This window comes from Callospermophilus lateralis, chromosome 2, assembly GCF_048772815.1.
Source record: "Callospermophilus lateralis isolate mCalLat2 chromosome 2, mCalLat2.hap1, whole genome shotgun sequence".
In the NCBI taxonomy this organism is placed as follows: Eukaryota; Metazoa; Chordata; class Mammalia; order Rodentia; family Sciuridae; genus Callospermophilus; species Callospermophilus lateralis.
This window is the reverse complement of record NC_135306.1, coordinates 85,602,591-85,890,948: the sequence shown is the minus strand read 5'-3', so window position 1 is coordinate 85,890,948 and position 288,358 is coordinate 85,602,591. Positions and strand designations below refer to the sequence as shown.

General features: G+C 41.1%; 2 protein-coding genes across 9 annotated transcripts; both read right to left on the bottom strand.

Annotated features, from left to right (window-relative positions):
- Positions 1-57,009: 57,009 nt before the first annotated feature.
- Positions 57,010-60,162, bottom strand: Ctsl (cathepsin L). 6 transcript variants are annotated; one of them, XM_076843533.2, is made up of 7 exons: positions 60,037-60,162; positions 59,615-59,737; positions 59,369-59,515; positions 58,959-59,183; positions 58,357-58,519; positions 57,619-57,736; positions 57,010-57,109 (listed from the first exon to the last, which is right to left on the bottom strand). In XM_076843533.2, exons 1-7 carry the CDS (start codon positions 60,160-60,162, stop codon positions 57,010-57,012), a joined length of 1,002 nt encoding a protein of 333 aa, XP_076699648.2. The 6 variants fall into 6 exon arrangements, with proteins under 6 accessions (XP_076699648.2, XP_076699649.2, XP_076699652.2 ...); XM_076843534.2 differs by having other exon boundaries at positions 58,357-58,450; XM_076843537.2 differs by having other exon boundaries at positions 58,959-59,015.
- Positions 60,163-87,352: 27,190 nt separating this feature from the next.
- Dapk1 (death associated protein kinase 1) lies at positions 87,353-267,904 on the bottom strand. 3 transcript variants are annotated; one of them, XM_076843530.2, is made up of 26 exons: positions 267,766-267,904; positions 266,776-266,945; positions 172,756-172,977; positions 143,819-143,957; positions 142,450-142,579; positions 142,230-142,278; positions 142,114-142,140; positions 141,254-141,406; positions 140,841-140,886; positions 139,288-139,377; positions 137,959-138,051; positions 134,544-134,663; positions 134,017-134,115; positions 132,788-132,886; positions 130,948-131,046; positions 129,723-129,920; positions 127,919-128,116; positions 122,187-122,285; positions 118,562-118,639; positions 106,267-106,489; positions 99,144-99,332; positions 97,204-97,401; positions 96,022-96,160; positions 94,573-94,693; positions 92,017-92,205; positions 87,353-89,686 (listed from the first exon to the last, which is right to left on the bottom strand). In XM_076843530.2, exons 2-26 carry the CDS (start codon positions 266,835-266,837, stop codon positions 88,454-88,456), a joined length of 4,293 nt encoding a protein of 1,430 aa, XP_076699645.1. In that variant the 5' UTR covers positions 266,838-266,945; positions 267,766-267,904; the 3' UTR covers positions 87,353-88,453. The 3 variants fall into 3 exon arrangements, with proteins under 3 accessions (XP_076699645.1, XP_076699646.1, XP_076699647.1); XM_076843531.2 differs by lacking the exon at positions 267,766-267,904 and adding an exon at positions 267,260-267,282; XM_076843532.2 differs by lacking the exons at positions 97,204-97,401; positions 99,144-99,332.
- Between the last annotated feature and the right edge of the window lie 20,454 nt (positions 267,905-288,358).

The following is a 288,358-nucleotide window of genomic DNA, read 5'->3' as shown; positions in this document are numbered from 1 at the left end:
CCAAGTTGAGAGGGGTCTTCCCCCTAGAGGGGGGAGTCCCCTTAATACGGGGTTTGATGGGAGCTCCCCCTGACACCCAGGTGAGTCTCCCCCCTAGAGAGGGAGACCTATGGACCTGGGGTGTGGTGGGAGCTCCCCAAGACACAAAGTGAGACGGGTATCCCCACTACAGGGGAAAATCATCTCGCACAGGGTTGTGAAGGGAGCTTCTCCGACACACAGGTGAGATGGGTTTCCCCCCTCCAGGCGGGTGTCCCCTCGACCCAGGGCGCGGTGGCAGCTCCCCTGACACACAGGTGAGAGTGGTCTCCCACCTAGAGGGGAGAGTCCCCTCGACCCACCGATCGGTCAGTGCTCTCCCCGACACCAAGTTGAGAGGGGTCTTCCCCCTAGAGGGGGGAGTCCCCTTGAATGGGGTGTGGTGGGAGTTCCTTCCAACACCCAGGTGAAATGGGTCTCCTCACTAAAAGGGGGAGTCCCCTAAACGTGTTGTGCCTTGGGAGCTCCCACTGACACCCAGGTGAGTGGAGTCTCCCCCTAGAGGTGGGAGTACCCTAGACCCTGGATGTGGTGGGAGCTCCCCTCAACACCCAGGTGAGAAGGGTCTCTGCCCTAGAGTGGGGGAGTCCCCCTGACTCGGGGTGCAGTGTGAGCTCCCCCTGACACACAGGTGAGAGGTGTCTCCTTCCTAGAGGGAAAGTCCCTCGACCAGTGGTGCAGTGAGAACTCTCCCTGATAACAGGTGAGAGGGGGTCTCCCCTCTAGAGGTGGGAGTCCCCTCGACCAAGGGTGTGGAGGGAGCTCTCTCCGACACCCAGGTGAGAGGAGTCTTGCCCCTAGATAAAAGAATCCCCTCGACCCGGGGTGCTTTGCAGGCTCCCCGCAACACCCAGAGGGTTCTCTCCCCAAGAGTGGGGAGTCCCTCGACCTGTGGTGTGGTGGGAGCTCCCCCCGACACCAGATGAGAGGGGTCTCCCCCCTAGTGGGGAGAATCCCCTCAATCTGGGGTGCGGTGAGAGCTCTTCTTGAAACCCAGGTGAGAGGGTCTCCGCCCTAGAGGGGGCAGTGGCAGCTCCCCCAAAACTCAGGTGATAGGGGTCTTCCCCCAGAAGGAGAGTCCCCTCAACCCTGGGTATGGTGGCAGCTCCCCCTGACACCCAGTTGAGAGGGGTCTCCCCGCAGAGTAGGGAGGCCTCTCAACCCAGGGTGCAGTGGGAGCTCCCCACAACACCTGGTGAGAGGGGTCTCCCCACTCGATGGGGGAGTCCCCTTGTCCCAGGATGCATTGGGAACTTTCCCGGACACCCACGTGAGACAGTTCTCCCCCATAGAGGGGGGGAGTCCCATCCACCCGGGGTGCGATGGTATATGAGCTCCCCTGACACCCAGGTGAGAGGCATCTTCCCCCTAGAGGAGTGAGACCCCTCGACCCGAGATGTGCTGTGAGCTCCCCATACACCCAGGTGAGAGGAGTCTCCCCGCTATAGCAGGAGTCCCCTCGACCTGGGGTACGATGGGAGCTCTCCCAGACACCCAGGTGAGAGCGCTCTCCTCTCTAAAGGGGGGAGTTTCCTTGACCCAAGGTGTTGTGGGAGCTCCCCTCAACACCCAGGTGAGAGGGGTCTCCACCCTAGAGGGGAGTTCCCTCGACCCACGGTGCTGTGGGAACTCCCCCCGACACCTAGGTGAGAGGGGTCTCCCCTCTAGAGGGTGGAGTCCCCTAGACCCAGGGTGCATTGGGAGTTCCCCAACACCAGTTTAGAAGGGTCTTCGCCCTAGAGAGGGGAGTACCCTCGACCAGTTGTGCAGTGGGAGCTGCCCCCTACACTCAGGTAGAGGGGTCTCCCCATTACAGCAGCAAGTCCCCTCTACCCGTGGTGAGTTGGGGCTCTCTCCAATACCCAGGTAAGAGCGGTTTCCCTCCTAAAGGGAGGCATCCCTTCAACCCAGGGTTCGAAGGCAGCTCCCCCCGACACCCAGGTGAGAGGGGTTTCCCCACTAATGAAGAGTCCCCTCAACACAGAGTATTATGGGAGCACTTCTTGACACCCAGTTGAGAGCATCTCCCATCTAGAGGTGGGAGTCCCCTCAATCCTGGGTGTGGTGGGATCTCCCTCTGAAACTCAGGTGAGAGGGGTCTTCCTCATAGAGGGGGGAGTCCCCTCAAACCGGGTTACGGTGGGAGCTTCCCCAGTTAACCAAGTGAGAGGGGTCTCCCCACTAGAGGTGTGTGTCCCATCGACCCGAAGTGCAGTGGGAGCTGCCCCCAACACCAAGATGAGAGGTGTCTCTTCCTTACAGGGGGTGTCCCCTGAACCCTGGGTGCAGTGGGAGCTCCCCATGACGCCCAGGTGAGAGGGGTCTTCCCCCTAAAGGGTGAGTCTCCTCAACCTGGGGTGCAATGGCATACGATCTCCCAACAACACCCAGGTGAGAAGGGTCTCCTCCATAGAGGGGGGAGACTCCTCAACCCAGGGTGAGGTGGGAGCTCCCACTGACACCCAGGTGAGAGAGGTCTCCACCCTAGAGCAGGGAGGCCTTCAACCCGGTGTGCGGTGGGAGCGCCCCCCCACACACACACACCCAGGTGAGAGTGGTCTCACCCCCTCTAGAAGGGGGAGGCCCCTAGAAACAGGGTGTGCTGGGAGCTTTCCCTGACACCCAAGTGAGAGGGATCTCCCCGCTAGATCAGAAAGTCCCCTCCACCCAGGGTGCAGTGTTAGCTTCCCCTGACACCCATGTGAGAGGGGTCTCCCCCCTAGAAGGGAGAGTCCCTTCTACCCGGAGTGTGGTGGGAGCTGGCCGGACACTGAGGTGAGAGAGGTCTCCCCCCTAGAGGGGGGAGTTCCTCGACCCAGGTGTGATGGTATATGAGCTCCCCCCGACACCCAAGTGAGAGGGATCTCCCCCCTAAAGGGGGCATCCCTTCCAACCAGGGTGCATTGGGAATTACCCCCTAGTGGTCTCTCCACCTAGAAGTTGGAGTCCATTCCACCCAGGGTGAGGTGGGAGCTCCCCTGACACCCAGGTCAGAGGGGTCTTTCCCCTAGAGGAGGGAGTTTCCTCGACCTGGGGTGTGGTGGGAGTCCCCACAACCCAGTGAGCGGTAAAAGCTCTCCCCAACACCCAGGTGAGAGGGGTCTCCCCCATAGAGCAGAAGTCCACTAGACCCTGGGTGCAATTGTATATGAGCTTCCCCGACACCCAGGTGAGAGGAGTCTCCACCCTAGAGCAGGGAGTCTTCTCAAAATGGGGTGCGGTTGAAGCTTCCCCCGACACCCAGGTGAGAGGGGTCTCCGCCATAGAGCAGGAAGTCCTCTCAACCCAGGGTGCGGTGGGAGCTCCCCTAGACACCAGGCCAGAGTTCCCTCGACCTGGGGTGCTGTGGGACCTTCCCTCGACACCCAAATGACAGAGGTCTTCCCCATACAGGGGGAGTGCCCTCGACACCCAGGTAAGAGGGGTCTCCTCCCTAGAAGGGGAGAGTCCTCTCGACATGGAGAGGGGTAGGAGCTCGCCCTGACACTCAGGTGATAGGGGTCTCCCCCTAGAGATGGTAGTCCCCTCATCCCGGGGTGCTGTGGGAGCTTGCCCCGACCCCCAGGTGAGACGTGTCACCCCTAGAGGGAGGAATCCCCTCGACCATGGGTGCAGTGGGAGCTTCCACCGACACCGAGTTGAGAGGGATCTCCTCCCTAGAGGGAAGAGTCCCCTCAACCCAGGGAGCGGTGGAAGCTCTTCTTGACACCCAGGTGAGAGGGTCTCCTCCCTAGAAGGGGGAGCATCCTCGACCCAGGGTGCAGTGAAAGCTCCCCCCCACACCTGGGTGAGAGGAGTCTCCCCACAAGAGGGAGGGTTCCCCCGACCCTGGGTGTGTTGGAGGCTCCTCCAGACACCCAGGTCAGAGGAAGGAGTTCTCTCGACCCGGGGTGCAGTGGGAGATCCGCCCAACACCCAGGTGAGAGGAGTCTTCCCCATACAAGGGGAATCCCCTTGACCGAGGGTAGTGGAAGCTCCCTCAACACCTAGGTAAGAGGGGTCTCCCCTCTTGTGGGGGGAGTCCCCTCGTCCCAGGGTGTGGTGGGAGCTTGCCCCGACACCCAAGTGAGAGGGGTCTCCCCTATAGAGGGGCAAGTCCCCTCGACCCAGGGTGCAGTGGCACCCCAACACCCAGATGAGAGGGGTCTCCCCACTAAAGGGAGGAGTTCCCTCCACCCTGGGCGCAGTGGGAGCACACCAGAACACCCAAGTAAGAGTGGCCTCCCCCCTAGAGGGGGGCTTCCCCCCTAGAGGGGGGCATCCCCTTCCAACTGGGGTGCATTGGGAATTACCTACGACACCAAGGTGAGAGTGGTCTCCACCCTAGAGGATGCAGTCCACTCCACCCAGGGGTGAGGTGGGAGCTCCCAGCAACACCCAGGTGAGAGCGGTCTCTTCTGTAGATGGGGGAGTCCCCTCAACCCAGGGTGTGGTGAGATCTCCCCCCGAAACCCAGGTGAGAGGGGCTCCCCCATAGAGGGGGTAGTCACTCGACCCGAGTGCGGTGGGAGCTCCCCTGACACCCAGATGAGAGGGGTCTCCCCCCTAGAGGGGGGAGTCCCCGTGACCCGGGTGTGGTGGAGCTTGCCGCGACACCCAAGTGAGAGGGGCTTCCCCTCTAGAAGGGTGAGTCCTCTCCACCCGGGATGCGGTGGGGGCTCGCCATGACACCCAGGTGACAGGGGTCTCCCCCCTAGAGTTGGGAGTGCTCTCGACCCAGTGTGTGGTGAAAGCTTGCCCCGACACCCAGGTGAGAAGGGTCTCTCCCCTAGAGGGGGATTCCCCTCGACCAGGGTCCAGTGGGAGCTCCCCCAACACCCAGGTGAAAGGGGTCTCCCCCCTAGAGAGGTTAGTCCCCTCGACCCAGGGTGCGATGGTATATGAGCTTCCCTGACATCCAGATGAGAGGGGTCTCCACCCTAGAGCGAGGAATCCTCTCAATCCAGGGTGTGGTGGAGGCTCCCCCCAACAACGAGGTGAGAGGGTTCTCCCACTAGAGGGGGAGTTCCCTCGACCCAGGGTGGGGTAGGAGCTCCCTCCAACACCAAGGTGAGAGGGGTCTTCCCCATACATGGGGAGTCCCCTCGACCCGGGTGTGGTGAGAGCTCCCCTGTCACCTAGGTAAGAGGGGTCTCCTCCCTAGAAGGGGGAGACCCCTCGACACAGGGTGCGGTGGCAGCTCTCCCCAACACACAGGTGTGAGGGGTCTCCACCCTAGCGAGGGAGTCCCCTCAACTTGCTGTGCAGTGGGAGCTTCCCCTGAAAAACAGGTGAGAGGGAACTCGCCCTGACCCGGGGTGCAGTGGGAGCTCACCCCAACACCCAGGTGAAAGGGATCTCTCCCCTAGAGGGGGGAGTCCTCTCCACCCGGAGAGGGGTGAGAGCTCACCCTGACACCCAGGTGATAGGGGTCTCCCCCGTGGAGGTGGTAGTCCCCTCATCCTGGGGTGCTGTGGGGGTTCGACCTGACACCCAGGTGAGATGTGTCATCCCCTAGAGGGAGGAGTCCCCTTGACCTGGGGTGCAGTGGGAGTTCTTCTTGACACCCAGGTAAGAGTGTCTCCTCCGTAGAAAGAGGAGTACCCTCAACCTTAGGTGCAGTGAAAGCTCCCCCAGACACGTAGGTGAGAGGGGTCTCCTTACTAGAGGGGGAGTTCCCTCAACACTGGATGCATTGGGAGCTCCCCCAGACACCCAGGTCAGAGGGGCCTTTCCCCTAGAGGAGTGAGTTCCCTCCACCTGGGGTGCGGTGGGATCCTCCAACACCCAGGTGAGAGGGGTCTCCCCTGTAGAGGGGTGATTCCCCTCGACCCAGAGTGCAGTCGGAGCTCGCATCAACATCCAGGTGAGAGGGATCTCCCTCCTAGATGGGGGAGTCCCCTCGACCCGTGGAGCAGTGGGAGCTCACCCAGACACCCAGGTGATAGGGGTCTCCTCCCTAGAGGCGGGAGTCCTCTCAACCCAGAGTGTTGTGGGAGCTCTTCTTGACACCCAGGTGAGAGGGTCTCCTCCCCAGAAGGAGGAATACCCTTGACCCGGGGTGCAGTGAAAGCTCATCTGGACACCCAGGTGAGAGGAGTCTCCCACCTAGAAGGGGGTATCTTCTCAACCTGGGGTGGGGTTGCAGCTCTCCCCGACACCCAGATGAGAGAGGTCTCCCCCATAGAGGGGTGAGTACCCTCAACACGGGGTGCTGTGGGAGTTCACCCCATGCCGCAGTCTCTGGCTGGGCACAAATCACGAGTCTCCACACAGCTTGTAGATTCAAACAGCAATTCTTTATTCCCGAACTCACACCGGCCGTCTACAAACACGCTCTGGGGGAATCCACGTTCTCTGCCCAAATCCACTTCTCCCAAAATCACTCTCTGTCCAAATCCTCTCCGCATGGGCTTCTGTCTCCCAAAATATACTGTCTGACCCTAAGCACTCAAGAGGAACTCAGCAGCAGGATACGCCCTATTCTAAAGGGGGAACACCCTAATCTCCTATTATGCTAAACTGCCCTATTCTAAAGGGGGAACACCCTAATCTCCTATTATGCTAAACCGCCCTATTCTAAAGGGGGAACACCCTAAACACGGATCCTGCCCTGGTCCTTGAGCAAGGTCACCTTTCAGAAGTCCTTCCACTAGACAGCATGGGAGTAAGCTGGCAAGGAATTTGTCATACCTACTTGGCTGATGGCTCCCAGCAACCCCACACTCGATGAGAGGGGTCTCCCCACTAAATGGGGGAGTCCATTCCACCCCAGGTGCAGTGGGAGCTCACTTTCTCCCTAGAGGGGGGAGTCCCCTCGACCCCGGATGTGGTGGGAGAATGCCACGACACCCAGGTGAGGGTGGTCTCCCCCCTAGAGTTGGGAGTCCCCTCTACACGGGGTGCGGTGGCAGCCCCCTATGACACCCAGGTGAGACGGGTCTCCCCCATAGAAGGTGAAGTAACCTCGAACCATGGTGCAGTGGCAGCTCCCCCCAACTCCCAGGTGAGAGGGATCTCCTCCTCAAAGCAGGGAGTCCTCTCGACCTGGGGTGCAGTGGAGGCTCCCCCAGACACCCAGGTCAGAGGGTTCTCCCCACTAGAGAAAGAGTTCCCTCAATCCAGGGTGCGGTGGGAGCTCCCCCAGATACCCAGGTCACAGGGGTCTTTCCCCTAGAAGGGGGAGTTCCCTCCACCCGGTGTGCAGTGGGACCTCACCCGACACCCAGGATAGAGGGGTCTCTCCCCTAGAGGGGGGGAGTGCCCTCGACCCAAGGTGCGGCGGGAGGTCTCCCTGACACCTAGGTGAGAGGGTTCTCCTCCCTAGAGGGGTGAGTGTATTTGACCCGGCTTGTGATGGTGTACGAGCTCCCCCTCACACACAGGTGAGAGGGGTCTACCCTGTAGAGAGGTGAGACCCCTTGACCTGGGGTGCAATGGGAGCTCCTCGCAACACCCAGGTGAGAGAGGTCAATTTTCTAGAGCGGGAGTCCACTCGACCCAGGGTGTGGTGGGAGCTCCCCCTGATTCCCAGGTAAGAGGTGCCTCCTCCCTCCATGAGGGAGTCTCCCCGACCTGGGGTGTGGTGGGAGCTCACCCCAACACACAGGTGAGTGTGGTCTCCCCCCTAGAGGGGTAAGTCCCTCAACCCGGGTTGCAGTGGGAGCTCCCCCGACACCCAGGTCAGAGGGCTCTCCTACGTAGAGAAAGGACTTCCCTAGACGCCGGGTGCGGTAGGAGCTCCCGCCATCACCCAGGTGAGAGGGGGCTGCCCCCTAGAGGGGAAGTCCTCTCGACTCGGGGTGAGGCGGGAGCTCCTTCCGACACGGAGGTGAGGGGGTCTCCCCCCTAGAGGGAGGAGTCACCTTGACCCGGGGTGCAGCGGGAGCACCAAGGTGAGAGGGATCTCCCCTCTAGAGGGAGGAAGTCCCCTCGACCCTGGGTGCGGTGGGAGCTCCTTCCTCACTCATGTGAGAGGGGTCTACCCCCTAGAGGTAGGAGTACGCTCAACCTGGGGTGCAGCGGGAGCTCCCCACAACACCCAGTTGAGAGGGGTCTCCCCCCTAGTGGGGAGAGTCCCCTCATCCTGGTATGCGATGCTATACGAGCTCCCCTGAGACCCAGGTGAGAGAGGTCTCCCCCCTAAAGGAGGGAGTTCCCTCAACCCTCAACCCGGTGTGCAGTGGGAGCTCCCACGACACCCAGGTGAGAGGGATCTGTCCCCTAGAGCGGGGAGGCCTTTGGACCCGGGATGCCATGGTATACAAGCTCCCCCGACACACAGGTGAGAGGTGTCTCCCCCCTAGAGGGGACTCACATCACTCCGAGTGGGGACTCACGTCGACTCTGGGTGCAGCCGGAGCTTGCCCAGACACCCAGGTGAGGTGTTTCCCCCCTAGAGGGGGGACTCCCCTTGAACCTGGGTGCCGCGAGAGCTCGCCAGACACCCAGGTGACAGGGAGACCCCTCTCACCTGGGTGAGCGGGAGCTCGCGCCAACACGCAGGTGATAGGGATCTCCAACCTAAACCAGAGAGTCCACTCAACCCTGGATGCGGCGGGAGCTCGCCCAACACCCAGGTGAGAATGGTCTCCTTCATAGAGAGGGGATTCCCCTCGACCCTGGGTGCGAAGGTATACGAGCTCCCCCCAACACCCAGGTGAGAGGTGTTTTCCTCCTAGAGGGGGCAGTCCCCTCGTCCTGACCCTGTGTGCGACAGGAGCTCACCCCTACACCTAGGTGAGAGAAGTCTCTCTCCTAGAGGGTGGAGTCACCCCGACCCAGGGTGCAGCGGGAGCTCGCTCTAACACGCAAGTGACAGGGGTCTCCCGCTAGAGGGAGGACTCCCTTCGACCTGGTTGCTGCAGGAGCTTGCCTCAACACCCAGGTGACAGGGGTCTCCTCCCCAGAGGGGGGAGTCCCCCCCACCCTGGGTGCAGCGTAAGCTTGCCCTGACACCCAGATGAGGGTTCTCGCCCCTAGAGAGATGAGTCCCTCTGACCCTGGGCCTAACACCCAGATTAAGGGTCTCTCTCTCTCCCCTAGAGAGAGGAGTTCCTCTGACCCTGGGCCTGACACCAAGATGAGGGGTCTCCCCACTAGAGAGAGGAATCTCTCTGACCCTGGGTGCCGCAGAAGCTCACCGCAATACCCAAAAGAAAGGGGTCTACCCCCTAGAGGGGGAGTCCCCTCGAACCTGGGTGTGGTGGGAGCTTACCCCCAACAATCAGGTGAGAGGGGTCTCCCCCCTAGATGGGGGAATCCCCTTGACCCAGGGAGAGATGGGATACAAACTCCCCCCGACACCCACATGAGAGGGGTCTCCCCCCTAGAGAAGAGAGTCTCCTCAAAGTGGGGTGCAATGGTATACGAACTCCCCACGATATCCAGGTGAGAGTGGTCTCCCCCCTGGAGTGTATAGTGCCCCGACCCTGTGTGTGGCGGGAGCTCACCCTGACGCCCAGGTGAGAGGGGTCTCCCCTCTAGAAGGGTGAGTCACCTCCACCCGGGTTGCGATGGAATACGAGCTCCCCCTGACACCCAATTGAGAAGGGTCTCCCCTCTAGAGGGGGGAGTCCCCTCGACCTTGAATGCGGAGGGAGCTTGCCCCAACACCCTGCTGAGAGGGGTCTCCTCCCTAGAGGGGGAAGTCTCCTCGACTCTGGGTGCGGCGGGAACTCTCCCACTCAATTGAGAGGTGTCCCCTAACCTGGGGTGTGGTGGGAGCTCACCCCGACACCCTGGTGAGAGCGGTCTCACCCCTAGAGGGGGGACTCCCCTCGACCCTGGGTGCAGTGGGGATTTGCCCCGACACCCAGGAGAGAGGAGTCTCCCCCCTAGAGGAGGGAGTCCCCCCGAACCAGTGTGGGGAGGGAGTTTGCCCCAATACGCAGATGACAGGGGTCTCCCCTCTAGAGGGGGGAGTCCCCTCAATCCAGGGTGCTGTGGGCCCTTCCCCCAACGCGGAGTTTAGAGGGGTCTCTTCCCTAGAGGGCGTAGTCCTTTTGACCCAGGGTGTGGCGGGCCCTCCCCCAACACCCTGGTTAGAGGGGCCTCCCCCCTAGAGGGGGGAGTACCTTCCATCCGGGGTGCAGCGGGACCTCCTTCCGACACCCAAGTGAGCGGGTTCTCTCCCATAGAAGAGGGAGTCCCCTTGACCCCGGATGTGGCATTACCTCCCCACACACACACCCAGGTGAGAGGAATCTACCCTCTATGGTATAGGAGCTCTCCCAGATACCGAGGTGAAGGGATCTTCCCCTAGAGGGGGGGTCCCTTCGACGCTTGTGCAGCGGGAGCTCTTCCCGACACCCAATGAAAGGAGTCCCTCCCCTAGAGGGGGGAGTCCCCTTGACTCTGGGTATGGCGGTGGCTCCCCCTGATACCCAAGTGAGAGGGGTCTCCACCCTAGAGGGGGGAGTCCACTCTACCCGGGTGCGGGGAAAGCTCCCCCTGACTCCAGGCGAGAGGGGTCTACCCCCTAGAAGGGGGAGTCCCCTCAATGTGGGGTGCCAGCAGGAGCTCCCCGCGACAACCAGGTGAAAGCGGTCTCCCCACCTGAAGGGGGAGTAGACTTGGTCGGTGATTCGGTGGGAGCTCTTTCCAACACTCAGGAGCGAGCGGTCTCACCCCAAGAGGGGATTGTCCCCTTGACCCTGGGTGAGGTGGGACCCACCCCGACACCCAAGTGAGAGGGGTCTCCTCCCTAGAAAGGGGAGTCCCCTCGACCCTTGGTGCATCGGAACTTCCCCCTGACACCCAGGTGAGAGGGGTCTCTCCCCTAGAGGGGGGACTCCCCTCAACCCATAGTGCAGCGGGACCTCTCCCCAACACCCAGGTGAGAAAGGTCTCCCGCCTAGAGGAGAGATTCCCCTCCACCCGGAGTTCGGTGAAATCCCCCCACACACACACCCAGGTGAGAGGTGTCTCCCCCCTAGAGGGAGGAGTTCCCTCCACCCAGGGTACTGTAGGACCATGCCCAGACACCCAGGTGAAAGGGGTCTACCCCCAATGGTATATATGAGCTCCCCCCGACATCCAGGTGAGAGGGAACTCTCCCCTAGAGAGGGGAATCCCCTCGACCCTGAGTGCGGTGGGAGCTCCCACCAACATCCAGGTGAGAGGGTTCTCCCCCCTCAAGGGGGAGTACCCTCGACACTGGGTGTGGCGGAAGCTTTCCCTGACACTCAGGTGAGAGGGTCTTCCCTGAAGAGGGGGGAGGCCCATCGATGTCCGGTGTGGCGGGAGCTCCCCCCAACACCCAGTTGTAAGGGGTCGCCCCCTAAAAGGGGGAGTCACCTCGACACATGATGCGGCAGGAGCTCCCCCTGATACCCAGGTGAGAGGGGTTTTCTCCCTAGAGGAGGGATTCCCTCTGACCCGGGGTGCAGCAGGACCTCCACCCGACACCCAAGTGAGAGGGGTCTACCCCCGATGGTATACGAGCTCTCCCCGACACCCAGGTGACAGGGGTCTCCCCCCTAGAAGGAGGAGTCTCAATGACCCTGGGTGTGGCAGGAGCTCCCCCCCCACACCCAGGTGAGAGGGGTCTCAGACCTCCCTAGAAGGGGGAGTCGCCTCGATCTGGGAGGCGCTGGGAGCTCTTCTCAACACCCAGGTGAGAGGCATCTTCTCCTTAGAGTGGGGAGTTGCCTCCATCCAGGATGTGGCGGGTCCTCCCGACACACTGGTGAGAGGGGTCTGTCCCCTAGAGTTGGGAGTTACTTCGACCCTGGTTGCAGCGGGCCTTCCCACCAACACCCAGAAGAGAAGAACCTCCCCCCTAGAGGGGGGGAGTTCCCTCGACATGGGGTGAGACGGGCCCCACCCCAACACCCAGGTGAGAGGGGCCTCCCACTGTGGGAGGCCAACCTTACGGGTGACTGAGTTACACTCCCCAGCTGGGTGCTGAGGCACTCAGTCACAGAAATGGGTGTGCCTTGCTACAGCCCCATGGGTGAAGCTATGCTCACCTGTTCCTTTGTAATATAACCTCTTGCCCTGTTTAGGATAGAATCTTCCATGGAAGTGCCTTGTGTGTGTCCCCTCCTCTTACTGTGCCCTTGGGTGTGGCCTACCCAGGTGTCAGTCAACCTGCTGACAGTGGACATCATGAAGGTAGACTCAGCCCCCTGAAACCTGACCCCTTGCCTGATTTGAATAGCTTCTCCTCAATAAAAGGGGTCAGCACGTGCTCTCTCTCTCTCTCTCTCTCTCTCTCTTTCTGTGGACCCTTAAGGTGAGAGGAGCCCTCACAGCAACCCCAAAGAAAAAGGTATTTGTGTCTCTTGTGTGGTTATTTCGTGCAGCCCAGTTAGCCCAGTTTAACTAGAGTGACCCCTGAGCCTTTTAGTCTTGAGAACAGAAACCCGGCATCCCCCCTAGACGGTAGAATCCCCTCGACCCAGGGTACAGCGTCAGTCCCCCCGACATTCAGGTGAGACGGGTCTCCCCCCTTGGGGGGCAGTCCCTTTGACCCTAGAGGGGTAGTCCCCTCTACCCGGGGTGCAGAGGGCCCTTCCCCTGACACCGAGGCGAGAGGGGTCTCTTCCCTAGAGGGAGGAGTCCTTTAGACCCAGGTTGTGGCGGGCCCTCCCGACGACACCCTGGTGAGAGGGGTCTCCTCCCTAGAGTACAAAGTCCCAGCGCCCGGGGGTGCAACGGGACCTCCCCCCACCCGACACTCAGGTGAGAGGGTTCTCCCCCCATAGAGGAGAAAGTCCCTTTGACCTGGGGTGTGGTGGGATCTCCCCGCAACACCCAGGTGAGAGGGGTCTACCCCCAATGGTATACAGCTCTCCCCGACATCCAGGTGGGAAGGATCTCCCCCTAGAGGGAGGAGTCCCCTCAACATGGGTGCCTTGGGAGCTCTCCCAGACAACCAAGTGAGACGGTCTCCCCCCTAGAGGGGGGAGTCCCATTGACCCTGGGTTTGGCGGGCCCCCCCCGATATACAAGTGAGAGGGGTCTCCACCCTAGAGGGGGAGCCCACTCAACTCAGGGTACGGGGGAGCTCCCTTCGACTCCAGGTGAGAGGGGTCTTCCCCCTAGTGTGTGGAGCCGCCTCCACCCGTGATAAAACGGGAGCTCCTCCTGACACCCACCCACGTGAGAGGGGTCTCCCCCTTAGAAAAAGGAGTCCCCTCAATGCAGGGTGCCGCAGGAGCTCCTGGCAACACCCAGGTGAGAGGGGTCTATCCTTGATGGTGTATGATCTCCCCCCGACACCCAGGTGACAGGGGTCTCCCCCCTAAATGGGGGAGTCCTCTCGACCTGGAGTGCGGAGGGAGCCTCCCACACACCCAGGTGAGAAGGGTCTCCCCCCGATGATACACCAGCTCCCACTGACACCTAGGTGAGAGGGGCCTCCCCCCTAGAAGGGGGTGTCGCTTCAACCTGGGGTGCAGCGGGAGATCCCCCAATACCCAGTTGTGAGGGGTCTTTCCCCTAGAGGGGGGAATCGCCTTGAAGCGGGGTGCAACGCGAGCTCCCACCGACAGACACCCAGGTGTGAGGGGTCACCCCACTAGAGGGGGAATAGCCTTGACGCGGGGTGCCAGAAGAACTCCTGCCGACACCCAGGTGAGAGGCGTCTCCCCCCCACCCTAAAAAAGGGAGTTTCCTCCCAGAGGCGTGCGACAGGAGCTCATCCCGACACCCAGGTGAGAGGGATCTCCTTCCTCGAGGGAAGAGTCACCTGGACGCTAGGTGCAGCGGGACCTCCACCCAAAACCCTGGTGAGAGATTTCTCCCACCTCAAGGGGAGAGTCGCTTGGATCGGTGGTGCGGCTAGAGCTCCTCATGACACCCTAGAGGGGGGAGTCCCCTTGACAAGAGGTGTGGCGTGAGCTCCCCCGGACACCCAGGGGAGCAGAGTCTCCACCCCTAGAGGAGAGAGTTCCCTTTACCCGGGGTGCAACGAAACCTCCCTGAGACACCCCTTGAGAGGGGCCGCCCCCCTAGAGGGGCGATCCTCCCCACAACACCAAGGTGAGAGGGGCCTCCCCCCTAGAGAGGGGAGTCCCCTCTATCAGGGGTGCGGTGGGTCCTCCCCCTGACACCCAGGTGAGAGGTGTCTACCCCTAAAGGTATACAAGCTCCCCCCGACACCTAGGCAAGAGATGTCTCCCTCACAGAGCGGGGAGTCCCCTCACCGCTGGATGCGCAGGAGCTCCCCCCGCCATCCAGGTGAGAAGGGTCTCCCCCTTAGAGGGGGGAATACCCTCGACCAGGGGTGTTGCAGACCTCCCCCGGAGTCCCAGGTGAGTGGGGTCTCCCCCCTAGAGGGGGAATTCCCCTTGACCAGGGCTATGTGAGACCTCTCTTAGACACCCAGATTTGAGGGGTCTCCCTCCTAGAGGAGGGAGTCCCTTCCACCCGGGTGCGGTGGGACCTCCTACCCATACCCAGTTGAGAAGAGTCTATCCCCGATGGTATAGGAGCTCCCCCTGATACACAGGTGAGAGGAGTTTACTCCCTATGGGGGGAGTCCTCCCGACCCTGGGTGCGGAGGGAGCTTTTCCAACACCCATGTGAGATGGGTTTCCCCCCTAGAGGTGGGAGTCTGCTTAACCTGGGGTGCGCCAGTCAAGAAGACTCTCACCGACACCCAGGTGAGTGGGGCCTTTTTCCTAGAGGGGGGAGTCCATTCCACCCAGGGTGTGGCAGAAGATCCCCCCAACACCCAGGTGAGTGGGGTGTCCCCCCAGAGGAGAGAGTCTCCGCGACGGTGTGCAGTAGGAGTTCCCCACGACACCCAGGTGAAAGGACTTTCCCCCCTAGAGGGGAGCTCCCCCCCACACCCAGGTGAGAGTTGTTTCCTCTTTGTGGGGGGATTCCTCTCTACCCAGGGTTCAGTGAGAGCTTTCCCTGATACCCAGGTGACAGGGGTCTCCCTTCTAGAGTGGGGAGAACACAGGACCCTGGGTGTGGTGGTAGCTCATTCCGACATCCAGGTGAGAGGGTTCTCCCCCATCTAGCAGGGAGTCCCTCAACCCAGAGTGTGGTGGGAGCTCCCCTCGACAACCAAGTGAGAGGGGTCTCCCCCTAGATGGTGGAGTTCCCCTCGACCCGCAGTGTGGTGGGAGGTTCCCCTGACACCCAAGTGAGAGGGGACTCCCCTCTCCCCTCGACTTGGGGTGTTGTGGGAGCTCCCACGAACACCCAGGTGAGAGTGATCTCCCAACTAGAGGAGGGAGTCCCCTCGACCCGGGTGCAGTGGGAAGTTCCCCTGACACCCAGGTAAGCGGGGACTACCCCCTAGTATGGGGAGTCCACTCAAGCAGGGGTGTTGTGGGCTCCCTCCCACACAGGAAAGAGGGGTCTCCCCACTAGAGGGGGGAGTCCTCTCAACTTGATGTGCGGTGGGAGCTCCCCTTGACACCCAGGTGAGAGCAGTCTCCCCCCTAGAGGGAGGAGCCCCTGGACTTGAGGTTTGGTGGGAGCTCCCCACAGACACACAGGTGAAAGAAGTCACCCCCCTAGAGGGGGGAGTCCCCTCGACACTGGGTGCTGCGGAAACTATCCCCAACACCCAGGTACGAGGGCCCCCCCCTAGAGGGGAGAGTCCCCTCGACCAGGGGTGCAGCGGGAGCTCCCCCGACATCATGTAACAGGGGCCCTCCCCCTATGGGGGGAGTCCCCTCGTCCTGGGGTGCGGCAGTAACTTCACCCGGCACCCAGGTGAGAAGGGTCTCCTCCGTCACGGGGCAGTCCCCTCATCCCGGGTGCGCTGGGAGCTCCCCCTGTACACCCAGATGACATGGATCTCCCCTTGGAAGGTGGGGGACCCCCTGAACCAGGGTGCAACGGGAACTTACCCTGACACCCAGGTGAGAGGGGTCTCCCCACTAGAGGGGGGAGTCCCTTCGACCCAGGTGCAGCGGGAGCTCTTCAGGACACCCACGTGACTGGGGTCTCCCCCCTAGAAGGGGGATTCTTCTCTACCCGGGGTGCAGCAGGAGCTTTCTCTGACACCCAGGTAAGAGGTGTTTCCCCCCTAGAAGGGGGAGTCCCCTCGACCCTGGGTGTAAGGTGAGCTCCACCCGACACCCATGTGAGAGGATTCTTCCCCCTAGAGGGAGGAGTCTTCTCGGCCAGGTGTGTGGCAGGAGCTCCCTCAGATACCTAGGTGAGAGGGGTCTCCCCCCTAGATGGGGGGGTCCCATCAAACAAGGGTGCAGCTGTAGCTCCCCTTGACACCCAGGTGAGAGGGGTCTCCTCCCTAGAGGGTAGAGTCCCCTTGACCAGGGGTGTGTTGGGAGCTCCCTCCGACTCCTAGGTGAGAGAGGTCTCCCCCCTAGAGTAGGGAGTCCCCTCTGCCCCTGGTGCGATGGTATATGAGCTCTTTTTGACACCCAGGTAAGATAGGTCTCCCTCCTATGCTCTGGGTGCGGTGGGAGCACCCCTGATACCCAGGATAGAAGAGTCACCACCCTTGAGGGGGGAGTGGCCTCTGCCCCTGTGCGGTGGGAGCTCCCCCCAACACCCAGGGTAGAAGGGTCTTGCCCTCGAGGGGGAAATCCATTCTGCCCTGGGTGCGGTGGGAATTCCCTCCGACACCCGGTTAGAGGGGTTCCTCCCCTCTAGGTGCGAGTCCCCTCTGTACCAGGTGTGTTGGGACACCTTCTGACACCCAGGTTAGAGCGGTCTCCCCCGTAGAGGGGGGGAATCCCCTCTGCCCCGGGTGCTGTGGGAGCTCCTCCTGACACCCAGGTTAAAGGGGTCTCCCACCTAGAGGGGGGAGTCACCTGTGCCCTGGGTGCGGTGGAAGCTCTGCCCGACACCCAGGTTAGAGCGGTCTCCCCCCTAGAGGGGCGAGTACCCTCTGCCTTGGGTGTGATGGTATGCGAGCTTCCCGCCACACCCAGGTTAGAGGGGTCCCCCCCCCTACAGGGAGGGTCCGCTGTGCCCTGGGTGCGGTAGTATACGAGCTCCCCGCGAAACCCAGGTTAGAGGGGTCTTCCTCCTAGAGCAGGGAGTCCCCTCTGTCCTGGGTGCTGTGGGAGCTCCACACAACACCCAGATTATAGAGGTCAACTCCCTAGAGGGGGAGACCATCTCTGCCATGGGTGCAGTGGAGGCTCCCCCTGACACCCAGGTTACAGGGGTCTCCACCCTAAAAGGGGGAGTCCCCTATGCCCTGGGTGCAATTGTATAGGAGCTCCCCGCTTCACCCAGGTAAGAGGGGTCTTCCTACTAGATGGGAATGTCCCCTCTGCCCTGGGTGCGATAATACAAGTTCTCGACGACCTGGGGTGCGGTGGCATTTCCCTTGACACCCGGTTGAGTGGGGAGTCCCCTCTGCCATGGGTGTGATGGTATACCAGCTCCCTGCGACACCCAGTTAAAGGGGTATCCCCCATAGAGGGGGGGAGTCCCCTCTGCCCTGGGTGCAATGGTATATGAGCTCCCCTTGACACCCAGGTTACAGACTTCTCCCCGCTAGAGGGGGAATCCCCTGTGCCCTGGGTGCGATGTTATACGAGCTCCCAGCGACACCCAGGTTAGAGGGGTCTCCCCCCTACAGGGGAGATTCTCCTCAACCCTGGGTGCCATGGAATAGGAGCTCCCCCGACACCTGGGTAAGAGAGGTCTCACACTTTGAGGGGGGAGTCCCCTTGACCCTGGGTGCGGCAGAAGCTCCCCAAGAAACCCAGGTGGGAATGGTATCCTCCCTGGAGGGGAGAGTCCCATTGACCCTGGGTGCTCTCCCGACACCAACGTTGGAGGGGTCGCCTCCTCCAGTGTTGAGGGAGTCCCCTCAACACTGGGTGCAGTGGGAGCTCCCCCTGACACCCAGATAGAAAGGGTCTCCATCCTCAAGGGGGGAGTCCCCTAGACCGTGGGTGCGGTGGGAGCTCCCCCCAACACCCACATGGGAGGGGTGTCCCCTCGATCCTTGGTGCAGTGGGAGCTTTCCCCAACACTCAAGTTGGAGGGGTCTCCACCTTCAAGCGGGCAGTCCCCTCGACCCTGGGTGGGGTGGGTGTTCCCCAAAAAACCCAAGTTGGAGGGGTCTGCCCCCTCGAGGGAGGAGTCCCCTCGACCATGGGTGTGATGGGAGCTCCCCCTGACATCCAAGTAGGAGGGGTCTCCTCTCTCAAAGGGGGAGTCCCCTCAACCCTTGGTGCGATGGTATATGAGCTCCCCGCGACACTCATGATGGAGGGGTGTCCCTCCTCGAGGGGGGGAGTCCTCTTGATCATGGGTGTGGTGGAAGCTCCCTGCAACACCCAGGTTGGAGGGGTCTCACCCCTCAAGAAGGGAGTCCCTTCCACCCTCGGTTTGGTGAAAGCTCCCTGACACCCAGGTTGGAGGGGTATCCCCCCCTCAAGGGGGGAATCCCCTAACCGTGGTGAGGTGGGAGCTCACCTCGACACTCAGGTTGGAGGGGTCTTCCCCCTCTAGTGGGGAGTCTTCTCAGCCCTGGGTATGGTGGGAGCTTCCCCCGCCAACCAGGTGGGAGGGGTCCCCCCCTCAACACTGGGTGCAGTGGGAGATCCACCTGAGTGCAGTGGGAGCTCCCCCCAACACCCACGTTAGAGGGGTCTCCCGCCTAGATGGGGGAGTCCTCTTCACCCGGGGTGCGATGGTAAACTAGCTCCCTGACACCCAGGTGATGGGGTCTCCCCATTAGAGGGGAGAGTCCCCTTGAACCGGGGTGCAATGTTACACGATTCCCCACAACACCCAGGTGAGAGGGGTCTACTTCCTACAGGGGGGAGTCCCCTTGACGCTGAGTGCAGTGGGAGCTTTCCCCCACACCCAGGTGAGAGGAGTCTCCCCCCTCCTAGAGGGGGGAGTACAGTCAACCCGGTTGCTGTGGGAACTCCCCCCAAACCCAGGTGAGAGGGGGTCTCCCGCCTCGAGGGGGGAGTCCCAACAACCCGGGGTTCAGTGGGAACTGCCCTGACACCCAGGTGAAAGGGGTCTACCCCCTAGAGGGGGGAGTTCCCTCGACCCCAGGTGCGGGGAAGCTCCCCAAGACACCCATGTGAGAGTGGCCTCCCCGCTCCAGGGGAGAGTCCCCTCGACCTGGGATGTGGGACGAGCTCCCCCCACACCAGGTGAGGGCTGCCTCCCCCCTCGAGGTAAGAATCCCCTTGACCCAGAGTGTGATGGGAGCTTTCCCCCAACAGTCAGGTGAGAGGGGCCTCCCCACTAGAGGGGGTGTCCCCTCTACCAGGGTGCTGAGGGACCTCCCCTCAACACCCAGGTGAGAGGCATTTCCCCCCTAGAGCGAGGATTCCCCTCGACCCGGGGTGCGGTGAGAGCTCCTCCAACACACAGGAGAGAGGGGCCTCCCTCCTAGAGGGAAAATTCCCCTCGACCCAGGGTGCGATGGGAGCTCCCCGTGACATCCAGGTGAGAGGGGTCTTCATGCTAGAGATGGGAGTCTCCACGACCCAGGGTGCTGTGGGAGCTTTCCTCGACACCCAGTTGAGAGAGGCTTTTCCCCTCGAGGGGAGAGTCCCAAGACCAGGGGTGCGATGGCAGCTCCCCCCGACACTCAAGTGAGAGTGGACTCCCCCCTCTAGGGACTCCCCCCTCGACCAGTAGTGCGATGGTTTTCGAGCTCCCCCGACACCCAGGAGAGAGGGGTTTTCCCACTTAGAGGGCGCAGTCCCCTTGACCCAGGGTGCAGTGGCAGCTCCCCCCAACACCCAGGTGAGAGTGATCCTCCCCAAGAGGGGTAGTCCCCCGACCTGGATCTGTGGGAGCTCCCCCCAACACCAAGGTGAGAGGGGTCTCCCCTCTACAGGGGGGAGTCCTCACGCCCGGGGTGTGATGGTATACGAGCTCCCCCAACACCCAGGTAAGAGGGGTCTCTGCCCTAGAGCGGGGAGTCCCCTCGACCCAGGGTGTAGTGGGAGCTCCCCCCAACACCTGGGTGAGAGGGATCACCCCCTAGAGCTGGGAGTTTCCTCAACTTGGGCTGCGGTATGACCCTCCCCGACACCCAGGAGAGGAGGGTCTCCACCCAGAAAGGGGAGTATGCTCGACCCAGGGTGTAGTGGCAGCTCCCCGACACCCTGGAGAGAGGTAGGCAGCTCCCCCTGATACCCACTAGGGGGGAGTCCCCATGACCCGGATAGGACCTCCCCACAACACCCAGGTGAGTGGGGTCTCCCGCCTAGGGGTGGGAGTCCACTGGACCCCAGGTGCGTTGGAAGCTCCCCCGACACCCAGGTGAGAGATGTCTTCGCCCTAGATGGGGGAGTCTCCTCAAACTGGGGTGCAGTGGGAACTCCCCCCAAAACCCAGGTTTGAGGAATTGCCCCCCTAGAGCGAAGAGTCCCCTCCACCCGGGGTGTGGTGGGAGCTCTCCCCAACACCTGGGTGAGAGGGGTCTCTAGGGGGGGAGACCCCTCAACCTGGGGTACGGTGGCATTTCCCCCAACACCCAGGTGTGATGGGTCTCCCCACTAGAAGGCGATTCCCCTCAACCCAAGGTGTGGTGGAGGCACCCCCTGACACCCAGGTGAGAGGAGATCTTCCCTAGAGGGGGAAATCCCCTCGACCCGGGGTGTATTGGGAGCTCCCTCCGACACCCAGGTGAGAGGGGTCTTCCGCATAGAGGGGGGAGCCCCCTTGAGCAGGGTGCGGCGGGAGCTTGCGACGACATCCAGGTGAGTGGGGTCTCCCTCCTAGAGGAGAGAGTCCCCTTGACCCTGGGTATAGTGGGAGCTCGCCCCGACACCCAGATGAGAGGGGTCTCCCCGCTAGAGGGTGGAGTCCCCTCAACCCGGGGTGCAGTGGGAGCTCTCTCTGACACCCAGGTGAGAGGGGTTTTCCCCCTCAAGGTGGGAGTCTCCTCCACTCGGGGTGCTGTGGCAACTCCCCTGACATGGAGCTGAGAGATGTCTCCCACCTAGAGGGAAGAGTCCCCTCGATCTGGGGTGCGTTGGGAGCTCCCCCAACACCCAGGTGAGAGGGGTCTTCACCCTAGAGCTGGGAGTATCCTCAACCAGTTATGTAGTGGAAGCTGCCCCTGCCCCCGACACCCAGGTGAGAGGGATCTCCCCGCTACAGCGGGGAGTCACCTACAGTGGTGCGGTGGGAGCTCCCCTCCACAACCAGGTGAGAGGTGTCTCCCCCGTAGATAAGGGAGTCCCCTCGACCCAGGGTGCGTGCGGTGGGAGCATCCCCTGACACCCAGGTGAGAGGTTTCTCACCCCTAGAGGGGAGAGGAGAGCCCCCTCGACCCGGAGTGCGGTGGGAGCTCTTCCTGATACCCAGGTGAGTGGGGTCTCTGCCCTAGAAGGGGGAGTCCCCTCAACCTGGGGTGCAGTGGCAGCTGCCCCAGACACCCAGTTGAGAGGGGTCTTCCTTCTAGAGCAGGGAGTCTCCTTGACCCAGGTTGCCGTGGCAGCTTTCCCCAACACCCAATTGAGAGGTGTCCCTCCCCTAGAGTCCCCTCTTCCCGGGGTGTGGTGGGAGTTCTTCGTGACACCCAGGTGAGAGGGTTCTCCCCCCTAGAGGAGGGAGTTCCCTTGACCCGGGGAGCAGCTGTAGCTTCCCCTGGACACCCAATGAGAGGGTTCTCCCTCCTAGAGGGGGGAGTCCACTCGACCCGGGGTGTGGTGGGAGCTCCCCACAACACCCAGGTGAGAGGGGTCTCTCTTCTAGACTGGGGAGTCCCTCTACCTGAGGTGTGCAGGAGCTCCACCCAATACCCAAGTGAGAGGGTTTTCCCCCCTAGAGGGGTGAGTCCTCTCCATCTGGATTGCCGCGGGAGCCCCCCACACACACCATGTGAGAGGAGTTTCCCCGATGGTATACGAGCTCCTCCGAGATCTGGGTGAGAGGGGTCTCCCCCCTAGAGGGGGGGATTTCCTTGACATAAGGTGTGGTGGGAGCACCCCCAGACACCCAGATGAGAGGAGTCTCTCGCCTCGAAAGGGGAGTCCCCTCGACACCACGTGTGGTGGGGACCTCCCCCCGACACCCAGGTGAGAGGGGTCTCTTCCCTAGAGGGGGGAGCCCCCTCAACCCAGAGTGCAGCGGGACCTCCCCCCACACACAGGTAAGAGTGGTTTCTCCCCTAGAGGGGGGAGTTTCCTCGACACAAGGTACGGCAGGAGCACCCACTAACACCCAGGTGAGAGGGGTCCCCCCCTCGAAAGGGAAGTCCCCTTGACCCGGGGTGCCGTGGGAACTCCCCCCAATACCCAGGTGAGAGGGGTCTCCCACCCCGAGGGGGAGGTTGCCTCGACCCTGGGTGCCGCGGGAGCTCCCCACAACGGCCAGGTGAGAGGGGTCTCCCCCCTAGAGGGGGAAGTCCCCTCGACCTGGTGTGCGGCAGGAGCTCCCCAGACTCACAGGTGAGAGGGGTCACTCCCCTAAGGGGGAGGCCCCTTGACCCTAGGTGCAGCAGGAGCTCCCCCGGCACCCAGGTAAGACTGCTGTCATCCCTAGAGGGGGGGAGTCCCCTTGACCCTGTATGTGTCAGAATCTCCTTTTGATACTCAGGTATGAGGGGTCTCTCGCCAAGAGCGGGGAGTCGCCTGGACCCAAGGCCCTGCAGGAGCTCCCCCAGACACCCATGTGAGAAGGATCACCCCCTAGAGGCGGGAGTTGCATCAACCAGGGCATGAGCTCCTCCAGACACCCAGGTCAAAGGGGTCTCCCCCATAAAAGGGGGAGTCCCTTCAACCTGGTGTTCAAAGGGACCTCCCCCAGACACTCAGGTGAGAGGGGTCTCCACCCTAGAGGGGGGAGTGCCTCCATCCGTGGTGAGGCAGGAGCTCCCCCCGACATCCAGGTGAGAGGGCTCTTCCCCCAATTGGGTGGAGTCCCCTAGAGGGGGGAGTCCCCTCAACCCAGAGTGCAGAGGGACCTCCCCCTGACACCCAGGTGAGAGGAGTCTCCTCCCTAGAGGGAGGAGTTGCCTCGAACCAGGGTGCTGCGGGAGCTCCTCCGGAAACCCCGGTGAGAGGGGTCTCCCTCTAGAGGGGGGAGACACCTGGACCCGGGGTACTGCGGGAGGTCCCCCCAACATCCAGTTTAGAGGGTGCGATGGTATAAGAGCTCCACCTGACACCCAGGTGAGATAGGTCACCCCCTAGAGGGGGTAGTCCCCTCTACACTGGGTGCGGAGGGAGCTACCCCCATTACCTAGGTGAGAGGGGTCTCCCCCCTTGGAGGGGGGAAGTCCCCTCATCCCGGGGTGCAGTGGGTGCTCCCCCCGACAGCCAGGTGAGAGGGGTCTTCCCCCGATGGTATAGGAGCTCCCCCCGACACCCAGGTGAGAGGGGTCTCTCCCTTAGAGGAGGGAGTTCCCTCTACCCTAGGTGCACAATTTTCCTTATTAGTTTGTTATATTTTCACTGCCCAATATATAAAACAAACCAATCTGAAATTCAGAAAGTTCTTAAGCCTAAAGTCCCAGAGTTTGGAAAACAACCCAATTTACTTAGATACTTTCTTACTAGAGCTAGATATGGTATGGGAAAATAAAAACAGCCCAGATGATTTTCACATTTGTTCTTATTTTGAAAAAAAAAAAAAAAAAGATGTTCCTTCAATTTTTCTTGAGTAAAGGAAAAACCCAAGTGCCATCTCCTAGTCTGATCAAGGGAAAATGACAGAAGAGGGTTTGTGATTTCTATACTGAGGTAGAGAAGGACAGTACCAAGAACAAGAGAATGCTCCAAGCATCACATACTGGTTTGTCCTGCTCTTCTTTAATTAGCAACTATACAGGCTATCAGCTAGAGACTCCAGGGCTGACTTGCTGGGTAACTGTATGTGACAAAATCTGGAAAGGAAAAACCATTATTGAATAAAATCTCAAGATCAATTTTAAAATCAATTAGCAGAGAAAAAAGGAAGAAAGGGAAAGTACTATTGTGATGAAGATTTTCTATGCATTTGTAGGAATATAGTTCATTTTTGCTTTGCCTAATTTGTCCATAGTAAATATGATTCACTTTTATAATGAGAAAAAATATTAATGAATAAACTACAAACTACACATAGATATGCCTACAAAGAATTATGCTAATGTAAAATTGTGGTTGCTTTCAAGAGTGAACCTCATATTCTTGTCTAACTCCATCCTGAATGTTGACCTCAGTCTCTCCTACTTCAAGGAGCCTTCTCACATCACAGGGGCATAACAGAAGACAGAAAACCAGAGGCAAAGCCTCCTATAACATAAGTGTGCAACATTCCAGGCTGATTGGATCAGATTGGGTCACATAGCCATCCCTGTGAGAATCACAGTGGTTGGATACATACTGCCTATGCAAGCCCTGATCCCCTGCCCTGAGTCAAAGATGTGGAGAGGCAGATCTCCACAATAAGGTGCACAGTTAACATAAGTAGGGGGAGAGGAGGATGCTGGGCAGACAAATTAAAGGGATTGCTAGATTATTACAGAAACATATAGTTTCTGTACAAGTCCCAGGACAGGCACTTACTTATCTGGTTCTGAGTCTTCCAGGCTCCTAAAATGTTGAAACCACACTCATTCATTTTTATAATCTAGAGCTTAAGGCTAACTGAGTTCACTGCACAAACTTAGGACCTAACACAGGAGACATTCCAGGTGTTGGAACAACTACAGCCATTTTCCTTTCCCCACCCCCACTTTATGAATACAGTCCTTATTCTTTTTTTAAATATTTGTGTAGTTGTTGATAGACCTTTATTTTATTTATTCATATGTGGTGCTGAGAATCAAACCTAGTGCCTCACACATGCCTGGCAAGTGTGCTACTGCTGAACCCCAGCCTCAGCCCCACAGTCCTTATTCTTAATAAATAATTTGCCCATCCTTGAGTAGTAAAACCTTGCCTGTCTCTATCCTTAAGAAATAAAAACTTGTCTTTCATAAAATCAGGTGACGGTTTCTATGCCAACTGCAAGGGTTAACCCCTCCCCTAACCTATAGCCATAATTTTGCATATAAAAAGTAACTCTTGAGAGACAGGCAAGAGAGTGTCTCTCTCTCTCTCTCTCTCTCTCTCTCTCTCTCTCTCTCTCTCTCTCTCTCTCTCTCTCCTTTGTCCTTGATGTATTTGTGTGATCAGTGCTGGACCAATTTCTTTTCAATAACAGAGGACTTCAATACCAGGAATTCTGGTCTTCTTGAAACTGTCTGTCAAACTCTCACAATGCAGTGCCAGCTAGACCTTCTGTAGAGGATGAAAGCAGACTATGACCATGCCTCCTAAGGGCATAGTCAGTGCAAATGCTTAAGGACAAGAAAGAAAAACCAACAGCCTGCCAATCCCATGGAGATCAGGCAGGCCCAGGATAGCCCCACTTACCCCCACGGAGTCCAGGCCCAGGACCACACTGCCAACTTGCAAGTAGCCCAGGCCCAGGCCAAACACAAGACTGCCTACCATGCTGAGGACCATGCCTGCACACCACAGTGTGGAATCTCCATATAGGCTGCTCAAGCCATTGTTGGGCCTCCTCTTTCAACCCCATCTCAAAAAATAGTTGCTGCCTTCTTGGGACACCTCCAACACCACCTCAGGCTACCTCAACTGCTGCCACCACAATTTTTAGCTGTGACAGCTTAGATCTTGGGACACTGGTGGGGACTGGAGGTCCAACACCAAGGCACTTACAGGTTTGACACTACTTCACCACCAACTAGAGACATGGGCACTTCCATCTAGAGACAACAGCCAGGACCTGGAAGGCCATCACCAAGGTCCCTGCAGGCTTGGTTAGAGCAGAGGTATCCCTGCTAGGTGTGCTAATAGCCAAATCTTGTTACAGAGGCAGGAAAGAGCCTTGCATGGAGTCGCTCTTTCTCTTTTTTCTCTTGTTAGCAGACAACAGCTTTCGATTCATCTTTCACTCTTCCTATGATCTAACACCTCCATATTCTTACCTCCTACCTAATAAACATCACAACACCCGCCCCCATTTCTCTATTTGTGCAGCATTAAAATTTGTAGACCCTTTTGCAAACCTACTGTTTATATTGCAGATTATAATTGAACACATCATTTCTGTTTATTGTGACAAAACTGCAATCATCTCAACAGGAACTATTTATTTTAAGGCTGTATATCATTTGCATTAGGTGCTGTTACTATTGATCTTCCCCTTAAAGTTAAGACATCAGTAACCTGCAGGGACACTCTAAGATGTGTAGAAACTGTAATACCATGGATCTGCACTGCTAGAGGGGAAGACACATGGAAAACATGAAAAGACAAGGGAAGAAAATGCCCCAAACAAACCAGTAAGATACAAAAACAGAATCTATTGACAGCACAGTAGATGAAATGTCAAAGAAGGAGTTCTTAATGTATATAATTAAAATGATTTACAAATCAAACAATGACATAAGAGAGCAAAATTAGGCAATAATTGCTCCCTCCAACAAGGAGATAAGAGAACAAATATAGCCAACAACTGATAACTCCAACAAAGAGACAAAAGAGAAAATACGGACATAAAGAGATAGAGATACTTAAAAATAAAACCAGAAACCCTTGAAATGAAGGAAACAATAAACCAAATTAACAAATGGAATAGAAAGCATCACCAACAGACTAGATCACTTGGAACAAAAACTCAAACAATGAAGACAAATATACAATCTTAAAAATAAAGTTAACCACACAGTGAATATGGTGAGAAACCATGAACAGAACATCCAAGAATTATGTGATAACATCAAAATATCAAATCTAAGATTTATTGGACTAGAGGAAACCAGAGAGATACAAACCAAAGGAATGCACAATTTCTTTCTTTCTTTCTTTCTTTCTTTCTTTCTTTCTTTCTTTCTTTATTTATTTATTTATTTTTATTGGTTATTCAAAACATTACAAAGATTGCAGAATCACATCGGTTACACATCCACATTTTTACATAATACCATAATAGTAACTGTTGTATTCTGCTACCTTTCCTATCCTCTACTATCCCCCCTCCCCTCCCCTCCCATCTTCTCTTTCTACCCCATCTACTGTAATTCATTCTTCAATAAAACAATATCAGAAAATTTCCCAAACATGAATAATGAATTGGAAAAACAAATACAAGAGGTTTACAGGGCACAAAATATACAAAATTACAACAGATCTACACCAAGTCACATTATAAAGACAATGCCTAGCATACAGAAAAAGGATAGAATTTTTAAAGCTACAAGAGAAAAGTTTCAGATGACATATGGGGAAAACAAATTCAGATCTCAGCAGATTTCTCTACCAAAACCCTCAAAGATCCTCCTAGAACTTCATATACTTAACTCTGAAAGAAAATGGATGACAACCAAGAATCTTATATCCAGCAAAATTAAGCTAGAGGTTTGATGATGAAATAAAAACCTTCCATGATAAACAAAAGTTAAAGAATTTATAGTAAGAAAGCCTGCACTACATAACATTCTCAGCAAAATATTTCATGAGTAGGGCATAAAAAACAATAATAAAAATCAGTAAAAGGAGGAATTACACTAAAGGAAAAACCAATCAAAGGAGAAACCAAGTCAAGTAAAAAAACAGAAACCAATCAAAATGACTGGGAATACAAACCATTTTTCAATACTAACCCTTAATATTAATGGCTTAAATGCATCAATTAAAAGACATGGACTGATAAATTGAATTTTTAAAAAATGCCCCACAATATGCTGCTTTCAAGAGAATCATAGTATTGAAAAGACATCCACAGACTGAAGATGAAAAGATGGGAATAAACATACCACTCACTTGGACCATATAAACAAGTAGCGATTTCCATCTTCATATTAGATAAAGTAGACTTCAAAGCAAAGTCAGTCAAAAGGAATAAAGAAGGACATTTTACACTGCTTAAGGGAATCATACATCAACAAAAAATAAAAATCATGAACATTTATGCCACAAACAATGGAGCATCAATGTATATCAAACAAATCCTTCTCAATTTCAAGAATCAAATAGATCACAACACAATAATACTGGATGACTTTAACACATCTCTCTCACCACTGGATAGATCTTCCAAACAAAAACTAAATTAAGAAACTATAGAACTCAATAATACAATCAGAAATTTAGACTTAATAGACATATATAGACTATTTCAGCCATCAATGAGCGAATACACTTTTTTCTCAACAGCACATCTAAAATAGACTATATCTTATGCCATAAAGCAATTCTTAACAAATACAAAAAAAGGGGAGATACTACCCTATGTCCTGTCAGATCATAATGGAGTGAAATTAGAAATAAATGATAAAGTAAAAAAGAGAAGCTACTCATATACTTGGAGACTACATAATATACTATTGAATGATGCATGGGTAGTCAAAGAAATCAGGGAGGAGATAAAAAAAATCTTAGAGGTAAATGATAATTCCGATACAACATACCAAAATCTCTGAGATGTTATGAATGCAGTGCTAAGCGGAAAGTTCATTGCATTAAGCTCCTTCATTGAAATGATGAAAAGTCAATAAATAAACAACTGACATTACATCTCAAAGTTATAGAAAAAGAAGAATAAATCAACACCAAAAGCAATCAAAGACAGGATATAATTAAAATTAAGTGTGAAATCAATGAAATTGAAACAAAAGAAACAATTGAAAAAAATGACCAAACAGCTAGTTCTTTGAAAAAACAAAAATGTTGATAATCCCTTTGCCACCCTAATCAAAAAATTAAAGGAGACAGAAAATTTAAATTACTAAAATTTATGATGAAAAAGAAAATATCACAACAGATACTACTGAAATACAGAAGATAATTAGAAACTATTTTGAAAATTTATACTCCAATAAAATAGAAAATCTTAATGTCACCAACAAATTTCTAAAGAAATATGATCTGCTCAAACTAAATCAGGAGGACATACACAATTTAAACATATAAATTTTGAGCAAAGAAATAGAAGACACCATCAAAAGCCTACTAACCAAGAAAAGCCCAGGACCAGACAAATTCTCAGCCAAGTTCTACAAGACCCTCAAAAAAGAATAAGTACCAATACTACTCAAATTAGTCCATGAAATAAAAGAAGGGAACCCTATGAAACTCATTCTATGAGACTAGTATCACCCTTATATCAAAACCAGACAAAGACACATCAAGGAAAGAAAACTTCAGACCAATATCCCTGATGAATATAGGTGCAAAAATACTCAATAAAATTCTGGAAAATTGCATAAAAAACATATCAAAGATATTGCATTGAATTAATATTGTCAAAATGCCAAAACTACCAAAAGCACTATACAGATTCAATGCAATTCCAATCAAAATCCCAATGACATTCCTCATAGAAATAGAAAAAGCAATCATGAAATTCATCTGAAAAAAAAAAGAGAGAGTCAGAATAGCCAAAGAAATCCTTAGTGAGATGAGAGAACCTGGTGGCATTACTATCCCAGGCCTAAAACTATACTACAGAGTAATAGTAACAAAAACAGCATGGTATTGGCACCAAAATAGACCTGTAGACAAATGATACATAATAGAGGACACAGAGTCTAACCCACATAACTTCAGTTATCTTATATTAGATAAAGCTTCCAAAAATGTACATTGGAGAAAAGATAGCCTCTTCAACAAATGGTGCTGGAAAAACTGGAAATTCACATATAACAAAATGAAATTAAACCTCTATCTCTCACCATGCACAAAACTCAACTCAAAGTGGATCAAGGACCTAGCAATTAAACCAGAGACTATGCACCTAATGGAAGAAAAAGTAGGCCAAATCTCCATAATGTCAGATTAGGCCCCAACTTTCTTAATAAAACTCCTGTAGCACAAGAATTAAAACCAAGAGTCAATAACTGGAATGTGCCACAGTCTGACTGGGCACAAATCACGAGCCACTGAAGCAGGAACACACTTTATATCTGAACTCCACCAGCACATTCCACACACGCTCCCCGGAAACTCTACCCAACACCACGCACGCAACTCCTCCAGGAACCACCAACTGGAAATCCCTCCCCCAGCACTTCCCCAACCAATGCAAACTCTCCAGGAATTCCGCAGGAACTCCAAAGTAGCGGGCTGAGGTGGACAGTAAAGGTGTAATATACAATTGAATCAATCCAGCATCATCTTAATGGCTCACCTCTCAACCAATACTATTGGCAAAATGCCAGGGGCCATTAAGACTGGCTGTGGCTCTCGGCAGGAATGGATTCAAACTAAAAAGCTGCTTCTCAGCAAAAGAAACAATCTATGAGGTAAACAGAGAGCCTACAGAATGGGAGCAAATCTTTACCACAAGAACATCAGATAGAGGATTAATCTCTAGGATATATAAAGCACTCAAAAACTTTAACGCCAAATAAATAAATAAATAAATAAATAAATAAATAAATAAATAAATAACCCAATCAATAAATGAGCCAAGAAACTCAACAAACACTTCTTGGAAGAGGATATATAATCAATCAACAAACATATAAAAATATTCAACATCTCTAGCAATTAGATAAATGCAAATCAAAACTACTCTAAGATTTCATCTCACCCCAGTCAGAATAGCAGCTATTATGAAGATATTTCATACTGCTTAAGGGAATCATACATCAACAGTAAGTGTTGGCAAGAATGTGGGGGGAAAGGCACACTCATACATTGCTGGTGGGACTGTAAATTGGTGCAGCCAATCTGGAAAGCAGTATGGAGATTCCTTGGAATAGTTGGAATGGAACCACCATTTGACCCAGGTATCCCTTCCTCAACTTATACCCAAAGGACTTAAAAACAGCATACTACGAGGACATGGCCACATCAATGTTTACAGCAGCACAATTCACAATAGCTAAATTGTGGAAGCAACCTAGATGTCATTCGGTAGATGAATGGATAGGAAAACTTTGGTATATAAACACAATTGAACATTACTAAGCTTTAAAAGAGAATAAAATCATGGCATTTGCAGGTAAATGAATGAAGCTGGATAATATAATGCTAAGTGAAGCAAGCCAATCCCAAAAAACAAAGGCCAAATACTTTCTTTGATTTGAGGATTCTAACACATAATGGCAATTGGGAGAGGGGGAGCATGGGAGGAATAAAGGAACTTTAGATAGGGCAAAGGGGAGAGAGGGGAAAGGAGGGGGCAAAGAGGTAGGAATGATGGTGGAATGAGTTAGACATCATTACCCTAAGTATAAGTGTTAGACACGAATGGTGTAAAAATACTTTGTGTACAATCAATGTCTTAAAAAATTGCACTCTATATGTATAATATGAATTAAATCACACTCTGCCATCATGTATAACAAATTAGAATAAATTAAAAATTAAAAAGTGAACATATATAATAAAGTGAATAAACTTTTGTAATTTCAAGAAAGAGAGAGGGAGGGAGAGAGAGAGAAAGAAAAGATAGTGCATCATGATCAAGTGGAGTTCATCCCAGTAGTGATGAAAGGTTGGTTCAACACATGGAAATCAATAAACATAATTCATCACATCAATGGCCATAAAGATAAAAATTATATAATTATTTTAATATATGCAGAAAAAGCATTTGACAAAATACAGCACTTTCATTTTCAGACTCCAGAAAAACTAGGTACAGTAACAACATACTTCAACATTGTAAAAGCTATCTATGCTAAGCCTAAGGCCAACATTATTCTAAATAGAGAATAATTGGAAGCATTCCCTCTAAAAACTGGAACAAGACAGAGATGCCCTCTGTCAGACTTCTATTCAACATAATCCTAGAAAATATAGACAGTATTAATTCTGCCTATCCAAGATTTTTTTTTAATTCTTTTTTTTTAATTTTTTTTATTGGTTGTTCAAAATATTACAAAGCTCTTGACATCTCATATTACATATATTAGATTCAAGTGGATTATGAACTCCCATTTTTACCCCAAATACAGATTGCAGAATCACATCGGTTACACATCCACATTTTTACATAATGCCCTATTAGTAACTGCTGTATTCTGCTACCTTTCCTATCCTCTACTATCCTCCCTCCCCTCCCCTCCCCTCCCATCTTCAATCTCTACCCCATCTACTATAATTCATTTCCCTCCTTGTTTATTTTCCCCTTCCCCTCACAACTTCTTATATGTAATTTTGTATAACATTGAGGGTCTCCCTCCATTTCCATGCAATTTCCCTTTTCTCTCCCTTACCCTCCCACCTCATGTCTCTGATTAATGTTAATCTTTTCTTCCTGCTCTTCCTCCCTGCTCTGTTCTTTGTTGCTCTCATTATATCAAAGAAGACATTTGGTATTTGTTTTTTAGGGATTGGCTAGCTTCACTAAGCATAATCTGCTCTAATGCCATCCATTTCCCTGCAAATTCCATGATTTTGTCATTTTTTAGTGCTGCGTAATATTCCATGGTGTATAAATGCCACATTTTTTTTTTAATCCATTAATCTATTGAAGGGCATCTGGGTTGGTTCCACAGTCTAGCAATTGTGAATTGTGCCGCTATGAACATCGATGTGGCAGTATCTCTGTAGTATGCTCTTTTAAGGTCTTCAGGGAATAGTCCGAGAAGGGCAATGGCTGGGTCAAATGGTGGTTCCATTCCCAGCTTTCCCAGGAATCTCCATACTGCTTTCCAAATTGGCAGCACCAGTTTGCAGTCCCACCAGCAATGTAGCAGAGTACACTTTTCCCCACATCCTCGCCAGCACTTGTTGTTGTTTGACTTCATAATGGCTGCCAATCTTACTGGAGTGAGATGGTATCTTAGGGTGGTTTTGATTTGCATTTCTCTGACTGCTAAAGAAGGTGAGCATTTTTTCATGTACTTGTTGATTGATTGTATGTCCTCCTCTGAGAAGTGTCTGTTCAGGTCCTTGGCCCATTTATTGATTGGGTTATTTGTTATATTATTGTCTAATTTTTTGAGTTCTTTGTATACTCTGGATATTAGAGCTCTATCTGAAGTGTGAGGAGTAAAAATTTGTTCCCAGGATGTAGGCTTCCTATTTACCTCTCTTATTGTTTCTCTTGCTGAGAAAAAACTTTTCAGTTTAAGTAAGTCCCATTTTTTGATTCTTGTTATTAACTCTTGTGCTATGGGTGTCCTATTAAGGAATTTGGAGCCCGACCCCACAATATGTAGATCGGAGCCTACTTTTTCTTCTATCAGACGCAGAGTCTCTGATTTGATATCTAATTCCTTGATCCACTTTGAGTTAACTTTTGTGCATGGCGAGAGGAGGGGATTCAGTTTCATTTTGTTGCATATGGATTTCCAGTTTTCCCAACACCATTTGTTGAAGATGCTATCCTTCCTCCATTGCATGCTTTTAGCTCCTTTATCAAATATAAGATAGTTGTAGCTTTGTGGATTAGTCTCTGTGTCCTCTATTCTGTACCATTGGTCCACCCGCCTGTTTTGGTACCAGTACCATGCTGTTTTTGTTACAATTGCTCTGTAATATAGTTTGAAATCTGGTATCGCTATACTGCCTGATTCACACTTCCTGCTTAGAATTGCTTTTGCTATTCTGAGTCTTTTATTTTTCCATATAAATTTCCTGGTTGCTTTCTCTATTTCTACAAGAAATGCCATTGGGATTTTGATTGGCATTGCATTAAATCTATAGAGAACTTTTGGTAATATCGCCATTTTGATGATGTTAGTTCTGCCTATCCATGAACAGGGTATATTTTTCCATCTTCTAAGATCTTCTTCTATTTCTCTCTTTAGGGTTCTGTAGTTTTCATTGTATAAGTCTATCACCTCTTTTGTTAGGTTGATTCCCAAGTATTTTATTTTTTTTGAGGATATTGTGAATGGAGTGTTTTTCCTCATTTCCGATTCAGAAGTTTTGTCGCTGATATACAGAAATGCCTTTGATTTATGTGTGTTGATTTTATATCCTGCCACTTTGCTGAATTCATTTATTAATTCTAGTAGTTTTTTTGTAGACCCTTTTGGGTCTTCTAGGTATAGAATCATGTCATCTGCAAACAGTGATAATTTAAGTTCTTCTTTTCCTATTTTTATGCCTTTAATTTCTTTCATCTGTCTAATTGCTCTGGCCAGTGTTTCGAGAACTATATTGAATAGAAGTGGTGATAGAGGGCATCCCTGTCTTGTTCCTGATGTTAGAGGGAACGCCTTCAATTTTTCTCCATTCAGAATGATGCTAGCCTGAGGCAATATACAGAACAAAGAGAAAATATTAAAAGCTACAAGAGATAGGAGGCAGATTACATTCAGGGGTAAACCAATAAGGTTAACAACGGATTTTTCATCACAGACGCTGAAAGCGAGAAGATCCTGGAATAACATATTTCAAACACTGAAAGACAATGGATGCCAACCAAGAATTCTGTATCCAGCAAAATTAAGCTTCAGATACAACAATAAAATAAAAATCTTTCATGATAAACAAAAGCTAAAAGATTTTGCAGCCAGAAAACCAGCACTGCAAAGCATCTTGAGCAAAACACTACACGAGGAAGAAATGAAAAACAACAACCAAAACCATCAGTGGGAAGAGCCTCGGTAATGACAGAGGACAGCGGGGAAAGCTAATCATGGAGAAACAAACTAAATTAAAAAAAAAAAAGATAAATAATTAAACATGGCTGGCAGTACAAACCATATATCAATAGTAACTCTAAACGTTAATGGCTTAAACACACCAATAAAGCGACATAGGCTGGTAACATGGATTAAAAAAACAAATCCAACAATATGTTGCCTCCAGGAGACACATCTGATTGGAAAAGACATACACAGGCTGAAGGTGAAAGGGTGGGAAAAAATATACCACGCACACGGTCCTCAGAAGCAAGCAAGGGTGGCCATCCTCATATCGAATAAAATCAACTTCAAGACCAAGTTAATCAAAAGGGATAAGGAAGGACATTATATACTGTTAAAAGGAACCATTCACCAACAAGACATAACAATTATCAACATTTATGCACCAAATAATGGTGCTGCAATGTTCTTAAATTCTTTCAAAAAAATAAATTAAAAGAAATTAAAGTGAAATGAATACAAAAAGAAGAGCTCAAACTATCACTATTTGCAGATGACATGATTCTATACTTACAGGATTCAAAAAATTCCACCAGAAAATTTCAAGAATTAAATGAATTCATCAAAATAGCAGGATATAAAATTAACACCCATGAATCAAATGCATTTCTATACATCAGTGTGAACCCTCAGAAAGAGAAATTAGAAAACCTCCCTCATTCACTATAACTTCAAAAGAAATAAAATATTTGGGAATCAACCTAACAAAAGAGATGAAAGACTATACAATGAAAACTATAGAATACTAAAGAAAGATATTGAAGAAGACCTTAGAAAGTAAAAAAACCTCCCATTTTCTTGGATAGGCAGAATTAATACTTTCAAAATGACCATACTACAGTTTTGAGTTCAGTTTTGTGCATGGTGAGAGATAGTGGCTTAATTTCATTTTGCTACATACTGACTTCCTGTTGTTCCAACACCATTTGTTAAAGAGGTTATCTTTTTATCAATGTATGGTTTTGGCACCTTTTTCTATTATGAGATAACTGTATTTACATGGTACCAACCAAAAGAAACAAGAGAGGAATAAAACATGCAATATTATGTACCCAGATTTAGTTATTCCACAATGTAGATATACTTCAAAACATCATGTTTTTCATGGTAAATGCATACAATTTTATCTTTCAATTTAATATAAAGAAAAAGATGTTAAGCCACAAACTAAAAATAAAAATACTATCTGCAAAAGAAATTGTGCCGGGGAGTGATGAATGACTTGTGTACATTGATGCAGCAGGAATAGGAGCCCTTTATTGTAGAATAAGAGCGGTATTTAAACATTTTACACAGCTTATCTAATTAGCATAAACTAGATACAGCAACCAATCAGGAATCTCCACACTTAATGGCTCACTTTTGTTACTTTACAAACCACTCCCTCTGGCATTTGGCCAGGCGCCATCCAGACTTGTTTACAGACTCTAACATATCCCCCTTTTGTTTAATTTAAATAATGACCATAGTGGTTTTTACACAAACACCATAAATAATCTGCTAGAAACAGAAAGGGAGGATACAAAATGTTACAATACCAAGCCAATTGATGGCTCCATGCAAGAAGCCCTTGGAAAAATTATACCAGCAATGACACCATTAGCAAAGATATTGAGTTACAATTTGTTGTAGATTACAGTTTGTTATCTCAGTCCAGGTAAAGCAGTGTCTCAATAGATTAACTCACAGTCCAGGTAAATCACAGTCCAGGTAAGTTCTGCAGGCAGCTAGCTTAAGTTGTAGCAGCAGAAACAGCAAGAGCTCCGGAGTCTCCTCGGGTTTTCAGCCGAAGTTTCCTCCAGTTCTCAGCAACATTGTAAATTCTTCCACCTTTGTTTTCACCGGCACTTGGACGAAGGCAGGAACTCCGGATGGCTAAAGAAAATCCTGTAGCATTTCACTAAGAAAACAACCTTCTGAACAATTTTAGTACATTATCTCAAGGTTTTTTACATTTGAAATAAGCCTTAATAGTACTCATTACTCATCAGCCTCCTGGTGTGGGAGACCCATTGTAGTTACTGGCCTTGGAAATGATCAAACTTCAGGGACGCCAGTAGCGTCTTCTGCCAGCTGTAGCATCCCGGGCAGCCCCAGATGGCCCTGGGGAGAGTCCCAGACTCAAACTGCTTCCGGGCACAGGGAGCAAAAGCCTGCAAGACTGTGCCTCCAGGTCAGGTCTAGATTTGGGCTCACAGTGGCGTTCTGCTCCCCCCGGGCAGGGGGGTGGGGAAGAGCCTGCAAATGCCACTTGGAAATTTCTTGTTGCGCCATGATCAGCTTGGGCAGGTGGTAGCCGCCTTGTCGATTCATCCACCCTCCGGTAACGAAAAGTATTCAGTAATAGCCTTTTGCTGCAACTTTTTTCTTGATAATCCTTCTTCTTCTGAACTTTCTTTTTCTTTCTGACTAGAGTTTCTGGGCTTTTATCAACACATGCCCTAACTATTCTTGGTTCCACTGGAGTGCCTTTTTCTCTTATCAATTTACTTCTCACCCCTTCCATATTTTCATCACAAAGACAATACAACATTTCAAGACAAAACAAGACACAAACATACTGCATCAATCTTCTCCATTTTCTCGAAATGGCCATTTTTCCTCTCACCCTATCTGCCTAGGGATGAGCAGATTGCTCCCGTCCTATCTATGGATGGGCAGCTTTTTTTGTCACTTACCCCCAAGTTTCCTGGGGCTCCCTGTAACGGGCCACCATCTGCCGCAGCCCGGCTGGCTGGGCAACATAACCGGGGGGGGCGGGGGATGGACGAATAACTTGTTTACGATGATGCAGCAGGAATAGGAGCCCTTTATTGTAGAATAAGAGTGGTATTTAAACATTTTACACAGCTTATCTAATTAGCATAAACTAGATACAGCAGTCAACCAATCAGGAATCTCCACACTTAATGGCTCGCTTTTGTTACTTTACAAACCACTCCCTCTGGCATTTGGCCAGGCGCCATCCAGACTTGTTTACAGACTCTAACAAAATTGTATCCAAAACAAATTTTAAAAATTTTAAATAAGATCAGCAAGTTGAGGAGACATCTGTACCCACATGTATTTTGCAATACTCTTCACAATAGCCAAGGTATAGTTCAACCTGCCCATCAATAAATGAATAGGTATATCTACATAAAAATACTACTTAACCTGTAAAAAGAATATGATTATTCATGTCAAAGTAAATAAAATTGGAGGACATCATCCTATTTAAAATAATTCAGGAATAGAAAGATAAATACCACAGATTATCACCTACATGTAGAATCGAAGAAAATTGAATTTATGGAAGCAGACAGTACAATCATGGTTACCAGGAACTGTTGGGGGTGGGGTAGGATACTCAGCATGTTGGTCATATCATATAAAACTTCAGATGGACAGAAAGAATAATGCATGTACCAAATATTATTGAAATATGTTATGAAAATTATGAAATATAAAAGAAACACTAATGACAATTATAATCCTCATTTCTGTAAGTGGATACGTGACTATATTTGGAATTTATAAGTACCTTCTTTTACTACCCATTATGTATTCTCTCTGGTGTTAGGAAGCACTATTGCAGGTCTTAGTTCCTTACCTAGAGGGATGACCCACACATTCGTCTTGAAGGGTCTGAGACATTTGTCTTCCTGCCTGAATCAAGTCATTGTACTTTTCCATTTACCTTATAAACAGAACACAGTAATACCAAGAGACGCCCTAAGGGTCTCCAGCACTCCAGGCATACTTTTCCTTCCCCACATTATGGACTAATAATTCAATTTCCTCTTGGTAATCTGGATCAGCCACTCCCATAATATCATTACTCTCTGCTTAGCCTGAAGACTCAAAGCCATGAGGGGCCCAAAGTAGCCAGGGAGAAGTCCTAACTTCTAGTTTAATAATATCATTGTTGATCTTCTAGGAGAAGAAGTTTCCTCTGTAACTAAGACTTCTAGGCCAGAAGAACATAAGGTTATAGGAACAGGGTACTAGTAGTTCACCAGGATAAATGATGAGAGATATGTACCATTCTTATTCTCACCCCTTGATTCTTGGACCCATGAATCCTCACTATATGAGAGGCAGTACCATCTACTGGACACTGATTTAGATCATATATATCCTTCTGGAGAACCTTGCTCCAACCCTACAAAGTATTGTCAACTAAATGGTGGTGTAACTGCATCTTCAGAAGACCATTCCATTGTTTATCAAACAACCTTCTACAGAATGGCTGGGCACATGGTAAGATCAGCAAATCCTATGAGCATGAGCCCAGTGCTACATTTTTTTTAACTGTAAAATGAGTTCCTTGGCCAGAAGCAAAGCTGGGTGAAATAGCATGACAGTAGGTTAGGCATTCAGTAAGTCCAAGGATAGTGATTTTGGCTAAAGCATTACATGCAGAGAAGGCAAATCCATATATAGAATAAGTATCTATGCCAGTAAGAACAAACCAGTTGCCCCTTCCATCATGGAAGTGATTCAGTATAATCAACCTGCCACCAGGTTGTTGGGGAATGGTTCCACCTTGGGAAATGAGTTCATAATAGGGACTTAGTACTGGTCTCAGCTGCTGGCAAATTGAACCCTCAGCAGCAGCTATAGGTAGATCAGGTTTGGTGAGTGGAAGTTCATGTTGCTGAGCCCATGCATAACCACCATCCTTGCCACTATGACTACTTTGTTCATGAACCCATTGGCAATGACAGGGTTTGGTGGGGAAAGAAGTTGACTGTTATCCACAGACAGGGTCACCCTATCCACTTGGTTATTAAAGTCCTCCTCTGCTAAGGTCACCTTTGTGAACTTTTATGTGGGGCACAGATATCTTCATGTCCAAGAAACAGTATACAGTTGTAAATCTGGTCATTTCTTCTTTCAAGCACAATGTAAAAAAGGTGTACTGCCCAAATTTCTACCCACCAGAAAGACATCCCTTCACCGTTGTCCTTTGTGAATGCTCAAGAAAAGGGCTGTAGTTCTGCAGCTCTCCACTTGGTACCCACATACTGTGCAGAAATATCCTTAAACAAAGCCCTGATCTTTTCTTCTGTCAATTGGTAATAAGATACACCCCATGAGACTACAGGTTAACACTTGGGGACAGAAAGTATTGTAGAATTAGTAATCATGGGTATTTGGGTCATTTCTTCATTCAATTTACTTATGCCTTCAGGATCTGCCTGATCTTTTTTTAATTTTTTTATTAGTTGTTCAAAACATTACAAAGCTCTTGACATATCATATTTCATACATTTGATTCGAATGGATTATGAATTTCCATTTTTACCCCGTATACATATTGCAGATTCACATCAGTTACACATTCACTTTTTTACATATTGCCATACTAGTGTATGTTATATTCTGCTGCCTTTCCTATCTTCTACTATCCCCCCTCCCCTCCCTTCCTCTCCACTCCCATCTTCTCTCTCTACCCCATCTACTGTAATTCATTTCTCTCTCTTGTTTATTTCCCCTTTCCCCTCACTTCCTCTTATATGTAATTTTTGTATAACAATGAGGGTCTCCTTCCTTTATCAAGCAATTTCCCTTCTCTCTCTCTTTCCCTCCCCCCTCTTGTCCCTGTTTAATGGTGATCTTCTTCTCATGCTTTTCCTCCCTATTCTGTTCTTAGTTGATCTCCTTATATCAAATATGACATTTGGCATTTGTTTTTTATGGATTGGCTAGCTTCACTAAGCATAATCTGCTCTAGTGTCATCCATTTCCCTGAAAATTCCATGATTTTGTCATTTTTTATTGCAGATTAATACTCCATTGTTTATAAATGCCACATTTTTTATCCATTCATCTATTGAAGGGCATCTGGGTTGGTTCCACAGTCTAGCTATTGTGAATTGTGCTGCTATGAACATCATTGTAGCAGTATCCCTATAATATACTCTTTTAAGGTCTTTAGGGAATAGTCCAAGAAGGGGAATAGTTGGGTCAAATGGTGGTTCCATTCCCAGCTTTCCAAGGAATCTCCATACTGCTTTCCAAATTGGCCGCACCAGAAAAGTACAAGTGTACCTTTTTCCCCACATCCTCGCCAGCACTTGTTGTTGTTTGACTTCATAATGGCTGCCAATCTTACTGGAGTGAGATGGTATCTTAGGGTGGTTTTGATTTGCATTTCTCTGACTGCTAGAGATGGTGAGCATTTTTTCATGTACTTGTTGATTGATTGTATGTCCTCCTCTGAGAAGTGTCTGTTCAGGTCCTTGGCCCATTTGTTGATTTGTTATATTATTGTTTAATTTTCTGAGTTCTTTGTATACTCTGGATATTAGGGCTCTATCTGAAGTGTGAGGAGTAAAAATTTGTTCCCAGGATGTAGGCTCCCTATTTACCTCTCTTATTGTTTCTCTTGCTGAGAAAAAAACTTTTTAGTTTAAGTAAGTCCCATTTGTTGATTCTTGTTGTTAACTCTTGTGCTATGGGTGTCCTATTAAGGAATTTGGAGCCTGACCCCACAACATGTAGATCGGAGCCAACTTTTTCATCTATCAGATGCAGAGTCTCTGATTGATATCAAGCTTCTTGATCCATTTTGAGTTAACTTTTGTGCATGGCTAGAGAAGGGGATTCAGTTTCATTTTGTTGCACATGGATTTCCGGTTTTCCCAGCACCATTTGTTGAAGATGCTATCCTTCCTCCATTGCATGCTTTTAGCCCCTTTATCAAATATAAGATAGTTGTAGCTTTGTGGATTAGTCTCTGTGTCCTCTATTCTGTACCATTGGTCCACCCGCCTGTTTTGGTACCAGTACCATGCTGTTTTTGTTACTATTGCTCTGTAGTATAGTTTGAAATCTGGTATCACTATACTACCTGATTCACACTTCCTGCTTAGAGTTGCTTTTGCTATTCTGGGTCTTTTATTTTTCCATATGAATTTCATGATTGCTTTATCTATTTCTTCAAGAAATGCTATTGGAACTTTGATTAGCATTGCATTAAACCTATAGAGAACTTTGGATAATATCGCCATTTTGATGATGTTAGTTCTGCCTATCCATGAACAGGGTATATTTTTCCATCTTCTAAGATCTACTTCTATTTCTCTCTTTAGGGTTCTGTAGTTTTCATTGTATAAATCTTTCACCTCTTTTGTTAGGTTGATTCCCAAGTATTTTATTTATTTTTTTTTTTTTAAGGATACTGTGAATGGTGTGTTTTTCCTCATTTCCATTTCAGAAGTTTTGTCGCTGATATACAGGAATGCCTTTGATTTATGCGTGTTGATTTTATATCCTGCCACTTTGCTGAATTCATTTATTAGTTCTAGTAGTTTCTTTGTAGACCCTTTTGTAACTTCTAGGTATAGAATCATATCATCCGCATAGTGATAATTTAAGTTCTTCTTTTCCTATTATTATGCCTTTAATTTCTTTCATCTGTCTAATTGCTCTGGCCAGTATTTCTAGAACAATATTGAATAGAAGTGGTGATAGAGGGCATTCCTGTCTTGTTCCAGATTTTAGAGGGAATGCCTTCAATTTTTCTCCATTCAGAATGATGCTAGCCTGAGGCTTAGCATAGATAGCTTTTACAATGTTAAGATAAGTTCCTGTTATCCCTAGTTTTTCTAGTGTTTTGAACATAAAAAGGATGCTGTACTTTGTTGAATGCTTTTTCTGCATCTATCAAGATGATCATATGGTTCTTATCTTTAAGTCTATTGATGTGGTGAATAACATTTATTGATTTCCGTATATTGAACCATCCTTGCATCCCAGGAATGAATCCTACTTGATCATGGTGCACAATTTTTTTGATGTGTTTTTGTATCCGATTCGCCAGAATTTTATTGAGGATTTTTGCATCTAGGTTCATTAGAGATATCGGTCTGTAGTTTTCTTTCTTTGAAGTGTCTGTCTGGTTTCAGAATCAGGGTGATGTTGGCCTCATAGAATGAATTTGGAAGAGCTCCCTCTTTTTCTATTTCCTGAAATAACTTTAAAAGTATTGGTATTAATTCTTCTTTAAAGGTTTTGTAAAACTCTGCTGAATACCCATCCAGTCCTGGGCTTTTCTTGATTGGTAGTCTTTTGATTGCTTCTTCTATTTCACCCATTGATATTGATCTGTTCAAATTGTGCATATCCTCCTGACTCAGTCTGGGCAAATCATACGACTTAAGAAATTTATCGATGTCTTCACTATCTTTCATTTTATTGGAATATAGGCTTTTCAAAATAATTTCTAATTGTCTTCTGTATTTCTGTAGCATCTGTTGTGATATTGCCTTTTTCATCCCGTATGTTAGTAATTTGACTTCTCTCTCTTCTTCTCTTCGTTAGCATGGCTAAGGGTCTGTCGATCTTACTTATGTTTTTAAAGAACCAACTTTTAGCTTTGTCAATTTTTTCAATAATTTGTTTCAATTTCATTGATTTCCACTCTGATTTTAATTATTTCTTGCCTTCTGCTACATTTACTGTCGTTTTGCTCTTCCTTTTCTAGGGCTTTGAGATGAAGTGTGAGCTCATTTATTTGTTGTTGTTTTTTTTTCTTTTTTTTAGGAATGACCTCCAGGCAATGAATTTCCCTCTTAAAACTGCTTTCATTGTGTCCCATAGATTTCAATATGTTGTGTCTGTATTTTCATTTATCTCTAAGAATTTTTTGATTTCCACCTTTGTGTCTTCTGTAACCCATTGATCATTCAGTAACATATTGTTCATTTTCCATGTGATGTAGAATTTTTTCTTCCTTCTTTTATCATTGATTTCCAGTTTCATTCCATTATGATCAGATAAAATGCATGGTATTATCTTCACCCCTTTATATTTACTGAGGGTTGCCCTATGCCATAATATATGGTCTATTTTTGAGAAGGATCCATGTGCTGCTGAGAAAAAAGTATATCCACTTGATGATGGTTGATATATTCTATATATGTCAGTTAAGTTATTGAGTTCTATAGTTTCTTTATTCAACTTTTGTTTGGAGGATCTGTCCAATGATGAGAGAGGAGTGTTGAAGTCACCCATAATTATTGTGTTGTGGTCTATTTGATTCTTGAACTTGAGGAGAGTTTGTTTTATGAATGTCGCAGCACCATTATTTGGTGCATAAATATTGATAATTGTTATGTCTTGTGGGTTAATGGTTCCTTTTAACAGTATATAATGTCCTTCCTTATCCCTTTTGATTAACTTAGTCTTGAAGTCGATTTTATTCGATATGAGGATGGCCACCCCTGCTTGCTTACGAGGACCGTGTGCGTGGTGGTATGTTTTTTCCCAACCTTTCACCTTCAGTCTGTGTATGTCTTTTCCAATTAGATGTGTCTCCTGGAGGCAGCATATTGTTGGATTTGTTTTGTTAATCCATGTTACCAGCCTATGTCGCTTTATTGGTGAGTTTAAGTCATTAACATTTAGAGTTACTATTGATATATGGTTTGTACTTCCAGCCATGATTGATTATTTATCTTTTTTTATTTTAATTTGGTTTGTTTCTCCATGATTAGCTTACCCCCGCCCTCTCGATTTACTGAGGTACTTCCCACTGTTGGTTTTGGTTATTGTTTTTCATTTCTTCCTCGTGTAGTGTTTTGCTCAAGATTCTTTGCAATGCTGGTTTTCGGGCTGCAAAATCTTTTAGCTTTTGTTTATCATGAAAGATTTTTATTTCATTGTTGTATCTGAAGCTTAATTTTGCTGGATACAAAATTCTTGGTTGGCATCCATTGTCTTTCAGTGTTTGAAATACGTTGTTCCAGGATCTTTTCGCTTTCAGAATCTGTGATGAGAAATCTGTTGTTAACCTTATTGGTTTACCCCTGAAAGTAATCTGCCTCCTTTCTCTTGTAGCTTTTAATATTTTCTCTTTGTTCTGTATATTGGATATCTTCATAACAATGTGTCTTCGTGTTGGTCTACTATGATTTTGTGTGTTCGGTGTCCTGTATGCATCTACAATTTGTACATCCATTTCCTTTTTTATATCTGGAAAGTTTTCTATAATTATTTCATTCAAAATGTTGCTCGTTCCCTTGGTTTGAACCTCTATACCTTCGTCTATCCCAATGACTCTTATGTTTGTTTTTTTTTTATGTTATCCCATATCTCTTGGATGATTTTCTCGTGATTTTTTACCAGCCTTTCTGAGTTGGCTAGACTATTTTCAAAATGACATATTTTGTCTTCATTATCTGACGTTCTGGCTTCTACTTGCTCCACTCTGTTAGTGATACTCTCATTTGAGTTTTTAATTTGGTTTATAGTTTTCTTCATTTCTAGAATTATTGATTGATTTTTTTTAATAATCTCTATCTCCTGATAAAAATGCTTATTTGCTTCTTTTATCTGTTTATGTAATTAATTTTCAATGTATTCTTTCATTGTTTGAATTTGCTGTCTCATGTCCTCTTTAAGATTCCATTCCATCTGTCTAAGGTATTCCTTGAGTTCTTTATTTGACCATTTTTCTCATGCCTCTAGGTCCTCCTGTATATTTAGGATGTCCTGCATTGTTTGTACTCCTTTTCTTCCTTGCTTTTTCATGCTGTTCATGTTAGTTCTTGTTCTGTTTGACTGCTGAGTTACTGTTTACTCTTATAAATTTATTTGGTTTTGTGTGTCTCTGGAGTCTCTCTTTTGTAATGGGAGACTATGACTAGAGATAATGAGTTTTGTTGCACTTTAATGCAGATTCATTCGTTTCCTAAACTGTATGGATTCTGATGGCATATAGCGGTCTGCGACTTGGTCTTGGGACTTATATTTAGGTCGAATGATGTGATGGTATTGAGGTTGGTATCTCTTGGCAACCTTGGAAGGTTGCTCTACTGACGAGGGGTATTAACAGGAAAATGGTCTGAAGTATTGGGGGGTAGCTAGGGACTTGGTAGCACTATATAATGCCTCGGAACATTTACCTATACATATTTAGTAAATAACACATAAACAGCGTTGTGATGCTTGGGAGGAAAGGTATTAGAAGGGAAGGGAAGAAGTCACTAAAGAGAATGAGAGTAAACAGGTAGAATTCAAGGAAAGGGGAATAAGGAAATTGAAAAGAAATGAAAAGACAAAAGAAAAAATAGAAAAGAAAAAATTTAAAAAAATAAAAAAAAATAAAATTAAAAATAAAAAATAATAAAAAAATAAAAATAAAAAAGAATTAATAAAAACAAATAATTTTTTAAAAATTTTAAAAGTGCAGTCTTAGAATTCAATTAACTTCTCTTCCAGTAGGTGGAGCTGTACCCACCAGGCCAAGCTTCTCCTCTCAATATGCGGGAACCAATCACTGTGCAGCAGCTCCTCCTCCCCAACTGGGTGGGTCTCCAATCCTGAGTGCCTAGGGCCTTGTCTTATGTCTAGTCACTTCCCCACTTTTCCTCCAGCCAGGCTCCGCTCACCAGTGATGCTCACCACAATACTGGCTACACGCTAGGTCTGCTGCTCCCGGGAGCCCTATTTTCTTGAATGACTGGGCACACTCTCCCTGTTTGCCATTTCCTCAGACCCTAAGGTTGTGGAGCTTGGGGCTGAGAACCCTCAGCGTATTTTGCTTGCCCTCTGGTAGCCACGCCCCCGGTAGCTGGTGCAAGAGACCTCAGTTGTCAGCACTGGTGGGAGCTGTAGCAGGGGGTCCTGCGCTGCGGGTCCAGAGCTGCTGTTCCCTCAGTCTGACTATCGTGCTCACGGGAGAGCTGGGAGGGGCCCTTGAGGTTTTCCCAATGTATGGAGTGGGGAACTAGGGGGTTACACACCTGCTGCCGCTGGTTTCAATGAAGTTATCTCCTCCGCTGCATTCTGGTGATGTCAGTTCTCTGCCATGGTGATATCCCATGCGAATGGCGACAGTTCGTTCCCTTTGCCGGGTGACCAATGCAACGGGTGGGTCCTGACTGGCTCTCCCAAGCCCTGTCTCAATCCTGTGGCCACTGCCTATGGAGGCTCGGTTGGCATTACCCTCCACAGGATCAGGAAAAGCCCACAAGTTGTTTCAGTGGGATCGGGATTGTTTAGTGCTGAGTCACAGCGGTTTGTCTGCAAGACACAGGCGAACGGGAGCTTGAATTCAGCCGCTCCAGGCTCGGTGTGTGTTCTGAGAGGCCCAGACTGTTCGTCCCAGATCCACGTCAGCTCAGCATTGCCTAGTGCTCCTGAGCGAACAGCATTTCGACGGTTTAAGACTCCCTATGCCCATGCAGCTGAAGAGGTCAGAGACTTGATCTCTCTGAGCCTGCCGCCATGTTGGATCTCCCTGATCTTGATTATGTACATACCACTTCCTCTTGATGATGGAGTACAGCTGTGTATGTCCAACTTTATGACTTGGTGGGTCAGATAAAACCCAATTCATGTGGGTATCTCAGGTTACATAGTAATTTAGTGGCCCATGGTTAAGGATTCAATTTCCACTAAGGCCTGGTTACAGGCAGAAGCTATTTCTCAAAGGGAGAGTACCTGTCTGCAGATGATGGCAGGATCTTGCTCCAAAGTTCCAATGGCCTCCTCTGTGATTCACCTATGGGGGCCAAAGACTTAAAATAGCACCTGCTACTGACACCTTAAATACTATCTGGATCATATGGCCCAAGGGGCAGAACAGCCTGTCCCTGTTGCAGAGCCATCTCCAGTTCTTGGCCCTGCTCAAAATGAGCAGCTTTTCAAGTCACTCAGTAGATGGGCCAGAGTAACACACCCAAATGAAAAATGTGCTGTCTCCAGAATCCAAATAGTTCCACCAGGCATTGTTCTCCTTCCTTGTTTATTATAAGGACTGGATGCAGCAACTTATTCATCACCTTAGAAGAACTATCTCAGAGAGCCCCCATACCACTGGACTCCTGCACTTTTACCCTTGATGATAGGCCTTAAGTCCTTTTGATGAGGGATGAAGAAAGATTAATGGTAAAACTTTCTGATACTATTTCCGGGTCCTTCCTCAAGGAGAACTGCCCCTCCCCATTTAAGGGGTTCTGGGTCCTGGTTGAAAGACCATTATTCTTTGCTGTTATGATCTAAGGCAAACTTTTGTACATTTGTCCTGGAATTTTTCCGCTTATAAAAATCTAGTAAGAATTTGGTGGATTTCACATTCTTTTGGCTTCTGAAAATACCATGATTGATTAACTAATTCCACAAATATGCTAAAGAATACATCTCTGGACCCTTCCAGTGTGGAGAGAAGGTCATACATGGCAGATAAATTCCAGCATTCCAAAGCCAAGGGATGTCAGGCATTTTCAACTTATTCACAGTTGGCCATCTTTTGATTCAAATGTCAACCATCTAAACTATTAGTATTTTTTAGCACTTCAAGCTGCTATATTAAATTCAGAACCTCTGCTTAATGGTCTCATATAAATAAATTCATTATCGTCTAATTCTATGCTCCTTGTACCATTCTCAAAACCTTTTAAATCCATTCCCATACATATTCCCCAGACCTCTACTTGTAAGAATTAGAAAACTCAAGATGTTCCCATGTAGTTTAATGCAATTTTTTGTGGGTCACACTGTGTTCCTTACCTTTCAAGACCTGCTTAAACTCAGATCTATTTATATGCCTAGAGACAAAAGTGGGTGGTGAGATTCCATCCCAAGTAGTATCAGCATTTTCAGGCTCATCAAATGCATCACCAAAGGTCATTATTGTTTTCAAAAGCAATGAGGATTAATTACTTCTGGAGGATGTGATTATGAAGGGTGGGGATGGGGATGCTGCCTCAACCACTAAGGGTGGGGAAGCAACTACTTCTGTCAAATAGATCCATCAAAATGGAAGAGTTTGATGTCTCCATCCTCTTTGGGGTCCTTCCATACATCTCCATCCCAATTTACTAGACCTCATTCTCTTCCAAGTCGTACCTTTGCATTAACTGCAGACTCCCTTCGAGACTGAGAGTTAAACTTGCATCTCAATTCAGCCAATTACAGGATGAGAATATGTGTTTGGTTTTAGTCAACCTGAGTCCTATGATTACAAAGAGATGATTCTCCAGAATACTGAGCAGTTTTAAATTGGTTATGCTCATCTGCAGCTCTTCATTCTCCTTTGTTACTTTGTCCGGTGAAGCCAGAGGCAACAGCAACATCATTATATCCCTTAGTTTTCCAGAAGTGTTTAAAGTAAAAGTCACTAAGCTACTTGCTTCTTACAAGTGGTAAATTAGGGATTTTTTTTAGATTGGCTTATAGGACCAGAAGCTGGATAGTTCCACAATGGTTATCTACGGCTGGAGAAATGAAGGAACCAGTAGCTGCTCAGTCCAAGAAGCCATAGCCTCAGAATAATCAGGACCAATGATGCAGCCCAGTCTAGGACTCAAGACCTGGAAACTCCTTGGAGAGTCATGGTCACAGTCCTCTTTGGAAGAGTGAAGGAGCTGGATTCTGATGTTCTCAGGCAATTCAGCAGCAATCTAAGCACCCAGTCAAAAAGAATAGAGCTTGCACAATAGCTAAACTATGGCAGCAACCTAGGTGTTCTTCAATAGATGAATGAATAAAGAATAGTGGTATATGTACACAATGGAATATTACTCAGCCTTGAAGAAGAATGAAATTATGGCATATGCCAGTAAATGAATCATGTTAAGCAAAATAAGCCAATCCTAAAGAACCAAAGGCCAAATGTTTTCTCTCATATGCAGATACTAATTCACATTAAGGGAGGTGTTGGCTAGGGAAGAACAGAAGTACTTTGGATTAGACAAAGGGGAGTGAAGGGAGGGGAGCAGGTATAGGAGTGGGAAGGTAGTAGAATGAATAAGTCATTATTAACCTATATGCATATATTATTACACGACTGATGTGATTCTTCATCATGTACAACCAGAAGAATGAGAAGTTATACTCCATCTATGTATGATATGTCAAGATGCATTCTTCTGTCCTGTATAAATAATTTTGATGATGACGATGACAACAGCAATGAGGAAGAAAAAGAAGAGGAGGAGGAGGAGGAGGAGGAGGAGGAGGAGGAGGAGGAGGAGGAGAAGGAGGAGGAGGAGAAGAAGAAGAAGAAGAAGAGGAGGAGGAGGAGGAGGAGGAGGAGGAGAAGGAGGAGGAGGAGAAGAAGAAGAAGAAGAAGAGGAGGAGGAGGAGGAGGAGGAGGAGGAGGAGGAGGAGGAGGAGGAGGAGGAGGAGGAGGAGGAGAGCTTGCTTCTGTTTTCTTATTTGTTCCATCCAGGTGCCCAACCTATTGTTCTGTGCAGCCCATATTTAAGATGGGCCTCCCCCTGAGTTTGCTGTAGGCTGATTGACACACCCTGATTGCTCTTAATATTAGGCATATTTGACTTTGATTAAGTTGATGATTCAGATTAACTGTCACATCATGTAAAATTTGTTTAAACAATGAAAATGTATTAAGTATATTTTTAATGGGAGAAAATAAAGAAGTAAGCAGGATATAATGTGCTACTATTTGTGGATAATCAGAGAATAAGAATATATTTGTTCTTAAATGCATGAACAGTTCTAGAAGGATACATGAGAAACTGACAAGAGACATTAAATGGGATAAAATGAGGAGGAAAGATTTTGCTGTGCAACTTTCTGTTTTGGGGGCAGTGGTGTGACTTTGTTTCTTATTTTAAAATTTTCCATTAAACTATTTTAAATTAAACAATACTGAAAAGCAAAATGTAGCATAAAATAAAATATTAGTGTCTTTGATGCATCCTTCACTCATACCAATGCCAAATATAACTGCTAACACTTTGATACATATTCTTGTAGGCTTTCTTTTTAAATAAAACTTTGTTTATAAAAACACACAGACGTGCTAGCATCTACATATCAGAGAGAACATTCACACTTTGGTTTTTTGGTGGGATTGGCTTATTTTGTTTAGTATAATAGTCTCCAGATCCATCCACTTTTTGGAAAATGTCATAAAGTCATTCTTTTTTATGGCTGAGTAATATTCCATTATGTATATGTAGATGTTAACACAAAACAAAAGAGGAGGGGAATAATAGACGTTCAGTAGATTAGACAAAGGAGAATGAAAGGAAGGGAGGGGGACAGAAATAGGAAAGACAGTGGAATGATTCTGACATAACTTTCCTATATACATATATGAACATAACACAGTGAATTTTTACATGATGTACAATCACAAGACTGAGATCCTAATTAGAATAAGATGTACTCCATGTTTGTATAAATACATCATATTATACTGTACTGTCATATAAAATTAAAAAGAACAATAAAATAAAACATAATAAAATAATAAAGTAAAAAAACACACAGATGTAACTTCTAAATTTATTTTTGACCTTTAATGAGATCATACTATGACACTGTTCTGGAATTTACTTTTTGCACTCACTGGAATGTTCTGGACCCATAGACACGTTTATACACATGAAATCATATTTAAATGTTCTCCTATTGAGAAACATTTAGACTTAAAGTTTTTTTTAATATAGTGGGCATATAATATTCATGTTTATGAGACTATTTTTATAGAATAAAAGTGAATTTACTTGGACCAAGAATATGAACATTCAAAAAGTTTGGTCCAGTTACTGGACCAAAAAATTGCATTAATTTCAAGAGCAGTCATGAGGCCTCATATCACCCTCTCATCAGGCATAAATATTATCAGACTTTTTTAACTTGACCATCTTAGACTATGGGAGGGGCTGCGTATCTTCTGGGTTTTGTCTCCTCCTCACAGTCTGAGAACAGAAAAAATCATGAGAGAAAATGTAAAGAGGGAGTAGGCTTCCTCTCTTACCCCTTGACCAGAATGTTGTCTCCACTTGGAAGAGGAGCCATGAAGTATCGAGATCCAAGACAGAGTTTGGGAACTGAAATTCTTTGGAGGGTCCTGCAGGAAAGTGCAAATAAATGCCGAATGGAAGCTGTATAGAGTAGCAAAGACTCTGAACTCGTGATTGAACACATTATACAAAGGCATTCACATTTTATAAAGTATTAAACATTATGCAGATTGTCACTGGATTAGAGTTGACCAAAAGTTGCCATTACTAATCTACTAGAGTCTTCTTTTTTCTTTTTTTAATTTCCTTTTTAACATATATATTATTTTACTTGATACATAATGCTTGAATATTTGTGGGATATATACTGACATTTCTATATATGAGTACAATATGAAATTATTAAATCCTAAACATATAGCTCCAATAACAGTCTTATTGTCCAGAAAAATACATTGAAATATTAAATCTAGACTTCTGTTGGGAAAAAAATACCTTATGTTCAATATTCTAATTTTGAACAAAATTTTAAAGTTTCTTAATTTAAAAATTTTTAAAGGTAAAAATCTAATTTTTTATAAAACACTTAAAGTGGGTTGTTTTTCTCTTCACCAAAGCCTAAAACAGAAGATCAAGTAAAAGTAATCATGAATTTGCCAGGGAGAAAGAATTAGGAATTTACCTCTTTACCATATCATTTGTTGTCATTATAATTATTTTTAATTTTTTATTCAGTTCAACACCCAAAAATTGTCATTTTGAAGGCCAAAAAAAAAAAATCAAGTGTAAATAGTCTCGTATGTGTCTATTCCACAGCCAATTTATTTTAACATGTCTGGACCTTTCCACAGGAAAAGGAACTTGGAAACAATACCACTAACATGTTAAGTCTCTTATCAGTGAGTTTGTCTGATTTTATTTGAATGTCAGTTGCAATGGTAAATAGATAGTGATGTTCATGGCATGAACCAAAGATATACCTGTGTCTCACATGGAGGATCTGTCTACAGGATCAGTGGTTTGCAGATCTCTCACTGAAGAAGACTTTTTTGTTCTGACCAGAAATAGTAACAAAGCACTGACAAGCAGAATGTTCTACATCACTCTAAGGTATGAAATGTTACTGGTTTGGTGAAGCAACAGCCATAACTGCTATATCTGGGCCTCTTCAATTGAATGATTCATCACTATCCTGGTCATTACCAATTACAGGTTTCAAGAGAATATGCAGGAGATGACACTATACTCCATGGTTGACATAATACAATAAAAATAAAGAGAACAACTGTTGGAAATAAATATTTTAAAATAAAACATATAATAAATATGCCTGTAAACCCATGCCTACCCAAGTCACGTGTGGTACTGAAACTCAATATGGGCCTTCACAATGGTCATTTTTGTTGAAATAAATATAGGATGAAGCAGATGGTTTTTCCACTTAACAGATGTGGAGAAAGGCTCACGGTTTCACTAGGGACCTCAGAGCCAGACTAAGGATTTGGAAGGGTCACTGAGTAAATTCTCCAGAATTCTTTATAATGTTTCTGACCAGTATAAAGTCTATAACGATTTGGGGGATTTTTAGATTCCAAAGAGAAGAATTTTGGAGAGTTCTATAAAGAAATTCTGGGACAAATTAACAAATTTAAAATTATCAAAGGAAGACTATTATGCAATTGTTTTCCAGTTGATAACTCTTGATGAAGAAGACTTTATGCAGGCTTTAGAGATGAACAAAGACCATTTTCTTCCATTGTTATCATCCTAACTTCAAATTGTTCATTGCTGCTTTATATATTTTTCAATTTCATCCGCACAGAAAGAGGGAAAATAGAACTAAACAAGAGAACCCATTTGTGCACACTTGAAAGACCAACACTTGTCTTAAATAATTTAATTTAATTTACTCCTCTACCAACCATATGAACTAGGAGCTCCTGATTCATTGCATAATAGAAAAAGAAAACAAAATGCTTGAGTCTCCTTGGCAAGTAATTTGGGTACTCTGTGCTTCCAGTCTTCTAGTATAAAACTTTAAATAATAATATTTTCTTTATGTGCTAGCTAAGTAGATGATCCCAATTCTAAGAGTTCATCTGTATATTATTTGGAATGATACATGAGGGGGTAGTTTATCTTTGTGTTATATTATTGCTAGAGCTATGAATTTCTGAATATGATAGCTCATTAAGATAATAAAAGTTCATTACTTAAAAGTCAAAATAATATAGCACAGGAGAAACTACCCCTTTATATATCTCATCCTAGATGATATACACATGAATTCATGAAATTGAGATCAGATGTCACTTGCTCAGGATTTACTTAAACCCTAGAGGACAGCTTGTCGCAGACACATGTTCTGATTGTGCTCTGTCCCAAGAGCCCAGGCTACATGCACTTGCACATGGATTCCTGCCATGGTATGGTATACTAGTTCTCCTGTGGAATGTAGACTTCAGAGAGAGATACAGGGATTATTTGCTTCACTTTTGTGTCCCCTAGTCCAACACACCACTACCTTCTAAAAGGTGGCCAGTAAATAATTGTCTAAAGCATAAATATTTTAAAAAACAGCACTGAAATACATAAATTATGAAACTTTTAAATGTAGTACTAAAGAGACCATGTCTTTTTTGTTGTTGTTTTAATTAGTTATACATGACAGTAGAATGCATCTTGACATATCATACATAGATGGAGTATAACTTCTCATTCTTCTGGTTGTACATGATGTAGAATCACACCAGTTGTGTAATCATAGGCTATTAACATCTGATTCCTTCTACTATCCTTCCTACCCCTACACCCCCTCCCCTCCCTTCATTCCCCTCTAATCTAAAGTTCCTCTATTTTTCCCTAGCGCCCACTTATTGTGAATTATCATCCATATATCAGATAAAATATTCAGTCTTTGTTTTTTTGGTTTTGGGTTTGTTTTTTTTTTTGTTGTTGTTTTGTTTTTTTGTTTTTTTTGGAATTGGCTTATTTCGCTTAGCTCCATCTATATACCAGCAAACCCCATGATTTCTCCAGATGGAGCTTAGCTCCATTTATATACCAGAAAATGCCATAATTTCATTCTCCCTTAAGGCTGAATAATATTCTATTGTGTGTATGTTTATGTATGTATGTATGTATGTGTGTGTGTGTGTGTGTGTGTGTGTGTGTATATATATATATATATATATATATATATCATTTTCTTTATCCGTTCATCTGTTGAGGGGCACCTAGGTTGGTTCCATAGTTTAGCTCTTGTGAGCTGAGCTGCTATAAACATTGATGTGTCTGCATCACTGTAGTATGCCGATTTTAAGTCCTTTGGAAATCAAAACTACTCTTAAGATTTCATCTCACTCCAGTCTCAATGGCAATTATCAAGAATACAAGTGACAATAAATGCTGATGAGGATGTGGGTTTTGAAAAAAAGTACACTCAAACATTGCTGATGGAACTGTAAATTGGTTAAAACATTAAGGAGAGCAGTATAGAGATTCCTCAGAAAACTTGGAATGGAGCCACCATTTGATGACCCAGCTATTCCAATCCTCAGTTTATGCCCAAAAAGCCATGTCTTTTAATAGTACTTTATTAACTTACTTTGGAGTGATTGTGAATGTTTGTAAAATTTACTGGTCAAAGTTTAACTATGTATATATGGTTCCCAAAATTTCTTGCTTTGGGAGCCCCAAGCCATGGAGAAACCCTGTATATGCACTCTGGTCCTCAGTCCAAGGTAACCGTCTAACCAGAACCAGCATCTACAACCAGTCACTGAGGGAGCCCTGTGGATGTCCAGCCCAGACAAACCTATACATATTCACAGCCAGGAAACAATTTCAAATGACAAGCTGAGTCCAGCCAGGAAATGTGAAAGTTTTGTCTCAAGCTTCTGGTTTTCTTGATGTTTTATTTTTACAATAAGAGATGACCAGGACAGTTTTTTTTTTTCCTCTGTATTCTTTTAATTTTTCATTTCTTTTCTTTCTTTTTTCAGGGACCCAGGATAACCTGGATTGAATTCCTTGGTGCTCAAGTGATCCTTATGTCACAGGACTACAGGTACATGCCACCAACCCCGATTCAGAATACCCTTTTCACTTCCCTTATCAGTTATTTCGTAGAATCCTAAAAACCAATTCTGTAGCAGCCTTGTCTCTCAACACCTCAACACAATCACTTCATAGAGTCTCTAACCAGTCTGTGTTCTCAGGAGTGTTGACCATTAGTCTACTCAGATGCTTAAGCTTTCGTCTTTTCTCATTTTCTGGGTGCTCTGGCTAGTGTCTACAGTCCCTTCCTCATCAAAGTCCTTCCTGAACACTTCACTTTCCGTAACAGCACCTGCTCCTTGAGGTCAGGAAAGACTCTTCCACAGTGGTGATGACTGGCACAGTGCTACATAAAGTCTAGTGGGTGCTACATAAAGTCTTGGGTCCCAACCTGCAGAAGGGATTTGGCTTCAGAATCTCACAAATATTTCCCTCTCTCTCTTTCCGCATTTACTTAAAACCAGAGGAATTTTACTCTGATGTAACACCTACCAATTTAAATCAAAAAGTTAGAAATTTTGTCAAATATTAGGGAAGACCAGAGGAGACATCATAACACCTGGTTCAATCCAGATGGATTTGGGCACAGATTACTAGAGGCTCTGTGGACTAAGACCCTGGCTAAGCATCCCATTCCCTTCTCAAGGATGATAGAGACTATCACTAAATACTGCCATCACCATCCTTCCTTTCTATTTTCTTGAAGGGGAACATGAGACATTTGGAAACCACAGTTGATGGAACTCTGTGCTCTCTATTAACACAATATTGTAAGAAGTTTATTTCTATTTTTTTCTCTTTAATAGTTCATATATCATGTAGCTTTGTCTATATGACACCTTAGGCCCTCACTTCTGATCCTTTTACCTGTCTTTTATCTTCCAAGACCATGTTACCATTCTTAAAGACCAGTTTCAAACCTCGGAATTTATCCCTTATCCCTTGTGGACCCAGAGATTAAATGGTATGGGCAATCCCCTGGGGTCCCTTCCTTCCTCAACTGCAACATGATCATATAAATCTTCAAGGAATCATGCTCAGCATTTCTGAAATGACAAATTTCATCACCAGAAGTTCTGAAAAATGCTACAGAAACTGACTCTGAGACATTTGTTCCATAATTCAACTGGATTGCAATAATCTTGGGTGACATGAATATCATCTCTCAGGCCCTTTCCTAGCAGTGAAATCATATATATGTCAGCTCACTTTTCAAAACAGTTATTTTTTTATCAAGCGATTATTTTTGTCCTTTTAGATCATTTCTCAAATTTTCTTCCAATCAAGGACTGGGTAAGACACAGTCACTGGCATAAGATCTGCATATGTGTAACTGGAAAATCCATCAAGCTACTTCTCTTAGTGTATCATTGGAACATTCAGTTATATATTTAGGCCCTAATCACAGGTTTTGACTACAGACACACACACAAAAAAAATCAGAAAAATCAGTGTAATAAAAACAGAAAGATGGTCAACCTTTGCAAAAAAAAATAAAATTTATTAATCAAATAAATTGGTAAATTATTTAGATGACTCAATAATACAAATCTATCTATGGCAGTAGAGTAGTGATAAAATTTTATCAATATAAAGTGTCACAGAATTCATAGCAATACTGAGTTTTCAATGACTCAAATGTTGGATCCAAGATAATAGTGGCTGATCAGTTTGAAATGGAAATCCCTCTTGTATACATGTTGCCACCAGTATAGGCATTTATTATCACTGCCCATGACTTCACACCAGGGGGTAGCTGGCTTCTGAGGCAATTCCACAGTGGTTGTTCTTGTCTCTGGCAATCTTCATATAACCATTCATGCCCCATTTTTCACCCCAGCTGAAAGAAGAGCAAGTTTTCCATCTTAGAGAATAAAGCTCATTGGATTTGTTAACAATGACACTAGATTTAAGCACTGTGCCAGAGGCCACAGACTTCACAGAAGGAATCAGGAGAGACAAATGTTCTTGTTCACAAAGTATAAACTTTTGAGTCTAAATCTGCACATAACCTCTACTCTTGACTCCAAAATAATTGCAATACCAATGACACAATACTGAGAAATCAAGAGTAAAATATTTTTTCCAGTAAGATGTATTATAGATATATAAAAAAATTCAGAATTTAGAAATACAGTGTTACATACCATGTTAATAATACCCCAATACCCCCAGGAAGCTTGTGATCACATCTTAATGTTATAATCACACATTAGTAGTTCTATGTCCAAGCAGATTAAATAAAGATTTCTGGGACCTGTATCCAAATACTGAGTGGAAACAAGAATACCCTTTTGAATTTCAAATATAAATATGTTTGCATATTTATATCTCACTGGCAACTTATACCTGTTCTTGATCAGCCAGTATTTATTGTTGTCCGATTCTGCTCCTTCAAAGCCATAGCCAACCACCAGAACAGCATGAGACAGCGAAGTGTTGCTGCAGTGTGGATTATAATAAATTCCTGGAGAATAAAATCAATGCTGGGTGAGAGACTCCAGCAATCTGACACAGACCCACCCTGTCACCCATCTCAATCCCCTGAAATGACAAATTCCAGATCAGATTTAAAAATAGGATCTATTGTTTTTAAGTCTAGGAATCTCATATAAAACTGACAGAAATACAAATTGGTTTCTATCCCTAAGTAAAAGGTATATCTAGAGACATGAAAAGTCACTCTTGAAAATAATTCTACTGCTAGGATGCCAATCTTAGGGAATAGCATAGAATGCAAAAACACTTGAATTGAGATACTCTTTTCAGATTTAATAACAGAAATAAAAATATTGGAAAATTTTTTATTATCCAATAATTAGAAAAATCAATTTACGTAAACTAAACATTTAATGACATAGCTATTTAAAAATGTTGTGAGGCACTAATATTCATGGGGATATACTTCAAGTAATGTCAAAGGGGAACATCAGACACAAATTTGTCATGTATAGAATGAACATGAATATGTAAAATTCATGCACCCAAAATTTTACATTAACTTTTGCATGCCAAAGGGTCAATCATATTTGTGTGTCATGGTGCTTTTGTAATTTTTATGCATCAATTTCTATAAAAAATACTTACCTCCTTTATAAAACTTAAAGGAATCATGCTCAGCATCAATAGCAACTGAAATAGGCCCCACAGTTGCCACAGCCTTCATAAGGGCCTCCTCATCCTCTGGGATGTCAATAAAGCCTTTGTCATTAGCAACGGAGTTCTGAGGACTGTACCTGCAGGGCTGGTTCTTTTAATGATAACAGGGAAGAGAGTTGATTATTGCCATCACCTCCTGGGGAACATGAGCTAGAACCACAACCCTTAACAGTTTGCAGCAGGATTTCTAAGTCAACACTTATAAATCATCTGAAGAAGTAAAATCCTATCAGTTAATGTAAAACTGAAAATTAGCTCATATATTTTTAATGGGACCCCCTAGGTCTACCTGTTCATAAAAAGTATTCACATTAGAACTCTATTCACTTGCTCCATGTTACATGCAAGTAAGATATGTTAACCATCTCATCAGAGAATTATGCAAAGGGTAACAATTGTGATAACACTAAGAGTTTGCAGAGATTGATGCTAACATATGGCAAGTAAATTCTGAAAAGGCATCTTATCTCTGAAAGTGTTTCATTTTCCAAAACCCAAGCTGAAATGACAACACAAGATGATCCATTTACTTGTGCTTCATATGGATAGGATGCCTCTGAGTCCAGGCCTCCATTGTCCTCAATATACTGGAAGGCATAATCCATTCGGCCACCATAACATCCATAATTGCCTTGAGACAGAGAACAGTCGATAAGGTTCTGCACGCTCAATGGGACCAGTTTTTTAGTTTTCCGGAACATCTGTCCTTCAAGGGCACCAGTTGCACTAAAAGCCCAACATGAATTACAATTACCCTGAAAGGAGAATACAAAAAGCTATTCATAGCAAGACTTATCTATAACAGCTTATCTATTTGAATATTCTCTTCTTAAGGAAAAAAAATGTTAACTGTATGTCCCTCCCAAATCTACCAAAGTAAAGATGTCAATTACTCTTTGTTTTCCAGTAGGAAGTAGGTCTGAATTAAACAGTATCATACCTGATGTTTCACAGCAGTCACATAGCCTTTCTTTCTCCAATCCACAGATTTGGGTACATCACCAAAGAGAGGTTTCTGAAACACTTTCCCTTTCTTGTGTTTCTGATTTTGAAAGCCATTCACCATATTACTGAATTCTGCTCTGGTCTTCAAGGAAAAGTAAATAAAATGTTGGAAAGGAAGATATGTTTTTTTAAAGAACTGAGTAGAGGAAGCACAGAGTTAACCAGTCCCCGCTCCACTCACCAGGTCACCAAAGACATTCATTGCCATGATGAAGCTGTGTTTCCCTTGGTTATATTCTCCATTGTGAAGTTCAATCATTTTCATATTCTTCTCCCACTCTGCTTTCCTTTGTCCTTCTTCATTCTAGAAGTACATATCATTAATGCTCTTTCTTTATACTTACAACCCAATCTATGTTCACCCAGTGGATTTGTTGCCAGATATGAAAAGAAACCATGACCAAGCATGACTCTACATTTCTGGAAGTATTTCTCCAAGCTCAGACACAATAAGGGAGTGTTTTCTCTCATTGGGCTCACAATAAGTGCCATTAGGTGAATGCTTCATAAGAGGTATTTTCTAGAAGCTACTGTGGCTATACTCCTACAACAACAGACACCATTCTCTCCCAGGTCCCTCTGGACAGTTTTAGTGCTACCAACCATGTCATATGTTTTCCTGTGCTTTGCCTTCCACTGTTGCCACTGTGCTTCTAAACTGTGATCAAGTTTTGGAGCAGGTGAAGCCATTCCAAAATAAAGGATGGCCAGGAAGAGAGAGGGATTCATCTTTCAACAACCTAGAAAGGGAAAAGAAATGAGGGTCTGATTATATTTATCCTTCTAAAAAGTCATCTTACTTTCACCTGAAAAATAAAGGCTGCCATGGTAGAATAAAAATATTTCAATTATTCTCCCCAAAATTTATCCAAAGACTGTGAAAGAAGCTCACAGTATTGTGTGTCAATTAACTTTTGTCACTGTGACAAATACCTGAGTAAATTTCACTAAGGAGAAAAAATTTATTTGGGCTTACATTGAAACCCTATTGCTCTGGGCCTGAGTTGAGGCATAACATCATAGCAGAATGGTATGGTGAAGGAAAACTGTTCAGCTCATGGTAGCCATGGAGAAAGGAGGGTGTGGGAAGAGACAAGTTAAACACTTTTAGAGCATGCGCCTAGTGACTCACTTCCTCCAACAAAGTCCTATATCTCCTTCAGTTTTCACAACCTCCCCTTAGTTCATTCAGTCATGGTGGGTTAATCCTTTGATAAAGTCAGAACCCTCATGATCTAATTACCTCTTAAAAACCCCACCTATGAGCACTGCTGTACTGGGGACCAGGCCCTTAACACATGAATCTTTGGGAAACACTTCATATCCAAACCATAACAGTTTTGGTTGGATTAAAGCAACCAAGCCAGATTTGATCAAACTATCAAAATTAAAAGCAACATTCCCAGAGCTTGAGGAATTGTGTCAATGTATGAAATGGTAATTAAGCATATAAGGGTGTGAAGATTGCTATTCAGTCAAAAGTTTCAGTCAACAACTAGAACGCCATTGGTCCAGGTCTTGTATCAATTAATGAGATCACCTGGGAAAAACTATATTAATGAGGCAGCTGAGGCCAAGTAGAGGTAAAGGTCCCAAAAATTTTCCAGGCTATCTCACACTTTATTCTTGACTAATATAGAGAGAAGATGATACACATCTTGGAACCTCCCCTTCCTGAATGAAAGCTTTATGTAATGCCCTTCCTCGGGAAACTGAGAAGGACAGCACCCACCACTCCAGCAGTTCCACACTTGAGAGTGTGCCTTCCACACCCATACTCACTACCCAACTAAGGACTGGAAAAGTGGCCAAGTAACCACAAGTCAGAACTACAGGTGAATACCTGGGCAGGGGCGGGTAAGTCCTAGGGCTGTGGGGTATGGTATCGGGTCAGGCCTCCCAGGCTCACTTCTATAATTCCTGGCCAAGGGCTATCATCTGCTTCAGCCCTTGCACATGCTCACTGAGGCCAGAGTATATTACATACTGCAGGCTGTGACAAGATGGAACTGCACTGTCCTACCTGACCAGACCTGCATGACTTGCACTACTTGGGGCCCCCTGAGTGGTCTCAGTGCCTCCTTGCATTCCGCAAACATCTTATTCTGCTTCCCCACCTCAAGCCTGACTGTGCAGATGCTCTTGTTCCTGGGGGTTGCACTTGTCTTCCAGACCTTGTCCTTACAGAGTTCCCCTCTTCTTAGTCCTGTTCCTGCCATACCTCAGTGAGGCTGGGGCACTCACCTGGTGTGGCCAAACCTTCTGCAGGTGCTCTCCGAAGACTTCTTGGGTCCTCAAAGGTCACTAAGCTTCAAGCATCTGGTTTTGCAACACCTGGACTCAAGCTTTAAAGCCATCAGTCTGCTAGAGGCCGCGCCCGCCTCCACTATCTCCCACACTACAATTGGCTGCCCCAGCTGCTGGGAGGACCTTATGTGAGCTCTGTCTCCTACGGAAGTGATGAAAATCTGTTCAACCTGTAACAGATAGTGGATTTCTTATCAGAGGAGTAGTTCTTAATGAGGGCAAGTTTGGCCGTCTTTTTGCCTCTGGTGACTGCCCTTTTTGCCCTCCCATCATGTGAGACTCTCTACCATGTTATGAGTCAGCAGGAAGGCCATTTCCACATGTGATAGATTGATATTAGACTTTTCAGCCTCCAGAACTGTGAAAGAATGAACTTCTGTTCATTAAAAATCAAGTGGTCTCTGGTTTTAAGGTGCTGTTACAGCAGTACAAAACAGACCATGATACCTTCTCTAGGTACTTCATATGAGTGGAATCTCACACAATATTTGTGCTTTGTCTAGACATTTTATTTGGCAAAGTCTTTTAGTTTCATTCATCATGTAGCATGTGTCATAATTTCCTTCCTTTTTAAGTTTAGATAATATTTCATTGTATTGTAGATTTTGTAGTACTGACTTTTATTTTTCTAATTGCTATGTAGAACATTTTTGCATGCTTATTTGCCACTGGTATATATTCTTTGGAAGAATATCTAGTCAAGTCCTTACCCATTATTTAATTGGTATTTATTGTTGTTGTTTTAGTAGTTCTTTACATTTTCTTATACTAATTTCTCAATAGATATATGATTTGTAGACATTTCCTCCCATTCTGTGGACTGTGTTTTCATTATTTTTACAGAGCTGTTTTATGATGAAAAGTTTTTACTTTTGACAAAATCCTATTAATTCATTTTTTTTACTGACTGTTTTTCCATGTTATTTTGAAAATTCTTACCAAATCCCATGTCACAAAAGGTTTTCTCCTGTTGCCTTCTAAGTGTTTTTATAGTTTCAGCACTTATATTTAGGTATTTTATCTACTTAAGCTAATTTTTGTATACAATGTAAGGGAGAGGTCCAACTTCTTTCTTTTGCATATGGATTTCCAGTTTAACTACAACCATTTGTTGAAAATGTTCTTTCCCTCTTGAATAATCTTGGCATTCCACATGAATTTTTAAAATATTTTTAGATGTTGATGAACCTTTATTTTACTCATTTATTTATATGCAGTCCTGAGAATTGAATCCAGTGCCTCACATATGCTAAGCAAGTGTTCTACCATTGAGCCACAACCCCAGCCTTCCACATGAAATTTTTAAAAGCAATTTATTAAAAATTTTATTTTAAGGCCTTTAAGGAATAGAATAAATATACCAATGAATTTGACACAATAAATGAGTCAATGGTACCAACTAGTTTGGGGGAGGTATTGGGAATTGAACCCAGGGGCCCTTAAACACTGACCTACATCCCCACTTCTTTCTGTTTTGAGACAGAGTCTCGCTAAGTTACTTAGGGACATTCTAGGTTACTGAGACTGACTTTGAACTTGTGATTCTCCTGTCTCAGCCTCCCAAGATGCTGGGATTACAAGCATGTGACACTGTGCCCAGCCCAACTAATTTTAATGAATAGGTTTTACAGTCACATTTAGGCCACAACACCATAAGATGCATAGGGTGGAAATATCTACAACTGCACTAGGACCTGCCCTTAGAATCTGTCAGAGGCTATGGGTCAGGTTCTTCTGTGAACAACAGCTTCCTTTTTTGTATCTTGGGGTGTGATATAAATGCCTGGAAAAAAACATGCATTTTTAATACCAAACATGGCTGAATCTACAATTAATAAAAAAAATATTTAACTACAAGATAAATAGGGGAGAAGTCTATTTAAACAACAACAACAAAAAGATATAATTATTTCAAGTCATTGAAGTGCCTACTTTTTAAAAATCTCTAAAATAATTCATAATAGAAAGGTGTTATTGCTAACCATTTGCTTCTTCTTTCTACTTCTCTAAACTTGTCATAACAAAATAACTTCAATGACTTCTAATTGCTGAAATAGTCACATTTTGGACCAAGCTTTAGTTGGACTTTAATAAAATGCAATTGGCAGAACTTCCTGAGTCTTATTTAAAATGCAGTACTATGAAACATGTTCTCTTGTGTATCTGCATAGATTTCTTTTTCTTATAAAACCAGATATAGTTCTTTACATAGAATCACCAAGTTTTAAGCTGCTGGGAAACCAAAATTAGAGTGGTAGTATGCAGGACACTGACATCACCTCTCCCCACTGTATCAACATCTCCAATTTGTTTAAGTTGGTTAAATTACTTTTAAAAGTCACTATCCAGCAGACTGCAACTGAAAAAATAGTTTATTTTTTATATACCATATAGAAAACAGTTTGCTGATGAACACATGTTTATACAAAACCATTTGTGAAATAAATCTCTGGGGTCTTTGTTTTTCCTGAAGAGTTAAACCATCAGCCACTTCATTGAGAAGGTAAATGAATCAATCACCAAAATTTTATGAGCATAAAAGCTTTCACTTTATGCTCATTGTCCTTTGCATGGTACACTTGCATTCTGCTTAGAACTCACCTACATGTCCCTTCTATAATGGCTTCTCTAAGGCTCAGCCTTTCCACTAGAAATCTGAGATTAACCACAGTAATCTTGCTTTGACAGAAAACTGGCAAAGAATGTGATAGATATATTTCAGTGAAATAATGGTCAAGACTTCTGGTGCAGGACGTAACAGGGAGCTGACCTTGGAGAGCTCATCTCCTTATCCTCATCCCCAGATCTATAGTCTGTAACTCTCTGGAGGCCAGAGATTCTCTTCCATAGATATGACTGTGCCTCTGCCATCACCTGATTCTTCCTCCTACAGTAGAAAAACACCATCCCAGCAGATAGGACCCCATGCATAGAAAAATGCACTTAAAGAATCAATTCTTGCTTCCTCATGTTAGAACAAATGTACTCCATATTTAACTGTCAAGTGTTATTTTGACAACCTCACAATGACCTTATAAGGATAAGCTTCCTTACTCAAGAGTGTGGGTTAATTCTCCAGAGTAGAAGCTGAGTTTCTCAGTGGATGGACCATTTGGCTTTGAGGATAATGCTTGGGATCACAGTTAGAGGTCCAGTTGGAGGATTATTTCACCAAGATATGGAGGCAGCAACCATGGAGAAGAGGAGGGTGAAATGGAGACAAGACCCAAGAAAACAAACTTCAACCATAGAGTGGAGTCAGTGATTTAGCAGAATGTTCAAAGTATATTTTGAGATTTCTTTTTTTTTTTTTTTTTTTTTTGAGGGCTTGGAGGAATTGTTAAGTCTTGATTATCTGCTCCTGTTTCCTTTCTGTGTTTTGTTTTGTTTTGTTTTTTAAGATTGTTTTCTGTGTGTTTTTAGAATTGTTGAATAAATGAATCTCATTATTTTAATACTTGAGATTATCCCTGTAGCATTTTCACTTATTTAAGCTTCAAAGTCTGACAGTGAATTGATTCATGGGGAATACAAAGGGATTTTGTCTACTAGAAATGATCAAGGAGGACAGGCTCATGAGGCATAGGGAAAATTACCTTCCTGGATTCTGATGGGGCAGGAAGATGAGGAGCCCCAGTCAGGTGCAGGCAGCACATATTCTTCATGGTCAAAAAGATTCCCTGCTTGACCAAACTTGGGTCAGGTTCTGAAACTTCTGCAAACCATACATGTACACTTTTTAAAATAAAATCTAATTTTAGTAAAGAATAATGCTAAGTTTATCAAGAACACCAATGTTTGATATCTGATCATCCTCTATATCTTAGTTTTCTCTTTATCTTTCTTCTCCCAGATGCCGTCTGATCTCCCTGTCCTGTGTTCATCAAGGATCCTGTTAGGTCCATTCAGGTGGATCCCCTTTATCCTTGATGTTTCTTGTTAATTATCTGTCCATTGGCCCTAATCCTACTCCTTGGCCATCAATTTCCATTTCATATTTGAATTTGAACCCAATATCTCTCCTTCACATAATACCCATTGCTGTGGTTTCTATACCTATCTTAATGACCCTGAATAAAGTCTTCATAACTGTGCTTAAACAAGTGTCATATAATAATTTTTCTTTTACAGTGGCTCCCCTGTCTTCCTCCTACCAGCATAACACAAAGTGAGTCAGCACATATATCCGTATACAGACAATGGCCTCAGGAATCACATTCCACTTCTCTTGATGCCCTCTGGCTCCAGAGTTGAGTGTGCTAAGCAAATGATAAGGAACAAGCGCCCAAAGCTCAGCTTCCTTTTCTAAGCCCTGCTGGCCTGACTTGCAATGAAGTTATTTCTTTTCTTTAGAAAAAGACCCTTTATTTGTCACTTATGATTCAGCATTCCCCACCACTGTGATGACCCTCACTTATAAAATGGAGTATAAAGGAGTAGTGTGGAGAGCAGGCTGTGCTCTATACTCCATGATGTATAGAACAAGAGTTTTCAGGGTATTCCTAACCCGGAGTTACTCCATTTTATAAAGCAATACTTTGCCATAAGCTATTTTATTTTGAGTGTAAGTGCAAAGGTAGAATGTCTCTAAACCTTGTTTACACAGGCAAACCACCACCATCTGCCTGGTACCATAAGGTAGAAATTGATCAATAACTCATACATGCCAACATATCAAATTAAATTGAATTTTCTGGACATGTGGCCATCCCAAATCATATCATGAACACCAGACACAGGCATTTATCAACCTCACCAGACATAATGCCCTTACCTAAGACCCGTAAAGGAAGAGCCCCACCGATATCAGGCATGATAGCACTGCACCCTGATCTTGTCACCTATTCATTTGATGAACCTTGCCCAAGAAAATCACCAGAGCAATGAAACTGATTTCCTGTTCCATCAGACTTCATTATAGCACAGTTTCTCCTGCCCATGACAATGACACACAGCCCACTCCAAGCTGGTACCTCCAGCTGACACTTCAAGCTGACACTCTGAAACTGATGGAAAGGAAGATAATTGGAGATTTTCCTGGATCTTCATTTCTATTGTATCTTTTTTGATTTTCCTTCTGTGTTGTAGAAGTAGTGAAAATTATCTGTATGTTCTCTCCTTTCTGTTTATTATTTTGATTGGGTGAAGAAAATTCCATAAATAAGAATATTTTTCTAAAAATACTAAACTTTGATAACTAAGGAGGTGAAAGTCTCTACAGTGGAATTTACAAAACATTGAAGAAGACAATGAAGAAGCCAGAAGATTGAAAGACCTCCCATGTTCTTGGACTGGGAGAATCAATATTGTTAAACTGGCCATATCAATGTAAGTGTCAATGAAATCCCCATCAAAACACAGAAAATATACTTAACAGAACCAGAAAAAAAAATCCTAAAATTCATATAGAAACATGAAAGATCCTGAAGAGCCAAAGCAGTCTTGAGCAAAAAGAACAATTCTGAAACATCACAATATTTGATTTCAAAACACATTATATTATACTATGCATTGAACCTGTAGATTGCTTTCAATGATTTCAATCCAAGAACATGGGAGTTCTTTCCATCTTCTAGTGTCTAATTTCTTTCTTCATAACAAAACAGCATGGTATTAGCATAAAAATAATCACACATATTAATGAGATCAAATAGAGTGCCAAAAATAAACTCATGCATCTCCGGCCATCTGATTCTTGACAAATCACCAAAAGCATATGTTAAAGAAAAAAAAGAGGCTCTTCAACAAGTAGAGCTGGGAAAACTGGATATTTACTAATAGAAAATTAAAACTAGATGCCTATCTCTCCCCCTATACAAAATGAGTTCAAAATAGATCAAAAACCTTAATGTAAAATCTGAAAGTTTGAAAATAGAGGGGAAAACATAAAGAAACACTCCAAGACATATGTATAGACAACAACTCCTGACTAGGACTTTGGTAGCTCAGGAAATAATAGCAAGAATTACAAATTATCAAATTAAAAATATTCTGCACAGCAAAGGAAATGATCAACAGAGTAAAGAGACAGTCTACAGAATGGAAAAAAAACTTTACCAACTATTTATCTGACAGATTATTAACATTCAAAATATATAAATAACTCAAATAATTTTAACACCAAAAGAACAAATAATTCAATCAATAAATGAACAAATGAGCTAATTAGACACCACTCAAATGAATAAGAAGAGAAGACGAATAGTTATATGAAAAATGCTCCATGTCTTTAACCATCAGGGGAATGCAAATCAAAACTATATTGAGATTCCATCTCATCTCAGTCAGAATGATTATTATCAAGAAAACAAAAAATAACAAATAAAGGCAATACACTGTTGGTGGGAATGTATATTACTACAGCCATTATGGAAAACATCATAGAGGTTCCTCAAACAAATGAAAAATAGCTCTATTATATGATATAATTTTACAACTCCTGGGTATATACCCAAGGAAATCAAATCATACAATAGAGATACCTGCATACTCTTATTTTATGGTGGCATTACTCATGATAGCCAAGTTATGGAATCATTCTAGATGCTCATCAATGGATTAATAAAGAAAGAAATTGTAATACACACACACACACACACACACACAATGGGGTATTATTATTCACTCATAAAGAAAAATGAAACTGTCATTTGCAAGAAAATGAATGGAATTAAATATCATCATGTTAAATGAAATAAGCTAGACTCAGAAAGACAATTATTATGTGTTTTCTTTCATATGTGGAATCTAGGGGTGGGGACAGATAACATGAAGTAGAAGGGGGCTATTAGGAAAGGCAAAGTGTGCCAAGGGGACAGGAGATAAGATAGGGTAATAGAAAGGGTGGATGTGATCCATCAGTATATTATGAAAATATCACCAGATACCTGTTGAGAGCCACAGCCGAGTTGGAATGGCCCCTGGCATTTTGCCAGAAGTAATGGTTGAGAGGCGAGCCATTAAGATGATGATAATTAAGTTAAACTGTGTATAATTGCTGTGACTGGATGATCCTGGATTGAAACAGGCTGTGTATTCTATTGCATATAGACCCCTGCTGTCCGCCTGGGGCTCGAGTTCTGGTGGGGGGGGGGGATTCCTGGGGAGTTCATGTTGGTTGGTGAAGTTCAGGTGGAGGGAGTTCCAGTTGGTGTGTGGTATTCCTGGAAGGGCTGCGTGGGTGCATTCAGGGGAGTTCGGAAATAAAGTTTGTTCCTGCTTGAGTGGCTCTTGATTTGTGCCCAGCCAGACTGCGCAGATACCCACTGTTTTTATACAATGTGGGCTACTAATTATAATAAATATTTTTTTAAAAAAATCAATGATTATACTCAGAATATGTCTAAATGCTAAAGTAAAAATAAACAAATTCCTAATATTTGCTTCCTGGAAGATTCATGATTGCTCTTACTTGAACTTTCTTTTTAGGTCTAGTTAAGAACAAAAGCACTTCACATGTTTTCTAAAAATTAAATTTTGTATTAAATCTTAAAAGTAAAGGAAAAGACAAAACAAAAGTTGAAAATTAGAAATTTGAACATAAGGCTTTTTTCCCTAAATCAGCAAGAATGTGATACCTTGATGTATATTTTGGGCAATAAGTCTCTATTACTTTAGATCAGGGGTAGCAACTTTGGGCCACCTCTCATGCACCAAAAAGTCCTTTTCAGTCTGCATAGGTTAAATACTTTATAGAATGTGAATTTCTTTACATACTTTACTACTCTCTACAAATCTCCTTGTGCATGCTTTTATACTTCCCTGCAAAGCATTTCAGCTCTCAACCTCTATCTCAGTGGTTACTGATGTCTCTTATATCTCCTTCTCCTTCAACCTGTAAACACTTGTGAATCAAACAGCCAACAAGGAAGCTATCCTCTCTCCATAGATCCCCCCTCATGAATTTGTTTCCCTCATGACTTTGTCCTAAGAATGTGAGCAGAAGGAGAGGATACTCAGCTCATTCATAATCCAGTAGAGGCAAGTTAAATAAGATATTTTTTTTTCATTTTAACTATGTCATTTGTCAAAGTGTGAAGAATTGATGATATTTATGGCTGGTAAGAATTGAGAAATGGGCCCTTTGTTTGCCTTGAATTTTATGCAATTTTTTGGTCTAGTATTTGGGAAATGTTCATTGTTTTTTAGAATGATGATATTCTTGAACCCAGCAAATCTACTTTCATGCTACAAAAGTAGTAACATAAGCCTGAATAGTATATGCTTCACATATTTAAAAGTTTTTAAATAACCCTAAATACTTATCAGCAGGGAAAGATTTAAACAGGTTATCTATGTAAACATTGAGAGGGGCCCAGCGTATACCATTCTTATTACAAAAAGTAAATTCTAGATCAAGGAGCATAGCATAATCCTATTAAAAATCAAGTATGGACTGAGGCTTCAGATCAGCAGTAGAGTACTTGCCTAGCATGCATGTGACCCTGGGTTCACTCCACAGTACTGAAAAAAAAAAGAGGGACAGAATAAATTAGCTATGTCCATGTATTTTGACAAATAAACATATGTTTTATATAGAGAAAGATTAGGAGAACTTGTAGCCAACCATTAATAGCTTTATTTGACAATGGAAAGGAGTGACAGTTTTGTTGGAGAAACTCACTTTTTACTTTTACTTTATGTTATTTTTGTTATTCAGTATTTTTTATTTAAACAAATTTTTATAATAGTGAATGAATTTCATCCACAAATACAGGAAGATCCACACAACTAAACACTTTTTTTATCCTAGTCCTCAGTCTATTCATACATCTATTGTTAGTTTCTTACTCATCCTAGAATATATGCATGCATCTAAGAACAAATTTATAGAAAGATTCTTATTTTTTACTTTTCCATAAAGGCACTACATTATATCCTTATTTGCACCTTATTTTCCTACCTTTCGGCAATATATTCCATACTTTTTTTATTATTTGAAAAAAGCATTTTACAATGATATAGACTCCTTATGAATTTAATTCAGTGAGTAATGTTGGATCTCAGGTGGGTTGTTGCAATTGCAGAAGGATTATTCAACTGTCACAGAATTGGTGGCACTTAATGTTTGGCAGGTAGGGAGCTAAGCAAGTTACAACTTAAGGCAAAAATAGCTACTTAAGCAACAAATTTTATCTCAATAGATAATGAATTTTTCCTTTGCTTCCTGATTTTGTTCCACTTAGAAACATAATTCAGCATCTCTAGACAGTTACTTATCTCCTTGTCCTGAAATGTCTTTGTTGAAATATGCCAGCATTCTTTCCTCAAGTGTGCCCCTAAGCACTTGCTCCACACTTAGAAAGCAGTGAACAGGGAAGTTCAGAATGTGCTGGGAGAGTGAAGCCCTTCTGTGACTTTCCAGCAGTGGAACTTGGGAAGGTAGTAGGACCTCCTGGGTTTCAGTTTCATCATTTCAGAATTGGGGAAAAAAATTATCCTTTCCTTATAGATTGTTGAGAGTGATTAAATTAAATAGATAAAACATAAGTTTATCATAAAGCTAATTTAAAATTGCTTTATTGTGGGGTCAAAGATAAAATTCTTCCAGAAGTCTTGATTAATTAAGAAAATATTTATTCAAGTATTTGATGCACATGTAACCCTTACTTCTTTCCTTACTCTCTGAGCCAGGTTATAAAATTAATCATGAAATCATTATGGTTAGTAAGCAGACATGTAGAAAACAAAGATAGAGTTAACATGAGTAAATTATGTTCCCAAATTAATCAAATTAGCTATATGTATGCCAGGAATATACTCATACAACTTCAAATAAATTCAGATAAATCTTCTTGCCTTATTAGGATTTAGGAGGCCCTGGGTTCACTTCTCATCATTTGAAGGATGTTCAAGTTTTCTTAAAAATTGTTCAAGATTGCAATGAGACAACATTCTATTTCCAACAGAGTAGATAAAATTTAAAACCAAAGGTTGAATGTTTTCACTGATATGTGGAAGTTTAACCCACAATAAGTGGGGCAAGGGAAAGAATACAAGTTCAATCAATTCAACATAGGGGAATGGAGGGAAGAGAAAGAGGATAAGAAAAGGGAAGACAGTAAAATAAATTTGACATAATTTTCCTATGTACATATATGAAAACACCACAGTGAATTCCACCATCATGTGCAACCACAAGAATGGATTTTAATTAGAATAAGACATAAGATTTTAATTAGAATAAGATATAATTGTATAATTATATCAAAATGGATTTTACTGTCATATATAACTAAAAAGAACAAAAAGCAAAACAAAACAAACAAAAAAAGAAAACCTGTGGCAAAACTAAGCATTGACCAGGTTACTGAGAACAACTAAAACTCACACATTACTGGTCAAAGTGTTAAATATAAGGCCACCCTGGAGAGACATTTGCCAATTTCTTATAAACTAAGTCAGATGTCTACCCAGTGCCTCACAATACTAATCTTAGATATATACCCAATGGTGGAGGTTCATTGCAGTCTTATTCACAACAATTTCAATGAAAATAGATGGACAGGTGTCCATCCACGGGAGAATGGATGAGCACACTGCAGTGTATTCCTATTCAGCAATTTTTTAAAAACCAATTATTTCTATTGACAATAATATTAATGAATCTCAAAAACTTTGTGAAACAAAAGCAGTCAGGTAAGTTATGATAATTATTAGATTTGAATATAATTATCAGATAATTATATTCAAGAATAGACAAATCCTATAATACACATTAATTAGCTTGATTTGGTCATTTTACAATGTAGATATAATACAGAACATTCCCATACATGCCAGGTTTGGTGGTGCACAACTGCAATCCCTACAGCTCAGGAGGCTGAGACAAGAGGATCACAAGTTTGAGGGCAAGCTCAACAACTTAGGAAGGCCCTAAGCAACTTAGAGTATCAAACAAAATAATAATAATAAGAAGAAGTTGGGTAAAGCACACCTGGGTTCAATTCCCAGTACCCACCTCCCCAAAACAAACTTGTATGCAATAGATACATAAAATTTTATCTGTAAATTTAAAATAAATAAAAGAAAATAGAAAAATATCCATCCATTAACAAGCAGAGAAACACCTATTTGATAAAGGAATTTTATCCAGAATGTGTAATGGCTATGTCAAAGAAATATCTGCACCACAATTTCAAAATTGCATTATTATAATAGGCAAAATGTTGACTGATTCTAAATGTCCATCAGTGGATAAATGGACAAAGAAAATGTGGCATATCTGCATACTGGAATATGTAACCTTTTTAAGTGTATGTGTGGTACTGGGGATTGAACCCAGGTGCACTCTCCACTGAGCTGTATCCCAGTCTCTTTATTTTCAATTTTAAGACAAGATTTTACTAAGTTGCCAGACTAGTCTTGTACTTGCCATTCTCCTGTCTAGGCCTCACAAGTCAGTGGGATTATAGACATGCATCACTGCACTTAGCTGAATACTGTCTTAATAAAGAAGTAAATCTGGTCATCTGACACAGCATAGATGAACATGGATGAACATGGAGAACATTATGCTAAATGAAATAAGCTGGACCCACAAAGACAAACACTACAAGATCTCAATTATGAGTGGATTCCAAGAAAGTTGAATTCATAGAAGTAGAAAGTAGAATGGTGTAACCAAGCACTGATGAAGGGTGGGGTAGATTCCAGAGATGTTGGTCAAAGAGTACAAAATCTCAGACAGAGAGAATGAGGAAGAAGGAGGTAGAGAATTTGTTTACAGACCCTTTTTTCAATGGATGGCATATGGAGATCATTTTGTTCAAAGGTCCTTGGAATTAGAGATATGGAACTTTTATCTCTAGAAGAAACAATCTATCCAGGAACAATAAAGTACATTTCTGTTGAAGTTGCTCTTAGCAGTTTTGTTTTTGGAGCTGCAGTATCTGCTCGGACTCCTGGTGGTAGTGGGTTCCACTTAGGATCCTCAAAAAATTATTTCCTCCAAGAGAAATTATACTTTCCAGAGTCCAAATCATTTCTTGAACACTGGGATATGTACTAGCAACTAAGTGAGAAAATGTCTTTCTGGAAACCACTGACTCACTGGGTACCATGTAGTGGTCAGAGTATCCTGTAGGTCAGCACAGAATCCACCTGTACTGCACACACTTAATCCCAAGAAGGTGAGAGAGTCTGACCTTGTTGGGAATAAGGTTCTAGGGAACCTTATTCTAAATGTCTGATTCTAAATGTCCATTAGTGGATAAATGGACAAAGAAAATGTGGCATATCTACATACTGGAATAGTAACCTTTTAACAGGTTCTAGGGAAGACAGCCTCCTTGTCAGTGTTCAGAGCTAGGGCATGCCTTTGACCTCTCTAAGTTCCAGTTTTCTTATTCTGTAAAGCAAGAATGAGAAGAAATCAAAGCATCAATGCTGGCATTGGTGAGGTCTCAACAAATGCACACTAACATGAAAAGGGGTAGTGACTGATACTGCTTTGTGTTGGATGAAGAGCAGGACCTGGGACCCATGTCTGGTTAACCACTGACTATAATATCCCTCATTAATGCAAAGTTCTGCAAGATGCAGGACAAAGAACACATCTCTCATAGTTTAATTTTTTAGCCCAGAGAGGATTAGAGGATTATTTTGTGAAGGAGTGAGGATAACTGCTATCCTCCATCTAACAAGGATAGAAGCTGAGGGTGGTTGAAATTATTCCAAAATGTGAAAACTTCATTTGGAGTAACAGAGAAATCATTAAGACCAAAAATGAATGCACTTCACAATGTTACCCAGCTTTCTTATAGTATACCTAGTTGTCTAAAGGCAGAATAAGTTCATCTGTGTGATTTTTGTCTTTTTTTCATTTATGTTAGAATTTTCTGTGGCACCTATTTTCACTGAATCATAGATCACATTAATCCTTTTATATCAGATCACATAGTTCTATGCATTTTTATTAAAATTTTATATGCCTATTTATCTAACACAAAAAATTATACATATTTATGATGCACAACATGATGCTTCCAGATACACACACATACACATACACAGATATCTATTTGGAGTGGCCAAATCAAGCTATTTAATACATGTATTACCTCATATGCTTATAATTTTGTTGTGATAACACTTAAAAATCAATTATCTTAATAAATTTCAAATATATAACATATGATTTTTATTGACTATAGTCACCATGATTTACAGTAAACCTCTTGAACTTCTTTCTCCCCTCTGTAATGACTACATAGATTTCCACCCTGTGGATACACCTATTGGTAAAAAACACTTGGCTATCTCCATATTGTTTTATTTTTGTTTTTGTTTTTTACTTTTGTTTTTTGAAGGGGTGCTGATACTGACAACATACCACAGGAACCCTCCTGGATCCTGGCTGACTGGAATTCAATTACTCACCCTTATAAGAAATAGACAAAAGATGGGAAAAGTAATATTGAACTTGATGCAGTTTGACCCAACTGGGGAGAAATAGCTATATATTGCTTCTTACCACCAGCCCAACATAAGCATTTATAATTTATAGAAACAAAATCAGGAAATGTGTGTGTGTGTGTGTGTGTGTGTGTGTGTGTGTGTGTGTTGTTAGTTAGCCAGCCTGTGTTAGACCTGAGTGAGCAATTTTCACTCCCATCTTCTTCGACACTTATCCAGGTCAGGGGTCTCAGGCCCTCCAGCTTCTTTTTGTCAGTAGAAATGTGTGTTCTCAATTCAGAGAAGGGATAACCTCCAAATTCAGTCTGTTTGGGAGAGTTGTTTTTGTAGTTTTGTTATTATAAATGTAGACAATGTTGTACGTATATTCTTCCACATCACCCTTATTCATGGAAGATTAGCCTGTCTGTACAGATATTACTTTGGATTCTTGGGAGACTTGCTACATAAATTTGTATTCCTGTCAAGACTTTTGTAGATATTTCTAAATTGCACCCCCCCCCAAAAAAAAGGCTGAACTCATTTACACTCTCATGGACTCTATCCATCAGGACCACCCTGGATGAACATGTTGAGTATTTGTAGATTCACATTCCAGTGGGAAGTTGTATAAAGTAGTCAATTCATGAGAAGAATTGTTGTTTTTGTCTTTAATGTGAAAAATAGTTTAGCATCTTGGGCTGTGTGTCCAATTTATAAAAATAAAACCATGTGGCACTATTTTTTCTTGTGGGTAGTCACATACACATCAAATATTATGAATTAAAGCAAATTTTTCTCCCCATCCCTTTTTTCTCTTTTATTCTATATGCAAATTCAATGAGAACATTCTCGAACTATGTCAAGAAAATATTTAATTGTCCTCCTCTACATCCCAATGACATTATTTTTTAAACACCAATTTAATAGTTAGTTATTTCTTTTTATATTTCAAGATTTCAATTTTTTTTGTTTTTTGTTTTTTGTTTTATTTGGCAGTTCTTGGAATTGAACCTAGGGCCTTGTCTATGCTAGGCAGCTGCTAACTCAAGTTTGGGGAAAGACTGTAGTTTACTGAAGAGAATTGGTGGGGGTGCGGTGGGGGGTGAGTTGGGTCAATAGGGAGGTTGCCATGGCTGCAGCATAAGGTAAAGTGGTCACCAAAGCCAGTCTTTTGCAGGTTTATAGCATTGTAAGAATATATTCACTCAGCATGAGACCCTATGAGGCCATGTAACCCTGAGTCAAAACTATGCACTGGGGCAAGAGGAGGATAATGCAAGAGGGTTAAAAATGCAAAGACTATAAGTATTATACAGCTAAACAAAGTAAAGCAAAATAGAATTGAATCCCTGAAGACTTGAGACCAGATTTGTCCCATATACTCCCTGTTTTGTGGGTGAATCTTGAGCACTAAAATATTTCTAGGGCTAAGATTCTTCTGATGCCTCCAGATCTCATGGGTCTATGGATTGATTACAAGGAGCTTGTATGAACAGGGAGGAAAAGCATGAGGAAAAGATTAACATTAAACAGAGACGAGTGGGGGGAGAGAAAGGGAGAGAGAAGGGAAATCATATGGAAATGGTAGGAGACCCTCAATGTTACACAAAATTACATATAAGAGGTTGTGAGGGGAAAGGGCAGGGGAAAACAAGGGAGAGAATAGAACAACAGCAGATGAGGTAGAGAGGGAAGATGGGAGGGGAGGGGAGGGGGGATAGTAGGGGATAGGAAAGGTAGCAGAATACAACAGTCACTAATATACCATTAGGTAAAAATGTGAGTGTGTAACCGATGTGATTCTGCAATTTGTATTTGGGGTAAAAATGGGAGTTCATAACCCACTTGAGTCAAATGTATGAAAGATGATATATCATGAGCTTTGTAATGTTTTGAACAACCAATTTTAAAAAAGGAGCTTGTATTAAGCAAGTTTACTAAAGAAAGAGAACCAATAAGATATAGATAAAGAGATGGTAGATGGTAGGTAGAATCAAAAAACTTGTTAAATGGAACTGGCTTATGTAATGATGGAAGTGGAGACATCCAAGATCTATAGTTGGCCAGCTGGTGACCAGAAGAGCTGATGTATAGCTGTAGTCTGAGTCTAAAATTATAAGAATCAGAATAGCAATAGTGTTAACTTCCATTCTGATAACTTTGTGGCTCAAGATGCAAGAACAGATGATGTTTCAGTTTAGTTTGAAGAGAGGAAAAAAAAAAACCCAATGACCCAGCTTATTCACTAAGAAAATGAGGAGCTCACCCTTATTCATGGAAGATTAGCCTGTCTCGTCTATTGAGGCCTTCAAATACAGATTGAATTACTGCTTTTCTCAGCCTACAGATCCAATGTTAAACTCATCCCAAAACATACACCCCAGAGTGAAGTTCAACCAAATATCTTGATTTCCAATGGTCCAGTCAAATTAGTGTATAAAATACACCATCACAAGCCACCCCTTCTTGTCCCCCTGACTCCAATATGCTTCTTCTTAAACCATCCTTAATTTCTAAATAAGAGATCATAATTCTGCCTAACCTGATACAACTATTTATCTTCCCTGAAAGATAAAATGAATCCCTGAGTAATATTTACTTTTATAAAAACTTTTTAAAAAGCTTTATGTTAAAATAATAGTACTTAAATGCCTTGAAATACTCAGTAATCTTATGCTTCATGATAAGGAAATGAAACAGGAGAAAAATGAAAATATTGCACATACACATGCATATACAAACAAATCATCATTCAGTGCCTGTGAGGGATTGATTCCAGGACTCACATTCCCCATGGATACAAAGTTTGTCACTGCTCAATTTCTTATATAAAATTGTAGAGAACTTGTCTGCAATCAAAACACCTCTCCCCACATACTTTAAAGCATCTCTAGATTACTTACAATATCTAATACAGTCATGTCTTATTGCATTATACTTTGCTTTATTGTGCTTTACAGATATTATAGATTTTACAAATGGGATGCTTGTGGCAACCCATTATGCAGTAAGTATATTGGCACCGTTTTTCCAAAAGTGTGTGCTCACTCCAAATCTTTGTGTCACATTTTGGTAATTCTTAAAATATATCATATTTTCATCACCAGTGTCAGATCTGTAATCAGTGAAATTTGATGTTAATATTGTAATTGTTTTGGGGTCCCATGAACAGGATCCCCAGCATAGCAATACGACAAACCTACAAAAGTGTTTGTTTGGCTGTTGAACCACTCTGTCATTTCCCCATCAGTCTCTCCATCCTGAGGTCTCCCTATTCCCTGAGACACAACAATATTGAAGTTAGGATAATTAATGACCCTACAGTATCCTCTAAATATTTAAATGAAAGGGAGAGTTGCAATAGTTAGAAATGATTAGCTTACTGAGGAAAGCATGTTGAAAATTAAAATAGGCTGAAAGTTAGCACTCAATGCCAAACAGTTCATGAAGCTATGAATGAACAGAAAAAAAAATTTAAGGAAATTGAAAGGTGAGTGGTGAGTGCAATGATTGACAGGCAAAGATACAATAAGAAATCAACAAATAAATCATGATGAAGGCCATTGTTTTGGGAATCAGATAGTACTGGGTATACTTAAACTGGTAGAGCCCTCAATTCCTCACTCTTACCATATGTAGCTCAGTGGCTACTGAAAGCATTAAATGGGATGGTTCATCATGTGCAGCATGCAGCCTCCAACATAGAGCTGCCATTGTTCTCCTTAGAACTGTTTTGGATGAAGAGTACCTTTTTATCATTGAAATTCCTTTGCTGGCACCACACTGTAGATTTTAGATGGAGTTTTCAAGAAACACAGGAAAATTAAAGGTCACATGACAAGAGCTTAAAAAATGCTGGGTATTTGAGGTTTTGGGACCCAGCAGAGATGGCCAGTTAGAGACACCAGGCCATCAGTACTGTCCTGGAGCCATTTCAACATGTCACCTTTAGTGTACTTTAAAGACCTCAGGTGCTCTTGGAGTTTCTCAACCAAGCAAGATTTAATCATCAGTGCCTTCCTCAAGTTTTCCTTGACAGTTGAGCCCTTACCTACATGTGATGTGCCAAAATATGTTACAGCGGGCAGAACCTATAGCTAAATGAAGTGATTAGCCAATGATCCAATGGAAAGCTTGCTTCCTTCCTTTTATCTTTTGCATATTCTCAGATAAATAATAAGCAAATAAAAAAGATGTTCTTTTATAGCAAGAAAAAATGACTCTCTTAACTTTCAGTGGACCCACTGTCTGTTCTATTTGTTTTGATTGAAATTGAAGAAGACCTGAGTGAACACTTGCCTTACAATTTCTATCTTTAGGGCTTGATCTGTTCATAATCTAATGAAAAAGGCATTGGTTTTTTTATAAACAATTGGAGTATATAAATGTTTAATTATCAAGTATAGAAATTAATCACCTAGTTAGCTGGCTCAGGAGCAACACTGTCACACATTCACTACAACTTTTTTTCTGGAGATGGGACAGACAGTAGGCACAAATAGATCTGGCTTGGTTTTCTTCCCTTGGTGCTTCCAGTGAATGACTTGGTGGTAACAGTTTTCAAGGATTCTCAGAACTATCTTAGCAATGTTTTTCTATCAGTTTATTCCATTGTTCAGATTTTTTAGTTAAAAAAACAAAACAAGTAATTATTATGAAAAACTTAGAAAACAGAGTAAAGCTAAAACAACAAAATAAGAGCAAAAAAACTCACCCATGATCTCAAAATTCTTCTATTAGACTCTTGAAATTCCTAATCAAATTGGAATGTGTTGCTCACTTACACGTCAAACATGGCATGCACTGTCTCTTGTACTACTGCATTCATCATACAAATTCTTCATCATTTTCAAACCACACTTAAGACTTGTACTCTTTTAAGAAGAGTACAATAAACCTGGTTTGTATCATATCCATGACAAAAATCTAATATTTTTCTCTTCAAGAAGCTTTCTTTCCCCCACACTATAGGTCTCATCAGTTATGAAATAAATATGGGGTCAGTAAAACCCTGTATTCCTCATGGAATTTTACTATTCTATTAAATTTCTAAGCTGGGGGATCACTGGAACACACAGGGTCTAAAAGTCAGTAAAATGAGAAACTGCTCTTTATTGGAAATCAGCTTTCAGAGATAGAGAAAAATAAAATTTATTTTTATTTTTATTTTTCAGGACAGCACTTTTTTTCAAAATAATTATCAAGTTAGCAATCAAGCCTATAGTCTACCTCTGTTCCCAGAGGACAAGTAAAGATAATTGGAGAAAAAAAGTCTGATAAATCCACAACTTGGAACATTCTGTATAGTAACTGGTTTTGCATTTTTGCTCTATGGCAGGGTGTTCTCTATGTGAAGGCCTGTAGTGGGGTTTTCACCATTTGCAACTTGTGCTGACTCAAGTTCTCTGGTAGTATGTATCCATATCCAAAACAGAAGCAAAGTTTGAAGTCCTTGGTGCCCTGGGTGGGATGGAGCTGCTCAAAGAGAATGGACCAGAACCTGGATGAAGCTCTTCCCAGTGGAAGAAGACTGCCCAGAAACTCAGGCCATGAAAGCATACAGAAGGAAATCCATGACAAATTGAGTATAGAGTGAGGAGAGTTCAATATGCATTTAAAGTAAGTCACTAGACAAGAAAATTTGAAACGTCAGTAACTTCTACAGCTTGTACATGAAAAAAACAAAACAAAGCAAGCAAACAAAACACTCAAAGCTTTGCAGTGGTGCCCCAGATTTGACCGCAATGCAACATTAATATAGCATGAGCAGTAGTGGGTTTTGAAACTGAAAGTTTTTGAAACTAATAATAACGATAATTGTTGAAGATAATCTTATTCTGTCACTGTGGTAGAAAGATTGTTTTATCTTTCCATTGTTACTAAAAGAGTAATATTACAAAACCTGTTATATGTAGCAAAAATGTGATAAGAAACACCGGACGTGTTATCAGTTAATTAATAAAGCAATGTTTGTCTGGGAGGGGGAACAGATGGAGCAAACAGAAATGCAATTTTTTGCTTAGCACTATATGCTTTCTCTTCTTGTATATTAATTATCAGGTGTCAAAAGTAAAATGGTAAATATATTATGTCCAGTTCAAAATACAGAAGAAATGTGCATGGAGACATTTACCTAGCACTCTTTATAATAGGGAAATACACCTGTGTGCTTCATAATTAGGAAAATTAGGATGTGACATATTATTATAGCATGCTATAGCAATTAAAGCTTACTTTTTAAAAAGTTTCTAATAGTATTGAAAAATAGCTCTGTTATAATGATAGGTTTTAAAAAAAGCAGAGCACAAGATACTATGTGATTTCAGCAAAGTGTGAATATGTACAGGAAAAAAAAAATCAGCCGACCAGGAAAACAAACTTTATTGCATGAAATTACACAAAAGCCTAGGGGCACCGCCTCTGGCTGAAGCAGGGCATGACCAGACTGATTTGTCGGTGCATGGACCCAAAATCAGTAACTGTTTTTCTCTTTCCACAGACATGTAGATCACAGAATATCATGATTTGGAAGCAGCAACCCTCACTAGCTTGGAATAACTGACCTTACATTTTGGAAGACAGAATGATTGACATTGATGATGGCTGTGATGAAAACTGAGGGCTTTTCAGGGCTCCAGCGGGGCTCATTCGCATGCAGAAGCCTCAGAATCAATCAAGGCTCTTGCCCAGAAGACCAAGTCTTTATAGTCAGAGAATCCCTTTCCACACACATAAACAAGATGCACATGTCCATATATGTATATATACACAAGACACCTACATTTACACTTACAAATTTATGCATGCTTTTGATCATACTTGAGACCTCAGGTACCATAGGGCACCACAAAATGCACATTACACTCATAAACACACACACACACACACTTTCATACATTCATACACCTAAATACATATACACAATGTGGGAACATATACAATAACTCAGTTACACATATGCACAAATATGCACATAACATGTGGGTGTACACATATATACATATAAATGAAGACGCACGTGCATACACTTGTCCAAATGCATGTACACTCATGGAGAAGCACACATTCATACATATGTCATACATACACAGATATATGATGAGATAATAAAATAAGAATGTTAGCATAGCAGTATAAATCGCCCTCAGATGGCCCAACACATAGTCTGAATTGGGAATAATTAACTGTGCAACTTGATCTTAATCTTTCATCTTTTTTCTTCTAGTTCCTAAAGATAGTATTGTCAAATCAAATAATTTCTAAGATTTCTTGTACTTGTAAATTTATGTGATTTCAATGGGACAAGATGAGCAGTCATCCATCACAGATTGGTTCAAGTACATCCTTGTTCTTGACAAGGATCCAAATGGGTTAGAGTCACAGCCTTGGACACCTGGTGGAACTATCAGTTTAGTCCTCAAGGTGACACAATGTGAACAGCTCAAGGTCCAAGAGATTCTACTGCAGGCATTTGTGTGAGTCCTCTTCTGTCCTCCTTCACCTGCCATACACAAGCAACTCCTTTCTGAAGAAAAATTGGCCTAGGGAACATGTGGTTACCAGCCAGCAATCATTGGGGTGGGTGGTTCCAAGGAAATATGAGCATCTCTCAGTCCTGGTGGTGAACACCTGTACCAGACAAACCCCAGGGGCTCTTTTTTGTCAGCAAAGGAGAAAGTGGGCTAACTACTCTTTAATGTCCACTTGTGGAGGCTTCTCCTTGGCCAACTCTCTGGCCAGGGCATTCACCTGAGATAGAGGAGTCTATCCCTCTCCTGGTTCCATATGTGGAAGCTGCTGATTTCTGGGACTGAAGGCTTTGGAGGTACAAGTGTCTCATTAGTACCTGACTTCTGGCAACAATGATGGAGTCAGAATTCAATCTCAGTTGCTGCCCAGAGCCCAGCTACCATCTCTGAAACCAGACCCTGAGAACAAATTCCTGATGCAACTGTGGAGTTGAGGCCTGATGCTCTCTCAGTGAACTGCACTCCCATGGGAAGCATGGAGCTGGCACCACAACAGGTGCTCCACATTTGTATTGGAATGATGAATTGGAGAATACTGCTCCTCATAAAGAGTTTGGCCTGGTAAGTCTCCAAGAATTCAGTATTGCAAACAGAATGGTGCCAACTCAGTAAGTGAAAAAAATTCATTGCAAACCAACAGAAAAGAAGCCAAAGAAAACTCTGACTTCTCACTTCTGCTTAAAAAAAAAAAAAAAAAAAAACATATATCACTTTTCCTATTTTCTCTTTTGTGGGAGATTCTGCTTTAGTGGGCTGCTCTAAATACAATGGGTAATTTTGTGCATTACTCTTTATTGCTACTGGGACACTTTTTGGTTCTAGTTAATCTCTTTATTTTTTTAAGTAGTAAAATATTTATAAGTAAAATTTACCACTTTAATCATGTGCAACTGCAAAGATCACAGGCAATAAATACAAATTGTTCTCCAACCAAAACCTCCAGCCAACCCCAGAACTTTTTCATCTTACAAAATTGAAACTGTCCTCTTGCCTCTTAATGAGGGCCTTTCATTTATAAATTCCCATCTCTCTCTTGCCCTCAAGGTTTTACACCTGACTGGCTCTGGTAGCTCTTTATCCAGGAAAATCTAGCTCACACCCTCACATTGGCATGGCTTTTCTGAGGTCACACCATCAGGAGTAAGACCGAAATGGACTCTGATGGGACTCAATTTAGATTTAGAATTCTGTGAATTCTGAAGTTGTAATTGTAAACTCTTTTCTATAAACCCATCATCAGAATTCCCACCCAGAGTTCTGATTGCTTTCAGGCATATGGAGATCCAGATTTTGGAACCAATTTGAATTCACAGAAATGCCCAGAAACCCACATTACATCTAGTCTCTGGGATGCTTTTGTGCATACTTAAGACCTCAGGTACCATAGGGCACCACAACTGAGAGATAACAAGGAACATGCTTCCTCAGTGAATTTCCTAGAAATGTTAAAGAAAAGGCTTTTCTTTCTGGATCATAACAACTTGCACATCATGGTTTTTACTATGTCCACAGGAGATGAATTATAGTCTGGTTTCTTCCTCGTCCAAAGGCTTTCCCAATTGATCATAGCTCCTGGTACTCAAGTCCCCACCCTCCCTCCTGTAATTCCTCCATGACAGGTCACAGTATTGTGCAGTGAGCTCAGTAAGCCTTAAGCTCTTGATTATAAAGATTCTGGAGTGTGACTTCAATATTTCAGGAGCCTGAAGATCCAAGAACCAGATGAGCAGGTACCTGTTCTGAGACCTACATACAACAAAAGTTAAATAGTAAATAATCTAGCAATCCCTTCATTTATTTGCCCAGCATCCTCCCCTTTCTTCAGCTAACTGAACATCTTTTTGTGGCAATTTGCTCCTCCCCATCATCAGTCCAGGGAAGAGGAACAGGGGCACTATCATATAGGCACTGTCTCTCTAACCATTGTGATTCTCACAGGGATGGCCACATGGCCCAGTATGATCTAGTCAGAGGCCTTCTCTGGAATGTTGCACACAGATGCTGTAGGAGGTCAACCCTGGCCTCTGGTTTTCTGTCTGCTGTTATGCCCCAGTGATGTAAGTTTCCTTGAGGTAGGAGAGACTGAGGCTAACATTCAGGATGGGGCTGGTAAGAATGCGAGGTTCACTCTTGAAAGCAACCACAATTTTGATATTAGTGTATTCCTTAATATATCTTTTATTTAGTTTATTCCGTAATATATCTTATTCCTTAATATATCTTTATATTTATATATATATATATTCCTTAATATATCTTTTTTCATTATAAAAGAGAACTGTATTCCTATAAGCACAGAAACAATCATCATTATCATTTTAGTATTTTTCCTTCTTTCCTTTCTATTTCTCTGCACATTGTTCTTTAACTCAATCTTGAGATTTTTATTCAATTATGGTTTTGTCACCTTTAGGTACTAGAGGTTGATCAGTTGTAAAATTCCTAGCCGATGCCCTGGACAAATGTAATATTTAGTTAAAGAACAGCAGAAAACAGGTATCTCCTGCTAGAAGCCTTCTCTTGTTCCTGGTGCCACCCACTGTTTCTCGGTATAGATGCCACAAACTTTCTTTTGTTCCTGTTGTCAGGATTAAAAGATGTCATTTGGTTCCACAGTTTAGCTATTGTGAATTGAGCTGCTATAAATATTGCATGGCTGCATTATAGGAGATGGCTGCTTTTAAGTCCTTTAGGTATAAACCAAGGAGTGGAATAGCTGGGTCAAATGGTGGTTCCATTCCAAGTTTTCTGGGAATCTCCATACTGATTTCCATAGTGGTTTTATCAATTTGCAATGTATGAGTGGACCTTTATCCCCACATCCTTGCCAACATTTATTGTTGCCTGTATTCTTGATGATTGCCATTCTGACAGAAGTGGGATGGACTCTTAGTGTAGTTTTGATTTGCATTTCTCTAATTGCTAGAGATGTTGAACATTTTTTCATATATTTGTTGTCTGATTGTATTTCTTCTTCTATTAAGTGTCTGTTGAGTTCCATAGCCCATTGATTGATTGATTGATTTGGTTTTTTGTGTTCTTTATATATCCTAGAGACTAATGCTTTATTGGAGGTGAATGTGGTAAAGATTTTCTCCCAATCTGTAGGCTCTTTCCTCACAAGATTGTTTCCTTAGCTGAGAAGAAGTTTTTAATTTGAATCTATCCCATTTGTTGATTCTTGATTTTACTTCTTGCACTTTAGCATCTTATTAAGGAAGTCAGATCCTAGGCTGACATGCTGAAGATTTGGACCTACTTTTTCTTCTATTAGGCACAGGGTCTCTCTGTTCTAGTGCTTAAGTCCTTGATCTACTTTGAGTTGATTTTTGTGCAGGGTAAAAGATAGAGGCTTAATTTTATTTTGCTAAAGAGGGATTTCCAATTTTCCCAGCACCATTTGTTGAATAGGCTATCTTTTCTCCAGTGAATGTTTTTGGCACCTTTTACTAGTACGATGGTTTAACCATATTTATGTGGGTTTGTCTCTGTGTCCTCTATTGTGTACCATTGGTCTACAAGTCTATTTTGGTGCCAGTACCAGGCCATTTTTGTTACTATAGCTCTGCAGTATTGTTTAAGGTCTGGTATTGTGATGCCTCCTGCTTCACATTTCTTGCTAAGGATTGCTCTGGATATTCTGGGTCTCTTATTTTTCCAAATAAATTTTATGATTACTTCTTCTATTTCTATGAAGGATGTCATTGGGATTTTAATAGAAATTGCATTAAATCTGTATAGCGCTTTTGGTGTCCTCCAATAGATGAATGGATAAAGAAAATGTGGTATAGATATTCAATGGAATATTACTCAGTTTTTAAAAATGAAATTATTGCATTCACCAGTAAATGTATGGAGTTGGAGAATATCATACTAAGTAAATAAGCCAATCCCAAAAAACCAAAGGCCAAATGTTTTCTCTAATATGCAGATGCTAATTCACAATAATGTGTGGGGCACTAGAGAAGAACAGCATTAACTTAGATTAGACAAAGATAAGTGAAGGGAAGGGAGGAGAGAGATGTGAGGATAGGAAGAATAGTAAAACAAAACAGAAATTATTACTTTATGTATATATGTGACTGCATGACCAATGTGATTCTACAACATGTACAACTCAGAAAAATAAGAAATTATATCAGATCTATTTATTATATATCAAAGTGCATTAATGCATTCTACTGTCATGTATAACTAAAACATAAAAAAATTTAAAAAAAGATAAATAGGAACACAAAAAGTGAGAAAAAAATGTTAAAATTATCTGGGCTGTTTTTACTTTCCCATGCCACAGTAAGCATCAATAATAAGTAAGCACCTAAGGAAATTTGATTGTTTTCCAACCTCTGGGGCTTTAGGTTTAATGGCTTTCTGGGTTTACGATTGGTTTGTGAGGTGTTGGTAGGGAAAACCCAACAAAGAGAGAGAATTGTTTCTGAATTAACGAACAACAAATCCAATGCAATAAGCAAGTTTATTTATTAAAAAAAAAAAAGAGAAAAAAGAAAAGCAAACGTTTCTTTTATGACATATTATAGATTAAGTAAAAATACCAGTATTAATATATAGGTATATACATAGTGTGTGTGTGTGTGTGTGTATGTGTGTGTGTGTGTGTGTGTGTAAAAATACACACACACACACACACACACACACAGATGATATAACATTAACACTACATGCTTCTCAGGACAGAAGAATTAGGACATGTTTCCCTCATCAACTTAAAATTCTATCACAATGTCAAATCACTGCAAGAAAGCCTGTTCCTGTATTTTCTTTTTGACTTCAAATACAAGAAATTATCAAACCAGGATCTAAATGTGGAAACCATCTTCTATACACCAACCACAACAGACTGCCATAAATCATGAGCCAGGGATCTTCTGAATTCTTACACAGGTCTTCACAACCCTACAACTGTGTCAACCTTCTACCTGAGATGAGAGAGGATGATGAAGCATGACAGTTTGTAGGTTTCATGTGCACATTCACATGGACATTGCAACAAAAGCCAAGTGGAAAATGTTTTTGTAGAACAACAACACTGGCTATGAAATCACCCTGGAGGAGGATTTCGTTGTCCCCTTTCCTTGCTGAATGAAACAGACCCCCCCACCCCAAACACCAAGAAAATAAAAACAAAAACAAAAACTCAGGGTGAAGCACCTCTGGCAATGATCAGCATACAGCAAGGGACAGAGAGGTAGCGGTAGCTTTCCTTGGTGACAGCGCCTAGCTGACTTAGATGATTTCAGACACACCCTCTTCTGCAAAAGGCACTCACATATTGTCTGTTTATAAATCATACAGTGGGGGTCCAAGCATGGGAGTCTCTCCTACAAATATAAAAGATAAGTTGAGGAGCTGGTATAACAAAGAAAAGAGTGTAAGAAATATACACTGTGGATAAATGTGCGCTTTCTCAATAAAGTAGTCTAAAAAAATTTCATTGAAAAGTTATGAATTCCAATAAAATTACTGGTAAGAAGCAAGGTACTGTAGGACAAGAGATGGAGTCCAAAACACTGATAGGACAGACATTAGTTTTTCAAGTGGTCAAAATGAAGGAAAGACCATCTTGACTAGAAAGACCATCCTCAGACAAAGGATAGGTGTGAGGGAGGGAGGTGGGGGCAGGGAAACAGGCAAAGCAGGAGGGAGGGAAGCTAGCATCTTCAGAATGTGGGCGCAGGAAGGAAAGTCCCAAGATCTCCACTAGAAAGGATGAACTGCATCCTTTGCTTCTGCAGTTGGAAGAAACCCTGTCCAAGTCCAGGCTACCTTCACCGGGACACCACAGAGCTAATGGAATTGTAAGACGTGCCACTATTGCAGCTTGATGCATAGGCTTCCTGGCCATTGCCATCCAGGTTAATTTTGAGCACAGAGGATGCCTTCAGTAAAAAGTCTGCGGCATCCCTGCGACCCAGCTCCCTCAGTTTGGACATGAGGACACCCACTGTGCTCTCAGGGTAGGAGGTCCATTCCCGTAGCAGGGCATGAACTGGGCTGGGGAGGAAATCCCTAGGGGCCCCAGCATTGGTGTTGTACTTAGCCACGAGGTCCGGGAGGCCCAAGTTCATGGCCAGAAGGCACCAGTCCTTCCCCATAGGGTCAGGTGGATCCAGTAGGCGACTCAGTTTCCTTCGGGTCAGGAGGTTCAAATCTGATGCGTGGATGTCCATGCCAAGACTAGCTTGTGAGTAGACATCATGACAGCCAAAGCAGGTGATGCTGCTGAAGCTCTCCTTGTACCCACCCATGGTATTCGTCAGGGAACTCTCCTTTAGGGTCTGTGCTCGGAAGAAATCTCGTGGCTGGTAGATCATAACAGGCTCATGGTGCTCTCGCAGCTGCTGGGGGCTCAGGTAGTGCTTCACTGTCAACAGCCCCGGCAATGTGGTGGCCATGACATTCTCAATAGTACTGCACACCGAGTCCAGCAGCAGGCAGCACTTGATCTTCTCAGTCTCTAGCCCACGTACCTGTACTTCGATGCCCTGGCCATGGTTGACCAGCAGCACCAGTAGCTCTGCCCCACGGTTGGCAATCTTGCAGCCGCTTACCCACAGGCGAATGTCTGCATCACCCTCTGTGCTCTGCTGGTGAATCCACCGACACAAGTTCACCTGAACTTTATGAAAGATGCCACACGGGAAGGGGGTAAGATGCTCCACAGGGACAATGCGCACACCACCGTACACCATCACCTCGTCTTCTTCATCTGTCCAGGAGCGCTGCAGGTTATCTGTCTTGATCAATGCAGGGACATCCACCATGGTCCCGCTGCTCAGGTCACGGGCACAGATGTCCATGGCATCCAGGATCTGCAGCAGTTCTTCCACGTCGCTATCGGGTACCAAGCGCTGGATGTCTTCCATGGTGTAGCGGCCCCTGTAATGGTGCAGGGCCCGGGGAGTTTCCACCGAAAGCAGTTTCCCCAGGACATTGGTGCAGAGCCAGCGGGGATCCAGGAGCAGCACATCCTGCACAGTTTCACTCTGTATTATGTTGATCTGTCAGAGGGGATGATACAAAGTCACCAGTACGAATGGAACCCAAGGCAAAGGCACCCATCACTAAGAGCACAGAGAAGCCTAATCCCAGTGAGAGAACCTGAGCAGACCTTCTAAGAAACCACACAGGGCAGTTCCATGGATTCATCTCTAAAATAATGATTCCACCCAAATTAACCTGAGAACATAAGAGAGATTCTGAGAAGCCACTACATATGACTCTCAAAAAAAAAAGAAAAAAAAAAGTCCAATATGTAATGAAAGAAAAAAAAAAGACAATGAGAAAAGGGGGAAGAATAAGAGGAGACATGGTAATCAAACACTGCAAATACTGCAATGGGTAATTTTCAACTTGATTCTGAATCCCAAAATAAATATGTAAATAAATAAAAACATCCATAAGAGAAGTTATTGGGAAAAATAAAAAACCTTTGTAGAAAAATGACATAGCCATAGTCCTATATCAATGTTATGTTTCTAGAATATAATCATCGATTGTATCAGATTATGTGGGCAAACATCCATCTCTTTGGAGATATAGATTAAATTATTTAGAAGTACAATGTATTGACACTTTAAAATAAATATGTAAATGAATAGAAGAGAAACCCAGAAAATACAGCAAAAGGTAAATTTAGATGTAGAGTATATGAGGATTCATGGCAGTGTTCTTATAACTTCTATCAACTTTTTGAACTTTTTCAAAAAAGGATGCAGAATGTGGTATTAATATGCCATTATGTAAATTTTAAACATACTTCATAAAAAGGGTCTGGAAAAATATGCCATCATGATAACAGTTCTCCCCAAGAAAGAAGAGGAATGAGACCAGAGATAGTGAACAAAGGAGACTTCAGCTCTTTGGATCATGTTTATTTCTTCAAGAAACCAAGTGGGGGGGCTGGAGATGTGGCTCAAGCGGAAGCGCGCTCGCCTGGCATGCGTGCGGCCCGGGTTCGATCCTCAGCACCACATACAGACAAAGATCTTGTGTCCGCCAAATACTAAAAAATAAATATAAAAAAAATTCTCTCTCTCTCTCCCTCTTTCTCACTCTTTCTTTAAAAAAAAAAAAGAAAGAAAGAAACCAAGTGGGGCTAGGTGTGGTGGTACATGCCTGTAATAACAGGCATTAGAAGGACTAAGGCAAAAGGATCACAAGTTTGAGGTCAGCCTGCAAGACTCTTACCAACTTAGTAAGACCTTGTGTCAAAATAATCGAAAAGGGCTTGGATGTAGCTCAGTGATAAAGCACCTCTGGGTTCGATCCCCAGTACCAAATACCAAACTAACAAAAAACAAAAGTTGGAAAAGAAAAAAATATAACAAAAACCAGAAGTCACTTTTTGTTTTAGAGAACAGCTACCTTTCCTCTATTTCTTCTCCATTCTAGGATAGTGAGACGAATAACAGTGATCAGAACAGGCTTCTTCCTCATAAGGATTTCAGACTGTACCTGTTGGCAACAGGTGGACTCCTCTTCACTATTTTGGCTTAGGCCTTTGGATGCCTTCCCTATATGGTTCTGTTCAAAACTGAGCCTTAGACTGAAAATTCATGACATGATCCTGACATGGCTCCCAAGATTAGAGAGTCAAGCTTCTGGTTTTTAATATTCTCAGAACTGCTTCTAGCTGTTAATATTCAGAATGGCTACTCTTGGCCCAGAATAGCTCATGCTGTCTCCTGAATTTCATAGGATGGATTTCTTTCCTGGAAATGGGCATACAATGCAATTAGAACAATATTTCCAAACTGCATCGCAGTGCTGAATGTCACACAACCAAGAGTTAAGATTTCCACTTTTCTGTCATTTCTAGCAGGCATCAGTTGCTGGGATTTTTGTGTACTCCAATTATGATACCACTTATCTGTCTTAGCATATCCAGTCATCCTCTCAGTTAGGACACCCCACTATCTTTTCTCAATTGTTTGTCAACCTAGGATGTCTGTTTGGAGCTGGCACCTCCCGACACCAGGAGCAGCTATCCTGAAGACTGCCAGGAAGACTAAGGAAGAACCAGGTGCCCAATGAGGGGAAAGTAGACCTTATCACCTAGGGCAGAAGTCCTGTACCCATGATCTAACAGGATTTGGAAGATAAAATAAACCGAAGAAAACTCAACAGCAGCTAAGGTGAAGCAGATGCAGAGAACTGCAGTTCTAAGAATCAGTTGATGCTGTAAAAGCACAACTAAAGATATTATGGGTAACTGGGCCATTTCCACTCTGTTACCCCATGCTCATCCATACTTCAGGAGCTGGATCGTGGGACAGAAGTGGGTCCCTGGAATCCCATGAGGACATTCCTGGCTCTGGGTAGCTCTTACCTCGCCTGTGCTGTGGAGCTGCTGTGCGATGCGCCTGAGGTCCTCCTCACTGGCCAAGGGGTTTAACTGGTCCTGCACATCATACATGAACTGCTGCAGTGACATCAGTTGATTGGGCCCATTGAGCTTCCTCCAAGAAGGCAGCGTGGAGATGATTTTCTCACAGAGGTGTGTCATGGGAGGGCAGCCCTACAGGGACAGCGCAAGGCAAGTTAGCAGAGGGTGTTAGGAGGTGGAGCCCAGTGAAGAGGATACCATTTATTCCTGCATGCTGTGCATAACCCTGGTGGATGAGTTAACACTTTGCTTGTGGAGTACTGGGGTAATTAGTGTTTTAGTGCACCTGTATGTAAGCAAAATCTATCAAATATACAGTTGTGTAGAGGCACTGTCAATCATGTTAAATAGATGGTGAGTCTTCACATTTGTTTTGGAATTGTGGACTCAATCCATCAACTAAAGTTCATCAACTCTTCATGTTTTACTCATTTTTTCCCTCCCTCCTTCTTTTCTTCACTCACTTTCTTATTCCCTCATTCAATGGTTAGTGATTATTTCAGTAGAGCAGTGGTCATACGGTGAGCACAGAGAAGTAAAGAGCATGGGTATCATTATCAACATGAGAACATTCATGGGGACTATTGTCGAAATGCTATTTCAGATTAGATTCATGATTGGTAATTGGCTTGAAATTGGTTTTTAACCTTTGAAGTTGGTTAAACAAACACACCATCCTAATTAGACACCACACAAGCTACAAACCACACTGCATCCTTAATTGGGCATCTGTCTCCAAATCATATTTTTCTTTTTTTTTTTTTTTTGTATCAGCTAATTCTATTTCCTAATTTAAAAAAAAAATTCTCAGGGATAAAGGCAGTTTATTTGAGGGGTTCTACCTGCCTGTCCTTAGAAGTTTGGGGGTATCAGTCTGTCCAGCAGCTGATGTACCACATTTCAGCTCAAAATCTTCAAGCTCCCTGGGAATAGAGGCCCTGATCCTGACCTGGGGGAGCACCTGGCTCTTCACAGGCTACTGTTTGTTCCAAGTTCACTGCCCACTGGCTTCTGGTACCATGTTCCCAGAAGCCTGCCATCTGCCAACTGTGCCATGGGACCTTGACAGGAAATTGAGGATATCTGAGGTGTGAGGTCAGGATCTTCATGAAAGGAGAGGGTTTCCTGAGAATTCTGAAAGCCTGTCTGGAATGAGAGCCTGTTGCTGGATGTTCAGGGTTTGGGAAGGGGAGATAAATCATGAGGTGGCCCCACTGGGTAGGAGAGGGAGAGTCTAGACTCAAGCTTGGGCAGCAGGGACATGCCTGAGAACAGATTATCACTTTTCCATTTTAGCATGTTTTCCATTTAGCAGGTTTTTCCATTTCTTACCAGCTTTGGAGAGCTGTTTGTACATTTTAGATAAATAATATTTTATCTGTCAAGTGCACTGAGACTGTTTTCCCCAGTTCAGCATTTCATTTTTCAAATTTTTATGATTTTTTTTACCATCTATATATATTTTATTTTTTAAATTTTTATTATTGGTTGTTTTTTTTATTTTTATTGTTGATCCATCTATATATATATATATTAATCTTTATTTTGTCAAGTAAGTATACATTGTTAGAAAATTTCTAGGGTTGTTTTTACCTTGCTTACTCAGTCCCAGGTTATTTTAAAACCACATTCTCCAAAATTTACATTTGGGATATTTACTGCTTTGTATTTGTGTACTTAAACATTTTAATCCATTAATTTTGGGTATCTATCTTGTAGGGTAGTTCAACTTTACGTTCTGGGCAGCTAACCAATGAAATAGGATTTTTATTAACTAAAAGTTTTCCCCACTAAATGAAAATAATGCATTTGTCTTCTGTTAAGTTTCTATAGATATTATGATTCATGTAGACATTCTCTGAGCTGTTGCTATTTAATTAATTATAGAGCCTTTATACTATGTTCTACTTATTCTTTCAAGAAACTCTACCCGCTTCCTCCCACATAGATACTAACTGGAATTGTATTAAATTTATACAACTTCACAAAAAGTGAAAAATTTACTTATATTTTACCTACAGCAAGAACACAATCTCATTCTTCTTGTTCTCATATAATATCATGTCCTTCAATAAAATTGTAAGTAACTGTTTTTCTACTTCTCTGAATTTTCTAAACATGTTCTCCAGTAAATTTTGCTAGTGACTGTTTTTCTACCTTTCAAGAGTTTTCCTAAACATTCCAAAATAAAGCACTTCAGAATTGCTTTTATAGTTTGTAAAAAGAAATTCTATATTTAAGCAAAACATGAAAACTTTAAGAATTTCATGCACCAAATGGTTCCCTTTTGCCTATTACAACCCTCCATCTCCTACCATTTCCTGTTTCTCTCTCTTCCTGACTCACCACAGAGAAACTGGACAGCATTCCCCACCCCGCCACCACCCAGTTCTGGGACAGTGAAGCCATCCCCTGAAAACTAAAGCAAGAGAGAGAAGCACCCTGCTCCCTGCTGGTAACAGCAACAGTTGGGTCCAGACCTCTCCAGGGTATACTCACCAAAACAATCTGACTCCGAATTTCTTGCAGGTGATTCCGAAGAACTTTTATGTCCTTAGACCCAGAAGCTCCAGCATCCAGCACAAACAGCTTATTTGAAATGTGAAGATCATTCCCAAACCTATGGCGAGAATAGGTGCCTGAATCTCTCTAGGTTTTTTCATGAAGTGGACAGGTTCATACTTGCCTCAGTGGCTTATAGGAGGCAAGAAAAGTCCTGGTAACCTTGCAAAGGCCTCTGTGTCCCTGCCTGGTCACACTAAGTGCAGAGGTCTGGGGGAAATAACATGCACTTCTAGAAACACAAAAAGGAGCATGGGGTTTCCACACATCAGCAGGAACACAGTGTGAAAATATGTCACCTCCGCCTGAGGCAGGAAAGGGATGGTCGGTGTGTTCACTTTTCAATTGAGAAGAAGCGATGTTCCTGAAAGCGAAGGGACTAGTAATAAAGTTATAATTTTGTATTCTTACCTGAAATTGATAATATAATATTTGAGTTACTAGTATTTATATAGAGCTGCAGATTCAAACTTTCTTTGATGTAACCCTTGGTGGTTCAAGGGTTAATGCTTTTGAGGCTTGGTCCCTAGTGTGTTGATGCAGTGATGAAAACTTTAAAAGCTGGGGCTTAATTGGAAATAATTAAGGTTACTGGAGTGTTACTCTCCAAAAGGACTAACATAGTTCTCATAGAATTCCAGTTAATTTTCATGAGAGGATTGTTATAAAATATGGAGCTTGATTCTAGCTACTTGTTCCAGCAGATGATCACTCCTTCTCCTAGGTGACCCCTCTAGGTTGCCATCTGTTATGATGGGACACAGCAAAGGAGGGCTTATCAGATCTAGCTACCTAACAAACTATGAGCTAAATAAATTTTTTTCTTTATAAGTTACCTTCCTCATGTACTTCATCACAATAATGGAAAAAGGCAAATATAGATTGTGCATATCCATATATTATAAATAAAACAAGAGGTGTACAAAGTAATACTTCACTGGAAAAGCATTCTGATCTATTATTCTATTGTGTTCCACTCTTCTCATTCTATCTCATTATAGAGAGAGTTGGTCATGACCCCCTGCATAATTTCATAATCCTCTAATGATCTGTAATATGTTCAGAAATACTGATTAGTGCTATAGTGATAATCATGGGGGCGGGGCTCTGAAAACTACAAGAACCAACAAAAGTTATCTCTGGGCAGTGGTGGAGGAACATATGGAAGGAAGTGACATGCTTTTTATCAGGTAATTGGATTTGTTATATGTGTATTCATTACTTTGTTAAAAGTTAAAATACAACAGAAAGATCAACCAAGAAGGAAAGGCCTTTGATTCCTCCATTTGGGTCCCATGACTTCTGTTTTGCTTCCACAACAATGATTCAATTCCTGAGGTAGGAGGTCTCCAACTCCCTGGAGGGAGACCCAGTGCCATCCCTCACCTGTTCTTGATCTCTTTCAGCAAGGAAGTGTCTTTGTCATATCCAAACTCGCCTCCAGCTGGACGAGGGACATTCATGATGTCAGCATGAGTGGCCACCAGGACAACTCGGAGTGGGTTCTTCAGCTTGCCGCCAAAGGCTGGGGGCAGACAATGAGTCCTGTCAGGAAGCTGACTCTCCTGTCCAGGTGAGGGGCCACATTGGCCTCAGGTCAAGCTACCTCTCCAGGTGATGTGCAAGCTGCCCACTGACTTGAGGGCCCCATGCCATCTGTGCAATGCAAACCCTACAAGGCCCCAGGCCCAGCCAGCAATAGACAAGCACACTACCAGGCCTCCAAGAGAATTCTCAGCAGTAGACAAGGACCCACCTCAACCCAAAAGCCACATATTCAGGGCTTCCTTCAATAGCCCTTACTGTGTGAGGGAGAAGATTTTACCTCCAACAAGGGGGAATGCCCTTCACAGAACCAAGAAAAGTTCTGAATGCAGCCACACCAGAGATGGCCCAGGAGAAACTACATGACATACAGGAGGTGCCTCTCACTTGCAGGAGTGTTTAAAAAGCAAACAAGACAAAGTGGCAGCACCCTGAGGGGGATTAAGCCCAATTTATTTTATCATTCTATGCTTTTCTGGAAAAAGACACTGACTTCTTTTCCCCAGAAAAAGATGCCTCTCCTACTGTCTGAAAAGAAGTTCATCCCATCTTATCTTTTCTTAAGAATAAGGTCAGGCCAACTGGTGCTCTTTTTCCAAGGTTCAATGGATCTGCAGGATGAAGCAATTCTGCAGGATGAAGCAATTCATTCTGCTGATGAATTAGGGACCCTTTAGGAAAGGAATAGAAGCCATGGAAGGAGGATTTAACTTTGCACTTAGTAAAAATGACTGCGGTTCTTAGGTGTAGAATAAGTTAGAAATGGCACTGAAGGAGTGGCTCAAATTGGGCCTTTGAACAGAAATTTGTGATCATGAGACAAAAACTCCCTGCAAAACCCAACAATCAGCTGGATCCCAGGAGGCTTCCCAGTGTGGATGTCTCCTAATGAAAGGGTAGAAGAAAGGGAGTCACAGTGGTGGGCCACATGCAGGGCCTGCACCTGTTCCTTCCCTAGGGGCAAGGCCAGAGCACAGGAAGGAGCAGAGCAGGAAGTATGCTCCCCCTGGTGGCTCAGCTCACCTATGGGTTCTTCAACTGGGACCAGAGACTTCAGGAAACTGAGCCAGAAAATCACTTGGTTCAGCTGGATCTCATAGGGTTCTTCTAGACTAAAAACGATGACATGGATGGACGTGGGATCATTTGCAGCAAAATAGTCATAGCAGCAGAAATATACGGGATTTCCAGAGAATTCCCACACGCTGAAATCCCCGACTCCTACAGAAAAAGAAAAATAAGGAATACTATCCCGAAATACCACCAACTTCAATCATAATATTTCTAAGCACTCGGGGGATTCCAGGAGGGCTGATGATATCTGTGGCATTCACACGTACACACCCACCTAGTTACAGATCCACACATGAATCCTTATACACATACCTCATGTGGACCCATGTCTGTTTCCCTAGTTCTATCTGTATCTGCTGTCCTGTTTCTTCCTAAATACCTTCAATATGGCATCTATAGCTATACCTACATCATAATTACTCATGATACCCTGGAGAGGTATGGGTGAGTGTTTGTGTGTGTGCACCTAGATTCATGCATGGCATTGTGCGTGTGCATATATAGGCACAAACACACACATACTTTGTTTTTTCTCTTAAAATATTGGTGTATAAAAATAGGAAAGACACCAAAAGGTTCCTCCTGTCAGCTTACACAGAAGCATGTACAATGCATCCCTAATGACACAGCTTGATACATGTTCACACACAAATTCCATCTTTATATAGAAAGCTGACTCCTGACAAAGAAGGAGCCAGAAAGCAAACTGCCCTCCTTTGTCTTAAAATTCAGAAGATTAATTGAGCCAATATGAAAAACGGTTCTGTGTCAATGAGAGAACATGTGATAAAAGATTCTGTATCCTGAAATAAGTTAGGATTCCAAAATAAGTTACATTTGGCACATGACAGAATACAAAATATTATGGGGGTGCTATCCTTGGAAGAGAGTAATACTTAATCTCTTGGGATGTTAGTTTCCATGAAAGTGAGTTGTTATAAAAGGTCAAGACTGGCTTCTCCCTAGTGTCTGGCTCACCATGCAATTGCTCCGTTTTGCATAAACTCCCATCATGAAGCCAATGCCATGAAGTGACCCAGTGAAGGGGCCTTCGACAGAGGTCAAACCCATGGGGCCACCCAAATATGGACTTCCAGAACTGTGAATTAAAAAACCATTTTTCTTTATAAAATACCCAATGTAGGGTATTTCAATAGCACAGAAAGTGGACTAACATAGCCCAATTTTTCAGTTGCACACATAGTCTCGGGAAAATTTAGTAGGCTGTCCTAGGCCACAGAATGGGTTAGAAGCTGTTTCAGGTTAGAATCTGGGTATTTAACTCTAAAACCTCAAGCTCTCATCCTTGGCTTTAAACTGCCTCTGACAAAGCAGGGGACTCCTGTCCAAATGACCTAGGACCAACCAGGAGCCTGGCAAGTGATTTGCTGGTTGAAGGAAATCATTTCAGGAAAGACTTTTCCCCTTGGAAAAGCTTGAAAGAACACATTTTAAATTTTGTTGATGGAAAATCTTAGCATTAGCTAAACTCTAGATAGCATTAGCTTCAGCTTTAGATAAATATAAAAATAATCATTCTCTTACTTGGATCAACAGACTACTAGTGGGTGTGTTTTATGAGATGTCCCATCTAAGTGGATATTCAGTTCTAGTTTTAAAAAGGTATTAGGTTCACATATTAGTCATTTATTAAGCATCTGCTGTGTGCAGGTGCTTCGCTAAGTGCTAATGATACCCTCGTGTGTAGTTTTAATCTTGAGCTGTGTTAGCCAGTAGTGTTTCAGTCTGGATCTCTCCCAGCTGAACTTCTGTTGGATTTTATTATAGTCATGATAGATACTGTCTCGGACAAATCCTATTTGAGGAATAACTTAAAATCCCATCAAGGGGAAAACAGACATTCGTTTCTGGGGCCAGGTGAGGTATACCATTCAAATAGGCATTCTGGATGTCGATGGCCTTGGTGGACTGGTCATCGGTCGAGCAGTGCGGGTGGTGGGATGGGGCCACGAACACCTCCAACATTCCTTTAGTGAGGCCCGGCTCAAACATCATGCTGCGGCTCCTCACACTCACATTCTCACAGCCAGGGTACAAGTTGTTGATGCTCACAGAGACTGCAGGTCAGAAAGAAAGGAAGTAAGACCTTGTAAAAGGCAACATGTATTTTTGCTCCTCCCTCCCAGCTTCGCTGTGTGTTTTCCTTTTCTGAAACATTTCCCAATCCCCATCTTCCACTAGGCCTCAGGCTGATCTGGGTATGTGTTCTGTGATGATGCTGCCCAAGAAGGTTGTGTAGACATTCTCTGTCTACCCACCTCCCAGACTTCTCTTCTGCCTTGTTCTGTGAACTGAGAGGTTGACCTTATAGACTGCATCTTTCAGGCTTGTTTTCCATTTGATTTCTGGAGAGGAATAGCCGATGGGAGGCACAGGAGAGGGCAGGAAAGCCTGGGTATCTCCTCCCCTCTCACTTCCTGATGCTTCTCTGATACTAGTTGTGTCTCATTCTATGACTCTAAGCAGAGCTCCAACATTCCAAGTCCCTCTTAGGTTCCTGTCTCTTGTATGTTCAGCCCTACAGTGGTAACAGCCTCCCTTTCGTGCCAGTCTCCAGGTCTTCCATGTTTCCTGGGGTTTGGACCATGACTCCTTCTTCTTAAATTTCTGCAGGTGTATTCTCCTCCAGGACCATGGTGGATACAGATGAGCACCACTCTTATACATGAAATTATTTTAGGTTGAATACAAAATGATTTTAGACAATGGTAAGCCACAGCATTAAATAACACTAATCTCACAGCAAGAAAGTTTTGAAAAATCCTTTTCAAAACACACAGCAAGTTTTAAGATCCTTTTGGTTGCTCTAGCATTAAGTCATAATCTATGCCATTAAGATTTTAGCATGGGCTGGGGATGTGGTTCAAGCAGTAACGTGTTCGCCTTGCATGCGCGGGGCGCCGGGTTCGATCCTCAGCACCACATAAAAATAAAATAAAGATGTTGTGTCCACTGAAAAATTAATATTAAAAATTTTTTCTCTCTCTTCTCTCTATCTTTAAAAAAAAAAAGATTTTTAGCATCTTTTTAGCAAATGCTGATCTTCTCTTTCAAAGTAAGGGAGCAGGCAACAACACACTGTTCAACCTCACTGCATTTATTCTTACCAGTGGTGGTTGTTTTCCATTTATGGCAAGGAAATTAAACTGTTTCATTTTCAAATTTTAATGTACTTTAGTAAGTAAAAAATGAGTTTTAAAATAATTTACATAAAAACAATGGTAGCAAGCAGGTGTGCATGGCGGGGGTGGGGGGAATAGTAACAAAATCTGTGTTCCCTTTGTATGGGTTTACAGCCTGTGCTTCCTAACTATCTCCACTGCTTGCTGGTCTACCCATCATTCTGTAAGGTAGGTAAGAGGGAAAAGGGCAATGAAGGACAGGCATCAGGTTTATGCACCAAGAAAAATTCAGGAGTCATAAACCTGAGACAGTGGGGAATCTTATCTAAACAGGCAAACAGATCTGGAATGCCTAACCTTCCCCAAGCTGTAAAGAACTGTAATTCCTTGAGGGAATTATTACTTAAAATTCTGGGACCTAACTACAACAGATACATATCAGAAAAGTGGAGAATCACCCCCAGCTACAGCTAATTATAACCCCTCAAGGAGCTATGGTTTCCAAAAAAAACTTTCCATCATTATCTCTTGCAACTAGCCTTCCCTTATTACCAAAACTATGTCAGAACCATCCTGTCAACTAGAACATCAAGACCCTCACAAAGAAAGTGTGCCATACAAGGGGTAATATACCAAAAACAATCAAGGGTGGACAGGAAAATGGAGGCAAGAAAAAAAGACTCAGTCCCCTGAAAAGCTCCAGCCTAGAGACCACCTCGCCATCCCCTCTGTGAGGCAGTCCATGCAGTCCCTATGCTGTACGTTACTCTCGCTTCTCACTCTCTTTACTAAACTTTTGCTTACTACTTTGTGTTTTTCTGGAATTCTTTCCAGTGGAGTCAAGGACTGTGGTGGCTGCCCCAGCTCAATGTGGCAGGCCCTAGCCCTATAACAACCCCAACATGTGGTGAAGCCAGAAGCTATCTGCTTTATGGCTGAAGCTTAGACCCTGGTCCGAGGTAGGTGTTCCATAAGTATTTGTACCCTTAGTTCACAACGGGTAATGAAAGACACTAAAAGTTACCCAAGAAATGACCATTTCACTGAGTAGTGTGACTTTCAAAATTGGTGATCCAAACACAAAAGCAATCCCATATTTAGAGACCCAAGAATTAAGACTCAGGGGATGGGTAATGGGAATAGCTAAAGGAAAGAGCAAGAAGGAGAAAAACAGACAGATGGATGAGGCTTAAGTACAGAAAAAAGGAGGAAGGGCAGTAGGAGAGGCAGTTTAATATATACTTTATTCTGATTATAACAGTATAATGTTTGGTAAAAAGAAATGTAAGATAAAAAATGAAATGATCTAACCCCAAAGGTTAATATGGTCCACATCACAGTGTGTCCTCACAAATCATTAGTTCAAAATAATGGACTTTGGTGATTCCCAGGAATGGGTTTGTCCTTCTTCCTGTGCCCTGATACCTGTGCCTAGGACAACCATTTGTTAGGACCAGACGATGTTTAGTGGCCTCTGGGCTTGTGCTTGCTGAAAGCGGGCAATGTTTGGTAAGTGGTCATTATTCCTGCAACTCAAAGACAGTTTACATGGAGAATATAAAAGGTGAGGGCAGGGCGTGGATATGATTAAAATAATAGCTTATAGGGGAACCCTGAAATCACAGAATAAAATTTTTTTAAAAATTTTTGTAACTGCTTCACCCCCCCAATGATAAAAAGGGGCAGACCCCAATGGAGAATCAACCCACTTTGGCACCAGGGTCATAAGAGATTTCCTTAGCAAGCTGCTCTCTAGTGAGGACAGAAACAACCTCTCAAGTGTTCCTCCCATGAGAATGGATATTTTCCTCCATTTTTCAGGGCCTCGACCAAACAGCCACAACCCTCAGAGGGTGACATGAAGCTAAGTGAAATATGCAGTAGCAAGATGATGAGCAAGTGTAAGATCTATTGGAGGTTGGGTCTCCACCCTCCCTGCGTGTCAGACAAGTGTGTGAACTTAGAATCCTCTAATGCCACTTCCTTCATCAAGGGCTGAGAATTTGTGAAATGGAAATAACATAGCCTCCCTACCTCCACCTCTTCTCTAGTACTGCTCTGATCAAAGAGTACAATTCTGATAGTGTGAGAGCTTTAACTGGAGGCCTAGCAATATTGTAAGCTGCTGTGAACAGGGCCAGCCACATTCCACCCAGGAGAATGCATACCATGTCCTGTCTCCTGCCTGGGAGCTCAGCTTTTGCCTCTAGTGTTTTTGTAGGAATGGCAACAGCAAAGAGTTAAAATTTTAAAAGCAAATAAACTTCTTGATGTCCAAGTGATGGACATATTCCCATGTGGGCATATCTCCAATAGAAAGAAATAAGACCTGCCAATTCCAGAAGTTGTTGTGAGGAGGGACAGCAGTGCCACTGGGAGGTGACAGTGCTAATGTTTGTAGAATCAGGTGACTTCTCTGGAGGCACATACTTAGGGGTAGTCTTTCCTGTGGTATCTATAAAGCAACTCCTGCTTCTGTTCCCTAGTATGCATGGTCCACTGCCAGAGCCCAACTCCCTACCACTTGTACTTTGGGGCCTTATACTTGTGCCAGGCTCAGCTTTTTAGAGAATGTTCTTTTCTGCTGATAAACAGCTGTGAGGGCTAGGGGTGATATGACCTATCCACCCCAGAGCTGGCAAAATCTTTTCTGGGTTCAGCCCAAACTCCAGATGTGCTTTCTATGACATCTCCCTCAACTCAAGCCTGCAAAGACAGGTTAACCCCACCAGGGCAAAAGGAGGAGATACTGTGGGGCCCATGGGTACCACTCTTATCTCCCTACCAGCTGCAAGCAGGTGCTGGATTTATGGTATAGGAATATCATTACTCCTGGGACTGTTTACATAAATATTCTGCCAACCCCTCTGGAGCAGATGTGCCACTTGAGCTTTAAGAAACATGGGCAGCTATAAATGTTATACTTCTTCTATCCTTGTCTTGACCCTCCCTCCAAGAGGCTACCTAACCTGGAAGAACCTACCTGGATCCAATTCAGCTCTCACATTGACCAGGTGTGACCTTAGCTCAGGGATCCCACATTCCATAGCATTCCTGTCCTTTCTCCACTGATCTGAAATATCATTGTGCAGGGTAGAATCTCATACATGGGATCCGATGTCTGTATTTGCCTTCTTTCTCTCCTGTTCTACTGGACTCCTGAAGTTGGGGGGCAGATGGGGACCATGTGAGCCTATATCCTCAATTGGAAGCTGTCCTCCTCCTCCCTACAATCACTGCTAGGCAGGAAGGTTGAACTAGAGAGGCCAATTCTTCCAATTTTCCACAAGAAGTCAAATATTCAGGTTTTTGTGAGATCTCTTGATTTAATCGCTATCAACTTAATTCAATTTATCTCTTCTCCTGCCTAATTCTAAAGAGAACATGGCAACTTATCAGGCCAGGCCTACTGATAGCTGGTGTTCACCACAACTAGGCAGCCACACCTTATATCTCTAGGCCTTGGGTTACTTCTCTATGAAATGCATTTGATCTACCTCTGAGTCATGGAAATCAAATGAGATGATCCACATGCAGCACCTGGAACCCAGGTTAGCATGACCTTTGATTTTTGTGTCCCCAAGGAGCAGCCACCTCACAAGCTGGACAGACTCTTGGGCTTCTCTGATTTCTTTCTGGCTTATATTACATTATTAAGACTTGAATATCTCCAGGTGGACTTCCTCAGAGTTGTGCTTCCTGAGTGAATGATGTTAACTCCCAGGGGGCAAAAGTATGAGGAAGGTTTTCTTCCTTCAGCACCCTCTGAGATGACAGGATGCAGGAAAGACTAATAAGAGAGTCACATGGGATTGATTGACTTAAGAGCAGCATTTATTCTCCTAACTGTCCTCTTGAAGAAGTAGAGCTGCCTATTAGATGTGAGGTAGGGGAAATGGAAGGATTCAGCTGGAGTAGGCACCTCTGCTCAGGGTAGCCAAAATAACAGGAGAAGCGGCCTCCTCACTAGACCTGCCATGGCTCTGCTGAGAGCAACTGAACAGTTCATCTGCTCCAGCCACAGATGGTCCTCCAAGAGATCTTCTTTCCCAGCACCCATGACTCAACTGTCTCCAAGCACTGACTTGGATGTGGTTGCATGCAGCAAGGTTTGTTGACTACAACCATCCTGAATGGTATTTTGCCAACAGCCCACTTCAGAAACTAGAAATGAAAACCTGACCAAAGGGAAGAGAAATGGAGACACTGTTTCAGAGGAGTTGAACAGCAAGTATGTATTCCCTCCCAGGGAACTCATGCCACTAGATCTGGGATCCTGGAATACAATCTTCACATCAAATTAGGACTCAGAAATTCAAGACCACTGTCTGGTGCTTGTGCACTAATGCACTCATTTACTGCCTGTCTCCCCCACAGAAGTTTAGACCAGTGATATTAACCCTCAGTGAGAGCCAAATCCCTCTAGCACCAGGAACTGCTGGAGAAGCAGCAGTCACAAAGGCTGGCCCTAATAATCAAACTTGGAAATAAATCCATTGTAAGAAGATATAACCAATCTCAAATAAAGCCAAAATGACAGAGAAAAATGGAAAATGAGTACATAGAAAGGCACTTGCACAGAGCATTCAGGCATCAGATGCTCCATGAATTGGCAGCTAGGACTCCACAGCCTACTGTCCTATCAAAGTTTCTGTGATACCGGTAGAAACATCCCATAAGACTGTTGTGTGGAAAACATGAGGCACCTTACATATCATATTTTGTCTAGTTCTTGGCACAGCTGGTGCTCAATAAATATTAGCAGTCTGTATTAACAATATTATCACTATAGTAATTACAAGTTCATTTCAGTTATTTCTTCCCCAGGTTCCCAACTGTATAGCTATAGTTAGGAACAAGAAGTTGTAAGGGGAAAGTGAATCCAGCTGACTGCCCCTGACCACTGCACTCCTCAGACATCCTTCCTCACTGAGAGAGGAATGCAACAGAAACACAAACTTCAAAGTATCTGTTTTAACTTACAGAACAGCTATAACACCTCTGTAATATCATGTACAGAAAGTGAATCTGAGGTACACAACTTCAAAATTGACATTGTTTAGAAATTCATGGAAGGACTCTATTCTTACCCTCACAAGCATTCATTCTGTCCCTCCACAGTGGGGCTCCGGAGACACGATACCCACGATTGCATAGTTTTCTCTTGCTCACTGTGGGTATTTTTCCCCTCAGGAGGGGTGTTTTCTCCTGCAGTTCTGGGTGTGACTCTTGACAGCCACTTTCAATGAAATGACAGATGTACCCACAGAAGGTAGGGAGGACAGCTTATCAAGAAGGCTACTTATCAAGAAGGGTTGATGTGACCAGATAGATCAACTGTAAAACCATTCAAGAGAATTGGAAACCATTAACCAACTTTGAGCTAAGCAGAAACATGCTTCTTCAGGAACCCAATTTTGTTATTCTGGGCTCTCACATGACTGAGTGTACCCACAATGCTCCAGCAAGAAAGGAGAAGCAAGTCCCTTCCTGGGGCTGCTACTGGATCTGGGCTGTGCTTGGACCTGCATTAGTTCAAGAGCAGAGTACTACGCTAGAACAAACTCAAGTTCTACAATGTGCACAGTTATTACTCTGGACCTTTGTGATTGATTTCAGTGAGGCCCTCCTCTACCATGGCTCAATAGGAGTCTGGATGATATGCCATTACTGGACGAGAGAGGGTAGACACAAAGCCAACAGCCAGCCAGAACCACATGTGAAAGTGAGCAAGGAAATGGAATCTGGTCATCCACAAGCCAAATGACCAAACCAGAGGAACCTCTCATCCTCAGGCCTTGACCAGAGAGCCAGAGAGAATGCAGAGCCACAGCTACTTGAGACCCAGCAGCCACACCGAAGCTCCTACCTGTCGGCTTAGCAGTTAGGGGAGATGGTGGGAATCTGGTGGAGTTGGTGGAGGAGAGTCTGGGCCGGCGCCTTCTGAAAAAGCTCCTCAGCAGACCGCACTTGAGAGATTCCACCAGGGTGGTTTTCCCGGAACCTGAGTGGCCAAATAGCTTGAGCTTGATTCTTGGCTGGAGATTCTGTGTGGGTCGGAGCTGCTGGATGAAGAGCCCTCTGTGAGTATCCTGAATATAGAGGGAAAAGAGCCTGTTAGTCAGAGGCGGGGGTAGGGGGAGAGTAGCCCTGAGCATACTTCAAGTGATGATTTAAACCTAGTCACCAGTCTGCACTTGACACTTGTAGTACAGATTTTGTTCTGTATCCACCAAATTTCTTAACAATTCAGGCAAATTTCACACACCATGCAAATCACCATTTAAAGTATCCCATCAACAGGATTTCAGTACACCTCCAATTCTCTACAACCATCACTGCTCCCTGGTACCAGAGCACTTTCCTCATCCCAAAGGAAATTACCTATTAGCATTTTTTGCCCCCCACCTCCATCTGCTCAGCTTCTGGCAATCACTGCTCTGTTTCTCTCTCTCTGGATTTGCCTATTTCCATGGCATTTTTGATGCATAACAAATAGGTGGAACACTTGTGAAGTCATCAATTTAACATGAAATAGGATGAGCCCTCTTTGACCAGCTGGGAGCCCACTTCTCACTTGTGTGGAGGAACTGTTTCCTTAACTGCACCATCAAGGAACAAGAGGGCAGACCTCTTCCTGTCTATGCAGGGTCCGGCTCCTTCATGGCACTGTCACAGCACAAATGAAAAGAACATGTCCTATTTTTGTGGAGGGTTTACTTACTTGATGGTGATACAAAAGGATGGAGCCTATTCCTGTGTGGAGTCTCATTCCTTAATGGGACTGTCAGGGGATAAGACCATTACTCTCTGTGGAGAGTTTGTTGTTAGATGGCATAATTGTGGCACAAGAGGGAGCCCTGTTCCTATCTGTGTGGAGGGTCTGGTTACTTGATAACACAAGGGAATGGAGAAAAGGGGAATCACAAGAGCCAAGGAGGACACTTCATCCCTCTTACTTCATTCTTTCCTGCTCCTCCAAGAAGACACAGAAGTCTCCCCAAGACAGAATCCCCACGGATTCACTCACTCATTCATTCACTCACCCACAAACATGAGGTCTCATGTACTAAGCCCAGTGCTAAGAACTGGAAGGAAGAGTTAGTCTCAGCCCAGATCTATATCCTTGGGGAGATACAGAAGTGAGAACAATTTGAAATCAGATATACTGTAAGTGCTGTTAATGTAATGGTGTTATCAAGGTGTGTTCAAGGGCATCCACCCAGCTCAAGGTCTGTACAGTGGGGCATCCCTCATGACACCCAGGGTTTTATCCTGCCTTCACATGCCGTCCTTATTTCTATCACCTCCTGCTCTGCTCTCTAGCAAGGACCTGTTTGGAGTTGTTGCATGCTGCCTCAGGTCTCTTTCTTTACTGGATTTAGTTTGGCTCCTATGCATCTCACAAAACAAGTCTTGCCTGTCATTTTTCCTACAAGCCTCCTCCCCAGGTATGCTCAGGCTATGCATGGCCCCATCAAACTATAGAGTTATATGAAGCTCTGGCTCTAGACCAGGAGCCAACTCAAAGGTAGAGATGGTGTCCCTAGCCCTGGCACATGCGGTACACTCATTAACAGGTGTTACATAACTGACTTCACTCAGAGGGGTCCCAATCAAGAGCATCTCAGTGAGATCTCACGACTAACTGAACTCATTTCTTCAGTTCTAAGTTCTGAGAAATGTTCATTTTTTGTTAATCTATTCCAGTCGAGCCACTGTTATTTTTTTCTTTAACTGTGTGTTTACAAATACATATAACCCTGTAGAAGAGTTACATGTTTCCTAAACAGTTTCTAATTTCTATTCTGGGATCAGTTGTTTTCAGCCTGGGTAACGCTTCCCCCTAGTGTGCACTGTGGAAAGCTGCAGTGGTATTTTTGTTCTCAAAATGTTGGGGAGATGCTACTGATGCTGGAAGTTAAGTGTCCCCACAACATTGCACAAAATAGCTCATACAGAGAATACTCCTGTGTCCTCATAACTTTTGAGCATCTGTTAAGCATTAATATGGAAGGAAAACCTGTTTATTGTCATCTGAGCTTAGGACATTACTGCATATTACATGTAGCGTAGGGAACTTTGGAAAGGTATGTTTTAATATGCCCCAAGTATTCCAAGACTGTGATTATATAAATTGATGTTTGGACTTTTTAATTCTTTGGACTACTTGTACTCCCTGCTTTTGAAAACCCTTTTAATATGTTGTTGTGGCATCTGAGCTACCACAGCAAGCCATCCAGTTAGTACCTGTGGGAACTGCTTTCAATAACTTTGGGGATTGGAGCAGGATCTGCCTATCTCACTAGTCTCAAGCTCCATGTCCCAGCATCTTCAAATGGAGACATGAATACCATTACCATATTTTACTACAAGCATTTCCCTTTGAAGTTTGTTATTTTCTAGCTAGGGCTCACAGATGATTATCTGTGTAGATATGTTCTTATGCATGGATTTTATTTCAGGACAGTCCAAGATGCATCACAAAAGATATGCTGTGAAATGTTGGAACATCGAGGGTTGGAAATCATGGCTCTGGAAAGTGATTATAGAACATTCTTATTTCTTCTAACCTAAAGTCTCAACAAAGCGTCACAGAGGAAGGAAAGGGCTGGGTGTTCCACCATTATTTCTCCTGATTTATCACCCAAGTCAAAAAAAAAAAGGTGGGGGGCTGACAAGGTACTATTGTGAAAGTAGTACCACCAGGGAGGTCACTCAATCGGCTGGAATAAATAAGGACTGGGGTTCTCCCCAGTGCCATTTATAGATGTTGATAAGCCCATGTGGCTGAGGAGCCACTGACCCACTGCAGAAATTCTACCTTCTTTCATTCTAGTTTAGCCTTCAGAATCAGCCCTTCATCTTCCTTTTGGACAGCAGCCAGCCTGCACCTCCATCAGATGGAAGCACCTGAGCTGCAGCCACTTTGTACGGACTGCAACCACCTTCCATTGTGAGCAGAGCAGCAAGCAGAAGGAAACACTCTACCTAGTCCAAGACACACAACTCAGTCATGCTGAAATCCCTTGTACCAATTGGTGTCTACTTGACCTGAGACAGAGGGGAAGGCAGAAACCCTGCTTTCAGTTTAAACTCCATGGGGCACTTGTCACAGGTAAAGAACCTGTGTCATGATTCAGCTCCTTTCTGCCTCTTTTGTGCTCCAAGGTTATTGACACATGGCACCTTGGCAAACACTCCCATCCTGTGTGAAGGAATGAGGCAGCTCATCCATTCTTCAGGAGTACATTCTTCCACTCTCAGAAGACTTGAATCACAGTAATCGACACACACTGCTGGCCCTGTGTAGCTTCAAAAAGTGGTTCCAATACTACAGATTGACTTATAGGCTGAGGGCAAGTTATGTCTATGCCTTGCATATTCTGAGAATACAGCTTACTATTTCAGATTCCATGAGGGACAGTGGTGGGTTCACAACTATTGGCAATTTGAGTGTCCATGTCCTGAGTAAAAACAGAGGCGTTCCAGTGGCTGAAAACAATTGAGACAGATGCACTTCCAGTCTGCAGCCGTAACTTCCATGTACATGACATCTTCCAGCTCATGTGCTTTTGCTCACATCTCTTATATAAACCTCCAAGAAATGTTTTTGAATAATACCATCATCTTCCTTTTCAGATAAGGAGATAAAATTCAAAGGGCCAAAGCACTTGCCCCAGCAGCCATAGGAAAAAGCAGGATTTACCACAAGGTCTTTTATCTTTCTTATCCCCTTCAGTAGCAGGGGGAGAAAGGAGTAAATAAGGATGTAAAAATTAAAGGCAGAATCTCAAAGCTGTGTGCTGGAGATAGAGGAATTAAAGACCTTCCAAGCAGTACACAGTTCATGCCCTGGGAAGACACTGCCTCATTTGTATATTGTCTCAAGGGTCACATGCCTCTGGGGACATCTTGATTTTAAGTAGACTTATAAGTAATGACAATAAAAGAATCAGGTAAAATGAGAAAGATCCTCTCTGCCTGGATTTTCATAGGCAGAAAGCATATATCATTTTAGCACCTCATTCCATTTTCTGGCTTCAGTGTGAGTAATCTTCTGCATCCCAGGAAGCTATGTGGGCTTCTGTTCTTTCTCAGAGATACTGTTTATTTGAAAGATGAGCCATAACCTGAAGAGGGATGCACCATCTCAGAATCAGTCACAAGCTCACATGCTGTTTCCCCAAAAGTAACTGTCCTCACAAAAATCTTATTTTACCCCAGAAATAAGCCTGGCTTTTATGATGTCCTCAATTCTAGGTAATCATACAATCAAACACACATACAATCTAACTTTTCAAATGGGAACCAATGGATAACAAGCAGAAAAAGGCTTTCAAAAGGCTGATAAATCCTCAGAAAGGAAAACTACCCCAACTACAATAGCCTCAAAAAAATAAATAAATAAAATACTTGGGAATCAACTTAACAAAAGAGGTAAAAGATCTATACAATGAAAACTATAGAACACTAAAAAAAAGAAATCAAAGAAGAACTTAGAAGATGGAAAGATCTACCTTGCTCTTGGATAGGCAGAATTAATATTATCAAAAGGCTTAGAACATGAAAGGGGCCACTGTGCCACTTTCCCTCCTGTCCTGTGCCCAGTACCTTCTTATATCTACCTGGTGCATCCTGCCCTTTCCACCAAGAGCTGTTGGCCTGGGATGAGATGGACCCATTTGCCATTAACCTTGGCTCTGAGAAGACAGAGGTTAAGAAAAGGTTAAGAAAAGCAAGGAAAAGCAAAATATCCTTGGATCTTTTCACTTCTAAAGAAATCCAAGACCTCGTATCCTTTTCACTGAGAACCTTGGAGAATCTAAACACAAGTCAATTTGACTTAACCTTCCATGATAGGTTTCCGAAATCTCAAGGGCTGAGGGTGAACTTTCACATATTGCCACAAGATGGCGCAGCAAGGACAGGAAGGTCCAGAGTCCTCTCCCTAGGAAGGTGGTTTTCATCAATCCAGAGTCTCCAACTCAACAGGAAAAATTCTAGGGTAGTTCTAGAAAGTGCTATAAAAATTAATTTGTTTGGAAGGGTGCACAAAATTCTACCCATGGTCAAACTTTATTAAGGAGCCACAACACCACCTTGAGACCGGGATTGGTCTGGTCCTCAATGGATAGTCCAGGTAGGAGCTTATCCTAGAAACACCCCCGGGAGAGTGAACAGCTGGGAATTTTGTGTTATCTAAATTTGGCCTTGAAATATTCTGCTGTGCGTGTCCCCTGAAGTCTCTGTGACTGGAACACACATGAGGCCTGGGGTGTCCAAGAGTGAGTAAGCACTCCCCTCACTGCATACCAAAAAACTGGGTTGGGAAGAAAATATAGTTCCTAACTATTAGTAGTGCAGAATTCTGAACTAGAATTTTCCAGGTGGTCATAAAGGTGTACTTTTAGGACATGTTACATTTACCTATTTCTTAGCTTTAATCGTTCACTTTGAAAATATATACAGGAATATGAGCTTCCACTTGTATTTATATCCAAGGTTTTATAATAATAGAGCCCTGACAATCCCCAACCAAGTATCAACACATCTCACCTGGTTTCCAAGATCACCTCCTACCAGGGTCCTTTGCTCCTCCTCCTGACCCTGACACTGCAGCCTGAACAGCTAGAGGAGATTTCCAAACCAATCAGGTCTAACACCAGCTTGTTTCACAATGCTGGGCCAAACCAGTCTTCTCATCAAGGTTCATAGGCTGTGCTTCCTCTCCAGTCCTATCAGGCATCACTCACTGACAGCACCACAGTGCTCAAGCTTAAGCCCTGGACCAGTCAGCCTCCTTTCCTGTTTTTCCTTTGAAGAAACTTAACTCTTACTTTCTCAGGCCCCAGGCCTTTTGCACCCACTATTCTCTCTCTGCTTTCTCCAACCCTCCCTCTGGCTGGCTTCTCCCAGGTTTGCTGATCAACCAGGGAACAACAGCTCCCTGCCCCCTCAAAACACTGAATCAATTCATTCATCTATTTAATCCCCTGCAAAGCACATACACTAGGGGGCAGCAAATCATTTTGTAAAGGACAGATAGTCCTGGTTGCAGCTCTGTCCTGTATGCAAACAAGCCACTGAAAAGAGTAAACAAAGAGTTAAGGCTAGGTTCTAATAAAACTTTACTTACAAAAATAGGTGGTGGACTGGCTTTGGATTTTAGGCCACTATTTGCCAACCCCCGATCTATCTCATACTGAATATTGTTTTCTTATTTGTTCACTGACTGGATCTTTTCCCTTCTGTTTTGTGTTCACTGTGTTCTCTTGAGTTCATTGGAGAAATCTCCAGTGCTGGGTCCTGGGGAGATCTGGCTGGCATACACAGACATTGGGCTATCTTTTAAATGCATGCATACATGGATATTATTAGGTAACTGCACTGCTCTTTGCATCCTGGTGAAATTTTGGGTTTCCAGTGTCCTTTTTTCCAGCACCTTTTTCTTCTGGCAATTTAGCTTTCATGTTCTCATCAGAAGAGATGACTAAACCTCTGCAGGGTGACAGGGAAAACCATCCACAATCTGAGAAACCCAGATAAGAGCACCAAGAGGTGATATGGCTTCCACATGTGACAGAATGCAATTAGAACAGATGGAAGAGAGCAGCAACTCCTAGTTATGCAAATGCAGTTTACTCATGGTGAATTTTTAATTCTGGGCAACTCCCAATATAGTCCTATTTTCCAAACTATTCCTGGACACCTCTCCACCGTCTAGGCTTAGGCTTAGCAAAAGTAAACTACATTAATATCAGCTTATGGAAAATCTGATTAGAACAAAAATCAAACTAAAATAGGCAAACTCACCAAAACCCTGAAACTATTATTTTAAGATCAGATAAGAATGGGACTTGCAGGGACAGATTTAGTAAAAATGGAGTCCAATGCAAGCTCTAAATGTAGCCCTCTCCTTGCCTATGGTGACAAGAATCCCATCTTTTTCTAGAAGAACTGGGTTAGGCTAAGCAATCACAATTTTGAATAGGTTTACAGGGCTGAAAGGGCAGGAGCTGCACAGGATAGAGTAAAAGGGGGAACATCCTTTTTGTTATAAGTTGGCAACTGCCAGTCACAGTAAAACTGTGGGGGCTTCCAGAAACACCCAAAGGAAGAGTGTCCTGGTAAGCTAGCTCAACGGGAAAGTGGAAACCTGATTTGCAGGATTTCTGATTTCTGGGGTGTAAATGCTCCACCAGGGCTGACTTCAAGACCCTACTGTCATGTCACCAAGTTGGGAAGAGATGTGGATAGACCATTCTCAGGGACAAAACCACAGGTTCCAGCAGCCACTGCCCCAATTCACTCCATGTTGAATTGAACCAGAGTAAACTACACGGATCAGCCCTTCCCCATATTATTCCTTCTTCACAGCCTGGCCATCCCTCAGACCCCACACCGCCCAGAGTTGGGTGGGGGGCTCACTTGGGTCCCTTGAATACACTAACTACAAACTCTATGACCCCATGGGTCAACCCTTGCATTATCTAATAAAGGAAAACACCTCTCCTGCTCTTCTACCTTCTTCTGCTGGCACATAAAAAAAACGGGATCTGTTTATCATTTTCAAAAGCCAAACCCAGCAAATGCTCAAAAATCCATTCCTAGGCAATGTCAACTGATGAGAGGTGAAAACATAGGAGGCATTGGTTTTGTTAATTGGCCCCCATGGAAACTAAATAGAATGGTGACACCCTGGCTTTCCCAGATAATGATTTCTCCCATGAATGTGTTCTGGATCAATCTATGGTGACTTACAGAAGGTGGTACCAGCAAAGGGATGTCAGGGAGTGTGTAGAGGCAGGATTTTTTTGTTTGTTTGTTTATTTTGTTTTGTTTTTGCTTGTTCATTTTCACAATGAAGGTGGAGAAAGAATGCTATGATGTTAGATGCATGGAGGCCAAGGACCAGAAACATCCTGAAAAGGCAGGACATCCCTGCCACCAAAAAAAAAAAAAAACCAATGGCACACATATAAGAGACACTGGAAAATATTGAGGAAAAATATCATTGACAGAAAAATGATATTAAATGATCCGAAGTGTAATATATTCTCTTCTCTCTGGAACCCCATTGTATCCTGGTTGTGGAGAGTCTCTTCCACCAGGTGACCCAAATTATAACTGCAAATTATATATTGCCTTGGCTTTCTCAGCAGGTATTGGCTGCTCCCACTGCAACCTACAACCCTCATCCCCATATAGTCTCCAAGGATGCTGTTTTCACAGCTTGATCATTTCCAATATTCAAATTCTAGAATCCAGGTGTACCTAAGTGTCAATTAGTTATTTATTTTGGGACTTATTCTAAAAATATTCAAATAACAAAAGCCAAAATAAGATAGAATGCAATTAGAAATGCTCAGCAGATCACTCCTCCTCTTCTGGCTCATCAGGATTCTGAAGTCAAGTGATTTGAAGGAAGGCGAAGGTAAATAAATACAAAAGAACAGGAATTCTAGAAGAAGAAGATGCTGCTGAAGGTAACAGAAGCCTGGCCCACCCCACTGGGAGACAATGTGTGATCTGATTCAAGGCAGGGCGGCTCTGCACAGGCTCAGCAAGGTATCTAGAAAGACCATTGTGCTCAGTGGTAAGGCATCTACACCACAGCAGCCCTGTGCTGGCTGAAAGGCCCTAAAAGCAGAGACTGTTACCTCAGGACTCAATTGCAGCTCTGCACTTATTAGCATGTTGCTCACCCTCTTGGATGCCAGACTTCCCTCAGGAACATCCTCCTCTGTGAACCATGGGACTATTGTAAAATTACAGTGCTGGCCAAACATACTGAGAGTTAAAAATGATTGCTATCACAGATGAATCTGCTGGGTCCCCACCACAATTGCCACGCCTTAACATCTACTCCAAGAGTGCTCTACAGGGGCCTGACTACAGTGCTCTACAGTCAAACACGACTGCAAACACTTGGCAATTATGTGTGCAGGTACTGTTCTCAGGACATCATTTATAGCAACCCATCTGACCCTTACTGGGAGATGGCACCACACTTACTCCACTGGACAAAAGGGGACACAGAGACAAAGAGCTTGTAAGCTCTTGGGTTGCTCAGCAAGACCCTCGAAAGGAGGGAATGGGAACCCAGGCTGTTGTACACCCAAGTCTCCACTCTTTCACTGCGAGCCTGTATTGTGCCTCTCAAAGAGAAAAGAAAGGGGGGACTTTTTCCTTGGGTTCTAAGTGCAAGAAAGATAATGTCTTTCAATCAGGAGCATTAAAATTAATGTTTTTTGTGTTGATTTTCCTTTGGAGAAAAATCACAGGATAATGGTAAAATACTAACTATTATAATATTCCCCCTCCCAGCATTCTTTCTAAAACTCAGATATCAAAAGCACAATGGTGACAATCAATAGGAGAAACTGAGACAGTGCAGGAACGCACATCATATTAAATTCAAAATTCTAAGCTGGAAAACAGCCACCCTTTCCTAAAACACATGGATGGAGCACTCCACAGGCTTCTTTTATTTATTTTAATTATAGAAATAATCTAAGAATGGTGCAGAAAATTTGGTAATAGATTAAGGGAGAAAGACCTTTTACTGTACCAATCCCAGTCCAAACCTGGCATTATTTTGATGCTCTCCTTTTATGTCTTTTTTTAATTTTTTTTCCCCCTGAGTAATTTACTCATTTTTTCAAGTCTGTTTTTGCCATGAACATCTGGGTTTGCATGCAGCCTGGCAATCTATTTTTAAATGAAAGAAAAGACCATTCCTAGAAGGAGATGGCAGCAAAACACAACAGAGTGCTATAAAATATCTATCTCTCTCCCAAAGGAAGTTGTCTCCTGTGCTGGATTATTGGAAGCCATGATTTTTCAGCTAATTTTTGCTTAAAAGATAAGCTGACTGCACATTCCCATGGGAGTTTCTGAGATGGTGATCAGCATTCCAGGCCAAGTGTGAACAAAGCCACTGCATTTTCCAGACTGCCTAAGTGTAAAAAGTGCTGCCCTCTGTGGGAGCTGAGCAAGGCCAGCAAACATCTGGGAAGGAACAACACTGATCTTCAGAAATCCTAGCTAGACCAGGGGCTGCAGGGGAGCTGAAATCTCTCTGTGGTGTTTTAGAAATCTAAGAAATACCTTACCATGCAAATTTACATATGCAATGAAAGTGGTATGCCTATTCCCAAAACCCTTTTTTAGTCTTAGTTAAGTGTACTTTCTACCAGTGGACACTAGAGAGACCCAGTAGTTAGTGGCCAATAATCTGTGCTTATCCACCCTGTGGAAAAACCAGCATAACTTTCGTGGTTTTTTGTTTGTTTGTTTGTTTGTTTGTTTGTTTTTACCAGGGATTGAACCCAGGGGCACTTTGTCACTGAATTACATCCCCAGTCTTTTTTGAGACAGGGTGTCATAAAGTTGCTGAGACTGGCCTTGAATTTTCGATCCTCCTTCCTCAGCCTCCTGAGTCTCGAAGATTATAGGTGTGTGGGTGGCGCCTGGCACCAGTCTACTATTGGTAGATGGTGGGTAACCAATTGAAAATAGTCCTTTTATCTGAACAGTCTGTCTATAAACATAAGATTCTACAGCCGACATAAGGCTACCAACTATATAATCCAGCAAAAAACAGAAATTGCAAACAGGGACCGGGGCTATGTTCTGTTAGGCTGCTGACATTGCTTCAATAAGATGAATTTAAAAATTAGGAAATTTCATGTTAAAAGTTCATTATCTACCTTATTTTGCTTGTAAACAAAAAGTTTTCTGTCTTTCTAGTCTAAATTGCCACTCACAGAAGGACAGTCCACAGTGCACAAGCAAGAAAACACTTAGCTAACAATGACTTTACTTGTGTCCTGTATGAACAGGTGAGTTAGGCTGGGGAAGTTTTTCTAGACTTTTCTCTTGAATCTTGAGAAAAGAGGGGAAATGGAGTTACTCCAGTGGCCCAGGAGTTGACCCAACATCTACCTGGTGCCTTTGTGGCCCCTCACAGTATCAAAAGCAGAGAGGTGTGAAAATAACAATCCATGACATTCTCTCTCCATCAGGTGAACTTCAAAGGGTTTTAAATTATATATATATATATATATATATATACACTTGAAACAGTTGGCTATTTCCAAATCTAAATTCCATACAAAGAAAGAAACTACTACAATCTATAACCTTCCTCCAAGACCATGGGACAACTATGAAAATTCAATCTTCTAGTGGACGTCAAAGGTATGACAACAAACTTTCTGTGGCAGGTACTCTTTGGGCTATATGTCAGGAACATTGTGGGGTATCCAGAGCATGTCTTGGACAATCAACTAATTTATCTATTTATTTCTGTAGAATATTTGTTTTGTGAAAATTATTTTCATGATCATTAGAGGAAACTTGGAGCTATACAGTAGTGTTTTTAAAAAATGTTAACTCACAATAACAAAAATAAAAGATACGACTGTTATTTTCTTTGTAAGCATTTTAACATAGTAGGAAGTATAATGTGCATAGAATTTATCTTTTACTTTGAAGCCCAGGAATTCTCTATGCATTTTACTCTTCCAACTAAGACCTCTTCAATTTAAATAACACCAAAGTGAACATTTTGTGCATACAACAAGGTTCCTAGCTTAAAGGGTCTATTTTGAAAACTCTTGATGAAATTGCTATGTATGAGGTAGGCTGCAAAGGGTACATCTGCATTTACTTATTTTTTATCATGTTTCTATAAACCTCAGAGTAACAATGTTTGATAAACAGGAGCATAAGTGATTCCTGGAAACTCAAAACACAGGAAAAAAGCAGTCATCTTTCTCATTTCCCCTCTACTTTATGGAAATGGTTAGTACAGGATAAAGACCAGACACAGCAATGGTTAAAAAGTCAAATTATTTTTCAAGCCTACCTCTGGATGAAGAACTCAAATGGGGAGCTTATGTACTTATACCAAATTGATGTGCAAACCATAGGACTCTTGCTAAAACCTATGTCCAAAGCTTCCTTCTGTTCACTCTAATAATTAACGTGGGGAAGTCTGAGAATTTTTAAAATAAGAACAGGTAGAGAGCTGGGGAGGTAGTTCAATGGTTGGACTCTTACCTATCACGTGCAAGCCCCTAGGTTCAATCCCCAGCACCACAGAAAATAAACAAACAAACAAACGGAATTTCTTATAGATGAACAGAATTTCTCACCTTTCGGAGTCTGGCAAGTAGACCAGCCACGTGCTCATGCTGTTCTGATTTAGCAAGATCCTCTGCCGTCTTTCCATCCTGTTGGTGAAAAATTACAAGTTTCTTTTTGTGCAAAACACAGCTGTATGTGTCTTCCACACACCTAATCTGTGGGTCTGAGGTAGAAAAGTAACAGACATCAGTAGCAAATCAGGTAAACAAAAAGTATGTCCTATTGTGTTTCTTTATCTGGAGAATCCTTATTTGGTTGTCCAGGAAAAGACAAGACAGAGGAACAATCACTGCGTGATGTCTTGGGGTATAACAAAGAGATGTCTCAACCCCCATGGGTGTTAATCAAAATGCATCAGTTGGCTGATTATTCCATCCTGAGCCCCTCTCTTCAATCAGGAAGACGACCAAGAATATTATTAGGTGCTAAATTCTAGTTAGTGCAAGCTAATGTCTTAACAGTCCTCAACTGAGCCCTCAAATGATGCTGGCTCCTGGCAATTCCTGGCAATCCCTGTGCATACCAAAGAAAAGGCTTAAACAATTTTGATTTAAAGATTTTTAGAGACTTCGTAAGACCTCAGTTTCATACTGAATGAATTTATTTGTTTTTATACCATGAGTATGCATAAGGGCTAACATTAATTGAGAACCTTCTGATAAGCTATGCCAGACCCAGTTCTTGGTGCTTTGCATGCATGAACCCTTGGCATCACCCGTGGAAGGCAGGAGCTGTCACTGTGCCCATATCACCAAGAGGGATATAATTGCTTAGTGGATTATTCTGTTTCAGTTTTGTAGATCATTCAAAATTTAAAAGTTTAAATGATGGAAGCAATTTTCAAACAAATCAAGTTCACCTTGCTTTTTCTTCATCAATATTTATCAACAACGAACAGTTAAATTTCCATCCCTGTATAACCACAGGAACGCCCAAAATCTGTCTACCTGGAAACCTCCCAATTCCTCAACTCCGCTTACTCTCTGAGACATGCAAGGGGTCCCATTAGCCCAACATTTCTCAATCTCAGCACTGTAACATTTGGACTAGAAAATTTTCTGTTGTCAGGGGTGTCCAACACCTTATTGAATGTTTAGTAGCTCCCCTGGCTCTACCCACAAGGTACCAGTAGCATCCCCTAACTCTGATTTTGTTTACAACCAAAAATGTCTCCAGATAGTTTCAAGTTTCCAGTGGGGGTCAAAGTTGCCAGGCTGAGGACCCCTATCTCAGGCTGAGGATGGAGCTCAGATGGATGCTCCAGAGGAAGGATGCTTCCCAAGCAGGACTACTTTGCTTCTTTAAAGTTCTGAAATGTGTCAAGTTCCTTCCTTAAAGTTCTGAAATGGGCAGGTGAAGACTTCTCATTTGTTCTGGGGTGAATCAGGTGCCTTAGGGGACACCACATCCCCAGAAAGTGGTTCATACCAAATCATCTGGTTCCTTTATTGATTCTTCTGGTTCCTTTACTGATATGTGAAAGCCTTCACAGAGACTGAACTCTGAGGAAGAAAAAGAGCAGGCCTGGCAGGAAAGTACGGGCACAGGTGACTGGGGCCTTCAGAAGATGGTCTAAGACTGGTGCTCTCCAGGTCAGCGGGGATCAAAGACAAGACCTGGAAGTTTTTCTTCTCTTGGTGATGTACTTTGCATGGAAGTCCCATCTAAATGATCATACCCCTCCCTGTTCAAAATAGTAACAGGCTATCCCCTGCTGTCACAGGAAGATTCCCACCTTTCCCTGGCCAGAAGAGCAGGGCACACGCCAGCCCAGCTCACTCCTCCACCTGCCTGGGGATTCTTCATGCTGTGTTTCCCCAGTTCTTCACAGCACTCAGTGCTTTCCACATTTCTCTGCCCACTTCCTGCCACTCAGTCTTCACACTCCAGGTAATGATTCCTTCAGGAAGAGGCTCTGACCCCCTCAATTCCCTTGGAACCCTACTTTCCTGTCACAATATTAGCTATTGGGATTCTTTGGTCGAGACTCCCCCCATTTTCCAGAAGTTTCTGAGGGAACACACATATCTTATTGCTATTATAATCCTGTTAGCACTACCTGTTAGAGTATATGCTAGGTGTTTGTAGAATGAATAACTTAGAGGCACTGAGTAGGGCTTTATGAGCACCTGGAACCAGTGGGAACAGCAGTGGAAGCTGGAGGTGAGCTCCTCTAGAGGTTGGGACTGCTGAGAGCCCACACTGCTGGATTTTGCAGAGGTCATCTGCTGGCAACTTCAAAGCTAGCAATGAGGTAACTTCAATACTTTTTTAAATATTTTTCTTTTCCCATAAAAATGCTTTATTATGAAGTAAGTAGACAATATTCCACAATTATGGTTGGGCGGGGGTTGGGTGGAGTTGATAATGGAGCATCAGACCCTGGTCCATGCACAGCAGGAAGTGTATTTTGCATCATGTGTGATTTTCAGTGGGTTAGGAAGTGCCCTTAGAAGAGGACCAATCCCATGTAGAGTACTGATAATAACTAGGCCTGCAGAGAAAGCACAACTCAGAGCCAACACTGCACACAACAGATTCATTACTTTTGGAAAGAGAATAATTTCGTAAAAACATGAACACGGTCAGGGAGGCAATATCCTACAGAGGTCAGCAAACATTTCCTATAAAACACCACATCATACATGTTTTGGGGTCTCTGTTGCAACTCCTCATCTCTAATATTGTATGTAGCACATAATCAGAGACAATACTTAGATGAATGGGAATGGCAGTGTTTCAATAAAATGTATCTACAAAAACAGGCAATGGGCTAGATAATGGTTTGCTAATCCTCTGATGAATTCCAAGATATGAAGCTCTACTTCCAGCCTCAGGGACCTGAAATGGGCCACCATATTGAAAAATAGCACTTGACCTTAGAGAATTACCTATGTCAGCAGTGCTTCAATCTGTGAGTTTCAGGACTCTCCCATGCAAGACAGTTGACCCACTGCTCAGCCACCACCAACTCAAATGATATTTCACAGCAGTAAGAAGACATTATCTTATTGTCCTAACTATTGTCCTCTTTGGTAGTTCATGAAATGTAAATCAAAGAATTTCTTCTACTTAGGAGGTACTAGATCTGAACTGGGGAGTGAGAAAACTGAGTAAGTCTTATTTAAAACCATTTTGGAGACCTAGCAGCAGAGGTGAGCTCTTTAAGCTATAAAGAGCCGCTCCTTGCCTCAAGGCAGTCTGGCCTCAGGCGGCAAACAGTAGAACCCTGTTCATTAGGATGGCTGCTTTTTCCTCTAGCTCCTTCTAAAGGACCAGGAGGCTCCAGTGCCCTGGGGTAGAGGGTGAGCATTTAGAAAAGGGAAACACACACAAGTAATCAAAATTGCAGCGGCACTGTTGTGTAACAGAGAAAACAAATGGCCAGTGAGAACCAGCGGGAATTTCTGGCAGAGCAGGGCCTGTTGAAATGAGAATAGGATGAAACATTAACCAGATATTAAACTGAGTTTGTGTGGGCAAATGTTTACGTAACTGCAGCCGGAGGAGTTAAAGCTTAATAGCAGCTTGTCTGCTCTAGAATGCAGTTGCCAAGCAATACCTTTCCCCTCACACCCTTGAGGCACAAGAAGTTTCCAACAACTCTTTCCTGCCAAAAGCTGCAGTACTCACCGAGGTCAACGCCTCCACATTGGCTCCCATCAGGCAGAGGTACCTGACTACGTCCAGGATCCCGTTGTTGGCTGCAAGGTGTAGAGGCGTTCGCCCATACTGGAAAGAGAAAAAAATATCAAAACAGATCTCAGGGTTATTGTTCATGAGACCCTTTGGTTCATATTTTGTTATTGTTGAGGAAAATATCTAGGGAATGTATTCCAGGAGACCATATTAGGTAGAGGAACCTTGGGCACGAGGAGGAATCATCTCCCACAGAGGCAGGCCAGCCAGGCAGACCATTTTCAAGTACTTTACTGTTTAAAGAGTAATTTCAAAATACAACTACAAAGGATTAAAGAGCAAGCTAAAATTAAGTTTCCTATTGTGATGACAGGATGTGACAGACTCAAAGTCCCAGCAATATCTGCATCACAGTTCTAATTTAGACACAGCAAGGGAAGAGGAGATGGAAGGACAGTTATTGAAGACAATCTACTGAGCTGAAACATGAAAGGCATGCTCACTGCTCACTGTTGATAGGCGTGGTTCCCAAACTGCATGCCATAGGACCTCAGGGCATAGCGGTAAATTCACAGGAGTGCTGAAAAATATCTTAGGTAGCCACCAGGTTCAGATACCAAGTGAACTACTAGTTTTGAGGTAGTTAGGAGTCTACACCTTAGATTCTATTGCTTTGCTTTCAATGCCATCATATCTTTGCAAGAGGTTAGTGGTTGGTGGGGTAAGAAACCATTATCATGAGAAAATCCTTGTGGATCAGGGAATGAGACAGTTGGTGCCAAAAGGCACAAACATCCTTTGACTACTTGTCGTTAAGTGAGAATGAAATAAAAATATTAATTTCCTTTCAATTTATGTTTTATTTTTCTCAATGGCTGCCAAGTTGTTCGGGCTAAACTACTTAATCGGTAGAAAGTATTTCTTTTGCCCTAGGGGAAGGGGAAATAGAAATTACTGAGATTCTAAAGATGTTGTGATTTGATGAAGTTTGGGAATCTCTGTTTTATGCTGCTTATTTGTACATCTGTTTTGTTATGAAGTTAAAACATGCTCCTTTAAAATATACAAACAAGTTCTGATGGGCATGCTGCCCAACTGATGAACTGATATTTCAGGTAGGAGGGGAAGAAGTTGCTCCCCCATCAGCTCTAACAGAGGTGTGGTTGCTGGAGAGAGGACCTCACATCAATTGCCTTACACCTTGCTGTTTCAAGCAGGCATGATGGATCCAGCCAGCTGCACCTAACCCCATCCAAGACTGCACTTAACCCCAGAAGATTTTTCAGCTTTGGGGGATGTGGGAGTGGATGGCAAGGCCAAGAGCCAACCACAGAATTTCAAGGGCTGCCTAGGAAGGGCCAGCAGTTTGGGGCTAGTTTTACCAAAAAAGGAAGTTAGTTTTATAAAGATAAATGTACCTAAATGACACTGTACTTAATAAAATATTAGTTTGAAGAAAAAAATAAAATATCCTAACAATATAGAAACGAATCCTCGGCGTTACTCACCTTTCCTCCACAGGTTCCCCTGCTCAGAACCCTCCCTACTGAACATTTTGGTGCATTTCCTTCCAAGCTCTTATCTATGAATCTTTAATATAGGGTACACAATTTCAAAAGCCAAGATATGGTCATACTCTACATCACTTGCTTTATTCACCTAACAATAGATTGTAGATGCTTTTTCATATCTGTAACTAAAATCTATTACATGTTTTTGAATATCTGAATAATACTCAGTGCAGGACTACATAATGATTAATTTATCCAGCCCACAGAGGACAGACACTTCAGGGAATTCCAGCTTCTTGCCATTTTAAATGATACTGCATTATGTATACACGTTCATCTTTTGTTTACCATCATCTCTAAAGTCATTTAGAAAGCATATATTAAGCTTTGAAATATCCTGGAGTTAGTGTGAGAAAGAAAACAAGTTTGGAAGATAAAATGTAAAGAAGATGTAATTTTGCTTATGAAAAAAATATACAAACACACAGTCACACACACACACACACACATACACACACACACACACACATTTATATAGTTTTATAGAAAAGAGATGATGAAGAGAAGTCTAATAATGAGACAAACAATGACTGACAGTTTCAAAGCCCCCAATTTTAGATGGAACAGAACTTGTACTTCTTAGCACTGTATTCTGGGCCTTTTGCTATCTGGACCCAGTATCTCTTTCTAGTATCAGCATGTTCCTTTCCCCCATTGCCTTCTCTCTAAAGAGCCTCACCATGTCCCCTATTGTCATGTCCCCTACAGTCACCAACATATACACATGATTTCCTCTGTCTGAAATTGGCTCTCCTGACCTCTTCACCTGTCAAAGCCCTAGCCATTTTAAGTCACCACCTTTGTAAAACTTTCTCTGATTTCTTTCATTTTCACAGTATTGCTTCTGGGTTTCTACAGAACCTTGAGAACCCTGTCCCAGCATGACAACAATGTGAGGGACTGCTACTTTTGAATGTGTACTTGTCTGCCTAAAAGCAGCAGGGGGGCAGAATCATCCACACTCCTATCCACAAGGTCCTAAGTGCTGGCATCTTACTAACCAAAAAGTGTATATTATAATCAGTGCTTGTCAGCCATGGAGTTCTCACATTCCCAGCTCTCTGTGTGTGTGTGTGAGTGTGTGTGTGTGTGTGTGTGTGTGCTGTCTCTGTCTGTGCATGCAACTTGCTTTCTCTGTTGTTGCTTATGAAAAGAGCCAAAAGATATAAACAGTAAGGATGACACATCCATGACGATGCATTCTATGTGGTCCCTTCCTTTTCTCTTGTGTGATCTCCAACACAGCTGTGTTAAACAGTCACTGTCTGACCTTCATAAGAGAAGAATGAAGCATGAAATAATGTCTTTCACTATGGTGAGCATCAAAGGTAGTGACAAGGTACTGTCACATGCTGGTGATGGGTAGAATTTGTCTCTAGGGAAATGTGATCTAGCAAGAAGGAGGCAAGACAACAACACCCTGAGGAAAGAGTGACAATCTGCTTGAGAACGTGGATGCCACCATGCCATATCCACACTGACAATCCCCTATTTGAACAAACATGCATAAAGGTGGGTTAGTTGTGCTTTGGTGAAGAAATAATGTCTTTCCTTTATTTTCCTGCACACCATTCTATAGAGCCTCTATTACCTTTCTTTATTTAAAAAAAAAAAAAAAAAAAAGAGGGGAGAAAAAATAGAAAAACAAGAGTACTAAGGTTCAGATATAGTTTTGTCTCTCTAAGTTTCATGTGATGGAGTTCTGCTCTCCACTGTAAAGTACTAAGAGATTTCAGGAGTGAGGTCTACTGGAGGTGGTTAGGTCACTGGGGCTGCACCCTCAGAAGGGATTAATGCCTGTGACTGGAAAGAAGGTTTCTAGTCATAGGCATTAATCTCTGTTAATTTCTCAAAGGACTAGATTGGTTACAATAATGGGTTATTATAAAGCAGTCAGCTTCTCTCTTGCCTCCTCTCTACCATGTGGTCTCGGTCTCTCTCTCTCTCTCTCTCTCTCTCTTCCTCCCACCCCACCACATGATGATATCCACCATGTTATGATCCAGCCAGAAGACCCTCACCAGAAGCAGGCCAGATGGTTCCCTGATCTTAGACTTTCAGCCTGCAAAACTGTGAGATAAATAAATCTCTTTTCCACACAAAGTTATGGTGTGCTAAGGATCTGAGCATCGAAGTCCAACTGTAGAGTCTGTCTGAAGTGTAACATAATGAAAATCTATGGATAACCAGCATTTCTGCTCCAAATAGGTTTGGCATTAAGTGTCTGAACTTTGCCACTGATTCCATGAGGCTAATAATATGGAATTAATGATTTTCAGTCTAGCCGAGCTGCTGGGAGCCATCAGCCAAGTAGGTATGACAATTTCCTTGCCAGCGTACCCCCCATGTTTCTTTAGTGGAAGGACTCATGGAAATAGGACATTTTGCAGCGACATTGCATGTAAGGTTACCTTGCTCAAGGACCAGGGCGGATCCATGTTTAGGGTGTTCCCAATAGGAGATTAGGGCGTTCCCCGTTTAGAATAGGGCGTATCCTGCTGCCTGAGTTCCTCTTGAGTTCTTAGGGTCAGACAGAATATATTTGGGAGACAGAAGCCCAGTGGAGTGTGGATTTGGGCAGAGAACGTGGATTTCCCCAGAACGTGTTTGTAGACGGCCGGTGTGAGTTCGGGAATAAAGAATTGCTGTTTGAATCTACAAGCTGTGTGGAGGCTCGTGATTTGTGCCCAGCCAGAGACTGCGGCACCGAGCCTAATTCAATGACAAAATCATCTATTGAATGCCTCTGTATACCACTGCTTTGCCATATATAGTAAAAAAACACAACCTTGTGTCAACATTTATTTTTTACTACCATAGCCATTTGCAATACTAAAAATATAGAAACGTTTCCACCAAATGCCCTAGGATTTTTGTTTGTTTAATGCTAGGGATCAAATCCAGGGCATCCTGCATGCTAGTCATGCTCTACCACTGAGCTACATTTCCAGACAGTGTACACACAGAAGGCCCACTATGCATATAATGGCCAAATCTAAAGGTGATCTAATAAGTATATCATTTTCCATGAAGCTGCTTTTGATTCACATAAGCAATACTAGAAGGAAAGCCAGGGTCTTGATGCTGCATTACTACTTGATATTACATTCAGCTGTCCCAGTAAGCCACTTACATAACCACTTAGCAAGACTAGAATGGGATAAACCAAGAAATCAACCAACAGCAAATGGCTGAAACCAAGATTAGTAACTTCAGTTTTCATTACAAGTACTCATGTAACATGCAGGAGGAATGACTTTCCTGTAGAAATATAATTTTCCAGCTGTTTCAGATATTAATTCTTTTATCTCAACAAATCAAACAAAATCCTGCTGGCACTGTATATACCATTTATAAACAAACATATTCCACAATTAAAAAATCAATTGCACATGGACTTTGTTTTTAACATAATCATAACAAAACAGTGCTGGTCTTTTATACAGTTACAGGGGTAAAATAATATGAATATCCAAATGTTCTATCTTATTTGGTAATGAAAGTTGAGATGGGATTCAGGACAAAGAAAAGGCAGCAACCTACTCTAGAAATTTGCATATGAGATTTTTTATGAATATAGATGTACACAATTTATTGTTTTCATTTCTTTATTATTGATGAGATGATAAAATCCCCTCAGTCTTCCAAAATTTATTTAACACAAAGAAAGATGTTAGGAAATTTTAACTAAAAAACTCTAAATGGAGAAAGATCAGAAGAGATATAAGGTCCTAGGAACCAAATCATCTTATCAGGCATTTCCTGAAGACTTAGTGCCCTAGAAAAGATGCCTTTCTTTGTACCATATTCTCTGATTGCTCTCTAGGAGCCTGCGAGACATACACACACACACACACACACACACACACACACACACACACACACACAAACCCTCATTCAAGATGACCACCAATGGGAATCCAAGCAAAGCAGGAAGTACTCATTAATGCAACAACTTTCTGCTATTCTAGGAGATTATTCAAATGTCACATGTAAAACAGCTTAAAATGGAACCCTCTTGGAAAAAACAACAAATGGCACATGAAAGACATTTACTTAAACAATGAAGAGTATAAACAGAAACATGGCCCACATCCTGAAGCAGGAGGATGGGTGGACACAGTTGGAATGCAGGGCTCTTCTCCTCACGCTTACCTTGTTTGACAGGTCCAAATTACAATTTGCTTCACAGAGGGCCACCACGATAGGCACATTGCCATCCTTGCAGGCCACATGGAGCGGCGTGTTGCCATGTCTGTCTTGAAAATCCACAAAACACCCCTGGCTGATGAGAGTCTTAATGACCTCCATCTGGCAACGTCGTACAGCAAGATGAAGGGCAATGTGTCCATCCTGGAACAGACCATGAGAGCTTTCATTTAGGAGGGCAGCACTGAGGTACACCTTACCTGCCAGCCTGGGACAGAGCCTAAAGGAGGAATTAAAATGTCATAAACTTAGCTCTAGAAGGGCAGGAGAGGCTTTTCTGCATCATCATCACAGCCTAAGCTGACAACCTGCTTGATTAATTTAGGTTTGTGCAGTTCAATTAATAGAAAGAACCTATATTTCTTTGTCTCTGCACTTACAAGACATAAACAATTGTTGGTATTCCAAAGGCCTGCTAAATCAAAACATTTTCAAAAACATTTACCTAGAAATACTTACTAACTTCCTAAGCAGAGAGCTTATTGTTTTATTTTACACTAGGGGAAACTAACAAAGCAACAAGAAATTATTTGCTCGACAGCTGTCATACATATGAGAACCAGATGTAATGTGCTTACCCTCCACATCCCATGAAACCCAGCCTGGAAATTTATTCTACCTGCTAGAATGGATGTGCTGAGTTTCAAGAGTTATTAGGGAGTTCAAAAACATTCCTATTACTCTTCTGTACTAGAGTTCCTGCACCTCAGTGCTAATGTTGTTTTGGGCAGGATAATTCCATTGCGGAGGCTCCTCTGAGTTGTAGGATGCTTAACAGAACAAGATTCGTCTAGGTCTACTATAGGCCAGTAGCAAGCCCCAACCCTAGCTGACACCCAGAATATGTCTTCAGATTTTATCAAAAGTCCCCTAGGAGCAAAGCTGCCTCAGCTGAGAACTACTCTGTATCATGATAATATTTCACAACTAGAAGTTATTAAATGAACTACTAGGGCTGGGGTTGTGGCTCAGGGGTAGAGTGCTTGCCTAGCCATGTGTGAGGCACTGGGTTTGATTCTACACCCCACAAATAAATAAATGAAATAAAATAAAGGTTCATCAACATCTAAAAAATAATATTAATAACTAAATAAATGAACTACCACATCCCAAATCCAACTATATACAGAAATATCCCAGGCTCATTTTAAATATAAGTTCATAATAAAAACAGATTATGTTGAATTTGCTTAGTTAAAGGGAACACGTGGTCTAGAATTGAAATTGCTAGACAAAAAAGACTGGTTCATTGTCCTTTTACAATGAACTGGTGGTAGAAGTAAATAAACTATCTCTTTCTTTGTTTATCTAAAACTTAATAGTGTGTTGCCAGCTTTAGTACTCAATGAGAATTGTCTGGGATTCAGTGATCAACACTGTACTTTTTCCAAAGCTAAAAAGTTTAAAGTTAAAAATAGACACCAAAATGGTTTTACCAATTTATAAAATGTCATATGCCACAAGTGACTTTGATTATTATTAAAAAGAATCTAGAAAAGTAAAGTTCACAAAATCTTTGGAACAGAGAAAAGATAATTACAATTGGTTGCATTCAATAGCTTGGTTTTCAGAATGGGAAGTTATACTCCATGTACATATAATATGTCAAAATACACTCTATTATTATGCATAACTAAAAAGAACAAATAATTTTTAAAAGAGCTTGTTTTCTTAGAGAAACAAATTGAGTCATTTCTCTTGCTCTCCAGATCACTTCTCAGTGAGTGCAACACATGCCCCCGTGAAGCACCTTGTCAGAGGCATTAAGGTCAGCTCCATGTTCAGCCAGACACTCCACAATGTCATGGTAGCCCCTGGCAGAGGCTGTCAGAAGGGGCGTCTCTCCTTCTCTGTTCTTAATGTTCACATTACAGCCGGCTTCACAAAGGGCTCTGGCAACAGGGTAATACCCATGCCAGGCAGCACAGTGCAGAGGGGTTTCTTCTTCCTGGCCAAGGAGACAAGTCACAAAGGAGAGGAATGTAATCAAGTCACAGCAAACATGAAGCATGGCAAGAGCCCCATTTGAATCCAAAAGCAAAGTCAAGTTAAGGAGATAGAAGGATAGAGCTCAAAACTATAGGAACAAAATATTCATCTGAAATAGCAATATGGTGTGAGTTGCTACCATCAAGAAGCAGATCCAATATTTTTTCCTTAGTTAATTTTCTTTCCTCAACATCTGTGTGTTGGATATATTTGACTTTCTCAGCATATCACTGATAACTGACTTTCAGGGGCCCATTGAAACCACTGTTTCAGCTTTTCTGAAGTACAGAGCTTTCACATGTGTAGATTTATAGAACCTTTCTTATAAAATTGCCATTATTCTCTTCATCTGAAACTATTAATAGGAAAGAGCACTTTTCTGAGCATAAATTTTCTTAATAATTTTCATGCTTGACTGTTTCTGTTATGTATATAACATAAAGACAAGTCATAACAGCATGATCACTTTGGCAAGATAGCAATCAAGATAACGATGCTTTAACTAGTCAAGAAAAGGGCTAGCCTGGAGTCCAGGACTGCAAGTTCTGTACCTTCATGATCAACATCATTAGACACATATCTATCTATAAGAGTCTGTTATAGTACAGTGGTTATAGATGTGAATACTGAAACGAGACCATGTAGGTTCGAGCCCTGGCTCTCACTTAGAAGGGCTTGGGCAAGTTATGGGACTTCTCTCTCCTTCAGTTTCACCTGTACAGAGAGGATGATAATCATGGAAATCCATTTCACAGGGTTGTCCAGAAAGTGGATTTCCATTAAATAAATGAATGAAGAGGTCAGAACCTAAGCTGGCAAGGACCCCTGTGTTACAGAATGCTTCTAATGATGGCCTGTGCTCTATAATGGAAACAAGAAGAAAACTAATTGAATAAAACTAGGGCAGACTCCACTGTCTCATTTGGCTGCCTGTACATGAATGCAGAGAGTAGAATGAAGTGAGCACATCTGCAATCATGACCTACCTTGTCCTGGAAATTGGGATTAGAGCCGAAGCAGCACAATAAGTGAACCACATCAGCATGGCCATAGCGGGATGCCACATGAAGGGCTGTCTCCCCAGACTGCAAAAGAAAGGGGGCCCATGAGTCAGAGCTACCTATGTGTGCAAGCTGTGGGGACAGAATACAAGGCCCCTCCAAAGCATACCTGGTCTACACCCTCCCCTTGAGTGGAATCCCCTCTCTCAGGTCAGAGGCCCCTTAGGAGACCTGGTCAGGGAGAGGATGGGGCTGCCACCAGGCAGCTAGCATCAAACCCACACATCTAGTCCATCCTGTTAGAATGAATCCCCCAGTTGGCCAGCTCAGTGTGAATATGCTCTTTATCCATGAGTGCTTATACTCTTTTATGTGTGGACGCTTCTAGCTGTTTGATTTTCTTAAAAACACAAAATTCCTTTTTCAATATTAGATTCCTCATAACAACTATTATTTAAAAATACAGTTCTTTTCATAACAAGTTTCTTATCTCTTTGTCTGTCTATGCTTAGCAACTTATATTTTACAGTCTTAGAGACTTCAAAGAACATTCATATTTGTTCGATGACAACTTTCTGTGAATTAATAACAAGTACACTTCTTTGAGATAATGTACTTATATCTGCCCACCAAAAATGTCAGAATAAACTAACTAAAGACAAAACAAGATATTTTATTGCCAACTGACAAAACTGCAGTCATCAATTTGTGTGTTATGCTTTGAATCTTAAATGTCCCCCAAAAGGGTATATATTAAAACGTTGGTCTCCAGCATGTGGGTGCTATGGTAGAAATTTTAGAAGGTGGGGCTTAGTAGAATGAAGTCAAGTCATTGGAATTCTGCCCTTGAAGAGAATTTGGAGACCCCAGACCCTTTCTCTCTCTCCCTTCCTCCTTCCCTTTCTCTCTCCCTCCCTCCCTTTCTCTCTCTCTGCACCCCCTCCTCTTCCTAAACACAATAAAATGAGAATGTTTCTCCCTCATGTATTCCCCACCATGATGTTTTTTCTTGACACAGCTCAAAAGCTATGAAGCCAACTGACCATAAACTGAAATCTCTGAATCCATAAGCCAAAATAAACTTTTCTTCCCTTTAGGTTGATTTTATCAAATATTTTTGTCACAGAAAACTAAGAGTGTCTTTGATATAAACGTCATCCCTTGTGTATGGTGTAGTGCACAACCCAAACAACAGTGTGTGGTAGCCTTAACTAAATGACAAATTAGTCTATGATTATTGGAAGCAGAGAGGTAGTGTATAGTAGAATAAGAAATGAAGGAGAAGGTAGGAATCCTAGGTTCAGGCCAGTTCCAATTAATTCACAGGATTGTTATATGGACTGAATGAAACATGCATTAAAGGACCTTAATAAATTATAAGCCTTAGTAACATCTTTGCCCCCCAAAGTCTTACTTTATATATATTATATCCTTAATCTTCTAGTGCCAGTATGTGTAAGGTCAACATTGTCAGCCACTTCAAAGGAAAGAAAAAGGTAGAGATTTGCTTAAGAGTATAAGAGTCAAAAATCAGGACTTAGGTCTCTATCTGGTTGTCTCCCTACTAGAACTCTGAGTGTCCATGCCACGAGGAAAATGATCCACTACTTGCACATTCTGACAACAACCTCCAAGATTTCAGTCTAAGGCAGATTTTAATGTTAGACCATGGCACAGGCACAAAGGAACATCCACCTGAAGTCATCTGCAGAAGAACGGCAGCCCTGAATCCTTACACTTTGGGTTCTAATGGATATGGCATGCCAGCCTTCAAATGCATTCTCTAATGACTTCCTTCTCTTCCTCCTAAGAAGAGTGGCCTTACCTTGTCTTTAACATCCAAAGGGCATTTGTTCTCATTGAGAAATTTCAAAGTGTCCACGTGACCATGACGAGAGGCCCAGTAGATGGCATTTGATCCACCCTGCATGAAAACCAATGTAGACTCACATTTCTAAAGAGCCAATAGATTCAAAATATGCATCCCCAGAATCACTCTGTTTGCCTTCCTGTGTGATGACAAATCCCCAAGGAACGAACCACTTCCAAAAAAACAAAGCCCCGATTCAATTTTAGAGTTTTGACAACTGTACCATGGTGACTTGAGACAGTAACATTAGAGGTAGCAGGGTAAAGGGCAAAAAGGAACTCTCCACACTATCTACAACATTTTTCATAAATCTAAAATTGTTTCAAAGTTAAAAAAAACAGAAATTGGTTTTCTTTTTTAAAAACCCTTATTTCAACCTCTGGTTAGAATTTCTTGTACAGTAAGATCTCTGTATCTGAGTAAGATTTTATCTAGGATTCTGGGCCCACACCAAAATCCATGGATGGTCAAATAGCTTACATAAAATGGTGTGGTATTCACATAGAATCTGTGTACATCCTCCCATATATTTTAAATCATCTCTAGATCACATTTATAATAACAGAATATAAATACCAAGAAAAAGTTTTATACTGTATTGTTTGGAGAATAAAGACAAGAAAAACTTTCTGAAAAATTTTTAACAAATATTTTTGATCCATAGTTGGTTGAATCTGTGGTTGCAGAACCCAAGGAAAATGACTATACTGTAAAGGGTCAAATTTAATCCATTTATAGTTCTGTTGAAAGTGTAAGAATGCTAATGACAGATCTACAGTAATGATGATCACCTGTTACTCAACTGTGTCTGAACTTCTAATGCAATGTATACCTCAAAGTGTATCATTCTTATTTGGTTGCCTTAATAAATATGCAAGCAAGTGCATTTCTAATTAGATTAACTAGAAAATAAATCGTTTTCCAAAGGTGAGATCTAACACTGTTAAATAAATTTGATCAGTAAGGAGTGAAATTTGAGGAAGGTACAAAGAAATGCTGATGCTAGCACAGAACAAGGGGGAGATAAATGTGTGATATTACACAGGCAGCTTAAGCAGTTCAGCTTCCTTGATAGAAAACTAAGAAATAGGCACAATTTTTTTTTTCTCTATTACCCCTACAATTAGGAGAGAATTTTAAATACTTAATAAATGAATCCATTTTCAATAAAACAAAATTATGACCTTATCTTGGACATCAATTCTTGAGCCTCGTTTTATAAGTAATTGTAGTATTTGAATATTCCCACAGCCAGCAGCAATGAGCAATGGAGGTGTCCCATGCTGGAATACATAAAAAATACACACACATACACACATAAAAGATTTTCAGGTTTGGTAAGAAAGGAAAAGCCCTATCCTATCACTGTTGTCCCCATACCCTATTCCCAGACCTCAAGAACACAGAACTACTGTTGCTGAACAGAAGGGAAGAGGGTCAGGAGGACAAGATGCCCTTCCTCTTTTGGATTCACAATCAAAGATGACATTGCCATGTGCCAGATGAGAAGATACAAGATTTCATGGGTGGGGTTACAGTAGGGGAATGAAAGCAGATCCTCAATGCAAAAAGACTTCATTTGCAACTCATAAAGTGGGTTTTCCCATAGTATAGAGTTTCCAATTGTAAGGGAGAGTGGAGAAGCAGCTGGGGTCTTTCCAAACTTAACTGGGGTCCACCGCTCCACCACCCAGGCAGAAGAGAATCAGACCTTGTTGGGTTGGTTAACATCATAGTTGGACAATGATCCCAGCAGGTGCTGCAGGCCTGGGACATTGTCGTCATTGATGGCATGGATGATGGCTTTCATTACAAAGGAGTCCTCCTCATCCTAGGAAAGACATCAAGGATGGAGAGTTAGCTTTCTGGTCAAGTACCATGGTGACTTGAGACAATAACATTAGGGGCCTCAATTTTTTCTGGATGAACCTCCGATCAGCATAAAAGGTTCATCCAGAAGAAATTGAGGCTTTTCATTCTCTAATCTACATGGTCATGAAGGGACCTGAGAAGTGACTTTTTGCTCTTTCTGTGCTGCAAGTTAATCCCATCTACTTTTGACTGGAGCCTAATGCCACCTGCATTGTAACCTAGGGAGCAAAACAGCTTTCAAAGATCAGATTTCCAAAAAATGATTATGACAAATAACCCTTTGTTTTTATCCTGAAGAATCTATCAAAATAGAGTCCCAGAAAGTGTCATGGAAAACTAAGGGTATAATATAAACTTTCTTCCTGGATATGAAAAAAAGAAAAACTATAGAACAAACAAAATAGTATGTTAGCATAAAATAAGTCTTCAATTTGTAATTATAGACATTATTTTTTGATCACTCAAATGTCTTCCTTCTCTAGTTCTAAAATAACATATCAAAATTCTCTGATAGATGGTCTCAATTTCACAAAAAAAATGTTAGCTCTAATGGGGAGAAACATTAAAAAAAGGGGGGGACCAGAAAACAGTTAATGGCCACATTCCTAATTACAAAGGAAAAATAATTACAGAATATTGAATGACAAATTTGTTCAATTCTTCTTCAAGTAGAAGGTGGATACTTCTGCCTCAAGATGTAAACATGAGGGAAAATTAATGGCATCTCCATAATATTTTCTGTACACACTACTGCTGGATAGAAATACAAAATCACTAAAGAAAGAAAGATACCATCTTAGATTCTTACAACATCTTTTTCTACAGTTGATGAATCTGATGATATGGTGACAGTGTATATAAGGAGATTTTTATTTTCAGCAAAGGAGGCAAGGGGAAAGATAGAATGGAATTGGCAAAATTCAAAGATGGAAAAAAGAGATGAAGAGGAAAGCCATTGTGCCTCATCCAAAGATAGTGGGTACCTATAACAATTTCAATGGTGTCAATGTATAAACATAATTGGTTGGTTTCCAGATACTCCACTTCCATTTGAAGTAAAAAATGATGTGGGCCTTTGTGTACTTGAATAGTTGGTATCTGTGTTATGTGTATCATAAATGCACGGATTATTCACAAATTTGTGAACAAAGACAAGAAAAATCTCATAAATTTGTTGGATTTCAAAAGAGAAATCTGCTCGGCATATGTGAAATGAGAATGTGTAATATCCCTGGACCTACTATGGTCCAAGATGATATCAGATTTGACATGAGAAACTGTATTATTCTCAAATGGCAAGAACATCAGTGATGTCAAAACAAACTGTGTCATGGGAAACCAGCAACACATTGTCAAAAAGTACTTAACCCTTTGAAGTGTTTTGCTCATTCTACAATAATTAATTGTTGGACAGATCATGAAAGTTACTTCTTTGTATATTGTGTAGTGCATGAAAGGATATATCTGCCCAATGTCCTATTCATAAAATGGCATATATACATACATATGTGTGTGTATGTATATGTGTGTGTGTGTGGGGGGGGGTATATATATATATACCCCCCCACACACACACACATATGAAAGATATATATTGTCCCAGTGTCCTATATAGGACAATCTGCATTTTTTATCTTCATGATAATAAAGGATATATGAACTCTAGATTATGATTTACAACCTAAAAAAAAAAAAAAAAATTCTTACCAGAAATTTTCTTTCCAAAACATGGTGCATTAAAATCAAGGAATAAGCTAGAAAAATCCCAAATAAATATCTGGACTATTAATATTTAGGTGTGGCTACTGAAATTTCAAATCTGGAGAAGTCTATCCACAGAAGCTAAGTCTCTGCTTGTGAGGGAAAAATGAAAGCAGTTCTCTGAACTCACTCTTTTTTCTTTGGATCTGAATCCAAACAAACTCTGAAGGGTTTTAGTAATATTTGTATAGAAAACATATCTAAGGATGCCATTGGTTTTGCTTTTCTATCACATTCCAAATTGATAACCAAGATTCACCTGCATGGGGATGAAAATCAAGAGAATTGGGGGTATTAAAGGAGTAAGAGAGTTTTATACTTTTCCCCATGATTAGCAAAATATGGAAATGACAGAGAATCTGGATTCTAGAAAGGAATCTCCCTAAAGTGGTCCGCCTCCTACCCTAAACTTTTCACATGTATTTTCTCCTCACTGGTTATTCAGGGTCATTAAAATTTGCAATCTTTATTCATTCCCTTTAACTTATATTCATAGTTGTCCGTTCATAGTTAGATTCACAATTGGGAATGTCTTCTGAATATTCCCAAGGAAACTTTCCTCTTCTTCTCCCTTCTCCCTCTTACTAACTTACCTTTCTCCTACTTCCTTTTATTTTTTTAACATCCCCTATCTCTTTTTACTCCTTATAAAACTAGACCTGTAGCCCCCAGTGAACCTACCACCTTCAGGGGAAAAGAAAAGAATTAGCATGTGCTAATGTGTGATGCATGCCTTTGGTGTCCAGATTTCCACCCTGGAAATGCCGACTATTTAGTTACAGAGCACGGGAGTTCCCACCAAACTGTCTGCCTTTCCTGGAGTCCCCTTTACCTCCAGAATTAACAAAGCCCTGTTGTTTAACTATCAGGGAAAGTCTTGCTGAATTCAGATGTGTCTAGTCATATCTGAAGAGCTCATGAGTCGTTAGGTATCAGTTTTGATTGGGAAAAAGAAGTGAGTTGCCTTTCTCAAGGGCCTCAGTGCAGTACCAATAAATCAAGACCTTCTGGTCTACCCTGGTATGCCAGCAAGCAGCACTGTACCCTAGGCTTGCTGAGGGAAGATGGTCTGCCCTATCTGTACCACTATGATCCCAAGTTCTCCAGGTCAGTGGCAGCTGAGGGCCTTCATTTTAGTTCATGAAAATCAGAATAAGCTCTTTCCTCTTCTACTTATTAGAGTGTGTGTCTCTTTAAGTGTGTGCATGTGTGTATGTCATGTGCACGGGTATGTAACGTGCAAGTGTTGTGTGGGGAGTAGTGTTACAGAGGGAGCAGAAGTGGGAATGAGGATAGTGCCAATCAAATCAAAGTGAAAAGAGGAAGAAAGAAGCCACAAGGGGCCAAAATCATCCATCTCGAGAGGAATAAGAACAGGCCTGGCATTTCCATGATTTCATGTCTTCTAAGCTGCTAAACAAACAGAACAATCTAAACATCCTAAATACACAGAACTAAAAAACAAGTTCACCAGGGCAAACAGGTTTGCTTACCAGAGTATCATCGCTTCTGGCAACACTCATGTTACTTCTGGACAAGAATGATCTGGATAATCTTTGGCACAGTGATATCAAGCGTACAGATTGCTTTAAAAAAAAAAGAAAGAAAGAAGGAAAGAAAGAAAAATATCAGGAGGAGAGGAGAAAAAAATAACTTATGTAACAATGCTCAAATTAGTGCAAATGACAAAGTCATTGAGATAGTGTTCACTGCTGACAGCACACATTCTCCAGGTGGGTGATCCCACAGTTAGTTAGACTGTAATCTGCCTGAAGAATAATCTGAAGTTCTTATAAATCAAAACAACAGAATAGAGTGACTCTTCTTTTGAATTTCATTATTAAGCTTCAGAATTGGATATTCCACATTCCTTCTCTCTCCTCACTTAGTTCTCTATTCTTTAAGGAATACGATTGAACCCTAAAAAAAACCCTGGATGTCCCCACTCAGAGAAGTGTAGTATGTGATGGCCTTGCTCTGAGCCTGACAGCCCACATGAGTAATAATGGTAGATAATGTCTTAGTCTCTAAGACAAAGATCTCTATATTTATTCTCAAAGAACAAGTAAGAATGAGAGGTGGGGGTAGGGGGAGGGAGAGAATGAAACTTAAGGTGGTTCTCTTCACATTGTAAATCTCACTCTTCATTCAGAATTTAGTGCTGTGGTTCTCATCCCTATTGAAGCACCCAAAATTCAGTAGGTGTGAACATGAGATATACTGATGGCCCAGGGCTGGCAAGACACAGCCATCCTTGCTTCCTCTGGTATTGACATCACCCTGGGCACAGAAACCCATCCTATCACTTTCTGAAACTTGAACTTTGATTGTTTTAAGGATTTCTGAACCAGTGTCTCATACACATTGAAGAAGTGGAAGAGGCCACACTGCAAATGCTCCTGGCCCCACCCTACCCCACCCAACCACTTACAGACGAAGGCTGGATTTAGAGAACCGTTTGCACATGTGCTGCTATAAATGCAATGCCATTGTGCTAAAGAATACATTTATTTAAAATGTGGCTTGGTGTATCTATCTTATTTAGAAAAAGACTTCACTAATTTTTATAGTAATAATATGAAAATGCCTTAGGAATTATTTTGATAAAAGAAAATGCAAAATTGCATTTGAAAAAATTAAATAGGACTAAACTATGAATTTTTCTTGCCTTTGAAAATAGTATAATGGAGTTGAATATTACAGATTAATTTTTTTTTTAAAATGGATGTATGTTCCAGTTGCTGGTTATGGAAGAAATGAGGCCTGACAAAACAGAGCTATACTGAAGAAACAGAATTTATTAATCCCCCAGATAATCTTACTTTCCATTTTTTTCGGGCTGCAAACTTCTTAAACTTCTCCATGTTTACTGCAGATGCTTTTCTACTAAGTGCTTGTTGCGTATCTTTAGGCTAAAAAGAAAGTTAAAAAAAAAAAATTAGAGCTCTCTAATTACAGAAATGGGTTATATGACAACTTTTTAAAACCTCTCATTTTTCCAAACAGGCTTACATATTCACCTTCCTAAAATAGCACAACAAGCTGGGAAAACATACAAGATCTAGGAACCTCATCTCAGCAGGCTAACTCTATGGCTGAAAGTTTTATATATGAGCCATAAAACTGAATCATGGTGAGAAATTGAGATTGGAGCCAACTTAAATTACAACTTTCCACAAAGACAGTTTGGGAATGGCAAGAGTCAAGAAGTGGCTAATATTATGAAGTGTTTAAACCTGAGTATCATCAAGTAACTATGAACTAGGAGCAACTTCCAAAGTGTACAGATTTGGCTTGTCCTATAGCATTTAAATTCTTTCTGCTGCACCTTGTTCAACAGGTGCATTTGGTAGGAGACTCTACCTCTGAGAGAGGCAATTCAGAAAACTGTTGGGAGCACAAAAAGGCAAAAATGTTTTCCACTGGCCCCAAACTAACTTCTACAAATGCTCACTTATTGGTTCTATGATTTTATTTTGTAACTATCATATCCCCCCATTATGATTCAGCTCTTAAATGCCTCCAAAGGTTCATATGCTAAAGGCTTGATCACCAACTTGTGGAACTACTGGAAGGTAGTGAAATTTTTAGGAGGTAGGACCTTGTTATAGGACATTAGATCATTGGGGGCATGCCCTTGGAGAGAATATTGAAGCCCTGCCATTTCTTTCCCTCTCTCTGCATTTCAGCCCCTATGAGGTAAACAGCTTTTCTCTGCCACCCATCTACACACAATGGAATCAACTAACCATGGACTGAAACCATAAGCCAAAAATAAAATTTTTCTCCTTATAAGTCCATTTTTCTCAGGGATTTCATCACAGTATTGGAAAGCTGACAAACATCCCCAAACCTTAGTCCTTTCTGTCTTAGTCTGAAGCAAATTCAGTTCCTTTAACCCAAACATTCCATGAGGCATTCAACTGTCATGAACAAAGCTCCAGGAGGTAGGTAATGCAAAGGTGTCATATGCCAACAGGTAACCACATGCACTGTCAAAAGGCAGCAGTGTCATTTCCATGGCCATGTAGAAAGAGGGCTCATTGTTGGTAAATCTTCAGACTTTTCAAAAGAAGCTAGAAATACAGATCTTATACGATATTTACCTGCTAGAAATCAATGCAAATTTTTAAAAATGTACTGTCTGGACAATCACCCACCAAAATTAAATGTGACTATTGAGTGGACTTGACCTTTTCTAATCCTACTGTATAACAGCTCATTTCTCTAATCAGTAGTCTTAAAATATGGCACCATAGCACACCTAACACTGCAGGTATGATCTGTGGTGACACTGTAGGTCAACTGAATTCTAGAATGCCTAAACCAAATTGCTTTAAAAATTATTAAAACAGCAACATAATATGCAACTTGCCTTGATCCAAGGATGCTGCAAACTATCTTGAATTGTCATTCTCTTCCTTTGAGGGAGGGTGAGAGAGGAGGAAAAAAACATTCTGTGACCACAACAGCAAACATTAAGGTTATTTCCAAGCTGACTCGGCCTAGCAAGCAGATAGACATTCTGAAAAATGCAGTTCAGGGCCTGCTTCATAGAAAATGCCAAAAACAAGAGTTGCCTTATTCTGATTATTTCATTGTACCTTTTAGGCCAAATAAGCAGGTGGGCCCTGATTTTACTTTCTGAAGCATTTCACATGTCATACTTCCCTTCAGCAGGTAGAACAACCAGGGTCTGATAAAAGTAGCTATGTGCATGGGACAGATGCTGGCCCTTGGCTAGCAGAGCCTGGAGCCAAGCGCTTTACAGGAATTATAGACACTCACTTTGGATCCTTGACCAGAAGTCTTCTGATGAAATCTTTGGCTAGGGCACTGGTGTTACTGAAGTACTCGTCCTCAAATTCATAGTTGACAGCAGATACATTTGCTAATGTTTCTTGCTTAGTGTCTCCAAGAAATGGGGAGGCCCCACTTAGGCTGTTAAAAATGAAGTGAAACACAGATCAATGATTGCTTCTTGTGTTTTTATTTTTGCTCCTACAACCGCTGATTAGGGGAGCATGAGGTACAATTAGAATCTGGTGCTTGGGAGTGACTTTAGAATAACATTCCATGCTGGGCATGGTGGCACACATCTGTAATCCATAGGCTCACAGAGGAGGATTGCAAGTTGGAGGCCAACGTCAGTAATTTAATGAGGCACTAAGCAACTTAGCAGGACCCTGTCTCAAAATAAAAAACAAAAGCTGGGGGTGTGGTTCAATGATTAAGTACCCTCTAGTTTCAATCTCTAGTACCAAAAAAGAAAAAGAAAAAAGAATTACATTCCATGAGGCATTCAACTGTCATAAACAAAGCTCCAGTTTAATGCAAAGAATTCATTGAAAAAGTTAATTTAAAACAGCATCTAGTAGTTTTTAAAACAACTCTTCTATTTTCTCAGCAGTGATGGACAGCCATGCTTTTTTTACAGTGATTATGCTGCCATTTCTGATGATTCATTCCAAATCAGGAGAAAATGTTTAATTAGTATAAACTAAACATGTTTAGGGGGTGTAAAATGAATATGTTTACATAAAGAGCATGTACAAGCTGAGGAGATCAACATGGCATATTTAATGGTTAATTAAACATATGGTCTCAAAGAAAAGGAAAGAATTCAAGTTGTGAATTCTGGTACTTACAGAATATAAGTTATTACCCCAATACTCCTAGACACAAAAGCAAAACAAAAAAAAACATGTCAGAAAAACAGTAAAATAAATCAGAAAGATAATAGCAGCAAGCACATGTTCCTTACCACATATCCGCCTCAAGACCAAGAGGTTCATAGTTGACTATCTCAGGAGCTAAGAGGAAATAAACATTCATTTAGATTGGAAAGATAGCAAACCAAGAGATTCTATCTTCATGTGAGAACCAAAGATATGATGGACCAGGGAAATAATCTTAGAGCTGGGGAAATTCTGCCAGCATCATGTTAATGAGACAAAAATAACCAAAGGAACAAGGAAATTTACCAACAAACTCTGGTGTCCCAAATATGTTCTTGAATTCATTTCCAAAGTCAATTTTATGGGCCAAGCCAAAGTCGATAATCTTGATCCGAGGTTTAGGGACGTTTCTATCCAAAAGCATTATGTTCTCAGGCTTTAAAAAAAAGAGAGGGGAAAAAAAGCTATTACATGTTATGATGCTGAAGAAGGCAAAACAGTTCTTACTTACTCCTTAAAAAAAAAAAAAAATGAGCAGAGAAGGGGAGTTGAAGGAGAATTTCTGGAAAAACAGATATTTTGGTTTGGGTTCTTTCAGAAGCAAGCCTCAGACAAGGATTTGGGTATAAGTGGTATTGTGGGGACGAGGAGGCAGGAAACAGAAGAAAGCAGTACAAGGTGTCTTATCAAGGTGGGGATGACAAGAGCATAATCCTTCTGGGTAACAAGGGAGAAAAAGTAGAAGGGTCATTCATTCTGAAGAAGGAAGGTGTTGGGGTCTTTACCCACTATCTCCCATTCTCTACTGCTGCTCTGTGGGATTTACTCTGTGACATTTCCAGCTCCCAGAGCATAAACCAAGACATCAAGCAGAGAAACACATGTGTTTGCGACAAGCCACCTTTGGGGAGAATATCAGTGAGTATTGGGAGTGGGGGATACAGATAGGTCCTTGATAGCTCTGCTATCATAAATATGGAGAAAAATCCTCCCTCCTCTTAAAGTTTCATCCTAGCTCCAAGGATCTGAATTATACTTTGCCACGTCTCTTCTCACTTCTTGAGCCAGAACTGAATCTAACAGTGTTACTTTTCATGGTCTCTGTGTGTCTTCATTTTTCAAAGGAAGCAAGCCTCTGAGAAAGACATATGTTTTTTAATCTCCCATAATAGCTTGTCTCCAGGCAGGTAAAGACCCTAATTGGCTAATCTCAGAATTGGGTTTGCTTGGTAACCAGTGACAGGTTCAGGCCACAACTTTGCATCAAAAGGAAAGCAGAGCTCAGGACAACTTCTTTATGCTCACAGCCGCAGGAGGATTAAAATTGTGCCAACCACTGGTCCCTCCAGACTTCAATAACCTGGTAACCAAGAGCACCCCCCCTTGCTTAAAGACCTGGCTGGTAAGAACTCTCAAGTCTTTCCCAAGGATTTTTGAATGTAATCATTTACCTTAAGCCTCTATCCCACTAAAAAGTTAGGCATCCCACAGTAGCTTGCTGATTTACATTAATAACTTCATTTGTTAAACCCATACAGGAAAAATACATATATATACTCTTTCAGATGCCTCAATTTTTCTTGGCAAACAACGCCTCCACACCCCCCATCCCCACCCCTGCCTCTGCCTCTGCCAGCTAAACCTTCCATCTGGCCTATATGCTCAGGAAACATACCTTAAGATCAAAGTGGGCAATCTGGAGGGAGTGCAGGTAGCAAACACCATTGAGAATTTGTTTGAGAAATTCAGTTGCTTCCTCTTCAGTCAAAGATTCTTTTTCAGCTAAGAAGTCAAAGAGTTCGCCACCTGCAACACTGAGAACCCAGAAGTAGAGGTTGGAGATGACAGTTCTGTTTCACAGTGACACATTCTCTCATAAACTATCAGCATGCTCAAATTTTTAAACAAGATAGCATGAAAATGTGCTAAAATCATATCTTGCTATGAAACCACAAATTCTCTGTATGTTTTGTGAGAATTCTGCATTCATATAGTGCTTGTAAGCACTTGAGAACCACTTTCCTAATGTGCCATGTTTTACAAATGAAGGGACAAAGCAGAGACAAAAGATTGTTAGCTGGGGGGAATCAAAGTATCTTTTAAACATCTTAATTAAACATACTTAGAAGTCTTAACTCACTAATGGAAAAAAGCCACATGCCACCTTTGAACAGGATATCCTATCTCAATTAGTACCCAGCAGGTATATAATTTATATGTTAATCGTTTTTTTTTTCCCCAACCCAACCAGAATATGTGATATCACAAGAATATTTTTGTTTAGTATTTGTTTATATGTAAATAATGCATTTATAAATGTGATTTTTCAGTGAATAAGATGACTTTACTTAAAAAAATAAACTTAGACAAAACTAAAATGTGTGTAACTGGTTGAGAGGATTGATTTAGTCTTATCTCCTTGGTCAGACCGTATGTCTGTGCAGGAAAGTTGTCAGTCCTACCAGCTGCTGAACACTATTTTACCTTCCCCTGCACACTACCAGGCAGAAAGCAAAAACTCAAAACTTTTCTATCCAGTAAATAAAAAAGCAAACTTCCTTTAAAAATTCACAATGGTGATTAATGGCAAATAACAAAGAACTTTTAATAAGAGTTTATATAATTTAATCTTTATCAAGTTTACCCATATATTCACAACACAATAATTAAGTGTAATTATGCATATAACTGCTGTTTTCTTTATCTTTCTTTCAGCAAGACAGCTCCATAAACATTATACCTACTGCTTCTACATCCAGAATAAGAAAATGGGTGTTCATGAGATGAAGCAATAATTACAAAAGTGTGGTTTCTTGCACCTCGAAGTCAGTGTCTGTCTTAGCATGTATAGCCCAGGGTCCACTGGTATCAAACCTATACAGGGATGCCTTGAGAAATGTAGGTTTGGGGCTTCCCTTCCAACCTCCTGCATGAAGGTTTCCAAGAGTGGGAACCAGGAAGAGCTGGGGAGGTAGCTCAGTGGCAAAGTACTTGCCTAGCATGGGGACAGGGTTCAATCCCAAGTAACATCCCCTCCCCCCAAAAAAAAATAGGACCAAGAAACAGCATTTTTAATAAGTCCCCCAAAACTGAGAGCCATTTTTCCATGGTTAATTCCATACTCCTTCTGAAAAGCATCCCTATGATTTACCCACAGGGCGAGGTGACTCTATGAACTTGGAACTCTACCCTCAATGACCTGGCAAAAGCAGGAAGCCCTCCTGTAGACCACAGGCCTCCTTCCCAAAGGACACCACAGGGCCAGAGCCCAGCCAGGAAATCCAGGAGCTCATGTGGGCATCAGAGGCCTGCAGAGAGTATGGACCCTGATCATGGGGTGGCCTACCTCTCCTCCTTGCACCCTCCACCCTGCCTTCTCCTTTCTGCTACATCATTGGCCACATCCCCTATACTGTCTCTCAGCTCAACAATGCAAAACCCTTTTTGTATCTTTTTTATTACTGTTAAAACAAACAATAGGAGGAGAGGGAATCCTTCAATTTGTTGGGGGTAGGGGTTTGGGTAGAAAGAAAAGATGAGAAAATACAAACTAAACTACCCCATGAATGAAGTCCTGTTGCCCGTTTGCTTGTCCAGCCCTCTTCGGTGTTCTCTGTGCCCCTCAACCATTCAGATTGAGGGTAGTGTGGTGTGGATGGTCCAGAATCAGCACATTCCTGTTAGAATCTTAATTCTGCTACAGCTAGCTCTATAACCTGAAAAGTATCCCATCACGCTGAGCCTCATTTTCCCACCAAAGAGGAATCACAAGATCTATTTGAGTATTATAAGGATTAAAGATAAAACACTGCCAAGTCTGGCACAAGTCCAAAAACTGGGAACGATAAAGAAAGGAGACTATCATCAATGTAGGACACTGGTACATCCTCAGACGGGCTCATAAAAAGTCTTTTTTCCTCTCCTTTTCTAGCTGGTCCAGTGGTCTGGCCTGACCACTGAGCTTCCCTTCTTTTTTCAGAGCAGTGCTGTCATTCTCCTCCTGGCTCCTGCCTCTGTGAGGCAAGGTAGAAAGAATAAAGAGAACCCAATTCAAATCCTACTGAGTTGCTCAACTTCACCAAGACTCAGGCTCCTCTTCTCTAAAACAAAGGGAACCAGGCACAACTCATAGAGTTATACATAGACACACTTGGTGCTCAATAAATGCTACTGTCCCCATGTGAATTTCAAACTAAAAATTTTCCCATAGCAACAGTGGTGTGCTGAAATATTTCACACTAGAGTCTATGTGGTTGGTGCTGGGCAAAGTTCATTCTCAAGGTGTCCTATTCACATATGGTCACTTCAAGCTACCCATGCGATGGCAGTGACTCCAGAGTTGGGAAGGAATTGCACAGTTAGCCGCCCCATGTCCTGGGAGACCTGGCTTTGGTCCAGCTTTGCCCACTGTAGTGTTCTATGCCATGTAAAGATGGTGTTAACAGGATCTCATTTGCATGCCCATGCCATGATTGTGCCATGCTCCCTTAAAAGGTGGCACCTATGGGTCCACCTCTCAAATCTGGGCAGGTCCATGACCACTTTGGCCAATACAACACTGCAGAAGTGTCTCTGTACCAACTCTGGGGTGGTCCTTCACAGGCCAAGCGACCTCAAAATCCCAGCTTGTGAAGCCCTCAGGTAAGACATAATAAGTGTGATTATCCCACTACATAGAGAAACCCTGAAAGAAGAGATGCCCAGAAAAAGAGGCCTAGGATTACTTGATAAGAAAGTCATCTTACAAGTGGATTTTCCATCCCAGCAGAGGCCACAGAGGTCAGACACTGTCCATTGGAGGTCTTCCTCACCCATAAAATTGTAAGCAAAGTGGAGAAGTTATTCTAGGCCACTGTGGTGGCCACCATGAGCCCTACCCAGGTTCCCCTTCACTGAATAACCTGCTGTCTCCCCTGCCGTGAGTGGTTCATGAGACAGCCCTCAGCCCTTACCCATCCAGAATTCGCCTCAGCTGCAGAGAGCCATGGGGCTCAAAGTCACACCCTTTCTCAGGAAGCCCATGCCTAGTGGCTGATGAACATGGGAACACGAAGCAGGGACTAGCAAATGTCTTCTATAAAGGGCTAGAAAGTAAATATTAGAGGCTTTATGGGTCACACAGTCTTCATCACAACTATTTAGCTCTGCCAATGTAGTGTGAAAACAGCTGTAGACAATAAATAAATTATTGATGTAGCTGTGTTCTAATAAAACTTTGTTAACAAAACAGGTGGCTACTGCCCTGTATATCTGAAATGAACAAATAAAAAAATTAAAATAAAAAAAAATACAGGTGGCAACCTGCATTTGGCTGACAGGCAGTAATTTGCCAACACTTGATATAAAAACCAAGTAATTTCAGCCCAATCTGGAACAGCTTTCAACGGTCATTCTGGCTCCAGAAATCCTTGCTGACTAGCTGGGGCTGTCATTAAGGCTGAAAGACAGTTCCACCTGTCTTGCCATTCCTGCTCCCTTCTTCTTCCCATGCCTGTTTACTAAATTGGGGTTTCAATAAACACCTGCACACACTTCTTCCATCCTAGCTTCTGTTGCCTAGTGAACTCAACATAGACCCCACCGAATTTGGGGGTAGACGACTGGAACATCTACCAAACTGAATGGGGGTCTGTCTATAGGCTCAGTCAACAGGGATCGGGTTTGCCTTTCTCTGGGCCTGATCACCTCTGCTATTTGGTCTTCATATGCGAGCAACTCAACTCTATCACTTCCTCACCACAAGAGCAATGCTGGAGCCCCTAGAGTCAGGGATCAGGACTTCAGTGAGGCAGTGCCTCATCAAGACTGGGAAAAAAGGACATTAGTTGGTCCTCTTATTTTCTTAATCAACCTTCTCCCAAAGCCCTGTTTCAAATCTCATGCTCATGTCACAACTTGACAGGGAGCCAAACTAGACATCAAGATTAGAAGAGTACTCATCTCACTGGAGCAGGACCTATCCTTGGTGCTCTGAAGGATATATACATATCCTCCTCCTCCATCCCTACATATATACTCATTCTCTTTCATATATTTATATGTTCATTTGCCTTCATTCCTACTTACATATTCATCCTACTTCACTCCTACTTATATACTCATCTTCCTTCAATTTTGAAGTTCCTTCAATGCAGAAAGGTGATGTTTTGAGCATGAACTTCTGATTATAAAGTCTTTAGTCATTAATCTAAAATACTGAAAGTTAAATAATTTCAGCAAAGGCTTGGAGGCTTGAGAACATGGTAAGCAATGTTTAGTAATTTACCTCCTGTTTAGTCCCTCAAATCTCAGGTTGAAAGTGACTTTATTTTTTTTTTTTTCATTTTCCACAAAGACCCTTTCACATATATGCTTAGAACTAGAACTCAAATGTGCAAAACATTTTGTTGAACAACAAAGTAATGTTAACAAGGAAATCAGCCAAAACCTTGGTACCTTTACTTTTTTGTTTCAAATTCTACATTTTGCTTAAGAGAAGGGAGATTGATGGAAGGAGAGATGAGCAATCTGTGCAGCAAATTTAGAAAGTAAATTTAACCTCCTTTATTAGGTCTTTGAGTCAGAGTTTTAAATTCTTACATTCACATGGACATTGTGTGAAATGCATGCTAATAAGCATTTGCTGCTTTCACCAAGACAGGTAGAAAATACAAAGGCTCTCTCTCCTCCTCATGTCATTTACTATCAGCAAATTTCCCCTCAAGATTAATATAACAGAACCTACTTAGGATACCTTACAACTTTAAAAACAAAATGGGCCTTTCAGATAATATACATAGGAAGTGGGACCTAGGAAGCAGCATTTTTAAAATTTCTCCAATTATTGTGATTGTAGGATTCCAATTTCCAAATTAAAACACTAAGAAGAGACCGTGATTTCTGTTAGGAACTCTAATCTTACTGCATCTAGTAGTAACTGGGGAATTTTTAAATGCAATTTCACAGAACATACTTCCTGAATTTGCATTTAATAAGTCTTCCTGGTGATCCTGATGCAGATGGACCACACTCTGACATGCTGGTCTTTCAGGTCCCTTCCGGCTCTGGTATTTTAAAACTCCATGATCCTCCTGTGTGCAAATATGGCAGCACTACTGCTTTGTTCACACCCTAATTAGATCTCCTCATGGTGCACAGCTAGCATGTTCATTTCCCATATCCTTTGAATCCAGGACTAGCTCTAGCTAATGGAATATGGACCAAAATGATGTGTGCTTCTTTAGGTTGGCCCCTTACACACCCTACATGGTCCTCCACTCATAGTCTCACCTTTCTCTTTGGTCACCAAAACAAAAATGATCTAGCAGAAGAATCCAAAGAAGAATAGGAACAGCAGAGACATCTAAGTTACTGCATGAAGAAGAGTCACCCAGCCTGTCACATTCACATGGGAATTTGACTGAGTAGAAAATAAATGTTTTTAGGTTGATCCACTGAGATTTAATGATTGTGTTCTGTTTGCTCTAAAATACCCAGAAATATATACTAAGACAATCCATTTTAAAAATTAAGTGTAAGCAATGCAAAGCACAAAGCACATTCACAGTCACAGTTAATGATATTGCTGTGTGACAAATCTCCCCTGAATGTTAGTGTCTTTAAACCTATCAAGTGGCCTTTTTTTGTAACTGCATGTCTCTGATTGGGACTCTCAATCTGGCTTAATCAGGCTTCTGCCTAGCATGGAAGACTGCTCACAGGGAAGTTCAGCACTTTAGGACAAGTGATCCAGAAAGTAAGGCAGAAGCTCCTCAGAAGTCACCCAGCATTGGAACTAGTCACAAGCCCATCAAGATTCAAGGGAAGAGAATTTAGATTTAATGTCTAGATGGAGAAACTAAAAGTTTCAATATTATTTCATTGCAAATTATACTTTAAAGGGTTAAGTATAATTAGTATGCTAGGTTGCAAAGGTTGTACTAACAGATACCACAGATCAGATGGTTTAAAACAATTGAAATTCATTGTATCACAATTCTAGACACTGTAAGTCTAAAACCAAAGTTTCAGCAGGGCCATCTCCCTTTGAAAACTGTCAGGGAATCCTTTCTTGCCTCTTTGTAGCATCTAGGGGGTTACCATAATGTCCTCAACTTGTAGGTGATCGTGCCAATCCTCTGCCTGCACTCAGCATCCTCCCCAGGTCTCCTTATGTGGACTGCCTCTGTGCATGTCTATATCTGTATCCAAATATTTCACCTTTTTAAGGACACCAGTCATATTAGATCAGGGTCTATCTCAGTGATCTCACTTTAAACTATTTCCATATAAGATCACATTCTGAGGTCCTAGGGATTAGGACCTCAATTATGTTTATTTGGGGGTTGGTTCCAATCCAACCAGTAACAGTAGTAACTAACTGTTCACAAGCTTCAAACAAAATACTACAGATAGTTAAAGCAACTCAGAAAAAAGGAGAGTAAGCAATAAAAGAGAGGATAATTAGAATCCACTAAAGGTTTCTCTTAGTCTTTCCTCTGGATTTTTCTGTGAAGGAAAGTTTCAGTGATGTACTGTTAGAAAACATTTTAAATTCAGGTCAGAAAAATGTACATCCTTGGAGCTTAAATACTTTCCCCAAACACTTTGAAATGATTCTTCCTGTACACATAATTATCCTAGTATCCATATGTGAAGGAGTGAGGTGGTACTCAACTACCTCTTGGCCTTGCCTCTAAATAAACCAAAAATTAAAACTCAGTGCTCCCTTACTATTCCCGTGTGCTGAATGTTCTTTCTTGTCAATCTAGAGGGAGCCTCAAAGGGTTTTCACATCCTCTATCATCATAAACTAATTTAAATTCCTCCAGTCACTGTAGAATTTGCTAAGTGCAAAATTAAAGCTGGGACATACAAAAGTAAAGATGGAATACAATATGCTCCTTTTTTGATTTGTGAAACAGTTACAAATTTAAGATTGGAAATAGATTGTGGAGTTGGTGAATGCCATGCTCTGCTTATATCCTGGGTCACGCCCAAATAAATGAATATCATCAAAAAAGTTCCTAACTTTAAAGCCTGCTCTGAAAGAGCCCTACCTCCTTTGAATCCAAAATGCAATCATTATCTGAAAAAACATTTCCTATCTGTGTTCATCTCAAATTCAAGTAAAAACCTGAAAGTAGTTCCAGGGATTTTCTTGGAAAGAAGGATGCCTGGCACTCCAAACGTATGGGGGGGGGGGGGATGTATTAATCTTTCATTTTATCCAGGGGGTTTACACAAAAAGCAGGAAAGAATATCTAAAGGTCCCTAAGGAGAGAATATCACTCTTCAGTAAGACCCAGGAGGCCCGCATCTTGTTTAAATCTGGACTCCACAAACTTAGATAGGTCATTTCTTGAGATGTAGTTTCTTAGTCTATAAAATAGAGATATTAATGCCCACTGTTCATTATACTGGTGGGGATTAATAGGGATATTATGACTTAGGATTTGCATGTCTGGAACATGGTAAAAATATCAATACACCAAGTGGCAATCTTTGGCATTGATTCCTCTTAGTCACAGGTCTCCATGTGAGAAAACCTTTTTGCAACTCTTGTGTACCACTAGTCCAGATGCTAGACTTGTGATATGAGATTCTGATGTCATCATCACAATAACCCAAAATAAAACTACCCACATTCTGTGGCTAAAGTGTAGTATTTACCTAAAATACATGGACATTTCTAGGGCCAAAAATATTAGGAAGTGATTTAATTTTTAGACAGGAAATAGGTAAGCTGGAAGGTGGGCATTGGTTATCAAAAAGACAGAATAGCACTCTCTGGGTTTTTCTCTTGGGTTTGGACTCAGACAACTTTGAATATTCCTGAGAGCAACCATGGGGCAATGGAGAAGGAACAGCCAGATTGGGAAGTTGCCAGGACTGAGCAAGAAGGAAGTGTTGCAAGCCCAAGCCCAATAAAAGAACCCTGTACTGTATAGCCACGACCATCTATTTAATGTGATTTTCTGTATCCCTCCACTCAAGATAACTTTATTTTAAAAGTCTTGGTCTTACCAATTGCAAATAAGAAATGACGCATAAAAGCACTTTGTTACTTAGGCATGAGTGTTAGGGGAACTCTGAGACCAGTATGAAGGTGGTAAAGGTGACCAGAATATAGAAGAGAACTTGTGGTCAAGCTGACCACACTTGGACAGTCTTCTCCAGCCTGATGAATCTAGGCTCACTAGAGGGAGCACCTTTACAACAGTCATTCGATTAAAAAGAACAGAAGCTTAGCTTAGTCTTATAATATTAAAACATCCATCTATAAAACTAAAGGCTTCTGATCATCTGCCCTCCTTCCAATCCTGGCCTTCCTCCTTTCTCTCTGCCCAAAGCAAGCACTACATGATATATAGCCCTCTGGAACTTTTTGTATGTAGTCTGTGAACTATACATTGTTTTATGTACATTTTAAGAACATAAGTGGAGATGCACCATGGTGCATGCCTGCAATTCCAGTAGCTCAAGAGGCTGAGGCAGAGGATTGTAAGTACAAAGCCAGCCTTAGCAACTGAGTGAAGACTTAAGCAACTTGGTGAGACCCTGTCTCAAAAATAAAATATAAAAAGAAAGGCTGGGGGCTGGGGATGTGGCTCAAGTGGTAGCGCGCTCGCCTCGCATGCGTGAGGCACTAGGTTCGATTTTCAGCACCACATAAAAACAAAATAAAGATATTGTATCCACCTAAAACTAAAAAATAAATATTTAAGAAAAAAAAGAAAAAAGAAAGGTTGGAGATGTAGCTCAGTGGCTAAATAAGTGCTCCTGCGTTCAATCTCAGGTGCCCAAAAAAAACAAAAAAGAGAGAGAGCAAACATAAGTGGTAGCAGACTACTTGTGTTGATGTGCAATTTACTATTTTCGTCTAGCAATGCCCATTGTTATAGGCTCTCTTTTTCAATGCTACCTAATGTGTATGTAGATATACAGTTCAAACTATATTTAGCCATTCCCTGACTGATGGTCTTTATGTTGTTTCCAATATTTGCTATTACAAACTACAAGGCAATGATTGTTTCTGCACCAGCTGCTCTTAAGAATGTGATGGCTTTTCTAGATCCACTGTGGAATTTTGGGATCACAGGCTAGACAGTCATAGATTATGCTGTATCAATTTAAACTCTTCATCAGTAACTTACAAACATTGCTTTTGCTTCACAGCATCACTTGTTTGGTACTATTACTTTTGGCCAATCTAAGGAATGAAAAAGAAAATGAATGAATGTTTTATCAGACATCTCCCTGTTTATAGATAGATAGTCCTTCATGATTACTGGCATTTGTATTTGAATGAGTGTAAACTGTCTACACCCATTGTCCATTTTTCTATTGAATTTTTGCTGTTTTTTAATTTTAATTGATTGTGTTCCTTACATATTCTGGATAGTAAAGTTTAATCTCTTGTATATTCCAAATGTTTTCTCCCAATTTGTCATTTTCCTTTCAACTTTGCTTAAAGTGACATTTTGTTAAACTGAAGTTTTAAATTTGAATACACTTAAACTTATCAATCTTTTTGTGGAATCAAGATTGAATGAAATAATAGGGGGATTTAGTAACTGTGGGGTCTAGGGTAAGATATTTAATCTGTGTTTGTGACTATTAACAATGGCTTCCCATGAGTGCAGGAGATGGAATATCTCAAGTTTGTCCCCACCCCCATACAATCCCCCAACCCGAAAAGCTCTTGTGTGAAACAATCCAAGAAAGTTAAGAGATGAAATGACTGGGTTATAAGCATTAACCTAATCAGGGCATTAATCCCCTGATACAGGGTAACTAGGTAGTAACTGTAGGTAGTAGCTAGGGTGTGGCTGGAGGAGGTAGGTCCCTGGGAGGGTTCTTGTGGGGTATACATTTTGTGCTTGTTGAGCACAGCTCTTTATCTGCTTCCTAAAACCATGTTCTGAGCTGCTTTCCTCCACCACACTTCTGCCTCACCACAAGTCCCAACAAATGGAGCTGGCCTTCTATGGACTGAGACCTCTGAAACCATGAGCCCCAAATAAACTTTTCTTCCTTTAAAAAAAAGGTCTTTTGGTCAGAGCAGTAAAAAAAAAAAAAAAAAAAAAAAAAGCTGTCTGTTGGGCTGGGGTTGTGGCTCAGTGGTAGAGCACTCGCCTGGCATGGGTGAAGCCCTGGGTTTGATCCCCAACACCACATATAAATAAATAAATAAATAAATAAAGATATTGTGTCCAACTACAACTAAAAAATAAATATTAAAAAAAAAAAAAAAAAACCTGAGTGTTAAAAACTGACTCCTATATTGGGAGATCTCTGAGGGCAGCATTACATACAGTGGGATGCTGAAACTCCTGACAGTTGGTTCCATGCCTCTTCCTTCCCAACTCTACATTTAGTGATATCACATTAGTAGAGGGAAATTGGCCATGGGGGAGCATTTATGCTATAGAAATAGGCAAACATTGCAAACCATGGCCTATCTCCTTTGGAGAGCCAGTTCTTAGCTATTTATCAACACAACACTGACATACAGTGGCACAGCCATATGCCAACAGAGCCTTCAGCTGAGAGCTGCTGCTTATGCTGAGACAGATCTAGTTAGAAAATTCTTGTACCGACCTGAAATCTGCTTCTGATAGGGTAGATCCTGATCTTCCTTCTAGAACTGAAGTTAACAAACTTTGTCTGAGAAGCTTTTGCTGAGTGAGACAACTATTTGACTCCTTTACATATTCCTCTTAGTTTTTTTTCAACCATTTAAAAGTGGAAAAACATTTTTTTTTTAATTTCTCATGGACTACACAAAAACAGGTGGCAGGCTTTGGCCCACCAACTGTCCCACATCATCTGTTCAAGAACAACATGTTCAAAGAGCATGAGCCCTCTATGACCTACACAACCACCCTTCCCAAATCTGAAGATGGTCTTCAAACATCCCTGGGACTTTCCTTCCCAAGACTAGGATCCTGCCAAGGTTACGCTTAAAATCAAATTCAAATACAGGGTGGAAGGATTTAGGAATGTTTATAGAATCTACTTCATTGGACACCTGAAGCTGTGATGGGCTTTGATGCTATAGGCCCAGTTAATTGCAGCAAAAGGCAGAGAAATCTGTAAGGAGGCCAATCAGGTACTCTGGCTAACTAAGGTGTATCACAGGACCTAGAAAAAATGAGAACACAGAGACTTATCTACTTGATGGCTGTGTGATCCCTGACAAGGCACTTAACCTTTCTGAGCCTCTAGTAAATAAAGACAGACACAATTCTTTGAAACTACCCATTGAGAGTTGTAGTCTCTTTCTCCTCCACCTTGAATCTGGGCATTCTCTGGGTCTACTTAATAGAACATGAAAGAACTGATGCTGAGTCAGTTTCCAAGCCCAGCTTTTAAGAAACCAGCAGCTTCCATGACTTGTTTTGTAATATTTGCCACTGGAACTCAGCTGCCATGCTTGGGGAGAGCTCAAGCAGCACTGTGGAGCAGAATCAAGGAGTACATTTGTAGTGGAATCAATGTCTCACTCAACTCAGCTGACAGCCAGTGCTATTGTGCCAGCCATGTGATAGGCCACCTTAGGAGGGGATCCCCCTGACTGAACTTCTTTCACACCAGCACCACCATGCCCTGCCAGTCATGTGAGGCACCATCTTTAAAAAGTATCCTTCAGCCTGAGAGAGTTGTCCTTGCTGGTGTTGGAAGGGGGCAAGGAGAGCTGTCCCTGCTGAGCCCTATCAAAACTAGGTTTGAGGTCAAATGGCTACTGCCATTTTCAGTCACAAAACCTTGGGTAGTTTCTTCTTATGCACCAAGAGAAGCTCAGACTACTACCTCCTTGGGCTTTAAGAGGATTAAACAACACAGTGTATACAAATTGTTTCCTTCAATGCATGACAAATAAAAAGAACTCAATACTAGCAATTATCATTGTTCAGAAAAAAATTAAGCTGCTTGAGCTCCCCTCCACAGGGAAAAAGTATCACCTCTTATCCTAGGGTTTTACCACCTCATGCTCAGCTTTCTAAAAAGGTTGAAATTTTTCTTTCATGACTTCTTCATTAAACGAGAAGAAATATTAGCTCACTCATCTTCAAAAATCCTTCCTCTATGGCACCTATCTGGCACATGGGAGGCACTGGGTTTGATCCTCAGCACCTCACAAAAATAAATAAATAAAATACTGTGTCCATCTACAACTTAAAAAAAAATTTAAATGTTTCCTCTTTGACACCCAATTTTCATACAAACTCTTAACTAGTCTCATACTTCCATTCCTAAACCTCCCTACTGCCCAACACGTGACCATACCACCTCTCCAAAAATTAAAAGAATTCTGTCTCAGTTCATTGCATTCAAGTTGACCTAGGCCTCCAATGATTTGAGGGAGACACTGTTATTGGTGTTAGAGAAAATCTTATGTTTTTAGAATTTATGTGCCACATGCATGGGTGGACCAAACCTGTTCAGCCAAGTGTGAAAAGAAAAGAATGGCCCTAGTCTTATTTTATTAAAAAAAAAAGAAGAAGAAGAAGAAGAAGAAGAAGAATGAATGAATGAATTTGTGATCCCTAAAAAGTTCTTGACCTCAAGAACTGGGTCCTCATAGTCCTGGAGGACATACCTGTAAAGCTGGATTAAAGAATAGCCTCTATGGAAAAATGAATATTTTTAAAGCAATTACTTTCATTCACAAACAAAAAAGCAGAATCATGACTTTCTTTCAACATCCAAGATGAGGACAGGATGCCAGAATGGTAAAAAGAAAATGTATCATGATTTATCAATACCAGCAGGCACCATATGACAGCCAACCCCCTCACTGAATGTTTAAGAAGTGGGAGTAGTTGCCAACATAGCACAACCAACTATTGTGCTTTCAAGTCTTGATAAGATCATCCAGACCCCTGACTTAAAGGATGACAAACTCAAGTTCAAGGCAAAATGATCAAGTGGCAGTTTGCTGAGGCAGACTCTCAGACAGAAGGCTATGGTTTTCAGCTAAACATGGTACCAAAAAAAAAAAAAAAAAAAAAAGGAAAAAAATAATTTTTTTTCAAATTGAGGAAGCATGTGCAACATAATGAGACATTTATAAAATAAGCCAACAACCAAAAATAGTTTTTATTTCTCTCTTCTTCTTTCAGGGAACAGAATCCCTTTCCCTCTACCCATTGAATAGATCAAAATAATTGTCAATCTTGAGAATATGCTCTAGGTTTCATATGCTCTGGGTTTCAAGAAGGGGTTTGTAATAGACAAATCTCTAGAGGAGAAAACACTGATCACTGTTTTTATGAGTTATCAGGGCCTACTGGAATGACACATTAAGCCCCTGCAGGATGTTTTTTGCATAGACTATTGTCACACCTACAATAGATTCACATAAACCACTGGCCCTCCCTCCCCTTACTCCTGGAACTTGCTCATTTTCTAATTCTCTCCTTGCATTTCTATTTCTATAGGGGATAGGTCAAACAAAAGAGGAACAAATGGGGGAGATAACACAAAAATTTCAAATAAATGAAGCCAGAATCTCTTTAAAGCTCCCAGAAATAAAAATTATGGAGCCAATTAGTTCAGGGAAGAAATAATTTTTAAAAAGCACATGGCAGCAAGAAGTCTTTGGAGAACATTGGCTCAATGCATTTCTCAAGCAATCCCATGAGACTAAAGGATGCCCTTGAGAGAGGTAACAATGTTGGAGAAAGGGCCCTGATGTAGCTAAGGCTTTAGGGAGTCTTGTGGATGTGGGGAACCTTATGTTTCTGATTAGAATGATGAAAAATCTTGGACCTGGAGTCATTCAGATCTCAATTAATGGAGAGAAGAGTTGAGAGAGAATCCAAAACATCCATTTCAGGTGAAATTAGAAACAAATTCAAAAACCAGATGTTAGTATGCTAGAAAGGAACCCTGAAATCAGAGTGGATCCTTAGCTACCTGAATGGGAGATGCAGTATGGATTTAAGACCTGAGGCATGAGACTGGGCCACCCATCTGTCAACATTCAAAAGACTAAAGACAGTCTTGGGTTCTATATTTTAAGAGAGATGAAGTCTGGAGAATATTCAAGGTTGGGGGTGTGGTTCAGTGGTAGATAAAGTGCTTAACATACTTGAAATCCTAGGTTCAATGCCCAGCATGAAAAGGAAAGAGAAAATGTTACAGTGAGGGTGATACACACACACAAAGGACCATAAAGCTATCCCCGACTCTGGGAAGTTTAGGGAGGACAACAGATGTAGATACTTCTGTTGGCTCCAGGAATGGAGGAAGCATTGGCTAGCTTGGTTCAGGCAGGAAGTTCACTAGAAAACATTTGAACCTCTAGGCACAGCATCCTAGAATTCAGTGGCTGAGTCTGCCAACTGGGTCATCATAAGTCATGTACAGGTATGCAGGGCTACAAATGTGCAGCCCTCAAATTGTCTACATGGGGTCTGGGTGCCAAGCTGGACCTTGAAGGTAGTCCTTTCCAGTCACAAAGAGCTTCATTTATTTCAGTGGTCCAAACCAATGGCCATGTTCAAAGCATACTGGACCAAGGTAAGAAAAGGAGAAGGAAGCATTGCTTTAGGCAATGTAGTGGGGGAAAGAGGGTGGATAAAAGACTGAGAGACAAGCTACAGAACCACTTTCAAATTTGTTGCAAGCAGATTTCTGAACTACAGAAAGTACTCATGCAAATGAAAATAAGGAAGTCAATAGGCAGAAAGACCACAACATATGCCAAACCTCTTTTTACTTAATGGCTTCAGCCCAAGCTTTGGAGACCCACAGAAATAATTAGGCCAATTGAAAGTGGGGCAAACGGAAAAGCTGGGGCAGCCAGACATCTCTTCAGCCAGGGCAATTATAACTGGCGCTAGAACAAAAGGCCAGTGGGAAGTAAACCAAGCTGGGACGGCCATAGATGGAGGTTTACTCCAAAATCAATCTGTCTTAGTTTAGCTGAAAACAAGGGAAGACTATTATCCAGCAGAAGCTCGGAGGTGCAGCTCCTCCTACTTTTCGACTGGGTTTAGTTCTCAGTGATGATGCAGTGAAAAGAGCTAAAATGAAAGCTGCTGATTGCTGTTAATGATCTGGAAATCCCAGGATGAAAGACCACTAGCCCATCAGATGAGGTCACGGCCAATGCAAAGACAGGTGTTGCCTGTCCTTTAGCCACCCCTGAGTTGTGAAGAGCTGAGCTTTTAATAGCCACAGAGCAGAAGGGTCCTTCCATTCAGTTTGAGGATGTATTTGAGGTGGAGGAAGAAGACCTGGAAGAGGAGGAAGAGATGGAAAAGCTATTGAAATTCACTCGCAGTTGATGAGGTTGTTTTATCACTTCCCCTCTTAGTTCCCCCCTTTTAAGGATAAGGGACCTGGCTCTAATAGAAGAGGGAACACAGAGCTGCTGACAACCTAAGTGAAAAGGAAAGGGAGGAAGTAACTTGAAATCCTGCTCTTCTGGAAGAGGGGGCTGAGCACACAGCCATCCCCATCAGAGGCCTCTGGGAAGATGAGACAAGATTTCTATCTCCACTTCAACAGCATAAGTCTGAGGCTATGACAGGATATGGGCTGATGCCATGAAGAATACTGTAATGGGCACAGAGGACTCTTAATTGTCTGAAGAGCTCACCTTCTTTCTTTCTTTACTTCTGCACATAAACACTTAAGTACCTGCTATGTGATGGGTATTATACTACATGCCATGCCAACTGGCAGCTCTAATTTCGGCCACCCACTTCTGATTGCCATCTGATTGGCATCTAGCATGATAACGCCAGACTTTCAATAGGTTCTCAACTACTGTCCCTTAAAATCCCATCAACTGTCCTTCCAGTTCACATTTTCCATCCCATGCACCCAACTTGAACATAGGGTTCCAACACTTTTCAGCTCTGCTTTAATGACAGAGGACTGCTAGAAGCACAGCAGGTCACAAATGATGCAGAGTCTTTCGGAAGCAATATCTCTATCTTCAGTTCCTCTCTTCATTCCCCCATCCTTAGCTAGAAAGGTCCTTCAATGCTGTTAATGAGAATCATCATAGTCCTCCCATAGCTAGTCACCTGGACTGAACTTGACTTCAGCCACTTATACTGAGAAAACTGTGGGCTAACATTCATGTCCTCTCCTGGATGCTTGGCATATTACAAATGTCATAACCAACACAATTCTAAAAGGTGATTAAAAACACACATACAAGATCAATTAAATCTAACTTGGGTAGGCAGAAAAACAGTTGAGGGTATAAGAAGTGAGCTGGTCTTTCATGGATGAGTAAGAATTCTTCAGGGGGAAAAGGTACGACCTGGTCATGGAAAGAAATTTTCTATGGATAAAGCATAAGTGACAGAGAAGAAGTGGGTGGAGGAGAAGTGAATGATATAATAAGGGGCCTTGGCAAAAATCAAGGATTTATACCATTCTATGAATCATGGACTTCATTCAGCAGGACGATGGAAGCCCTCAGCGATGCTTTTAAAATTTTTATAAGATATAATTCACATACCATAGAATTCATTATTTTTAAGTATACAAATCAATGGGTTTTAGTATTTCACAGTTATTCAATAATCACCACAATCTAATTTTAGAATATTTTCATCACCTCCCAAAAGAATCCCCTTTGCCCACTAGCAGTCACTCATCTTCTATCTCCACAGATTTGCCTATTCTGGACAGTTCATATAAATTAAATCATACTAACATATGGCCTTTTAAACCAGCTTCTTTCATTTGGCATACTTTCAAGGTTCATCCATGTCATGGTAAGTATTAGTACCTTATATTTAATGGTCAAATCACAGTCTGTTATATGAATGTACCATGTTTTGTTCATTGGTTGATGGATATTTGGTTTGTTTCTACTTTTTGACCATTATAAATAATACTACTATGAATATTCACATGTAAGTTTTTGTGTGGAGATATATTTTCATTTCTTCTGGGGACAGTCTGAGAAGTGGAAATGCTAAGTCATATAGTAACTCTTACACATATTGAAGACTGACAAACTATTTTCCAAAGTAGCCTACCATTTTACATTCTCAACAGCAATGTATGAGGGTTCCAGTTTCTCCACATCCTTTCCAACACTTGATATCATTTATATTTTTAATTAGAGGCATCCTAGTTGGATATAAAGTTTTATCTTGGGGCTCTAATTATGTATTCCTACTGACAAATGATACTGATCATCTTTTCATGCCCTTATTCACTGAAGGTTTTTCAATAAGATAAGTTGTTAATTTGTAATAAATCTGGAAGTAAATCTAACAGTACAGAATGAGAGAATGCCTTAAAAATTCAGGGAAGAGTTCATGAGATAATGAACCAGAGCAAAAGTGGGAGAGTGGTAATGAAAACAGGAATCCAAAAGTTCTTTGAGTGGCAGAACCCAAAGGATTACTTAGCCACAGCATCAGGATTCAAGTATCAAGGGAACTAGAGAACCAAGAGAAATCTTTTTGAACCCAGAGCAAGATTATTTTCTACCTATTTTCCAGATCCATGTTCTACTTTTCTATATCTAGTTCTGGGTCCAGGGAGGCTGTTCATAGAGACTGAGTCAGAAGTTTCCCTTATCAGTAAGTTTTTAGTTTGGTTTGGCCAAAATATATCACCAACTGGAAAAGAGAGTGAAGTCATTCCTGCTTCCTTCCTAACAGGTAGTGATGGGATGGCTGAGTCCCATTTTCTAGGGCTCAGTTCATGTCAGACAGTTCTCTCCAGGAAGTTATCCTTTCCAAGGTCTTCAAACCACTCCCCTTCCTTACTCTTCCCCTCCAAGGGTGGTTATAGCTCTGTGACTCAGTTCCAAAAGGATGCTTCCCCATCATTTGTCCTTTCCCTGAACCTTGCATACTCCTTTGTGAACAGACTCAAATTTCTCTGTGTGTGCTATCTGCTTCCTGGAAGAATCTGTATTGACTCAAACCCTGATATTGTAGAATAAAGAACTTCTACTCCTCAGGAACCAGTTAAGAGTGTGTTTACTACAGCTAAAATCAGTAGATCATCATTTCACAAGGAAAGATGCCCTCAACAGTGGTCAGCATCCTGGTTTTTAAGCCAAATATGACTCTTTTATCATATCAAGTTGTTCTTCTCACTGTATTTGAACTTGGCATGTATTTGTTAGTTCAATGACAGTATTAAGTACCATGGGTGCTGAAGTAGGATACCATCTTGCCCTCTAAGAAAACATATTGAGGGAGGCAAACATGTATATGCAGCTGCAACACCAGAGCCCCCACAGACTCATCTATCTGCTGGGATCCATCACTCTGACAGGAAAAAAAAAAAAAAAAAAAAAAAAAGGACATTTCTCTGCCTCCAACCAATTTCACAGAAATGCTAAGAAATAAGGATCAAAGACATGACTTCCAGAGAAGCAGTATTAGAGAAAGAAATGGAAAAGTCAGAGGCCCTCCAAGTAAAGACTGGCTTTCAATAACTTCTAAGTCACTCTTTGAAAAACATTGAGTGGGGTTAGTGGGGCTCAAGGACAGACGGCACATATGAATCACTAACAGAGGAGGGAAAAAGCAAGGGTGACTCAACAGCTCATTGACAGTGGGGTTTGAAGGCTAAGCTGCACAGAAATTTAGGGCTTAGAAAATTCAACCAAAAAAAAATCCCTCCCTAAGAGGCTACCATCTACAATTCCATCTCCCCCTGCACCCTCCCAACAGCATCTGGAAGTAAGTGTAGGCAGCTTTCTTTATCATGAGGTGGTGATACTGCCACTCTCCAAGAGTTGTACACAAGGATTAAGTGAGATAAGTTAAGGGAGGAACCCACAGTGGCTAGTCTAAACAGGCACAAAAGAAGCCTGGCTTCCCTCTCCAGGAAGAGCTACCCTCATCCTTTAACTATATCATCTCTCTTCTCTTAATCCAGTTTGTGAAGATCCCACCTGATGGGGACCATCTGGATGGTGTACTCTACATTTCTTCAAACACTGCAGAAAAAGATCACTAGAACTTCTGTAGTCTAGGGAAGAAGACATAAGTGAAGCTTGTGGCTCATGACTCACTTATATCTCATTTTGTCAATAAAGTGGCATTCATTCATCTCTCAGTGGCCATACATGGGAACTGCCTTAGTTCAGAGCCTAGAAATGGTGCCAATATGTCCTTATAGAATGTTTACTACTGTTACACTGTGTCCTATTTACTACTGTTACACTATGGTCCTAACGGTCCTCATTTACATCACTATAATGCCAATAATATTAAAAACATGTTTTTTTGGGGGGGAAGAGGTTAAACAGAGGTGAGGTAATACTTAGTTACTTGGAAATACAAATTAAGAAGAAAAAGGCAATACAAGGTTATTTCTAAAAGTATTTTTGTTTGCTTTAAAAAAAAAAAAAAAACCTTACAAGGATATGAGGCAGAAGGGGAAGGTCTGAGGGGCTAATGGGTGGTTCTGGAAAGATTGTTGTTGGTCTGTTTTCGATAGTAGTCCAATATGATGACACTTCCAGTGATTTGTGGTCTACAGACTCTTTCTTCTGAAGCGGCAGCTGTAGGTGAATGATCCCCAGCTTCCTGTCTCCAATCATCCATCTAGAATTCTGGACACAGCAGGGCCTGGAGAAGGTACTATCTGACCAGTGTGGAGGAAAGCCAGGTGGAACACTTGAGCTGAGCCTGGATCTCCCAAGTGGCAGCCCTTGGGGCCTGAGAGGGAGGTGGGCTCTGTACATGAAGAGGAAGCTGCAGAGGTAGCCAACGATAAGGATGCAAAAGACACGGGAGCAGCAAGGCAAGGGGACAAACAAGAGGTAAAACCAGCATTCCTGAGGGGTCGGTTAAGCCAAAATTCCAGAGTCCCTTTCTATCCTGATCTCTTGGTATGCTGGCTCCAGGAGTGGTTGGCCAAGACAGTAAGAGAAACAAGATTTATGACATGGCTGTGAGTTTCTAAGAGGAAGTGTAAATACTCTATATCCTGGATATAGAGTCTGTGGCCCCTTGGAAGAAGTCTAAGCAAAGCCAAGTATCTGGGGCTACAAAAGTCCACATGGTGGACAGCCATGCGGTTGGTCCCCGTTTCCCAAATTACAGGTCTTTTTTGGAGCTAAGCAGAGATTCGAAATACTCATGTATACAGTGAAGAGACCCTCATGCCAGATACTAAAATTATAAAAATGTCCTAAAATCTATAGACCGATAAGCTTACAGATGCCACATGTGGTTTGTTTTTCAGATTTCCATTGTCCTGATTTTCTCAAGACTGTCCAGAAACCAAATAATCCACTTAAATAAGTATAAATACCAATTTAATAACATGAAGGAAGGAAACACTTTTTGACTGATCTGGCAAATAGAACATGCATAGGGGAAGACACACACAGGGCTTTATTTCTCAAGAGAATACCTGAGTGGAAAATAACCTATTTTCTGTGATTTAATTCTATTGTGAAAGGTTGAGGCTGTTGCCAAAGGCACTTTACTTCTCTGTTCTTGCTTAATAAGAGATATCTGAGGAGCAGGCTGCCAAAAGTGTAAGCCACAATAGCTCTTGAAATTACCTTTGTGAATAAAAACAAAAGTTCAAAAAGTCAAAAGAGCTAAGTGGAGAGAACAAATGTGCCAGCAAAGAAGCACTGAAGAAGCCCCTAGATGCTTTTGTGTTTTGTGGGCACCACAAGAGAAGTGGAGAACTATGTGAGTAGAAGGCCTGGGCCTCAGATACCCCTCATTATTGGCTTCGCTTAGGTCCCTGCCACCACACTCTGCTTCTTACAACTGTGCCACTTCTACCATGTTTAGGAACCATCATTTTAATCACTACATTTGTTTCCTAAAAGGCTCCTGTAGTTCTCAATTTGCTGACCAGGCCACCACATATTCCTTTACATCATGCATCATGCTGATATACAATGAACAGAATTTATGATCACATTCTGATTATTCTGCATCTCAGTTTGGCTAAGAAACACAGAATGAGCCAACTGAATAATGATCCTGCATGAAGTGATCTAGCATTCACAAATAAGTAAGAATACAACTTAGCAGTTATTTGTGATGTAGAAATTGAATCCTAGAAATTATTAACTTAGCTAGAGTCAGAAAGAGAGCTAAAAAAGAAAAATTGTTATTCAATAGGGATAGCATTTGTCAAGATGAAAAAGTTTAGAAATCTGTTGCACAACAGAGTACATACAGCTAACATTGCTACACTGCACACTTAAACATGATTAAGATGGTAGAATTTATGCGGGGCATTCTTTTCCACAATAAAAAAAAATTAATAAAATTTACCTTTATAAATTAAAAAAAAAATGATGCAATGTCCTGAACTTGACTACAACCATACCAGAATACATTAAGTGGAAACTTCTGGAAAGGAAGGTAGGGAAACGTGGAGAAAGGGAGGGAAAGTCCTAAACAGGGTTACTTTGTTGTAAAAATGTGCCTTAACATTGAAAAAAGAACCAATAAGGGGAAAATTAAGAATTAGAGAACCAAACTGTCTTGATTTCTTGTAATTGACCATCATGTCAATTATTATTAGGCATTTTGCCACTTTTGCTTTCTAAATCTTTACCTGGTAATCTTTCAAGCAGGTGATTCAAAGCTAGTAAGGTAACCATCCCGAAAGAGGCCATGATGGTGTGTTGTCCCTTTCTTCCTTATGCTAGATCCTGAACCTCCTGCCCCCCTCCAATCGTTCTCTGCCCAGCTTCCTGCCTGAGCAAGGTTTATTTGCAGTGACCTACTGATGGTGTTATCACCTATGATGGTGTTTTGTTTTTAAGTAGCTGTTATAGTTTGGATATGAGGTGTACCCCCAAAAGCTCCTAAGTTAATGCAGAAATGTTCAGAGGTGAAATATTTGGATTGTGAGAGCTGTAACCTAATCAGTTCATCCTAGTTTAAGTGGACTGACTGGGTGGTAAATGTGAGCAGATAGAAAATGACTGGAGATGGGTCATCGGGGATGTGCCCTGGAAAAGTATATCTTCTCTCTGTACTCTTCCCCTGCTCCCCAACTCTGCTTCCCAGCTATGTTAAGTTGAACAGCTTTCCTCCACCACACCCTTCTACCATGATGTTCCTCCTCTCCTTGGGCCCAGAGCAATGAAGTTGGCCCTCCATAGATTTGAGATCTGTGAAACCATGAACCAAAATAAACTTTTCATTCTCTAAGTTGTTCTTGTCAGGTATTTTGGTCACAACAACCATACATTGACTAACACATTAACTTACAGAAGACTAGATTAACATGTAAGTAGGCCCCTACTCTAGTAACCGTTAGAAACAGTTCAACCAGTACTGTTTCAGTTTCCTGGGCCTGCTATAACAAAGTATCACAAACAAGGTGGCTTAAAACAACAATTATTATGTCATGCTCTGAAGACCAGAAGTACAAAATTAAGGTGTTGAGGGATCTGAGAGGAAATCTAATTCCTATAGACTCAGGTATTCCTTTGCTGGTTGATGCCTCACTTCAGTCTCCTGTCTGCCAGAGGCATTCCCCTGTATCTGTTTCACAGGGTCTTTTTATAAGGACACTAGTCGGACTAGACTAGGGTCCTGCTCTACTCCAGTATGATCTCATCATAACTAGTCTCATTTGCAACAACTATGTTTCCAACTAAGGTCACATTCTGAGATAGGAGAAGACAGACTTCAACATAGTTCAGAGGGACACAATCAACATTTAACAGTATATCAAAAAGTGAACCCCAGACCAGCAGCAGTAGCAGCAGCACCTAGGAATCTGTTTAAAAAAAAAAAAAAAAAAAAAACACAAATTTGTGGGTCCTACCTTGAAACTCTGAGAAGATAGCTTAAAAAAATTTTAAGAAGCCCTCCAGGAGGGCTAATTTGCTAATATTTGAGAACCACCATTTTAAACCATTCTGGATATTTTTAAAACTCATTTTATAATGCTAAGTGTGCATCATGCCCTTCCAACTGAATCACTAGCCCTTTTGGGCCATCTCTGATGGTACTTGCCTCTTGTTGCTTCTCCTAGGATGACGATGAACTAATTATATTATCACTTATATGAAACAGGCTGACTCTGAAAGTTGCAGGCTCACATGGCCTTCAGATAACATTTTATTTTGTTCTCTTTTAAATACCATAAGCTGATTGCCATCATTGAAAACCTAAATTACAGGCTTCGCTTGAAAAAAAAAAATGCAAGATTTGGCAATACTGGATGTAAAATTCCACAATCAACTAATTGTTGGCTGTCCCTTTGAGATTGGGCATGAGGATTACAATCAGCCATCTCTACAATCCCCTCATGTCTCCCTGACACTGAGGTGCTATGGAGACCAACCATGGTCATTTTACGTTGCCACCCTAGTCCCTAAAGGCTACTGGGTTTGAACAGTAGCTAGATAGGGAAAGAGCTGAAAGAAAAGTACAGCGCCATCCATGGAACAAAGTGCACAGCTACTTCTGAGCAGCAAGGTTAGGAAAAGAATACTAGAAGCTTGGAGAACATTGCCCCACACTTAAAAAAGAAATAACATTGACTTTAAGTTCTTTAAGTTTGTCTTCTCTCTGCCAGGTGACAAGGCAATTATGAAATGACTCAAGCTCTGAAGATCAAAGTTTGGTAGTGGCTTACCCGCACAATGACATGTGGGCAGGCAGCAACACAAGAAGGTGAGATTTTTATATCTGCACGACTTCATTAGGGAACAATAGAATGTGGAGGAGATGAAATTGTCATGTTGAGACCTCGTGTATGCCTCCTTCATGTTTATGCTATGCTGAGCTGTAACAGCAAATCCACTGAGAACAACTGACTTTCCAGTGAAGCAAGTAGGGAGAAAACTTATTGCTTTGAAGGCAGATCCAGGGTTACAATAATTTTAAAGGGCCTAGAATCCTGGCCTCTAGTATTTGACAACTATGCCTTAAAAACAAACAAGAAATAGTATCTCATATGGGACCACAAATATATATTTTCAGGATCCAGGAAGCAGTTCAGGAAACAGTGGAATGGTAGTCTGAGATCTTTGTCTCAGTGGCAAAGATATGTTTGGGATTCAAGGAGAGAACTCATCACATACAGGAGGAGGCAGGAACAAGGTCTCACTGAGGAAACACACTTCATTAATAAGCCTCAAAGAAGCTGGACTTGCCATGGAGTTCATACCAAAGCAATAAATCCAAAATAAAGACCCATTTAAAGATTGCTGATCAGACATATGGTGCATACCTATAATGCTAATGATTCAGGAGGCTAAGGCAGGAGGATCACAATTTCAAGGCCAGCCTCAGCAAATTATCTGGACTTCATATCAAAATAAAAAATAAAACAAATAAAATAAAAAGATATATAATAAAATAGAATAAAATAAATAAATGATAAAACAAAAAAATAAAAAATAAAAAGATATAGCTCAGTGACAAAGCACCCCTGTGTTCAATTCCCAGTACCATGGGGGACAAAATGATATTGATGTAAAGGGTGCTGATAAATGGCCATTTAAGTCACAGGGTTACTTTCTGACAAATTCTTAATTTTTATTCTCTTCTTAACCAACCATATTTCAGAATTCTTAAGAAATAAAAAAGCAGATGGCACCTATCAATGAAGACCAAAAGCTTCCTTTAAAGCTATTAAAATTTTAGAAAAATGATAATTTTCTCAAAGATAATCACTTCTTTTGGACAGACTTCATAGTTTGAATTGTCTATTAAAAACTTTTTAAAACACCTCTTCATGGCAATGTGAATGGACAGGATTCTGGAATAATAAAAAGGGTACATTACCTCTTTGATATTTAGCACCATTGTATTAGAATTGTCCAAAGAAACAGAAACAATTTAAGATATAAATATAGACAAGTACATAATGCATATATTATTATATAATGTATAAACAATATATTACATATTATGTTCCACATTATGTATATTATGTATACACATACATATAAATCATGTGTCTATAAGTTACGTACATAACTATGTTTATGCACAAAATGTTATGTATGTGAATTATAGAATTGCATAGCATAATTATTTATTTATGAATTATATTATTATAAACAATATATTTATAAAAGATAATATGTTAGTTTTACATATTTACTCAGTCTATTAATTTAAATGTTTCTCATCCAGAAATACCCTCTGGCGAACACTCAGAATAATGTTTGGCCAAATACCTCAGCAGTCCATGGCCCAGATAAGATGACACAAAAGAGTAACCATCTCAGCCCTGTGCATGCCTGGCGGGTAAAGAGAAAAAACAATCAACTCACAAGAGTTGCTGGGATTTACAGAGAACAAGTAATCAAGAATGTGCTGAATTCTGTGAGGAAGACCTCTTCTGCCCACTCCCAAATTACTGTTGCTCCTGGTGAGTTCCCACAACCTTTATTCAAGGTCATCACAGTGAGCAGGTAAATTTGTACACGGTCATACACCTGTTAGAATCCCTATAACTAAGATAGATAGATAGATAGACAGATAGATAGATAGATAGATAGATAGATAGAATGAATATATAGATAAAAAGATATATATATAATATAGATAAAAAGATGTAACTCAGATATAAATCATATTTTTTTGACACTGTCAAGAGCTATCAGAGCAACAAGTACTCTTATCCATTGCTGAAGGGTTTGTAAAATGATACGGTCACTTTTGAAAACAGTTTGCTGGTTTCTTACAATATTAATATATACTTTTCATGGGATCTAGCAATCCTACCTCTAAATATTTACCCAAGAGAAATAAAATCATATATTCACAACACAGATCTATGAGAATGGTTCTAATAGTTTTATTCATAATCACCAAATATTAGAAACAACCCAAATAGCTGTTAATAGTTAGATAGGCAAAGAGGCATCCATATCATAGAATACTATTCAACAAGAAAAAGGAATGAGATACATACAGATCTCAAAGCATTATGCTGAATCAACTGGGTGTGGCAGTGTACATGTCTGTAATCCCAGTGGCTCCAGAGGCGAAGGCAAGAGAATTGCAAGGTCAAGGTCAGCCTCAGCAACTTAGCAAAACCCTGCTCAAAATAACTTTATTTTTTAAAAAAAGATAGGGATGTAGCTCAGAGGTAGAATGCCTCGATCCCTCTGGGTTCAATCCTCAATACCATCAAAAAATAAAAAATAAAAAAAATTATGCTGAGTCCAAGGAGCCAGTCTCAAATGTTATATACTAAATGGTTCTATTACTTGACATTTTCAAAACAAAACAAAACAAAACAAAAAAAACGCTAGTGATGAAGACCACCTTAGTGGTTGCTGGGGTTGGGAAGTACAAGATTTAGAAGTGACTAAAATAGCACAAGGGATGCTGGAACAATTAGGTTGAGGAAAAGTGCTTTATCCTCATTTGAGTGGTGATTATATGACCTACATTTGTTAACTTGCATAGAATTATACAACCTTCCTCCAATATCATACATTACATGACAAATTTTTTAAAATTATATCAAATGGTAAAAAAGAGAATCCTATGTCATCCAATTTATGCATAGGGTAAATGTACCTAGAGGAAAATATCCACAAAATGGGTTCAGTTAACAGAAGTATAATTCAGAACACCCAGTGGGCACAAGAAGGGCAGTGACACACAGGCATCTTTTACATATTTTAGTGTGAAAAGAAGACACAAGATATTCTGAAGTCACTGATTACAACCAGGGAATTCTTTGAAAAGGCAAAACAGTGATGAATTGTGATGCTTCTTTTTCCAGGCACTATTCATGATCTCTTTCAACAAAGCCTTAAAGAAGGGAAATTCAGCTTCAAGACACAAAAGGATTTGCCCTGGTTAGCTCAGTTCTATCTGGTCCCCAGTCCTCAAGTTCAATAAGCCCATGGCCTCCCAGAAGCCATATAAAGCCACAGTGAGGATTACAACAGGATGTGTCCCTTTTCTTCTGTGTACCCAAAGCAGGCCCTTAGTCTCCTGTCTCCTTCAAGCCGAGTCTTTCCTTTAAAGCTGAGGTTCTGAAAGGGGGTCTTGTTCCCAGGGGACATGTGATAATTTCTGCATACATTTTTTAATTTTTGCTTGTCACAATGGGCAAGGAGAGGAAGAGGTGCAACTGGCACCAGCACATAGAAACCTCAGATGTTGCTAAATGCTGTATAATGCACAAGAATAATCCAACCCAAAATGTTAGTAGTGTCAACGTTGAGAACTTTTGGTCTAAAGGAAGGAAGAAAAGAAACAGGCATAAAACACATCTATGAATCAGCAATGTGGTTAATATTTGAAAATTCTTATCTCGTTCACCTCCCAAAATAACTTTTCAGGTAGATGTTATTAACCACTTATACAGGTAAGAAATCTGTGGCTGAAACCCATTTGGGGCTGTGCCCAAAATCCAGTGATGAGACAAAAAGCTGTGGGGACCACCAGTACCTGCAGTGTGGCGCCAGGGGGTGGGCTAACTTCCTTGAAAACCTTTCACTTCCTTCCCTGGCTTTAAAAAGTCAGTGAAAATTAGGCTGACACACACCTATAACCCCAGTGACCCAGGAGGTCAGCCTCAGCCGTTTAGCAAGACCCTCAACAATTCAGCAAGACCCTGTTTCAAAATCAAAAGGACTGGGATGAAGCTCAGGGGTAAAGCACCCCTATGTTCAATCCCTAGTACCCCCCATTCAAAAACAAAGCCTCACTGAAAATTATCTAGGCTGAGTGGCATGCCTATAATCCCAGATACTCAGGAGGCTGAGGCAGGAGGATCATTTGAGCCCAGGAGAGGGAGATGCAAAAAGAATGGAAGCCGTTGGGCTGGCAGACAGGCAAATATGAGCTCAAGTGTCTCCTAGGACATGGATGGAAACTTCCTTCCATGGCTAAGAACCACTCAGTGTGGGTTTATCACAAAATCTTCCTTTGCTCCATGCATTCCTCTTCCCTCAGAGAACTCATGTTGTGCCTCAAACTCGAGAGCCTAGAGAGATCCAGCTGGTGCCCTTGGTTGGCTGCTTCTCTCCTACCAAGAGGTGCTCCTGGACTCAGTGACAAAGAATGGGGCACCCCACACAGCAACTTAGACAGGCAGACAGAGAGGGACAGAGATGGAGACTAGAAACACCACACAATAATGAGCTACCATAAGTTGCCTGTAATAACATACAATGGGCAGAGCTTGCCTAAGAAAATCAGCAACATGGCTTAAAAACAAATCCTATAATCAAATGCGAGTGATTCTGGTTCAGTTTCACCCATTCGTATAATTAGTGTTGACAGTTGCAACAGTTAAAAATGGGTTGTGTGTTTGTATGTGCAACATACAGGGAGTGGGGAGGAAAGAGAACACAGGAAGGGGAGAGAAACAGGGAAGACAGGAACAGAGGAAAAAGGAACTATGCTTGAAATATAATGGAAAATGCTCATGACAAATGAAGAGGAACAGACAGATAAGTGGTAAAGCCTAAGAATGGGTGACTCTCTTGCAAATCCAGTGGATCCTCATTAATGAAAGCTGCTCCTTAGAAGTTCTTCCAGATATGTGTACCCAAGTCTCAAGCCAGGCAGCTCACTTGTTCTCCAACACAGTGCAGCAGAATCCATTTCCCATGCAGCTCCAGGGCTCCCCACTGCCTTGTCCAGCTGGAAAGAAGCTGGAGCTCCCCCAGCCACACCCTCTCTCCCACCCAACATGGACAGAACTCACAGTTCCAGGATCAGAATGACATCTGTCTTGTTCTCATAGACCTCATGCAGGGTGATAACGTTGGGGTGCTGGATCTCCTTCAGGATGCTGACCTCCCGCTCAATGTCCTCGCGGCTCACACCACGCCGGCTAGACTTGGTCCTCCTTTTCTTAATGAACTTGGCAGCATACTGCAGACCAGTGCTTTTCTCACGGCATTTCTTCACCACTGCAAACTGTCCACTGAAAAGAGAAGATAGAATGTTTTGATGGTTTACTAAAAAATGAGATTTCAGCACAGATATGGCATTGGGAGGGAACAGAAATGTGGCATGGAATGCTCAAATGATGAAAAATTAAAATAATTTCATATTGTGATTTTATTACATTTGTTTTTATGCATAATGGTACAAGGAAAAATTTATTTTCTTACAGTATATTTTATTGAATAGGTAATAATGTTGGTATCTCCTTATTCTCCTCCTTCCCATCCCATATCAGACCTGGTACAGTACAAAATTGTTCTCTGATCCAACCTCATTTCCAAGAAGCACTTTTCCTGTATGTCTAGTCTCAGAGCTAGGATAAAAGGCAACTGAGATAAGGGAATTGGTAGAAAACAGAAGGTCCTGCCTTTGATGTATTTCTAGTACCAATATTAATCACTTGAAACACCTTGAAAAAAAAAAGAGTATATCATTTTATTCACAAAAAAGTTTTGTTGGTTATTTCTCCGATGATCTCTCAACTCTCTTCCCTTCCCAACAATATCTGTTTCTGGATCTATGTGGTTGTGGTGCAGCTGACACCCCCACCCCTCAACACACACAAGGGCGCACACATGCAACTATAGACATGGATCATGTGACCCAGACATCAGTGTACTATATTCTTCTGATCCAAAGATAAGCACATGACCTAAGTAGGACCTTTCAGAGACTGGAAGACAAAAGATTTTCTGAGACTCTCCCATGAGCATGTGGACACTGAATTTATAGATATAACCCTAAAAGCTTCTGCCAGCCATTTGGGGATTATAAGGAGAGCCATTCTTGGTATGGGGAGGTGGTAGGGGAACCACTGCAGGGGCCATACCTGTAGAAGAAAAAAACCAGATCTGTGGTCACTATGGAATAGCTGCATCAAACCCAACTAAAGCTATATGCTTTTGGATTTTTCAGCAATATAAGCCAACAAATTCCCTTTATTACTAAAACCAGTGTGATATGGGTTTGGTTTTTGTTTTTGTTTTTTTTTTTTTTTATTTCTTGAAGAAAGAATCCTAAATGCCACACAGAGTATAAAACCAGAACCTCCTTCTCGCATACAATATAACAGAACCTGACAAAACACATTAAGGCCTGGGCAGTAAAGAGGTTAAGATCATGGGAAGTAAATAGTGTCCTCCTGAAAGTAGGTGAAATATAATCAAAAGGTCCTTCTTGCATCATTGCTGATACCCTCACTTCTTCCCTTAGTGCCCAAGGAAGAGCTGATCTACCCATCACAGAATCTGTACATCTCTTGGCACCTGCTGGAAAACTGCTATGTAAAAAATTATCAGTTATTTTTAGCTGGCTTTCTTCTCTTCACATGAAGACAAAAGGGGAAAAAAATCAAATAAAGGACAGTATTTTGATGTTAAAAAAAAATGGATACTTTAAAATATTACTCATTTACTTTAGCAGCAGGAGGCCACATCATTAAAGATTACTTTTCTATCATAATCTTTGCATGACAGGTCATTAATCCCCCCCCATCCCCCGCAGGCAGGATGACAGAGAAGCTGAAGAATCACGCTGGAACACTAGCATCAATTGCCCATAAATTCATTACCTTCAAGAGTCTTGGGATCTATGGTATGACTTTATTATAACCATTTCCCAATTTCTTTGGGAAGTGTAAAACTGCTCTCTCTATGGGTCGTAGAGGGTGGCAGAGATGGAATAGAGAGAAGAGGGAAATGAGCTGACCGCAAAGCATGTTCAGCTATTGCTTCAAGAAATCCAGTGAAGAGGTGCTTCTGTCTCCCACTCCTCACAAAGATGGTATCATGCCTCAGGAGCACATTCAAGGGGGCCCAAGATAGAAAGGTGCTGCCCAGGATAGCCAACCAACAGACACACATGCTCCCAGAGGCTGTTCCTATTCAGACCTCATACCCTCATCCCACTTGTCTCTTCTGTTTCAGACACAAGGAAGACATCCTTTGAATCATGGCACTTTGAAAGACAAAACAAAAGATCAAAGGAGAAAAAGAAAGAAAAAAAAAGAAGAAGAATTGTTTCACTGCCAAATGTTCTGTGTTGAATATTAGCCCTTTAAATGGGAAGGTGATAATGTCTATGCAAGGTTAACACTAATGGCAGTGTTGGGCAGGTGCTGGGAGGCCATGTGCACCAGTCCAGGAGCACGCACACACACACAGGTTAACTGAGTGCTGGAGTTTGCAGTGAAACTTGTGGAGCTCACGTCCTCACTGCGACATCAGACCCTTAGTCACACTTGCAGATCCCCACAGTGGCAGCTCCGGATGGAGTGGAGGCAATGACCACTGGCAGGCAAGCTCCATCCACGGTTGTCGCTCAAGTCCTGGCTAACCCTGACTGTAAAGGATCAACATGATTCTGGAAAGCATTCTAGACCTATCACACTTTAGACATCTTTCCCATTTCTCTCTGACTCCCCTGACAATTCCAATTCCATCTTCCAAATTCTCCTATAGCCTGGAGTCCTCACTTTATATCCCTGTGTGGAATGGGCTGTCTTCTACCTGTTTCTTACCATTTCCACTCTCCCAAGACTGAGAGCTCCTGGAGGACAAAGAATCCAGGCTCATCGTTCTATCTCCTCAGGCCCTGAATGCCTGAGGAGTTGCCCCAGAGTCTACATACAATGCTGGTATGCTGCTTTTGAGCTCTGAATCTATAATCTGAAAACCTAATAAACCAAATCTACAATCTGAAAACCCAATAAACCAAATGTGCTGCATTATAATTCAATGGGATGTGTAGTGGCTGGGAGTGAAGAATTCACCTAACTCTGTTAATCATGGAATTACTTATGACTTAGTCAAGTGGGTATGAGAGTACCTAACTTGTTGGAGGAGCCTTGGGACTTCAGGGCCACAAGCAGAGCCACAGTACAGGTATTATAACAAAATTCCTGAGGTAATCAATTTATAAAGAGAAAAGGTTTACAGCTGGTGGGGTTCCTGTCCATGATATATATGCTATGAGGCAGTGCATAATACTGGCAGCATACAGCAAAGCAAAACTATTCCCCTTATGGCCAGGAAGCAAAGACAGCAAGGAGGGGGCCTGTAGTTCCACTATCTCCTTCAAGAGCATGCTCTTCACAACTTAAACACTTCCCACTATGTTCCACCTCTTACAGACTCCAGCATCAATCCTTTAACACACAGGCCTCTAGAAGACATTCGAGATCCAAATTATAGCAAAGGGGAAGCTGATTAAATGAGATAACATGCATGGAGTATTTAGAAAACTGCCTGACCATAGGAAGTATTCAATAATCATTAGCTATTATTAATCTGGAACAAATGGAATCACTTCCATTAGTGTACTGCTATTGTTTCAATCTCAAAGCAATATAATATCACCACCAAAATATCACTTTTCATGACTACCAGGAAAAAACATATGGTTCTAGCAGGACCAAAAAAGAAAAAAGAAAATCTCACAACAGGGCTGAACTACATTAACAATGTCTAAAATTATTGCTAAATCTGACTCCTGGCCTCAACCCTCACGCACATCATCCCCTTCCCCTGTTTTCTCTCTGATCCACCCAAGGTGAGCTATACCTCACAACTTCTCACTGCAGGCCACCTTTGCCTTGGGACCTCAGGGCCACTAAGCAGAGCCACAGTATAGGCAACCAGGCCCACTGGGAGCCACGGGGGCGGGGGGGGGGGGTAGGTTGGGGGGGAGCCTTTGTGTGCACTTAGTAACACATGCTGGGCATTTCCACAGCAGAATCTCCTCAGGCAGCTAGTGAAGACTGAAGATAGCAACCTAGAAGAAGAAATTCTTCTCTAATCACAGTAATTTGCTTTGTGAGGGCTATTCAGATTGAGCTATGGATTAATTGTTCCTCTGATCCTTTCTTCTCTGGGCAACTGGCTCTCAATCCATGGGCTCCCTGGGGCTCACTTTCTATCCTGGATTCATACCACATTGGGGGAACAGCTCCTTTACACCAAACCCTGCAACCCCAACAACAATTTAAAAAAAAAAAAAAAACTTATTTATGTATGTTTTTATTTATTTTTGCAAGTGATTTGAAATTGAAATAGCATGATTCCTCCTTGAGACTGAGCTCAGATCAAGTAAAAGTGAACACATACAAAGAAGTAAGACCCCCACATTGCCCATTCAGGTATGCTCATCCCTTCAGCCTCCTTTCCTTCTACCAACACATTAGGCTAGTGAGTAATTAACACCAATACAGAGGACCACATCATTAATTAATGTTAGTACAGTTAGAGTTGCTCAATGGATGAGAAATGCAGCTTCCACAGTGGTGAATATAAATTCTCTGTATGCTATGACATTTAATTTTGATGAACATTACGACATAACCTCATCACTTGTGACTTTGCCCACTTACTAAAGTTCGTCTGTAATCACCAAGTAACGACTCAAAGCATTTTTATTCATGGACATGCACATGTTAAAAAAAAATCTGAGCAGTGCACAGTGGTGCATGCCTGTAATCCCAGTGGCTCGAGAGTCTGAGGCAGGAGGATCACAAGTTCAAAGCCAGCCTCAGCAACTTAGTGAGACCCTGACTCTAAATAAAATATAAAAAAGGGTTTGAATGTTGCTCAGTGGTTAGGTGCCCCTGGGTTCAATCCCTAGTACCAAAAAAAAAAAAAAAAACAAGTTGAGTTCTAATGTGCCTGTTCCTAACTGAAGACAAATGAGGTTTGCTCTACCCCCCTAATTCAGCTCTCAGGCTGTAACAAATATATCCATTATAGTGGTACCTTTTTTTGAACTTGTGCATGTGTGTGTGTGATTTCACTGTTTAAAATAACCTCCAAGTATGGTGCAGTAGTGCTGTGGAACTATCACTCCTAAGCACAAGGCTGTGGTGTGCGTTATGGATAAAACATGTACTTTAGATAAGCTTCATGTAAGTGTGAATTGTAGTGATTATAACCATGAGTTCAATGTTAGCAAATCAACCATATACATTAAATAAAGTATTTTTAAACAGAAAAAAAAATTAAAAAGCTGTTACACAACAGATTGACAAAAATGTTCTGAGCAGAGTCACAGGAATCTAACTCTCCACCCTCCTCCCCCAGGAGCAACAATTCAGTATTGGCCGTGAATTTAGAGAACATAATTCCCACAAATAATGAGATTCAATTGTTTGTCATTTTTTAATGTACTAACAACATTCTCTATAAATTAATAATTGGTAAAATATTTTGTTGCATTATATACAGGTAGTCAAACTAATTTTAACATAAAAACTTTCAATTAAATGTAATAAACATTGATTATAAACAATAAACAAACTATTGTTGGTCAAATACACACAAAATAAATGACACATCCGTGCTTCAAAGAATTTCATATAAAACAATCCTGACTCAAGAGATAATCGCAAAATTATTAAAAAGAGGAAAATGGGAATAAAACTTCATAAAGAACTATTTGTCATTTAATTTCTTTGTCCAAACCTACTTATATTTCCTGTTTGACTAGTCACTCAAGGAAGTGTAACCAGGATTTTATGCAAAGCTCTTCACACGTTAGTAACTGTAACTCTATGAGATATACATCATTGTGTGTTTTTTAAATCGCCCTAAATCATTCAGCAAATAAACTGCATAACTGAAAAATTAATCTGAACCCAAGTATACTTGCCTCCAATCCCCATTCACCAAGTACAATTGCCGTGTTGGCCTTGTGTGCATTCTGTTTGATACACAAGTCACCTCACAGGTAAGTGACAAATATCTTTCTATAAAGAGCTTTGTGAGAAGAATCCAACAGAGGGCATTTGTGGTTGAATGAGTTTGGGTGGTCTTCTCAGTAAAAATTTAGTGTTTGAATTAATTATAACCATAGCTTTAAGATGCTTTGAGGTGCCATGAAATTAAAATTAATATCCCTAATATGAAGATCATCAAATAGATCTAAAACCCCAAAATTTTAAAGTGCTCATATAATGCCACAAGTGCAAAATTCCACAGTGTGAAACTTTGTTTCATGCACATAATTACCAAGAATGTTATGTAAAAAACCTTTTTGTTATGAGAATAAGATGAATATGAAACAAATGATTCTGTGTTTATACTTGAGTCCCATCCTAAACTATCTATTTATACCTATGCAAATATTCCAAAAATAAACTAAAACAATTTGGTCCCAAGAACTTCAGATAAGTGATACACAATTTATACTCAAAATTAGAAAGACAAGAATTCTCCAAGTCAGGGCACAAGAATGATACATTCATCTGTGAAGCTTTTGTGCTTTTGTAGTTCTCAGGAGTTCACAGTGCATTAAAAATAAACCTATGGAATGTTGTTTAACCCAGGCAGGTCTTAACTTTCTAATTTATTTATTTGTGAAAACTTCTATTCATGTTCATAAGATGAACACACACTGTCAGAAAAGATGTGGAAGGGGCTAGGGGTGTACCTCAATGTTACAGCCCTTGCTTAGCATGCATGAGGACCTGGGTTCTACCACAGCACCATAAAAGAAATCAAAACAAAACAAAATAAAAGACATTGCATTCAGAATGCAAAAGGTACAATCTGAGTAACATAACAATCTCTGCTTCATGACTGGTGACCAATCTAAAGTCTTATATTATCATTTCTGGTTCTATCTAGTCTCTTCATAAGAACAACCTCCCACCTGAGCAGGTGTGTGCACGTTCAAAAAGATGTGACTAAGACAGCATATTGTTTTTTATCTTTGATTTTAAAGATGTTTCTGCCCACACTGTATGACAGTTAGCAACTATTTATGGTAGGTATTATTATTATGAATTACCTACATTAATGCTGGTAGCAAATCTGGATTAAATCTGACACCATATGAGCTCCATCTCTCTCTCTCTCTCTCTCTCTCATGCCTTTACAATGAACATAAAATATATACATATACATACACACACACACACACACGTGTGTGTGTGTGTGTGTGTGTGTGTATTACACTTTGGAGTTTATATATCAAATTCCTGGCACAATTTTAGTGCTGATTCACCAGTGATCTATTTTTCTTGAAGTGCTGCTTTGAAAGAGTGGAGGGATTGAATCCTGCCAGAATAGTAGAAGTGCAGGTCTCAGGGAAGAGTGGAGGTGACATATGAGTTCTCAAGGATGAGTTCACATTTAATCATAATTCACATTTACAGCAGGGGAAAAGACCCTGAGGGCTTACAGCCTAGTGGGAGAGAGAATCGTAAAATACTCATGTGGGAAGAGTGAGGTGCTGTGGGACAGAGAAGACTCCGTCACTGGGAGACCTACCAGGCTTGGTGGGCTATGCCCTGAAGGTGACCATGAGCTGGGAGTTGAAGAAGGTTTGTGCTGATTTGGATGTGGCTTGCCACCCAGAGCTTCTGTATTACCAGTATGCTGAAGTGTGAGGTGGCAGGATCTTTATGAGGTGGGACCTAGTGGGAGGTAATTTGGTCCTGATGAAGTACTACTCTGGGAAGAGATTAAGGTAGTTCTTGTGGGACCCTAAGTTAATTCTTGCAAGAGAGCTGGCTAGTCACAAGCTCCTCTGGCTTCCTGTCTCATCACATGATTGCTCCCTCTTGCACATCTACCATGAGGGACATGCTATTTGAACTTTTAGCCTCCAAAATTATAAACTGAAAAAACTTTTCTTTAGAAGTTACCTAACCTTGGATACTTTGTTACAGTAACAGAAAAGCAGGCTAACTCAGTACATGTAGAGGAACAGAGTTTCCAAGAGAAGAAACACAATAAGTAGAAGCAGAGGTATGAAAGTCCTGTTTTAGAATTTCTAGAAACAAGAGCAGTGGTGGGGGGGATGTCACATCAGTTGCAAAAATAAAGCTCTGCAAAAAATGGAGCAATGTTAAGTCCTGGCTCTGCCAATAACTGGAAAACACAGGGGCTTCTCTGACCCTCAGTTTCCTTATCTGTACAAGGGCAATGACAATATGAAATGAGGCCATATATGTACAGGCATAATGGTTTCTCTAAACACATGAAGCACAAGTAAAGAAGAACACTTGGTACATTTCATGTATTTTTCAAAGAAGCCAAATTTCTCCTTGTCATTTTTCTACCCCAAAAAGTATGAAATCTAAATGTTAAGCCTCTACATTTTTCCCCAATTAGGACTCAACAAAAATATTTTCATTTTCATTGAAGACACATTTGATTTTTTTTTTCCTTTGGTCCCCCAAGGACCTCTGTCTGGCTTGCTTAGATGCTTAAACTGTCACCTGAAAGTGACCAAGGTGAAGGGAAGCAGACTAAATTTTCCAAAGATGGCCTCAGTCAAATCTTCCATTCCAAAAGTTCTCTGCAATGTCACCTTCCAGTTGCATCTAAAGGTAGAGTTTAATGCCTTCCCCTTGAATCTGAGCAGGCATCAGTGACTTGCTTGGCCAACAGAATGTGGTAGAAGTGGTCCTAAAACTTCACCTGAGTTTCTTGGGAATCTCCTCCTGGTACCCAATCCCTAGGCTGGGAGAACTCAAGCTACGTGAAGAGGTCACATGTAGGTGCTGCCTTTGGCAGCTTCAGAAGAACTGACAGCAGACTTACAAGACCAGCCATGTGTGTGAGTCATCATGAACATTTGGCCCATCACATCTTCATATGACCATAGCCTCAACTACCATCTCAGTGCAGCCATATAAAAGATCCTAAGCAAGTACCATCTGGCTGGGCCTGCAGAAGTATGAGAATTAATGAATCATCATAAATCGGTATTTTCAGTTATTAAGTACCACTTGGCTGGTTTGTTTTGTAGGAAATGAACAGCCACTAACAAATTTTAGATGGTGGGTTCAACAGCTCACCCAAGAGGCTAAGTGGAGGGAAGATGTGACCCAGAAAGTAAGGGGTCTATAGATGACTAGGCCCTGGGTTGACCTCACAGAAGAACATAGGAAAGGAGCAGGTATTCACACTACATTGAATGCAGGCCCCATATAGGACACAAACAAACAAAACCATTCATTACAGGTCCTTTGCTCTCATCTTGGCAATACTTCTCAACTTTCAAGAAAAGTGATGCATTACTTAAGAAGGATCTCTCTGTCTTACTGAGTTTTGTACAGTTATAACAAAATACCTGAGGCAGAATACTTCATAAAGAGGTTTTCTTAACTCATATCTTTGCAAGCTGAAAGTCCAAGGTGACTGCATCATAACATGGCAGATCAAAGGAAATAAAAATAGCTAAATGCAGAATGAAAGGTCATATGGCAAGAGAGGAAGTAAGACATGTGCAAAAGGCAGCAATCACATGGTTGATGGGCTAGGCTCACTCTCTTTTAACAACCCACTCTCAAGGAAACTAATTCACTCCTTGGAAACCTGTGTTAACCTTATCATAGGGTAGCACCTGTGATTTAATCATCTCCCATATGACCTATCTTAAAGATCCACTACCTCTCAACACCATTACATTGGGGATCAAACTTCCAGCATACAAACCCTTGGAGGACAAACCACATCCATATCCAAACCATAGCAGACCTCTCAGCAAAATGCAAACAACACAAAACAACAGACCTCAAAGTCTTTCACTGAGATGCTGCTCAGATTTCTAGGGAAGCTGAGCTGATTGCTGATCTCCCAATTTACCTTTTCCAGTCTCTATGGTAAAGCAGATCTCTACTTTGGGAAACTTATAAAACCAAACACGATACATGATTCAGTAAATACAGGTATCTAGTCTTCACTATGATGACCCTGAATGCCCAGGGCCCACCAGCAGTGACAGCACCTTCAGGAGGAAGCAGGTGAAGCAGAAGCACACTCTCCCCTCATCTAGTAGAAACCACCCCTTCCATCCTAATTCTACCAGCTCCATAGATGTCAGCTGATGATGACGGCAAATCCTGTATGGAAACCTGGAATGTCAGTCCCAGGTAGTACGTAATTCCCTTGCAACATTTTCTTGGTGCAGCTCATACTTGGAATTGTTTTCCCTCTGCCCTTTGAGAAGTTATTAAGTGAGAAGCAAGCAAACCACATTTTAGAAAAAACAAAAAAGTAAAGCTGGTGATAATTTTAAAAATCCTATTGTTAAAAAAAAAATACAATCTTTCAAAAATTATTATGAACTGCTACAAGATTTCAGTAAAATGGACTATGATTTGGAAAACAAAGGTTACCTCACCCACAAACAAGCCATTCAGGTTGCCATAGCACCTAAGGGAGAAACAGTGTCCTGAGGAATAGGTAAACAGCCTCCTGTCACCCAGGGAACCTGACAACACCAAGGCCGAGAGAGATGCAAAAGGAGAATGGCAGGCCAGGGCATGTGACTAACAGTGGGCCAAGGAGAGCAGGAGAGAGGTGGATTCCTTAGGGACAGCATCCTCCCAGGGACAAGATCACGGAGAAGACTGGGGAGGAAAAGATGACAAACCTAGGGCCCAGGGCCGTGGTATGGCGTTCAGGGTGATGTCAAAGAAACAAATACCCAGAGGAGCAGCTGGCTCAAGCAGCCTCTTATAATTAAGGAAATTACAAACCAGAGTAGTTAAGGACCCTGAAACAAGGGGAACTGAGAAAGAGAGCAATTGGTGCCTCTGTTCACTCCATTTGTGTCCATGGTCCCTTTGGAGGTGCAGGTCCAGATCCATCTAGAACAGTTTCCAAAGGGAGAGCTCAGGAAAAATATTCTGTGGCCAAGAAGTTTAGGGAAAACTGGGTAAACAGAGTCACACAGGCTGCTGTATGCATTCAGCATTTCCCACTGTTTGGAGTTGTTGTTAACCATGAACTGTGTAACTGTGTGTATTTGTGTGGGAGGGGTGTGTGTGTGTGTGTGTGTGTGTGAGAGAGAGAGAGAGAGAGAGAGAGAGAGAGAGAGTGTCCCTGGGATTACAGGATTGCTCTACCCCATTCCTGATTTGGGCTGGATTCTTTTTTGTGGTGCTGAAGATCAAACCTAGGGCCTCATGCAGGGAGCCACATCTGTAGCCCTGGGACTGGATTCTGTATTCACAGTTTTCATTCAGTTTGCAACAGAATTGTATTTGAGGCTACTCCCTAAGGCAATATGTCAACAGCAAAGCTGGAAGTGAGAAGTCCGGTGGTTTGGGGCTCTGACCCATTAGAATATGGAGAACATCTGAATCTATTCCAGGAAAGGAGGCCACCTATCTCCTTGGAATTGGCACCCTTCTGTCTCCTTCTGTCTGCTGGTCAAGGGCTGCTATAGGAACACAAGCAAATCTATAATGGACTCATCCCTGATACAAGGTTTTTACTCTTTGAGACTAGAGGGGATTGGTGGGTTTTTTGTTTTGGGTTGTTGTTGTTGTTGTTGTGTTTTTTGTTTTTGTTTTTGTTTTCTTTTAAGAGCTTAGATGCTCAGAGGCAGAGCACACTGAATACTGGTCAGCTGACAAACAAACACTTGAGCCCTTGCTGCCACCTTGAACCAAGAAAGCAACTCCTGAGGAACAGTGTGGTGGTGACAGGAAGGGGCCTGGGGCTTGGGGCATGAGGCCTCCATAGAGTAGTATATTCCCTGCACCTGCCTTGCAGGAGTTGACACAAGTACTCCCACTTTGTTCAAGGCACACAACTTTTCTGCTTTGGGACTCACTGCCATAGTGAATTCTATCTGGTTCAGATACTGTCTGTGACTTCAGGAATTTATAACCCACAGGGATTATCAAGACATCTCAATGCAACAGACTTGCAAGTGCTGAATGATGGGGAATGCAGAGGGAGTGGGGCCAGGTAAGGGAACATCCCCTACACTCTGTACCACCCTTGGACCTAACAACTGCAAGCTTGGTGCTTGGTATGTTTGTTTTTTGTCTTTAAAGCCAAAAGGGAAAAGAAGTTAAAATTAAGTGTTGGGAAAAATATCATTTGATATGATACAAATAGGGTCTCCAATGGACCTGATGAAAAGTATTTCAGATATTTTCTCTAAATACAGTAAGCCCCACATCAGAATCAAAGTTGATTTTTGAACCCAATTTCATGGAGAATAAAAATGCCCTTTGGGGCTGCGATTGTGGCTCAGTGGTAGAGCATTTGCCCAGCATGTGTGGGGCACTGGGTTCGATCCTCAGCACCACATAAAAATGAAAAATAAATAAATAAAGGTATTATGTCCATCTACAAACAAAAAACAAAATAAGTGCCCTTTTAAAGAAAGGATATTTGCAGATTACCATCATGCCAGGATTGTTCAGTGAATGGTGATCATGTCAGATGAGTTATCAGAGCTTCCAGCCCCAATATCACATTCTAGCCATAGAGCGCCCTTGAGTTGTTCCAGTTGAGACTCAGAAAGGTCAGACCTGGCTTTATCATTCTGACTTCACCATGCATTCCCCTTAAGTCCTCAGGATAATTTTGTCACATTTTCCCTTTCGCCATTTAGGACAAAGTTAACTGGGCCACAAGGTATAATTTTTTCTCAACTCAGCAAGCTTCAAGGGAAAAGTTGAAAAGGGAGCAGGAGGGTCATATAATTTCATGGGGGAAAGGACGAAGCACAGATGCTGAGCTTAAGTTCCTTATACCATGGCCAAAATGGGGGTGGGTTGGGGTGGGGTATCAGATTTGTCCAAGTTGTTCAGAACAACTAGCTAAAAGGAAAGGGAAAGCAAGAAGATGGGCAGTTCGATGGCCATAGGTCCTAATAGAGTAAGGTATACCAAGTAGCCCAGATTAAGATGCAACTGATAGGAATCATGGGATAATTGTCTCTAATACATACTTTCCATAGTTCTAGAGCATGAGAAGAATAAAGCAAAGCTGTCTAATTATTTTCATGGCTTCCTTTTCAACTTAGGTAGAAATATCATTTGCCTGCCTGTTTTTATAGATAGGTCTGGGACCCGCCGACCTATAATTAGAAAAATTAGCTCCACCTTATCCTGAGAGTCAGGTCTGTTTTGGTGAAGAGTTTGGGCTTGAATGACTTGAAAGAAATTCAAATGCATCTGGTGTTATGTGGCTTTTAGTGCAGCCACAGGGCGGATGGACTCTAGCAATGTTGTGCATGGGGTCTATGCTGCTCTGGAAACTGAAAGACCAATGGTAGCAAACTCTCTTTAGGGTCTTCCTTCTCTGGGGCTTCCAAAGTCACTGGCCCAAGTGTTCAGGAGATAATGAGTAGCTGCCTGGCCATGTGCCCAGCCAGGAACAATCCTTTTTACAGTGATCTTGGCCAAGTCCTTTCCTGGGATGTCTACAGATCTGCCACCTTGGCTCTGAATCAGGTGGGATTCATCTCACAGAGGAAGTCTGGAGGGAGGGGGAGTGGTACAACATGTAAGAGTCTGAGGGGGTCACTTCAGGCCAGGCCAGATGAGGCTGGCAGGGATCCTCACTGCTGGAGTTACCTGAAGTGAGAGCCATGAAGATAAAACTGAAAGATGATAAGTTAAAGAGAAACCAGAGCTCCCGGGAAGCCTGAGTATTCCCTCAATGGAAGCAGAATTCTCTGGAAGCCTGCCAGGAAGGCTGACCTCACCCCTGGGATCCGATCCCAGCACACATGAGGCTTATCATCAGAACTAGAAAACAGCTGTAAATTCCACAGCCAGGAAAACAAACATGTTGATGATGCTATTTCTCTGAGGAAGTGGAAGTTTTGAAGAGCATGTGTCACTAAATAAGTTTTAGGTCAAACACCAAAGAAAATTTAAAAATTAAGGAAATATAATTTGTGTGTACAAAGATTATGGGTGAGGCTTCCCTAAGCAGGGATTGCAAACCCAATAACCTTTTCGTGGGGTGTTGCTTCTTAAGGAAGTATGAAATCTGACTTTAGAGAGACGTGGAGTGATTATCAACTAGAGGGTTCCAAAGCTCTGTTTGGCAACACATAATTTTCTGGCAGGCAAGGGGGTCATAGTGGGAATTGCATCATTGGGCAACAAGGAGGTCTGACCTCTTGTAGGGAACATGCCCAGGTAGGGTGAGAAGTACTTTCTTTTGCTGGGCCTCATCTGCAGTGTAGAGGCTCAGGAGCTCTGCACCCCTCCCAACACAGATGATCCTGAATTCAGCACAGCTGAAGGTAAACACAGCCCCCACTCCCCGCTAGTAGGATCAAGATACCGTGAATATCTGTAATCATGTGGGAACAATTGTGGCCAGGCTGGTCTGTTGAATCAACCACAGCTTCTAGGAAGCATAATGAGGCCCAATGGAAAAGGCAGCTAAAGCCATGAAGCAATGGAAAAAATCGAACAGAGATACAGAACACATAAATGAACACATACATGAGATGCCTGTTAGTCAACTTTCTGTCACTGTGACAAAATACTTGAGGTAAACAATTTAAAAAGATGAAAGATTTATTTTGGCCCATGGTTTCTAAGTTTTTGGTCCATAGTCAGTTAGTCCTATTGTTTTGGGCCTGTAGTGAGGCAGAATATCATGCAGAGAGGGTGTGGTGTAGCAAAGCTGCTAACCTCATGGTAGTAATAAGCAAAGAGAGAGGAAAGGGCTGGATCTCAATATTACCTTAAAGATACTGCTCCCAATAACCTAATTTCCACTATGCTCCTCCTCCAAAAGATTCTCCTACCTCTCAACAGTGCCAACCTAGGAACCAAGTCTTCCATACACAGCTTTTAGGAGACATTCCAGATCCAAACTATAGCAATGTTCATAGACAGGCACAACAAAAGTCACATGAAAATTACCAAAGCCACTTGTCTAGACCTTCCACTCCAGGGTGCTGAGTTCAGAGGGCTCCATACTAACTCAAGAAGTGACTGGAGGGCTGAAGTTGTGACTCAGTGGTAGAGTGCTTGCATAGCACATGTGATACACTGGGTTCCTCAGTACCACATAAAAATAAATAATGATATTGTGTCCATATACAAACTTAAAAAAAAAAAGTGACTAAACTCCAATGATACAAAAAGTCTCCATGGTGAAAGTGAATGTGTACTATGAGGTGCTGGCTAAAAAGACATAAGATCTTTTTGTTGGGGGGTACCAGGAATTGAACTCTGGGGCACTCAACCACTGAGCCACATCCCCAGCTCTATTTTGTATTTTATTTAGAGACAGGGTCTCACTGAGTTGCTTTGTGCCTTGCCATTGCTGAGGTGGGCTTTGAACTCACGATCCTCCTGCCTTAGTCTCCTGAGCCACTCGGATTACAGGTATGCACCACCATGCTCAGCAACATGTAGGTTCCATTTGGAGTTTAATTTCTACTTAACAGGAAGTGGATGCACAATAATAGAACCCATTTTTGCAGCTACTTCATGATTAGTTACTTATATATAAGAAATACTTCACTGGTTGCAAACGTTTAGATTCACAAAGAAGTTAACATGAATAACGCAAGAAGAACTGGCTTGTCAAATTAAAATTTTAATTCCCTTCATAATGACTTCCCAATGTGCAAGCTTAAAAAAAAAACTTAAATCATACCAGCAAAATTCTGAAGAGTGCCCACAATCTGAGAGGAAATGCAGAATCAGCAGATCAGTTCTGGACCAGAAGACAGAAGATAGAAAGCTGACCCACTCTACCATTTCACATGTGTGAACACCTATCTTTCGTGACTTATTCTGAGACTCATCATAGTTATTTGGGAAATAAAGCAAAGCAAGGATTTGGGATGTAGCTCAATGGTGAAGTGTTTGCTTATCATGCACAAGGCCCTGGGTTTGATCCCCAGGAGAGCGGGGGTTGGGAAGGGAGACATTAATAATTAATAAAGCTCAGCTTATAGAGCTATTTTAAGACTGAAAAGAGGTAAGACGATATGATGATGTTTTATATATTGTATGCTACCCAAAAATATGACATTAATATTTGGAAATGTTTAAGTGATATTGCAGCTGAGAATAAAACCACTGAGTCCATGTCCAAAGATCCCTTAAGATTCAGGTGAGTTTCTAACTGGGATAGGGAGGAAGAAAAGGAACTTTTTCAACAAAACTTAGAAATATCCATTTCACGTCTTCTGAAACTAAAATTTCACGTAAATATCTGGACAGGTAAATTTGTTTTAGTTTTCTGTACTTTGTGATGACTTATGAATTTCAAAGGCAGAAGGCCTGTTCTACATTCTAGCTTTGCCATTCACTAGCTATATGATCTTGAGCAAGTTCCTCAGCTTCTCTGTGATTCAAATTCCTCATGAGCAAACTGAACATTATCTACCTTAAAGAGCTGCTACAGAGACTGAAAGAGTTAAATATACAAAGTTCTTTCAAAAGTACCTCATGCATAATACGGATCATATGCCTAAAATTATAATCACTATTGTTATATGTAGTTGCTTAAAGCCTACACAGTGGCATCTCTTAGGTACATACCAAGGTGCAAACTGTGCTACTAGAGAAAACAAAAGATGAGAAATCCTATGCAAGTCCTTCCCCACCCTTTCCTAGAGACACCATCATGAGCAAGGGATCTTCGTGAAGACTCTATGCTTTAGAACACCTCCAACTCATGGGGATGACTTTCATATAAAACTGCTTAGACTTCTGAAATACTGAAATATTCAGGATAAAAGGAAAGAAAACATGAAAAAAAACTGGTCCATTTTCATGTCTTGGGACTTTGATTAATATTATACAAACCTCTTTCTGGCCTTAGAAGACACGTTTAAAACACGCGGGCAAAATCACCCTGGGACAATTATAGGTTATTGTTCCATCTTTTGGCCAACCACTGAGAAAAGACTTATTTTGTTTAAAGATTTCTTTTAAATTTATTCTTTTTAGTTATACATGACAGTAGAATGCATTTTGGCTAACTATACATACATAGAGTATAACTTATCCTAAGATCCCATTCCTGTGGTAAATGATGAGGAATTACCCTGGTTGTGTATTCAAATACATGGCTAGGAAAATTATGTCCGATTAATTCTACTGTCCTTCCTATTCCCCACCTCTTCCCTTTGTTTCCCTTTGTCTAATCCAATGGATTTCTATTCTTCCCCTTCTCACCCTCCCTTGTTTTGAATTAGCATCCGCATATCAGAGAGAACATTCGGGCTACGGTTTTTAGGGATGGACTTATTTCACTTAGCATGATATTCTCCAGGTTTTGTTCTTCTGTATGACTGAGTAATATTCAATTGTATATATATATACACCACATTTTCCTTATCCATTCATCCACTGAAGGACACCTAGGTTGTTTCCATAGCTTGGCTATTATGAGTTGAGCTGCTATAAACATTGAGGTGGCTGTGTCACTGTACTATGCTGTTTATTAAATCCCTTGGATATAGACCATGGAGTGGGATTACTGGGTCAAATGGTGATTCCATTCCAAGTTTAGAAGATTCTTAACTGAAGCCACTTGAGGTTGTTTCTAACTCAAGTTTTCTGATGTTCAAAGAAGCTTCATTTCTAATGCTTCTTTGTGATTCTAATCATTCAAGGCCAGTATTTATCATGTACAAGAAAAATACTATTAGCTTCCCCTAAGAAATGTTCAGTATTAGAAAACAAAGCATTTATTAAAAGTAAAACTAAAATAAGCTAAGGCAGTAGAGAAGGACTAATTCTTGATGGGAGCAAGGAACACAGACAGAAGCTTCCCACCTACGAGCCAGTGTTCACTCCACTGGCCCAACAATGAGCTAGGTAACCTGTGTAGCCATGAGAACACATCTTGTACTTCCAAATCTATGCTTTCAGCAAGGGAGAAGAGGAATTCCAATGCTGCTAAGGATATAAAAATATAAAACAAAGAAACAAGGTTATACATCTTTTCCTCCTCATCCCAGCAAATACTCGCTGAATGGGTGAATAAATTAATTTATGCCTCAGTCCTTGGAATTCCAAGTTTCTCCTGTTAATGTTTGATTTGTTGGTTCAACTGCTAAGGAGAATGATAATTAGATATTCGTTACTGGGTCCTTAGACTATGAGGAAGAGATAAATAAACTGAAGAAAGTGATGTTTAGGACACTTCAGTCAACTTTTAACATGCTGGTTGTCATATTGCTAGCTGAAAGCTTCAGAAGAGTTAATATTAGTGGTTCTGGGTAAAGGAAACAATTGAACTTTGCACTCATTCCAAAATTCTAACCTCCCTCAAAATACATATGCTTCAGCAGAGTAAAATTTCACAACGAAAAATCTAACTATACTAAGGGTGATTCAATATTATACATCCATCTATTCAAGTACTACTATCAATTATTTCTTCAGACGACTTATCCAATAATATTTGTTATGGTTTGGATGTGAGGTGTCCCCAAAAAGCTCATGTGAGACAATGCAAGAGCATTCAGAGGTGAAATGATCGGGCCATGAGAGCCTTAATCCAATCAATGTATTGATCACCTGATGGGATGAACTGAATGGTAGCTGAAGGCAGGTAGGCTGTGACTGAAAGAGTTGGGTCATTGGTGGTACGCCTTTAGGGTATATATTTTCTATCTAGATAGTGGAATCTTTCTCTGCTTTCTGATCATCATGTGAGCCACCTCCTTCTGCCACACTATTCGGCCATGATGTTCTGCCTCACTTTGAACACCAAGGAATGGTGCCTATTGTCTACAAATTGAGACCTCTAAAACTGTGGGCCCCTAAATAAACTTTTCCTTCTTTATAATTGTTCTTGTCAGATCTTTTAGTCACAGCAGTGATAAAGCTGACTAAAACAATATTTTACCACAGAAAAGAGATTACAGCTATGTCATCTTGATAATTAGATCATACACATATATAAACATTTATAAATTAAAACAATGACTTAGTTTACAACAGATCAGATTTATGCATCAAAAAATATAAAACAAGCCACAAAAGCAAATGACATGTGCAATTCAAATTTTTCAGCACCATCAATGTATATAAAAGCAAGTAATATAAATTTCAATAATATTTTTTATTCCTCCTAATATATCAAAAATTGTCCAATAATTTCAAATAAATAATTATAAGATATTTCATCCTTTTTTGAGTGCTTGAACCCCAGTTTTTCACAGCACATCCCACAGGGACTAGCCATACTTCAAGTGCTCAATGGCTACAAGTAACTAGTGGCTGTCCTATCACAGAGCACAGCTTCAGGCTGATTTTATAGCTACAATAGAACTGGGGCACAGCTTCGGTATTTTTGGAAGGGAATTGGAAGAGATACTTGTGAAGACCCGGGAGGTGAACCATAGCTAATTTAGCATATTAATCATTGGAAGATGAAAGATACACCTGCTTGCTTTTTTGAAGAACAACAGAGAACAAAATTCTCCTAAGAAACAGACTCTGAATTTCAGATAATTATTTTAAATGTGAATATATTTTCAATTCTTCATCGCTGTGCACCAACATGGTTTCCTTTTTTAATATACTCTGCTGTCTTGAGTACGGAAGTCAACCAGACAACCTACACAAGAAGCATTTGTGTACTTGAACTCATTTACCAAGTCACAAGCCTTCTCAAGCCAACTGCTGTTAGAATCAACATCAAATCATGTAGAGGAGCATATGGCTCCCAAAGGACAAAAATCAAGATTTCCATGCAACATAGTATGTGAGACTACAAAACATAAAACCAGCCTAAGTGCTAAATATAAACAGAGATTATGAATCAGTTAATTTTAAAAGTTTGATCCTACTTAATAAGTAAATTTTCTGTATGATTTTAATTATTTCAGTTATCTTCATCCCTACCTTCACCTACACAGATTGAAAGGAGGACAGTAGTGATAGATAATGAAAAAAATGGTAACTGGAAGTTTTCCAATTAGGAAGATGACTTGTCACAGTGGAAGGGGTGGACAAGACAGGGAAGGATGTGTTGTGCAAGTGGCTTCCTGGAAATGGAGATTTTGGGGGGAGTCTCTGGTGACTGCTGTAGAGTAGAGGCTCACTGGAAACGAAGGGGTCAAGACTAGGAGGCAGAGTGCTAGTTATACTGACTACATGGGGGTCATGGAAAGGAAGGCAGTGGAAGAGGAAGGGAAGACTGCTCACAGAAGTTTGTCCTCTCCATGCTCCATGTTTTAACATTCATTGCTTCTTGATTTTCAAGAGATCACAGAACTAATATCCATTCTCTCCCTTTGCTTGTCAAAATCATAAATAATTAACAAGTTAATGGCAAGGAACTCACTAAATTTGCTGTGGACACTTACATTCAGATTGGTTAAAGGTCCTTCCTAGTGGCAAGTTTAAATATGCTGAGGAACAACTGGGGTGTCCCCACCTGAATTTCCTGTGACTGCTTCTGCATTCATTCATTTGTTCATTCACTGTACAGCGTCAGGCATGAAATGATAGAGGGAGGGGCTCTCTAAAATACCCCCAAATAGGGAATCTGTAACAATTAAGTGGCATTCTTCCCTCTCCTAGCTGAGAATGACAATCTCTTAACCAATTTTTGTCCCTTCCTCTACCTTCCTTTCTCTGCTTCCTTCCTTCTTCTTATCAAATAACAGAAAGATAACGACATACCATTTGAAAGGTGGTCAAGTATACCTACTGTTGACAAGTTCCAAGATTCCAGGGTCAACTACTACTTCTGGATGGATGGTGACAGGAAATGTGGGGTTTGCTTGCTATGAAGCTACCGTTCTGAACTTCCAATATCTCAAAGTCCTTTCATGACACGGAGATCCCAATATAAGTGGAGGCAGCTGGCAAAATGTGACCATGTTAAGAAAAAATTGCATGATAAGCATGGAGAAACATGGCAGAAGCCACTGAAGTCGATCTCAAATGTGCCAGCCACTTTTGACCACATTTTTTAAGGACTCATCCACTATATTGAAAAGCAGTGATGACTGTCACCAAATGTCCACCATAACAAACTAGTTATGGTGCTAAAGTGCCCGAGACTCTAATGATTGCTGTTTTTCACTGTTTTTTTCAGGACACAACTGCTAAGGTCTGTAAACAAGTCAGGATGGCACCTGGTATATTGACAGAGAATTGTTAGAGTCTGTAAACAAGTCTGCATGGCGCCTGGCAAAATGCCAGAGGGAGTGGTTTGTAAAGTAACAAAAGCGAGCCATTAAGTGTGGAGATTCCTGATTGGTTGACTGCTGTATCTATTTTATGCTAATTAGATAAGCTGTGTAAAATGTTTAAATACCGCTCTTATTCTACAATAAACGGCTCTCATTCCTGCTGTATCAATCCACACAAGTCATTCGTCACCCCCCGGTTATTCTGCTGCAACCGGCCTGGGGCACACAACTAACTTTTTAACTCTTTCACCTCTGATTCCACTTTGCTTTAAACATCTGGTACAATCAGAAAAGTTGCCAAGATTCTAGCAACTCTTGCAGTATTATTTTAATGGACACCCATTTCAGATCTCACTAGCCACTCCAGCTCATTAAGAAAGGAGAAAGCTGGGCTGGGGTTGTGGCGCAGTGGTAGAGAACTTACCTAGCATGTGTGAGGCACTGGGTTCGATTCTCAGCATCACATATAAATAAATAAAGATCCGTTGACAACTAAACAATATTAAAAAAAAAAGAAAGAAAAGAGAAAGTTTCACCTGTTACAGGGCCACATTCCAGGAGAGAACAAAATAAATCTTGTTGTATCATTTTGTAGTATAGTTTTGAAGGCCTCATTTTTTGGAGCAGGGCGGTGGCAGGGGTGGGGGTTGGGGGATGGAACAGAACCCTGAGGTGAGGCCCTATTTAAGTTAAATTTCAGTTAAAATTTCTTATTACTTTAAGCCCAAAAGTCTCAAATTACAGAAAATGAGAAGGAATAAGTGTTTAAAACTACATATGACCCCAGGGCATGGTACATGACCTATTCCAGGTGAAGGACACACAATGAATTACTGATTTGTTCCCTGGCAGACATCTCCAATCCCACCAAGGTTCTCCAAGTTTCCATGCCAGTTCAGTCAGGCAGCTTTCAGGCTTGTCTCTGTTTTGCAGGCTGGTCATGTGAGTACACTGCTTTTGACCCAGAATAGTGTATTTTCCTCAGGGATAAAGAGAATTGGGGTACTCAGGCAAAAGCATCAAATTCTGATTTACAACCTAACCTAGTCACAACTACACACACACATTTGAATTTCCAGGCTGAAATGCTCTATTGCTGGTCAAGAAAACCATCATTTTAGATCTGTTTTGACTTCTGGATATCACTGCAAATAAAATAAGTTTTTAAAAAATCAGAACCTGGTTCCATCATCATTGCAAGCCCGAGTCTATATATATCCCTACAGATGAGCTTCATTTGTCTATTGATTTAAAATGCTAATCAGGATTAGTGTGAAGGTAAACATCAGCCAGATACCACCCATTGCTATTCCTAGCTCGTTCTCTCAAAAAGAAAAATAAAAAATAAAGCACAATAACTACACACTTTGCAGAATTCAGTGTGTATCCAAAGAAAAGTCCATCCATGCACCTCCAGAAGCTATGGATTTTCAGAAGCTAGACTAAACAGCAGAGGGAAACAGCCTGCATCAACGTTTTAGACAGTGAAAGTAATTAAAGAGACTGAAAGCAAGTAGAGAGGACAACACAGATAAATTACCGATTGTTATCTAAATGGGTCACACATTCATCCTGCTGCTTGTAACTAAGGTAGAGTAGACGGTTCAGTGGTCCCACAGATGTTTGTGCAATCTATACCTAACAGGAAAGTCAACACCAAGTTATACAAAGGGCACACATGGAAATAACGATCACATATTCACCCTAAATGTCTTCACATGTTATCAGGACCATATTCTGAGCACTGCTTCTCCTTCAGAAAACCTCTTCAGAAGCTTACCTGGCAAAGTACATAAGAGTCAAACAATGGGGGTCTTAGAACAAATGCCAGAGCAGGAGCAGGATTCAATCTTTGCAGTTATTCTTATACTAGCCATGTATCTAGCCTTGTATAAGGTAAGTATACACCAGATGAACTACTGAGCAAGACAGTCCTCCAAAGGTAAAGACATGATGAATAGAACGAATTCACTACTGTGCAGCCTGCTGTGGACACTGTATTTTCCATATGATCTAAAAAGTAAAATTACACTTATGAGGACAAAATATTTGAGACTGCTTTTGCATTGGAAGCCCACCCCCACTATAGTGTTAGTTTCTGAGCCCTATCTCTGCAAAGATCTTTTCACCACATAAGGTAATTTACTCACAGGTTCCAGGGGTGTACCAGAAGAATGACATTGGGAGCCATTACCCAGTCTAACACATCCCCAAAACAAGCTGACCAGAACCACAGACCTTTTTGTTTATTTATTTTTAAAATTTAGGAGCTTAATAGGAATTGCCTGGCCAGGTGTGGTAGCACACACCTGCCATCCCAACAGCCTGGAAGACTGAGGCCAAAGGATCCCAAGTTCAAGGCTAGCCTCAGCAACTTAGAGAGACCCTAAGCAACTCACAGCAAGACCCTGTCTCAAAATTTTAAAAATAAATAAATAAGACTGAGGAATGAAGGAATGAATGTAATTCAGTGGTAGGCACCCCTGGGTTCAATCCTCATTATCCCAAAGAATTAAAAAGAATCTGTCTGGAAGAACAGGCACATTGGGCAATTCTATCTATGACCAAGAGGTTTTCTTCCTCACAGTTAAAAGATTTTCCCTGCCTGCCTCTTCATATACTTTTTCTGCTGTAACCACTGCCTTTGAATAGATAAGGCATTATAACTGGCAGATTCTTGATACGTTTTTCGTAAGGTCCAGTTTCAATAACAAACAACAAAAAAGTTCTGTATATACCAGAATACTGGGCCTCCAGATAATTATATCTTCCTACATTGTACATTACTGCTTGCTTCAGAAAATAAGGATCCATAAGTAGCTACTTTCTAGAAATATGTTAGATAATACTACTTAATATGTTTTTATCAGAATGGTGGATAGATGGATGGGCAGATGAATGGATGGGACAGAAAACATCTAGGGACCTATGGGTAAAAGACCCATTCTTGCAGGACTGCTTAGCTGATTTCCCTAAACTGGAAAAGAAGACTAGAGAAATTCACTGTCCACAGAAATGAATATGTAAATCTGTGGCCTTGTTCCCAGAGCAAATAAGCTCAATCCTTCTTCCGACTCTTGCTCCTCCTGAGCTTCCTCACCTCCCAAATTCAATCAGGGTTATTCATCTGTGAGATGTATTTATAGGTTTAACCAACCATAGACAGAAAATATCTGAGGGGAAACTCTGCATCTGTACTGAACATAAACAGATTTTTTTCTTGTCATTATTCCCTAAACAATAAAGTATAACAACTATTTACATAGCATTTACATTGGATTAGCATTTACATTTCTAGGTAATCTGGAAATGATTAGAGTATATGGGAGGATATCCACAGGTTACATGTAAATATATCCACAGATGTAGAACCATCACCTGCCATGGACACCAAGGGATAAATTAAATGCCAGGTTCTTGGAATTCACCAACAGTTGTGCCTCTATTATTTTCCCTGGACCACAGATGCTCTAAGATAAGGCATGAATTCAAGTTGGCATTTGGATATCTATACGCTTCCAAAAGCAGATCGACTAGAATTTGAAAGTACCAAAAGCAGCCTCTGAACAAGAATGTATTCTCTACTTCACCACCTCCCTTCCAGCACAGAGCTTTCTCTCTGAGGGTTCCAAGCCTAAAAATTCCTTGACCTACATGACTTTGCTATCATAACCAGGTGGGGTGGTTGCAAGATATTAAATGTCACAGTGGAAATGTTCTCTATCCCCTCTTCTACCCAAGTAAAGTACATTCAAGTTAAAAGCAAAGTCTCTGATTACAAGCCCAAGTGCTTCAATCAAATATCATTTGTCAAGGACATCCAAGAAAATGGATTCCGGAATTATTTAGTCAGGGATCCTAAAAGGCTTCCCTTCATGATACCCTGAAAAAGTACATTTGAGTGCATGTGTGTGAAGAGAGAAGAGTTAGCTGATGGGACAGCCTCTCCAACTAATTACACACATCCTGGTGATCCAGAATAATTTAACTGCAATGCCTTTTGCTACAATATTCAGAGCACCTATTAAGTGCTTCTTAAGGCTATGATCCTAAATGCAATACTGGCATGTGCTGGTATGCAGGGCATGAATAGGTTAAAACATCCAAACGCATTACAGAAGAAGCTCAGATACAATGAAGATGATGCTTCAAGAGAGCAAAGCTGAGAATTCCAGATGGCCTCAAATCCCAAGATAAGATGAAAATCCCCAAACTACAGCTGTCAGGCCTCAGAAAGATAAACATGCCTCAAAAGATGAACAAAAGGAAGATAAAGACACAGGGTTATAGAAATCTGTGACCAGTTCACAGAGAGCTGCTGGAGGGCAAGGACAAAAATCCTTGGCCCATCAAACTATTTGACAAATAACTTTTTTGTTGTGGTGGTGGTAGTTTCAGTTCTATTTCTGATTTTTAAGATAATAACCAATGTCTGCAAAAGTACAAGAAAAGATGTACTCTCTCATTCAGAGAGTGGGAGTGAAATGGCACAACCCTTCTGGAAACAAATTCAGTTCTATTTAACAAGAAACTTTAAAATGTTTATAACTCTTGACTCAGTGATTCTACTTCTAGGAATCTACCGTAAGGAAATAATCAGAAAAGCTATATCAAAGATTTCTTTACAAGGATATTTGTACTTATCAAAAAGAATGGCATGAACCAGAAGAAAATGACCGAGCTGATCATGGCAAATCTACACCATGGGATCTGATGCCAACTTTGAAACTGGAATTTTAAAAATCACACAAAATTATCATAATACAATGTTAGGTTAAAAAAGCAAGACATGCAACTATGTACATCAGTATGATGGTCCTTTTATATTATATTTTATATTTAAAAGAACATAAGCAAGACTGAAAACTAATGCAGCAAAATGCTGACATTTAATGGATCTTTTGGGGGACAGGATTATGGGAGATTTCCTATTTTCTCGTTCAAGGTTTTCTATTTTTTTTTTTTCTTCAAACTTTCCGCATGGGCATGAGTTATATTTAAAATTAAAAGAAGACTGCCATCAAAGATATCAGAGCACTGTAGGAAATGAGATTAAAGGCGATGGGAATTTTCTATGGCCTGTGGGGAACATCTCATCTAGTCCCTGCCATCCAGTCTGAGCACTTGTTAACAACAATATTCTTCCCTCAATTACAACCCCCAGGCCAAAGAGTACAAGGAGGAGGAGGAGGAAAAAGAAAACAGGAGAAGGGGTGGGGGAAAGGAGAAAAAGAACAAGACAGAAACTCTTTAAAGCAGAATTTTTCAATCCAGGCTATAAATTGAAATCATCCGTAGAGACTTTTAAAAAAAATCCTCATGCTCTGGGCTTTAGCCAAGATTCACTAGGTCAGAATCTTAGCAGTGAGGATGCAAGAAGGCTGGGTTTCACATTTTCCCAGGAGAAATCTAAGATTCATCAAACCCAGAGAACCAGGATTTAAATACTAGTGGCTCTCAAATGTTAGCATACATTCAAATCATTTGCAAGTCTGGTAAAAACAGATCATTGGACCCCAGCCCCAGAGCTTCCAATTCCCCAAATCTGGGATGGGAACTAAGAATCTGCATTTCTACCAAGTGTCCACGTGATGCTGATGATGTTGGTCCAGGACAATCAGCTGAAATGGAGTCTGGTGTTTTGAGAACCACTGAGACTGGTTCTCTGCTTAGGCCTACCTTATTACCCTTAGTTCCATACTATACTCACATATAAATGTCACTGGAAATCCAGATTATTAATGCTTCCCCTTACCAATGACTTGCAGGGTTTTGATCCAAAAAAGGCAAAGGGAATATCAAGATAGAGAAAAGATAGAAAAAGAAGGTGTCCATTTATTGAGCTGAGTGCTGGGCTGGATCCTTCATGTATAAGCTTTAGGGGGACATAATGGTCTTGTGGCAGTCCTATGAGAACAGCACAATTATCTGTATTTCAGGAAAATGAAAAGTGAGATACAGAGAAACAGGGTAATTTGTCAGGAGCTGGCACCTTGTGAGGAGCAAGGGGAAGATGCAACCACACTTTGTCAAACACCAAATCATGGTTTTTTTCTCTCCAAGAACAGACACTGGACAAAATAAAGCCTTCCCTAAAAGCAAATATCATGCTGCCTGAAAAGATATGACTCAGATAATGTGAGAAAAACATAAGTACAAATGCATGAATCTATTGTGCCTTGGTTTGTGTGAGTTTCATTCTTATTAGTACAGATAAAACAGCAATGTTTTCAGTACAGGAAAACATTTGCTCAGCCTGACTTTTAGCAAAAATTCTATCATATTTTCACTGACTCTTTATGTGGCTGTATGAAGAACAGGCCCATCAAGAACCAAAAAGTTTGGAATATGCTGGGTGCTAATATTAAAGAAATGATAAAAAACAGACATCTGACTACTGCTAATCGGATCTAGTTAGAAAAAGGAAAACATCAACCACCAAAAACATCTGTAAAACACATGAGATTTGACTACTTTGGTTTCAGGACTTCAATGTATTCACAACCTCTCTCCTGGGACATGGCTGGGTCTGCCTAAGGCTGTATGTGGTATAAATTCTGTCTGTACCTTTGCTCTGCCCTAGATTTCACTTGTCAGGGGAGCTACTTAATGCCTGAAAATGTGAGAGCTGTTCTGTTCAAATATATGATGATTAGGTTGAAGAAAATTATTCTTCCACCTCTCTTAGCACATTTTCTTCTAGAGGGAAAACTGTGTTTGCAATTAAAGCAAGAGAGGGTGAAATATTAACCTTCAGCAACTCATGAGTCTTCTTCACCTGCGCAGAAACTTATTCTAGGTATTTTTTAGGCACTAGCTGAAACATGCTAGACAGAATAAAGAATCACCCACTTGAGCTTAAAGCATCTCTAAAAATCTATTTAATTCTTAATGTTCAAATAATATTGATGCACTTCTCGAATCATGGAGTGGCCATTATGCAGTGCTTGGTTCTTCCTTTCTCAAGCAGAAATAAAAATCTGGTTTGCCTCTTGAATTTATATGTGAGCATAAAAATTACTTTATTGGGTGATGACCAATAGAGTTTCAATGATCTGAAGACCTTAGAGATGCAGGGACAATTGTTTGTCCCAATATTTAACCTTTCCATTGTCCTGAGTCCAAGAATTGCCAATTTTGGCTAGAGAGCTAATCGCTTGATGTAAAGACACATTTCTTTGTCTTTCTTGTGGTCATGTAACAGAATGGCCAACAGGATGTGAGTAGAAGTATTGTGTGTAATACCCAAGAACGTCTTTCACGGGAAAGAGCATGCCCTTCCTCCTTTCTTCTTCCTAAAGAATGAAGATGTGGCAGCTTGGAGCAGAGCAGCCAGGTTGGACTATGACGCTGAAGTCTCATGCTTAGGATGGCAGAGTGGCACAATAAAAAGAGACAAGGTCCTTGATATCACAAAGCTGCCACTTCAGCTGTGGACCCCTACCTGATTTAGAAATGAACTTCTATTTTCTTCAAGTCATTATTATTTGGGAATTTTTCTGTCACAAACAGCCAAAACTAATCCTAATCAACACTCAGTAATGAAAGTATTTCTAAAGAAAACCCCAAACGATCAGCAGTGGATTTGGATTAAAATCAGAGATCAGGAGCATAAAATCAATCCTACAAGACCACTTCCACTTCCCATAGTTTGTTAAATTCATGGACACATGAAGTCATAGCCTACATGAGGAAGAGCCTGAGTGCTAGCCATGTGACCTTGTACAGGCTATGAGATACTCTTCCCAACCTGGCTTGCCCAGTGTTTTGTAAAAGCAATCCTCCTTTTTCCAGAATCAAAATCCTGGAGGTGGGAGGAAAGCTGCATGTTTCAGATCTCAGACAGCATGGCAATCTCTGACTTGGAAACCTGTAACCCAGGGTATTATATGGACAACAGCAACAGACTCACCTGAGTACACTACTGAAGCACAGGACCTCAGTCCCCACCCAGACTCACAGAATCAGAATCTGCATGTTAACAAGATTCCAGGCTACTCATTGCACTGGGAAGTTGGAAAATGCTGGTTTTGTTAGGGGGTGGGGGGTGGCATGTGGAAAATATATTTAGCTATTGTCATGAAACTGGATCTAATCACTTGCTTCACATTTGTTTGCTTTTTTGGTTTTTGCTTGTTTGTTTGTTTGTTTTGCAGTACTAGGGATCAAACCCAGGGCCTGGTATATGCCAGGCAAGCATGCTACCACTGATCTATACCACCAGGCCCATCTTGTTTCAGTTTTAAAAATAAAAACCACTTATCATGAGGATTAAAAGTGACAATGCATTATGGGCACAGTAAGGGGCGAAAAGTCAATCAATGCCACCTTGGGTTTTGCCACTACTATTATTACCTGCTCTATTCATTGGAATAGATTTGCCAAAACTCAAGATAATCATTGGGGAAAAAGGAACTTTCATTTCAAAGAAGCTCTATTTACTTGTGATTTTCTTATTCCCGGCCCAACTCCACAACATTTTCCCCAACAAAAAAAAAGTCAAAATCTTGGTCTTGACTGATACTCCAAAGGCTAAAGAAAATAACAATGTCCTGGAAGAAAGATCCTGGACTTGAGGTCATCTACCAACCAGACAACACAAGAACCAACTGCTTGTCCATGCTCTGGAGGGAAGCTTCTAACCAGCCATGTTACCATTCCAGGAGATACATTCACATCACATTTATGGTAAAGAAGTCACAAGGCAGTGGGTATCCACCTAAAACAAAAGAGCCCCAAATTCTCACACTGGCACATACACATTGCCAACCCATAATTTGTAAGTAGAGTGTAAGTGCTTTTTAAGTGACTTTAACTGCTAGTAGGCAGATGGACAGCCACAGGATACAACCATCAATTTGTGTCACTAGAACAAAGAGGCAGATTGAATGGGGGAACCAAGCTCTCTGATCCTTTCCAGTCTCCTTCTGCTTGACTTCTGGTATGTGTGTGCATGCTTAGGAAGTGTGCAGGATATTTCGACTAGACTAGATTCTGGGTTTCTTCAGATCCAGAGTCACATAGCCACATTCCCCTACGTTTCTCTTTCTTCTTCTTCTATTTTTTTTTTTTTTTTTTTTTTTTTTTTTTTTTGGTGATACTGGGAATTGAACACTGGGGTGTTCTACTACTAAGCCTCACCCCCAGTCCTTTTGTTTTTGTTTTTTCTAATTTTAAGACAAGGTCTCACTATGCTGCTGAGACTAGCCTCAAATTTTCAATCCTCCTGCCTCAGAGTTACTGGGATTAACATCCCTCTTTTTCAAACTCCAGAAGAAAACATTACATGGATTACAATTTCACAAACAAATACCAGAAAAGTGCACACACCTGCTCCAGGGTCCCAGCAACTAACTTTGCAGAGTAAGAAGCAATAAGCAGAATTCTAAGTTCCCCACTTTGTCCCAGGTAGTGGCTTTTATTCCCAGAGTACAATTAAGTCACTGTTTGCTTTGTGTGTGTGTACCATGTGTACCTAATGCACAATGACTTCTTTTCTCAAGGCCTGAAGAAAACAGGCATTGGCATGAGGCATCTACATCTTCCTTAATGAACTAAACAACCCAACCTGAAATTCAAGTGCTAAACTTTCAATGGCAAACAAAAGGCTTGTGTTCCAGTCCAGTTCACTGAAACCAAGTGACTTTTATATCAGCCTCAGACCCTGGGAGTGTTTACTTACTTATTCTTCTCTTATCAGCATGTTTAGGGGTCAGTTCCACATATAAACAAGGGAAACAAATTGAGCATATGATACTGGATGGAAAAAAAAAAAAAAAACTATTGAGAGACTTACTCAATACCCTATGTTTCCTAAATGGTTTCTATCCTTTCTCCTGTCCCTGAAATCTGCAGAATCAGACTTTTGGGACATTTCAATCTTTGGAATCCATCTCCTAAATTGCAACCTAAATGACTACACCCACCAGGAATGCCCAGGTAAAGCAAGCTTTTCACTCCCCAAGAAATCCTTTGCTTGTGATTACCATATAAATTATAGCTCCATAGCAGAAAACCTATATTATTTATGCTGGGTGCAACTGGCTATTTATTTGCATAAGGAAACAATAAAAATGAAAAAGTACATGGCCCAACTAGAGGGTAAGATTTTCAGAGGTAAAAGTATTTGATGTTATAAAAAGATGCAGGTATAATAAAATGTGTTCCCCAAACATAATTTTTCTCCACTTTGCTTATAACTTATGCTATCTCTCTCCATGTTAATAATTGGACAACACTGGTATCCAAAGAAAACTTTGAAATAGAAAGGTCTAAACAGAATAAGAATGAAGCATGCCTGTGTCAATATTGGAGGAAAAATGAGGTCAAGAGTCCATACAGGCTGTGATGATATTTGATCAACAGGGTTTTTGCCTTCCCTCCTAGATGGCAACTAACAGAAATTCTTCTCTTATCACAACATGACAAAGAAAATATTAGCAAGTGACTTGGTTACGCAAAGAATAACACTAAAAGAGCAATGCACACTTTGAGATAAGAAATATAGAAAACAGATGCAGGAAAAACAAACTGCTTTTGTCTCTAAGCTTTTCTGGCTCCCAATAGGAGACAAAAACACAGATCTTATATTGCCAGAAATAAACATCTAGAAGTAGAATTTTACAGTGATTTCTTTAATCAAAAGAGAACATAACTTAATTTACTGTACTTGTGAAAGTTGTTTTCCAGAGTCTTAAAGTAAAAAACAAAGCAAGGGTAAAACAGTTCTTAGCTAGAAAGGATAGAAGTATCTAGATTGAGACTGACACAATCTGGCTCTGCACACACACCCCCACCTCCCACCCCCATCCAACAAGATGCTCCTCCAGCTGCAAGGATTTAGGTAATCACAGGCTTTGAAACTTAATTCCCATCCATTCCGCAGCATCTATTTCCTCTTCAAGCAACCGATAAAAATGAAACACTAAAGCACTTGTATTTTATTAATTGCAAATAACATATCTTTGTGTGCATGTGTATGTCAGTACTTGTGCCAAGATCATCTGGGTCTAGGCAGAGTCAAGACTTTTAAGAATACAGATTCCAGGGGCTGGAGTTGTGGGTCAGTGGTAGAGCGCTTGCCTAGCATGAGTGAGGCACTGGGTTCGATTTTCAACACCACATATAAATAAACAAACAAACAAAATAAAGGTTCATCAACAACAACAACAAAAAAAAAAAAATACAGATTCCAAAGCCTTCCCTTAGGCTCTAATTCCACTCTTGGGCAGGGGCCAGCAATATGCTTTTTTTTTTTTTGGGGGGGGGGGTACTGAGAATTGAACTCAGGGGCACCTTACCACTGAGCTACATCCTCAGACCTTCTCATTTTATTTTGAGACAGGGCCTTGTTAAATTTCCACAACTGGTCTCAAATTTGTGATCCTCCTGCCTCAGCCTCCCACATTGCTGGGTTTACATGTGTGCACCACAGCATGAGCATGCAATTTGCAGTTTAAAAAGCTCCCCAGGTGCCTCTGATGCATACTAAATTTCAAATTTCACACACCTGGAATAGAGGCTCTCAACTACAGGGCACTGGGAGAGATGTTAAAAATCCAGATCTATCCTTCACCAGACCCCAGGCCAATTAAATTTTAATTTCTGAAGGTGGGTCCAGGGAACAGTGATTTTCAAAATTCACAGGAAACTGCAAGCTGCCAAGGCCAAGAACCATTGAAGCTAATGCAAATGGGTGCTGCTTGTACAAAACTGAAGGTGAACTCATTATGAATTCCCTCCATCAAGAGAAACTGCCACTGGAAATATTTTTTAATCACTCTTGCAGTGGCCTTTCAGTAGCCATTTCTATATTCCTCTAAAACTCTTTTCTCAGTATAAAATCTGCTTATTATATCAATCCCCTGTGCACACCAGGACTAGAACTGAGCTGTTTACTGTAGAGAGATTCCCCTTCATGCACTGGGAGTAAATAATTAATCTGAAAGTGGACCTGTTTTGCAACCCCAAAACTATGTGGCTCAGGCAGCCTTTATTCAATTTTCAAGGATTTTTAGAAAATTGTTTTTTTTTTTAATGCAATCATACAAGATACATTTGAGACAGGCTTTCCCTTGTACAGCATGATGGGCTGCCACATAGTGGAGTTGAGACCCTGTGCAGAGAGGACAGGAGAATACAGTTAAATCACAAGATAATATGGCATCCTATTTTCCCATTCTCTTTAGCCAACAATTCTTGAATTTGGGGGACACAGAGCAAGCACAAGATGGTGCCTTGGATGGGGAAAAAAAATCTCCCCCAGAGACAGCATTCATTAAAAAATAAACTGCTTCAACAGATTCTTCTAAAATGCAAGTACCCTCAAAGAAAACTAAACCTAAATTCATTTGGAGGGGGAGGGGTATGTGTTAATCCACTCATCACAGCTGGAGGTTTGTGGGGAAGTTGTTGATGACACAGTGCTGTGAAAAGAACTGAATCCATCATCAATGTTTAAAACTTTAATTCCTGGCATTGCCTACAGAATTAGAAGAACTGCCAGGGCTGGCCCACATCCACACAGACAACAAGAGCCCAGGACTTAATGGCTGCCCCCAAAGATGGCCCTGGCTCTTCAGCTGGACACAGGCCCTACTGCACCCTACTGTCATATGCCTGGTCAGCTTCACCACTCATCTCTGCTATCTCTTCTTTAATCAGTAACTTGCCCCAAATGGGCAGAACTGGAGATAGGGCTGGTAATCATATTTTGATCTTCTCATTGGTTATGAGACCTTGGACCATCACTGTCTTCTCCTTGGAGTCTTTCAATTCCTTAGCATTAGAATTTGGATTGAAAGGTGACAGTTGCTTGGGGTGTCTATGCATGATAAAAGGAACTGTGCTTGGACACAATAGAGCATTATGCACGTGTAAACAATTGCCATCTGATTAAGACTTCAAGAGTACCCCACAGAACTTGAGTCTTGCTTGAGAGAACCCCTGAAGTGAGGCCCAGGTAGGGCTGGGCTCACAGACTAATCAAAGGCAATCTGAGAAGTCTAGGTGTAGCCCCCAGCACCTAAAAGAGCTCAGATCTGACAATGGCTCCTGCTACTCAAACGCACCAATGGAAACCAAGTTGCCAGTTCTTTAATTCAAAAGAAGAAGTTAACAGAATACGTTACCACAAATAATTCCCTCATTACTCCCAGTCTGACCCAGTTTCTCCCATTTGGACCAGGAAGAAACAGAGCTTTATCTCCTCTTTCCCTATGTTATCAGTTTAGCAAGTTATTTGCATTTTGGCAATATTTTCCTTTCCCAGCGCCCACCAAAGGAGTCTGAAGGAGACAGCAGATGGCTTGCTACACAGCTAATTTGAGTACATATTCAGGACAATAATCAGCTACAGATGGACTTGGCACTGACCACCATGGGAAGAGAGGCCAAGCATTTCTAAAGTCCACCACATCCCCATGACTTTGCGGTCACTTCCTTGCCAATAGAAGAGTGTATTTTAATGTCCAAATAATTTGTTTGGGGAGGTACTTTATATAGCATGAGCAGTCCATCTACATCTTCAGATGAATTACCCACTGACTTCTAGGGCACTTCTCTTTGGATTGGCAACACTTTGGTAGTTGGCTTTTTGCTATTTTCCTATTCAACAAAACACCCAGATGTTTAGAAATCAGTTTAGGCTCTTCCCACATTAACAAAGATCTGGCCCACAAGGAACATTGTCAACATCCTGCTGAAATTTCCAGTGTGATATGATAACATGTCTATGTTTCATCAGTCCAATGATGTGTTCATATGAGGAAATAAGGCAGGCCTGAAGTGACCAGGTCCCTAAGGTAAACCACCCTGGAGACAAGGAAACCAGGAAATCATCAGTAATGTAAATGCCACATGTATCAGCCCTTTTGCCTTGAGCAAAATATAGTTTTCCATAGATTCTTGAAGTTTCCCACAACAATCAAGCCCCTTCTCTGTGACCAGTTGGTGTTGTATAACAAGAAAATGGAGCCAATTCCTTATTGCAGATGAGATATTTATCATGTTCCCATCGAAACACTAGATTGAGCTCTCTGCTTTTGAATCATCTCCAAAGAGTAGCCAATTCACAGACTTCCAGACCTATATCCACCTTTTTAGAAATATTTCATTGTCCACTTCTATCCTTTTTAAAAAATGAGAATTTTCTTTTAAATAATACACATTCACTGTTATCATGTCCCAACCCCCTTGTACAATCCCACTATGTCTGGATAGCACCTACAGGATCTCATTTGCACCCTTAAAATGACAGGCTCCCTTTATTACTGTATTTCACAGCATAATTGTACCAATTGTGTAATTGTTGCATGTCTTAATTGTTATCATCACACCATTTAAATGATAAACAGAGTAACAATGTATTCACCTGTAGTATATGGATGTGCATTTGTCTTCTAACGTTCTGTGAGCCATGACCTTGGAATTCTCCGCACATAAGCACTGTCAGTATATTTCAAAAGCCAACTCACATGGCTTGTTGAGACTGCTGCAATACTAAGGAGAAACACATTCTGTAGGAGTAGCACTGAGGATGGCGTACCAGATGAGAAAACAAATGACAGTGGCATGGAATCTTTGAGACACAGATGATTAAATTTTCTAAGTCCATACTTCAAAACACTGTAGTGAATTTTCAAGAGCAATATTTCAACTACAATATACAAATCAATAGCGACTAATATGTTAATTTTTTTTCCACACCTGAACAAATGTCTCTGCTAAACCACCATGAACAACATGATGTGCATCAACTTGGTGTATTTAAATTTAATGTATATTCATGAGTATTCCATGCATCCTAACCCTAGTAATATATAATTTTTTTTAAGTAATACTGGCACAATTTAAAGAAGAAGATTCACACAATGGTCACACCCCCCACTATTTTGCAAAATATTTTGGCATAAAATCTGCAATGATTATGTGGTGAAATACAATAGTCGTACTCTGTACTCTGGCCATTGTCAAGACTCATTTCCATGATTTTTTTTTTCTCCAAGAGCTATTGAGGACCTAGGTTACTATGAATAATCTCTTTCTTGGCTGCTTTGGTTATCTTTGGTGGCCTTGCTATTCACAACCATGGGAGTACGTCAGGATGCAGACCCAAGGGTCTGGATGCACCTACAGAATCCCATTTGCACCTCTCTACACTCCTATCGAATCCGACCTGCATTTTCACAATATGTCCAGGATTCATCTGCACATGAGCACCTGAGAAGAGCAACTGTAAGGTATCCAATCATGCCCAAGGTTTCCTTCATCCTTCCCTTGATGATGATGATGTCCTAAGCCACACCTTTCTATACTCCCCTCCTCTTTTCTCTCAGCCATTCACCAAGTCCTTCACTTTCCTACCTAAAATTTTAGATACCATTAGATACCAGGATCTTCTGTTGTCATTAATTATTCCCTGGGTTGAACCAGAAGTGGGAGCAGTCAAAGCATAAAACAAATATTTTCAGGTCCTCCAACACATTCAGAGAGCAAATGCCAGTCCCTTTACTCTTGGCAAGAAGTCTCTAAACCAGCCATCAGGAAGCCAGCTGGGATGCAGTTCCAAGAGCTCTCAGCAAAGTCCTGAGACAGACAAGATGATTCAAATTCCAGCTCTGCCATTAAATGCCGTGTAACCACAAGGAAGACGCTTAACTTCTCTGAGTCTCAGTTTCATCACTGACAAATAAAGAGAAAAATGTCTCTCCAAGTTCTTGCAAGAATGAAATGAGCTAGTACATGGAGAAAGCTTAGCACAGTGTCTTATCTAATGATAAAAATAAGTGTTCACATGCAATAGAGTAGTGAGTAGCAATAATGAAAATGTTAACGGGAGGGGGAAACAGAAAGACAAAAGAAAGGAGGAAAAAAAGTAAAAAACAACTATAAGTGTTAAATAGGAGGTCTGGAAAGAGAGAGTATTAAGTATTTTTTTTTTAAAGAGAGAGAGAGAGAGAGAGAATTTTAATATTTATTTTTTAGTTATCGGCGGGCACAACATCTTTGTTTGTATGTGGTGCTGAGGATCGAACCCGGGCCGCACGCATTCCAGGCTAGCGCGCTACCGCTTGAGCCACACCCCCAGCCCGAGTATTAAGTATTAGCACATGTGTTCTTTGCCTTTCAAATTGGAGCATGGAAACCTTAAATTCAAAAGCAATCAAAGACCTTAAAATCACATTTACCTTTCTACCCCCAGTTATAACTCCCCAAATCACCGTTTTAATAAACCTGTGTGAATTGACTGATGAAATTCTCACAAATCCATACATTTATAAACCAAGAAAACGGCACATTCCAGGAAAGAATTCCAAAGGTACAGTTGATAAGAAAAAAAAAAAAAAAAGAATGAAGAATTCATTTACAGAAAGCTTAAGACAACAGAAAACAAGCACAACCACTTGACAAAGAGGGACCAGTACGTGCCCTGACATGCACAGGTAACAAACATCTAGGCGGACTGCTGCCCTCCTTTCATTTTCTAACCTTCACTCCAACCACATTATCTGCCATGAAGGAAGTATAAAAGTTTAAGAAGTCAACACTTGGTTTAGGTTTCACAGCAAAAGCAGAGCAAGTCATCCTGTCTGGGCAGAACCCTCTTTAAATCATCCTGTGCTTAATAGGCAGAAAATTTTCTTTATTTTGAAAGAGCAGCTGACTGATGCTTCAATCTGTCTTCCAAATAGCAGCTGACATGCTATTATTCTGAGTTAGACTTGCCAAGATTTCTTTCCTTTTTTCTGGATACTGGGCCTGAGATTAAGCAAAACACTGGTAAGGGGTAATTTCAGCTTCCTTCAGGAATGAATGGTGTAGAGACACAAGAGTTAGCAAATGATCCAGCTCATGACCCTTCTTCTGTAAAAATATAACTTCCTATTCAGATAATGCCCGTGGCAGCACTATTCGTCAGACATTTCAGGGTCTCCTTTTGACATGTGGTAGGAGAGTACTGCCATGCTCCTGAATTGGGTGGGACCATGTCACTTCTTTCAACCAAGTCCTGGTACTGGTTCCAGTCAAGAGCCTCAAAAGCCAGTCCTCCATTTGCCACACACTCCTCCCTCACCAATGTGGGGATATATACCAATATTCCAGATGCTAAAGACTCTCCATTAGCTTTGGTCGCAGAGTTAGGACAAATGAAGTAGACCCTCCAGCTAACTTACACTGGCCGTTGGAGCTGTTCGTTTTGGCACCATGATTTTGCCCATCCTAACTTTAATAAATTAGGGAGGAGCACACACTTTATCTTTGTTATGCTGAAGAAAGGGATAGCCGGATTTAAGTAAGATGGCTATGGTTTTAGAGCAGTTTGAATGGCAGTAACAAATGCTTACCATTTCTATCTGCTCGAACTTCTCCTGCCTCTATATTCTTACTTGCCTTGGGTTTAGGAAATGGCTTAAATTCCTTTCTGCATCAAAAAGCCACAAAAGGTGCTGAGTTAAGATAGAGATTTGGGGGCATATCAAGGTCCTTACCTGCCACAGGACCTTTACACTGACTTCTTTGATCATCATCCCCAGGTTCAAGATCATGGAACCAAAGAATATGTGGACTGCCCAGAGACTATCTCATCCATTCTCCTGACCCTGAGTCGGGAAAAATGGGCGAACTGCCTAGAATACATGGCAAAACAAGGTCTAAAACCTAGGCTATTTTCCAGGGTTCATTCCCAGCCCATGTCCTGCTGCCAATGTGCATGTACATTGTACACTGTATAAATGTACATGTACACTGTATAAACCTAGACCTTTCTCCCCAGGAATCTTAACTTGCCTTTTCCAGCTCTGCCCTATTGGTTTGAGGGCTCACAGGCTTGTCTCTCTCTGATCTTACATAGGTTTCTTTCCCCTGGACCTACAGCAACATGTCCCCAGAGTCCAGTCCCAACCCTGAATGCCTAAAGTCTATAACCTTGGCTGACAGAGACTCAGAAAACCTTGACTCTTGAATTCCTGCTAAACCCACAGAAGCAGTCTCCCACAGACTGCCCAAGTCCCTGCTTCTGAGGAATCAGAATGACTACAACTGCCTGGCTGCCAGCAACCTCTTCCCTTTATAGCAGAATTAAAGTAAGGAAGAAGACAAAATGACTAGTTGGTCCAATCAGGAAGGGGTCTACTATGGTTTCCATAGAGTTTGCTCCCCAAGTGCTTGTGTTGGAGGCTTGGTCCTCAGTGTGGTGACTTTTAGGTGGTGGAATCTTTCAAGGTGTGGTGCCTAGTGGGAGCTCCTCAGGTCAATGGGAGTGTGCCTCTGGAGGGGATTAAGGTAGTTCTTAAGGACCTTGAGTTAGTTCTTATAATACAGTTGTTAGAGTGACCTGACCCCTGAGTCACTCTCTTGGCTTCCTGACTGGTGATCTTCTAATCTCTATCTCTATTTCTATCTCTATTTTTCTTCCTCTCTCTGGGCTCCTGCCATGATGCCATCCCCCATCGGACACTCACCAGAGGATAACCCAATGGAATGCATCCCCAAGCAAAGGCCTCTCTCCAGGACAAGAGCCTTTTGGCCCAGGAAAGGAAATTCATTTTTAGCCGTTGCGGGAAGCAAACATAAGGAAAAGCAATTCCACCACCTCTTGGAAAAGGAAGGGAGAGAGGGATGGAAAACTTGAGGAGGAAAAGGAGGAAATTCCTCCTCGGGAACCAGCTGAGGAACCACACAAGCTCTGTTGGAATCCTCACTGCCATGCTATGCTCCATGACCTTGAGCAAAAGGCTTCACCTCTAGGAGCCCAAGGCTCTCCTCTGCAGTTGAGGCTCCTTGGTTAGGTTTCAGCTACAGCACACCAGCTTCTCCATCCACTGCCAATTACCTGCACCTCACCTGAACTCACACCATGAGGTTACATTGTCTTGTCCACTGCTATATCTCTGGTGATCAGTGAATAGCAGGTTTTCCATGGATACATGGTAAATGAATCAATGATCCACAGAGAGCAATCTGAAGCCCCTTGACCAACTAGGGATGGCAGATGTAGAGAGTGTCTGAACACACAAGTGGAAACTTCACTCAACCCTATGACCTTTGACTAGAGAGTTTGGACTAAGTATTTCTCTATGACTCCGTTTCTTTTATTTGTAAAGTCAACAAAACATTTGTATTGATCTCACAGAGCTATGTGAAGATAAAAGAGATGATACATGAAAACACATTTAAAACAATACCCAGTCCACAAAGGTACTCAGCCACATAAGATATTGTTAATGAAATGTCCAAATTGCCTTATTCTGTTCTTGGGTCCTACAACATCAGTGAGTTCCAGGGACAGAGACTATATTAGAAATCAGAATGCAAATAAACAGCTCTTCCTCTGCTCCTGAGCAGTAATTATGTTGGTTACATTCACTCTTGCTTCTTGCTGCATAATACCTAATTTACTCATTTGTCTTAAGAATAAAACAATATCTAGTGGCAACACAAACTAGTGACTACTTCCATTCCCTTTAAATAATAATTTTCCAGTGCACTGTTGAATCATATTGATATGAAACTCGTCTACCTTTTAGCCAGCAATTTTTAAATAGTGTGCATTTGCATGATTGCCTATTTATTCTTAACAGGAAGTATGAAGGTGCTTCTAGTACTTAATGAGTTTTAAATATTGGAAGTTTTAATCTTTTTTTATTTAATTTGGGGAGGTAGCTTTGTTACTAATACTACTTGAAGGATAGTGTCAGATAGCCCAAGGGTGTCTTTCCCACCTTCTGTGTCTGTGGAAGGGAAGGAAAAAGGTTACACAGAAGTGCAGATGCATTGCTTTAAAAGGTTAAGACCAGGCTTAGATATGACCTAATTGTTTTTGAACTAATGTCTGCTTAAGAACACACTAAATTGCAGAAATTCCCCCAACAAGACAGCCAGATCAGGAACTGGGTCCTCTGGGACCTTGAGGTTTTCAGAAATAAGGAACTCCCTTTGCTGAGAAAAAGGGAAGTTATGTAAACCCCAAAGTCCCTAAGTCATCATAGTGAGGCTGCCTTAGGCCCAGCAGAATGACAAGGCCTCAGTGCACACGGCAGGGCTCTTCCCACAGCCTTGTTGAGGGCTATGAGAGGCTCAAGCATAGTTCCTCCTCAATCCCAGCAAGTTGCTCTGCTCCCAGAACCCTCTTTGAGGATCAAGGGGCTTCTACAACTGATGTCTTCTTTAAGTCCTCACTGCAAATTGTGGCCGAGAATTGCTACCAACAGGCATCCTCTTTAAAGGCTTTCTGGAGCCAGGAAAAACCCTGCAATTCTTAGGGGTTCTGGGGACGTGGCCTAGAGGCCATGGCAAGAGACAGAATTGGCTCGCACAGTCCTCCACTGGATAGGCAGGTAAAGGCCACCAGATGGCTCTTTGGTCTTTTAGTGGGTCTGGGTTGTCATGGGGATCAGTGGTTTCCCACGAGGATCCATGAGCACAGAAGCAAATACTGCATCCCTGTGGAGGGATCTACATGCACAAGTATAATATACACTTAAGTCAAACACAGCAAAATGCAGGCTCTGTGCGGAGGTTCCTACCAGCGGACCTCTCCATCTTTCCACCTGATTCAGAGGTGGGAAGTTGAAGTTATGTCCAGCAGTAAAAATTGTTTAAACTGATTTTTTTTTCCCTTGATGCCAGGGATGGAACCCAGATCCTTGTCCATGCTAGGCAAAAGCATTATCACTGGATTACATCCCCAACCCCTGAATTTTAGAGAAAAGTGAAGGTGACATTTTGTTGGCATCATTTTTATTTTTTTACTGCTCCTTTCAGTATTTCTTTAAAGATTGCTATTGAACTAAAATAATATTAATAATAATAAATAATCACTTGAATTACTGCAGAATATGGGAATAATAAATAATTTTTAAAACATGAACCCTTAAAAGCATCAGTGTAAGAGCATCAAAAAATGATCTCCTTTTACTTGCTTGATTTGTTTGAGAGATTACTGATGTTAAAATCAAGTATAATTTTGTCTTTTTTAGGTGACAGTGATCAACCCCAGCACTTCATACAAGCTAGGCCAGCACTCTACCACTAAACCCCTAAATGCAAAACTTAATGAATTAGTAGCTCTCTATGTACTAAGTCAATTAGGTGAAAACAAAAATATTGCTTATTTTATACCTTGGAACAGAATTTCTAATCTGGGGGTCTAGAAATCTGCCAAGACTGGGCTTTTGTGCTTGGGTATTTGAGGGCATTATTCTGAGAAGAGGGGAATATAGCTTATAACTATATTCAAAGGAGATCCACCCAAATATTAAGTTTAATTTGCAGTAAAGTTTCCCAACTTGGTTCCCTATTTTCATTCCATTGAACATGTAAAACTCAGTGAAGGACATATTAAGGGTATTCTAAATCTCATTTCAGTTCATGGGACACATGTCTTATCCTTTCTCTCCCTCTTGTCACCCTCAACATTAAGAATAAGTATAGAGCACCCCACATGCCAGAGAGAGTGCTCAGAGCTAACAATACAAGAAAAAACATGTCCTTATGGAACTCAGACAGATGGAAGAAAATGTCACATAAATGAATAATTAGTGATTACATTATCAGATTAATTATATTTTCATATAATTACTAGTTATATTAAATAATCATTAAGATGCATATGCACAGAATGCTAGAGGAGGGTCGGAAAGTGTACAGATATCAAGTATTACCAATCACCCACTTCTACCCTCTATGATAGAGCAAAATCAAAATAGAAAATACTCTTAAGTCTGATGAATGGTATTTAGCTTGGTTTCTAGCCTAGACAGCCAGCTGGAACTTAAATATCAACAATGTTAAGGACCAGAATACATCTTTTCAAAATCATTTCAAATTCAGATACAGAAAGTCAAATGATCATTGTTAGGGGCTTGGAGGAGGAGGAAATGAGAAGTTAGTGTTCAATGAATAGAGTTCAATTTAGGAAAACAAAAAAGTTCGAGATTAAGTGGTGGTGATACTGCACAATAATGTGACTGTACTTACTGCCAATGAATTATGCACTTAAAAATGGTTAAAATGATACATTAAAATTGTACATATACAATTAAACAATTGTTTTTCAATCGTTTTCATTTTTTCTGTCTATACTGAGAAAAAAGAGAAGTCACCAGTGGTAATGTCTGCCAAGGTGCTACAGAAAATGAGTCTACTAAATTATGAGTTGCATGAACCCTAACATACAATAGCGCCTGTCACACTCTTTCTATAAACATCCCTCCTTGCTCCTTTCTGGGAAGTTCAGAAGGCACTCCCAGGACCAGAGAGCCATGATAAGTTACATGTACTAAACTTGTTGAAGGAACTTCCCTGCTCCTCAACTGAGCACTTCCTGAAGGCAGCATCCCCTCTCTCTGCTTGCCACCCTTGCCAGGCTCTCACCCCATACGAGGACTTAGAGAGTGTGCGACCCCAAGCCAGGTCAGACAAGTCCCTGCCCAGGCTGGAAGATACAGTGTCACATTCCCAGACTAGCAGGCTGAAAGGTGAGCTGGCCCTTGGAGGCCTCCTGGTTGTCTTAGAAATTGATCTTGGTTATCACAGGAACTCCTCACCCATGAAGCCCTCCTGGCTTACAGGCAACTGAGATTATTCTGTGGTGTATTTGTTCATCTAGATTGTGGCTGCCGATGGCTGGCACACAGGCATCTGAGACTTGCATCTGCTGTAGGCTAAACTTTCATGTACTTCAGCAAAGCTCACTGCTCAGAGATGACAGAGCACAGTGATATTTATCTTCAGGACTGTCCTGCTGGGCTCTGTGGTGACACTCTGGTTTGGTTACAGCTTCTCTGTGTCACCATATCAAGATCCATGCTTCCCTGAAAGAGGTCACAGCTTTTATCAGGTTCTTTTGCTGGAATGCAGGCAGACATCATTCTGGGGCCTTTCCCAAGTTCTACAATAACCTGGGATGGCTCCTGAAGGCCCCTTCTCTCCCTTTCCCTTGTAGCTCTGGAGGACTTTGTCTACTGTTCTGTCCCTCATCCACTGTCACTGCTGTCTTGGGAATAAGGACAATCTTTCCAGTTCCCTTATTCCCTGTTGTCCCAGACAACATGTCCTCAGTTTTTGCATATTTAAGGATTTCCTCATTAACCTTAGAGGGAAACCAAAAGATTGGCTTAAAGTCTAAATTAATAAACAAGATGATGGTTCTTAGGTATGAGCTAAGATTGGATAATTCAGTGGCCAGATATGATGGCACACACCTATAACCCCAGTAGCTCCAGAGGCTGAGGCAGTAAGATCGCAAGTTCAAAGCCAGCCTCAGCAATTTAGTGAGACTCTGTCTCAAAATAAAAAATAGAAAAGGGCTGGGGATGGAGCTCAGTGGTTTCAATCAGTGGGTTCAATCCCTGACTGGGGGGGAGAGGGGAATTAGGTACTTTATATGAAGAAAAGAGGTGTACTTTGACTCATGGTTCTGGAGACTGGGGAGATATCACCATCTGCATAGCTTCTGCTAAGAGCTATATAGTGCTGCTCCATGCATGGCTGAAAAGTAGATGGGGAAGTGATTTTGAGGACTAGAGAAAAAGGGTGGGGGCAAAGGCCTGAGATTGCTAACCTAATCCCATGAGAAAACATTTATTCTAACAGGTACACCTGTTACCCCAGTAACTCGGGAAGTTGAGGCAAAAAGATCACAAGTTCAAGGCTAACCTCAGCAACTTACAAGATCCCCAAAATAAAACATAAAAAAGAATTGGGGATGTAGCTCAGTTGTAAACCACCCCTGTGTTCAATCCCTAGTACCCCAAAATAACTGAGAAAGAGAAACCATTAATCCATTCATGAGGACCTACCCCCAGCACCCATGGTGTGGCACTTCTTAGAGGCCCCACCCACCTCTCAACACTGCCAACATGAGTCTTGGTGAGGATAAATCATATCCTGACTACAGCATGTTTTGACATTGCTGTGGTTTGACACTGCTGCCTCTGGATAGGATTGGAGCAATACAGAAGAAGTGCTATCTGGACTGCTGCAAAAGACAGATGGGGGACCCAGCCGCTGAGTCTTCAGGCCTCAGAGGAACAGCCTTCCCTATCCATCCCTAGATCAGCCCTCTATCCCCAGTAAGATATATATAAGATATATATAAGATATATATCCAAGACAAACAAAAGTAGATATGTACAAAAAGACTTGTATGAAAAATGTTCTTAGCAGCTCTGTTCACATAGTCAAAACTACCACCCATCAATAATAATGGCTAAACAACTGCAGTCTATGTACACCATTGAATGTTCCTTAGCAATAAAGAACCACTGACCCATATAACAATCTCAGTGTCAGGATCATGGGTTGAATTATGATCTCCCAAAAATCATATGCTTAAGTTCATATTATGAGGTACAACCAGTACCTCAAAATGTAGTCTTACTGGGAAATAAAGTCACCAGGTATGATTAGTTAAGATGAGGTCATATCACAATAGGGTATGCTCCTGATCCAAAATGACAGATATCCCTAGGAAGACCTTAGATTCTTAGAAGCAAATTTGGACAGATACAGAACAGTCAGAGTATATTATGTGGAGATGGGAGTTATACTGCCCAAGTCAAGGAAATTCTAGAAAGCAGGAAAGGAGCCTGGAATAGACCTTTCCCTATGTGTATCAGAGGAAGCACCCTGCCAATACCTTGATCTTGAACTCCCAGATTTCAGAACTATGAGGCAGTGGATTTCTGTTATTCAAGGCACTCAATCTGTGGTATTTTGTTATAATAGCCCAAGCCAAAAAAAAAAAAAAAATGTCTTAGACAAAATAGTGCACATAATGTACAATTTCATGAACAGTAAGGTCTAGGACAAATTAAATTAACCTACAGTGAAAAACTCAGAATGCAATTTCATTTGAAAGAATGGGGCAGAAATTATTGTAAAGGCCATAAGGAAACATTCTGGGATGATGGTAATGATCTACAGTTATTTTCACAGAGGTTTGGGTTACCCAAGAAATGCATTTGTCAAAGCTCATCAAAAGGTGTGGTTAAGATTTATGCATTTCACTATGTATAAATCAAACCACACATATAAAGAGCCATAAAGAAATACCAAACTCCATGAAATTATAAAGTGTTAAAGGGGTGAGACATACAGATATCTGTAATTTACTTCAAAATACATTTTTAAAATGACGATGGTGTGATAGAGGAAAAGATACAAATGTGAATTTTGACTCTTATTTGTCTATCTATTTTTTAAAAAATTTTTCAAAATATAATGTGAAAGAGTATTACCTCACTGTATCTTATTTCTTTTGGTGCTCTGCTACCATCTACAAAGTCACATGGCAGTGCTACTGAGGACTAAATATGTAAGTTAATAGAAAAAAAAAATCCTTGGAGAAGAATATTATTTCATGCTGAAATGTTCTGTTAATGATGAGAAAGTTTTTCCCATTCTGAACTATTTGTAAAAATAATTTCAATTGTGTGAGATGTCTATTTAAAAATAGAAGAAGGTATGAGTAGTATTAAGAACTTTTCCTTCTTGACAGAGTTGTCTATTCTTTATGTGTTGGTGGGCAGTGGACTGAGGATTGAAGCTGTGAACCCTTGCACAAGGTAGGCAAGTGCTCTACCACTGAGCTACATCCCCTGCCCTTTTTTAAATTTTATTTTGAAACTGAGTTTCACTAAGTTGTTGAGGCTGGCTTCAAACTTTCCATCCTCTTGCCTCAGCTTCCCAAGTAGCTAGGATTACAGGTGTGCAACACCATGCCTGATCAGAGTTGTTTATTCTTAAAATATTCTCAGGGAAATGCAAACCAATCTACTGCATAAAAACAAAATCCACATTTGGTGGTGATTACCAAATGATGCAATCTGCTGTGGAGCCTCAACTTTGCTGGTAGACTCAGAAAACAAAACTAGATTCTAAAAGATTCGGGCTGAGAACCCTTAGCTAAGGTATAAACCTTCAGCACATGTTTATAGGAGTAAAATTAATACTATGTGCCCCAAGAAAAGGTGGAACTGAGGTAGTTCAGGTAGTTCAGGAAAGATAGTGACAACTTGACCACTGAAGGCAACTCCAATCCAGGTTCTGTATTCTAATTAGGGGAAAATAAAGTAACCAATGAGAACAAATGAGGCAGGGTCTTCACTTACATCCATAAGGAGGAAGAACCAAGGCAGAGTGACTGGCTCACACATGGGATCCTTGCTGGGTCTGCTCTGCTTTATGGAGTATTACTTTCACTGTCTCTTTCAATAAATCCACACTTGGCCTGTTACGTCTATATGACTTGCTCATTTCTATGTTCAGAACGCCAAGAATCTAAATCCCAAGTGGATACTACACCAATATCAGAACACTAGCTCAGAAATGGTCACTCAAAAAGAAAAAAAAATGATACAAATAAGAACCATGCCATGCTGTTCTCTTTGAGTGAGGTAACTCGGAAAACCTCGGAAATTTAGTTGTTCGAGAATCAAAGCAAGTTTCAGTGTTTCAGTATTCGTGTAAAGAAAACACAGTGTAAATCAATACAGCTTTTCAACTACAGTAAGATGTCTTTTATTTTTATTGATCATGTTACCAAGCTTATATTTTGTAAAATAAAAGAAATGGAGTGCAGAAAATGGTAAGAGGTAGGTGCACAGAGAGAAGATGTGGGAAGGGAGAGAGGGGTGGTACATCTGATCATCAAAGTCAGCTGACTCTATATTAACCTTGCCTTGAATTTTCTGTCTCTCTCTGATGCTTACCGTTCAGGACCTGGCTGACCAAAGTTGGCTCATTCCTACCCCGCCCAGAACACATCCTATATCCAGTTCTCACACTCCAGGCAATAATTCTCTGATGAACCCAGAGCCAGTTAGCAGACAATCAGGGCCAGCTCCTATGCCCCAGAGTCCCCTGAAATTACTCAGAATAACCAAAGCCAAACCTGCTTACCCTATCTTGCCTGGTCCTTTCAGCAGAAGCCACAATAAAGGCTCTTGCCCATGTTTTCCCCTCATCCTCTTTGCCTCCTGAGCAATCCTGGTGTGTCCCCACATGGCCCTGTGTGCCACAGTGTACCCTCTCCTGCAGGAAACTTGAGCACCAGCTCTTTCCATTAGTAGTGGTTTCCTGACCTGTTAGCCTTCCTATACCTAAATAATACTAAAACCTATATTTTAAACAGTTTACCTCAGCCATATTCAGCCTCAGTAGAAAAGTTCAAGTTTAACTGAAAAGCAACTTCCTGTCAAACAAACAAAAAGTGTGCTACGGGAATTATTGAGGCCACCAAAGAAGTACTGAAAAAAAAAAAAAAAAAAAAAAAAAAACTGGGTGTGAGGAGGATAAGGAGAGGGAGAGAGAAGGAGGAGGAAGAAGAAGAGGGCCTGGCTTGGTGGTGCTGCCTGTAATCCCAGAGAAGGTTAAGACAGGAAGATCACAAGTTTGGGGCAAGCCTCAACAACTTATAGAGAAACCCTGTCTCAAGATAAAAATTAAAAGGGCTGGGGATCTAACTCAGTGGTAAAATGCCCTGGGGTTTCATCCCTAGTACTCAAAAAAAGAAGATTAAGACAGTAAGAATGACAAATAAGAAGATGGTGATGAAAAAGACTACTCCTCTTTTATACTTTTTTGGGATGAAGCAAAACTGTCTATCCTATAGAAGGATCTTAGAAAACCTATGAAACAGCCATATGACCCCTTTTATTTTAGTCAAGATGTCTTGCCCAAAGTCACCAACAAGGGCAAAGCTAAACATTCTGATTGATGCCTGCTGCATTTTTTTCCTAGTAGGTTTTCACTACTAAGAGAAACTAATGAATTACTGTGTATTGTGTATATTTTAATCAAAGCAGCCTTTAAGATGTCTTCATCTCAAGTAGCTTCCAGAGTTGAATTTATTAGTAACAGTTTGGTGGCTGGCTCAGGAACCATTTCTAAAGCTCATTAAGCACTTCCCCACACCTCACCAGGAAGCTTGATCTGCAAGAAAGAAGGAAACTGGGCTCCTGGAGGCCTGGAATCTTCTGAATAAAAGGTATTAAGCACTTCAGCATCTGGTCTGACAGCCTCTGTAATCAGGTGGAGAGGGAGTTGACAGTATTTCCCAGATGGGAAGGCAGGTGTGAAAAGCAATCCATGAAATGCCCAAAGCACCCCAGAGTGTGTAAGGACACCACCACAGTGCTGTAGATGGGCCTTGTTCTCAGTTCAGCAGTGGCCTTCCCTTTGAGAAGGACAGGGATACAAAGGTGTAAGAAATCATTTACCTGCCAGAAAGCAGAGCAGAATGGCCACTTCCCCTTACAGGAAGGAGTGGAATGAAATTAAAATCTTCATTTTTCAATTTCATCCTCTAGCAAAATACCTTTCTTCCCTCACTTTGGATACTAATAACAAAATTAGCTTTAGGTCAATCCAAAAATGCTCACTTAAAAATTACCACTACCAGCCAAGGGGCAGTGGCACACACCTATAAACCCACCTACACAAAAAACTAAGGGTTGTGGCTAGGCAGTAGAGCCCCCTCATACATGCGAGACCCTGGGTTTGATCCTCAGCACCACATAACGATAAATAAGTAAAATAAAGGTATGAGTCCAACTACAAATTAAAAAAAAAAAAAAAAAAAAAAAAAACTAAGGCAAGAGGATCTAATTTTGAGGCCAGCCTGGGCCTCAACTTAAATAATTTTAAGCAAAAATAATTTTAAGGTCTTAGCAAGACCTTCAACTTAAATTATCTCAAAATAAAAAGTACTGGGAACTGAGCTCAATGGTAGAGTGCCCCTGAGTACAATCTCCAGTACCAAAAATAATAATAAATAAAAATTTTTAAAAATCAAAATTCCCAATATCCAGTCCCCCCAAGTTCCCAGTTTGAAGTCTTATATACATAATCCACCTTGGCCATGAAAGCCTGGGAGATACTAAGTGTGGGAACCATCCAAAATCTTGCAGTTAAAAATAAATGTTACTGTCACCAACAATATCACAAAAACATCAGAAAGGTGAAGATTGTTTTGGAAGAAATGTTACACAAATTTACTGGTGTTAGTGTGTGTGCATATAACATGTATATACATGTATTTACATATATGCACATAAGTGCGTGCATGAATGTAAAACAGACCCTTTGAAATTAAAAAACAACTTCCTAATAACTACTTTTACTTCCTCATACTGAGAGTCAAGGCAGTAAGGCTGTGCCCCCCACCCCCACCCTACAGAGTCAAGGAAGCTGAGAGCAAGGCTGCCCCTGCCCCAGCCTGCCTGCTCTCTTACAGGCTGACTAAATCTACATGTGTATTTCCTGCCTTTTGTCCCACTTGGCTGCTTCTTCTCTTTTAAAAGCCTTTCTGGCTTTCGAAGATAGAAATCTGAAACCAAAAATTTTCTTCTACTTTCTTTCAATGTGACTCAAGCAGTAGGGCGCTCCCCTGGCATGTGTGCGGCCCAGGGTTCAATCCTCAGCACCACATACAAACAAGGATGTTGTGTCCGCCGAAAACTAAAAAATAAATGTTGAAATTCTCTCTCTCTCTCTCTCTCTCTCTCTCTCTCTCTCTCTCTCTCTCTCTCTCCCTCTCTCTCTCTCTCCCTCTCTTTCTCTTTAAAAAAAAAAAAAGAAGCTGGCTTTGCATAAAACCTACTTTCCTACCAATTGGACTCCTAATATCTGTGGAGTTATTAGATCAATAAATAAAAAACAGTAAGGAGTAGCATCTTATCCAAGTGGTTATTGTTCCACCCTTGAACAAACACATGCATGCATACACACTCATACATTCTCAAGTTCCATATGTTCTTGAGAATAGCATTTTCCCTCATCATGCATCCAATATATGAAAAATGAAAATCGATCAAAGCTCACTGGTTCATCTTTACCGTCAAAAAATATTCATGAATTCTAATGCTAACAGAGGTTTGATTGAGTTAAGGGGTTACAGATGATCTTTCCCTCTGCTTTTCTAAATTTGGATAATAAATTATGTTGCTTATAAAATTTTTTTAAGTTTAGCTAATACATAGCTATGTGTGCTCCTCTTCTGAAATTTGATCTGAAATCAGTTCACGGATAGAATTCCTGCCTTCGGGGGTGTTATATACTTACAATTTCTACCTTTATTACCTCAATGTGAGTTTGTTTTGAATACCAGAGACTGCTAATTAAAGGCCATGTGAAATTGTCTGAGTTTTCAATCCTTAGAACCATAGCACAATATTATAATAAGTAAAATCTGAATGCATTTTTTAAGGATTTTTTATGGTTCTGAACACTTAAAAAGTGAGTCTTTAACATTTTGCTCGTGTTTATATCATTTTATCCAACTCAGAAACTCCACTGCAAACAATGCAATGCTAATTAAAGCAAACATAGGAAAACCTGTGATAAGGACAAATGATGAATTTTCAGGAAGCTCCATGAAATGAAGAGATAAAATCCTGAGATTCATTTTGGGGAGTTGTGTTATTCTCATCAACTCTGTCAAAACCGACTTATCTGAACAAATGTTCAAAAAACATTATTAACAACACATTAAAAAAAAAATTAGTTGTTGACAGATCTTTATTTTATTTATTTTTATGCAGTGTTGAGAATCCAACCCAGTGCCTCACACATGCTGGGCAAGTGCACTTCCGCTGAGCCCCAGCCCCAGTCCCTGTTAAGGACATGTTTTAAAGAACTGGTTCAGCTGGGCAAGGTGGCTCAAGCCTATAATCCCAGTGGCTCAGGAGGCAAAGGCAAAAGGATCCCAAGTTCAAGGCCAGCCTCGTCAACTAAATAAGGCCCTAAGCAAAATCAGCTTTAATTTGGGGAGACGCTGATGCAAAATTAAAAAATAAACAGGGCTAGAGATGTAGCTCAGGGGTTAAACACCTCTGGGTTCAAGAGTAAGACCTATATATTGTTTTGCTCGAAAATGTGAAGGCTTAAACAGTACTTCCAACTCTTTAACATTAACAGTCTCTAACTTGTCATATACAATATGAGCCATATTTTAAATAGTTATTAAAACAATTCTCATAAAATGTCTATATGGTTTATTGAAAATAAAAATATTTTTATAATATGTTGCCCATACAGACGTAATAAAATCTTTAATTATAAAAAGACATGCTAAAAATGAACCAAGTTACTGGAAGATCTATTTGTAATCACAACACCATTTCATCTATTTCCATGCAGTCTGTCATGGTAAGGGGTAAGGAAATTTGTACCCATCAGATCATTTGGAGAGCAGCAGAGTGGCTCCACAGGAACTCTGAAGCAGGCTGAACTGCAAAGGCAAGGACATTCATCTTGGAATCAGGATGAAGCTGGGTTTCACTTCTCCGCTGGTCATCTGTATTTAGGCAATTTAGTGACTCAGCCAGTTTCTTTATTCTTAAAATGGAATGATCTTTCCTACCTCATACAGTTTGATGAGCCTTCAATTAGCCCTTGAATGTACCAATCATTACTAGAGGTATTTGATGGATATACCAATCATTACTAGAGGTACTTGATGGATACTGATTTCTCTTTCAAAATAGAGACCAAGTTAGAATCCCTACAAAGAGGGCTGCACTGGTAAGGTGATGATGTCCACACTGCTTATTGATAAAGTTAGTAACAGCCAGTGGAGCACAGGGTCAAGGACCAGCATGTGAGCACAATTGGCTCCTAACCTGATGTTAACCCTCACTCCCTGTGTGACCATGGGCAAATCCCATTATCTCAGCAAGCTTCAGGTGTCTCATCTGTGAAATGGGCATAGGCATCAATCTCTTAGGATTGCTGTAATGACTTGTGAAATAATCCATGGAAAGCATTGATTGCTAAAAACTATGACTGTGTGCCCTGTCCTAATATTCAGGAAATGTTACCTATTTTTACTAACAAGCTATTTTCCACTTCAGAAAACACAGCTTTAATCTCTCACTGTTAATCAAGTATTAAAATAAGCTAAATCATTATATTCCTATAGGTATAGATTAGTGTAAAACTTTTTAAAAAGTTCCTCATTCTTTCTTATCAAAGCTGAGGGTTTATAACATCTGCTGTTGTCATTAAATTCAGGAGCTAAAACAATCCCCTGATTTCCCCTTCTTCCAAAATTTACTTGCATTCTGTGGGGCTATCAAGCTATAACACCATTTTCAAATGAGCAAAGACATAAGCAAGAGCAGAAAACAATGAAATCCAAATGGGAAAACCATAAAAGTATATGTTCTATATAGGTGTCTGACAGATATATAACCAAAAAGCAAGTCTATCACATTAGTAATGGCAATGACTATTTAAGTGACAATTCTGTTACTATTTCTTTTTTTTCTTTTTCTTTTTTTAATTTGTTCCAATTAGTTACACATGACAGTCAAATACATTTTGACACACTGTACACAAATGGAGCACAACTTCTCATTCCTCTGGCTGTACGTGGTAGAATTATACCTGTCATGTAATCATACATGTATGTAAGGTAATAATGTCCATCTCATTTCACCATCCTTCCCACCTCCACACCCACTCCCTTCCCATCACTCCCCTCTGTCCAATCCAAACTCTGTTGATATTTAACATAGACGTTCATACAAATTCATCTTTGAGAAGTTCATTCCTTTCTTCCTTCCTTCCTTTTTTGAACTGGGGATAGAACCCAGGGGTGCTTAACCACTGAGCCACATCCCCAGTCCTTTTTAAAAAATATATATATTTTTTTTTTTAAAGACAGAATCTCACTATATTGCTTGGGGCCTCACCAAGTTGCTGAGGCTGGTTTTAAACTACCAATCCTCCTGCCTCAGCCTCCATAGGCACTGAGGTTATAGGAGAGAGCCACCGCACCCGTCTCTTTCTTAATTCTATCTTTGATTTCAAAATAAATTCCATATTGCTTCTGCATTTTTTTTTTCATGGTTTAAGCACAGAGGACCATTTCTGAAAATCCCGTGTTGCTTTCTAGTGGGATACAGTCTGATCTACACAGGCCTATGTTGTCATTCTATATCATTCTCTCAGTGTTGAAAAAAGAACCACTCACTTTAAATAGATAGTCCCAGCTACCCAGGAGGCTAAAGCAGGAGGATCATTTGAGCCCAGAAGTTTGAGGCCAACCTGAGCTACATAGGAAGAACCCTGTCTCAAAAAAAAAAAAAAAAAAAAAAAAAAAAAAAATGTATGAAAATGTACCTAGAAATTCTTTCATTTTGACTATAAACTATCATTTTAAGTGGTGTGCCACAATCAACACCATTTTTTTTTTTTTGTAGTTGTAAATGGACAGAATGCCTTTATTTTATTTGTTTATTTTTATGTGGTGCTAAGGATCAAACCCAGTGCCTCACGCATGCTAGGTAAGCGCTCTGCCGCTGAGGTACAGCCCCAGCCCTATCAACACCATTTTAAGTGGAAACTTTAAAAGAAATTTCTTTGATATGTATGTCACAGTCCAAATTTTAACTAATTCAACAATTAATATGTGTTGTGTATATGTCAATCCTAAGCATGAAAAAAATGATTAAAATACAGATTGCTCTAGGAGGTTCACAGTATACGAAAAAGACATTAATAAGCAACTATATTATGGTTAGTTTACTATGGTCACAATGATGTACTTATTATCAACTGTAATTATTTTGTCTTAGTAAACTGATCTATACATCCTAAACTACACATCCATACATTTTAAATCTATTTTTTAGAAATCTATAGATTTTAAACTTCAGTAACTTTTAACATGCTATAAATCTCATTATTTTCAGAAGACTTCATTTAATCCAACACAGAGTTTTCATAAAAGATCTATATACATACACAAAGGGTATCTAATGAGACAGATTAGCTTATTTCTTAGTACCTAAACAAATTTCCTAACAGGCACAAGGATTGATCACAGCTATGGATTGAAATAACTTCAAATTGATTTAAAACTAATTTTAAAAATAAAGTTAACAAATAACTTATAAAGCTATAATAATACTCTGTAGTTTTATAGTCTAAAGTTTTGTATACAGGTGGCATTTAATGTTAATCAGGTGGAGTTTGTTTCTTTTTTATCTCTTGAAAATTTCTTTTTAGTTTGTGGAAAATTAGAATCAGTAAGAAAACCACTGGGCACAAAATTGCTCACATAAATATTGGGTCTCACTGATTTCAGTATTTTATAAATACTCTGTTCAAATTCTTGTCCTAATAACACATCATAAAGACAAGTGAATATTATTAAGCATTTCCCTGGACTTCAGGTAAGATGGATTTGAAAATGAGAAAATAATGGAATCTTAAGGCAAATGGAGGGATATAGCCTTTATATCTACAATTTGAACACAGATCTGCAAAAATAATCCAATACACTAATATTTACAATGATTTTCTTCAAATGGTCAAATTACAGGTGATTTTAATTTTCTTTCTAGCATCTCCCTGCTCCCCACTCCTGGAAACAGCCATCCCACCATCACTTTTATAACTAGGGGAAAAATTTTCTTTAAAAAAAAAAGCACTCTAAAAGGACAGATACCTAAGTCATTCTTTAGCACTACTATTTGGCTCAATCATTAGACTATACTTCTGTGCAAAATTTACATGTCAAATTTCATCTAAAAAGATTCCGCAACTATAGTCTTGGTGAATTCATTTAAACAATGACATCTAGATTGTAGCTTTAAGCTTTAATTAGAATCCTTTTGACCTTAAAGTAAAAATGGGAAGATGCTGAAGTCTTCCAGCCATCTGCAGAATTACAAAGCATTTGAACCACTGTGATGACTATAATTCCTATGGGATTGTGGACTGAAAGCTGGCAACAGAACTTTTATGAATGTGAGCACACTGGGGCTCTCTCAACCCCTAGCTTGCCTGGGGCTCTGCTCTCTGATGTTTATAGCTTTAGGGCTTTGATTTTATGAGGATGCGCCTTCAACTGGCCTCAGAACCAATCTGGTCCTCACTCTGATTTTCTTCTAACTTTACAGCAGCACGTTTCATACCATCTGCTGCTTCCAGAAATCCTTCTCTTCCAGTAAAAGCAGAGCATGAGAAATGCATCCTTTAATGACATTCTCCATAGTTCCCCTGAAAACACACACACATACACACAGGCACACTCTACCATATACATCACATGCCCCACACCGACATACACAAGCCGCCTACTCCACATACACACACACCACATTTCATATATACACATGCATATGCTGTATGGCACATACTCCACACACACCCACATACACAAACATACCACACATTCATACCACATACACACCAATATACATTACATACACTACACACATTCTATATACACACACACATTATACATCACACACACACACACACACACACACGCACGCCCCATACACAGTATAATGACACATACATACACATCACACCCAGAAACATCTGCTCCATACACCCAGCCTATCAAAGCAGAGCAAGCTACATATATGCCAAATAACAATGAATATCAACACACTATCTGAGGTCTTCTAAAGCACATCAAGAACTCAGTTCTTCAATATCAAGGTTTTCAGAGAAAAGTTTAATCTAAAACAACTATTGCTACTTATATGATAAAGCTAATGTCCACTGCTCCAATAGAACAAAATCAAATGATAGGGTTAATTAAAATTCTTTCCTATCCTTGATCTTTTTTATATTTATTTTTTAGTTATAGGTGGACATAATGTCTTTATTTTACTTTAGGTGGTGCTGAGGATCGAAACCTGTGCCTCACACATGCTAGGCGAGCGCTCTACCTCTGAGCTCTACCTCTGAGCCACAACCCCAGCCCATCTTTGTTTTTTGAATACATATATTCTTACTATGCCTATTCAAGACAATAAAAATAAATAAATAAAAATAAAATATCCTCAAAGAAAATGTTATTTGCCCTAAAACCAAATAAATGAAATAGTCCATAAAACAAATTGAACACTGCATAACAGCAGTTTCATTTAAAGCTGACATCAGTAAGGGTCATGGGGAGGGATCAGATATTGATTTGAGTGCTTTATTTATTATTGCATTATTTATTGATTCAGTTAAAACTACTGTCTCCAAAACATTTCTATAATTCCCACGAGTGTAGATTTGTTTTTGTTGTTGTTGTTGTTTAATTAATTCAATTCTCAGAATCTTAGGCTCTTGGTTTTAAAAATCAGCACAGATAAAAGCTTTTAACTATTTAGCATTTCCCTAAAGCAAAGTCTGTAGCATAAACCACATTTCAGCCACATGCTTATCCAGTGTCTTTAAAACATCCTGAATTGCAGACATGAGCTGTATCTTCACATCTTACACATTCACTCATTCTGAGAACACGTTTGTGGGCCTTCTGCACTACAAGGTTTCAGAAGAAAACAGAAAACACACTAAGCCTTAGAGGAATCTCCACACTGTAATCTCTGTCACTAGTCTTTGACCCACAGACTATAGTTTTAAGGAAGAGCTGCTGACTTGAGCAACAAGCTAACCTTGGAAACAACTGAACATAAATAAATCTGCATGCATGCAAACCCCACCTCACTTGAGCAGGAGAGGCTGGAGAGCAGGAATAAATGACCCTATTCATTTTGTTTCTTATTACCACAGTAAAATATCGATTGTGGGAATTTTAGAAAACCAATGAGCAAAAGGAAAATAAAAATCCGGGGTGATGGTGGCTGGGGGTGAGCTTAATGGTAGCAAGTCCCTGGATTCCATGCCCAGCACTGCCTAAAATAAAAATTAAAATAAATAAAATCATCTAGGTATAACATTTCATCTAAAGACCAGAAGATTAATATCTTTCAAATCCCCACCATACAATATACTAAATTTCTTTAAATATAAAGAAATTTAAACATTAAATTTTTTTTAATGTTAAGTTCTTTAAATGCTAAATTCTTTTCAGAGGAAAGAACATTTACTATACCTGCCACCTACTGATTGAAACAATGTATATTTTATCTAATAATTTTATAAAGAATTAGTGAAAAAAAGTTTATTGACCTAGACATCCTCTAAGATAATCTGAATTCTATTCCTGTACTATATACAGAACTCTGAAGCACTGATGTTTAAATTAACTAGTCTAAATTGGAATCTTTCCCGGAGAAAAAAAAATATCATATTTATAAATAATATTACATTAAAAAATTATCAGGTATGTGATATCATAGGAGACCTTCACACATGAGAAATTCAAGTTAGGAGTAACTGAACCTTTGAGGGTTACCCAGAGTCTCTGTAATTTACCATGAAAGATGCTTAGCAATTAGAGAGCAAGTTTCAAACTTATACCTTTTTTAAATCACACCCAAAACTTAATAGGGCTTATAATTTTTCTGTAATTCAACATCAAGAAAACAGATTCATTTCCTATAAAATAAATACTAAAGTAAATACTAAAATTAAATTAAATACTAAAGTAAATCTTAAGAGCACTAGTACAATACAGCACACACATAAACATCTCTGCTGATTTTCTGCTCAATAATGCTGAGAGAATGATAATCTAGGGTCACGTATGCAGAGAAAAGAGGGACTAATAGAAATGCAGTTCTCAAGCTAAAAATGGTGACCACAATGATTACGACAGGCTGAACACTGCAGGACTTGCTCAAGGCTAGAAACACAGAACACAGGAAAAAATGGAAGGTGTCCATGTCCTTTGGTTATCCAGTTACATCATGTGGGTTCACAAGGCCAAGAACTGATGAAGAGGATTTATTCTTTAATCTTCTGAACAACATGCTCCCTCAGAAGTGTTCTTCCTATTGATGAATACATTTGAATAACCGAATCAATAATAACAAATGAATTAAAGAGAAATATCACACACTGTAAAAATAAGTGTACCTAACATGAAGGTATTTATTTATTTATTTGTACCAGGGATTGAACCCAGAGATGCTTCAACACTAAGCCACATCCCCAGCCCTTTTTATTTTTTTATTTTGAGACAGGGTCTCACTAAGTTGCTGAAGCTGGCTTTGAACTTGCTATCCTTCTGTCTCAGTTTCCCAAGCAGCTGGGATTACAGACGTGTGCCCTCATGCCTGGCCAGGAAGGCATTTAAACCCATCATTTTGCTTGTTCCTAGAGTATCTACCAATAAGAACAAAGAATGTGCTTAAAGTTATATCCATGTATATATAATATGTCAAAAAACACTCTACTGTCATGTATATATAAAAAGAACAAAAACAAAAAAGCTACTTTCGCTAACATCCTACTAATAATTCAAGATAAACTCAGTTGAATGTAAGTATCTAGGGAACATCTGTAGGGATCAGCATTGTTAGGAGCCTGGGAAGACCCAATGAACTGTTCAACATGGTGCCCCAGGTCTTGGCAGCAAGGACTGAGAGAGACAAAAATCCAGCAGGTTAAAAATTTCCAAGCCAAACCAGTTAGAAGAGCATTGCAGCCTTTAAAAAATAAACTGCCAAAATAAGCCATCTACACTGATGCCACTGTGTATCAGGGTGTATATTTACTGAAAACTATGCCCTAATGTTTATTAAATAATTTTCCCCCAAGAATTCAAACCAAATGTGCAAATTTAAAAAAAAATCTAAGAAATTGGGATAATAACCACCACAGGATTATGGTGGAGGTGAATACTAATATAGAAAAGTACTTTAAAAGCGGCAAAGCAAGCCAGGCACAGTGGCACACACCTGTAATTCCAGCAACTCCAGAGGCTGAGGCAGGAAGATCACAAGTTCAACGTTCAGCAACTTAGTGAGACTGTGTCTCAAAATAAAAAAAAATAAAAAGGCTGGAGATGTAGCTCAATGGTAAAGTGTCCCTGGATTCAATCTTCAGATCCAACCCCCGCCCCCCCCAAAAAAGAAAGAGAAAAAAATAGCAAAACACTATGCAAATTTTTATTTAAATAGACTTTAAGGAGGGGAACCTGAGAACTGCTCTAAGAAAATAAGTTTTCACAATGGATCAATTAAAGATTAATTGTTCCAGACAGAGCACAGTGGTACACACTTGTAATCACAGGGACTCAGGAGGCTGAGACAAGAGAATGGCAAGTTTGAGGTCAGCCTGAGCAACCTAGCAAAAACTTAACTCAAAATAAAAAAATTAAAAGGGCTGTAGATGTAGCCCACTAATAGAGCATCTCTGGGTTTAATCCTCAGTACCAAAAATACAAAGATTAATTGTTTCTATGAAGAAAGGACTCCTAACTATGAAAATATTCCTCCCTGGGTCCATCAGTTTGCAGTAGGTCACCTAATGGGTCCCGTAGCTGCAGCTAGCATACCACGGGCACACATGCATTCTGGCCTACCTTGGCCTCTGGTTCTTGCCCCCTGTATACTCAGCTGATGCTGCCCATGAACTCACAGAGCCAACTGCTGACTCTGGATGCTCTCCTGGAGCAAGCCCTAAGAGATTTCAGCAGAACCAAAACAAAACTGCAGAAATATTCAGGTTTCTCTTGAGATCCACCCTGTAGTAAGGACAGGAATGTGGCCAAGTGATCAAAGACTCACAACCTGCCTGGACTTGGGATGCCCAAGCCCACACTCTTTTCCCCCCTTCCCACATGTGTCCTTGGCTTTTAAAATTATATATGGGGCTGGGGTTGTGGCTCAGTGGTAGAACACTTGCCTCACATGCACTGAGGCACTGGGTTCAAGCCTCAGCACCATATAAATAAATAAAATAAAGGTAGCTTAGTTATCTATCTACAACTAAAAAAATATATATATATACTTATATACATATATATATATATACTTATATACATATATATATATTCATACACACACACACACACACACACACACACTGTCTTGGTCAGTCCAGGCTTTTTAACAGAATGCTATAGACCAGGCAGTTTAAACCACCAAAAAAAAAAAAAAAAAGTCATATCTGTTCACCAGCTAGACACATGGTGCAGACGTGACTCTGGAATCTTTAATTTCACAATACTGATAGTATCTGAGCATTGCTAGATGCATTTCTCTCCCAGCAGCTTCTCAAAGACTCCACTATCTTATGACCAATTCTATTCCTTCACTTTACTTATACACATAAAGATACACATATGTACACAAAAAATATACAGAATTGCACAATGTGCATTAATAAATATTTTTAGATTTATTTGTTTTATATTTTCATTTATATTTATTATTTATGCATTTATTATATAAATATATTTAGAGTAAGTACATATATTTTTTAACCCAGGTTTTAGTTACAGTATATCTTTCTGTTTACTTCTGCCTTTAACTCTCCCCATTTACTCTTCACAGAATAAAAGTATTCTACACCCTTCAGACTATATCTGACCAACAGTGAAAATAAAAGGAACCCATAGTTGAAATGTACTAACACATATTATTTGAAATGCATAAAGTTTTGTGGACTGACTGGATGGATAGATAGATGGAATAATGGGCAGACATGTAATAAAGGAAATATAGCAAACTGTTGGCAAGTGTACAATCCTGGTGGAGGGCAACTTGTTGGTATATGTTTGAAAATGTTCATAATAAAATGTTAGGGAAAAAAAGAAGAAGATGGTAGAAGAGTAGAAACAATTTTTTTCTTCTCTCAAAGCTCAGAGGGCTGGCTCTCTTATGGACACCTGGCTCTGTGTGTTCAATAGTTTCTTTCACTGTCTAGCACTTGCAGATTTTTATGGGGAACTGTACAAAAAATATGATCAAAATAAGAATTGTTATTTTATAACATAAGTGAAAAATTATTTAATACATTTTAGATCTCAGAGTTAAAAACAAACAACGTCACAAGAAAATAGTACAGCATGCTTATCCTTAATGATGAACTGGGGAGTTGGCAAACTTTTTCTGTAAAGAATTACACAGTATGGGCTGAGGATGTGGCTTAAGCGGTAACGTACTCGCCTGACATGCGCTGGGCGCTGGGTTCGATCCTCAGCACCACATTCAAATAAAATAAAGTTGTTGTGTCCACCGAAAACTGAAAAATAAATGTTAAAAAAAAATCTCTCTCTCTCTTAAAAAAAATTACACAGTAAATATTCTCAGGTATAAGGGTGACACATCTCAGTCACTATCACTACACTTTGCCATTGGAGTGCAAAAACTGTCACAAAGTAAGTAAATGGGTGTGGCCATGATCCAATAAATTTCACGTGTCACAAAATATTATTGTTTGGATTTTTTTTCCAATCATTTAAAATTTCAAAATCATTCTTAGCACAAGGGCTATACAAAAAAAGTAGGGTCCAGACGTGGCCTTGGAATCACTGTTAACCATCCACTGATTGAAGAAAAAAAAAACAGAACCTTGGCAATAACCTCACCAGTTACACCAGGTGGGGCTTACAAATACAAAAAAGATGCAAGAGTGTCATCAATCCCACTTTGGCCAGAGAGATAGGACCTACCTCAGCACTAAAACCTGTTTAGGAACATGTTATTCATAATGACACTACCTCATAAAAGACAAAACCAACAGGCAGGCCTATAAATTTGCCATATATAAACACATTATCAAAAAATACCAGCCCAGGTGACCCACAAGAGGAAAAACAGCTACTTAAATAAGGAAACCGTTATGGTTTGGATTTTAAAGGCCATGTGTGGGCACCAACCTGTGGCATTATTGGGAGGTGAGGCCTAGTGGAGGGAAGTTAGGTCACTGGGGATGTGCCCTGCAGGAGATATTAGGATATTACCTCCTTCCTCTCTTTTCTGCTTCCTGGTTACTATGAAATGAGCAGTTTCCTCTACCATGGACTCTCCACCATGATGCTCTCTCTGCCTTGCCACAGGTTCAAAGGCAACTGGACCAAATGACCACGGACTGAAACCTCTGAAAATGTGAGTCAAAATAAGCCTCTCCTCAAGGCAATGAAAAGCTGACTAAAATAGGGGCCCCTGGAGATTCCTGGAACTAATACCTATCTCAGTTCCCCCTTTTTTCCTGTTCACCAATACTCACCAACATTCCATGAACCCTCCTTATGCTCACAGCAACAAATAAGAGACAGTTTAACTTTCAATTAGCCTTTTAGACAATGAATGATACGTTTAAGTAGCATATTTCTTGTTGTGACAGTTGGGGATGGGCTGTTTTCTCTTAACATAAAACTGAAGTGGCTGCTCCTCTACTTTTTCCTACCTATAAGTGGGTCAGTATCCATCAGAAGACTATACCAGGCTGAAACACACTGTCTTTGCTGCCCCCAAAAAAGACCTTTTAACCTTGAACTTCTCTCCACGTAGAAAGCCTTCAGATAGTTTCACATCATAACCACTTTTCTTGGTATTTATTCTGTTTTCCCCAATTATAAAATAATACATGCTCAGTGAAGAAAATACAGAACAGCCCAAAGGAAAAAGTCAGGTCTCTTGAGTTTGTCTCTTCTTTGAAGACTATCGTGTCTTCTTTGAATGACCAGTACGGAGACTGGTGGCAGCAATAGTAAATCCCAGTTAAGTATTTGCAGTGGGCACAGAAGCACAGATAGAAGGTCAGCCTCCCAGAGGAGACCCAGTGCTTACTTGCCAGCTATGATCCTTGTAGGGGAGGACACGAGAAGCACACTGAACTCACTGCATGCAACAATGGAAAGATCAGACCTTTTCTTTCCCTAAATAACATTTTGACAAAGATATCTCCCCCCACTCATCTAACTCCCTCTCTTTTTTGCTTGACAGAAAGGGTTAGACAGATTCTTTGAAACATAATGCTTCCACTGACTGTTCAAAGAGTGAGCATTTCTTAAAATTCATCAGTCTCTATTTTTAAAAGGCCTGATGTTAATGTTTGGCTCACAGCTGCTCCATCCTCCGGGAAAGGAAATTACTTTTAAAACCTCCTTTGAAGGAGAAACCTGCATGAATATGGAGAGGTCATCAGTCTGGCCCCAGTGACTATCTTTGTTCCAGGGAAGATGACCTTCAAAAGTGCCCCTTGGGTATTTCCTTGGATGTTGGTTACCACCTGCCACAAGAAGGCCCCCCTCTGTGTATCCTTGTCCTGTGGCACCATCGCAGGAAACCCCATGGACACAGAGGGAAACCAGTTCATTCAGTTCATCCCAAAATGTTTTAAAATTAAATGATGTTTATCTTTTTTAAAAGCCGACATCATTTTTCTCAGGCAGAGGTAATTTATTTTGAAATGTATGAAATGTATTAAAATGAAAAGGGAGTATATACATATGGATATTAACTTTCTCTCAATTTCTAAATGGGTCAAGAAAAGCAAATATATCATTTGACCCTCCAAGAGACTGAAGTTTTTGCCATGCTTAATAAAAATTCCCCATACAAAACAAACTTGAAATCAACTTGCAAACTTAAAACCAAGCCACCCTATAAAGGGATAAGTACAGGAACTGGTAACACAACCTGTGCTGGTGTGGCAGTGTCTTTGAGGTTAATATTACAAGTTGCAGAAGCTCTAAACTGCTTCCCCTGGACTTCTGACAACTACATGAAAGTTACAAGTTCAAAGATCAGCTCATGGGCTGGGGATATAGCCCAGCTGACAGAGTACTTGCTACCTTGCATGCACAAGGCCATGGGTTCAATCCCCAGCACCACCACACACACACACAAAAAAAAGATCAGGTAACTCCTCAAACTCTAGAAAATGCTATGTTGCTAGTGATAGGGAACAGAGAGACCTGAGCAATGGGAACACAAGGTTAAGGAATAACCACATGCTTCTCTTTTTTTAAAAAAAAAAAAAGTGATTTACTTGCAGCCCTGCCTGGTTTAAATCCACAGGATATGTTACATTCCTCAACAAACCATCTGCAGGAAAAATGCAGGCCCTGAAATGCTAAAAAGAAGAACATAAGTCACCCTGAAGGGGGAGACTTCTGTGAAACTTACACAGACCAGATAGGATGAGAATAACACACAGCAGATAAGAATAATTCCTCCTGACCCTAAATCTTAAGAACAGGTTCCAATTAGAACTGATTAGCAGCATCCAAAGTGACTTAGAGTTGTCATGGCAGTGGGGACTTGAAAGTCTGACGCCATCAAGCTGTCAGTCAAAAGTCAAGAGGATACCTGAGTGCGACTCTGGAAATGTCCCTGGGATCCCAATAAAACTGGAGAGCAGGAGAAATGCACCATCCCTCTCTGAGAGGACCCTCTTTCTCCCTCTAGTATCCCCTTTTTCCATTTCCCATCCCTTCTAATAAACTCATGGCTGTTTCTCTGAGCAACATGTCTAAAATCTTTCTGGCCTGGCTGCAAGAACTGGAGTCTTCATGCCTGCCTCAGTTTCGCAGAAGGCCTGTGCCCTATAACACTATGGCGTAAGTCGTGGTGACAGAGTAATGACAGAGCACAAGAGAACGACATAGGTCTTTTTGGGGAAAAGAGGACAAGGTAAGACTGCACTTTGTCACTCCCAAATACCAGAGAACAGCTAAAATAATAATAACAACAATAATAATAGCAGCAACAGCAGCACTGCAATAAGCATTTAGATACATTTTCTGCTATAGTCTGCACAACTCTCCATGGCATTTCTCCTACTTTGCAGGTAAGAAAGCAGGAGTTCTGAGAAGTTGAGGAAGTATCAGATCTTACTTCACACCATTCATTCTCACAAAACCCCAAATTTAATAGGCCAGAGGAAATCAAGAGGAGATTTAGAGCAGGAGATGGACTCCCACTACAACAGACTGGATCTGATCTGCACTCAGGGCAGATAACATGGACTTATCTCCTGGGCCTTCTCCTGAGCCCCTGGTGATAGGAGGTCCCTTGCTCCAGGAAAGCCCAATCTAGTCAGTTTGCCTGGCAGGTAAAGGGATGTCAACTACAGTCCATGTGCTGCTGAAGCTCTGCTTCTTCCAGCATCTGCCTCTTCTTGCAATCAAGAAATGAATACTAACTAATAACCAAAACACTATGCCAGGAAATGCCTCAGGCATTCACACTTTTGAGTTTTTATTGAGCACCTATTATGTGTCAGGCACTATTCTAGATGCTCATGACAAAATAGACAAAGATACTTTCTCAATGAGTCACAGATCTGTTATGTTGGTTATGTAAGGTCATGTTTAAGTATCTTAGAAACTGCTCAATGCTAGAGGAAAAGCAGAACAGAAAATGGGGTGCAATGTGGGCAACAGGTAATTTTATAAAGTGATTGAATTCAACTTCACTGAGAAAGTGACATCTGAGCAAACACTAATGGAGGAAAGGGTTAACTATGTGGCTCTCTGGAGGAAGAGCACTCAGGAAGAGGCACCAGACAATGCACTATTAAAAAAAAAAAAACCCACATGAACAGAGCATTAGTGTACTTATGCACAGTGAGGCCTCTCAAGCCTTATCAACGTAGGCAACTGATACACTGTACGTTAGTGTTAATGTCCTCAGCACATGGCTGAATACATGGAATTCAAACCACCTATGTATACTGTGGGAAGCACACGGGCAATTGGAATGTTTCTGAAATATAATTTTCCATTTCAAAGTCAGTAGAATGCAGCAGCAAAGGAGGTTTAATGATTTCTGCATTCCAGTCAGCAAAGGATCACTTGCAGACAAGGCTTTAGCCACAAGTTCACTTCCCATCCTAGGATTTTTCCCTGGCTTCATGTACGTGTTTGTTTCAAAGGAGAAGTATTTTAAATGTCACTTACAAGAGAAGAAGGATGTGAAATAACCACCTGGGGGAGTCCCAAAAATTCATCCAATATCAGTTCAAAAAGAAACTGGGTGTTTGGAAATTGTCCAAAGAAAACATTAGGTTTGGGTTTTGATATGCTTATTAATGGAAGACAGTACTGTGTACACATCTATTTAAGCCTTTTTTTAACATTTATTTTTTAGTTGTAGGTAGACAAAATATCTTTATTTTATTTTCATGTGGAGCCAAGGATCAAACCCAGTGCCTCATACATGCTAGGCAAGCATTCTACCTCTGAGCCACAACCCCATCTCCTATTTAAGTGTCCTTTTAAGGCTTTGAGGATCTTTTGCTACATCACCTTCCTGGAAGACCTGCATGCAGAAAGCATCTAATTCCAGGAACAGAGCTTACCTCAATGAGAATGAGTTCTATTTTCTGTTCTGCTGATAACAGCCTTGGCTTAGCTGGCTCAGGCATTGCCTGTTCAGAACGTGGTCTACCCTGAGCACCTGGTGAGCAATGGCAGAAGCTGGAACATTCTACAGCATGGAGTTGTAATCTGAACTTGCAACCCCAACAGACTACAAGGGCTACAAGGTTCTGAGAGGAATGTGTTCAACATCAGGGACCTAAGAGGCTCATAAGAGTTTTTATCTTAGTCTATTTGCCATTGCTATAACAAAGTACCTGACACTGGACACAGAAAAGAGGTTTATTCAGCTCAAGAGTTTTGGAGGTTGAATGTCCCACTATGGTGGTTCCATGTGTTCCAACTCTAAGGAGGGCCTTCTGACTAAATCACATGGTAGATGGCAGTGGAAACACATACATGAGACCAGGGAAGCGCAGGCTTGCTTCTTTTTTTTTTGGTACCAAGGATTAAACCCAGGGGCAATTAACCACTAAACCACATACCCAACCCTTTTTATGTTTTATTTTGAGACAAGGTCTTGCTAAATTGCCAAGTTGCTGAGGCTGGCTTTGAATTGGTGATTCTCCTGCCTCAGCCTCCTAAGCCACTGGGATTATAGTTGTGCACCACTGCGCCCAGCCAGGTTTGCTCTTTTACGGTAACCGACTCTCTCAAGAACTAATCCAGTCCCATGAGACCTGTCTCACTCCTGAGTGGCAGCATTAATCCATTCATAAAGGTAGAGGTTCTGTCACTTTATTACCTTCCACTAGGCCTCCCTTTTTAAAAGTCCCATCACTTCAACCTGCAAATGGGAGATCAAGTTCCCAGCATAAAAGACTTTGGGAGAGCAAACCTTATCCAACCAAAGCAGCCCTCATAATGGCAGGAGGAACTGGAGGACAAGTGATCTGACCAAGATAAACAACACTCAAGAGCATACTAGTCAAGGTCAAGAGCTGAGTGACCACCATCGCTACCACTGGGATTTTTCATAGTCACTGGGAGACCCAACACCTAAAGAGGCAGAGGGTCACCCAAAAGGTCACAACCTCCCAAGGAAGTATGGAAATACCAGTTCTCCTCACTGCAGTGTGCACTAGACTTTGTTCTTATGGAATGTTTATAAACTTTTGTTTCCATAATACAAACAATGATAATTATAGACAACTAACCACATAATGGGCACTACACTGTCAAGTGTCCAGTCTGTTCAAGCCCCATGTATTCAAAGGTTCTTTCTGTCCCCTTCTTCCTTGGCCTCCACTGTTAAGGAGTCTTTCTCTATTTTCACGTAAAGAAATCTGTCACACTGTTCTCTGACTGTCTTTGAAGTAGAAAATAGCATATGGAAATGGTTTAGTTTGGGCTCTGAATTTTCAGAGAAATCTTATAATATTTCTAATTGGCCACAACATCAAAGAAGGCCTGCCACTCATACAAAAGAGCAATAGAGAATAATTAAGGATGGCACAATAGTGAGATGTCAACCGGACTTGGGCACAGTGACAATATCACTATCATAGCTATCTGGTGAATAATCATACAGACTATTTTGTTGAATGCTGCCCAAAAAGCTTTGTCCTCAAAAGAAATACAAAAATATTTAATTAGTATCACAATGATTCTCTAGAAAGCTTCCCATTCACTAGGGAATGGAAACAGATTGCTAGTACTATAGTCCCTGCCTCGTACGGGGGGATTCATTCTAAGACCCCCAGTGGATGCCTAAAACCTCACATAATATCAAATTCCTACACATGCTATGCTTTTCCTATGTATAAACTACATACAGTCTGAGATTAAAGACAACAATCAAGGGCTGGGGTTGTAGCTCAGTGGTAGAGCGCTTGCCTCACATGCATGAGGCCCTAAGTTCAATCCTCAGCACCACATAAAAATAAATAAATAAAAATAAAGATATTGTGTCCATCTATGACTTAAAAAAAATTAAAAACAATAATCAACAATGAAATAGAACCATTTTAACAATATTCTGTAATAAAAGCTACATGAGCATATGAGCATGTGCGCGCGCTCGCGCTCGCTCTCTCTCTCTCTCTCTCTCTCTCTCTCTCTCTCTTTAAATATCTACTGAAATTTGCTGAAGCTGACCATGAGTAACTGAAAGTCCAAACATCCCAACATCCTTCAGTAGATAAACAGATGAACTGTGTGTATTCATACAAAGGTATAAAACTCAGCAATAAAATGGGATAAACCATCAATACAGGAAACAACAAGAATGAATCTCAAATGCATTATGCCACTGACAACACATCTATGCCATGAATCTATCTCCAGATCTTTCTAAAAAGGGTAGACTACCAGAATGGAAAACTGACACATGCAAGGGAAGGGCCTGGGTTGGGGGCCACTAACCACAAGGCACACATGGGAACTTGGGAGAATGTGGAACTGTTGAATATCTTGATTACAGTGGTGATTACACAACTGTATGTGTTTGTTAAAACTCTGAATCGTACAGTAAACAGCATAAATGTTACTGTACGTAAGTTATGTCTTCTAAAAAGGCCAACAGTATCTAGGAGTAGTAAGAAAAAAAGCAAAATTCAACAAAGAATCTAAATATTTACCATTCCTAAGTAAATTTCATTTTAATATTTTAAAAACAAACTTACTCTATCTGAACACCTGCGCTATAACTGACAATGGAATTTAGTCATATGCTTCCCATGGAGAGGGCAACACAAACAGGTAATTCAGCTCTGTGAGCATTCTGGCATTATGTGCATTATGTGCCAGACACAGCAAGAAGAGCTGGGCAGGTAACAGAATAGTCACATCCCAGCCCTGAAGAGCTCACAGTAGGGAGAAATGAGAAAATACAGGAAGGTAAACCAGAGGCCTCCACCCTAGACCTGGCTCCCAACCAAGAACTACCTCAGTTTATTTTTAGAACCTGGCATTTTATCATTCATTTAGTCAACGCATTTTTTAGGATAACCACTGTGTTGGGCACAGTGAAAAACAGATGCAGAAAGTTCTAGAACTCACCCACTCACACACAGAAGGACACATTCTTCTACTTCAATTGCTTCCACAGAGCCACCCACAGGCTCCCGTGAGATTAAAAAAAAAAAAGCGGGAGTGGGGAATGGGGGAGACCTCGGGTGCACCATTCACACTGTTTGGGATGTGAATGGGTCCTGCCTGGTATCCCCTGGAATTCTGTGAGGAGGTGGTTCTAGCAGGGAGCCCACCCCAGCTCTCTCTTCAGGCTTTCAGAAACGCAGAAATTCAAGGTCTCAGGTCTGTGCCTCCCACCCTTTTCTGCCTCACCTGATAGAATACAAAGAACTGATGCCCATACTTTCACACAAAGATAAAGATCCTGGGAGATTAATGCTCCAGGCTCTGATTGGCTGCCCTGAGAGCCACGGGATGGCAGTCCAGCACATCTGGAGCACCTAGGCATGGAAATCATGCAGCTTTCTTACTGAAGACTTGAGTAAACACTTACTTACTGAAGACTTGAGTAAACACACCAATGTCAGGTCACTGCTGGCATAGTCAAGGCCTTTGTGAATAAGAAAGAGTAAACCCCTCCTCCCACAGAGGCCCCAGATTATCTGCTAACCTTCAGCTCCACCCCCGGCCTCTCTGAAGAGCATTTATGGGGCACAAAATGCTCTTCCTTGCAGCACATATTGTCCAAGAGAGAACATTCTGTCTTTATCCAACCCCCTCAGTGGAGAGACCTCAAGACCATCTTTCAACAGGTATAGACAATGTACTGAATAAACGTCTGTGATTCTATGTGAGGACAGCAAGGATAAACACTGTGGAGTCAGTGTTTTTCTAGATTTCATCAGCCTAGCTCAGTTTAATAAAGCCACACACACATACACACTTACTCACAAGGACTCCTGAAAATGGTCACTTGGCTGTTTTCCTACAGATACCAATAGTGCCCGAATAGTCCCTGACTCAATCCAGCTAGCTCTCAAATCACTTTTTGATGACCAAATGGCAATTAAGAGGTTGGGGGAACACTTGAAAACATACCTCACACTTTACACCAAAGTGAATTCCAGGTGGATCCCAGATTTAAACACAAGTGAAAACACTAGGAGAAACCATGATAGGATATTTTTAAATCTAACTATGACATAAAAAAATACATAAAAAATTAAAAGAATTTGATAAGTCAGACTACTTTTTAAAAGTATCTGTTTGGGATGATGACAAAGTTCTGGAGATAGACAGTGGTGATGGCTGTATATCAAATGTGATCATGCTTGTGGTGCTGCCCTATATGATTGAAAGTGGGTCAAAACGATAAACCTTGGGTCATGTATATGTCACTATCAGATGACAATGTTGTGGAGGAAAAGCATCAGAAACAACATCAAAAAACAAACTGCAAACTAGAGAAAAGTTGTGTAAATCATAAATCATGAACATATAGCTATTTTTAATAAATGAAGAGTATCTACATTAATATGTTACAAACCCATGGAAAATGGGCAAATAGTACAAATAAGAAGTTTATGGAAAAAAACAAACAGTTCTTAATTTTAAAATATACTTACACTCATGCATACTTAAAAAATTAATAAAACTATGCTTGTCACATGACAAAAAACAAACAACTGTGGGAGGGGGGTAGGACAACCAGCTCTTACTCACAGTTAAATTGTAAAGTGACTTATATTCTATGAAGAGCAATATGTCAATACCAACAGGAATAACAAATGCATGCACTCTGTGATGCACCAATTTTGCTTCTAGGAATTTACTATAGATATATAGATTCAACAGTTCACAAAAATTCTACAAATTGCATAATTGCTTATAATAAACAAATTAGAAATAAACCCAAGAAGTTCAGAGATAAGGAAATGTTGGAATAAATAATGGTAAATGTATATAAAACAGAAAGAGGTATTTCTTTTTGTATAGTAATGAAAAAAATTTGCAAGCCATGTTGTGAGCTGGGAAACAAAAGTGAAGGAAAATTTGTATTACATAATATCATGTCAGTAAAGAAGTGAAAATATTTATTTATCAGTTCATCGATCTACACATGCATAGAATAAATCTGGAATGATCACCAAGAAGGATCACTGGAAGAAGCTAGTCACTGGAGGGCAAAGATATTCGCTCTGACTTTTAAACTATGTGAACATATTACCTATTTGATTCAGAAGATGTAAAGGGACCTAAGAACAGGTACATAGACCTCTTGTTCTTCATAACTGGCCATGTACTTTGGAATTGATGACTACTATAAAACATCAAACTGCTAGACAAGAAGGCCTTCCCTTTTTGAGAAGATGGGCAATAAAAAATGCAAGAAGATCACAGAAACCCGGAAGAAAGGAACACTGAAGGAAACTCCATCCTTCTCCTCCTTATTTTTACACCACCCGAGTGCTAATGTCCCACAGGAGAGCAAGGCCCTGCCATCCAGGTCTGATGATAAAGACAGCCCCTGATGCCTGTTCTTTCCCAAGATTATTTATTGCCTACCAAGAATCTTGTCTCCATGGGATATGAATAGGTCTCCCATGACTTGGCTCCTGGACCCAGCTTTGAAACCTCGTTCATCCATCCCACCAATACATATTTAGTTTCTAACCACACACTCATCAGCACCTCTTTAGGGCTGGAATGAAGAGTGAATAAGATCTAAAAGTACCTGGCTTTCCAAACCCTGACAGTGGAGCTGGCCACCTAGCTCCCAAGAGCTGACTGCTCAACTTTCAGGCATTTGATGAGCCAGTTGTTGAGCATGGACATTATTAGATAATGCAGAATCAGATAATGTCCCAACCCCTGAGATGACACCAAAACCTAAAAAAATGCTGAGTGCTACTGCAATAGCATTTCAGAAGCCAAAATGAGATTCAATTTAAAGAACATAACTTGTATAAGTCAGAGGGTGAAAGGGATGATCCAACAGTATGTCACTTATCAGATGTAATAATAAAATCATTAGGAAAAGAATAAATCAGGATGCAACTTTGTCAAAACGCTGTCAATCATAGGCTGGCCACGGCACAAATCAATAAAATCATTCTGTAAGATTCCACTGGCTAAGTCAAGTTATAATTGAGAGTGAGCATTGTTCATTATTATTTGTAAACTGTGTCTTAAAACTTCTTTATTTTAGTAAAAACAATAATAAGTGCATGTATGCATGTACATTTATATATCTTTGTGAATAAAACACACATTGGTTACATACATACAAACACAGATACACGTGTTCACACACACATACACACACACACACACACACACACACACAACTAGATACCCTCACACAGATCAAATATCCCTTATCTGAAATACTTGGAACCAGAAGTGTTTCAAGATTTGGGATTTTGGCGTTTTGGGGGTCTTGCAATATTTGCATGGAATTTACTTATTAAACATGTAGAGTTTTAGATTTCGGACTGTGGGATTTGAAATCTGTAAATTCACCACTGAATTGCTCTGCTGCCTCAAGCCTCATTTCCTTGACCTCTGGTTTCCTAACCTGTAAGGAAGCATAAATAAACGGTCTAGCTGCTGGAGTCAAAAAGAAACTGAATAAGCCACAGAGTTGTCACCAATATCCTAACTCTTATTCCCCGAACATGGCTGTTTTTAAAGCACCTGCTCCAAAACAACTTTCCCATGTCTTTTGGATTTAAAGCAACTGTCTTCCTGTCTCCAATCCATTTATTATATAGGAAGAAGTGCAACCCAAAAGACAAGAGGGTTGAAAACTGCTCTGTCCATGTTTCTGTCTGAGTGGGGCTGCTCTGCTCCCCAGAACCTTTCACAGCCCCAGAGCCAGTGGCAGTACACTGCAAGGCTAATTCACACCTTGCAAGATTACCAAACCTCAGCACCAGAAACCTATTTTCCCATCAACCAGTTCACACAATTCTTACTGAACCCTCCTTTTCTTTTCCCCAGGTGAAACTGAGCACTTCCTTTAAAATTCATTTTAAACCATAATTAAATCCTATCCTTTGAGAACTCATCATACACCTTTCTACATGTACTAGAATCAATTAAAATGTGCCATGGAAGAAGTCAGTGCTATATTAAAACTTCCTTCTTTCTTTTTGAAGTCCCAATTTTTAAGCATCATTAAAAGAGAACAAGATTTTTTTTTTTTTTTTTTAAGATTTGACCAGACTTACAGGTCAGCTGACCCCATAGTGAGACTGCAAAAGTTGAACATGGGGTCCCTCAGGTTTTCACTTTGAAACTGCAAATATTCCAGGGAAAACAAGTGTGCTATAGAAAGGTGAGGCTCCCAAGATCAGCCATAGATGCTTGCAGTTTTTTTTATCAGAACCACACTCTCTGTAACAAGGGGCAGATCAGGACCTGGGTAACCATTACCCTGGCACCCATTTCCCTTTTGCAATAGAAATAAAGTCAACCACATTTTATTCCTACTAGGCTCTTCTCTCCTCTGATTTAGAACTTTAATATATATATGTGCCAGGCATGGTGGACCATGCCTGTAATCCTAGCAACCCAGGAGACTGAGGAAGAAGACTGCAAGCTCATGGCTAGCCTTAGCAACTTAGCAGAGGCCTGCTGTCGCAACTTAGCTAGACCCTGTCTCAAAATCAGTGGTACAGCATCCCTGATTTCAGTCCCTAGGCCCAGGCAGGAAGCAATCCACTCAGGTTCCTTAGTCACCAACAGATTATAGGATTGCAGCCACTCAGCCTTTATTCACAGTGTATAAAAGTTGCTTCAATTTTAGAAGGGCCCCAAGTTCAGTCTGTTTCAATACTATGAATCTTCAGGAACTTTTCAGCTATTACAATCAGCCCTCTGCAGATTTAACCAAACTCCTCAGAGGTTGCATATATTGTAATTAGGCCTACAATAGTTGCATCTGTATTGAACATGCACAAACTCTTTTTTCCTTTTTTTTTTTTTCTTTTTGTACCGGGGATTGAACTCAGGAGCGCTTAACCACTGAGCCACATCCCCAGCCCATTTTTGTTATTTTAATTAGAGACAGGGTCTCACTGAGTTGCTTAGGATCTTGCTAAATTGCTGAGGCCAGCTTTGAACTCACAATCTCCTGTTTCAGCCTCCTGAGCCACTGAGACTTCAGGCATGAGCCACCACACCTGGCACAAACTTTTTTTTTCTTATCATTGTACCCTAAATAATGAAGAATACCAACTATTTGCATAACATTTACATTGTATTAGGCATTATAAGTAACTTAGAGATTATTTTAAAATATACAAGAGGACCTGACACTTGTACACACCTCTAATCCCAGCAACTCCAGAGGTTGAGACAGATAGATCACAAGTTTGAAGCCAGCATCAGCAATCTAGCAAGGCACTAAAGAATTTAGCAAGATGCTGTCTCAAAATAAAAAGTAAAAAGGACTAGGGATATAACCCAGTGGTAAAGGGATCCCTGATTTCACTCCCCAATAAAAAAAAAAAACCAAAAACACATAAAAGGGGACTCACACAAGTTACTTGCAAATAGTATACCATATTATAAGGGACTTGCACATCTGCAGATGTTGGTATCTGCAAAGAGTCCAGGAACCCATCCCCCAAGGATACCACAATGAACATAATTCCATGTTTTCTCTACCAAGTCATCCTCTGATGGACACAGGTTGATTCCATTAACTCAGCTATTGTGCATAGTACTGTAATAAACATGTAGGCCCATGTTTAATACCTGCTGGGAGCCATCAGCCAAGTAGGTATGACAATTTCCTTGCCAGCCTACCCCCATGTTTCTTTAGTGGAAGGACTCATGGAAATAGGACATTTTGCAGGACATTGCATGTAAGGTGACCTTGCTCAAGGACCAGGGCAGATCCGTGTTTAGGGTGTTCCTGGTTTAGCATAATAGGAGATTAGGATGTTCCCCCTTTAGAATAGGGCGTATCCTGCTGCTGAGTTCCTCTTGAGTTCTTAGGGTCAGACAGTATTTTTGGGAGACAGAAGCCCAGTGGAGTGGATTTGGGCAGAGTGTGGATTTGGGCAGAGAACATGGATTCCCCCAGAACGTGTCTGTAGACGGCCGGTGTGAGTTCGGGAATAAAGAATTGCTGTTTGAATCTACAAGCTGTGTGGAGACTCGTGATTTGTGCCCAGCCAGAGACTGCAGCAAATACCAGTTTAATTTCCCTTGGATATCCACCCAAAAGTGCAATTGACATAAGTGGTCCACATTTAAAACTCATAGGAACTATAGCTACAGTCCTTTATTTCAGAATTTTGTGATTATGACCAGTTAATGGAATTAATCATCAAACAACAGATACTTCTGAAGTAACTTCTCCTTGCAAGATGCTGGAAACAAATGAGTTATGACACCTTTAGGGCTCAAAATCTAGATAACACACACACACACATACACACACACACACACACACACACACACACAGAGAGAGAGAGAGAGTCATTGCTTTCAGGCAGGATATTTAGGAATTGAGAAAGGAATTTAGGGATAAAGGGGGAAGTCTCAAAGGAAGCACCCATGAATCATGAGATGCAGAAAATGCCCATGAACCACTGCAACTCCTGAGCAACCCCTTACACCCCATTTTCTACCCCACACTCCATCCTTGGCCCATGTCCTCATTTGCAAAAAATAACATGAGTGGGTAATTCAAAACTGCTTTACTCCACCCTGGCTCCACCTTCAGTCCAGCCCCTAATACTGCCCTTCTATAAATACTGGAGTCCCAACTCAGAAAATGGATTCTCACTCTCAAGACAGCCTATGTTATCCCTTGAATGTATATCCACTTTCCAAATAAACCTGTCTATGCCTTTGATGGTCCAGCATAATGACACTGATCATCTGCACCAACAGAAGGAAGCAGTAACACAGTGAACCCATCATTGTTCCTCTGCTGTCATTAGTGGACACCCTTTCCTGTTTATTCTCCATCTGGCCCATGGGTCCACCCTTCCCCGACCCCTACTTTGCTCTTCCCTCTTCCCTGCACACTGTAGCATCCTGATTCCCTGCAGGGGTTTCCTGTACATTTAGCTAATGGGAGGCATAAGTGGGAAGGTGGGAGCTGGATGAGGTAAAGGTAGTAGCATTTCTTCCCCCAAATAGCTTGTGCTGGTGGCCCTCCTCCATGGCTTCAGCTCAGCCCTAGGTGTGGTATTGGTTCCACTCTATTGCCAGGTAGTGCCAGTGTATACCTGACCATTCTGTAACCTCACTCTGGACCATCAAAAGGGAATCCAGTTTCCTGCCAGCACCCCTTCCTTTTCACAATGCCTCCAAATCAGGCGGTCCTTTTGTCCTCTGGTCCTTTTGTCCTCTGTCCTCCCCCTCAGGCTTCCTCAATTCATTTTCATAAAAGTGCTCCTCCGCCTGAACCTTGCTTACACCTCTGAAAACACCACATCCCCAGAACTCAGTGGACAAGGCAGAAAGCATTCTTCAAATCTCCTGCCAGGAGTCCCCACAGTTGATCAGGTACCTTTAAAAGCACCAATAGAAGGAAGGGATAAATGAGAAAAAAAACTTGAAGGTAGAGATGGAGTTTGGCCACACAGCATGCTATACTACCTGGCCGGTGGGCGAGGCAAAAACTGGAGGGCTTCTGAGAATAAAAAGCAAGGAGTAATCTAGCTTTGACTAAATGCTGGAAATTAGCCTGAAACACACAAATACATATTCATACACACAACTATTATGTAGGTTAAAAATGAACTCATGAGTTGGACGCAGTGGCACATGCCTGTCATCCCAACTACTGGGAAGCTGAGGTGAAAGCAAGAGGATCACAAATTCACAGCCCACCTCAGGAACTTAGTGAGACCCTGTCTTATATTTAAAAAAAAAAAAAAAAAAAAAAAAAAAATATATATATATATATATATATATATATATATATCATGGGAAACAGAGCAGAAGCCACTGATGGGAAAGCACAGGGTAGACCAACATAAGAAAGTCACTCATAAGAAGGGGATTCACACAAGAAAGTAACTAAGGCAGCATCTAGCAGGGAGGGGCAGGACAAGTCGAGGCAAAAACTGTGGTGTCTGCCAGGGCTGGCCTGGAGCTAAGGGCTGACCCTCGGATGGGAGGCCCAGACTCCACAAAGTGGCATTTGCAGAAAGCCCACAATCGGACCTGGCCCTAGAGGCAGGCAGCGTTAGATGTTACTGAGCTGGCAATAGACAAGGAAGTCTGGCCACACGTACCTCTAGCTGGAAATCAGTGAAGACACAGAGAAAAAGAAAGTGTTGCTGGAGACTGTCCCAACTTCTACACCAAAGACAAGGGCAAAAACTTGAGCAAGATCAGCCAGAGTATAAATCTCACATTGGCATCCAGCATCCAGAGGCCATAGTTCACGGGCACCCCTCACAAGCAACCTTCACATGGGCTACTTGGTGAACATGAACCCCTGACTGTCCTACACTACCCTTTGTGTTCTCCTTGGGGATTCAGCTGAGTGTGGGATGAGTGCTTGGAGCCAGGGATAGGGGGCTGGGTTGTTCCTGACCACTATAGAAGAGGGCTGGTTGGTGGTCCTGGCCCAAAGTGAAGCAGACATCAGGAATGAACAGGAGAGATCAGCAGGATGGGGAGAAAACAGTAGTTACTCTACTGGCAGGTGTTGGGGCCACTGTGCAAGGGTTAAAGGAGGCTCTGACTGATGCTGTCACCTAAATGGCTTCCTTTGCTGTTCACCACAGATCCCCAGGGCTGGAAGAGTTCCTCAGAGGTTATCAATGCAACTTCGTCCCCAAACCAATCACCTTTTCTCAAAGTTCCAGACAGGTGGACACTTAACACAAACACTTCTAGTGTCTAATACTCACTTCCTCACCCACACCTGCTCACAGCAGGTTACTGTTAGACAGTTTCAAGTTGAAACTGTTAGACAGTTTCAAGTTCCTCCTACTGAGCCAAACTCTGCCTCCCCACTGTTTGCACCAATGGCCCCCAATTCGGCATCCTCCTGTCACCCACACAAGCCCATCCCATCCAACAGACGGTACAAAGTTTGTGAGCTGCATGATGAGATAAAAAGAACATGGGCTTCAGAGCTGAATCTTAGCTGAGCTGAATCTTAGCTTAGCCTGTTCCTCATTTGGATAAACTGAATTATTTCACCTCCTTTGAGACTTGCTTTAGTCATGGGTAAAATAAAGCAGGGCTAGCAAATTATGATCTACAGAATAAACCCAGCCCACTGCTTGTTTTTTACTGGAATATAGCCACACCTGTTTGGTCATGGATTGTCTAAGCTGCTTTCAAACTCTAAGAGCAGAGTTAAGTTGTTGCAAGAGACCATATGGCCCAAATAGCTAAAAGATTGATAGTTTTTATAGAAAAAATTTTCCAAGTCTCCATGAAGAGGTAGTCTGAGAAATTAAATGCAGTTAATACTTGCAAAAAGGTGCACACATGGAGCTAGGCACAGTGGTACACGCCTATAATGCCAGAGACATGGAAAGCTGAAGCAGAAGGACAGCAAGTTAAGACCAGCCTAGGAAACTTAGTGAGACCTGCCTCAAGATAAAAATAAGGCAGGTTGGGTATGTAACTCAGTGGTAAAGCACCCCTATGTTCAATCCCTAATATCAAAAAAAGAAAAATTGCACATGGTACCTAACTTCATAGCTAAGCAAAATACATTATTCACATGATAATGAATAATGACTTTTGCTTTCTTCTCACACAGAACAGAACATCATGTCCCATCTGTAGAGGGAACTCAAGGGAAAACAGAAAGACAAACACCTTCCAGTACAGAAGGACTCCACACGAGAGGATTTTCCACACCATGTTGTTATTAGTGCCAAGAATGAGAATGCCTGTATAGAGGAAGCAAGGAAATAAACATGTACTAACCATTCCAAATGAGTCAGAACTGTACCAGATACTTTATACTTCTTTAAACTTCTCTCCCATGACAGTGACAGAAAACAGGTCACAAAATAAACTGCACACTCACCATTCCATTTCCAGACATGGCTTAACAATTTGGAAGTCCAACTGTTACCACCACCATTTTAAACACACTATCCAAGCTGGTGCAGAGACAAGACCCTATAATCCCAGCAACTTGGTAGGCTGAAGCAAGAGAAATGCAAGTTCAAAGCCATTCTCGGCAACTTGGTCAGGCCCTGCACAACTTAGCAAGTTCGTCTCAAATAAAAAATTCAAAGGGTTGGGGATATAGCTAGAGACGAAGTGCCCCTGGCTTCAAACCCCATTACTAAAAAATAAAAAATAAACAAACTACCCAAAAGTCATCATCTTTCTTAGCCCTGGTCTTCTCATCTGTAAGATGTGACTTACAGTACTTACTTCCAGCTGCTGGTCTAGAAAGCATCCCTAGTAAATCTTAGCTTCCTCGTCCCCTTCCTTAATGTATGATTTCCAGTTTCTTCCAGGGAATACACGAATAGACACATAAATATCCTTGCCTAAACCTATATGTTTAGATTTTTATGTCCCCCACAAGAATTCAAATAAATGAATGAATCTTCCCAGTCAGAATGACTTCTCCTTGCCCAAACTCAAAAAAAAATTTCATGGTTTGTTTATCCTGCCATCCCTCTCCCCTTTTCTTTTCTTTTTTTTTTTTTTTTTGGTGGTTTTTGTTTGTTTGTTTGCCAGGCTGGGGATCAGACACAGGACCTAGACAAACACTCTACCACTGAGTTAAACCCCTACTCCTGTTTATCTCACTTCTTGTACAAGCTTTCTATTATTTTCCATTATGTAAAAGTCTGTCTGCCTTACTTGAAAGGTTATTAAAATAAAGGGCCCTACCCTGGACAATATCATTCAGGTGGTCAGTCAACCTCAGATGAATGATAAACAATAGTCACATATTATGGTTCAGATGACAGTTTTGTTTAACAACTATTTATATCACCCTTTATTAATTTAGCATTTTCACTCCTTTATTTTTTTATCTGAAATCGTAAATTCAATTTCCAGGCATTTTCCTTTTCAAGTTTGTATTTAATGTTTTCTTTAAAAAACAAAGATATTCACCCAAGAAGCCAGAAATTGGGAAGAATCCTTAAAGGGGCTTCCCCTTCAGCAACCATGTTCCTTGAACAAACTAGACCCCACTCCAGGCAAACAAGGACAGGCACTCAGACGTGTAAGTGGGCATTTACCCACAGCAGCTGGCAGAGCCTCGCCATTAAGCAAATCCTAACAATTCAGCCTTTCAGCCACCAACCTAATAGGCTTTTCTTGGCACGGACAATTCTGGCTTGGCAAAACACCCATTCTCACATCTTAAATTAGTACGTGTCAGAAATGAATGGAGCCTCCGGATCTGCCGTATGTCTTACATTCTGTAGCAAGCTCATCTTGGTCAGGAACCCAGATGCCCATACTCATTTGAGACTCCTCTCTCCATAAAGATCCATAACAAAAAATCAATTACTCATTTTCCCGATCAAATTCCTACTGTCATATTTGGGCACTTAAGGCAGTTAGTTTTTCATTTAAAACATAAACTTGAAAGATGAAATATATTGTTCCAGCCAGGCACAGTAGCATACAACTGTAATCCCAGCAGCTTAGAAGGCTGGGGCAGAAGGATCGCAAGTTGAAAGCCAGCCTCAGCAATGGTGAGGCACTAAGCAACTCAGTGAGACCCTGTCTCTAAATAAAATACAAAACGTAGGCCTGCAGATGTGACTCACCGGTTGAATGGCCCTGAGTTCAATCCATGGTACCAAAAAAATAAATAAATAATTTTTTTAAAAAATTTTAAATAAAAAGGGCTTGGGATGTGGCTAAGTGGTTAAGCACTCCTGGGTTCAATCCCTGTCCCACCCACCCCCTGAAGCAAAAAAAAAAAAAAAGAAATGTATCATTCGAGAACTTAAGCACAGCACAGTAAAACATGAATGACATGGTGACACACTGTCTCAGGTTCTCAGACATGCAAGGATGATCATCCCTTAAAGCATTTCTAAGCAGTCCTCTTACAGAACCACCAGCTTCAAGATGTAGGACAGCTTTAAGTTGTCTTTGCCTCTTTGAAAACACCTCTTTTCATCTTAACAGGTACTCCTAATGAAATGTCTCCCTCCCCTTTCCCATGCTGTCCCAATGGACTTTGGAAAAGGCCATTATTTTAGCTTCACTTCTAGTTGCAGACTTTTAAATGCATAGGTAAATTTCTAGTTAATGTGTTTCTTAGGAACTCTAAGAACCAACTAGAACTTTATCATGAGAACTCACTGAGGGAGCCCAACACAAACTGAGTCTTGGGTCCAAGCCAGCCAGCATGGGGCAGGTACACATAGAAAAAATGGATAAGGTAAACAACATTAAACTAGGCAGAATGAGCCCACCAGACAGACTGAACCAAAGAGGGAGAGAGAAATAGAGAAAAAAAGGAGAAGGACATAGCTGAAGGGAGCCCCACCCCATTCACTCCAAGGGCCCAGGCTAGAACCTAGGTATGTTAAATGAGGAAGGAAGAGAGCAGAGGTAAGACAAAGGTACACAGACCAAAAAACAGTTTGCGTAGTCTCATTCTCTCTCTGTGTCTCTCTTTCCCTCTAGCTCTTTCTGTCTTGTTAAACAGCCACCTTCTCTTAAGCAACTACTGTGTGCCTAGTACTGTGACAAGCACTGTATATACTCTTATACATCCACACATCTTTAGGAGGCAGGGAGATGATAAGGAGGAAGGAATGATGGTAATCCCCATTTTACAGATAAGAAAGCTCAATACCACAGAAGTTGAGTGACTTTTCCAAGGTAATAGTGTGTTGTGGAGTCAAGGATCTGGGTCCTACTGTAGTATGAATGTCCCCTCCAAAACTCGTGTTGAGACTTGATCCCCAATACAACAGTATGTGGGCATGGGGTCAAAAGACAGATGTCATGATTGTGGGAGTGGATTAGTTACCCCAAGAGTGGGTCGTCATAACAGTGGAACTGGCTCTCTAGCTTTCTTTTGCTGGCTTGCTCCACCCTTTCATTCTTCACCATGGGAAAACAAGGCACAGAGCCCTCTGCAAATTCTAGCACCATGCTCTGCGTTTTCCCAACCTCCAGAACCATATGAGCCAAATGAATTTTTGTTTATAAATAACTGAGTCTGTAGCATTCTATTAGAACAGCAGAAAATGGGCTAAGACAGGTCCAAAGTCCTGTACTGTCTATTCTAATTCTGTATATGTACCTTTATAAATGCACAAGGCTTATTGTACACTCGGCATAATCCCACCAACACAGGAGAAACAAAAAGTCATGTTCTCTCCCTACTGTAAACAAATGACCCATAGGCAGAATCAAGAATCACATGCATACGCCAATTATAAAAAAATACAAACAATGTTATAGGTCTGGGTATGAGGTTTCCCCCAAAAGCTCCTGTTAGTGCAAGAATATTCAGAGGTAAATGATCAGATCATGAGAAATGAAACATAATCAGTTCATCCTAGTTTGAAAGGACTGACTGGGTGGTAATTGTAGGTAGGTAGGGTGGCTTTCCTCTGCTGAGTCCTTCCTTCCCCCATGTATGCTGCCTTATTTTGGGCTCAGAGCAATGTAGTCAGCCATCTATGGATTGAGAGCTCTGAGACCATGAGGCCCAAATAAACTTTTCAGATATGTTGGTCCCAGCAATGCAAAAGTTAACTAAAACAGTCAGTGATCTAATCCAAATAGTTAAGGGATACAGAAAATAAGAACCAGAGCTTAATATGGTAAATTAGCCCTAGACATGCTCTGGAGAAGGATGTGGGTAAAAAGTGACCAGGCCATTCATTTTTTTATTTGCTTCTTTTTTCCGGGTTATAACTTCTAATGTAGATAAGTTTTTTGTTTTTTGTTTTTCAGTTATCTGCATTTGAGCCTGGCCCAGTGACTCACATCTATAATTCCAGCAACTTAGGAGGCTGAGGCAATAGGATTGCAAGTTTGAAGCCAGCCTGTGTGAAGCCAGCCTCTGTCTCAAAATAAAAATAAAAAGGGATGGGATATAGCTGAGTGGTAAAGCATTGCTGGGTTCAATACCTAGAATCACACACATACACGCATACACACACACAAATTATCTACATAAAGAGAATGCTGCTTTTTCAAATGAGGCCATTAAAAAATGATTCATATTAATTAGAATATTCTTACAACAGGACATGCTTATTCAATGCTCAAATCATACTGAATAAAACCAAGAGACTTTATGCTTCTACAAAGCCACCAGCTTTCAATTTCCCCATCCACTGCTATATTTGCCAAGCATTCTTATCTCTTTGAGCCAAAAGAGGAGTAAGGAGGAAAGCTGGAAATGATAAAATTTCATCCTGGAAAATATTCCACTTGTGCTACTTCACTTCCTCTCCCAAACAATTGAATCAGAGGACCAAAGCACTTGTGAGATAAAATACATGATAGAGCTTGGAGCAAACTCTCATCAGTTCTAAATGAGAGGACTGTAAATATTTTTTTATTCCATGTACAGTGACATTAGTGAGAGAGGAAAAAATACAAGGCAAGTTACTCAAGTCAGCCAGGCCCTTGGGGGAACCATTAGTGCCCTACAAGTACAGACAACAGAGGAACAGAACCAACAAGAAAAGGGGCCCCTCTAAGTGCTGCAGTGGGGACTGAAACAATGCCATGACAAACTGAAGCCAGAGGGAAGCCTAAGAACCACTTACAGAGGTTGAATATCTCTTTCCAAAGTGACAGGAACTAGGAATATTTTGCATTTCAAATTTTTTCAGGTTTTGGAATCTTTGCACATACATAATGAGCTATCATGGAGACATGACCCAAGTTCAAACACTGAAATTCATTTGCTTCTTATACACTTTGTACACATACTCTGAAGGAAATTTTATGCAATGTTTTTAGTAATTTTGGGCATGAAACAAAGGTTCATCCTGTGGAACTTTTCACCTATGGCATTATGTAAGTGCTCAAAAAGTTTCAAATTTTGGATTTCATGATTAAGGATCCTCAACCCGTATTATCAACTCTCTTTAAAATATTCAAAAATAATTACTATTCATAATTTATAACTAAATAACAATAATCAGGCACTTTTGCTAAAAAATGTGAACCAAAAGATAATCCATACTTAAAGCCAAGTTCTCCAGTCAAAAACTATCAATTTTATAAATAGAAGCATCATCAATATTCATTTGCTTCATGATATTCATCATCATTCATTTGCTCAAACATTATGTTCTTCATCCAAAATTGAATGTGTTTGTTAAGGGAAAAAAATCAGGAACGTTCTCCCATCCTCCCATTCTTGACATCTCTGTATTTACATTAGGTTTAAAGCAAAATTTTCCAAGCTTACAATGGAAACATCAACAGGTAATGATCAAGCCTCATGATCATTTCTCTGAGGTAAGCCAGATCATATTTAAATGACTACAGTATGATCCATAGGCCACACTAGCTGCGTCACTATAGACCACACTGGTCAGATGTCCCAAGAGATCCGTTACTATCACATGACTGTTTTATTTTGGTTAAGAATGAAACAAAATACAAACTAGTTTAGGTTTTAGACTTTTTCTTTGTAAAACCCATCTGGCAGACTAAATCAACAGCTAGGATACAACTGCACTTTTTGTTTTACCTAGGAAAGATGTAGAGGCTGGCAATGTGGTTCAGTGATAGAGCATTTGCCCTGCAGGAGTAAAGCCCTAGGTTCAAACCCCAGCACCTCAAAACCTCAAAAAAAAAAGAAAGATATACTGGCCAGAGAAAGGTATTTTAAACCCATTTTAGTTAGAATATGTAGAAATCCAAATACAAATTTTCTTCCTCAGTCCTCTCCTAACTGCAATTTGAAAAAATTCATTAAGAATATTAATAAAATGATACATTGGATTTATTATAAACACAATTCCATAAAATCTCCTTTAAGGTCAAGAAATGCTGCATTTTGTTTTGATAAATTACCAGAAACAAAACCAAACAACTGAATAATAAAGTCCACATAAAGTCCCAATCACACACCAGTTGTAAGTTAGACTAGTGCTACTCAGTGAAATGAGAAACTGGTTATTCAGTGGGTAGGCCCCAGGGGCAGAGACCAGATTCTTACACATTACACTATTCAAGTTAAATAATAATGAAAGTGCTTTAAGAATCTCTAGAAAGCTAAACTATTAACTTCGGGACTTGACCACATGCTAACACCATTTATAACTGCAAGGCACAAGCTATTTGGAAAAGGAAAGGAGGTTCCAGTGTGTCATCATGGCTTGTGACTTGAGCAATAAGGGTAAACCCCATTGGCTTTGGCCAGCTTCCAGTGAAAACCTACCATGAAGTGTTTGCTATCTACTATTAACTACCCTTTCCAATGCACATACTAAAGTGAATTGGCATTTAACAGATGCCCCAAACATGGTCCTTAAATATCAACTCCTTTTGGATTTCAAATCCCAATGGTGCAGATAATAAAACAGACTTGGCCATGAGTCTAGGTTTCTCTTGTGCTTACTAACCAGCTGCCTTGAGAAAGCCACCTGACCTGTCTAAATACCAACTAGATAAATAAGGGATGATGTGCTGACCACCCTAGCTTCCTCCAGGTTGTTGTCCCTGAAGCCTCTGGGTTACCTTGGACCAAAGAAAGCCATGTCCCTTCTGTCACCAGGTGTATTCATGTCTCACCATTAGAATTTTTTTTTCTTTTTTCTGTTGTTTTAGAGATTGAACCCAGGAGTGCTCTGCCACAGTGTAGATAATAAAAGAGTTATATCTAAGAAAGCTTCATCACTAGCCCTTTTTGAAATTTTGAGACAGGGTCTCACTAAGTTATCCAGGCTGGCCTCAAACTTGGAATCCTCCCAAGTCTGATTATAGGCATGCACCACCATGCCTTGCCAGAAGTAGACTTCTACTTCAATCCTGTTTTACTTCATCAATACAAAATGCCTTTTTGGTCGTCTGTACATAGCAGTTGACGTGAATTAAGGATGAAAGTTCCTAACAGGTTTTCCTGGTGAGTCAGGCAATAAAATGTAGACTTGTCACCTTGCCCCCCACCACCACCACCATCTCAGCACTATCTAGCAGCCAGTGATTGTGCCTCGCCACCCACTAACCCTCCTCCTCCACCCCACCTCAGGGAACTAGTCTGTGCCTTCAAGTAGTTACAATTTTGCTAGTAGACAAGAGGACAAACTAAAGGAGAAGAGATAATGTCACCTCTTCTGATAGAACATTTGTATATAACTATTAGAATTAATCTGAGCACCCATTTGTCAGTAAGTTTATGGTGTTCTCATGGCTCTGATGGGACATGCCAATGTTAGGGAGTCTTTAGGTTCCTAAATAGTTGCGTAAGACACAAGCCTAAACTGAGGAACAGGAAGTAAGCTTCAGTGTTGTTTGGTTTCCCATCCCCATCAGTAAGCACCTCAAACCCCTCCGCTCTTGGCCCCGCTGAACTTAAATGATGCTTGCCAAGGTAGCACACAAACATGATAGCAAATAAGCATTCAACCAAACTGCCGCTTACTAACTTTATCATGCCCACCCTTCCCCTCCTACAATGCACAGGTTTTTAAAATCACTAACCACCACTTTGAACATATGTACAGTCATGTATCACTTTAACAATAAGATACACACTAAAAACCATGTGGTTAGGCAATGTCATCGTTGTGCTAACATCATAGAGCAAAATTACACAAACCTGTTTTACAGCAAACTTTTTAAATAAGTATACTGTAAAATAATGGTTAAAAGTACTATATAAGCCGGACATTGTAGCACATGCCTGTGATCCTAGCAGCTTGGGAGGCTAAGGCAGAGGACTGCAAGTTCAAAGGCAGCCTCAGCAATTTAGCGGGGTCCTAAGCAACTCAGCAGATAATCAAATAAATAGGGATGGGATGTGCCTCAGTAGTCGAGGGCCCCTGGGTTCAATCCTTGGTACCAAAAACAAAAACAAAAAATATATATATAGCTGGGCAGGATGGTACAACAGTAATCCCAATGATTTGGGAAACTGAAGAAGGAGGGCCGGCCACAAGTTCAAAGCCAGCTTGGGCAACTTAGTGAGATCCTGTGTTTTAACCTTTTTTCTTCCTTTCTTTCTTTTTTTTCTTAGTACCAGGGATTAAACCCAGGGGTACTTAACCACTGAGCCACATCCCCTAGCCCTTTTCAATTTTTTTTTTTTTTTTTTTTTTTTTTTTTTTGAGATAGGATCTCACTAAGTTGCTTAGGGCCTCACTGTCTTAAAATTTAAATAATAATACTTTTTAGAAAAGAGCTGGGTAGGAGAACGACAGGGAGAACAGAAGGGAAAGGAGAAGATAAATGGGATGAATTTAACAAAGTCATGATATATTCACATATAAAAATACTAAAGTGAATTTAACTTTCATACATATGTAGAAAAAAAGGAAGTTTAATAGAGTAGATGAAGAAGAATTAGGGGAGGAAGGAGGGAAGGAAAAAGGGGTAAGAATGGGGATTGAAATTGAATTCTTTACATGTGTGATGTTATCAAAATGAACTCAATTACTATGTTTAATCATGATGCTCTAATATAAAATTATTGGGAAAAAAGAGAGCTGGGAATGTATCTCAGTGGTAAAGTGTTCCTGGGTTCAATCCCTAATACCACAAAAAGAGAAAAAGAAAAAAAAAAAGTAGTATATAGTAAATACATAAGCCTGTAATAGTAGTTTATTATCAAATATTACATAATTTTATGTGCTTTGCTTCAAGAAGACTGGCAGAGCAGTAGGTCTGCTTATACCAGCAATACCAGGAGCAGTAATGTGTTATGCTACAACATTACAATGGCTGTGATATCACTAGGTAATAGGAACTTCTTGGTACCATTATAAATAATCATTATGCAGTGCATGAGTGTATTCAAACAATCTCTCTCTTAAAACTTTGCTGCCTTTCCTACCAGAAGAAAATGTCTGAGAGCATTCTGAGTCAGAAATGCAAAGAGAAAAACAACCACACTCAGCACAGTCCTTTAGGATATTCAGTAGTCAGTCCTCTAACAGTGGCCTATGCTTCCCACTTTCAATGAGAAAACCCAGCAGAACACCTCTTCTTCCACGCACACAGGGTTGCTGTTATTCTTGGGACTAACTCCTGCCATCAGCAGAAAACCAAGTGAAATATAAACACAGACTATCAGAGCTTGGGACAATTTCTTACTTCAATTAAAATGCCTATGGATTTTATGCCAACAGGAAAATGTTATAAATTTGAATTATTAGCTTCCAACAATCATCCAAATCAATGTAAAATATTTAATGCTGTACTCCATTTGTTTTGTTTAAAATGGATCTTGTGCCTGGAAATTTTGGCTGCTGTGCTCATTACTATTCAGTCAGAGAATGTAAAAGCAAACGCAGTTTTTATTTTCATAAGCTGCAGCTTTTATATCCTAAGTGTTCATCTTCATCATCACCACTTATTGAAGTCCTGATATATATTTCTTCCAAGGTGCTTTATCCATTTAGTCAATGAGCATGTATTTACTGAGCACCTACTAAGTACCATGTGTCTAATTAGGCATGAGAAATTTTTAAAATGATGAGCAAGTCCAAAACCACAGCATCATGGGAAAAGCAGATAATCAAATAAACAAATACTATGCAGGGTAATAAATGCTGTGGTGTGAAAACCAAGTTACTAAATGATGTAATATGTTAGGTAGGGACTATGTGGGAGATGTTTGGAATCATTGTCTCTTAATTTTCACAATACCCTACAAACATACCTTCATCGTTCTCAAATAAGTGTACAGAGGTTATCCCACACTGCACACTGTCTCTCTAGACAGCATCAGCATCTGCACCATCATTTGCTTTTGCCTTCCCCCCCGCCCCGTTAGCATTAGAGAAATAGGGAGTGTAGCTCTATTATAAGCTTTTTATTTATTTATTTTATTTCAAGACAGGGTCTTGTTAAATTGACCGTGTTGGCTTTATTGGGGGGTCCTCCTTGCTCAGATTCCCAAGTAGCTGGGATTATAGGTGGGCACCAATGTACTTGGCTCATCATTTGCATCATAAATCCCTTTTCTGGTCTCAACATCACACTAGCAGATCAACATTAGCTCATTCAGGTATTCATCACACATTTGCCTGACATTCTTCAGCACTCTGCATACCTGGGAACAACGGACCTTAACAACACTGAACCATAGAGACCCTTGAAGGAACATGCAAGCTAGGTACAAGGAGCAATACAAGACTAATAACACAAACCAGGGATGGTACATGCCACTGGACAGTCCATGATAATGGACTATGCAAGTGTCTCAGACAAGTCACTTGACTCCTGAAAGGGAAAAATCACTGTGGAAAGACATGTTAAGGGAATTGGTTCTTCAGACCAGAGTAGGATAAAAAAGAAAGGCATTCACTCAGGAAAGAAGTATACAAGGAGATGTTCAGGAGCCTCACTGGTGAGGGTGAAAGACCAAAGTTGTAAACACAGCCTAAAAGTAGGGCAAGTCAGCCTTGAGCTCCCCATGGCACCAACTTATAAGAGGTGCCATGGCATCTTAGGGTACTAAAAAACCCAGTGTAACAATAAATGGAGAAAATTACATATATAAGAACTCCTCTCAGAGACTTCAGCACATGATGGAAGTAGTTCTTTGCTCAGCCTCCTGGGATAGAGGGTGAGTCCCTAAGGACCTCCTGGAGTCAAAAATCAAAGATTACTTAGTCTTCAAAAATGACAGATCCCATCTACTGCTACTTGCTTCTGCTTAGAGCATATGCCAGCCAAAAACCAGAGCTGCATTATTCAGAATCACAGTGGAGAAACTAAGAGCTGTCAGCAGAGGGTCTCCCCCAGGACCTTTTCCCATAGCATCCCCTCCAGAAACTGGTAAGCAGACACTTAAAGGAGACCAAATAGAAAGCCAAGTTATTAGCCTGCCTAGAACACCCACATGTCCTCCCTAGTCCTGTGGATAATATACAGCCGGGTGTGTTGGCACATGTCTGTAATCTCAGCAACTCAAGAGGCTAAGGCAGGAGAATTGCTAGTTTGAGGCCAGTCTCAGCAATTTAGTGAGACCTTGTCTCCAAATAAAAGGTGGGAGTCTTAGGGGATGTAGCTTAGTGGTAGAGCACCCCTGGATTCAATTCCCAGTACCAAAAATAAATAAATGCTTTTACATATGTCAGATTACTTTATTTTCACAACAGCCACAAATAAACACCAGGCCTCCCACTTCATAGCTGAAGATTCTGAGGGTCAGACTGGATATGTGACCTGTTCAAGATTATAAAGCTAGAAATCTTCAAAGCTAGGTTTTGAACCATTTTATCTGTTCGCATGAGCCATCACTCCTGCAACAATCATAATATGTTATGGACATTATGATTTGGCAGAAAGCTTTTTAAAAAGTCTTGGGCAGTACACACAGACACATACATTCATACATGCATGCACTCAGTTTTACTAAAAGTAAAATCATAATCATAATATTGTATTCTACTTTAAAAACCCATCTTCCCTCCTCTTTCTATTGACTTTGTCTCAGTACACTTATAAAGTGACAACAATTTAGATTATTGCTAAAGATATGTAGGTAAAGTCTAGGTATTGGTTCGCTTAAAATTGACTGCTTAGGATCGCACAGCTCAATACTTAGAACAGCCTTGCATTTGTGCCAAATACCTGCTCATTTCTATTTTCTGCCACTAAACTGTTGCCTCCACACCCAATCTTCTCTCAGTGACACATCCATCATATAAGTAGCACCTTTCCTACCTGTACATATTACATTAAGACTTGTTTTGGGGAAGTAGCTACATACTAGGCAAATATTAAAAAAAAAAAAAAAAAATCAAAGGATTTGAAAGGCCCTTCAGAAAAAGTCACTTTCCCCCCCATATTTTAGTAAGAACAATAGCAGCTACACAAGATAATTGGGTAGTGTGTGTGTGTATGTGTGTCTTATGTATGGTTTTGTTTGTTTGTTTGTTTTCAGTGCTGGGGTTCAAAACCCAGCACTTTGTCCATGCTAGGCAAAGGCTCTACCACTGAGCTACATCCCTAGTCCTTTTATTTTGAAATACGGTCTTGATAAGTTGCACAGTTGGCCTTGAACTTGTGATCATCCCACCTCAGCCTCCCAAGCAGCTGGGATTACAGTTATGTACCACTGCACACAGCTATAGTTCACTAATAAAAAAAAATAAAAGAAAATGAAAAAAAATATTCCAAATTCCCAGTTTTTCAGTACACTTCTTTCAAATTCCTAGGTCACATAAATTATTTAATAAACAATTAGTCTTGCACAGTAGAGAGAAAGTTACATACAGAAATGTAGACAGAGTCAAAATCAAAGCAAAATGCTAGTGACAAATGAGCAAATCATCTCCCTTGTCATTGCACCCATGAAATAAAGATCACAAACTCCCTTCACCAGCCACAGGGAGGTTTCATTCCCCGCCCCCCTTCTTTTAACATACAATTCTACCAAAAGATCATTATGAAAACAAGGGCAGTATACTTAATCCATTAAACAATCATTTCACCTAATTTAAATCATTTCTCTTTACAAAGGAATTCATATAACCAGACCACCCTACACAAATGGAATTGAAATATATTTTTTCATCTTTTTTATTTTCTAGTCCCAAAGGAAAACTCCATACATCACTCATCTTGTTGAAAACACAGGAATAGTTGTTTAATTGAAGTTCAACCAAGTATTTAAACTTCACTCTCTTAAGGCTCAATCTTAAATATATCCATGAAAATGTGATTTTTCCAAGAGCTTTCCTTCTTATTGACTCACTAAATCTCAAAAATAGTAACCTCCTCCTAAGCACAGCCTCTCACCAATGTTTTGAGTCAACACTAAACATACACAGAAATATTTCCTTACAGGAACTTTTAAAAAATTACTTTTCATTCTTCACTATCATCTAAAGATTCAAAATTTTTCATTAATCCCAGCTTTCCTAATTCTCAATAGGTAATCTAGTGTGGGGGTATTTTTTAATTTCCTTCTCGTGAAGAGAAAGGAAGCTATGTATGGAGACATCAGGTGTGTTGGGAAAACATAAATTTCAATACACATACATTTTTTTCTTAATTTAAAGATCCTTTTGTTTCTTCACTTTCAACACAAATACACCACAGACTCCATAAACTGAATTTTGAGGTATGAAAAGTGCTAACATAAAGCAGAACCCAATATTCTGTGGAATATCTAAAGGAAATAGCCAGCAGTCTTTAGATGCTCCCCAAGAAACAATACTGTGTCTGCCTGGAAACTGAAACATTTTACTGAGAATCACAGCTCCTACAGTAGAGTAGTAATGAAAGTATGCTCTGAATCCAGATAGCCATATTAGACTCATTGATTTGTTAAAAATTCAACATTGTAAATGAAACCAAAGCAACCACCAACACCAACTGGATAATTAAATTACTGGTTGGAAGAAGTTTCAAAATCCAAGCCCAACATCAACATCTGGCAAGTTTCCATTTACCACCTACCAAAGCTTGCTCATGTTACACTGAAAATTCAGAAAGAGGGAAAGTATTAAAATTTTTAAAAAGACTATTAATTAATTTGTACTCTGTTTAAATCACACATAAGAGCTAACTCCAGTGGCAATTAGAATCTTAGCGTTTGCCTCATTGTCTCAGAAGGGCAAAGGCTGACAAGACTTAGTGCGGACAATTAAATCTGTTCTTGTGCAGGGATTCTTATCAATACCCTATGTATAATAACTGAGGACTAAAAGGCTGCTCTTCTCCATCCCTTGTATTAAACAGTTTATTTCTGGTCCCTGGCCTTCACTGCATTAGTAACTCTCTTCTCTATAATTTGCTCCTGAAAGGGCAAAGGAGATGCGTGATTGAAACTGCGTTTGTTTAACGCCCACCGCCTCCAGTATTATTGTTGCATTCCACAACCCAGTAGCCGCGCATCCACACCCCTTGTACCTGCCAAGTTCCTCGCCGGTGTCGTAGTAATCATCCACGTTTTCCTGCCTGAACACGGTCATGATGAACTGTCACACCTCACCAAAGCCCAGCGCACTTCAGCTCCGCTCCCCAAACCATCACCACCGCTCCTGTATGGATGTTGGCCCCTCATGCATCAGTCTCCAGTCCTTTAAAATACGAAGAAACGAAAGAAAGCCAATGATAATCTTAAAAGGAAGCAGATCTCCCCAGTACTAAGACCTGCACACTAGAGACCAGGTATCTGGCGCTGCCCCTCACAGCCGCGTGGAGAGACGCACCCTTTGTTAAAGGCGAGCTCGGGACGACCCCAACTACGAAGAACCCGCGCGCCTGGGGTCCGGACATCACTGTATCCCAAGGTCCGCGTCCCGTCTGTGCGCCCAGATCCGAACAAGCTCCGGAAGTGACTGTCCTCCCCCTCCTCCCCTTTCTATGCACACACGCCCACCCAGCTCCCCACCTCCAGGGGCGCAGCGGAAGAATGAAGCCCTCGCCCGGGAGGAACGCGCCTCGCTAGAGGCATCCCTTTCTAGCCTTCTCGGCAGTGACACCCCCGCGCCACCTCTCGGCTCCCGCCCTCCTCCCCCAAGCCTCTGCCACCTTTTCCCTTTCCCCAGAGATACATTCCTGACGACTCTCTCTCCGTTACCCGGTCGACTCGGCGTGCCGCCGCCCGGGGGAGCAAGGGAGGGAAGGGAGCGGCCAGGGAGGCGCGGCCGCCAGCTCCGGGCCCCAGATCCCCAACACAAAGCGCCCGACCCGCGCCACCTGTTCCGAAGCGGTGCTCAAGACTGGGGACGCCGAACGACTGAGATCCTCCTCCCTGTAACCAAGTTTGCCGCCCCCCCTTGGCCTTCCCTGTTGCCCCGGGTACTGCTCAGGCAAACCCAGCCGCGCGGCCGCCACGAAAGCAAAAGCTGGCGGCGGGGCCCGGGAAGGATCGGAAAACCGCTTATGGCCACTCACCCGGGCGTCCCGGAGCTCCCCGGGTCTCTCCGGACGCTGTCGCAAGCCGATCATAGGCACCAACGCCGGAGACCTGTAGGGCAGCTGCGGGAGCGCAGCAAGCCAGCGAGTGGAGGGCGCAGATCTCGCGTGGCCGTGCCGGCTCCAAACCCCAGAGCCGTGAGGGTCGCCGTGCACCCTTCGCTGTGGCAACAATGTCCTCGGCGACAGCTCCACCGCGCTCTCCTGCTCCAGCTACAGAACACCCTCTCCTCTCCTCGCCGCCTTCGGGATGGGCGGCCAATGGAGACCCCTATGGCGGGCTGGCGGCGCGGCCCACCCACCTCTGAGCAGCCTGGCCAGCGCTGCGGATTCTGCGCTGCGCTCACTGCTCCTCCTGGCTCCACGCTCCAGGCTCGCTGGCGCGCTCTACCGAGCACACACCCACTTACCCCACACCCACGCCGGCGAGGGACTGAGAAAGAAAGGGAGGGAGGGCGGTCAGCCGAAAGTGGCGCCCCACCTGTGACACGTCGCCTAGCTGCCCTCTTCAGCTCTGTTTAGAGAAACCCGATTCCTTCGTCACACAAATGTGTACTGGACAACCTATGTATGCCAGGTACAGTGCTTGGCACGGGAAAATCGTGGGAAATAAAAAGGAATTTTTAAAATCCCTTGCCCTGGTGAAACCTGCATTCTGATGGAAAAGGTAGATAATAAATAGCTAATAAATAAGGTCATTCTAGAAGAGATTGATTCTGGTAACAACAAAACAGAATGGTATACAGAATGACCTCATTAGATGGGATTCCTCTTTAGGAAAGGTTTTGTTGTTTTGTGGGGGAGGGGTTGTTTTGCTTTTCTTTTTGTTGTTGATGTTGACAAGGTCTCACTAAATTGCCTAGGCTGGTCTCAAACTTGTGATCCTACTTCTAACTCCCCATGTAGCTAGCAGGATAGGTGTTTTGAGCTGAATTCTGAAGATCAGAAGGTAGGTAACCCCAGAAGCAAGGATGGAGATGTCGCAGGCTCAACGAAGAAATGGAAAGGAATGGCTTATTTGTACTGTCCAGCTCACGATTGGCTATTGAGTTGAAATTTAGCCAAACCCAAATCGACTGGGCTATAAGTTAAAATATACACTGGATTCCTTGACTTAAGATGAAAATAGAAATGAAAAATATATCGTATATTTCTTTACATTAGTTACATGTTCGAATTATAGTACTTTGAATGATTTGGTTAGAAAAATTGTATTAAAATTAATTACACCTATTTCCTGTTACTTTTTAAAATGTGGCTACTACAAAATATAACAGCACCTATGTGACTTGCATTTTATTTCTGAGGACTTCGATAGCCTACACAAAGACCCCATCTCCACTGGAGATCTCTTGTCCATTTTTTCTTTAATTCTCACTCCATGCTCCCCCTCCACCAAGCCTTTGAGTGGGTAACCCAGAAAAATGGGAAGGACAGATCAGGAATTTTTCTAAATTGAACTCTTAACTGCCTATAATGACATAAAATGATAAGTGAATCCTCTGAGATTTCAGATCCACAGCATTTTACAAATCTCAAAATTTTCCAATATGGGATGATTCAAACTCTTTAGTTCAACAGAAATTTTCAGCTGTGGAGGTGAATGGCCTCTTGGAAAGACAAAACAGAAGACTGTCCCGTAGGCATTGTCAAAGGCTACTTTTAAATAAGAATATTTCATTTAATGGCCTACTGGAAGAGCACATAGTGAGGATAATGGAATGGGGAAGGCTTCAAGTTGGAAGGCATGTTAACATAAGTGGTAAGTCTGAGAATTAAATACAAAATTATCCTCAGAGGTAAGAAATGCAGTCAAAAATAACCAAACACCTAATAGAAAAAAAGGTAGGCCCAGATCTTCACCTTGTTGGCTTAGGACCCAATTTCCTTAACAAGACTCCTAAAGCTCAAGAAAGAAAATCAAGAATCAATAAATGGAATGGAATCAAACTAAAAAGCTTCCTCTCAGCAAAGGAAATAGTCAATAATGTGAGGAGACAGTCTACAGAATGGAAAAAAATCTTTACCACATGCACCTTAGATAGACCACTAATCCCAAGGATATATGAAGAACGTAAGAACTAGGGTTGTGGCTCAGCAGTAGAGCTCTTGCCTAGTACCTGAGAGCACTGGGTGGGTTTGATCCTTAGCACCACATAAAAATAACTAAATAAAATAAAGGTATTTTGTCTAACTATAATTTTTAAAAAATTTAAAAACCTCAAAAACCTTAACGCCAATAAACAAATATTCCAATCAATAAATGGGCTAAGGAACTGAATAGACACTTCACAGAAGAAGAAATACTAACAATCAAACATAATGTTCATCATCTCTAGAAATTAGAGAAATGCAAATGAAAACTACTCTAACATTTCATCTCACTCCAGTCAGAATGGCAATCATCAAGAATACAGGCAACAATAATATGTTGGTAAGGATATAGGGAAAAAGGTGCACTCATACATTGCTGGTGGGATGGCAAATTGGTACAACCAATCTGGAAAGCAGTATGGAGCTACCTCAGAAAATCTGGAATGAAACCACCATTTAACCCAAAAAATATTCCACTCCTCAGTTTATACCCAGAGGACTTAAAATCAGCAACTACAGTGACACAGCCACATCAATGTTTATAGCTGTTCAATTCACAACTATGTTCCATAGCTAAACTATGGAACCAACCTAGATGCCCTTCAACAGAGGAATGCATAAAAAAAAAAAAGTGGTACATATACACAATGGAATATTACTTAGCCTTAAAGAAGAATGAAATTATGGCATTTGCAGGTAAATGAATAGAAATAGAGAATATAATGCTAAGTGAAATAAGCCAATCCCAAAAAACCAAAAGCCAAATGTTTTCTCTGATAAGCGGATGCTGATCCATAGTGGGGCAGATAGTGAGGGAGATAAGGAAGAATGAAGGAAATTTAGTTTGTGTAGAGGGAAGTGAAGGGAGGGGTGGGGCTGTAAGGTTGGGAAGGATGGTAGAATGAGACAGACATTATTATCCTATATACATGTATGATTACACTACTGAAGTGACTCTGAACCATGTACAGCCAGAAGAATGAGAAGTTGTGCTCCATTCGTGTACAATATGTCAAAATGCATTCTACTGTCATGTATAACTAATTAGAACAAATTTTTAAAAAAAGAAATACAAAAAAAAAGTGATTTATGTGGAAAAGTGTAAATGATTGTGTTGTATGTATATGGGGGTTAACTCACAGATGTTTGGAAGAAACTTAGAAAGTGCTTATGAATGATTGCTTTATGGGTAATACTTTCCTGCAAGATAAATATGGTCTCCAAGGCAGTTAAAATAATCAAATTTATTTGGTGGTAGTCAGTTTACCTATCCTATTAGAGATGGCTGATCACAGTAAATCTTATAGGGCAGTAAAAATGTGTAGAATTTTGAGTCACAAAGTTGAATCTCATATTAGTGGAACCATTTAACACCTGAATGACCTTGGATGAATCACTTACCCTTGATGTGCTTACATTTATACTAATGTAGGCAAGCATTTTAGAAAGGAAGGTTGTAGTTTAAAATTATGTTCACACCCCCTCCCTTTCCCTCCCACCCCTCTTTCCTATCTAGAATTCATCTATTCTTCCCATGCTCCCCCTCCCTACCCCATGTTTCTTATTTTCAGGTAGCCTCTGGAAATGCCTTTCTGATAGAATCCAAATTGAAAATTAATATGTAACTCTATATTGTAGCTGTGATCCTAATGAAATCTAACTACCACCAAAAAAATCTGTCTACCTTTACCAAGTAATATTACATTAAGTTTGTCAAAATCAGTTTTAATACCTAATTTGGAATTGTGACTTTATAAAAGAATAAAAAATAAATTATAAAGTTGTGCTATTTAATATGGCTAGACACTAGGCACATTTGGCTATTTAAATTGAGATTTAATGAAAACTAAGTAAAAATTAAAATTCAATTCTTCCTTAATTGTACTGGCTGCATTTAAAGCACACCCTAGCTGTGCATAGGTAATTACTTCCATATTGACAACTAACAAAGTACTAAGACATAAAGCATTTTAATTGATAATGGCTTATATGTTTATGTAAAAATGTCCACAAAATGATTTCTCAAGAAGGCATTTAGATTGTTTATAATAAGACAAATTCATTGTGACAATAAAGTAATTTTAAACTTAAAAAAATAAATAAATGAAATTATGTTCACAAATTCCTTGACAGTTCTCCAATCAAGAGAAATCCACCTCAGTTTACTTCTAGGAAAATCTGTTGGTGGTGACACAGATGGTTAGGTCTTAAGGTCTCAGAGCTTCTGTCTTCCTCTATTTCCTTCCCACACCCCTCTCTCTATCTCTATCTCCTCATTCTGGACTCTTCTGCTGCCGAAGCTGTCATGTAAAGAGACATGTGGAGAGATCACAGAAAGAGAGATGCTGAGAAAGCCAACTGTCTAGCCCCACCCTCAACCCCACTTAGCTCACATGATTCAGCTCAACGTCTATGCAAAATAAATTGTTTTAAGACATTATTTTGGGGTACTTTGTTATACAGCAATAGATCAACTTATTAAAAATTCAAAAAGTTAAAAAAAAACCTCTGAGCTCATAGCAGGTTTTAGGAAGACAAAATTTTTCTCTTGCTTAATCTTTACACAACTATGTAAATTCATTTTTCCTACTTTATACCTAATATTTTTAGTCTCAGTTTCACCACCCTATAAAATGGGGACAATGATAAACTCTTGCATAGTCTTTAAAGTTGTTGGAAGAATCTGAAGAGATAATGCATGAGACAGTGATTGATACATAATACACCAGAATGTTCATTATTCTGTTTTCTATCATATTCCAGGGGGGGGAAAGGCTCCAAGGAACATCTCTCAAGTAGAAAATAATAATATAACAATCCTCAAATTATGAGATTCAAGCTAGAAAGTACTTCCATAAAAATAATCAATTTTTATATGGACTGTTGATTGTGATCATCACAGTAGTAGCGTTTTAAAACAAACTCCAAACCGCACACAGTGGTGCTTGTTTGTAATCCCAGCAACTCAGAAGGCTGAGGCAAGAGCTCAAACCTGGGCAAATTTGTGACACCCTTTCTCAAAATAAAAAATAAAAGGGTGGGGATGTCGCTCAATGGTAGAGCATCCTTCAGTTCAATCCCCTGTACTACAAGGAAACACACACATAAACATACACACACAGATACACACATGTACACACACACACTTGAACAACTAAACAAAAACCTTAGTTTCTAAGACATTATTTTATAGCTGTTTTAGTCGAGGTAAAATAACTATTACTATAAAACCCAACAAATAACAGAAGTTTATCACATTAAAGATTTATTTCTTACTTTCAGCTCAGAGGTCTGTAGGGAGTAGAGAGAAGAGTCAGCTCCACATAGTCAATAGGGAACCCAAGCTTCTGCAATCTAATGAATTCACAGTACCCTAATGTGAGTTTGTCAGTTGACTCTTCCCATGTGTTGGCTGGTGAAAGAAGAGAGAATGCAGGTATAATTACACTGAAGGTCTATTTAGTAGGTCAGGTTTAAAGCTAAGGTTTAACCACTTTTTTAAGCAAGATATTCTTAGATCAAAATAGACCACGTTAACTCAGTTCTCTTACAGGTTACTTTTTAAGAATATGGCTTCAGTTTTCTCAAGGGTTAATATTTTTAAATGGCTCCAGGCAAAATGTTTGAGCTCTTAATAGTTTCATTTTTAAATGTGCAGCTGAGTGCCTCTAATATAAGCAGTCACATGACTGATTCTGGTTCCTCACAGCATTGCACTCTAAAAGAACTCATCTCTCCTGACCAAATGATATCTCCTTTTATCAAACAACTAAAATTATAGAGCTTATGCTGTTCCTTGTTTTGCCTTAGGTTCCAGAAAGCATGTGGCAGGTTCAGAAAGCATAGTCCTCCAAGTAATGCCCAATTTCCCATATTCTCTGATTTAACCCATAAGCGTCTCTTGAAAGCATAGTATATGTTAGATGCTATGAATGCATCCATAAAAGAAACATCTTCTGTCCTCAGGTAATTCAGGTTGTGGAGAGAGCCTGATGAACAAATACACATATGATTATGCGAGATAGCATCCATTTCCCCCACTGCATCTATTCTCTATACTTCTTCACCCTTATAAGTCTGAAGACTGAGGTATAAGAACTGTTTTAACCATTACTTATCCTCTGCAACCAGTTTGACCTATGGGAAATCCAAGGCAACCTTTTCTACATGCTTTTCTCTTTCTACTCTCTCTTCTTGTCTCTTGAAGAGGATGGGTACCTATGGGATGGATATGGGGTGAGCCCAGTGTATACAGCAGGGGAGCTGTGGGAGCGGGAGTGGTAAAGGTCACCTAGGGACAGGATGCAGGATAAAAAGGAAGCCTAGAAGTAGAATTCTGGGAATAACAGTATATTAACTTAATACAGAGGGGCAAGAATGCCTGGCCAGTAGCTACACTTGCCAATAAGTCTGATTAAAATCTATGGGTGTTTTTTGTTTATGTGTTTCTTGAGCAGAGAGCAGGTGGGAAAAGAATGGTGGCCAATTAAGACTTCATGCATATCAAGTGTCTCCTATGCCTCTTATATACGGTATATTGTGTATCATGAAAATTTGCCATCTTCTTGATCTAATAGGTTACTAACTTCCTTATCTATGCTTAACACAGCTTGTGAGTTTCTTTTATCCCATTTATTTTCTTATTTCTCACAGCAGAATATTCACAAACAAAATGGCAAATGCACATTATGTACCTCCCACTGAGCTGTGAGCTATTTGCAACACCTCTCAGATCCCTTCTCCCACGATTGTTCTTGTCTCCCAGCTCTTTAGTAGTACATGGTTTTAAAATTGAGGGCCTTTGCCAGATGCCATGGCACATACTTGTAATCCCAGCAACTGGAAAGATTGAGGCAGGAGGATCACAAGTTTAAGGCCAGCCTCAGCAACTTAGTGAGACCTTTAGTGAGATCTTAAAATAAAAATGAAAAATAAAAAGTGACTGGGCATGTAAAGCAATGGTAAAATGCCCCTGGGTTCAATCCCAATGCCAAAGAAAAATAAAGATCAGAATTGGGAGTTTGTGATTCCAGTGTTAAGGCTTCTTAGTATGTGGTTTTGCTTGTTCTGCTTCTCTAGCCTCACTTTCCCTCTGATTCAGTTTCTTTCTTATTTCCTTTTATTGTCATCTAGAGTATTGAATATATGACATTATTTTTTAAAACAACTGGACTATAAATAAATATTTACCAATCACTGACCAGTGAGGATATATAAACTTCTGAGGTTATAGGTTTAGTTTTTTTTTCTATTTTATGTCTGGCTTTTAGGTTCTTTCAGGTTCTGTTACTACCTGAAACAAAAAATTGGCAAACTTTACTAGGGGTTATAAAATTCATAGTCCAGGATGTCAGTTAGAGCTGCCTCTAAGTATCGTACATTTTACTCATTTTGCTAGTATACAAAGGACTTTGAGGGTTGCATATTCATGGATCCTACCAAATGTGGAACAAAACATTAGGAGAAAATTGCATCTGTATTGAATATGTGCACACATTTTTCTTGTCATTATTCCCCAAATAATACAGTGTAACAATTATTTACATAGCATTTACTCTTTATTAGATATTATCAGTAACCTGGGGATAATTTAGAGCATTAGAGGGATATACCTAGGCTATATGCAAATGTGATGCCATTTTATATAAGGCAATTGAATATGTGAGTTTGGGTGTCCTGGGAGGAGGGTGTTGTCTTGGAACAAATCCCATTAGGATACTGAGCATCAATTCTAAGTAAATTTAACTTTTGCATAACATTTTCTCCCCACAGGACTTACTGCTATTAGAATTTTAGTGCAGTTAGCTACCAGAGACTACATTCCCAGTGAAAATATTTAAATATAATTGGGAAGGAGAAGAATGAAGCATTCAGTGGAGTTTTCCTCTATTTTGTCAAACAAACCTAATTTTAAGACTGGGGGAAAATCATCCAGGAAGAAGCACTCAACATTATCCATCAATTAGAACTGGATGTACCAATCACAATTACAGATAAAAATCTGAAATTATTTCCACATTGATTTAGTGAATGTGCAAGTATTTATTTTCTATTGATTCTATTTTCTTTCTCTGCTGGTGACTAATGAACCTCTTTAAAATCATCAGAATTTACACCACTGATTTCTATATTTATTTCTTTCAGAAAAAAAATTGTAAAAATATTTTCAATCGGTATCAAAATTCATTTTTTTTGATGGGGGGAATGTATAACTATTAATATTACAGAAGACTCAATATCAATGAAAGCCTCTGGTTTCTTGGCATAGTTTCATGAAATAAAAGTCCCATTACTCAAGCCAGTGAAGTGATTTACAACCTAATTCATAGCACTTTAGTTGGATTTATAGACCAGTTGCTTTTAAAAAAGAAGAAAAATTTGCCATAAATTTTCCCAGAAGGTGCTGTCACTTTAAAGATTTGCAAATAGAGCAATAATCTTTGACCCATTTAATGCAGTATTGTCATAAGAAGAACTCTATTTACACATCTCTAAGATTGGTATTTTTTGCTTAGATAGTCTTATTAAATCCAAACATATTTTTTTAAAACAAAAACATGAAAAAAAATGGTGAAATTTAATTTATTGCTTAAGCATTTTCTGCCATTTTCTCTTATTTTTAAGAAAACTTAAGGGCATTAACATTTGTGAGGAAATACCCATCATGAAAACTATACTAGATTCATCATATCTCAGTAATCCAAAATTTCTTCTAAGAATTTAATACTTGCTTATTCATTTAATTATTAATTGAGTGATAAAGATTTTGCTGAATAAGACAGGCCCAACTATTTATGATATAGAAGTAGTCACATTTTGTATTTCTTTAGAATCTTTTTTTAAAAAGGTCCTGCCTGCATGATTCTATACCTAGCAGACCCCAAACGGTCTACAATGAAACTATTAGAGCTAATAAATGAATTCAGCAAAGTGGCAGGATATAAAATCAACATGCATAAATCAAAGGCATTCCTGTATGTCAGTGACAAATCTTCTGAAATGGAAATGAGGACAACCACTCCATTCACAATCCTCAAAAAAAAATAAAATAAAATAAAATACTTGGGAATCAACCTAACAAAAGAGGTGAAAGACTTATACAATGAAAACTACAGAACCCTAAAGAGAGAAATAGAAGAAGATCTTAGAAGATGGAAAAATATACCCTGTTCATGGATAGGCAGAACTAACATCATCAAAATGGCGATATTACCAAAACTTCTCTATAGGTTTAATGCAATGCCAATCAAAATCCCAATGGCATTTCTTGTAGAAATAGATAAAGCAATCATGAAATTCATATGGATAAATAAAAGACCCAGAATAGCAAAAACAACTCTAAATAGGAAGTGTGAATCAGGCGGTATAGTGATACCAGACTTCAAACTATACTACATAGCAATAGTAACAAAAACAGCATGGTACTGGTACCAAAACAGGCGGGTGGACCAAAGGCACAGAATAGAGGACACAGAGACCAATCCACAAAATTACAACTATCTTATATTTGATAAAGGGGCTAAAAGCATGCAATGGAGGAAGGATAGCATCTTCAACAAATGGTGCTGGGAAAACTGGAAATCCATATGCAACAAAATGAAACTGAATCCCTTTCTCTCACCATGCACAAAAGTTAACTCAAAATGGATCAAGGAGCTTGATATCAAATCAGAGACACTGCATCTGATAGAAGAAAAAGTTGGCTACGATCTACATACTGTGGGGTCGAGCCCCAAATTCCTCAATAGGACACCCATAGCACAAGAGTTAATAACTAGAATCAACAAATGGGACTTACTCAAACTAAAAAGTTTGGTTTTTTTTTTTTTTTTTTTTTCTCAGCAAGAGAAACAATAAGAGAGGTAAATAGGGAGCCTATATCCTGGGAACAAATCTTTACTCCTCACACTTCAGATAGAGCCTTAATATCCAGAGTATACAAAGAACTCAAAAAATTAAACTATAAGAAAATAAATAACCCAATCAACAAATGGGCCAAGGACCTGAACAGACACTTCTCAGAGGAGGACATACAATCAATCAACAAGCACATGAAAAAATGCTCACCATCTCTAGCAGTCAGAGAAATGCAAATCAAAACCACCCTAAGATACCATCTCACTCCAGTAAGATTGGCAGCCATTAGGAAGTCAAACAACAACAAGTGCTGGCGAGGCTGTGGGGAAAAGGGTACACTTGTACATTGCTGGTGGGACTGCAAATTGGTGCAGCCAATCTGGAAAGCAGTAGGGAGATTTCTTGGAAAGCTGGGAATGGAACCACCATTTGACCCAGCTATTCCCCTTCTCGGTCTATTCCCTGAAGACCTAAAAAGAGCATACTATAGGGACACTGCTACATCGATGTTCATAGCAGCACAATTCACAATAGCTAGACTGTGGAACCAACCTAGATGTCCTTCAATAGATGAATGAATAAAAAAAATGTGTCATTTATACACAATGGAGTATTACTCTGCATTAAAAAATGACAAAATCATGGAATTGGCAGGGAAATGAATGGCACTAGAGCAGATTATGCCAAGTGAAGCTAGCCAATCCCTAAAAAAACAAATGCCAAATGTCTTCTTTGATATAAGGAGAGCAACTAAGAACAGAGTAGGGAGGAAGAGCATGAGAAGAAGATTAACATTAAACAGGGATGAGAGGTAGGAGGGAAAGGGAGAGAGAAGGGAAATTGCATGGAAATGGAAGGAGACCCTCATGGTTATACAAAATTGCATAGAAGAGGAAGTGAGGGGAAAGGGGGAAAAAAAACAAGGGGGAGAAATGAATTACAGTAGATGGGGTAGAGAGAGAAGATGGGAGGGGAGGGGAGGGGAGGGAAGGGGGGATAGGAAAGGCAGCAGAATACAACAGACACTAGTATGGCAATATGTAAAACAGTGGATGTGTAACCGATGTGATTCTGCAATCTGTATACGGGGTAAAAATGGGAGTTCATAACCCACTTGAATCAAAGTGTGAAATATGATATGTCAAGAACTATGTAATGTTTTGAACAACCAACAGTAAAAATTAAAAAAAAAAAAAAAAAAAAAAAAAAAAAAAAAAGTCCTGCCTGAGTTTTCTTAAATTTCCAGCCTAGGTTTCCTAGAAGAAATCTCCAAATGGAACTTTTCAACCAAAACCAAAAAAATTAGTCTCTAAAGGCACAATGGCCAAGGAAGCATTTCCCATCTCTTCTGCCATCCATCACTCTACTCCCCTCTCTCTCTGGTCTAACTTACTCTCTTAAGGTTTAAGAAACATGTCTCCCCAAATCCTGACTTTTTTTTTTTTTTTGCATAAATCATGCTATGGTTTGGATGTGGTTTGTCCACCAAGGGCTTCTATATTTCCACATTGATTTAGTGAATGTGCTAGCATTTATTTTCTATTGATTCTATTTTTTTTCTCTGAAGGCATGATCTTCAGAGTGGCCCTATTAAGGTGATGGAACCTTTAAGAGGTAGATCTTACTGCAAGTTAACATGGTTTTTGGAGACTCTGCCCCCAAAAGGGATGAAAGTAGTTCTCATGGACCCTGATTAGTTTGGGTGTGTTATGAAAGAACAAGACTATCCCTCTCCCTTCTTTCTGGCTCCATGTCTCACCATGTGGCCCCTCTTGCATGTGCTCTCCACCATGATGTCATCTGCCATTAAGCCCTCACTAGAGTCCATACAAATGGGGCCACACAACCTTGGACTTTAAACCTCCAAATAAACCTCTTGTTCTAGCCTCAGGTATTTATTACAGCAACTGATAAATGACTAATATAGATGATTATTTTTTCAAATGTTAATATTGATAATTTTCAATTAGTAACTAAATAAATTTTTCAACTACTAAAAATCACATCTGCAAGATGTCTTTTAAAAATGTCTTTCCTTTGTAATAATTTGATCAGGAAGTGGATAACAGTCACATCATGAGCTCTTTAAATATTTGTAGGTGTCTATATTTTGTCTTTCAGAATGCCTCAAAAAGTTAGCAAGCATGGCACCAAGTACAGTGGCACAAAGTGAATATTTTCTCCTATATTAGTTACTCTTTAGTATAATTAATTAACAACGTAATGATCTGATGTACAGAGTTGTTGTTTTTAACCAAATTCATTCCATAAAATGTGTGCATGTATATGTACGCTATCACATACATGTGACTTTATGGTATTATAAGTGCTTCTTAAAATAGTATGCTAAGCAAAGTAAATATTAAATGGTCTTAATTAATAATTGTGCTTTTTTTAGAAGTTTGGAAGGATTTGCTGAGAATGGTAGTGGGGTTATGGGCCAAGTTTCCAATATCCATATAAGTTTGATGTACTTTCCTTTTCTCTCTTAAAAAATTCCCTAAAGTTGGGCTGGGGATGTGGCTCAAGCGGTAGCGCGCTCGCCTGGCATGCGTGAGGCCTGGGTTCAATCCTCAGCACCTCATACAAACAAAGATGTTGTGTCCGCCGAAAACTAAAAAATAAATATTAAAAAATTCTCTCTCTCTCTCTCCCTCTCTCTCACTCTCTCTTAAAAAAAAAAAAATTCTCTCTCACTCTCTCTTTAAAAAAAAAAAAAAAATTCCTTAAAGCAAACAGAAGCTTTCAAGTTCATTTGTGAGTACTCCAAGGTACTCACCATGTACTAATTTTGTTGTTGTTTTGTTTCTATTAGTATTATTTTGCTTTTTCATATTTTATTGGTGCATTATAATTATACATAGAGGTGGGATTCATTGTTACATATTCATGTGTGCACACATATGTTTGCTATTAACATTGATGGTGCCTGCCCACAGAAATATTTTTCTGAGGATCTCAAATTGACAAACAATATCTCTCCTTCACTGTTGCATCCTCAATTTATTTACAAATGCTATTTATTATTAAATAGAAAATATATCAGAAAAGAATAAATAATAACTTTTTCCAGGTGATTGGAAAACTCCAAAGTTGTAATAGTTTATGTAGTTTTCATAGAGTTGCTCAGTGAGACATATAACAAAATCCAACCAATCCAGCTAGCTGTTCCATAAGATTCTGACAAAATCCTCACAATGGAGGACACAATGGAGGTGTTTTAAGTCTGGCAGTACAATGAAAAAGATACTCCAAAACCTCGTAACGTAACTGTGAGGTACTAGAAACACTAACAACGCAAACAAGCATCCTTTAAATTTACATCTGCACCTGGAAGAAAGTACAGAAGACGCTCCAGTCTGACAGCACTGGGGGTAGGGTTGGATTGTTTTTTGTTGTTCTTGTTGCTGCTGTTTTTGTTTTTGTTTTTTTTAATACCCAATGGGATAAGAGATGAGAATTTTATAATTCTGGGATAAAACAGACACTTTCCAAGAGACAAAACCTTTAGTTAAAAGGTAGACTGGATAAAAATCCATCCACTTTATGAACTGAAGACAAAAATCTGATCTGCTAGGAAATGCATGGAAAATTATCTCAGCCTTCCTTCTAACACAGAATTAGCTTAAAATTTATACTTTTTGACAGGACGTGTGGCTCAGTGGTAGAACAACTGCCTATTATGCATGAGGCCCTGAGTTCTATCCCCAGCATTGAAAAAAAAAAAAATGGTGCTTTGTCCAGAATTCCAGAATCATTTAGATCAAGAAAGGTATCCTGCACTGATCAACTGCTGTGAAGAGACTTGGTTTCATCCTGTGCCAGAGAGGATGATCAAGTCCCACTAAACATGAGTTCACAATCAAAAATTGGAAAACCTCTGGGCAAGGTGGCACATGACAGTAATCCCAGTGACTCAGGAGGCTGAGGCAGGAGGATAGTGAATTCAAAACCAGCCTCAGCAACTTAGTGAGGCACTTGGCACCTCAGGAAGACCCTGTCTCTAAATATAGAAAAGGGCTAGGGATGTGGCTCAGTGACTGAGCACCCCTAGGTTCAATCCTCACTACCAAAATAAATAAATAAATAAATAAATAATTGCAAAACCCTTGAGGAATCAGTGGAACATAATTATTAGCAAATTTCAGTGATAACAGGGATAGTTTCTCTCCCAAGAACTTCAGATAATAAGACAATTGGATAGAGAATAGCAACAATAAGAATGTTTAAAATGATTAAAGAATTAAAAGAAAAAAATCAACTTAAAAATGATAAAAAGACAAACATTGAAGTAAGATTGCTAAGCAAGTGTTAGGCAATATGGAATGTAAGAACTCAATGCAGAAAGAGATTCCCACTGCAAGCTCTGTGTTGGAATGTTTTATGTAATTGGACTTTTTTCCATAGAGTGCATTTAGCCATGATCTATAATTTCAAAGTAAAAATGGAATGAAAATATTCTACTCCCAATCAGGATGATATACACAATTTAAACAGATCAATTTCAAGTGACGAAATAGCAGACGCCATCAAAAGTCTACCAACCAATAGAAGCCCCCAGGACCGGATAGATACACAGCTGAGTTCTACAAGACTTTTAAAGAAGAACTAGTACCAATACTCTCCAATTTGTTTCAGGAAAGAGAGGTAGCACTTCCAAATTCAGTCTATGAGGCCAATATCACTCTGATTCCAAAACCAGGCAAAGACACATCAAAAAAAGAAAACTTCAGACCAATATCTCTACTGAACATAGATGCAAAAGTTCTCAATAAAATTCCGGCAAATTGAATACACGAACATATCAAAAAGATTGTGCACCATAATCAAGTGGGATTGATCCCAGGGATGCAAGATTGGTTTAACATATGGAAATCAATAAATGTAATTCGTCATATCAATAGACTTAAAGATAAGAATCCTATGATCATCTCAAAAGATGTAGAAAAACCATTTGACAAAATACAGCACCCCTTCATCTTCAAAACACTAGAAAAACTAGGGACAACAGAAACATATCTCAACATCATAAAGGCTATCTATGCTAAGCCCCAGGTCAACATCATTCTAAATGGAGAAAAATTGAAGGCATTCCCTCTAAAAACTGGAACAAGACACGGATGCCCTCTTTCCCCACTTCTATTTGACATACGTCTTGAAACACTGGTCAGAGCAATTAGACAGACAAAAGAAATTAAAGGAATACACATAGGAAAAGAAGAATTCAAATTGGCAATGTTTGCTGATGATTTGATTCTACACCTGGAAAACCCTAAAGGTTGTACTGGAAAACTCCTAGAACTAGTAAATGAATTCAGCAAAGTAGCAGGATATAAAATCAATACCCATAAATCAAAGGCATTTCTGTATATCAGTGACAAATCCTCTGAAAGGGAAATGAGGAAAACTACCCTGTCCTCAATAGCCTCAAAAAAAAAAAAAAAAAAAAAAAAAAAAAAACCAAAAACTGGAAATCAACTTAACAAAAGAGGTGAAAGAACTACATAATGAAAATCACAAAACCCTAAAGAAAGAAATCAAAGAAGACCTTAGAAGATGGAAAGATCTACCTTGCTCTTGGATTGGCAGAATTAATATTATCAAAATGACCATACTTCCAAAAGTACTATACAGATTTAGTGCAATTCCAATCAAAATTCCAATGACATTTCTCATAAAGATAAAAAAGGCAATGATGAAATTTATCTGAAAAAATAAGAGACCCAGAATAGCTAAAGCAATCCTTAGCAAGAAGAGTAAAGCAGGTGGCATCACTATCCAAGACCTTAAACTATACTACAGAGCAAGAGTAACAAAAACAGCATGGTATTGGCACCACAACAGACTGGTAGACCAATGGTACAGAATAGAGGACACAGAGACTAACCCACAAAACCACAATTATCTTATATTAGACAAAGGTACCAAGAACATGCATTTGTGCTGAGAAGACTGGAAATCCATATGCAACAAAATGAAATTAAACCCCTATCTCTCCCCGCACAAAACTCAACTCAAAATGGATCAAGGTCTTAGGAATACATCCAGAGACTCTGTGTCTAATAGAAGAAAAAATAGGCCCTAATCTCCATCTCTGGGATTAGGCCCCAACTTCCTTAATAAGACTCCTGTGGCACAAAAATTAAAATCAAGAATCAATAAATGGGATAGATTCAAAATAAAAAGTTTCTTCTCAGCAAAAGAAACAATCTGTGAGGTGAATAGAGAATCCACATCCTGGGAGCAAATCTTTACCCCTCACACATCAAATAGAGCACTAATCACTAGAGTATATAAAGAACTCAAAAAGCTAAACATAAAAAAAAAACACAAATAAATAACCCAGTCAATAAATGGGCCAAGGACCTAAAGAGATACTTCTCAGAAGAGGATATACAATCAATCAACAAATACATGAAAAAATGTTCATCATCACTAACAATTAGAGAAATGCTAATTAAAACCACTCTAAGATTTCATCTCACTTCAGTCAGAATGGCAGCTATTATGCATACAAACAACAATAAGTGTTGGTGAGGATGTGGGAAAAAAGATACACTCATATACTGCTGGTGGGACTGCAAATTGGTGCAGCCAATATGGAGAGCAGTATGGAGATTTCTTGGAAAATTGGAAATGGAACCACCATTTGACCCAGCTATCCCTCTCCTCAGTCTATACCCAAAGGACTTAAAAACAGCATACTACAGGGACACAGCTACATCAATGTTTATAGCAGCACAATTCACAATAGCTAAACTGTGGAACCAACCTAGATGCCCTTCAATAGATGAATGGATAAAAACAAAAATGTGGCATATATACACAATAGAATATTACTTAGCAATAAAAGAGAATAAAATCATGGCATTTGCAGGTAAATGGATGGAGTTAGAGAAGATAATGCTAAGTGAAGTTAGCCAATCCCCCCAAAAAACAAATGCTGAATGTTTTCTTTGATATAAGGCAGCTGATTCATAGTGGGATTGGGAGAGGGAACAGAGGGATGGGAGGGGAAGGGAGGGGGCATGGGGTAATTAATGATGGTGGAATGTGATGATCATTATTATCCAAAGTACAGGTATGAAGACACAAATTGATGTAAATATACTATGTATACAACCAGAAATATGAAAAATTGTGCTCTATATATGTCAAAAGAACTATAATGCATTCTGCTGTCATATATAAATTAAAATAAATAAAATTAAAAAAAGGAAACCATATTTAAAAAAAAAAGAAGAAGAAAATATTCTACTCCCAATTTGTGGAACTAAAAAAGTTGACCAGATATCCCGAGGAATTGATTCATGATTGTCTATTCTTATTGGGACCATCTATGAATTTGAAAAATTTTACAAATTTAAAACCAAAATTTTAGGTATTTTTTAATTACTTTTTAAAAATTTCATGCACACTGGTTCACATCTAAGTAAGTTAGGCTTTGAGCTCCTATTTTATTCCTCTCAAGATTGTTTGTGACATTGTTCCAATCTGTACATCTGTCTTTCTGTGGGCTTTAGGATGTACATATGGAAGCTTCTGTAAGGCAGAACTTTATAAACAAGCTGGAGACTAGAGTTGAGGAGACTTGGATTCTACCACTCACTGTGCCATGGGATCCTGTGCAAAGGACATGACAGTGATTGATACCTATCTACCCCCACACCTTTTAAAAATAAAACTTTGTACCAATTAGGCAATGTTAGTAGGTAAAATGGCAAACAAAATATGTATGGGCCAGATTCCACTGGTGTGTAATATTCACCTAAATTAATTTCTATTTTACTTTTTAGAACAGTTTTGTGTTTACAGCAACACTGAGCAGAAGGAGCACAGAGTTCCTGCCCAGAGCATATAATCTCCCCCATTATCAACCTCTCCTACCAGAGTGGTACATGTATCATGGTGGATAAACCTGAACTGACACATCATCACCAAGATCATCATTATAGACTACATTAGGGTTCATTCCTGCTATGTGGATTCTGCACTTTTGAATAAATATGTACTTTGAATCTACCATTATAGTGTTATAAATGCTCTGTGCTCTGCTTAGTCATCCTTCCCTCTTACTTAACTTTTGACAACAATGCACTTTTTATGTCTATATAGTTTTGCCTCTACCAGAATATCATATAGTTGGAATATGTAGCCTTTTCAGATTGGCTTTGTCCACTTGGCAATATGCATCTAAAATTCCTCCATATCTTTTCAAGGCTTGATAGCTCATTTTGTACCACTGAATAAATATCTCATTATCTGAATGTGCCTTAGTTGATTTATCTACTCACCTACAAAAGTCACCTTAGTTGCTTCCAGATTTTGGCAATTTTGAATAAAACTGCTATAAAAATCTGTGTGTAGGTTTTCATATGGACATATGTTGTCAACTTAGGTAAATACCAAGGAGCATGGTTGCTAGATCATATGCAAAACTGTCTTCCAAAGTAGTTAGACCATTTTGCATTCCAACCAGCTTCTGTTCCTCCATATCTTTGCCAGCATTTGATATTTTCAGTGTTCTGGATTCTGATCATTCTAATACATGTGTAGTGGTATCTTGTTTTATTTAGCATTTTTTTATGATAACATATGTATTTGCTTTTCATCACTGTGACAAAGTACCTGAGAAAAATAACTTAAACGGGGAAAGATCTGCCAGGCTCACTGTGCATGCTTGTAATTCCAGCTACTCAGGAGGCTGAAACAGGAGGATCAAAAGTTCAAGGACAGCCTGGGCATCTCAGTGAGATGCTATCTCTTAAGTGCCCCTGGGAGTCAGGCACTGAGACAAAAAAAAAAAAAAAAAAGTGCCACTGGGTTCATCCCCAGTACTAGCAATGGGGGAGGGGAAGAAAGACTTATTTGGTTCATGGTTTCAGAGGTTTCAGTGCATGTTGGCTAGTTCTATTACTACTGGTCTATGGTAAGAGCAAAGTTGTTCATCTCATGGCAGCTGAGAATGGAAGAGAGAATAAGAGGGAAGAAAGAAGAGTGAGGAATAGGGAAGAGATAAAAAGAAAGGAAGGGATTGGGGACAAGAACTAGCCATCCAGGGCATCCCACCCCCTGCCCCAAGATGTATTTTTTCTAACTAAGCTCCAACTCTTATAGTCTCTACTCTCCCCAATAATGCCATCAATTAAGAATCCATTGATAGGTTAATCCACTGATAAGTTCAAAGTGATCACTTCCCAAGAGACCCACCTCTGAACATTGTTGCATTGGGGACCATGCCTTCAACATGGGAGTTTTTGGAGGAAAATCCCAGATCCAAACCATAGCAACAAAAGATGTGTAGCATCTTTTCAGATGCTTATTTGCCATCTGTATATCTTCTTTGGTGAGATCTTGGTTAAGAACCTTATTCATTTTTTTTAAATTTATTTGTTTGTTTGTTTGTTTTATTGTGGATTAGTATTTCCTATATTCTATTGCATGGAGTTCATTTCCTTCACATGCCACCAAAATATTCTGTGATAAAAATGTTCCACTGTCCAGATAAGCTCAGAGAATTCTGAAATAAACAAAGATAAGCATTTTTTTTTTAACGTACAACTTCTCAGACCTTTAATTAGATTAAGTGCAGCACCATGGCCCAAGAGAGAAATTTGGTATGCTGGGTTTCCCTAACTTGTTGAACTTCATTTTTGTCTAGAAATATGGAAACTAAGAGCAGTATATATTTGCAGACTATGCTTTTTATCTTTCAGCTCCATTGTTCTGTATCATATTTCTAAGATAACTTAGGTAGATATAAATATAGTTTATGTCACTAGTGAAATTATGGCTATATATCATAGTATTCCCATATTTAGAAATTTTCTTTTAAGAACCTTAACCATTTGTAGCTCCAGTTCATGTCTTCTTTTCTTCATGTAATTGATTTTAATATTTTTGATCTACATTGATCTCTCCTCTCCAAGATGTTTTGACCCTTTACTGTAATTCTTCTATGTAATTTACTCCCAAATAAGTATTCCTTTGAATAACCTTTCTTATTCCATGTTTGATTGTCTAATCTCTCAAAACAAATTGTTCATTTTTTAAAAAAATGTGCCTATAGTTACAACTGAGTTTCCCACTGCTTAGTAGGATATACTATACATGGCAGGTTTTAAAGCAAAACTGTCAAACACTATCAGCCCTTTGTATCCATAGATCCTGTATCTGTGGGACAACTGCAGATTGTGTACTGTCTAGTTAGGTCTAGGAAAACTGAAACTGTATTGAATGTGTAGACCTCTTTCCTTGTCATTATTCCCTAAACATTACAATATAACAATTATTAACATGACATTTACATTCTATTAGGTATTGTGAATGATGTAGAGTTGGTTTAAGGTACATGGGAGGTTGCATATAAGTTCTAGGCAAATATTATACCATTTTATATAAGGGATGTGAGCATCCAGAGATTTAGGTATTTGTGAGGAAGGGGGGTGGTTTCCTGGAATCAAGGGATGACTGACAACTATATGATTTCTTTCTTAGCCCTTCCCTCCTCCCTCCTTTGTTCTGTTCCTTCTTTAGCTTTTGATTAAAGATATGTTAATTGAAAACATAACAGTTCTATTTTCAGATGGATCACAGTAGTGCTAAATTAAATCAGCTTCCA

What these genes read in the sequence shown, in the direction of transcription:
- Ctsl (XM_076843533.2), bottom strand. Translation starts at nt 60,162, where the DNA reads ATGAATCCCTCTCTCTTCCTGGCCATCCTTTATTTTGGAATGGCTTCA. An exon ending in ACAGGAAAACATATGACATG is followed by an intron (nt 59,738 to 60,036) that starts GTTGGTAGCACT and finishes ATGTACTTCTAG; the next exon opens with AATGAAGAAGGACAAAGGAA. An exon ending in CCTATCCATATGAAGCACAA is followed by an intron (nt 58,520 to 58,958) that starts GTAAATGGATCA and finishes TATCATTAAAAG; the next exon opens with AACCAGCCCTGCAGGTACAG.
- Dapk1 (XM_076843530.2), bottom strand. Translation starts at nt 266,837, where the DNA reads ATGACCGTGTTCAGGCAGGAAAACGTGGATGATTACTACGACACCGGC. An exon ending in ATCCCAATTTCCAGGACAAG is followed by an intron (nt 129,921 to 130,947) that starts GTAGGTCATGAT and finishes CTCCTTGGCCAG; the next exon opens with GAAGAAGAAACCCCTCTGCA. An exon ending in ATTTGGACCTGTCAAACAAG is followed by an intron (nt 122,286 to 127,918) that starts GTAAGCGTGAGG and finishes TTCTCTTTCCAG; the next exon opens with TATGGGCGAACGCCTCTACA.